The following is a 231,913-nucleotide window of genomic DNA, read 5'->3' on the forward strand; positions in this document are numbered from 1 at the left end:
ACTGAGCAGCCGCCATTAGAAAGGCCTCCAGTGAGAAGCATGCCTACCTTCTTTAGCAAAATGCCTCAGGCAGATTGCATGGCGAATGTACTGACTCGATGACTTCCCCTTCCACCTGTTGGCCTCTAACGGTGAAAGGTTCCTGAGCCACGCGGGTAAGTTTAATGCCGGAACTAAAAGTCACCGGATCAGGCTGTCTCAGCCGAGCGCTTTTCCTGGTTACACAAGTTGTCTAATAGCGAGTGCTACGGCGCGTGCGCATAAGGCGTCGGAGTGATAGGACAGTAATGGCCCATCGGCTGGCGGCGGCAGCTTTGTCGCCATCTTTGGCCGCCCTGTGGAGGGGCCGCTGCCACAGTCGCGGACTCACGAAGCTGGCACCGGTCCGGCAGGTGAGGAAAAGGAGGAGGCCGCTTTGTTTGCGGCACTGTCGTAAATACAAAGGCGCCCTCCGTACGTCCCCCCCTTCCCGTTGATAGCGGGAGTTAGGAGGTGGTGTTGCTGATGACGTCATCGCCGCGCGCCAGAGCCTCCATGATAGGTCTAGGACTTATACAGTGGGCGGGGTCAGAACGAGATTTTTTTAGGCGTGAAGGTCTAGACCCCGCCCTACGTCGCCGGGGCTCTGGATCGGCAGAAAAGGAACGGATCCGCCGGTGCTGGCCAATCAGGACGCGCCTGCATTCAGTGACGGTAGAGTTGCGGGTTAGATAGGGAGTAAGTGGCTCGGATACTCTTCAACGAGCTACCTTGCAAGGCTGTTGTAAAGCTGCTCACTGAATGAAGCGTGACTTTTTTACCCTGAGTGAACAGGATCGCGTTGTTAGCCTTGCAGCTCTCCATGCACAATATGAGAATGTTTAACTGGACTACATGATATTAGAAGAGAGTTTCTGGTCACTGAACTCCCCGCCACCCCTGCAACAGCGGGCTGTGTGGCAAGGGTATCCCATGCTCCTGTCTCTGTCCCAGACGCCTTCCTTGTTTAGTATGGGAATAATCACCTGAAATGAGGATAACAACACCAGACTACCCTATTGTCGTAAGCTGCTGTCAGCTTCGCTCCCTTCACTCTGTAATATGGGCTGCCTATTTCTACCCTCTTAGCACAAAAAGACTTTGCAGGATAAACTTTGAAATGCTTCAAAATACCTAAAGACATTTGTCCCAGTTGAGAAGACCTGGAGTTTAAAAGAGCACTTTCTACTTCATTCATGTCTAAAATACCCTGTTATTTGTCATGCCTGCATATTGCTGGCCCCAGGTTAGCGGCTGGCCTGTCTGAAATTGCTATAGGCCACCTGGAAAGGTGGACCCCAGCATGATGGGAGTCCCACCACTATGACCCAAGGACCTTTGTTTGGCCAGAGGCTCAGAGCTGTTTAAGCTTTCACCATAACTCCTGCTTTGTGCAAATCTCCTCTGTTAATGACCAGTCCCATCCCACCTGTTCCTTTTAATTTTTTTATATATATATTCTGTCTTTTTTCCAAGGAACTCAAAGTTGCATTCACGGATCCTTCCTTTGGCCCCATTTTATCCTAACAACCTTGTGAGGTAGGTTAGCTGAGAGAAAGTAGCAGGCCGAGTGAACTGCGTAGGGATTTGAACCTGGGTCTTCCCAGTCCTAGTCCAGCACTCTAACCACTGCACCACACTAGCACTCCCATAGAATACATTTTCTCAGAATACAAATTCAAGACTCATTGTAGTCTTATTTGAGATCATGGGTTTAAAACTGGCAACTCCTGATGGGTTTTTAAAGCTGCATGGCAGGTCAGTAGGCTGCTTTTGTTGCTTTTATCTGCCTTGGTGCACAAAGTATCTTGCTACAGGTAGATGCACGCACCCTTCCAAATACTTGGTTTTGAGGCCTTCTTGGCCACTGTGTTGCTTACCCTGTACCTCTGAGCTTGCTCAAGAGAAATGGGGAGGGAACCCTGAAGACCCTCAGGAAACCAATGCTGCCCTTTGCTCGTTCTAGTGGTTTCAGAGAGTCCATCCAGGATGCGTCACATCCTTCCATCACGGGTTGTGCTCCAAGCTTCCTGAAGGTACGTGCCTCCAGCAGAGAGGTTTGGTGCTTTTTGCTTGTGGCTGTCTTGGGAAGAAGAAGAAGGAGGATATGGGGCTTCTTGCTTAGTTGTGGAGCACTTGCTTTGCATGTAGAAGGTCCCACGTTCAATCTCTGGTACCTCCATTTAAAACAATCTCAACCAGGAAGGCTTAGGAAATCCCTTGTGGGTGACCTTGGAAGCGTGCTGCCAATCACAATAGACAAGACAAAGCGTGATCACTTAAGCTTTTCTTTTTGCAGATTTATAGTTACTGACTAGCCAGGCTCCTAGCAAGGTTGAAATGTCAAGTGTGGGCAGAGAAGGTTGATGTTGAGGCACTGAGGTTTCTGAGCATTTCAGCTTTTGGGCAGGTAGAGCAATGAGGCTAGACAGCGATGGGCCCCTTATCCCCCGGTATATCTCCTCTCCAGACTGGGTGGAGGATGGAAAGCTGTGAACAGTAAGATCTGTTCTTGCCCCACAGGCTTTGAGAAGAAAGCTGAAAAGAGTCCAACAGACGCAGCTCCCGACAACAAAGGTAACCCTCTTTCCCTTCGATAACTCGGTGGCAGAGCATCTGCCTTGCATGTAGAAGGCCCCAAGTTTGATCCCCAGCATTTCCATGTAGGCCTGAGAGACACTTCCTGTCTGAAACCCTGGAACGCTGCTTGCCATTTGGTGTAAACCATATTGAACTAGCTGGACCAATGGTCTGACTCAATATAAGGTGCCTTCCCTTGTCCCCATGTTGTTCCACCTCCCTGCCTTCTCCAAGGATGCCCAGCACCTGCTGTTCCAGGTATTAGCACAGATCTCATCTCTCTCCCCATCCTGCACCACTTCCTGCGCTGAGCCACATGCCTTTTAAAGACCAACCTGTGGATATTTCTGGGTTTTTTCTTCTTCTCAGAGCCTCTTGGTTCTAAAGATCTCAAGCACCCAAAACATGCTGGGGGCAGCGGTGGTGGAGGGAGCAAGAGAGGAAGGAAAGAGGAGGATTTGGGGTGGCAGAACCGCGTGCAGAAGGTATGCAACCGTCTCCTCTGTTGTTCTTACGTCTTTTGAATGTCCCAACAGTTCCTTGGAGCTGCTGGAATCAGTGGAGGGAGGGAGGAGGGCTAAAGCAGAAAATGAAAAATGACCCAATAATAGCAGCCTCCTTTTTGCTCCCAGGGAGAGTTCCCTTGGGATGACAAGAACTTCCAGTACCTGGCTGTCATGGGAGCTGCAATCATCTCAGGGTTCTTCTACTTCTACTGGCAAGATTCGGGCACAGAGATCAGCTGGAAGCACTTTGTGCATTGCTACCTGGCCAGAGGATTGGTGAGGCGATTTGCAGCAGGCTCTCTTTTGCAAGGGGGGGGCATTGCTCGTAGGTGCAGCTTCCTCACGCTCTGCAGTAGCTGTTATCACAGTAGCAACGCCTGGAGGAGGCACAGAGAGGAGGGAAAATGAATAGGGGGTGATTTCTGCTCTCACCTAGGAATTCTTTGTGGTCACAATGTACCCTTTTGTACTCAAGTGAATCTCCACCAAAAACGACTCACATTCTCGCTCTCTCCCTGGTCACATCCACACCAAACATTTAAAGGACACGCACACCACTTTTAACAATCAGTGTGTGGTGTGGAGGTGATCCCACCTGCTCTTTCTCTCTCCCTCTGTCTTAAGGTGGATCGACTGGAAGTAGTGAACAAAGAGTTTGTGCGGGTCGTCCCAATCCCTGGAGCCACCTCAGAGGTAAGGAATTGCAGGGGACGAGACGGAAGAAGAAAGGGGGTACCCACGGTCAATCCAGCCGGCTATGGCTAGTCCTTTGGAAGGCAAGCTGTGCATAGTTCCAGGCACAGCAGTCCGGTGGCAAGGGCACCGGATCCACAGAGGTCGCTTCCACACCTGTAGCAGGAGACAGATCTGTGTAGACTGGGAGGGGTGAAGAATCAACACTAGGCAAAGGCCATAGCTCAGTAATCAAGACTCTGCTTTGCATGCGGAACGTCTGAGGTTCAGTCCCCGGTGGATCTCCAGGCAGGGCTGGGGGAGACTCTTGCCTGAAACCCTGGAGAGACGTTGCCAGTCAGTGTCGACCAGACTGAGATAGATGGACCAACGGTCTGACTCAGTATAAGGCAATTTCCTATCTTCACATCTGTCATTGATCGCTGCAGAATTTTTTATGTTACTCAGGCTTTATAGCTTTATATTGGTTATTTAAATTGAATGACACTTAGCTGTACTTCTATGGAAGTGGAAATGGACTCCCTTCAAGTCAATCCCGACTTATGGCAACCCTGCGAATGGAGTTTTCATGGCAATTGGTATTCAGAGGGGGTTTACCATTGCCTTCCTCTGAAGCTGAGAGGCAGTGACTGGCCCAAGGTCACCCAGGGAGCTTCATGGCTGTGTGGGGATTTCAACTCTGGTCTCCCAACACCTTAACCACTACACCACACTGGCTCTCATGTACTTCTATACTGACCTGTATAATCCTGTAGTACTATAGATGAGGTGCTTCAATATTACAAATAGTAGCTCTGGGGAGGGTGAGAGGGGAAAGGGTTTTCATTTGGATTAGTTGTATTTTTTGTCGTATGTTCTTGCATAAAGAATAAAAGTTTGTTTGTTTTTAAAAATTGATTGCTGCAGAGGTACGTCTGGTTCAACATTGGCAGCGTGGATAGCTTTGAACAAAACCTGGAGAGAGCTCAGCTGGAGTTGGGGATTGGCAGTGCGCACCAGGTTTCTGTCGTCTACGGCACGGAGAGCAATGGGTGAGTGCCAGGCCAGGTCAGCAGCTGCAGCAGGGCTGAAACTGTCTGGGTGTTGCCGGGTGTTGCTCATGAGCCTTCTGGCCATCTCCTCTTATAGCTCCTTTCTCCTGACAATGGCACCCTCTCTGCTGCTGATGGGCTTCCTGCTGTTCACTCTGAGACGCAGGCCAATGGGAAGCGGGCACAGCAGACGACGGGGAGGGATCTTCAGCATTGCAAAGACAACAGCAAAGGTCCTGGAAGGCAACATCGAAGTGCAGTTCAAAGATGTGGCCGGCTGCGAAGAAGCCAAGCTGGAGATCATGGAGTTTGTGAACTTCTTGAAGAATCCCAAGCAGTACCAAGATCTCGGGGCCAAGATCCCAAAGGTGCCTACTCGCTCAATGGTGATTTGTAGCCAGATCACTGGGTTAAGCAGACAAACCAAGGTGGCCTGATCTGGACTTTTGGAGGAGAGTGGAAGGTGGCCTCTTCTGCTGTGCCTGGTGGTTGGTTATCCAGGCCCACCATGAGGCCCATCAAAAGGAGCATTAGTTTTGGGGTTGTAAGTGAAATTCTCCTGAAATGAGGGACCTCTGAGCTCCAGCAATGTTTCACCAAGATATTTAGAATTCCAGCTGTAAGGAGCACCTGATATGTGCTGGCTGACCAATTAAGGGACCGTATTGCAGCTCAGCCTTCCCCCATGCTGGCATATGTCGTCTCTTTCAGGGAGCAATGCTCACAGGCCCTCCGGGTACAGGCAAAACCCTCTTGGCCAAAGCTACTGCAGGAGAAGCCAACGTCCCTTTCATCACCGTGAACGGCTCTGAGTTCCTAGAAATGTTTATTGGAGTTGGACCTGCTAGGGTGAGATTGGGAGCGGGGGCTCAGGCAAATGTTCTGCAGACTCCTTAAATGGAAAGGGTGTTGATGGGAGTCAAGAGGTCACCATGTAACTATCTAACAGAGAGGAGGCAAAGCAGCCTTGGCTGGTGATATGAGCATCCAGGCTTCAGCTCTGCCTATTTGACGCCCTGGGTTTTGACTGGTTCCTACCTGCTGCTCATCCCACATTGAGCAGGGGAGTCGCAGCCATTTCCTGGGTTCTTGCACCTGCCTGCGTGTCTGCCTCAGATGCACAGAAGAGCCTGCCCTTCCTCCTAGAGGGGCAGGATTCTCCATTCTAAGCCCCACCTGCCAAACCAGACAGTTTTCCTGCCAGCGGGCAGATCAGCTCTTTGGGGAAATATCTTTGTTTCAGGTTCGGGATATGTTTGCCTTAGCACGGAAGAATGCCCCTTGCATCCTCTTCATCGATGAGATTGATGCCATTGGGAGGAAGCGGAGCCACGGGCACTTTGGGGGCCAGAGCGAGCAAGAGAACACCCTCAACCAGCTGCTAGTAGAGATGGATGGTGAGAGACCTTCTCGCAGGCCCTCTGAGCGTCGTGGCTGAGCATCATCTCTTTCTCCTTGAGAAAGAAACCATCTGAAGTCCTCACCACTGTTTCCTTTCCTAGCATTTCCATGGCTTTCCATGTTAACGTTTCTAGACTATTAATATGGTTCCTGTCTGAAATAGCTTGGCCTTTCAAAGCTGAGGCACCTGCTATCAACACCCTTCTGCAACCTGGGGTCGTCCAGATGTTCTTAGACTACAAGTCCCATCATCCCTGACTCCTGTCTTCCCCATCCCATGGTCAGCAATGATGGGAGTTGTCCTCTACAGCATCTGGAGGGCACGAGACTGGGGAAGGCTGCTCTTGCGTGTACCATCAGCATGTCAGATTCAAGCAACAGGCATGCAGAGAGGCATTCTTCATGGTTGCTCTGCATCCCTGGAACTCCTTTCCATTTGAGACTCGTCAGAGCCCAAGCTTGAACATCTAGAATCATAGAATAGAGTTGGAAGGGGCCTGTAAGGCCATCAAGTCCAACCCCCTGGTCAATGCAGGAATCCAAATCATTCTCGACAGATGGCTGTCCAGCTGCCTCTTGAACGCCTCCAGTGTTGGAGAGCCCACTACCTCTCTAGGTAATTGGTTTCATTGTCATATGGCTCTAAAAGTTAGGAATTTTTTCTTGATGTCCAGTCGAAATCTGGCTTCCTGCAACTTGAGCCCATTATTCCGTGTCCTGCACTCTGGGACAATCAAGAAGAGATCTCGGCCCTCCTCTGGGGTCTACAACCTTTCATGTACTTGAATAGTGCTATCATATCTCCCTTCAGTCTTCTCTGAGACTCTCTAGAAGTGACTGGAGAGTTTCCTTTTAGACAGTTCTTTAGTGGTTGGGGACAAGGAAGGGTTTGTTTTAGCGAAACGGACAGTGGTTGTTGCTTTTTAATGGGGTTGACTTCGAAACCATTCCGAAGATGGGTCTGGCTACTCGGGCGAGTTTGAAAATTGTACCAAATGTTAAGTTCTGCATTTTGTTGGGAAATGATGTATTTCAGTACAAATACATTAGCTGCCCTCCATTCCCTCCCTAGGCGGCTTGTGGGATGTTTGGGGATGTATTCCAAACAGAAGATTGCAAGAGACATCCAACCCTTTGAATCTGATCTCCTCCCACTTTCTGCGCAGGGTTCAATAGCAACACAAACGTTGTAGTGCTTGCAGGCACAAACCGGCCCGACGTCTTGGACCCGGCGCTGATGAGACCAGGACGCTTTGATCGGCAGATTTATATCGGTAACAGATGCCACATTCAGTCTTATTAAAAAGAAACCCTGTCCGGTGTTTGTTCTTGTTTTCTCCCAACCAATTTGTTGCCCAAAGTTCTGCTCTGTGTTGCTTCATGGCCGCTAATGAACCTTGCAATGATTTGGGGAAGTCTGGGAGTGCTTGGTCTGAGCAGAGCTGGGTGCTGGCCTCCTTTGCCAGGCTATGCATAAATCCTGCCTTCCCCAGCCTGGTGCCCTCTAGATGTTTTAGACTACAGTTCCCACTGGCCTCAGCCAACATAGACAGGAGCTGTAGTCCAAAACATCTGGAGGGCACCAGGTTGGAGAAAGCAAGTACAGACAAATGCATGGAGGAAGAGGCACCTATCAGTAGGTCTTCACAATGGCAGCTGCATGAGTCCTCCGTGTTCAAAATCAGTATAGCTCTGAATGTCGGGGGCTGGGAGTTACAGACGATGGGACGGGCTGTTGATTTTGTGCCTTGCTTGTGAGCTGGGCAGAGGTGCTTTGTCCATTTGAGATTATAAATACTTGTTTTTTAAAAAAATCTGTAATTAGATGGCCTTTTTCTCATGGCCCTTGAACCCGGCTCCTCGCACTATCCTGAGGAAGAGAAAATGCAGGCTGCTCCTCTCCCTGGGCCCTCCTGCCCTCCTCGGAGTTGGAGAACAAGTGCCTAATCACGCCTCCGTCCCTTCCACAGCATCGAAGTCCGTGCCTGTAGATTCAGGCCAGGCCCCTTCCGTCAGCGTTGCCACCTCCCCCAGGAGGCAGGGCCAAGGGCAGTGCAGCCTGCATGAGGTCTCAGAACATGGGTGGGGAACCTCAAATGTGGCCCTCCAGGACTCTCTGTCTGGCCCTTAAGAACTCCCCTGAGGCCACACCACACACTGGCCCTCTTTCACTCCCTCCTTGCGTGTTTTTGCCTGGCTAAAATGTCCCTTTGAACTCTGATCACTTCTTGCTTACCTTGATGGAGGACAGAGAGAGTGAGAGAGTGTAGAAACTAGCCTTCTCTGAACAAGGGTCAAATTCACATTAGCTGCCCCACCTACTTTTGCTCTGTCCCCACCCACCACGGGAATGCAGCCCTCCGTCTGAAAATGGCTCCCCACCCCTGTCTCAGAAAGTCCCAGCACTTGCCTGAGACAGTTTCCTCCATCATTACATCAGCAGCGCCTGCTGGGAGGCACCCGGGGGTCCTGGCCTGCTGAAGGGAGCCCTTTTCTTGACTTTTCCTGACCTGACTTGATTTCCAGCAGCAGAACAGGATTTTCCTTTGCTGCTGGCATGACACCTTTATTTTGATCTTAGGAGAATATTTATTTTGGAATATGGAGTGGCTAAAAGGGGCTACCCCACAAGAGGACAGGAGGGAGAAGCCGCTTTAGTGCCTCCCTTCTCATTCCTAAGGGTGGCCTCCCTCACTCTCTCTCCCCAACTAGGCCCACCGGACATCAAGGGCAGAGCATCCATCTTCAAAGTCCACCTCCGACCTCTGAAACTGGGCGCAAATATCAGCAGAGATGCTCTGGCTCGAAAGATGGCGGCCCGGACTCCAGGATTCACAGGTGAGATGAGTGGGCAAAATGCCAGCGTGGGGGGCAGGAGTGCTGCCAGACAAGGATGGTGAGCAGCATCTGGGTGGGAACCTGTAGTTCTGGCTGAGGCTGATGGGAGTTGTAGTCCAAGGCATCCGGAGGACACCAGATTGGCCAAGGCTGCTGTAGGGCGTGGCAGGACTTCCTGGCTTGATGAAGAGATTGTAAGGGCAGCAGCCGCAGCTGCAGTTTGCCGCCTGGGGGTATCTGCCGATTTCTCCGAGGAGCCTTCCTGCAGTGCCCTTTGCCTTGGGCCTAGATGGGGTGGCCTGGGGTGAAGGGCCCTGCCCCACAGGGAGGTCTCCGGCTCGTGGTTTCCTGATCCTCTCCGCCCAGCTGTTTTGTGAAATGCCGCAATTGCGGAAGAGCATGTCTGTCGTGGGAAAGAGCTTGCACAGCATGCGGCTGCCAGCCCCTCCAAGCAAGGAAGAAAAGGCCTCAGGGACATGGACATGTACGCACACACACACGTTAAGTCAGGAAAGGGCATTTTGCCCCCCTGCCCCCCTCACCGTACCTGCCCCTGCCTCACTGGCTTAGGGACGCCCTGGCCGATGGAGGAGAGGCTGCTATTCTCGCTGCCTTCCTCGCTGGCTCCAAAAGCGTTGGAGGTGCTTTCAGGCAGCTCCGGGATCCCTTCCCCTCCTTTGGAGTAAAGTCCACAAGTGGCGTAGGGGAGGCCTCCTTCCAGCTATGCCGAACAGACGATTGTTCCAGGCGCCGGGTTCCCTTTTTCTTCGCCCAGCGCACCCACAGCCCTCTCTGTTCCTCTCTCTGCAGGTGCCAACATCTCCAACGTTTGCAACGAGGCTGCCCTCATTGCCGCACGGCACGCCAGTCCCACCGTGAACGAGATGCACTTTGAACAGGCCCTCGAGAGGGTCCTTGGGGGTGAGGGTGCCTGCCTGCTCACCGTGCCGCCTCCTCTGTACACCAGCTGTCGGGGAACATTGCCAGGGGAGAGGGCAGTGGCGCTCATGTCCTGCCTATAGGCTTCCCAGAGGCCCCTGGCTGGCCACGGCGGCAAGCCACATGCTGGACGAGACATGGCTTTGGTCTGATCCAGCAGCCAGGCTCTTATGGGGAGCAAGTGTGGGGAGGTGCGTCAGAAGAGGCCTTGGCGGGGAGCCTGCCCCTGCCCCACCGGAGCATTTATTTTCCAGCCACTCTTGTCAGTTTCAGCGGGATCAGCCGGGATGTGTTTCCACTGGCGCCTTCCTGCTGGTTTAGTGGTGGATCTACCATGGAACGTGCCTCTCCTGCTGTTCTCTTGTGGTTCTCTTCACGCCTTGCTTGTGGGCTTCTGACTGGTTGGTTGCTGTGGCAAACAGGATGCTGGATTAGAGGCCCCTTTGGTCTGGCCCAGCAGCCAAGCTCTTCTTACGTTGTTATGACCGACAGCCATTGCTAAACCTCCATGAATCCGTCTGTTCCCCTTCTGAAGCCATCGCAGCTTGTGGCAGTGAATTCCACACATTCTTCTTGGGTTCTTCTGCCTCTGCAGTGAGAGCCTCGGCTGCTGCCTTCCAGACATGCCTGAGATGTCACCCCCTTGCTGAGCAGAGTGGGGGGGCTCTTGCGTGGGTGGAGGAGAGAGGAAAGGTCTTTGCAGTTCCTTAGTAACTTCATGGCCCAAGAGGAAGTGATCCCCAGAGGGACCTAGCCATGAAGAGTCCCCCGCAGTTGCAGACTGGAACGTGTTGGGGAAAGGAAAGTGAGGGGAGGGAGACAACACAGTTTCCCCGAGGGAGGGAAGACTTGGCAGCCTTCAGAAATCTGCAAATGGTGTATCCCTTTGCCTTTTGTGGGCTTGCTAGCTATCCATATTGCCCTGCAGCTTCTGACTGCAGAACAGTTTCTTATGTCAGAGTTAAAGGACTGAGTCTCAGGTCTGTTCTGTTGAAGCCAAGCCGTAGCATTTGCACAGCTTGCAATTAGCTTTTGTGTTTTTGATAATAAGCAGCACGTTTCATGTAGATTCTCCACTGTGTTGGTATCCGCTGGGAGGGTGGGGTGTGTTGTCTCTGGTTAGGAGAGGCCTTTCTCAATCCTTTCCCCAAACTCTGCTCTCCGTCTCTCTCCCTGATTTTCTCTTTTCCCAGGGCTTGAGAAGAAGACCCAAGTCCTGCAGCCAAACGAGAAGGCCGTAGTGGCTTACCATGAAGCCGGACATGCTGTGGTTGGCTGGTTCTTAAAGCATGCAGACCCTTTGGTGAAGGTGCGCCTCCCCACAGCCAATGGAAACTCTCAGAATAGAAACACAGAATCAGGTCATTGAGTGGGCAGAGCCAGCTGAGCACAGATTTTTCTGGAAGGGCCGGATAGCGCAATGAATGCCCACTTAATCCAGAAGGTTGAACAGGGTTATTCTGTCAAAGTTGGTAGCCAGATGGGGGTTCCAGGCAAGAGCTCAGGTTCCAGCAAAACAAGTGCAATAAGGCAAAGTCCAGCTAGGCAAAGCAAGGCAAAGTCCAGCACCTGGGAAGGCAAAGTTCAAGTTCCAAGCGGCACTCTGGATAGCTCTGTGCAAGATTTGGGCTGGAGATTCATACCAGCAAGCTCAATAGTTGCTCCAGCAGCAGAGAGCACCAGGCAGAGAGCTGCGTTGGGCTTCAGCTCTGTCTGGATGGTTAGCTCTGCCTCTGTTGGGAACAGCCTCTTCAGCAGCTGTTGGCTCCAGTGGAACAGGATTGAGTGTTGCCCCAGTGATCCACAGAAGCACAGGAAATACTATTGGTCAGTGGCACATAGGAACCTGCCTCATACTGTTAGACCATTTGTCTCTATCTAGCTCAGCATTGTCTGCACTGATTGGCAGCAGCCGTCCAAGGTTTCAGGCCCAGTCCTTCCTGGAAATCAAACCTGGGTGCTTCTATATGCCAAACAAGTGCTCTACCACTGAGCTACAGGCTCCACTGGTGTGTCTGGGCAGGAGTCCTTGGACTCGGAGACTGGCAGTGCGGCTTGCTCAGACAGCAGCAAGATGGGCTTCTGATGTGGGGGTGCTTCCAGGAAAGCGGGGTCAATTGACGATGATGCTGAGGGCAATTCTCTCTCCCACTCAGCCACTTCCTGCTAATCCATGGCCTCTTCCCCCGAACTTGGGAGAGTCTGATCCTGGGGTCATGCCCCAGTGTATTTTGCCAGCTCTCCAGCCTCCCTGCCACCTGCTCCTGGTGCTGGTACCTGCAAGTGGAGCTGACCTAGTCTGAATGAAGGAACAGGATCGGAGGCGAGAGCCATGGCGCCCCAGGGTGCTTCCATTAAGCCAGGAATTATGTAATGCAGGATGAGTCCTTCCCAGCACCACTTCTGCACAGCCTGACTTAGCTGTGGCAGGGGCTGAGTCAAGAAGCAAAGAGAGGAAAGGAGATGTAGAAAAGTCCTCTTAACGCGGTGAAGCTGATTCTGAACAGGATAGCGGCAAGAGAGCATCACGGGTGGGTTGGACCCAAAACTCAGACAATCTCCCAGAAATTCCCAGCTGAGTCGGACCCTCTCTTTGCCTTCCCCAGCAGGTAAAAGGTGCTCTCTCCTTCCAGAAATAGATGCTTGTGTGACAGACAGAACTGCTCTATTTGCTAAAGCTGCTGAACATATTGGCCAATGAGGGCAATTGCTGTTCTGTGTTTTGGAGATCACTGTGTATCATTTTGGCCCTTTTGAAAGAATCTTGTTTCTGCATGTAAATCTTCACCCCTTGAGGGAGCCACAGCTACCTTTGGGTGATGCAGCAAATGTCTGATGGATTTTCCTGGTGGGTGGGTGTTGCCCCCCCAACTTCCTGTTGGCTCAGAACTGGACGGGGCCCCTGTGGCCCTCTGCGTTGCTGACCTTGGCGGTGTGTGCCTGGCAGGTCTCCATCATCCCCCGGGGGAAGGGCCTGGGCTACGCACAGTACCTGCCTCAGGATCGCTGCCTCTACACCCGGGAGCAGCTCTTTGACCGCATGTGCATGATGCTGGGGGGCCGTGTTGCAGAGCAGCTCTTCTTTGGCCGGATCACAACTGGTGCCCAGGATGACCTCCGGAAGGTGACGCAGAGCGCCTATGCCCAGGTAAAGCCCAGTGAGGCAAGCCCTGAGTGGGTTGGTGGCCCAGGCATGAGAGCAGAAGAAAAGGCCTTAATTTGGGAGTAGGAGCCCCATTTAGAATCAAAAGACAGATGTAAAACCCATTCAAAACATCTGCTCCTTTCTTCAGAAAAAGAGGTTAGCTCTTTGCTCTAAGCAGTGGACATGCTTCCCCCCCCAACTTCAGCCACACCTTTGTGCAAGAAACACACACACACATCATAGGAACATAAGAAGAGCCCGGCTGCTGGATCAGGCCCAAGGGGGCCCATCTAGTCCAGCATCCTCTTCTCACAGTGGCCAACCAGATGCCCATGCGAAGCCTGCAAGCAGGACGTGACCGCAAGAGCAACTCTCCCCTCCTGCGGTTTCCAGCAACTGGTGTTCAGAAGCACGCTGCCTCCAGCCATGGAGACTAGTAGCCACTAATGGCCTTATCTTCCAGGAATTTGTCTAAAACCGTCAAAGGCTGACTGGGGCAGGCAAGGTTGGGAGGGAAGGAAATGAATGGGCAGAGCTGGAGGTAATTTATTTGTTAAATGTGGGTCCTGCCTTTCCCCCCCAAATGGTAAGATCCAGTGACGCCTTTTGACTCTGTGTTCACAGCTTTGTGTACACCCAAGCTGCCCTGCCTGCGCTCCACATCTTTCTAGTTATGCGAAAACCAAGTTTCAAAACCTCGGAACGCACTTGCAGCATCTGATGACAGTCTTGTGAAGTCGGGACAGCCTGAGCTGGATGCTGCAGGCAAGCGAACTAGACTGGCATCCCGCTGCCCACCTGGTCCTGCTGCCAGCTCAGGGGTGCTGCTGTCTTTTCAGGTTGTGCAGTTTGGCATGAGTGACAAACTGGGCCAGGTCTCCTTCGACCTTCCGCAGCAGGGCAAGCTGCTGGCCGAGAAGCCCTACAGTGAAGCCACCGCGGAGCTGATTGACGAAGAGGTGCGTGCCTTGATCAGCACGGCCTACGAGAAGACCCTGCAGCTGCTGAGTCAGTGCCGTGGCCACGTGGAGAAGGTACGGCACCCGGGCAGAAGTTCTCATTTGGCTCGTCCTGCACCTCAAAGGGGGTCAGCTTGCAACGCACAACCCCAAATACCTCTCCTATTCAACAGAGGCTAAAATGGGGGCAGCACAGCGGGGACAGAAGCAGTGAACGATGCAAAAAGTACTCTTGGGAGGAACAGTTTAATTTAGCCGCTGGAAGGAATGCGCAGTGGGAGGGCTGCCTTCTTTCCTAATTTGTACTTTCTTTCTTAATGGGCTTCCGTAGTGTTGCTTGCTCTCTGTAGCCATTTTATATCTACAGTGGAAGCTGATCCAGGGAAGGCCAGGGCCGGCATTGGCACCTGGCCTTCTTGGGCAGCTGCTGGGCTCCCAATGCCCTTGCAAGGCTCAGCACTGATAGCTGTTGTGCCCTTTGTATGTAAAAAAATTACTACTGGCTTAGCACTCTGGGTAGCTGGGCCTAGCCATCATTTTAATTTCCCACAATGGCACAGAGCAACACTACATCGGGGGCATTGTGGGAACTTAAAATGGTGGCTGTCCCAGCTACCTGGTGCTGCTTGCAGCGCTACCACTGCTGCCCAGTAAGACTGCCAGGGCCCCACTAGAAGGTGTTCCTCCCAGTGCCCCTTTCAGTCCAGGAGCTGAACATCATCCTGAGGACTGGCCCATTGAATTTAAAAATGCCCCACAAGTTTGTGTTTTCTCCATTTTTGTTTTGTGCAAATTGAAAGGAGCCTGCCTCTTCTCAAATACAAGTCTACCAAACTTGCAGGTGGCAACTTCATGGCAGGGAGACAGAATTCCTCATCCAAAGCTGTATCTCCATTGAGACATGGTGGCATTCTTGCCCCATGCAGGTGGCAAAAGGTGCCCCTTCTCCTCCCACCATAGCCTTGACCTGGCGAGATTTTGTCAAGGCTGGGCTTTCAGTCATTCCTCAGCCCATCCAGTGGGCAGGAACTTGGCACCCAGCCTGTAGAGAAGGCAGCAAAAAGCAGCCCAGGGAGGAACTTCTGCAATGCCAGTGATTAGTCTTCCACCATTGGTTTGATATCAGGCCCCTTTCCAAGCTAGCACAGGAGGCCTTCAGGAACAGAGCAGAAGTGAGTCAACAGAGGACGCTCCTTGCTAGCGCACAGCTTGATGGGAAGTGAGGCTGTCCCCTTCTCGAAGCCAGGCATTCAGCTTCAGTGAGATGTCTCGCTCATGTCTGCATTGCAGCCTTAAGGCAGTTTCTCTGCTTTTGCTACTCCTCAAGATCCCTGGGAACAATGGATCTCTAACAGAATTCTTAGCTCTTCCTCAAAACCAGAATTACCAAAGTGCCATGCCAAATAACCTCTCTGTGGCTGTGCCACTATTCAGATGGCTGGTAGCTCTGAAGGATTTCCAGTCGCCCATGTATTTCTTTTAAATTTCAATCATTGCAGGTAGGAAAGCGTCTCCTGGAGAAGGAGGTCCTGGAGAAGGCAGACATGGTAGAGCTTTTGGGACCAAGGCCCTTTGCAGAGAAATCCACCTATGAGGAGTTTGTTGAAGGGACTGGGAGCTTAGATGAAGACACCTCCCTCCCTGAGGGCCTGAAGAACTGGAATCTCAACCAGGAAGAGGAGGAGAGCCAAGGAGAGAGAGTCCAGGAAAAGTCATCGTAGGAGAAAAAGGACTGGCCTGGATTGATTCATGTGGCACATTGTTCATTGGTCAAGTGCTGAGGCCCATTTCTCAGAGGATCAGCTTCCAGGTGGAGCATCGCTCTTGGATGCTGTGATGGGGATGACACTGCGGAGAGATCAGCTGAGCCTTGCTTTGCTTGAAATCATGGAACACTCTCAGGCTTCTGTTCCACTAAAGCACCAGCTGCAGTGATGGAGGGCCTTTGTCTGCAGCAAGCAACTCTCTTCCGTTCTCCCTCTCCAACAAAGGGCATGAACTAGGACAGCTGCTTGAGGAAGAGACAGGCAGGGCCCACCTCCTGAATTGAGCATGAATGGCCTCTGTGCTTCTAGTAAAGCTACTGCCTATCTGACCTCACAAGGTGCACAGACTTGGCAGTCTGGGAAGGTAAGAACAGGCCTGGAATATCCTCCCCAGTGAAGTGCTCTGCCCCAAGGGACCAAGGGTTGCCTTATTGTGCTCCGTGTTTTCACTCCAGCTTTCCCCTGCCTTCTCCCTGCCCCTCCCACCACCAGTTTGTCTGGCAAACAAGCAATAATGAGACTGGAAAGGCCAAACAGAAGAACTGCTGTGAATCCCATGGACTTATTGGTGGTGGGTGCGAAACTGGAAAGGCTTCTTTGCAGGAGAGCAAGGGGCTGAAAGTGGGTAGGGTCTGTGGGGAATAAACCCCATTGGGAAGGGTCTGAATAGGAGCATGGTGCTAGTTAAAATGGTGCTACTTGAATCCTACACCTCTTGCCATGTTGGCATCAGAGGCCCCAGAGGATTATGGGAGCAGGAGCGCCTAGCATAGCCAATAAGCCATGGCTGCCCTGTGCACCGCATCCACTGATTTCCAATTGCCTCTGGAACTACCTCTCTCTCTTGCAGTTATTTTTCACCCCCAAATGCCTTCCCCACAGAGGAGGTTTTGCCTTGATGGAGAGCCAGGAAGTGGGTTGCAACTTCCTCCCAGTCTTTTGGATGATTTATATTTAAGACTAGCCTGAGCAGCTCAGGGCACCTTTTGACCATTACTTTCTGCTGCTTTTGCATAGGAAGTGTCAGCTGTGATGGACAAATGCTTTACGAGCAAGCCAAGCCATCGCCCCCTCCCCATTGGCTTCAGGGCTCCATCTACTGGGTCAGCCCATGGCCCCGCTCACCACCCACCATTTCTGGCGCTCCTTTCATGGCACCTCAGTCTCAGTCACCAAAAAGCTTAGAATTCCACCTCCGGCATGCCTGGCATGTGTCTGGGCCTGAACTGGGCCTGCACACCATTCTTTGCCGCATCCCTCCTTGCATAGGGAGCAAAAGTCACGCTGTGCTTGTTGGTAGCAAGCTGCCTTATACCGATGCAGACTGTTGGGCCACCTAGCCCAGTTCATTCTACTCTGACTAGCAGCTATTCCCTCAGGCCTTCCGCCTAGAGAAGTTTTTCCCAGGACTGATTCCTGGGGCCCCTTAATTTGAGACTCCGGGGATTGAACGCAGGACCTTCTGCATGCACAGCCTGCACTCTGGCCCTTCCTTGTTCCAAGAAGGGGAACATTTTACCAGCCTCGCTGCCCAGGTGATTCCCCCATTCCTTGCCATCAGCAACGTTCCCTGAGAATTGCACCCTTCCTCTACAACCTGTGGGGATTTTGATGTGTGTTGTGTGGACTCTTTTGTAGCCCTCGCTGTAGCGGCTTTGCCCAGCATTCTCCCAGGTACCAGGGCAGTCTGGGTTTTTCCTGTGCAATGCCCACTGGACAGAGGTCGCCCTGAACCGCCTACCCCTTGTTGGAAACCCTCCTGGCTCTGGCATTGACCTGTCCAAAGAGTTAGACCCGCTGGAGTCCGGCTGGCTTCTGACAAATTGACTTGCCAGAAAGAACATTTACTAACTCAGCAGAACTCTGCTGGCTTTAGTGACAGTCCTATTTACTGCATTCAGAGACCAAAATAAGTTTGGGCGGCCCTCCTCCTCCTCCTAGTACAGGCAACATCTGCTGTGTGCTGAAAAGGGCCTTTTTCCTCCTTGAGTACCTTGCAAGGAGTCACACACTCCCTCACGCTCCGTATGGGCTGCAGCTAGCTTGCTTCACCCCCACCCACCCCCCGTCTCGCAAAACAGGATTTGGCCTTCCCACTGAGTTCCCTTGGTGGCACAAAAGTGTTCCAACTCCTTCCATTCTACCCGTTGTCCTGCTGTTGTACCTTCACCTTTCTCTTTTCGTGACTGCCCTTTTCATCTTAGGAAGTGGCCCTCATTGGTATAGGTCGGCCATTTGTCCCTCTTGCCAAGCAATGCTCTCTGCTCCAGCCTTCCCCAACATGGTGCCCTCCAGATCTTTTGGAACTATGTCCTGGCAAGAGCTGGGGAGAATGGTTTTGTCTGTTTTTATAACTGCATGTTCCTTATGGTGAAGGGGCAGGTAAGAAATCTTACAAAGTAGATAAATAAATAGTCCCTAGCAACTGGGAGCTACCAGGTTGGGGAAGGCTGCCCTTCTGTGACTGGCACAGCTCTCCAGGGTCTTGAGCAGAGGCCATCTTGACGGTGTGCACCTCAGAGACGTGTCTCCCGCTTGTGCTGCGCTCTCTGTGCTGCACAGCCTTCCACAGAGGTTTCCCCTTCTCTCCTTGTCAGATTCCACACACATTCCGTAGGTTTAGCTCTGTATAAAAGAAGAGGCAGGGCGCTCGAGTGTGTGCAAATGTAACTGGATTTAAAAATGAAACACACGCAAGCGCTAAAGCCAGCCTCACCAAAAAGACAGATTGGTGGGTTTTTTTGCAGAAGAAGGAAATGTGTGTCTTTTGTAAACAGAGGCATAGGTTACGGAGGCCTTTGCAGGCAGGTCTGGATGGAGGGCTGTGAGGAGTGATGTACGAAGCACCAGAAGGGCCCAGACAGCGATGGTGTGATTTGTCAGTGTGGATACAACCTAACACATACCTCGGGTAAAATGGGAGATACGAGGAGGCTGATAGAGGAGACATGCAGCAAATGTTGATGAAGCTACTTGTAAGTGATAACAAACGAACCTGGTTGGCCAAGTAGCCCCAGTCGGTGTTACCAGCAGGAAGCAAGAACACTGTTTGCAAAAAGCAGGCTTTGAAGACTCTAAAGTTGCCAACGAGGGACCATCACCACCCCAACCCCGCATTGTGCTGCAGATTCCTGCTTTAGCAGCCTTCCATGCAAGGAGCAAGGAAGGAATTCGTTGGATTTGGGAAATAAAGTGTATTTATCTGACAGACAGCCTGTTTTCTCGTTCATGTGGGCTTGCTTCATAAGAACAGAAGCAGTGGAGGCATCATCCTTTTGTTTTAATGGTTCAGCCATACATTTTCAGGACAGGACAACCCTGGGATCTGTTGCTGGGTCCATAAAACATAACTGGCCGCCATCGTGCTGCAAACCCCAATCAAAGAGACCTGGATTAACACATGTCTGTGAGTGAGTGAGTGTCAAGACTGGTGTGGTGGGGCAGCATCAGGTCCAGGCCTGCTCTGCAAGGTCAGTAGGCAGGTTTTTTTTCTGCTTCTTGCACCAGCAACCGAGTTGTATGACTGAGAGGAGAGGCTGCACCCCAGCCCCCCAAACAGCAAAAGGACGTGTAGAGTCATGGTCTGGTGATCTCCAGCACGCTGCTGATGGGCTCCTAGAAAACCAGAGTTCTGCCACGCTTCCTCAGACTCCTGTGTGCCAGTTCCTGCCCTCTGCCCAAAGGGGGAGCCCAAGAGCTGGCACCAAGGGCAAGATTTCCTGTGGCCTCCTCCTTTCCTGAGATCTGCTCATTGTGTGGCTGCAGAAAAGCTCAGGTTGGTCCTCTGTGATCAGGTAAGTACTGTACAGGTGTGCTGAATGTTGCAGAGCTGAGCAACTGGCCTGTCTTCAATAACTACTGGCTTAGTATAGGGGATTCCTGGTCTGTGGGCTACTCAGGAATAGCACATTAGATGACGATGATGAGAGTAATCACTAATATCTCTTAACCTTGCGCGTGGTATATGTCTCATCACCAGTGTGAGCCCCTCTAGCTGGACCCATTGACATGAGGATGGAGGGGGAGGTATTCCTCCTTTTAGCCGCTGCTCTTAAAAAAATTGGTTCTGTGGCTTTAAGAAACCCTGATGCATTAAAGGATAGCTTCATGCAGCTCTGGAGCAGAAATCCCGGGTGAGCTGCCTTGGTTCTTGAGGCCGTCGTCACCCACCTGGGCACAACGCAGGGCCTTGGGAATTGTGCTTTGCCAAGACTGAGCAGCCCAGAGGCGAGTCTCCAAGCAGGAGTGGCCTGGGCTGGAAACTGGAAGTCACCACCTGGAGACCTTCCTCCCCTTTGGCTGGATGCTGTCGCTGTGCCAAGTGAGAAAAGAGCCAAGTGCCAGAGAAGTCTCTGCAGCCCTGGCCCTTCCCTCCTTACGCCTCTGGTGTCTTCTGTCATTGTGCTGAGCTGCTGTCCCTGCTCTGGTTGAAACCTGCTTGGCCCCCTCACATCCTTCAGAAGCTGCTTTCAGTGCTCTTCTGCTGTGAGTGGAATAGATCCACCTTAAACTGGCAAAGGGGCTTGGGAGTTACACAGGAATCTGTGGACTGGAAGGGTGTGGATGAGCTTCAGAGCCTCCCCGCAAACAGCTGAATTTGGCTGTGGAAGCAAAGGATTAATTTGGGAAGCAGGCAGCTGTTGTGGTCGCAGAGCCGCCTCTCCGCACTTAACGCACAAGCATTCCCCGGTGGCTCGTGTGTCATCTGGGCGCAATGATACACCAGCATTTCCATTTCAGCCGGCTACTTGATGGGCTTGTGCTGCAATCAGCAGATGCTTATCTGTTAAGCTGTGAAGCTCTGGACAAGCTATGGAGACACCCAGCTTCTGTGTTCTGTGCTCTACAATTGAAAGTTTTATCTCCTTCAGCGTGGCAGGCAAAGTGGAGAGGGCTGAGGGCTGTGCATTTCTGAATTCCCAAAGCAACGAGGAAGGAGAGGCCGGGACGGGGTGTGTGTGTAGATCTCTGCAGCTGCAACTCCGTTTGCCTCGACGCACACTCATCTTGCTCTGAGCTGCCAGTGTTGTTACGACACTGCAGGGGATAGAGGCTGCTGGTCGCTCGCTACAGCCTGCCATGGAGTGGATGAGAAGCTATTGTCCGATTTCCCTTCTGATCTCTTTGGCATGGAGACCAGGCCTTAGGATAAGACCGAGCCAACCTTGCTCCTGGCTGCTGTAAATAAGTGCAACACCCCTATGCAAGGCTACTGTGGTGTCTCAGGCTGTGCAGCTGTTCCCTCCACTCCTGGCGAAAGACACAGTCACACACAGTGGGGCTGTGCAGTTACTCTATGGGCTTTGGGACTTGTGCGGTACCTCCTCTGAGAGAGGGCAGGAGCATCAGTGTGGTTCACAGATTAGAGGGCTGACTGCACTCTGGCCTCCGGTCCCACGTGGCTGAAGGGGTCTCAGCCGCAACTCCCCACCTCTCAGCCTCCAGCTCCCCGTCACTGAGACAGTAGGGAGCTCCTGAGCGGCTTGTTTCGATGGCAAACACAGTAAGGACTGCAAAGTGTTCTGCAAACTGAACAGGGCAAAACCTTGTGAGTGGTGTTAAGGCCGGGAAGAGGGAGGCAGGCTGCTCTTCCTGACCCACCTTGGCTTTTCCATTCTGAGAAGAACAGGAGATATGCTTTTTTGGGGGGTGCAGCCCTCGGAGTCCATCTGCCTGGGTGCCATCAGCAGGTGCCAAAAGCCTTTCACCTCTGTTGTAACCTTGGGGAGGCTGAACAGCCTTGGTGGAGGGGGCAGGATCAGTTGCACGGCAGATCCCTAATGTTTCTGGGTGCCATGGAAGTTCAAAACCAGAGAGGGGGCTCCTCAAGTGGGTGCAAGGAGTGGGTAAGCCTTGGGAGGAGCCTGTGCTGAAGGGGAGCCTAGAGGGTCAGTTCACTCTCTGCTATTATGGCTTCCTGTGGATGTGCCCTGGGGTACCAGTAGGGACAACACACAAGAGCCAGGCCCTGCACTTGGGTGAGAGTGTGCGTTGAATGCCCAAGCTCTGATCCAGGGGAGCAGGGAGTGACTGCCTCGGGGTGTCTCTCTGGCAGCACCGTCAGATAGGCTGGGCTGCCCACTGTATCGCCCCGCTTGGCTGCGCTCGACGCCACAGCTGCCCCTTCCCGCCTCCCTTCAGCAGCCATTTTGGCAAGCCCTTTGCCTCCAGTGTAGCCATTGCCAGCCGCGGTGGGAGTTCTTTCTCCTGGGAATGGGCATCGTTGCAGAATTATCATGCAGGGATATCCTTGGTGAGCCCAGCCAGTGCCAGAAAGCTAGCCCCATAGATGCTGTGCTAAGAAGACCCAAGGCTCCAGAGAGGCAGCCAAGCATCAGGCTTCCCCGTATATCCCAGAAGTGTGGTAGAAATGGGGTCTGGATTCCCCCTGGGTCCCTTTGGTATAACAGGGGTCCTTGCCCCAGCTGAGAGGCTCCTTGAGATCACTCCAGCGTCACCCCTCAAGGCACGTGGCTGAGCAAGGCCTTTCCTCTGTTGCTCTGTGCTGAAGCAGTTCTTGCTGTTCAGTCCCTGCTCCTCAGCAAGGCCAGCGTCTTATTTCAGTGTCCGTTGCCACTGGTTTTGTTCGAAAGTAGCAGCAGAAGGTTCAAAAGTGCCTAAAGAAAATGGGGTTGCAGGCGTCGTGCCCAAACGTGGCATCTGCCATTTCTTGTAAATGGTAACGTGAAGGAGGTTCTGGACTGGCACGAAGCAAGGGGGTGATGCTTTTTACATAACCAGCAAGAACGGCAAATGCCTTTGACTTTGGGAGGAGGAGGAAGAGGAGGTGGGAATGTCTCATAAGGTCACAAATTGCTTGGAATTTGTGGTTAGTGCAAGAGTGAATGTTGGCACCTTGGTTTGGCTTCTGCCTCTTAGTTTTCTTTTGGCTTCTCCACAGTGACAAGAGTGTCAGCTTTGCTGGCCTGGAGCTCTGAGTCGCTGAGGTGCTTCTTCTCCTGGCCCTGCTCACCTTTTGTCCTACTCCAGGATGGAGAGCGCAGGTAGCCAGCCCGGGGGTTGGGATGGGGGAGCGGGTGTAGACCTGTGCAACGAGAAGAAAAGAAAAGAAAGAGACCGGCTGGGAGGTAGACCTGGCTGCTTCCCTACACACCACAGCCCCTTTGTGCTTTCTGCAATCAGCTGGAAGCAGACTTCAAACGGTGGCACCCCACAGGGCTTAATATAGTGCTTCCCCCATTCCCAAGAGCCTTCTATAAAATTTACTCGGACGTAATCCCAGTTTAGGAATGGCCCTTTTCAATAGTAATAATAACAGTAATAATAATAACTTCCTCTTTGCAGGTGCAGCCCATTTTTTTGCTCCCAGCCGAGCATGGTACGGTCATTGTTCATGAACAGCTTCTGAACTGCCTCCTAAATGTTATTTCTTTGCAATTTAGTTTATGTCCCACCTTTCCACACACTGGGTGCCAAAGGCAGCTAGCAGAAGCAATGTACAATGAAAAAACCTCAGAAGCAAATAAAACAACAGTAGACCAGAGAAACTGATTCAAGCAGCAGGCAACTAAAAATCCACAGTAAGAAACAAACCCAATTCTTCCAATGTCAGTTAAAGGCAGCTGATCATGTGCAACGGCTACATCAAAATGCACAGCCAGCCAGCTCAGTGGGGCCTTGCTGAGCTGCTCCCATGGGCCTCCCTAGCTGAATTGGGGCCTGTGCATCCAGTATGTTTTGCAAAGCCTGCTTGGAATCAAATAGGCTCCCTTCCCTGCTTCAATCTCCCGGTGAGTGAGGGAAGATTTTGATCCCCACACGTGCAGCAAAAGGTAGAATGGAGGTGTGGGATCCACTCAGTATTGCTGGCAGTCCCCTGAGATCCTGCTCCCCTCTTTGCGTGATTTTGTATGGCTTGCCCCCCCCCACACCCCACACAAAGGCCAGTAATAATAAACATCAGGCTAATCTACAACATGGGTTTTCCTCCCCGCTTGTCTGCTGAGAGTGCAAGGAGCGCTCCTTATTAATTCCACTCACGGGTCCCCAACAAGGAAGCTGATTTGCATTTGCATTCCATCTGTGTCACTGGGATGCAGCTGCTGCCCCCGTTGCTACCCCCCCTTCATACCCTTTCCTGCACAGCTGCTCATCATGCCATTGCTCTGGGAGGGGCGGAAGAAGACAGCTGTGCAGGAGGGGCTGGAATCACCAGGGTGCCCCCCTGACTCTCTCTCTCTCACTGCACAAGCCTTCCCTAGAGTAATGGTTTGAGCATTATTCTCAAATAGTTAATGAGGACATCTTCTTCCAGAGGAGAATAGCTTGCCCCAGGGAGAGGCTTGATATTTTCCATAATCAAGCAGAAGATCCTCCGAGGCAAGATGTCTCCCTGTCTCAGGCACTCTGTTTTCCTGAGACTCATGGGCACAGCACAGCTGGGTGGTTTAATGAGACATACACCCCCCACCCAGTCATCCGTGTGCTTGATTAAGCAGATTTCACATGGTCACTTGATGCTTACATTCCTTATCATCACAGAGGGGGTTGATTGGCTCCAGTTATGTTTCCTTCTCAGCAGCAGCAATGCCTAGAGTGATGAGCGAATGCCACAAGGCTGGCACATCATCAGTTGCCAGGCCCTCTCTGCCCATCACTCCAGCTCTTGTGCACTAGATCTAGCATAGGTGATTAAGAGTGTCTTGAAAAATGGAAATGCACTGCCTTCAAGTCGACTCCGACTTATGGCGACCCTACGAATAGGGTCTTCATGGTAAGTGGTATTCAGAGATGATTTACCATTGCCTCCCTCTGAGGCTGAGAGGCAGTGACTGGCCCAAGGTTACCCAGTGAGCTTCATGGCTGTGTGGGGATTCGAACCCTGGTCTCCCAGGTCGTAGTCCAGCACCTTAACCATTCTTAAGTCTCCTCCAAAAAGAACCTAGTCGTAAATTCCACGACAGTAACAAGGGCTGTTTTCTTTCCTTCCTTCTGCCTCTAGGACAAAACACATTTTACCCCCTTAGAACTATCTTATTTATATGGAGATATATGCAGATTGAATTGATTAATTGGTCCATCAATTAAAGCTCATATGATTAATTGACTTAAGATTTAATTGGGCAGCCACACTTACCAGCAGGGGATTCATTGCCTGCCTTCTCATCCTCGGAGTCAGCAAAGACCTCTGCCAGTTCTTGGTCAGACATGTCTGTGAGCTCTGTTAGGTCCAGCAGATCAAAGTGTACCTCGAGGGAGGAGACACTGCTCAGAGGTTCTGAGGAGACAAGATGGCAGTTAGGAACAAAGCCAATCGGAGGGCGAGGGAACAAACGCTAAGACCCACTGATACGATCAGTTGTCCTGGAGCTGGGCATCTCTCCCCATGTCCCCCTACTGCCTGAGGCTTCTTGGGTGGCCACAAGAGACAGGGCCTTTTCAGTTGTGGCACATCACTTTACGCTGACTTAAAAGTTATGCTACAGGAACCAATTCCTATCTTCCCTGCACCAGTGTAACCAGCGGTAGTGCCAGCCCAAGAGATTTATAGCAGTAATTCTCTCCTCATCTAGCTAAGTGTAACTCAAGGGTAGGATTGCACTGTGTGCAAAGTGCTGCAGGTCTTTAGCACAGTCCCCCGTAGCCCCATGGCACAGCAACTGTTCTGCATGCAGAAGGCCCCAGGTTCAATCCCCAGCACCTCCAGTTACAAGAATCTGAGGTAACAGGTGATGGGAAAAGTCCCTCTCTGTGAGATCCCAGAGAGCACCTGGCAGCCTGTCTATTGTAGACAATGCTAAAATTAAGGGCTTATCCACATGGGAGAATAACTTCATACTAAAGTTGCTGTTTTTGATTCCATTTTCTATTTGCACCATCCACAGTAAGGGCTCAATGCCAGCTGCAAACATGGTGTTTTTTATTCACACTGAGGGGAAGGATCAATCACACAGTTTCCAAATGACCACACCCTCTAATTTAACCTTTCCACTCCCTCTGGTTACTTGGCAACCAAGCATGCTCAGTTTGTTCTACCAGTAAGTTTAAAAAAAAAAAAACACCAAACGGGTGATTATTTGTATTTTCACTGGTACAATATAGCTGAAATACAAATCTTTGTTTGAGCAGTGTTATGCTTTTGCACACAAGTTAGGGGGGAAAGAAAAATAAGGCACCGTTTACAGCAACATAAAAAAGGCTAGCAGAATGGGGGAGAGCAGGAGGAAGTTGCTTTTCAGCCTACAGGAAATAAAATGAATGAAAGGAGGAGGAGGGAATGGCCGTGTAGAGGGGAATGATTGACCCACCCACCTAAAAGCATTGGAGCAAAGTGTCTGCAAACACTAGAGATAGGGAATGAAGACATTTTTTTCCTTTTCGTATTATCAGAGGATTGAGTTAGTACGGATTTACAGGGGGGAAACTGTGTAATAGGTTCTGTTTGCTGGTAACATCATGTGAACCATGCAAATTCAAAGGAGATGTAACACCAAACACCCACTAAACCACCACATAGATGAGCCCTGACCTGGTAAGACTTAAGGAGAACATCAGAAGAGCCCGGAAGCTGGATCAGGCCAATGGGGGCCCATCTAGTTCAGCATCCTGTTCTCACAGTGGCCAACCAGATGCCTCTTCTGGGAAGCTGCAAGCAGGACTTGAGTGCAAGAGTCCTCTCCCCTCCTGCAGTTTCCAGCAACTGGTACTCAGAAGCATCATAGAGTTGAAAGGGCCCTATAGGGCCATCGAGCCCAATCCCCTGCTCAGTGCAGGAATCCAAATTAAAGCACACCTGACTCCAAAAGCTTCCTATATTACTAGGTCAAAGTGCTAATGGCCAGAAGTCATTTAAACTGCACAATGCATAAACCGAGAGTGGACATTATATTTCCCTTTTCATGATGGCTGTATACTATCTCAGGAATCTGAGGGCTGTATCCAACTCTCACACTCAGAATAAACCCATTAAAATCATTAGACGGCTAACTTAAATTCTTTGATTTCAGTGGGTCTACTCTGAGTACGGCTTCATTGGATGCTGCCCCAAATGTTGTCACCCTTGGAGCCACTCCAGCTCCTTGGCCATTTTGACTGTCCAATTCTAAATATGTTAGGAACACTGGAAGCTTTCTTATACCAAGTCAGACCAGTAGTCGATCCAGCTCAGTGCTGTCTACACTGACTGGCAGCAACCCTCCAGGGTTTCTGGCAGGGAATCCTTCCTTTCCAGTTCTACTTGGAGATGTCACAGACTGAACCTGGGTCCTTCTGCATGCAACACAGATGCTGCACCACTGAGCTACAGCCCATTGATAGGGCTCTACAGTATCCATTTTGAACTGCAGCAATCAGAACTGTAACACGATATTTCAAATGCAGTTGCAATATTGGTTTGTCAAATGCACCATTCCCCAGCCTGGTGCCCTGCAGATGTTTTGGGCTACAAGCCCCATCAGCCCTAGTTAGTATGGCTTTCAGTCCCTTTGCTTTGTTGTTATGTGCCTTCAAGTCGACTACGACTTATGGCAACCCTCTGAATCAGCGACCTCCAATAGCATCTGTCGTGATCCACCCTGTTCAGATCTTGTAAGTTCAGGTCTGTGGCTTCCTTTATGGAATCAATCCATCTCTTGTTTGGCCTTCCTCTTTTTCTGCTCTCTTCTGTTTTTCCCAGCATAATTGTATTTTCTAGTGAATCAGGTCTTCTCATGATGTGTCCAAAGTAGAATAACCTCAGTTTCATCATTTTATCTTCTAGTGACAGTTCTGGTTTAATTTGTTCTAACACCCAATTATTTGTCTTTTCTGCAGTCCATGGTATCTGCAAAGCTCTCCTCCAACACCACATTTCAAATGAATTTATTTTTCTCCTATCCCTTTGCTAATGATCCCTAATATGGTATTTGGGCTTTTCACAGCTGGCTCGTATTGGGTAAGTATCTTCACTGAGTTATCCACCGCAACCCAAGGTCTGTCTTCCAATAAGTTCACTGCCAGCTCAGACTCCATAAGCATTTGTATGAAATTAGGATTTCCCTGCCCCCAATGTGCATCACTTTACACTCGCATTGAATTGCATTTGCCATTTTAATAACTATTTCCCCAGGTTAGAGAGATCTTAGCTATACCATTGTGGTTTTACCATCCTAAATAATTTAGTATCATAAGTAAGCTTGGGCCCCTCAGTGCACACCCCTAACTCCAGCTCAGTTATGAACAAGTTGGAAAACACAGGTCTCACTACAGATCCCTGCAGGGCCCTACTTTTAAAAAATTACAGGCAATTTCAATACTCATAATTACTATTCATTTTTTTTATCATTAATTTTTATTCAAATTTTCAAAGACAAAAAACAAAACAAAAATAATTAAACAATAAAATAAAATGTTGACTTCCGATTTGTCGCAGATCAGTTATAGGTCTACAATATATAACAATCCTGTCTCTTAAATTATATTATAAAATCACTTTCCTCCAGTAGTTATCTTAATTAATCATCAAATCTCATAAACATTACTTTATTCATTCCACAAAAAGTCAAAGAGAGGTTTCAATTCCTTGAGAGATATATCTTTCAATTTTTCTCCAAATAAACATGTCGATTAATCCATCTCGTTCAAATCTATTAGGTCCAATAATTTCAATAGCCATTCTTCCATTATCAATGTTAATTCCATCTTCCATCTTCAATAATCCTGTTAAGTCCAGTAATTTCAGTAGCCATTCTTCCATTATCAATAATCCTGTTAAGTCCAGTAATTTCAGTAGCCATTCTTCCATTATCAGTATCCCATAATAATCTTGTTGTCATAGCCATAGTCCAAATAAACATATAGATTAATCCATCTCATCAAACCTGTTAGATCCAATAATTTCAATAGCCATTTTTCCATTATCAATATTAATTCCATCTTCCATCTTCAATAGTCCTGTTCAGTCCAGTAATTTCAGTATCCATTCTTCCATTATCAGTATCCCATATTAATCTTGCTGTCATAGTCATAGTCATATAATAAGAGTCTGATGGGAATTTCCTTTATCACAAATATTTCCTTGCCATCAATTCTGAATATGTTGCTGAAATATTGTTGTAAAGTCATATCTCTGTTCTTCTTTTTTACAAAATGCACTGGCTCATCTCTTGAGAATTTTTCCATTGTCACATATCTGTAGTTAATTCCATAGATTTTTTCTATGTCAAGCTCCATCACATCATTCCAGTCCAGAAAATTATCCAAGACATTGATAACTTTATCTCTAATATCTTCATTAATTTCTTCAGAGACAACGTTGAATTCCAAACAGTAAACTTTGTTTCTAATATCCATAGACTCCAGATCTTTTTCCAATTCCACATTTGTTCCAATCTCCAGGGCTTGTATCTTCCCTTTAATTTTTCTTTTCTCATCTCTAATCTCATCAATCTCCTCTCTCACAAGATCCCTTATTTCTTTAAGCTCCTGCGTCAATTTTCATCTCCTGTCTACCCTGTCTCAGGGTTTGTTTCGTTATCTCAATCTCATCCATTATTTTCTGAAACATAATTTCTTCCATGGTCTCAGCCACTTTCCTGATTGCCATTCTTAAAACCACGAAAACAACAATTATTTCAGCCACAATTGGGTTAATATTCCAGGCTTGATGACATCACAGTGTAGACAGTACAGCCTGCCTTATCTCTTATTTGTTCAGGAATACAAAACAAATTTAGTTCCCAGCTTCAAAACAGTTAGTGGCGTCGTGAACAAGCAGATTCGTCAAAATGAAATAGACCAAAAAGAAAATAGTCCCGGACATATGATACTCCAAAGTTCATAAATCAAATTTATTTATTTTTTTCCCCTCCTCGAAATAGAAATCCCTCTTCCGTTTGTATCTTTAGGATGCACTTCCAGGCCAGCTTTTTGCAATAAAAACAAGAATAAGCTTTTTCAATTTCTTTCCTCCTTCATTTCGTGAATAAAAGAGAAGAGTTATAACTCACCCAGAAATTCTTTATAGCTGATTCATTGACAAATCTCTTTTTGCTGCAACAATTTAAACCAAGTGAAAAAAATATAGAAAGAAGGATGCTTGCCTGTTAAAGTCCGTTTTTCTTTGAAGAAAAGATAAACATGTCGCTTAATCAGTTAGAGCTTGTTGGAAGTCCGTCCGGCATTTGCTGGCTGAACCTTCTCTCATAAATTAATGAAATCCAGTCCTCCCAACAAAAACAGGCTTCTGTGGTTAATCTCTACGTTTCTCCCTGCCCGGGAGAAAATCTTTACCAGTCAAAAAGAACGTTCTGACTGATTTTAAAACTGAAAAAGCTTCTTCTGAGATGAGAGCTCGTCTCAAAAAGCAGGCACAAGCGAAGTCACCCTTCCCGGAAGTCATCATAATTACTATTCATGCACACATTCCCAAGAAATGCAACACTGGAATGCTGTGTAATAACAATGATACTTAACATCTGAAAAGCTATTTCAAGCACTTCACAAACCTGTAAGGTAGGTCAGTATTATCTCCCACATACACTCTGCAGATGGAGGGACTGAGGCTGAAAGGAAACAGCTTGTCTAAGACCACCTGGTGAGTCATGTCAGAAGCCAGATTTGAACCAGGGGCTTCCCAGTTCCATATAATAATAATAATAATAATAAATTTAATTTTTGAGTCGCCTATCTGGCCGAAACCACTCTAGGCGACGTACAACATTAAATTCAACAATACATAATAATACAATACATAATAAAATACAGCGCAGTCAACAATAACCATTTTAAAAAGCGGCAGTACAGGGCCATCAATAGACAATTTAAAAACAATGTAAAGAAATTAGCCCACTCCGGGGACCCCAAAGGCCTGTTCAAAGAGCCATGTTTTTAAGGCTCGGCGAAATGTATCTAGGGAAGGGGCATGGCGAAGATCGAACGGGAGGGAGTTCCAGAGAGTGGGGGCCACCACTGAGAATGCCCTCTCTCTAGTCCCCACCAACCTAGCTGTTTTCGTTGGTGGGACTGAGAGAAGGCCTTACGTGGCTGATCTGGTCGGGCGGCTTAATTGGTGGTACTGGAGGTGCTCCTTCAGGAAAACTGGGCCGAGACCGTATAGGGATTTAAAGGTTAAGACCAACACCTTGAATTGGGCCCGGAAAACAACTGGAAGCCAATGTAGATGAAATAACATTGGCGTGATGTGATCACGGCGGCAGCTGTTTGTAAGCAGTCATGCTGCCGCATTCTGCACCAGTTGTAGTTTCCGGACCGTTTTCAAGGGTAACCCCACGTAGAGCGCATTGCAGTAGTCTAAACGAGAGGTAACCAGGGCATGTACCACCAGTGGGAGCTGATGAATAGGAAAGTAGGGTTTCAACCTCCGTATGAGGTGTAGTTGAGGGTTAGGGTTAGGGTTAGGGTTAGGGTGTAGTTGTACCAAGCTGCCCGGCTCACTGCCGAAATCTGAGCCTCCATGGACAGCTTGGAATCAAGAACAACCCCGAGGCTGCGGACCTGATCCTTCAGGGGCAATTTTACCCCATTAAGATTCAGGTCAGCAACACCCAACCTTCCCCTGTCACCCACAAGTAGCACCTCGGTCTTATCAGGATTGAGCTTCAGCCTGTTTCTTCCCATCCATCCACTCACGGATTCCAGGCACTTGGACAAGGTCTCTACAGCCAACTCCGGTGAAGATTTAAAGAAGAGATAGAGCTGCGTGTCATCAGCATATTGGTGACATCGCAGCCCAAAACCCCTGATGATAGCTCCCAGCGGTTTTACATAGATGTTAAATAGCATGGGAGAGAGGATAGAACCCTGTGGTACTCCACAAGTGAGGGGCCAAGGGTCTGAAACCTCATCTCCCAATGCTACCTGTTGATGCCTGTCAGAGAGAAAGGAACGGAACCACTATAAAACAGTGCCTCCTATTCCTAATCCCTCCAGGCGATCTAACAGGATACCGTGGTCGACGGTATCAAAAGCCGCTGAGAGATCCAGGAGGACAAGAAAGGTGGATTCTCCCCTGTCTAGTGCCCTCCTCATATCATCTACCAGAGCGACCAAGGCTGTTTCAGTTCCATGCCCAGTCCTGAAACCCGATTGGTATGGATCTAAATAATCCGTTTCATCCAAGTGTGCTTGTGTCTCAGCCCCTTTTCTGTACCAGCAGTACATATAAATGCTGAGTACAATCACGCTTTGTGGCACGCTCCCTGACGGGTCCTTCTGCAGCTCCTGGGAGACACCACAGTGAGGGAGCCCAGCTGCACTGAGCTCACAGAGTCCCGGGGAGTCGCTGAGCTCAGACAGGACTTGTGGCAGGAGTCAACTCCTCCCCCCCTCCAGGTATTACTCACGCCGGCGCTCTGCAACCTGCAGCAGTCCTGAAGTGGGGATTGGGATCCCTCCTTCTTCCTCAGCAGGGGAGCTGTGGGGCTCTTCCACCAGTCCGTGTGTGGGGACAATAATGGAAGCCAGTCGCTCTGAGGTTTGGGTCCCCTTGATCAGCTCTGAAATGACAAAGGGTTGCAGTTGTTAAGGGTTAGGAATCTTTTCAGTTCACACATGTGCATTCACACTCTGGTGGCCAAGAGGTAAGGGCCTGGTTCTTTTATAAGCCACTCTCCCCCCTCCCCCGGCATGAAGGCAGCCAAGTGGGGGGGCTGCCCTTTGTTTCTGCAGCAAGCACTGGGAACCTGCACCAGACCTCCAGTTCCAGGCTGCTCCTGCTGCTTGTTCACGCCGGGCGAGGAGCTGGGAATAATGTCCACCTTCCTAGTTCTGCCAAACTCCGACATTTGGTTATCCTTCAGCTGAGCTACAACAGACCTTTTTTCTCTGGCTCTCCTTTCTGCATTCCTAAATCCTGTCCTAAATTCAGCTGTACAGATTAATCTCTCCTCTCTCTCTCTTTCTCTCTCTTCCTGCCACATTGCCCATGTCTCAAGCTGCAGCTTGGCTGTCTCTACTGGTTTTCCTCCCTTCCTTGCATCTAGTCTAGACTGGCACAGTTTTGAAAGCGTCTCTCAAGTTTCTTCTTGTTAAACTTAATAATAATCATTTATTTGCCTGCCCTTCACCAGCAGGTCCCAGGGTGGGTTACAGCAGTCTAAAATTCAGTACTAAAAGCAATGTAAACAAATTACATTCCCAAGAACAGGGTGAATCCTCAAAACATACATCTCAAGTGCCAAAGGCCAGGGTAAAATGGTGCATTCACCAAAAACAGTAAGTGAAGGTGCCAAGAGCATCTCTGTGGGAAGGGAATTCCACAACTTAGGGGACACCACAGAGAATGCTCTCTCCCAGGCCATTCCCTACAAACTTCTGAAGGTGATGCAACTACCAAGAAGCCCCTTTCTGCTGATCTTAACACCTGAGGGGGTTTGTAGGGAAGGGGGCAGTCTCTCAGGTATTGGGGTCTGAGTTTAGGGCTTTATACACAAATGTTAGCACCTTAAATTGTGCATGGAAACAACCTGGCAACGAATGCAACTGTTTTAAAACAGGGTTTATATGTGTTCTAAAAGCAACCCCAGTCAGTAATCTGGCTGCTGCATTTTGGACCAGATGAAGTTTCTGAGTTGTCTTCAAGGGCCGCCCCATCTACAGAACATTGCAATAATCCAATCTGGAAGTTACTAAAGGTGCTGTAGCTGGTGAACCAGCTGGAGCTGGAAATAGGCACTCCAAGCCACTGGGCCACCTGAGCCTCCAGTAACGGTTGGATTGAGGAGTACCCCCAAGCTTCAAACTTATTCCTTCCAGGGGAGTGCAACCCCGTCCAAAACAGACCGTCTTCCCATCTCCTGGACCCGAGAATTTGGAACCCTGCGAATTAGTCAGACAGAGATTTTAAGCTTTCAAAGAAGAAATAACTACTTTATTCTGGAAATACATACTTGATAGGAAAGAGTTCTACATCTAGCTAACTAGCTAAGTTGGAGATGCAAACACTAAGCCTAGTGTTTGCCCTCATGCTTAGAGGAGAGGGAGAGACAAAGAGAAGATGTCTGCTCTCCCTCTCAAGAGAAAGAAGAAGGAAGGAAGGAAGGAAGGAGATGTGGTCAACATCTTATGCATATCAATCTAGCAGGAAGGGAGAGACAGCAGGAGAAAAAAGGAGAGGTATTAGCCTAGCCATCAGGTGGTCTCCTCTCTAGCTACCCTTTTTAACCCCATACATCCTCAACCCACCAGTTGGAGCTGAACCACATATTCCAACAGCACCTCACTCCAAAACTCCTGATGACTGCTCCCAGCTGCTTCATACAGATGTTAAACAGCATAGGGGACAAGATGGAACCTTGCAGGACACCAGAAGAAAGCTCCCATGGTGCTGAACAAGCCTCCCATAACTATTTTCTGGAAACGTCCCTGAGGTTAGCAGCAGAACCACTGAAGCATGGTGCCCCCAACCCCTGCCTCCCTGCCTTGCTCCAGAAGGTATCAAAAGCTGCTGAGAGATCCAGAAGAATGAGCAGGGCTGCCCTCCCGCCATTTCTCTCCCAACAAATGTCATCAGCCAGGGCGACCAAGGCAGTTTCAGTGCCATGGCCAGACCTAAAGCCAGTCTGAAATGGATCCAGATATTCAGCATCCTCCAAAGATGCCTGAAGCTGGACCGCCACCATCTTCCCAAGCACCTTGTCCCAAAAGGGGATATTCACCACTGCACGATCGCTGTCTAGCACTTCTGGGTTCAAGGAGGTCTTCTGAAAGAGGGAATGCTCCACCGCCTCCTTCAGGGCAAAGGGTACTTCACCCTCCTCCAGTGAGCTGAAGGTCATTGCCCTTCCTTCAAGTCCCTTCTCCATCCTCATCCCCTTAATTACTTTGTGTTCAGCTTTTAAACCCATGATCCAGCCTTTGTCAATCTGGTGCCCTCCAGATGTTGTGGGGCTACCACAACTCCCATCAGCCAGCACAGCGGGATGGAGATGCCCAGAGCCAGGCCAGCAAGAGCAACAGCGGGCAGTGTCAACCTGGAAGGGGAGGGAGCACACCCACCTTTGTTCTGAGGCCTACAGCCCCTCAGCAACTCTGGCCAGAATCAGGGGGGCCATGTGCCCTACGTGACAGAGGACAGTCCTCTGTTTGAAGGGTGTAAAGAATCTGAAGAAGGGAGACCTGCTGGGGTCACGAAATTGCCCATCAGCAATTAACCCTTGCGCAGAGGCCTGCCCGTGATGGGGAGATCCCACATTGCATTTCTATTTAAATTATGGTAATTATGTCCAGATTGGCATCTGGACACATACATTTGCACATGGAAATCTTATGCAATACTGTGCCTCCCCCCAATGTGAAAGTGGCCACTGTGCCCACAACACTCACGTGGCATCCTTGCCCTCCCATCTTTTAAAATTTGGCTGAGCAACACTCGCACATACACAGCCTTTCTCATAAAAGTGCCCTTCCCATTTCACCCTCTTTATTGTCCTCCTTCTCCAGACTACACCCCCCCGTGCGCTTCTACTGGCTTCTCGTGGTCTTGAAGTGCCACGGTGCATCTTTCTTCTAGGATGGGCAACTCAAATTGAATTTAAAAGGCAGTGGGGGGAGGGGAATGAAAAAACGCCACTGCAGGATCTGAAGCAAAGGGTTCTTTGCAGCTGTGCGTTGTGAACAAAGGGAGCCATGTTTGCAAAGGGGGAGACCAGACCGGAAGTTCAGCAGCTGCCTTTGCCTGAAGAGTGGTAAGGAAGACCCGGCACTTTCTTCCAGGACACCCCATGGGTGATGGGTACCAAGAACCTCAAGCTTCTGCTAAAGAACCAGCTGCTCCTGTGAGCTTGGGACCCTTAGTGTCTGCAAAGACAAAAGACAGGCCTGTTTCACAGCAGGCCAGCAGGTCTGCAGACCAAAAACAAAGGCTGCTCTGTTTGGAGGAAGGAAGATACAACCAGGGTTACTGCCCTGGCCGGGGTGTTGCTGGCATACATGGCTCAGACATCTCCATTTACCATGAAAAACCTAATCATAGGGTCGCCCATATGTCAGAATCAACATGAAGGCAGTCCATTTCATTCCATTTTAACCAATAAAATAAATCAATAAAAAATGAAGACGGATCACTGTATGTGGAGATTTGCTGCAACAAACTGGTGATGGAAAGACACTCTGCACATGTTCAGAGATGCTGTATTCTTCAACCACATTCCTCACTCCACAGCTGAATCCTGGCACTGGAATAATTTTCTGCAGCTATGCTTTGTATTTCCCAGACACTCACTCATCTAACTCGGCCATTGCAATAGCAGCCCAAGCCTGGCCTCCGTGCATTTTGGAAACTCATCATCAGTCTTCCCCAAAACGTGATTTGAAGCATTGCTGCTCAGAGCAGTCCAGCAGAGAAACAGACAAGATCAGGCAGAGTCTCAGACTCAAGAAAGGCAGATAGTTTTGATGCAATCTGCCCTTGACTCCCAAAGAGTCTGCCACTGCTTAGCATGATGTATGCCTTCTCTAACTGATGGAGACTTCCTCACTGAATCCCTGTTACATGGAGTCACACTGGGCTCTGCTTCCTGGTGCATTCAGTTGTGGAACTGAACATGCCAGCAATCACACAGACATGCTTGCGACCTTGGCAACTTGGTGCCCTGTTGAACTACAGTTCCCCTTAGCCCCAGCATCGTATGACCATGCTAGCTGGAGGGTACCAGCTTGAAGAGTGTTGGAGACAAAAGTGGCTCTTAAATCTTTTCCCCAGTGAATGGCCATTGGCAAGCTGAGCTCCAGGCCCTGTCTGTCACCTCCCAGAGTGCAGGACACGGAATAATGGGCTCAAGTTGCAGGAAGCCAGATTTCAACTGGACATCAGGAAACACTTCTTAACTGTCAGAGCCATAGGACGATGGAACCAATGACCGAGGGAGGTGGTGGGCTCTCCGACACTGGAGGCCTTCAAGAGGCAGCTGGACAGCTACCTGTCCGGAATGCTTTGATTTGGATTCCTGCATTGAGCAGGGGGTTGGACTGGATGGCCTTATAGGCCCCTTCCAACTCTACTATTCTATGATTCAATGGGCTGACAGTATAAGGCAGGTTCCTGTGTTCCTATGTAGAGCCTGAAAAAAGAAGGGGCTGAAACTAAGGAAGAAGAAGAAGTGCAGAGAGAGGAGGAAAGAGCCTTTGTGGATTTGCAGCATCTGTTACGTTGTTCTCAGATACAGAGAACAATTAGCAGGTTCTGGGACCAAAGACTCTTCCCTTTCCCATGACAAGAGTGGGCTGGGCCTGCAGGTAGAACAACTGTGGGGGTTGAAGCCTGGTGATAACCCATGCTGTCCCCAGTCATTAGCACCAAGCACCGCACTTCAGGCTAGGTCTGGTCTGGGGCTGCTTGCAGCAAGGGTCACCAACCTTTTTAGGGCTCTGGGCCCATTTGGATTCTTGAGCAAGTGCCATAGGTGCCACCTCTTCTGCTCTATTCTCTCTTCCTCCCCCCTCCAAATAAAATCTGGATAAAATATTCTGAGCCTTGCAAAGCACATAGAGGTAAAAGAGGAAGTCTTCCAGCTTCCTCCTCACTTCTGTGTACTTTTCAAGGGAGAAAAAGGTAACACCCTCCGCCAGCACATGTTCAGGAAGGCAGTGAGCGGAGTGGGAGGGCTAAGAGGCTGCATGGAGACCACAGGAAAACTTCAAGGGTGGCATTGTGCCCACAGGTTCTACTCTGGCAACCCCTGGCTTAGGGTATTAGTTCTATACTATAACCCAGTCATATTTCTGAATCTTAGGAAGAGTCTGCGGGATCAGGCCAGTGGCCCATTTACTCCAACATCCTGTTCTCACACTGGCCACCCAGACTTTATTTTTATTTTCAGTTCCCCTAAGGGGGAAATTCCCCCCCCACCTTTCTTGTTAAGCAGAAGCCACTATTCTGAGCCACTATCCTCCTTCCTTCTTCACAGTGACTCATCCTTAAGACTTGGTCCCTATTTGAAATATCACTGAAGTCCTTTTGATGGGCTCAAAACAAAATCAAAAGTCACAACTCATGAGGTCGCGAGTAGCAGGCAGCCACCTCTGAAAGCCCTGGTTAACTCCTCTAAAGGTTAGGAGGAACCTTTTGAGTGATACCTGCTAAGCGGGGGGGGGCGGGAAGGTACATGCAGTGTGAGAGGGGCTCATTTCTGCTCCCTGTGTGGCCCACTTCCCAATGAAGCAGGCAGTAACTTCCTTCAGAAGAACGCAGACATCATCTCTTCACAGTTCATGCTGCATTCCTGTCTCGAGCAATAAGGATCTATAGTCTCATCTGCCTGCTTTTATGTTCTCCTCTGTTTCCCCTGAAATGAACGCACAACCTTCCACTGCCTGTCCCAGCTTCCATCTCCTTTCCCTCCCTCTGTTCTCCCCCCTATGTGGAAGAGCCCTCTGCAAGGGGTGGGTTCAGGCCTTTGGCAAGGGGGATCTGTCCCTCCCCTGCAGCCAACTGGGCAGAGAAGGGAATGTGGCCCTTGACAAAAAACAAAGGCTCCTTGCTGCTCCTGTCCACAAATGCCTGGACTCCTAGCAGGTAGATTCCTCCTCTGTCTGCATGCAGCTTGGTATGCACCAGTTGTTGTGCATGTCAAGTGACAGTCCTGGGCTGGGTCCCAGAGGAAGAGGGTCTCTTTACTCCTATAGAGCATTCCCTGAGCCTATGAAGAGAGGAGACTGGCCAGATCTCGGAATCTAGATTCAAACGTTTCAAATTTGAAAGGGTTTGTGTGTTTAAATGTTAAATCATGTTGAGGAATTATAAAGCATTAATGTTAATCATTTGCTTGCTAGATTCTGGACTTACATGCTTATTCTAAAGCTCCAAAACCCAGCAGCATCCCTAATTGAGAATGCAGAGAGAGAATCCAGTTAGGGGGATTTGCAAGTGGCTGTGAGTTGGAAAGGAGGGAACTGGCTGGAGAAATCATCCCAGCTGCTCACTGCATGTGCAACCCATCCCCCCTGCAGCACCTTTCTCAACCTGCCCCTCCCACCCTGAGCCCCCCCAGCCGAAACTGAGGAAGCTGCTTCTCCCATCATTGCTGCTCCTCTCTCAGCCTGCCCCTCCCCAAGCCTCCTCCTTGCAGCTGGAGGAAGGGGCTTGGAAGAGGGGGGGAGATTTCCCACTGCTGACTCATATGACATGAAAGAGCCTTCAGTCACCAGGCCTGCACTGGGCTAGTGGAGAGGGAGAGGGCGGGCGGGCGGGCGGGCGGGCGGGCTGGGACCAGTCTTCTCATTTTGAAGGCAGAGTTGCCAGGGGGCAAAAGACCAGCCAGAGACAGAAGCCCTTTCATAGATGGGAGAAGAGGGGAATGAGTTATTGGGGGGAAGGCAGAGGGGCCCCACAGTGAAATCCCCACATGTCTGGCCTTCACTCTCCAGTAGCAGCCAATGCCCCCCTGCTAGTGGGTCAGAGAGATGGCCCCAAAGGGCAAGGCCCCTGTAATTCAAGCTCTTGGGAGAGTGTCCATTGAGCCAATGTGGGGAGGAGAGGAAAGAATTCTGCCCATGCTCAGAGGCCCAGGTCCCTGAGACTTGCCATTGGAAACAAGCGAAGCCTAGGCCAGAGGGCCCTCTTAGCCTCTGAAATCACTCTAGAAGAGAGTCCGAGGCCAACCCCTCTCCAGACCCTCTGCCGGCACCAGCAGGAGGGCTACACAGTCCCAGTAAGAGGGGCTGGTAGCCAGAGTGAAGAGGACTAGTCTGCGGGCACAGGCAGGCAGGCAGCAGTAGGAGGCTTCCCTGCCCTCCAGAGCCCAGGCACATCTGGATGCTCAACTGCCCGTCATCATCTGCTGGGCTCCAGATGTGGAAGGGTGATAATGCCCTGGGACAGCCCAGCCACCTTCTGCCTGGGGATGCCTGGCGATGGGGGGGTCTTCTCCAACCTGGGGCAACGTGGCAAGGGGAAGCCGACTTGCCGCGTGGAAGCCCCACCGGCCGGATGCCCCCCTCTCTCCCTTCCTCCGGCTCCGCGCAAAAGAGCTGGCCAGGGGAGTCACACACCCCCAGCGCAAACCTCGCGCTCCGCAAGGATGTACCCCAGAGCAAGGCAGCCAGTGACGCCCCATCTAGCCCCCAACTTAACCACACATCGTTCTGGAGTGCCACCACCACACCCGGGACCTCTTGCAACAAATCCAGAGTCCAAACATGACCCCCCACACACACGCAGCCAGCAAGGGGCCCCGCCTCCCCATGCATTCACACATGCTCCAGTCAAGAGGTCCAGACTCCCCGCTGCGGGCACCCTCCGCGGACACACCCCACGGCGCCTCGCCTACTCCGAAGCCCCCCTCCCACGAAAGCTGCTGCTGTCTGAATCGGGGTGGGGGATGAGCTCCAGGCACCCTCCGTGACCCCGGCAGGCAGCTGCAAAGGGCGATGCCCCCTCCATGCCAATCTAGCCAGGGCGGGAGAGCCCTGGGGTCCGTGGGGGGGGGTCTGCAGGCCGAGAAACGCCGCTGTCTGCCGGGGGCGTCAGGGCAGCAGCGCGGCTGTGGGCGCCCCGGGGCGGGGGGTTAGGAAGGACCCCCGTTTGGGACACTTCCTGGTGAGGTGGGGAGGTTTGCGCCCCGTCCGATGACCCCCCCACCCCCACCTCGGCCGCCCTCCATCCCTGCTCCCTGGAAACCCGGAGGAGCCTCCGCGGCGCCGCCCACCCGCTCGTCGGGCAACGCAGACGACGAGCCGGAGCGCCTCGCTGCGACATCGGGGCGGCGGCGGCACCGCTTGCTCCGGGCCTCCGCCCGAGGGCAGCAGCAGGCAGGGCGCCCGTCGGATTCGGGCTCCGTCTCCTAGGCTGCCCAGTGGCACACTTACCCGGCGTGGCGGCCCCTCGCGGCCCCTCCATCCGCCCGGGCTGCTGCAGCCGCTTCCTCCCTCCGCCTGCCAGCCAAGCCGCCGCCTCCTCCCTGCGCGCCGCTCTGGCCACTGCGCCAGCAGCCCAAGCGCACATCGCCAGGGCGGAGCAGGAGCCGAGCGGCCCGGCCGGGCGGGGAGAAGAAGGGGGGCAGGCGGGTGCGTCGGAGCAGCGGCAGCAGCAGCAGCCCCCCGGCGCGGAGCAGCCTCGCCGCCGTCGAGGAGCGCGCCTAGGAGAGGGGGGAAGGCGGCCGCGGGCGCAGGAGTGCGCGAGCTACGAAAGGTCCTCCCATCCGTCGGTCCGTCGCCAGGGTGCCTTTGGCGCTTGGCCCCCGAACCTTACCCCCACGGAGCCATGGGACGTCAAAGGGGAGGGCGCCTCTGAGCACGTGCAGAGTTCCCGGGTCAACCCGCACTCCACTGAAGTCAGGGGTAGTCTACAGAGGCCCTATGGCTCGCGTTGGGGCAGGCGGAGCCCTGGCTACACAGCCCCAGAGTGGAAGGGCGAGTCCGGAGAAGGGAGCCGCTCTTTCCTTCCTGCCCTACTTGTAGGGATCCCGGAGACAGCGCTGTGGAAAGCAGCGGGCCTTTGGTCTGACGCAGGCCTTTAGCTCAGTTTGGACATTCTTGTGGGAAAGCCTGTTGCTAAGAATGGAACCTCCAGTTCCAAGGGCAGTCTACCAGTGGGTGTCAGTTGTTGGGAAGGTCAACAGCAGAGAAGGAACGTGGGTTTGAAGGGCAGCATTATAATGCTGATGCTTGAGGGCAGCTGGTTGACTGCTGCATGGAGAAGAAGGCTACCAGCCATGGTGGCTGTGGACTTCCTCCAGGATAAGAGGCGGCAGCAGTCAGGGGGGGGGCATAAGTGGGGCAAAGGCGGCTCTCTCACTCAGGTCCTGCTTGTGGGTCCCTATTAGGGCTCCTGGTTGGCCACTGTGAGAACAAGATGCTTAGGGCTGCTGTCAGGAGCTTATTGCACCCCAAGGCATTTGTGGGTTCCCTGGGACAAACTATGTGGCTTCCAGCACCACTTCTCTGTTCGGCCATCAAGGGCCGTCTGTCTCCCGCCAGGCACAGTGTCCCCAGGGAACCAGCAGCCCAGAGGGAGGAGGGGGGGGTTGGTAGGGGGTGCCTTCTTTTTTCCTGGCAGAATTGTAGAGAGGCTTCTCCCTCAGCTGTGGTTTGGCCCTCCCATGTTCCCAGCAGGGAGTAGGGGGAAGCCGGTGTCTTTGCCAGCTGAGACGTGCTGGGCTTTTATTCTGGTCTCTGGCTGCAAAACTTCCTTTTTTCTCTCTGTCTTTCTCCCCCCCCCCCGCCCCCCAGCAATGGCTTCTAAAAAGACAGCCAGGAGCAAAGCAAAGCGGAAAGCCCCCGTCAAGTGCTGCCAGCATGAGAACCCACCAGGGCCGCCTTGCAGGAGCCACTTAGCAAGGAATGCCACTGCAAGGCCTCTGTGGGCCAAGGCCGTGGCAGAAAGTGGGAGCATCAGCACTGTTCTGCCCCTGCTGGGAAGCCCCCCTGGCTAGCAGCAGGCTCCAGGCGAAGGAGTCACTGGCGGGTCAATGGGCCAGAAGCCCCAGCCAGCTGGAGTAAATATGGTGGGACTCAGGCTTTCTGACAGAGGTTGGGTTCCACGAAGCACTGGGGCCCAGTTCCCCAGCTCAGTATATTAACCATTGACTAAATATATATTAAATAGCTCAATAACATAATAATGGATTGCTTGGCTGGGAGAGGAATGCACTCTGCACGTTGTCAGGTGTCTTCTCGTCACAGCTGTGTGAAACAGCAGACACCCTTTTTCATTGGTGGGGTCACTGTCTCTGTGGCTCCAGCTTCCTTCCTTCCTTCCTTCCAGCAACAGGACTCTGGGCAAATGCTGCTCATACAATCTGGGGCCCTCCAGATGTTCTGGACTACACCTCCCCTCAGCCCCAGACAGCACAGCTGTGCTCCTATCAGTCCCAGCATCATTCAGCCGTGCTGGCTGGAGCAGATGGGAATTACAATCCAGGCTGGAGAAAGTTGGTCAAGGCAGGAGCTGCACCTCCCTGGGGGTGAAGAGGCCCATGCTGTGTACAGTACACAGAGGGCCTCTAGCACCAGAGCAGGAGAGAATAGTGCCAGGACGGGGCACCCCCAGTGGGCCAGGGGTGCACAGCTGGCCAGAGATAATGAAGGGAGCCCCTGGGCCTGGGTAGCCAAGCCACTTCCCTTAAGGATGGGGCTGGGCAATTCACACAAGGCCATCAGGGTCAAGGAAGAACACAAGGCCATTATTTCAGCCTTGGAGATAAAACTTAATGGGCTGCCTGTAATTGGCCCCAGAGGGCAGATGGGGATGACTCTGCCTCTCTCCCTGCCCTCCTGCTATTTCTCCGCAGGCTGTTGCTCCGCTGGGCCCTTTGGCCACGGCCTTCTCTCCATCCCACCACCCCCACCTGTCTCTCCTTCCTGGCTGGATCACTAATTCTCCTGTTTTCCAGCTGGAGCATCTTCTGCTCCTCGTCCGGACGCCCCACGCTGTGTCCTTCTTGGTTTGGTCTGCCTGTGGCTGGTGCTAGATATGTAAACAAATGGCAAGATGGAAGCCCACGAAGTGTCATCTGCCATTGTCTGAAACTCTTGGGTAGCGTAGTCCGCTCTGACTAAGTACTCCACAAGCCTTCCCTTCTCCCCTAAGAACCCGCCTGTATGCCTTTGCTAACCTGGTGCCCTCCAAACATTGTTGGACTATGTTTTAATATGTTTTAAGATATGTTTTATTTTAATATGTTTTAAAATGTTTTGTTTTTAAAATGTTTCAAAATGCTTTTAGTGTTTTTGTTTGCTGCCCTGGACTCCTTCTGGGAGGAAGGGCGGGATAATCATCATCATCATCATCATCATCATCATCTGGAGGACCATGCATTCCCCATCCTTGGCATACAGGCAACAGCTGAGCATGTGATGAGGGCTGTATATTGACCCTCAGGCATGTTAATGGTCTGTGCTCCTACTCTGAATTTGTATTATGATCCTTTGCCCTTGTGTACAGGGTGGTCTCCAAGTGCCATTATTTCCACCTTCTTATCAGACAAAGATTTAAACAACACATGGTCATAGCAAAATAAAAACTGGGCAAACATTGAAAATGGCTGTAAATGGATCAGGTAATTCCTTGATCTAATTTTTTTGCTGTCTGTTGTATTCCACCATCTTCCTGTCATTGTTGGTATTTCATTGTAATGGCCTGTGATTAAATACAATAAAAATGACTTGATTTGTTTGTTTGTTTATTCCTACCTTCCTTCCTTCCTACTGTGCCATCTTACATGGTGCCTTGCAGAGTTGCACAGGCAATCAAGACAGCTCTCTGCTCCCACAGAGCTTACAATCATCTACAATGGCAGAAAAAACCCAGAGGGAGAAGGGCAGCTGTAGATAAACCTTCCTTCCTTCCAGGAATGAGGATTAAGGGCATTTTAAGCCACAGGCTCACAAAGTTCGGTGGTTGTTTATATTTGTTAATGTTATATGTTTTGTCTATTTTTTCTTATGCATCCACAGTGATGTTCTGATGGTTATGTAAAGCCGTTATTTTTTTTGATGAATGGAAGATAAACACTTTAAAATAATAAAAAAATGTTTACCAGAAAAATAAATAAATAGGGCTCACTCCCAAGCGAGAGGATGGAGGATTGCAGCCTGAGAGGAAAGGGGCTGCCCTGCCTGCGAGGACCTAAGCAGGGCACAAGCGGGGGGGGCATGATGATGGGTGGAATTTCTCATCCGTTGCTAGGGCTGGGGCTCGTTGCTAGGGGCGGGCCCGGAGAAGCGGAAACTCTCGCGACGTTTGGGCGGCCGTTGCCGGGAGACACGGAGACTCCGAACCGGGGCAGCAGCCGAGGGGCCTCGCAGTCAGTCGGCGCCATGGTGAGGCCGGAAGCGGCGCGGGGGGTGGGTTGTCCCCCAAGGCAGGGCGGCGATGCTGGGGCTCCAGCCTGCCCGGGCCGAAGTGCTGGGTCTGGGCGTGCTCAGCGAGAGAACGCACTCTGCACATGCTCGGGGGGTGCGCTCTTTCCTCCGTCACCTTTCCACACGTGTCGGGTCTAAGCCCTGGTAAGCCGTAGCCCTGGTAAGTCCTGCGCTCACCACTACCCTAAACAACAACAAACCCACAGGTCAGTGGCAGAGCACCTGCTTGGCTTGCAGAAGGACCCAGGTTCAGTCCCCGGAGGTATCTCCAGATAGCGCTGGGAGAGACTCCCTGCCTGGAACCTGGAGCAGCACTGCTGCCAGTCACCGTGGACTAAGGGTTCCCCAACTTTTCCCCCCAAAGGACCACTTGGAAATTGCTGAGGGGCTTGGTGAACCACGGAATGACTTTTTCCTGCTTGTTGTAGCAGTTGTATCGCACTGTGCTAGGCGCTGTATGATTTTTATCTGTAGTTTTAGTGCTGCTTTAGTTTCTTATATGTTGTATTTTATTGCATTCCATAGAATTCAAATTGTCGTAAAATAAAATGCAATAGATAAGAAATAAAAAGAGAATTCAAATTGTAATACAATAAAATACAGTATAAGAAATAAAAAAGCAATCAAAATACAATCAAAAATCAGTATGAGTATTGAATGCGATGGATGTGCCGCCTCCTTGTCTTCAAGCACAAATCAACAGACACACCACAGACCACCGGGATGAAGCTCATGGACCACTGGTGGCCCGTGGACCAGTTTGGGAACCGCTGGTATAGACAGGACTGAGCTAGATGTGCCTACGTCTGACTCGGCACCTTCCTTTCCAACTTCATGGGCCACCCCCATGGCCACAGAGCAATTGCGTGGGCAAGTGGTTGTTGATAACCAGAACCTGTGTATTTGGAGGGGGTGTGTGTGTGTTGGGATCCCCTTTCTGGAGAAAATGGCACATCGTCATTGCCTGGAGGGGAGGGAGAGAGGAGGGTTTCCTGGAATGTGGATCCATGGCCTCCTTCCATCCCACTGCTTGCACTCACTTCATCACACTAAGGGTCTCTCTCTCTGTCTCTCTCTCTCTCTCTCCCCCCCTCGGCCAGGCTCCCAAAAAGAAAGGCGAAAAGAAAGCTGGCGGTGGCAAGAAGAAAGGTGCAAAAGGCTCACCAGTGGTGGATGCCGTCGCCCCGGAAGGCATGAGCAAAGAGCAGGTGAGCAGCGTGTCACTTTGCAGCGGCAACAGAGAGGGGTGCAGTCTTCAAAGCAGTACCCAGTTCCATTTTACAGTCTGGGTAACAAATATGTGAGAATATTGCACAGGTTTGTAGTTCGTCTAAATTCATCCCTGGAACAGTCTCCTAAACCATCCTTTGCCAACCTGGTGCACTCCGTCAGCCCCAGCCAGCATGGGAGATGTAGTCCAGAGCATTTGGAAAGGACCAGTTTGGCGAAGGCTGCCCTAAACATGCAAGCTGATTTATCCATTTCCATAAAGTACCAGACAGCAGGAGACAGACCGCTCTTGATGAAGAGTTCACGTATTTAGTGCTATTTTCAAAGCACAGTCGTTTCACCCTCTTCGGCAGCAGACATGCCTCCCACAGCCAGTTCACAGGAAAGCCCTGCCTTGAAAGAAGAGCCTTGGGATTCAGCGAGTTGAAGAAACACAGGGTGTCTGCGGTGGGGATGGTGGACTCCCCATCCGCCCCCCTGTCGGCTGACCTTCTTCTTGGCCCTGCAGCTGGAAGACCACATCGGCCGCATTCGGGAGGAGCTGGACCGCGAGCGGGAAGAACGGAACTACTTCCAGCTGGAACGAGACAAGATCCATACTTTCTGGGAGATCACTCGGCGGCAGCTGGACGAGAAGAAGGCTGAACTGCGCAACAAGGACCGCGAGATGGAGGAGGCCGAAGAGCGCCACCAAGTGGAGATCAAGGTGAGGTCCCGTGGGCTTGGCTGAGCCCTCCTTTCTCCCCCTTCCCCCGAGTAGCCCCACGTCACCCTCGTTCAGCTGGCTTCTGCGGGGCCCGTGCAGAGCAGGGTGCCTTTGCCGATGGGGGCTAACATCTACCTCGCTTTCCTTTTGCCTTAGGTTTACAAGCAGAAGGTGAAGCACCTGCTGTATGAGCACCAGAACAATGTCACGGAGCTGAAGGCGGAGGGCACAGTGGCTATGAAGCTGGCCCAGAAGGATCACCGATCCCAGGAGATGGAGCTGCGTAAGGAGATGCGCACCTTGAAGGTGGAGCTGAAGGAGCAGGAGCTTGCCAATGAGATGGTTGCGAAGAACCTCCGGCTGGTAAGCCTGCAATGATGCTGGGCTTGGCTGCCCTGCTGGACCCAGGCCGGCTTCTGCTGAGGGCATTTGTGTGTGTGAGAGAGAGAGTGTCAGGGTCCCCAAGCCCCAGTTGTTCCTCTAGAGCAGCTTTTGCCAACCTTTGGGCCCCCAGATGTTGTTGGACTACAACTTCTGTCAGCCCCAGCCAGCATAGCCAATGGTCAGGAGCTGTTGTGCAGCAACATCTGGGGACCCAAAGGTTGGGAACGGCTGCTCTAGAGCAAGTCAGCCTTGGCTCTGCTTGTGAGCTTGGAGGGGTAGCCCTTTGCATTTGCAAGATCTGTCGCTAACTAGCATCATCATCTTGGCAGAAACAACAAGAAGAGATGACGCGGCTGCGCAATGACTTTGAGAGGCAAGTGAAAGGTCAGTCCTGGGGTTTGCCGCCAAGAGCTGGAGGGTGGGGAAAGCCATCCCAGCACCCAGGCACCTCCCTTCTCCTTGCACACTCAGCGAGGATCAGTTTCACTTCTTCCCGTAGGCACCCTTCCTTGCACACATCCACTGACGTGGGAGCTGCTTCCCTGTGGCACAGTCCCACTCTTCTGGAAAGCTGATGTGTAACTATTGGTGACCATATTGAGCGAGGCCAGTCTCGCGAGTTGGTTCCATGAATGCGTGAGTGACTGAAGGGGGACTAAGAGACTCGGGGGGGGGGGCTGAGTAGCAGCTTGAGAAGGGAGCGTAGGTTTGCATAGGGCCCTTTTCCCATAGCAACTCACGTTCTGCCTGTCTTGCAGTCATTCAGAGGGATGTGCATGAAGCCCAGTTGAAATGTTGTAAGCATTATAAGATGGAACAGGATAGCAATTGTAAGCCACTAATCAAATCAAAACTGCTGTAGAAATAGCTGCAGTAATCTGCTAGGCCTAGAAGTTCAATTTGCTGGGCCTTCTATGAATTCCGTCTGCTGGGAGCTTTGCCAGGCTCCACTAAGCCCATCCTCCACTCGGACAGAGGGTGAATCTGGCATTTTCCTGTCAGCTTCATTTAGCCCTCCCAGTGGTCCCAGAGAGCACACTGCCTCGTCTCCTCTTCCCCACAGCATAGAGCTCACAGCCCACAGGTAGAGGCTTGCATAGCCTTGTCACTGGCTTGCTTAGTGCAACACTCAGTCTGCCCTGGGCGCTGCTCCCCCAGAGATCGAGGCCAAATATGAGAAGAAGATGCGCGTCCTTCGTGATGAGCTGGACCTGCGCAGGAAGACAGAAATCCACGAGATCGAGGAGAGGAAGAACGGGCAGATCAACACGCTGATGAAGAATCACGAGAAGGCCTTCAGCGATATCAAGAACTACTACAATGACGTCACTCTTAATAACCTAGCACTCATCAACACCCTTAAGGTAAAACACACACACACCACATGAGGCCCCTCCGCGCATGAGCCTGCTCCTGCAGTCTAATAGCAGAAGGGATGTGCAGATGGTGGGCATTGGGTTTCTTGGCTTGGATTTTTTGTTTTGACTCATTTCTGTGCTGCCTTTGCTGTACAGCTGCCGCGTGCTGTGTTTGTGAGCTCTGCCAATGGGGATGCCTTGAGTTCTGGAACTCTCCTCTTGCGCCTCCCAGTATGGCCCAACCCCTGTTGTAATTGAAGGCTGGGCGTTCCTTTCTTTATTTGGGGAGATGGACCGTTCTGCTTTTTGAGCGGGCTGAGGGAAAGCCTGGTTTTGTATCTCGTGTGTCAACCCTGACCATGTGGGCTTGGAAATGGGCCCCACTGACTCCACTGGGCCAGTCAGATGAGTCGGGGTGCAGCCTTGGTTATCCTCTGGTGAATTGGGGCGGCTGCTTCCTTTTGCCTTGGTGGAGCTGGAGTGTGTGTGTGTAGGGGGGGTTCTCATGGGAGGTTTGAGGAGCCTGTTGCTGAGAGGTGGCCAGGACTGGTGGGGTGGGGCCTGCCGACTGGTTTCGAGGGCCTGAGGCAGCTGTGCGGTGTGTCTCCCTTGGAGTACAGGAGCAGATGGAGGAGATGAAGAAGAAGGAGGACCACCTGGAGAAGGAGATGGCCGAAGTGCTGCTGCAGAACAAAAGGCTGACGGAGCCACTGCAGCGAGCCCGCGACGAGGTGGCCGAGCTGCAGAGGAAACTGGCCCACTACGAGAAGGACAAGGCCATGCTGGCGGTGAGTGCTCTGCATTTGCCAGGACCACCTTCCCTTTGCCCTCTGCCTCTCCTGGGCACTGAGCTGGCGGTTGCTGAATAGGACCCTCGCCTGGTTGGGTGGGAACAGCTCTCTGGCAAAGCGCCTGTTGTGCATGCAGCAGCCTCCAAGGTCCAAGCCCTGGTAGCTCCAGGTAGGGCTGGGAGAGACTCCTGCCTGAAACCTTGGAGAGCTGCTGCCAGTCAGTGTAGACAGTACTGAGCTAGATGGACCAACGGATCTCACTCAGAATGAGGCAGCTTCCTCTGTTCCTAGCATTGAGCTAATCTAGGTAGGTAGGTAGGTGGTGGTTGCATTTCCCATTGTCTCTATCCTGGTGTGTACTTCCTTCCTGCATTGAGCAGACTGATGTATTTATTCAACACTATTAGCGCCATGTTATCTCGCGCAGCTGCTGTTTGTTTCCTTCTCTGTATAATATTGATGTGTTTTATCATTTTATTGTTTCAGTATTTTATAGTGCTGGTCTTCGACCGTAACTATAAATGATGATGATGATGATGAGCAGGGGGTTGGACTCAGTGGTCTAATGACTCTTTGAACTCTTTGATTCTATCATTTCCAAATCTGGGGCAGAAACATTTGTACTGTGCAAAACAGGGACCACTCTTACCATGATGTGCTTCAGGGCTAGCATTAGTCATTTAAAGAAATATTGTAACTCCTTTCATTCCAGCTGTTGTCCAGCACCTCATTTTTTGTTTTTATCAGTGTCTTAAGATGAAGTTCTGTGATTGAACACACTGCCAGCTATCAAAACTAGAGATCTCTTTTTAGTTCTTGTTCTGCACACCCCAGCAAAGTTTCTGGTGTGTAAAAAGGATGCTTGTCTGAATGCACAACAATTTTGCCACAATTGGAAATAAGTTCAACTACATTCCCAAGCAAAATTTGGGATAGTCTAGTTATCACGAGAAGAGGGAGGCAGGAGGATCATGAAACTTGCTGTAGGGTGGTTGGGGGGGGAGGAAGCAGTGTCTTGGGAAACCAGTGAAGGGTTTTCTCCAGGGTGCAGCAGTGTAGACAGGCCCCTGAGCTGATCTTGACAAGATGGGGGACTCGAGTGATGCTGAGGCCCTTGGGGGGCGGGAGCACAGAGGAACTTGCTCAGAATTGGAAGCAGCTACAGCGGTGTCTCCCGTGGACTGTCTGGTGTGGAAGACAAAACACTCAACATTTATTCTCCACCCCTGGAACTACGCAAGGTGTTTGAACCCCTCCCCTCCCCTCTCCAGAGCACACAAGCCCGTTTGAAAGTCACTGAGAAGGAACTGAAGGATCTCCAGTGGGAACACGAAGTGCTGCAGCAGAGGTTCACCAAGGTGAGGACCAAGAGTTACTGGGTTTGCTGTGGCTGATCTCCGCGGTGGAGAGGGTGGAACAAGAGAGTGGGATTTGGTAGGCTGGGCTGTGGAAGAGGCTGAAAGATCTGGGGCCCATTCTCTGCAGATATCCAGTGGGGCCTACACACTCACCCACCCACCCAGTGGCCATTTTATTTATATATATATAAGGAAGGGCGGGGTATAAATAATATATATATATGTTTTAAAGTGTTTTTAGTGTTTCTGTTTGCCGCCCTGGGCCCCCGCCCTTCCTCCCAGCAGGAGCCCAGGGCGGCAAACAGAAACACTAAAAACACTTTAAAACATCATAAAAAGACCTTAAAATACATTAAAACAAAACAACGTTAAAAACATTTTAAAAAAAACTTTTAAAACATCTTTTAAAAAGGGGGTTAAAATATTAAAAGACATATTAAAAGCAATTCTAACACAGACTGGGATAGGTCTCAACTTAACAGGCTTGTTGGAAGAGGAAAGGCCCTGAAAAGATAGCAGAGATGGCGCCTGCCGAATATTTTAAAGGGAAGGGAATTCGACAGGGTAGGTGCTTCTTGGTGAGGCATGTAGAGCAGACGAAGTCTGAGCCAAGACCCTTGGAGGATGGGCAGGTGGCGGGGGCATTCCCTTTCCAACTTCGCCTGTGTACATCTCTGCAGTTAGGATTGAAAATAAGCCTGGCCTTGCAAATCCCTCTTGGGGTTGTATTCGCCTCAGTCCTACTTAGAGTAGACCCGCTGAAATTAATGAACCTAAGTTAGTCACATTTGTTCACTTCCTTGAGTCTGCTCTGATTGGGGCTAGCCTGGAATGCCACCCTTGGATTGCTTGAGAAGTGGACTTGGTGCTTGCCTGAGCAACAGCGTGGCTTCTACAGAGCTGTTTCACAGCTTCACTCGCCGTGGTGACTTCAGGAAGTGGGGATTGTGGCACTAGCAAGGGGGCAGTGCCCCTCTTCTCCCCTCTGCATGGGGATGGAGGGAAGGGGCTGTGGGCTGAGGCTTTTCAGGCCAGGGGACTTTCAGCGTGGCTCATTAAGACGGGGAGGGGGAAGGGGGAAGCGGGCTTGTGTGCAATTAAGTGATGGTCTGAGACCTCATTAGCTGCTTTTGGAAACTGGCAGTAGTGGGTGTGTCTTAACGAGGGGGTCTCTTACTAACGAGAATTGGGTCAGGCTGACCCTCCCTCGGGCCTCACTGCTGATCCGTGGTAGCTGCTGTTGCTGCATCATGGGAGAAAGGAGCCACTTCGTGTCCCCGAACACATTCTCTGGCTCTCCTGAGACTGGCCCAAACCCTGTGGCCCCTTCTGTCTTGCCTTACTGGGCACTCCCCTTCTGTTCCTGAAATGGGGGAAAGGGGGTTGCTATAGATTCTTTGATCCTCTGGCTCTGGTGGGGGGAGATCCAAGCACCCTGGGTGTGGGGGAGCTGCCCTCCGACTCTTTTGGAGTTTGGACACAGAGTTGTCTCCTCCTGATGGAGTTCAGTGGCTGGGGGCACAGCATGGCAGTGGGTGGCCCCCTCTGCATGGCTGTCACTATTTTTTCTTACAGCACAATTCAGGAGGACAGTTTTAAGCCCTGTCCCCCACCCACCCCTCCCTTACACTCATCACCTTCACTTATAACCCATGGGGCTGCCTCAGAACTCTGCCGCACCCCTGATGACTCACCAAAGCCCAAACCTTTAGAATCATTGCAAAACGTTTTCATCTGGGTTGGTTCATGCCAGAAGGGGTGGGAGGTTGGCAGCTGTTCTGTTGTCAGGTCATGGTTTTTTATTTTTGGAAATGGCTTTTATGTATGAATGTTAGGGACATAGTAAGTTGTCTTCTGTCTAGTCAAACCATTAGTCCAGTAGCCTCTATGCACTGACCGGCAGCAGTGGCTCTCCAAGGTGCCACCTTTTCCAGCCCTAGCTGGAGACTGAACCTGGGAGATTCTGCATGCAAGGCCTGTGCTCTGCCGCTGCTCTGCAGCCCTTCCCCGCAGAGCTGCTGACAATGGACAGGCTAAATAAATATCATGATAATAATCAAACCCAAACCCTCTTAGTAACTGGCGAAACATGGAGCCGTGCTGCCTTTGACTCGGGGAGTTGGGGGTTGTCTCTGGGCAGGTGCAGGACGAGCGAGATGAGCTGTACCAGAAATTCACCAAGGCCATTAATGAAGTGCAGCAGAAAACTGGCTTCAAGAACTTGTTGCTGGAGCGGAAGCTTCTGGGCCTCTCCAGCCTCCTGGAGAAGAAGGAGGTGCAGCTCAACGAGGTCCTTGCTGCCTCCAACCTCGACCCTGGTGCCCTCAACGTGGTCACCCGCAAGCTGGAGGTACTGTGCCCTCAACCACCACAGGAATTGCAGAGATGTGGTAGAGATATTTTTTTATAACGCCCTGCAGTGAACCAAGAAGCAAGCTGAAAACAATTGGGAAGATTCTTGCTTGCTTGCTGGAGGGCTGCGGGAGGGCTGTTTCTTATGGGGCACCTCCCTAGACTTTGTATCATCAAAACATATTAGGCAAGATCTAGACAAAACTCTGCACAACCAGCAAGGAAAACGTCAGCTGGCTGGGAGGGAGCCTGGCCTTTGGCTTGGGCACAAACCACCGAGAAGGAAAAACTGCCCAGCATGACAGGGAGAGTTAATTTCCTCCTGTGCAATGTTTCAGGGGAGCTGCCCGCTTCTGCCCCAACCTGAGCAAGTGCCAACATCTCCACTGCAGGCAGGCTCTGGACACACCCACCCAGCACTGGCCTCTGGTTGCTACTGGGGTAAAGGTGGGCCAAGAGCAGAAGCTGGTGGGATATGTTTGTTGTCAGCAATGGCTGTAGAAGTCAGTCACATGAGCTGTATGTGACCTTGTACTGGGGACTGAGCCTGCTGGGCTGACTTGCTCTGCCAGTGAGTCCTTTCCTCTCTTGGCCGGACAGAGTCCCATCGATGCTTTCTTGGGACATGGAATACAGAAGCAACTGTCACGTCCCTTTTGCCCTTCCATGGCTGTGAGAATGCACTTGGCACTTAGGTGCAGGGCCTGGTAAAATCTGCAGGAGCCAGATGTGAAGGAGGGTGGGGCAAGGGGAGTTCTGGTGGTCAGAGAAGGGGCTTCCTTTTCTCTCTGGCTGGTAGAATCAGAAGAAATTCTACATGCAAATGTGCTGCACTTGTGTGTCATTTATTCCAGTCCAAGCATTCAGCATCCGTTCAGCCCACAGATCACACATGCCTCTTCTCCGCTTGTAGCTTTGAAGCGGCAAAGTGCCCTCCTTGGCAGGACTGTGCTTCCTGCTCAGCTGCCCAATCTCCACAGAATCATAGAGTTGGAAGGGGCCCATAAGACCATCAAGTCCAACCCACTGCTCAATGCAGGAATCCAAATTAAAGCATTCCCAACAGATGGCTGTCCAGCTGCCTCTTGAAGGCCTCTGGTGTTGCAGAGCCCACTACCTCCGTAGGTCATTGGTTCCATTGTCATACCACTCTAACACTTAGGGAGTTTTTCCTGATGTTCAGCCAAAATCTGGCTTCCTGCAACTTGAGCCCATTATTCCATGTCCTGCACTCTGGTATGATCGAGAAGGGATCCTGGCTCTCCTCTGTGTGGCAACCTTTCAAGTACTTGAAGAGTGCTATCCTATCTCCCCTCAGTCTTTTCTCCAGGCTAAGCATGCCCAGTTCTTTCAGTCTCTCTTCATCAGGCTTTGTTTCCAGTCTCCTGATCATCCTCGTTGCCCTCCTCTGAACCTGTTCCAGTTTGTCTGCATCCTTCTTGAAGTGTGGTGTCCAGAACTGGACGCAATACTCAAGATGAGGCCTAACCAGTGCCGAATAAAGGGGAACTAGTACTTCACATTATTTGGAAACTATACTTCTGTTAATGCAGCCTAATGTAGCATTTGCTTTTTTTGCAGCCACATCCAGTGGAGGAGGAAAGGGAGAGAGAGCTCCTGGCTACCTTCTCAATCCCCTGCTGGAGGCCAGCCGGAGCTGTCAGACTCTTACAGCTGCACAGGGGCTCAGGGCCCGCTCGCCACACAGCTTCCTCTTGCCCTGCTGTACTTTCCGGGGTTTCCTCTGTTGTTACTTTCCTAGCTTCCCCTTTTCTTTGCTTAGCTTGGGATCTCCTACCTGCCCTGGTGGAAGTGCCATGCTGTTTGCGCTTCCAAAGCATGCCCTTGGCAGGTCAAGGAGCTGCCACGGAACAGGGCTGCACATCCTGCTTCCAGGACCCCTCATGCTGCCAACACCGGTCTCCTTCCCACCCAGGCCACAGCCCCTCGGTGTGTGCAGCCACGAGAGGTTATCCGCAGTAGGGACCCTTTGGCCTCCTTGCTCTAGGCTTCCTCCCCTGTCCAGCCTCTGGAGTGCCTGATGGGATGGAAATAAATGTCTCCAGTGACTTGGCCTGCCTGGGAAGGGGTGTGTGTGTGGTTGTCACCAACTTCCACATTCCAAGCAGGGCTGGCGCCAGTAACTGGAGATTCTTCCCAGGCAGAAAGAGGCAGCTGTCTCTGCCCCCATGCCTCCCACATTCCTGCTTTCAGCTGCTGCTTGTGAAGGAGGTGACGCCACTGGGCATTGTAGTGCCAGATTCTGTGCCAAATAGGGCAAGAAATGGCCCAATGGCAGAAACTCCAGCTCTCATCTATTGGTACTAGTGGGCAACCCATATGAGCCTTGGCAAGCCTTAATTTGAAGGCAGCCTTGTTCTCCTTCGAAGGCAAGAGGCAGATTAGTCCTTGCTTGTATCACTGCACGAGTATGAAATGGGGTACCGGATTCAAAATTCTACCCCTTGGAGAATCTCGGGCTTACTTAATTTTAAAAAAGCAGATTTCTAGTCCTTACTGTTGCAGAGAGGCTTGAAAATTACTGGGCACTGCCTAGTGAAAACTTGGAAGCCAACAAGAGACAGATCAGGACTTCCAGTCAGTTTATTCAGGGTGCGGCACTTCCAGAAGGGAAAGAGGCAAGCACAAAACTCTGCTGCAGAATGTCAGCTCCCTCTGGCCCACAAAGAGAGGCCAGAGACTCTGGCCAGTTCCGTTGCCTGCTGTGTTAACACCCAGATGCTGTTCCTTCACAGGACGTGCTTGACTCGAAAAACAACGCCATCAAGGACCTGCAGTATGAGCTGGCCAGAGTGTGCAAGGTAAGCACCCTGCTTGAGAAGAACCTCTGTCTGCACTTGAATGTATGTTGGAGCACAAGGTGGGTGGCAGGTCCCTTCGAAACACAACCTGGAAGGAAAGATTTTTCCCTGATAGTTGGCATTTAATTTTCCCTTGTTTGGAAACGATTTTTGCTTAGCAGCTAACACAGTATCCTGTGGCAGTGGGTTCCATAGGTTAATGTCAGGTCATGTGAAGAAGTACTTCCTCTGTCTTTTTAAAGCCCACTGCCTACCCATTTCAGTGGACAACTATAAGAAAGAGGTTTAAATGTTTCAGTATCTGCCTCACCGTCTGACTTGCCAAGTATTCACCTTCGACCTCATTTTTCAAAGCTAACACACCCCAGCTGTCCTAAGCATTTGTTCCTTGAGATGCTCCAGCCCTTTTCCTGCTCTCTTGCATCATTTCTGGGGGAGGGTGGGGGCAGGGGGAGGGAATAGAGATGGATGGCAGGGCCACTGCCCTGGCTGGGTCAGGGAGTCTTCTGGTGCCGAGGTTTCACAGACACAGTGTAGCAGCGCCACGAGATGTGATGCTTGATCGCTCTCCCCAGCCTGCTACCGCAGCCTTGCCTCCTTTCCCTCCGGTTGCAGGCGCACAACGACTTGCTGCGGACGTATGAAGCCAAGTTGTCCGCCTTTGGGATCCCCTTGGACAATTTGGGTTTCAAGCCTCTGGAGACCTCCGTGATGGGCCACTCGCTGGGCCAGGGCCCTGCTGGATTTGTCTCAACCCCCACGTAGCAGAGCCCGGCCTCGTCCTTTGGAATGCCTTCAACCTGAGCCTTTCGTGCAAGCAAGCTGGCGTCCCCCTCGCTCCTGCTGGGGCCATGGAGGAGGAGGGAGCAGCTCCTCGGAAAGAGATGGGGGCTGGCCCAGCCCTCTTTTGTATTAAAGGGGCCCTGTGATTGGCTTTTCATTCCCAGTCTCTGCAGAGGCTCCCTTTTTCTTCCGACCCCCTTGAGGAGAAGGCTTGGAGAGTGTGAGAACCGCCCTCCTCTTGGTTAACCAGCTCCTGGGCCTCTTTATCTCACTTTATCAAGAGCAGCGACTGCACTCCCCTCCTGTGCTGTCCACACAAGCATCATCCAACATAGGAAGAGCCTGCTGGATCGGACCAAAGACAGCCCATCTAGTCCAGCTTCCTCTTGCTGACAGTGGCCAAGCAGGTGCCCTAACAGGAAGCTGGCTAGCAGGGCATGAGTGCAACAGTAGCCCTCTCCCCATTCATGGTGCCCAACAACTGGTGCAGTCTGACCTAAACTGTAGAGCAGGAGAGGGGAACCTTTGGCCCTCCAGATGGTGCCAAACCAGAACTCCCATCATTCCTGGCTGCTGGCCGTGCTTTTTGGAGCTGATGAGATTTGTAGTTCAGCAACATCTGGAGGGCCTGCTGTAGAGTGTGCACATGTGTAAAGGGCCCAGACTCTGTTCATGGCCTCTCCGGTTTAAAACAAGAGGCTTACCAGTGTCAGTCTTTGGGTTAGTCTCATGTTTACTGAGAGAGAGCCTGACCGTTGTGCCAGAGGCCACAGCTCCAGCCCTTGATCCATAGTGTCACGCTGGCCCTCAGAACAGGCCCTCTGGTTGGCTGGAGCAACCCCCCTCCACGCAGCCCTTTCTCTCTTCCTAGTTCCCCCTGTAGGTGGAGTAGCCATAGGGACTGAGCAGCAGAGGGATGTGCACTTTTTGTTCCGCCTTTGTGATGGTGAAGACGACCTGGAAGGGAGAGAGATGAGCGATGCTGAAGGGGAAGGCGGGGAACAGCAGGAGGGCGGGAGAGCTCTTTGGTTTGGGGTGGGGAGATCCTGCCCTCCCCCCCATCGGTTGCACCGGACCTAGGCCACGAGAGAACAGTTGGCAGGGGCCACGAACCCCTGACCCAAAGCCCCTCTAGTGCCACAGCACCAGCGAATGTTCAGCTTTGTGCTCCTTCAGGGGTATCCGTGGGCAACGTCTGCCTTGCCTGGCTTCTCCTGCCGACCCCAGGGCCTCTTCCTGCAAGTTTCTCCACCAGCGTGAGTGGCTCCAGGGCCGTGAAGCACTGAGGGACTACAAAGCTTCATAGTTTCTGAAGTTTACACTAATTTCTCCCATTCCAAAATTCCCCTCTCCTGCCAGTGTAGCTGCAGGAAGGCATCTGCCAAGGGGCGGTGAATGGTGCCCAGTGTCAGCACCAGTCCTCCCTGTGTGCCACTGAGCCCTCCCCTCTTCCAGCTGTGGGTTTCATCTGGGAACGAAACTTACCTCCACATAAGGGTAGAAGCTGGTGTATCCCTGTTTCTGCCAATACTCCCCTGTCTCAAAGTGCACCTTGTAGGTGCCAGGCTTCAGGGTCCTGGGCAACTGGCTGCTCATGTCCAAGCGCCCGTCTGTGTTTGTTGTGCTGGAACAGAAGCAGATGCGGCTGAAGCTGCAGCACCAGCAGCACCAGCCCTGCAGAGGGAAGGGTGTCTCACTTCGTCTCCTCCTACCTCCTCATGAGCTCTGCCCACTGCTTTTGGAGACCCTCCAGCTGAGAGAGGCGCATGGCCAGGCCTGTTGCAGGGAGGCCGGTGAGCAAGTTCAGCGCATGGGCAGTCAGGATAGTGTGGCGGAAGCACTCCTCCTCGGAAGCAGCAACCTGGGATTCAGAATTGGGAGCCGGGTGAAGCAAAGGCCTTCCCCTGCCTGTTCCCGTTCCGTTGCCCTGCACAGGAAGGTCTTCGTGCCAGCCCTGGGACTTGGGCAAGCAGCCTTTGGCCTTGGTTTGCCAGGCTCTTCCTTGCTACCGTTGCAACCACCTGTTTTTTAATTTGTCCAGCCTACATTTTTGCCTTTCTCCCAAGCGGTGTGTTGGGGGGGTCCTCTGAGTCATGGGGGGAGGAGGAATGTGCCTGTTGGTCACACACACCCTGCTGCTGGATGCCCCCCCCCCAGTTGTACATTCAGCCCCTACAAGCTGCGCTGGCTTCAGGGTGGCTGTTTTTTTTGTGGGGGGAGGGGAGCTTATGGATCAGATGCCTTCAGAGGACCCTGCTTGCTGATAAGAACAGAAGAAGAACCTTCTGGATCAGGCCAGTGGCCCACCTAGTTCAGCCTCCTGTTCCCACAGTGCCCAACCAGATGCCCATTATGGGAAGCCTTCCAGCAGGGCCTCTCGCTGCTGTTACCACCGCCCAGTCTCTTCCGCTCTTGGGGCCCAAACAACAGCCCTGCCGTTTGTGCAGGGTGGACAGGTGGTGATGGGAAGGAGGAGGTCCAGGGGCCCCGAGGGTCAGCAGTGGGGGCCCTTTGCTGGGAGGGTGGGCCTTGGCAGGTCCCTTACAAGGCCAGCCCTTGCGCCTGGCCCTGCTCATGCCTGGCCCAATCAGGATCCCGCTTGCCACATGGAGGAGCGCTCCCACATTTGGAGTCAGGCCACTGGTGTTGTCTTGTCTCCACAGACCAGCAGAGCGTTTCTCTAGGGATTCAGACAGAGGTCCTTCCCAGTCATGTCTGAAGATACTGTGGATTGAATCTTGGACCACTGGGCTGTGGCCTCTTTCCACTCTGCAGGTGGGCTACACAGGGACAACATGCCCCCCCTACATAATTTCAGTGCATAAAAGATTTGAGTAAAATACACCCCTCCAAGGGACTTGCTCTACCTTTTTTCATCTTGCCCCTCTCTGTGAAGCCCAGCTGTTTCAAACTCTTTTGAGGAGGGGGGATTTCTGCCTTCGTACTCAAGGTGTGTTTACTCCCTGGCCGCAGAACGTTGCTTAGCTTTCTGACACCCCACCCCAGAAGCCTCAAGAGGGCGCAATGGGGCAGCCCAGCTTCGTACTTTTCTGGAGCAGCCAGGAATTCACATTTCCTAGTGAAACTCCAAAGCAAGAGGGCTATCCCTGCGCTTGGGCTGAGCCCACCCATCCTCCTGGGGTCTCACAGCCTCTCCCTTGGTCCCTCCGAGGCAAGTGGTTTCTCTGATCCATGCCAGGGACCTTCCTTCCTCATCCAGCCCCCTTTGTAAGTGCCACTTTCTCCTCACCCTCCCAGCAGGCTGGCAGCCAGACATGACCCCGCGGAAAGAGTTAACCCTTTGGATACCCCAAGGGAGGGCTCAAGCAGATGCCCACGACAGCATGAGGAAGGGGCCAGCTCATTTCAGGGGCTGTCTCTCCAGCCATAGATAGCATCCTCTGTATGTAAAAAATATTTTTGTAGCTCTTCCAGTTTTGTGCCAGAATAAAATGCAGCAAGCACCCACTGGGAGGGCCAGCGATACTAACTCTCGTGCCCCATCAAAAAGAGAGGAGGAGGGTAGAGGATCAGTCACGCTCTTACCTCCATGGGTGGGGTCCCAGTCCTGATGCTAATAATCGCTGTTGCTGTGGTGCTCAAGCCTGCCCCTAGCATATCTGTAGCCCCCAGAATCAGAGTGTATTTGGAAGGGTTCTGTAAGCAAACAATTCTATTAGTGGGTGTGTTTTTTTGTGGGGAGAGTCAAAGCCCGATGTTACAGAGAAGCAGCAGCTTTCTATAGAAGACGCTGAGGGAGTCTTGCTGACCAAGGGGCTACCGGGACTTCAAAATTCAAGAACTGAAATGAGCACAGCTGTAGTTCTAGACCACCCTCAAAATTATCTGGGAAGTCTGTGGATTGTTTTGTCTTGCTCAAGGCACAAAAGTTTTGTCTCGCAAGACAGGCTAGAGGAGGAAGGTGTTCGGCATTGGTGGAGCTGCACATGCTTGAATCCACTTCAGGATGGGCAGAAGGATGCAGGGATTCATTTTGGCAGATGAAGGCATCTGTACTTGTAGGCTGCAACACGTGTTTATGGGCATATGTGAAAACAGACAGAGGTCACTTTGCATCTTTGGCTAGCTATGCTATAATACTTAGAACTACAGGGTTAGAAGTATCCCTGGAGGTCATCTAGTCCAGCCTCTGGCTCAGAGCAGGATCCGGAATGCAGGATACAACTACAGCCTCCCTAACAGGGGACCATCCAGTCTCTGCTTAAATACTTGCTGCTCAGGAGAACCCCACCACTTCCTGAGGCCACCTGCTCCACTGTCAGACAACTCTTGCTGCTTGGAGGTCTTGCCAAGTGTTCAGATGAAATCTTCCCTGCAATTTCCACCTCTGGGTTCTAGTCCTGCCCCTGGAGCAACAGAGGCCAGGTCTGTTCCATCTTCTGCTCAGCAGCCCTTCAGATAGCAGAAGACGGCGCTCGTGTTTTCCATTCCTCCAGAGGAAGCCTGCCCTGCCCTTTCGATGTGGATTGCAGGCCCCTCGCCGTCCTGCTTAGTCCCCCCACTGCCCTTCTGTTCCCCCATGGTGTGCTCTAGGGCACAGGGTTTCCATTCAGAATGAAGCACAGGAGACTGCAGAGCCAAGGGCCTTGAAGGGGATATTATTTGGCATCATGCCATCTCCTCACTCGCTCCAGCCAGCGCTCAGCCACTCACCTCTTGGAGAAGGCCTGGTGTGCTCACACTGATGACCCCTGTTTCATTGTTGATGCCAAACATGGGGCTGTGTGGCTGTGCGGGGTGCTGGCTGAGGATGGAGTAGGTAATGACCCCATGGAAAGTATCCACAGTATCATCTTTATCAGTGGCTGACACTTGCATCACAGAGGTACCTGAGTGGGTGCACCACAAAGGTGAAAGGTCAGTTTCTGAAATATTTCTCCCCCTCCTTGACACCAACAGTCAGATCATCCCAGCTTAGAGGCTGAGCCGTCTCTGTCCCGGGTGGCTCCAAATTTACTTTTCAGCCTCTGACTGCATGCAAACCATGAAGCAGATGGGCATGATCTGCACTGCTTTGCAGCCACAAATAACTGGGCTCAATAGGAGCTGCCTGGTCCACACAGAGGGAAAGAAGTGCAGCTAGGACCCTGGGTGGTTTTGCACACAGCATTATACCCTTCCCTGTGTGTGTGAATGCCCCATCCATAAAGAATGGGAGGTTTCATACACTCTCTGTCACCAGTTTGTGTCTGTGTGCAACGAGATGGACAGGATACGTACCTGCTGTGGCTCCTTCTGCTATGGATCCACAGAAGAGACTCTGAGTGAACTGGGGCCTGTTGTCATTCTGATCCTTCACACGGATGATGATCTCCATGGGGTCCACCAGGGGCTGCCCATTTGCAGTTTGAGCATGAATTAAGAGCTGGAGAGCAAGCAGAGAAGCAGCTGAGGCACTCCCCAAAGAAGCCTCTCACACTCCCAGGCCATCTTCCTACAAGAGTGGAGAGCTGCCCTTTTCTTCATGCTGAGTGAGAGCATCCAGGAATTTCTAGCAGGGGCTAAAAAAATCTAGAGAGTGTATGTTGAAAATTTTAAAAAAATGAAATTAAGTCTGAATTTGCACCTTTCCGGAAACAGGGTTGCTAATATGATTGTTTCTCAGGGAACCCCAAATAAATGCACAAAGCAGCAGCAAGGATGTGGATTCTCACTCTTTCCTCACCACTGACCCATTATACAGTGTTCTTCCCCCAAATCCAGATGTTTTGGACAACTCCCTTCAGCCCCAGCCCGTACACCCATGTGACACTGGGGCTGATGTGAGTTTATTTATTTACTAAATTTATATTCCTCCCAGAAGGAGTCCAGTTGTAGTCCAAAACATCTGGAAGGCACCAGGTTGGCAGAGGCTGGTATACAGGAACTCACAACATATTTGTTGATGTGCTCTCTGTCCAAGGGGCGGGTCACCTTCAGCCAGCCTGTCTCTCTCTCAATCACGAAGATGCGTGCAGGAGGTCTGTCTGCACCGGCCCCAGTGATGCGGTAGAAAACTGTGGCTTCTTTATCCTTGCTAGAACGTATCTGGGGGCAAATTGAGATGTTAAAACTGAACAGTCTTAAAGTCCTAACCCTCCTGCATCCCTAGATTAGATTTATTAAATGAAGGGAGAAGGATAAAATCATTTATAACATCACATCATCATTGCTGCCCACATGACCAGGAGAACAAAAATGTATTTGTCTGGCAGCACGTTTGGCACCAGGCAGGCCTCCTTGGGGAGAGCATTCCATAAGGAGGGGAGGGGCTACTACAGAGAAGTCCCATTCTCTCATTGCCACCTTGCAGGAGGCACGCAGAGAGAGGCCTCAGATGATGATCTTGGCGTCTGGGCAGGTTCCTTTGGGGAAACGTGGTCCTTTAGGTGTCTAGTGGTCCTGAATCGTTGGAGGGAAAGGGGCATATTTGCATGGCCTGCCCATACCTGCACCAGGGTCTTGGGGAAGGGACCCTTTTCATTCTCAGAGACGGATACTGGAGACATAAGCCACTGGTCCCTCTTCTGCCTCTTCAGGTCGGTGCTGGATTCTGGAAAGGTCAGCATTTGTGCCTGAGCACATGGGAAGACGACCTAAAAGGGAGGGAAGGGGCAGCATTATAAGAAGCCCCCTCCAAGCCATCCGTCAAGAGAGGCTGTGTCCATTCTGAGCCTGATCCCACAACTTCTTTTGGTGAAGATACACAAGGGTTTCCATAACCTCTGTAGGGATGTGATTTATAGACAGAAGGACAGTGCCTCCCCCCCCCCGACTCCATTCTGGAACCGTCCTTAGAGGGTCACTCTTGATCTGAATATTTATTTATTTACCTGGAGTCCTTTCAGTTCATCTGTGGATCTGCCACATAACAAGTCTGTTCAGTAGTATCTCTTGAACTCCTGTCAAGGGTCCTGGAAGCCCATTGAGACTGGAGATGGGCTGAGAGACCTTGTCATGTTGTTGTTGTTGTTAATTAACACCCGCCCTTCACTAGCAGGTCCCAGGATGGGTTTCAACAGTTTAAAATTCAACATCAAAAACAATAGTGTAGTGCAGGGGTGGCCACTCCGTGGCTGTCCAGATGCTGCTGGACTATAGCTCCCATCAGTCTCAGCCAACACAGCTCATGGTCAGGGATGATGGGTGGCAAATTCGGAAGTGCAGGTTCCCTTCATGATAGTCGCACCACGCCCGCCCCCCAGCCACGCCCCAGGATTCACTGTCTCTTCTGCAATTACAGAATTATAGAACTAGAAGGAAACTGCTGTGTGCAGAGGCTCCTCACCACCCCCAATATGCATGTCTCTCTCTGGGGGCTACATGTTGCCCAAACCTTTTGATCTTAAGAATTCTGAAATGAAGCCAAATGTGGGACTAGGATTTGGGAGACCAAGGCACTTTGCCATGAAGCTCACTGCTCGCTTAACCTGGGGGCCAATCATCATGAAAGGGGAGGCGTGAGCCAGCTACTGGCTCACCTTTCACTCTGATTGGCTCCAATTAGCATGAAAGGACAAGGAAGCATGTAGACTCATCTCAGTGGCTAACATGCGTCCCTTTCATGCTGATTGGCTCATGCATAGGGAGCCTGCTTGGACCCTGCTCCCAAAAAAGTAAGGAGTCTACGATCTCTCTCAACCTCAGACAACTACACCCTGATTACAAACAATTAAAACATATTACACCCACTGGTGCCATCTTGTTGGTATCTTCTGTTAGCCTTGTTTGTGTTACCTAATCCCTCTGCAGCTGCTTTGCAAGCCACAGAAGATTGTTTGTGTTGAAAGTTTAAAGGTTGGTGCTTCTTTGTTTTGAAAGGAAACGTGCCTGTAATGAATCAACATCAGTCTGGGAACTGCTCTTACCTTTTCAAAATAGATTTGCTTGGAACAACTATGCTAGCGGAAAAGTTCCATGTAGAAACCTTTCTTGGCCCAACAAAGTTGGCACCCTCGACTTGCCATGTTTTTCTTCTGTGGACCACACATGTCTGCAACTGAATTGAGGTCAGGGATCCACTAGCCCAGCACCCAGGTGCAACAGCCCAGAAAAAGACCCTGTCGTTGAGCAAGCAGCATTATTCGATATAAACAAGTGAATAAAACATTGCTCTGCTCTGATGCTGCCACTGACGCTCACAGTCCATTCCCCAATACACTTCTGTGGAAATGATGGGAGGAGAGCCACAGAGGTGGGCAAGTTTAGGGTTGACAAGAAAGTAAGTATTGTGTATATTGAAGAACTTCCCTCCAATTTTTTATTTCTCCCAACTACTTCACAATTTCTGGAAATTTTGCATTGCTAGTTTAGATTTGGTTGGGTTTTTTTTAATTCTGTTGGCCTGTGGAGGCTTCTTTGCAATGCTGATAGTTTTTAAAACTGACGCTACTGATTTTATTGTTATGTCTGTTTTACATGTTTGTGGGCCACTCTGGAAATCTTGTAGGATATTAAAAAGTGGCAACAGCTGCAGTGCAGCGATGACAATAAATAGGTTTTGGTCACATCGCATGCAGGAACTGAATTCAGTCCTCATTTTTCTCCACTCTTCAGTGTCAGAGCTTGGCAGACATTTAGTATGGCATGAGCATTAAACGCCACTTCTCTAAGGAACAACAGGAAGGCGCTATGGTGCTTGGGCTCTTGCTCCCAAACAGATGAACGAGGGGTCTGTCAGGGTCCAAATGTCCCCTCCCCTTAGCCTGACATATATCCAATGCCCAGAAGACCTGAGAAAGATCTGCAAGCAGGTTTCCATCAGTGCCAGCCGGCCGCTCAGACATGCATGCTGACATTCTTTGTTGTTGTTATGTGCCTTCAAGTTGTGACCCTATGAATCAGCGACCTCCAAGAGCATCTGTCATGAACCGCCCTGTTCAGATCTTGTAAGTCCAGGTCTGTGGCTTCCTTGATGGAATCAATCCATCTCTTGTTTGGCCTTCCTCTTTTTCTGCTCCCTTCTGTTTTTCCCAGCATTATTGTCTTTTCTAGTGAATCAGGTCTTCTCTATGTGGCTGACATTCTTAGGGGCCCTTTATTAGGGAATGTTGCTCACTGATTTTCAGTGAGTCTGTGGGTTCTGGGCTGTCAATCAAGCCTAGTGCTTAGCATCAAAGGGCCCAGTTGGTGCTCTGCCCAAATTGGCTTCTGTTCACCATAGAGCAAATAGGCTGTATATTCACTCTTCATTACAAAGTTACTATACCTGCTAAGCAGATATCATGGGAGAATAGTTCATCTCCCACCCATGCTCACTCAGTAATTCCATCTCTCTGCAGTCTGTTCATGCTTCTCTTTATTCTTACACTCCAGCTCTTTCACAAAGTATGGGGCCATAGCTCAGTGGCAGGCAGACCCCCACGTTCTGCATGCAGAATGTCCTAGGTTCAAATCCAGCTGCTTCCCTGCTTAAAGAATTTCTGGTGGCAGGACTACAACAAGAGAAACCAAAAAAGGGGTCAAAGACCAAGATGCTGGAAAATAGGAACTTTTATTATAGATAAAACCCAACGCGTTTCAGCCTGTTATCTGCAGGCTTTCATCAGGGGCTATGGTAAATCAAACAAAAGGGACAAGTTAACTCTACACACATATAAAATCATACACATATACATAGTACACATAAGTCTTTAGGACAATCTGATACTCACATAATGGCTTATAAGATTATAAGACCAGCAAATTGCTTTCTGTACTGTGTCAAAATCAAATGTCTCAATGAGTGTTGCAATTGGATTGTCTGTATATATACACATGCAGTCCAAAGCAAAGTACAGGTGAATACAATAATGTTCCCTGTAGCATGAGGAGCCGCTAATGAGGAACAGGCCCTGATGAAAGCCTGCAGATAACAGGCTGAAACGCGTTGGGTTTTATCTATAATAAAAGTTCCTATTTTCTAGCATCTTGGTCTTTGACCCCTTTTTTGGTTTCTCTTTTGGATGCTAGCCACCCTCTGCTTTTTAGGACTACAACAAAGCTACACTGCCTGGGGCTTTAGAGCACTGCTGCCAGTCAGAGTAAACAATACTGAGCTAGAGTCTGCCCTGGTATATTAAGGTGGTCTCTGGTTTTGTGTGCTGGCATTCCTTTTTGAGCTCTTCGGCACCCGCAAACTCCCCGTCCCTCCACCGTTGTTTTGTGAATGCCAAGAAGATCCTTCTCTGATGACACCCAAGATCCCACCCCCTTTCCCCTCACTCTTTGAACAGGCCTACCTGACAGGGGAGGAGGAGGAGGAGGGGGACCCCAAAGCAGTGCATCCTCGTGTTTCAGCTCCTGCTTCTTGCCTCAGGCAAATGAAGGGCAGCCCAGACAACTGGGCTAGAGCAAAGTCTGCATGGCAAGCCCCAATTTGGCAGGGCTGTTTTTTCCCCACAGCCCAGTCTGCTCTAGCAGGTGGGACGGGGGGAATGCACTAGCAACCTTTTGGGCACAAGGACATTGCTCCCTTCTGCCAGTCTCACTGAGCGCAGGGGGGGAGACTTCATTTGGGGCAGGACTCATCTGGACCCAACCCCCTGAATGCTCTGTCTAATGTGCTTGGCTTCCTTACTACATTTTTCTGAGGACTCCCAGAGTGCAGGACATGGAATAATGGGCTCAAGTTGCAGGAAGCCAGATTTTGGCTGAACATCAGGAAAAACTTCCTAACTGTTAGAGCCATACGACAATGGAACCGATGACCTAGAGAGGTAGTGGGCTCTCCGACACTGGAAGTATTCAGGAGGCAGCTAGACAGCCATCTGTCGGGAAAGCTTTGATTTGGATTCCTGCATTGAGCGGGGGGTTGGACTTGATGGCCTTATAGGCCCCTTACAACTCTATGATTCTCTGTCTGATCTCAGCTTTATGGCATTTCCCCATTATTTTAAATCAAAGCAGAGATTTTCAATAAAAGTTTAGGGGATTTTTTTAAATAAGAGGAAGACACTTTCCTTCTGCAGACACTGAGGAGGGCATGTCCGTTCCTTCTGTCCCAGCAGCAGGGGGGTTGTCATGTCTAGCCCTGCCCCAGTGCCAGATATGAGTCCTCAGAGGATGAACCTTCAGACACCACACAGGACAAGGACCTTTAGGAGCAAGCAGGGCCCCCTGGATCCAACACTGAGGATCCCCTTGAGGAGCCCTCCCAGTTATACCTGAGGAAGAACCCCTGAAACTGTCAGAGGAGAAGGTGGAACACCCACCCCCCATTCCTTGAGAGCACTGGTGCAAAAAGCTTTGGCTCTAGGCCAAGACCTGATGACACAGTCTGTGTGTGCGCAGAACCCGCACTTCCAGGCTACTTGTGAGGAAGGGGTCTACTTGTGAATCAGCCATCCCTGATGCCCCCTCACTGTCAACAGCTGTGGCCACAGTGTGGTTTAGGAGGCCCCAGAATGTAAGGTCTCCCCCGCTGAGCCATCTAGTTGCTGGGTGCGATGCAGGCCTCTGGATTTTTGTGCCTCTGCTATTGGCCTGGGACTTCGTCCTCAACTTGCTTCTGGATCACGTTTGCCCCTAGACTGATTCCCTGTGTTTGACCTGGGCTTCTTGAGCCCCTGCTGCCTGTCTAGCCCTGCTCTCTTGGGTAAGTGTTCTGGTAAAAGGCTTTAACCTTCCTTGGACTGAATTTTGAAAGAAGCCATGCTCTAATATGCCCATGTGTGTGGAGTGTGTAGTTTGCCCTTCAGTTATGATAAAACCCTGATTATTCGGCCAATAGGATCTTGCAGATGGGATGGTAATTACTTTAGTAAGCCTTTTCCAAGGCCTTAACACAAGCAGACCATGGGAACAAACAAGATGAAATCGTTTCAGTTTAGCAGAAGATTAGGCAAGTGGTTGGACCAATATAGGCTTGGTTCACATGTCATACTAAGCCAAACCATGGCTTACCATGAACGCACAAGCGTGTGGGCTCTCACGGGAAGAGAATGCAGCGACTTCACTTCTCCCTGGTCATTTTGTTGCTGCTGCACTGTCCTAAGTCATGGCCTGGTTTAGCATTCAGAACCAAGCTCAAACTTTAGCTCTCTCCAAACTAACCATGAGCCGTAAACCAATAACAAGTCTTGGTTACGGCCTGTGGTTACTCAGGAGAGAGCTAAACTATGAGCCCAGCTTTGGACAACATGCTAAGTCAAACCATGACTTAGCATGGCACTGCATCCTCAACCAGAAGTCGAGCTTTAATGTCACCCGTCCCATGCTATGGAAAGCTCTTCCAGTAGAGATTCTGCAGGCATCCTCGCTTCTGACTTTCAGGCATCTCTTGAAGACTGTTTTGTGACCACAGGCCTACCAAAACAGTTGTTTAAAATGTTTATTTTTAGTAGCCAATCATTTTAATGCATCCTGTCAATAAATTGCTATTAAAAGACACCAATCAGGTTGTCAACCAAACTGCATTATAGAGGGGGCATGGTTCTGGTCCAAATAACAGAAAGATTCAAAGAACCTATGCCATATACTTTTTTTTTAACAATAATTTTTATTCAAATTTTCATAAAACATACAAAACAAAATCATAAAACATTCAAAGACAAAAAACAAAACAAAACAAAAATGATTAAACAAAAAAATAAAATGTTGACTTCCCATTTGTCGCAGATCAAATCAGTTGTAGGTCTACAATATATAACAATCCTGTCTCTTAAATTATATTATAAAATCACTTTCCTCCAGTAGTTATCTTAATTAATCATCAAATCTCATAAACATTACTTTATTCTTTCCACAAAAAGTCAAAGAGAGGTTTCAATTCTTTAAGAAATATATCTATCAATTTTTCTCCAAATAAACATGTCGATTAATCCATCTCGTTAATAATAATAATAATCTTATTGTCATAACCATAGTCCAAATAAACATATCGATTAATCCATCTCATCAAAATCTGTTAGGTCCAATAATTTCAATAGCCATTATTCCATTATCCATATTAATTCCATCTTCCATCTTCCATCTTCAATAGTCCTGTTAAGTCCAGTAATTTCAGTGTCCAATCTTCCATTATCAGTATTCCATAATAATCTTGCTGTCATAGCCATAGTCATATAATAAGAGTCTGATGGGAATTTCCTCTATCCCAAATATTTTCTTGCCATCAATTCTGAATAAGTTGCTGAAATATTGTTGTAAAGTCATATCTGTGTTCTTCTTTTTTACAAAATGCACTGGCTCATCTCTTGAGAGTTTTTCCATTGTCACATGGCTGCAGTTAATTCCATAGATTTTCTCTATATCAAGCTCCATCACGTCATTCCAGTCCAGAAGATTATCCAAGCCATTGATAACTTTATCTCTAATATCTTCATTAATTTCTTCAGAGATAACGTTAAATTCCAAACAGTAGATTTTATTTCTAATATCCATAAACTCCAGATCTTTTTCCAATTCCACATTTGTTCCAATCTCCAGGGCTTGTATCTTCCCTTTATTTTTTCTTTTCTCATCTCTGATCTCATTCTCCTCTCTCACAGGATCCCCTATTTCTTTAAGCTCCTGCGTCATTTTGCTCAGTTCAATTTTCAGCTCCTTACTGCCCTGTCGCAGGGTTTGTTTCGTTATCTCAATCTCATCCATTATTTTCTGAAACATAATTACTTCCAGATTCTCAGCCACTTTCTTGATTGCCATTTTTAAAACCACAAAAACAAAACAAAACAAAAATAAAGAAGAACCACTTCTTATTTCAGCAACAATTGGGTTAATATTCCAGGCTTGATGACATCACAGTATAAACAGAGCAGCCTGCCTTATCTCTCTATGTTCAAGAACACAAAACAAATTTAGTTCCCAGCATCAAAACAGTTAGTGGCGTCGTGAAGAAGCAGATTCGTCAAAATAAAATAGACCAAAAAGAGAATAGTCCCAGACAATATAATGTTCCTCAGAATAGAAATCCCTCTTCTGTTTATATCTTTAGAATGCACTTCCAGGACAGCTTTTTGCAATAGAAACAGAGATAAGCTGTTAATTTCGTGAATAACAGAGAAGAGTTATAGCTCACCCAGAAGTTCTTTAAAGCTGATTCATTTGACAAATCTCTTTTTGCTGCAACAATTTAAACCAAGTAAAAAAAATAATAGAAAGAAGGGTGCTTGCCTGTTAGTCCGTTTTCTCTTTGAAGAAAAGATAAATGTATCGCATTAATCAGATAGAGCTTGTTCGGAAGTCCGTCCGGCATTGCTGGCTGGACCTTTTCTCATAAATTAATGAAATCCAGTCCTCCCAACAAAAACAGGCTTTTGAGGTTGATCTCTACGTTTCTCCCTGCGCGGGAGAAATTTCATCAGTCAAAAAAAAAATGTTCTGACTGATTTATACCTGAATAAGCTTCTTTTGAGGCGGGAGCCCGTCTCAAAAGCAGGCACAAGCGAAGTCACCCTTCCCGGAAGTCCAGAACCTATGCCATATACTATAAAATTTGTCCAGGTCTTCCTTGCCCTTAAGTACTCCTAAATGGTGGGTAAGCCTTTCAGCCACAGCTGTAGTCCAAATGTTGCGGTACCATAAATCCAAATCTAGACAGTCTAATGTCTTCCATTTTTGAGCAACAGACAGCATTTAGCCGCTGTCAGGAACATGAATAGGTACTTTGATTTAACAGCTAAATTTTTATCTTCAAAAACATTTAATAACAATGTGAACGTGAAATCAAATTGTTCATTTCAATAATTTTAACATTTCCTGAGTGATCACTAACCAGAATTGAGCTTCTTGTGGGCATTCCCACCGAAGGTGCACATACATTCCCTTGTGCCCACAACAGTTCTGAGACAGTTTTGTATTGGTCTCAAATATTTTATGTCGCTGTGCACCGCCCTGATGTTCTGTGAGAGGGCAGTATACAAACACTTCTATAATAAGAGATTGTTGGCTTAGCATGACACACAAACCAGACCAATATTTCAGGGGCCGCAACACGCCTAGGCCTAAAAGCAGAAGCACACTGCATTTCTCCCCAGCCCCAGCCCCCAGTCTACGACTGCTTCCACACTAGGTTTTTAGTCCAGAATCGCCATACTTTGTTCACGCACTTGTTGGTGATCATCAAACCAACCAATATTCGCCCTTTCCTTTGGGAGCTCATTTAATCCAACTTTTAAAAAAGCAACCCACAAGAAGAGCACAAAGCCAGGTGGTGTAGAATGGAATATCAGATCTTAGAGCTACAGTCCTATCACTTCCTTCATTACATTTACAGTCCTGGTCTCCCCCACTTCCTTGTTGCACAAGTCATCAACACAAGTCATCAATTCTCTTTATTGCCTTAGGCTTCGAGGGGAGGAGGACAGGACTTCATGTTACAATGAGCTGGAGTGGTTTATGAAACAGGGAGATCTCATTATTTGGCAAAGCTTTCCAAGGCTCGCTGCATGTGAGGAACATTCCCTGTCCATTTTGTGACTTGTGTGGTGGAGCTTTGAATTCTCCCTCCCAGCATGGAAAACATCAGGCTCCCATCGTCCTTTGGTCCTCCCTGCCTATTGCACATGAAAGGAAAAGCAAGTCAATGGAAGCTCAACAAGCAAATTAGCAGCAGCCTCCGAGTGAACAGGCAAAAGCAGGTTCTCTTTCAAAGCATGTGTCCTGCAGCCCTGACTTCTTTTGTGATCCAGCTGTGGCTCCCTCATTGCATCTATTGCTGCTAGTGAGAAGCACCCCAGGCCATCCCACACCAGTTTAATAAGTTGCAGCCTCTGCACAGAGAAGCACAGAAAGAAAGCACAACCTAGCCCAAAGCAGTTATAGATAAAACATTTGCAGCTTACCTGCCATGCCCATCTGCCCATTCACATATCGGGAGGCTCCCTCTGAAACAGACAGACAAACCTGCCTCAGACCACACGCCTTACACCTCCGTCAAATACGGTATGCAAAAGAAGCTTCTTCACGCCGCTGTGCTCAGGCCAAATAGCAATTGCATTAACTGACCCCCCCCTTGGCAAAAGTAGGTCCCTACCGCATCAGGGAAGCCCCCCATGGCTCTCTCGTGTTGCCTCCTCATCTCTTCCAGCTGCCTCCTCTGCTGTTCGTGTCGCCTCCTCATCTCTTGCGCATGGTGCCTGTTTTCCTCCTCTTGCCTGGAAGGTAGCCACACTAAGCGCCTAAGCGCAAGACCTGCTCTCTATGGAGGACCGCTCCAACAGGTGTCCATAGCTTGCATGCCATGATTGACAAGGCAGGGAGTGTGGCACAGAGCTCCAGACCACCAGTGAGTGCTCTCAGCCTCGTCCCTGCACAGACCCTGCTGATCACCAGCCCAGAGCGCTTGTGTTTAGAGCCAGGAGCGGCTCCATTCATTCCCTGCTCACCTGAGTTTCCGCTCATTGCACCACCTGGTTGAGCTGCTCCTCCATTCTCCTCAGTTCTTCCTGGGGCCTCATTAAAAGTCTGGAAAAACATCCGCAAAGGTTAGAGTGCCTGCGCTACCTGCTCTGTGCAAGCTGCCAATGATCATCACCACCCTGGTTCTCACCTTGCCTAAGGAGCATGAGCGGGCGCTCATAACGAGCTTCCTTCATTTCCCTTTCCAGCTTCTGTGCAGCCTCTTTGAAGTTCCAGTCTAATTGTCTTCTCAATCCGGGCCTTCCAACGCATTCCATGCTCGTACTCCAAGGAACCTGGCCGTAAAAAAGGGGGAGGTTGCTCATGCTCCCTGTAGTAGCAATGCAGAAAAATCCAGTCAGTCAGGGGAAGGCAACCAGAGTTAGTGAGAGTCAGCAGAGTGACGTTAAGGCAGCAAGCATTGAGTTCTGAGGAAAGCAGTTGCACCGTGACTGTTTTTCAGAAGGGAAAACTTCCGTTTATCTGCCCAGTAAGTTACTCCATTCGCTTTATGCACCCACTGTGGCCACATCCACACTCGACATTTATTCCCCTTTAAAAAGAGGCATGGCTTCCCCCAAAGAATCCTAGGAAGTATAGTTTGTGAAGGTTCCTGAAAGTTGTTATCTGTCCAGTAGGTTACTCAATTATAACTCCAGTAAATAACAATAATATAGGGATACTTCCTACAAAAGTGTTACCGTATGCAGAAGCAAGAGTTGAGTGGCTTTTCAAGAACCTTTTTTCCTACTGAAAGGGCACCACTTCGAGATACTGCTGGTCTTTCACGATCCGTTCTTCTGGCATTCCCCCCTCCTCATACTGATCCATGAACTCCAGGGTCACAGGCTGAGGGAACCTGGGAATGAAAATTAAGCACAAGCTTCGTTCCAGTTCAAGCAAGTGGCAGCAACCAGCTCACTGCCCAGTTGAAGCAGGCACCGTGAAGCAAAGCACCATGTGGCAGTCCTGAAACAGCTCTCGCCTACAAGGTGCTGGGCGTAGTTCCTGCTTCACACAAGCAATGACTTACCACTGGTGACGAGCAAGATTGCAACGCTCCTCTATTGAACTCTGTGGATGCAGGTAGACAACATTACTGGAGATTCACCACCACTGAATAAATGCATTCGTTTATTGCCCTCTGCCTACAAACCTCCCCTCACCCCAAGGCAAAGACCCCTTTTGTTGTATGGTATCAACCACAACAATAACAAGTAACTTACGAAGTCAGCACAAAGACTCCCTCGTTGCATCTCTCCAGTGCTCTCGTAGCAGCTGCCTTTTCAAATAATTCCACAATGCCTTTTCCAGAAGGCCTGCCTCCCTTTTCAAGAATAACCTTAGCCCTTTCTACCTCACCAAACACTGAAAAGGCCTCCTCCAGAGGCTCATTGGATACACACTGCGGCATGTTCCCGATACTCAGTGAGGCTTCGTGGTATGCAAAGCGCACTCGCAGCCTGTTCCCACGCAGCAGCATGTTGTCCAGTTGCACCTTTGCAATCTCAGCTAGAACACGAGTTTCATGGAGACAAAACCACTCATTAAAGCCCACCTAGCCAGCATTTTTCTAGTGAGATGAGCGATTCACCAGCCCAGTAGGCCCAACACCTTACTAAAGAGACAAAGGGCTTAACGAAGCACCAATGACGGGAAGAATAATTTTATTCCTAAGGGAGTGGATAAAGGCAACTCAGCAAAGAGATGGCAACTGGCACAAAAGGTTGCCAGGCCAAAATGAAGAGAAGCAAAGCAGGACACTCAGGAACATTTGAATCTCACGGGAGAGCAGGCCCAGACCAGTCTTGAGGAAAGAAGGCAGGCCAAGATTTTCTAGCAGGGCATTTTTGTGTATGACAGGAGTGGAGGGGTTTGGTAAGAAATCAAGTTTTAGCCATCACACACTTGGAAGTCACTCTTAAAAATACAGCATCCCTACTGCCTTGATACTGGTAATTACCCACAATGGAAATGGAAATGGACTGCCTTCAAGTCGATCCTGATGTATGGCGACCCTATGAATAGGGTTTTCATGGTAAGCGGTATTCAGAGGGGGTTTACCATTGCCTGCCTCTGAGGCTGAGAGGCAGTGACTGGCCCAAGATCATCCAGTGAGCTTCATGGCTGTGTGGGGATTCCAACCCTGGTCTCCCAGGTCATAGTCCAACACCTTAACCACTACACCACACTGGCTCTCAATTACCAACAGCAGAAGAATGGAAAAGAAATGTGGAATAGGGTCTGAAATGCAAAACTACATTATACAGACTTAGAGAGATTTAAAACCAAAAAGGACACTTCACATGCTACTGGAATACTATTCCGAGAATTTTAAGTGGGAGGGAGAAAATGTAATTTAAGTACTAAAAGGAAGTTATGAAGACAACGGCTTGTTTCATTTGGAATATAATATCCCAAGTTGGTTTATAATTCAGGATCATTGAGCAGATTTTTAAAACCACATACTTTTTTATTTAGGTTGCAATCCTACACACATTTACCTAAGTGAGCCCCACTGATTCCAAGCAGACATGCATGAGATCGCTCTGTTAAACTATAATCTTATATTTAATTCTGAAAAGGTATGTTTTGCGTAGATGCCCTCATCTGAGCCTGGCACGCAGCAGAAGCTCTGGGCCAGACAGGATGCACTGGAGTCTGGTAGAGGACACCCTCTCCTTTCCTGGGCTGTATGATTTGTCCTAGCCCAGAGCAGATTTTGGGGTGGGCACCCCCAGTTTCTTATTTTTTCCTGCATGTTTTTGTCTGCTTTGGTTTTGTGTAGATGCCCTCCTCTGTGCCCGACGTGCAATCATGGCTAGGATAGGTAAAACTGACCATGCGGAAGGGGGAGAGGGGAGCAGAAGGAGGGGGAGGGGAGGGGTGAAAGAAGGGGGAGGGAAGGAGCAAAGCAGAGGTGATGGGAGAGGGGAGGAGGAGAGGAGGGCAGGTTTGATCACACACTCCCAAAACTTTCCCAGGCCTGTGACCTTGATGTACCAGTCTCTGCTGATAAAGCCTTGTTAATTAGCTTCAGCTGTGAAATGAACCCGCAAAGTGACTGCTCTCACAGAGGCCCATTTTAGACAAGGTGAAACCTCACAGTTCTTTTAAATCCATTTAGAGCCACTTCAAATTCAGCCTTTCTTGATGGACCACTTGAAAATGAGTTTTTTCTGCCTGTTGCAGCCACTGTGATCGTACTCTGAAGGGGGGGGAGACAGCCCCACTGCACTGGGCAATACCCCACGGCACACAGGAGCGAGTGGGGGGGAGCAACCCCTTCTGAGCTCTGCGCATATTCCCTGCAACACCCCCGGCCAGAGCTAAGCCCTTCCCGTGCACGAGGTGCGGGGCCGCCCCATTGCACCCCCAAACATACTTGTTGGGGGCTCCTTCGGGATAAGTACATAAATGACTTTTCCCGACCGCCACCAAGCGAGCCTCTTAGCAATCTCCCCCGTCCATAACCGTCCCCCCAAACGGACAGAAACCCCTCCCCCACCCCCTCCAGAAAAGGGTGGTGGGCATCCCTCACCTGCGCCATCTCTGTCACCATGGGAAAAAAGCGCAGCGCCCGTCACCAAAGGCTCATCCAGACGACTGCAAAATGTGTGACACGCCCGCTGTGTGTGTTCATTATTTTTCGGTCATCCAAATGACGTCTTGCGCTGTTACGCATTTTCGCGGGTTAAGTCGCTCCTCCCCCTCCCCTCCCCTTTTTATTTTTAATCGTGGATGATGAGTTATGAACGCCCAACGTCCTGCAAAGGTCCTTAGCCGTGCAGCGATGCAAGAAAAGGGTCGCTTCCGAGGGCAGCGCAGGCTGCAATCCAATGCATGTCTACTCAGAAGTAAGCTCCATTGGGCTCAATGGGGCTTACTCCCAGGTAAGTATTCATTGGCTTGCAGCCTTATTCGGCTTCGCGCGAGGCTCATCTCCAAGAGGCTGGGGCTTTCCCCCCTCTTCTTTTTACTAAGGAGAGTTCATTGCCAGGGCCAGCCCTCCTGTTAGCCAAGGTAAGGAGGATCCCGGCCCCAAGGGTAAAATGTGTGGCCCTCCAAGCCTCTCTACCTGGCCCTTGGGACTCTCTCTCGGCCACCTCCCTCCCCGAACGTGCTTCACACCTCAGGTATTCAAAGCTACAGTGGCTAGCCGGGGCGTAGCAGAGCGCCAAGGGCCCTGCCCACTCTCAATCTTCTAAACAAAGTTTGCTGCTCTGAAAGCTGATGGAGACAGAAGCGCTGCATTTCACCACCACAAGAGGGCACTGTGAGACCATGCAACAGTTTCAGTCGTCATTCAGGCACCCAACAACAACTTGGCATTTTAGGGAAAGACCCCAGGTTGAGTGATCTGGTTGCTGCCCTTCTCCAGGCTGGTGCAAAACAGGTAAGGTATCCTGATCATCATCACTTTAAATAGTGGAAGAAAGAACAATAATGGGAAGAAAGGCAGGATGTAAGTGTAATAAATATATATAAAATAAAAAGATACAATTTTCTAAATCAAATCTTTAATTTGCGGTCAAAGACCCATATCAACTGTAAATACAAACAATTTAAAAGAAAATAAAAGAGATATACAGTATACTAGAGAGTACCATACATTCTCATTTAAATGTTAGCACGTATTAATTGAGCGGCATATAGGAATTTAGCAACTTGTATAGTAATTCCTTTATCTAAACCAGAGAGAGCAAAAACAATCATATCATCAGGAGATTGGTAAGAGGAAATTGGAAATATAGAGTTAAGAAATTTATATCTGATCTGAGTATAGAGGGCACATTCAAATAAGCAGTGATAGATAGTTTCAATACTATCAGTTCCGCAAGGGCAAATGCGGAAATTATATGGAACTCCATTAAATCTTCCCTCGAGAATTGCAGAGTTTAAACAGTTAAATCTTGTTTTTGAGAAAGCTGAACGGAGTTTAGGAATAGTGAGGAAATGCAGGTATGGAGCAATCTTACCATATTCAAACGATAATTTTAAATGTAAAGGGGAACATGTTTTCGCAGCCCTAGTGATTGAACTCTGATAGTCCATATCTTTAGGCGAGAGCAAATTGAGACTAAGGCATCACTTGGCGAGTATTGAATTAAATGTGCTTTAGATAAGCCCATTTTCAGCTTTTTTAGTTCAATTTTAGTATTCCAGAGGGAAGAGCTGGAGTCTTTCCAGTATGCAGAAAGAAGGCTCGCAGAATATTAGAGGAGATTTTTACCCAATAATTGGCCGTCATTAGCCAGGCCTGGCAATCCAATGAGGAAAGACCACATTCAAGCCTAAGTGCCGCTGATGGAGCGCATCTCGGAACGCCTAACAACCGGCGTAATAGACTAGAGAGAATTGCCTCGACTGTATTATCCATAGAGTGGATCCAGAGTGGAACTCCATACAAAAGTTGGGGTATGATCTTACAACTGAATAATTTAAGGATTGCTGGAACAAAACAACCTCCTTTGTAATAGAAAAACCGAAGTAAGTTTTTAACAGAATATCTTGCTTTCGATACTGCCTCTTTTATGTGCGTAGTCCAGCCCATAGAAGAATGAAAAATTATCCCTAAATACTTATAATGGGCAACTTGATCAATTTGACAGCCGTCAATTTTCCAAACAGGGAGATTTCTTCGTTTGGAAAAGACAAGAATTTTCTAAGCATTACGCAAAGATTTTTTTAAAAAAGTCCGTGCCCTCAGGTTTGAAATCTAAGATACGTGACATTAAAGGAAAAAGGGGTAGGAGGGAAGTAGAAAAACAAGTAAATCCAGAATCCTGTGCTTGAGTTATGCTGGCCCAGTGGCCATATAATGTCTCAGAAGCCCTCCAATGCTAGTGGAACTTGAGATATGCTGCTGGCATGAAAGACGCAAGCTGTGGAGCACCCAAAACACACCAGCAGCACACACTGCCAAGAAAGATGTGCCACTGGTAAAAATAAGCTGCTAGTTACACTCCCTGTGGCTCCACAGTTATAAAACAACTTGCAGCCTTGTATTTAGCATTGCTTGGGAGTTCTAAGAAACCAAAAAGTCAGTGGCTAAATTCAGTGCAGTTTTGAAAGGTTCAGTCCACTACTGTGAATCCGAATGCTGTCCACTTGTATCTCAACATAGGTTAAATCCTGCTCCTTGTTCTCAGGAATTATTAAGCAAAACTTGGGTACGATACCTTAAGTGGTGTCCAAATGCATAGCAAATAAACTTCCCAAAATGGATGTTGTTTTATGTGCCTTCACGTCAACTACGACTTATGGCGACCCTATGAATCAGCGACCTCCAAGAGCATCTGTCATGAACCACCCTGTTCAGATCTTATAAGTTCAGGTCTGTGGTTTCCTTTATGGAATCAATCCATCTCTTGTTTGCCCTTCCTCTTTTTCTACTCCCTTCTGTTTTTCCCAGCATTATTGTCTTTTCTAGTGAATCAGGTCTTCTCATGATGCGTCCAAAGTATGATAACCTCAGTTTCATCATTTTAGCTTCCAGTGATAGTTCTGGTTTAATTTGTTCTAACACCCAATTATTTGTCTTTTTCACAATCCATGGTATCCATATAACAGTCAACTTTGCAGATATTAATGCTGAGATAGAACAACTGCACACAGCAAGCAAGATGTCCCTTAAAAACAAATATAAGACCCAGAAAACAGGATGGCCTTAAGCCTGGCGGCTTAAAAGACATTAACGAGGGCACCAGGTGAGCTTCCCTAAGGAAAAATCCTTCTCTCCAGGAGATGGCTCTTTGGCAGTCAGTTCTTTGTTCCTGGCCAAAAAGGTAATCACAGAGCATGACATTCATGGTGGGAGGAAGAGAGAGGCAGAGAGGAATGGAAGGTGGGAGAACTTTTTTTTCCCTTCTGTTTTACTTCCTTGTGACTCCTGCGTTTTATTGAGTCACAGTTTACACAGGTTGTGTGGAAGACGATTTCACACCTTTCCTCAGAACGCTAAAGATAAACGACTGAGGATCCAGGTGTTTCCACGCAGCCTGTCCTTCCGCAGCTGGGAGTTCTGCCTGCCTTTCTAGTGTGTATGTGTTGGTTGAAGGGTGAATTTTCAACGGCAAAGCGCTTCACAGATGTAATAGGATGTGCCCTTCTAACAATGTATTTAATTAATCAGATTTCCTACCGGCCCTTCACGACAAGGTCCTAAGGTGCGTTACAGCAATAAAATATACAATTACAAAACAAATAATATGTTTATACCACAAAACAAGTGTAAAAATGATTAAAAACAGTTCCATACATAAAACAATTCCATATATTAAAACAGTACGAACATTTAGAAACTATTAAAAAATAGTTCCGGCAGAGATGCTGACTAGGATAAAGAGCGCCACTTAACAGGCTTGCATCCTCTGAAGTTGGTGCTGCTAAGACAGAGTGACTTGCCTGGGGCCACAAAGGAAGCAGGACTTGAAGGCAGGCCTCCCAGAAATGAATCACGTTTGCTGCCCATGCAGCACAACTGCTGTCCAGGGTGGGAAGGGCTGGAAGTCAAGGCCACGGCTGCCCAAGAGCTTGCCATGATATCTCTCCGTCAGAACACCCAGCAGAGGACATAGTCACAAGGGCTTACAAATGCAGTTGCAAAAAAAAGGAAGATGCAGTGGAGGGTGTGTGGCCCCACTCTCTACTAACAATATATGATGGCAGGAGGGATGGGGGGGTTGGCTTTGCAGAAATGAAATTGCTCTTCCAGCTTGCCTGATCCATTTACCTGCTAATGCCATTATGTCTAAGGAGTCAGTTGCCTTATTTAGCCCCCAGTGACTTAGGCCCAAAATATCTGAAGCGTGGCCTCCGTCGCTACAGATCCTCTTGGTATTTCCATTGCACCCTCAGTTATCTGGGAGCGGATGTTCTCTGTGGCCACCCCAAAGCGATGGGATTCACAGAGGTGCGTCTCGCGCCTTCATTATGTACTTTGCATCATCGTACTCTGAAGATGCACCTCTTTATCCTGGCCTTTTGCACACACACACGGTTGTAACTCCCCCTGGGACCTCGTGGTGAAGGACAAGTAAGAAATCTTGGTGGTGATGATGGATGCAAACTGCCTCAATAGGGATGAGGAGAAAAGTGAGGGGGGGGGAGTTCCAGGCTGTCCTCTCTGAGCTCTTGGGCATAACTAAAGCGCCTTTACATTAGCCAGCCAGCCTCTGTTGAGGGGCAAGGCCCCCATTTCTGTTTCCAACTTGGCTCCGCATACCTGGGGGAGGGAGTGTCTCCTTCCCTAAGTGGCAAAAAGCCAGATTTGAGATGGGCCCTCTGGGTTACCTCTGCGAGGAGTCCTGAAAGGTTGTCCTTTGGCTGTGTAACTCTCTGCAGAGTGTATCTTGCCTTTAAGTTGCAACCTCCCCCTACATGGCCATTGGGCTAGAGTGACATGTAGAACAGCCTGCAAAGTATCTCAGGGTGAGGTTAAAAAGCGCAGAGACACTTCAAAAACAACCCAGGATGGTAGCTGGGAAAGTGATGTATTCAGAGGAAAGCAAATCCACCCGAAGGAGCGGTGGGCCTTTCTGTGAAAAGGCATCTGGTTGCATTAAGGCAGCCTCCCCATACCGGTGTTTTGGACTACGGTCCCCATCAGATCCAGCCAGCACAGTTCCGTGATGATGCCAAGAAGCTCACAGTGGTTGGTGGTGATGCCAACAGCTGCAAACTCTGTGGAAGGCTCCTGCACAGGTACCAGGACTAACAGAGCCATCTTTCCAGCTGGCAGGTGGTGGGAAGGGTTCTTTTATCCGTGAGGGTGTGGTGAAGTTGTCCACTGAAGATGTTGCCTCTGCAGCGTGTTGGGCGAACTGAGGAATTGCACTTTATCTCGGGCCACACAATCACTGATGCTGCCCTACCAGGTTTGTGTCCCTCAGCCTTCCCCAACTGGGTGCCTTCCAGATGTTTTCGACTACAACTCCCGTCAGCCTCCCCCCGCCCCACCAGCATGACTGTACTGCCATCAGCCCCGCCACCATACGGCCACGCTGGCTGAGTCTGACGGGTGTTCTGGCCCAAAATATTTGCAGGGCACGAGGCTGATGGAGGCAGCACTAAGGCCTTGCAGTGCCCCAGCGGGCTGCTCCCACTTGCAATGGGGGGAGAGAGCTGGGAGCAGATTATCCTGCCGGTCGTGCATGGATGAGCCGAATGACCAGGCGGCTGGTGGGCTGTGAGCAACTGAGGATCACGGTTGTGTTTGCAAATGCCAGTGGGGTGGAATTGCTCATGGAAATAACTGCTGAATGAAAGAATTGCGGACAGGGAGGGAGGGATTGTGTACAAAACAACTGAAGCTGCTCCCATTGAGGGGCTGATGGAGGTGAGAAGCCCTTTCTGTTTACACAGCCCAGCCTGCATTTTGGGTCTGCCTGTCCTGCTTTTGTGGACAGGGAAGTGCCCATTGAGGGGGGAGGGGAAGAAGAGTGTCCATTTCTTGTGAAATGTGCAGGGCAAGTCCCAACCTGCTGAAAGCTGAGCTCAGGCGGGATCCTGTGACACGGACAGTGCCCCCTCTGTGCCCAAAGAAGGGAAAGCCCAGCCAGCCACGAGGGGTTGGTCCTGAGGCAGGAGCACCAGTCGTCTTTGGCCTTCTTTCAGGTGAAAGCAGGAGTGGGGAACCTTTTCCAGCTCAAGGAGGGCCACATTGTTGTCTGGGCAACCTTCCAGGGGCCACATGACAGTGGTGGGCGGAGCCAGAAGCAGAAGTGGGCAGGGCAACACATGTAAATGTTGTCTTTGTACAGCAGGTTGGCACGCAGCCATGCGCACCCCCCCCCCACTCTGTCCTCTATCCAGACAAGCGAGAGGCATCATCAGAGTGGAAAGAAAAATTCTCACCAGGCAAAAAAAACTTGAGGAGGGTTCAAAGCAAGGTCAGTGTGGGGTGTGGCATGGGGAGAGCTCCAAGGGCCATGTAGAGCGGCCTGGAGGGCCGCATGAGGCTCCCCACCCCCAGGCCAAAGTGCCCAGTCTTGTATCTCCTTCCACCTATCTCATCCCATTGCAAGCAGAACGGAGCCTTAGAGGGGCTTTTACAGGGAAGGCTGAGATAATTCTCATTCAAGCATCCCAAGATAGATACACACATACACGTGTGTGTGTGCACGTCTGTACCATATAGAGTCACAGAATCAGAAGTGATCTTAAAGGTCATGCAGCTGAGCCCCATGTGGAATCAGGACATGTACTGAAGAAGTTCCAATACGGACCAAGCAGAGTGGCCCCAGGATCCCTGGCAATAACAGCTCCCTGTGTGTCTTGGAGGAAACTTTTGGCTGTTGCTGCAGCGGAAGCTGCGCCCATAAGCACACCTTTGATCCTGGTGTGTAATTCTGTTGCAACAACCTAGCTGTGACGACTCTCTTTCATTCTGTCTTTCTGCCTCATAAACCAGGTGGCTGAATAATCCTCACCCTGCTAATGAATGAATGAATGAATTTATTCTTACGGTCAGAGACCAGTACGAAAACCCTGCTACTGAGAATGACCCAGTCTTGATTAAACCAAAACATCAAAGAGGAGAAAATGTCTTCTTGTGCACCCCATCAGGCTCTGGATAGTCTCTCTCTTGCAGCAGCAGCAAGTGGGGCGTTGTGGTTGCTTTTTAGTGGCCAAGTGTGAGCCCAAGAAAAGAGGCTATCACTGCGTTCTCATTCATCTTGATGAAGTGTTGTGTGTAGCTTAAACGCTTGCACAGTCCTATTGTAACAGCAACATATTTAATGACATTCAGAGTCACTTGGGAACTTATGGGAAACATTATTTTTATTTTGGAAAGTGAGAAGTATACAGAATTGGTGGGCAATTTGCCGACTCCTTCTACAATTATTCTTGCACAAATTTGGAAAAGAAGGGCTTGGGAAAGTTTGGGGTGTTAATGAATAATGTAAACTTGCAGCCATTGTATATGTGAGAAATGCTCTTTTCAAGAAAACTGTTAGTCATCACTTGTACGAATCAAAGCAACTCAAGAGATGGACTGTGTTCTTGCTGTCAGGGCTTTAATAAATAAAAGGTGTCAAGGGAAATGTGTCAACTGATTTGCTTAAGGTGCCATACAGGCATGTTTTAATTAACTGGTAGTATTTTTTTTTTAAATTGCATTAATAAAAAAGCAACCCTAAACTCTAATTAATGGGGGGGGAGAGCAAAGGGGCTCTTTGGTCCATGCTATTGGTCCATACAGAGATCCTCCTGATGACTGACATGTTTCTGAGTGAGGGATGACCCCTCCCCAACTTTCCTAGTGTAGGGTGGTGCTCTGGATTCGAACCTGGGACTCATGTTAAGACATGCTCCTGATGTCTACGATCAACTCTTTGGTCCTCCCTCTGCCCTGGCTTCAGTGCCCCATAATGGGACTGCTGTCTGGTGCCATGATTCAGTGGTTACAGAGCTTGCAGCGGTTCCCAGGAACTCCTTCCCGTTTGCCTCCTCTGACAATATGACCCTGTTGCTGACCAGATATGCAAAATGTGACAGTGGGCGAGAATGACGGTCCCCAGCATGGGGCTCCAGATGGCATCTCCTGCTTCCGGAGTGTTAGATGCAGCGTTACTGGAGGTAGTAGCTATGGCGCCGCCGCCATCAAGTGTATGTGTCCGTTGCCAGCCCTGAATGCCACGCTCGTCCCCTGCGGGGCAAAAGAGCCTTTTCCTCCTGCCATGGGTCTGGGGCCCTTGTCCCAGGGAGGGCTGTGTGCCCACTCCTACCGAGGGAGCTGCTGTGTTCTGTGGCCTCGCTTGCCTTCCACACAGCGTGCTTGTGGGCAGGGGAAGGGCCCTTGGCTCAGTGCAGCTGCTTTGCATGCCGAGGGTCCTGGGTTCAACCTCCAGGTAGGGCTGCGAGAAACGCCTCTCTGAAATCCTGAAGAGCCGCTGCCGCTCTGGGAGAGCTTCCTGGGTAACATGAGCAGGGTTCAGTCTCCGCCTGCAGGGACTCCTCCAGTTGCATTGCTGCTGCCCCACAGGAGCTCAGGACATTGCTGGAGTGGGGGGGGACCAGCAGGCTGCCTGGGGACGGGTGCCCCTGTTGGTGTCGGTGCAGAGGAGCCGGCTATGTCTGTGCGATGGCACGGGGTGTGTGTCATGGCTGCAGCGGTCAGTATTTGCTTGGTGTTGGGAATGTGGCTGCTATTCATGCTCCACGTGAGTGTGTTTTGGAGTGGTGCTTTGCCTTGCTCCTCGGTAAGTACAGGATATTATTATTATTATTATTATTATTATTATTATTATTATTATTATTATTATTATTATTATTATTATTATTAGTATTATTATATACTATTCCATAGCCGAAGCTCTCTGGGTGGTTTACAACAATTAAAAAAAGAAAAACATTAAAAACAAATATACAAATTTAAAAAACACATTTTTAAAAAGCAATTTCAAAACACATGCTAAAATGCCTGGGAGAAGAGGAAAGTCTTGACCTGGCGCCGAAAAGATAACCGATATTGTGAACGTGACCCTCAAACAGAAAAATACTGAAATAGTTGTGAAATGTAATAAAAGTGTTAAAAACTATGAAGCGGTTCCCTTGGCACAGCAGCTCTCTCTCTCTCTCTCTGGCATGGTTTGTTTACACGGTTGCTCAGCTAGTCTAGTCCAGCCTGATTCCCACAATGGCCAGCCAATGTTTCTGGGAAGCCCAGAAGCAAGGCAGGAAGAGCCACCCCCCTGCCATTGCTTGCCCCCTAGCAACCATTATTTGAAGGTAGACTGCCTTTGAACATGGAGGTTTCATTTGGCCACCAACAGGCTCCTCCTCCTCCATGAACTTGCCTAATCCAGGGTTGGGGAGCCTGTGGCCCTCCAGATGTTGTACCACTCCCATCAGCCCTGACTATCTATTGGCCATGTTAGCTGCTGAGGCTGATGGGAGCTGGGGGGGCCGGCAGCACCTGGGGGGCCACAGACTCCCCAGTCCTGGTCTAATTCTTGCAAAGGCTTGGACCCAGTAAGGATGCCTTCTCTGGGCCAAAACTGGAAACAAAGTTCTACAGCCCTTTACCTGCTCTGTTGATTTGGTTCCCATGCCCCCATATGATGGCCATGGTTTTGTTTCCTTTTAGTACCTGTTTTTAGCCTATTTACTGAAAAATTGATTCAAGAGTATTAATATTGAAGAAGAAATGCAAGTGTCCTTTCAAAAATATTTTTGGCATTATATATGGCTGTGGATGTGCTAGTATCTTTAGGGTTTTATGTCATGATGCCCAAGTTGTTTGGCCGCTTCTGAAGACACCACAGTAAGCAAATAGCCTTGACATGGCCCCGCTCTATGGCCCCGCTTCCCGGAGGCTCAGATGATGAGCCAAGCCTTGGTGCCGCCTCCTCTCCTGCAACTGTACATCGCTTTGATGGATCAGTTGGCTGAGCTACAAGGAGAGGCCCTGACGTGCCAGCGGTCTGCAAGGTGGACAGGCCAGTCCCTGTAAGCCAGCACTTGCCTCTCACTCGCACAGGGCTCCACCTTGGATCCCACAGAGGTACAGCAGCCCCTGCCAACCTGCCTGCTGGCTGAGGCCGACGGGAGTTGTAGTCCAAAGCATTTGGAGGACACAGGCCTGGCCTGAACGATGCCTCTTGGCCAGGGGCAAAGGAAGGCTTTGCTGGGGTTGGCCTCCCTAGGCCTGTTTTCACCCCAGGTGTGGGTGCTCACCTGGCACCCTACAAACCGGCCCTTGCAGATGTCCGTTCCCACAACCTTGGGGGCCTGGAGAGGTGAGGGCCAGGGCTTCCAGTGGAACATAAGGAGAACCTTTCTGGATCAGGCCGGATACAGGAGCAAGCCATGGCTTAGGGCCTCGCATGATGAAGGACCTCCAAACATGTTGGTGGTAACAAAGAAGTTTTATTATAATTGAAATGGCTTAAACAACCTTCCACACAAAATCCACCACCAAAATTTGCAACCCTGACTTCCCCGTCCCAATCCACACTCAGTCCCATCAACTTCCCTTCCAGGAAATCCGGGCTACTTCCATCATCCACAGGTTGCCCAATCTCATGGGAGACAATGGGAGCTAGCCTAGAGTCCCGTTCCACAACAGGTGTCATTTCCGCTAATCCTCTCCTTGCCACTCCCCCCCATCTTTGTTTATGGTGGGGGCCCCCGAATCTTGGCTTGGCTAAGGGCCTCAGCATGTCTTCATCTGGCGCTGCCAGTGGCCCACCTAGACCAGCATTCTGATCTCACAGTGGCCAGGCAAATGCCCCAGACGCGAAGCCCCCAAGCAAGACTTGAGTGCAACAGCCCTCTCTTGGGCTGTGCTTCCCAGCCACTGGCATTCAGAAGCATGCTGCCTCCGCTGTGGAAGGCCAACACAGCCATCATGGCTGCCCTCATTCTCCTCCGTGAACTTGTCTAATGCTCTCTTTCAAAGCCCTCCAAGTGGGTGGCCATCACTGCCTCTTGTGGGGCAAATTCCATAGGTTAACTATGTGCTGTGTGAAGAAGTGAGTGTTCTTGGAGGGAAGCCACTCGGCTTCAAGAGAGGGATTGAGTTGGTCTTTGAGGTTAGCCAGTGTTGGGGTGGCCAGCAGTGAGGCCCTGCGGAGAGTTGCAACAAGGAAGGGTGAAAAAGGCCCCCACCCACCTGGGGACTCAAAGGGCCGGGCAGACCAACAGCTGGACAGTGCAAGGGGAGCAGATTCGTGCAATCCCTCTTTAGGGGAGGCCTTCCCTGTGAAAGTGTTCTTTCCTTACTTGGGTTTTCAAAATGCAGCTTCCAGTTGGACCTTCTTTTTTTAAAAAAATTACAAAGTTAAAATCGAGAGATGGGGGGGTTCTGCGATGTAAAAAGGTGAAAGAAGCGTTTAAGGAGGTGCTAAAATGGAGGGGGGAGGGGAAAGGGGAAGTCTCCCTCCCTGCCCCAACCCGGGCCCTCGGCGCCCTCTACGTTGCCGTGTTCAGAAGGCGCAAAACTGCAGCACGGCCATAGACGGCGAGAGTGGGGCGGGTCTCTTGCCAGGGCCAGGAGCGCCGGAACTGCCCCAGGCCTCTTCCACAGCGCTTCGGACGCTCCCGGTGTTGCCTCTCCCGCTCCTTTTTGCAAAACCTGTGCAATGCCCCCGCCCCCCGGGGCCGAGGCGGTGGTCAAGGGGAGCCCCGCCCATGGAGCCTCACCTGGCGCAGCCGCGGCTTTAAAGACGGCTGGCGGGGCGGGCGGAGCCCGGCACGCAAAGCGAAGCAGGCAGGCGAGCGGTACGGGGGTCCTCCTTCGGCTGGAGTGGTGCCAACGCGAGGTGGGACGCGCCCGGAGTTACCGCTAGGCTTCTCGCTTCTGACGGCGGCGGCGCTTTTATTTCTGTTCCTGTCGCGGCGGCGGCTGCGATGGCTTCGCGGCGGAGTTGCCTTTACCCCCCCTTCCTCCTCGTCTTCCTCAAGGTGAGTGTCCGGCGAAGCGCGTTCCGCGACGGGCAGAGTCCGGGCTGGCATGCAGGCCCTTCGACTAGCAGCCGTCGAGAAAGAGAGCCGCGGGACACACGCCCCGAAAAAAGCCCAGTGTTCTATATTTGGAGAGGGGCTGCTCTGTCTCCGGGGGGCAGCAGTTAGGGTGCCCTTTTTCGATTCACAGGGGCAGGCAGGAGGGGTGTGGTGGGAGTTCAAGTGCCTGACCCTCCCTCCGTTTCCCCCCTCTCAGGTGGGGACTCTGCTAGGGGATCGGACGCCCCCTTGCCCCGCTGGCTTCACTTCGAAACGCTTCACTTTCGTGGTGCCCGACGGAGACCTGCCTCGGGGCCACGTTTTGGGCCAAGGTAAGAGGGAGAGGGGGAGGGAGAGGGAGGAGTGTTGCCTAATGGCTTGCCTAGCCCGCGAAGAGGGTTCGGCGCTTTCTGTTCGTGGGGGAGGGAGACGCGATCGGACGTGCTCGAGCGTCTGCCTGAAGCGAGCCCATCTCCGTGATGTCTGGGCGCTGTTGCTGCCATTCCGCTCTTTCTCCGGTTTCGCTTCCTTCCCTCCCCCTTGGTTCCCCCAGTTCCGATCCTGGTTTCCCTTTCGCTTCCCCGTGTAGTGCCGTTTCTTCGGGGCAGAGGATCGACCCGCTCGGGTGCCGGCCGAGCGCCGCGACGGCTCCGGTGATCGGCCGCCCCGGGCGCTGCTTTCCTTCTCCCTGGGATTAAAGCGACTCTCTTTCGCCTCTGACGCTGCAGAGGCTCCCGGGCCCGCCCCTTGGCAACCAGGCTATGTGCCCAGTAGTCCCCCATTCCGCTTTCTGAGAGCCTTCAGCGGGCTTGGCGAGCGCCCATCAGCATGGCTTCGGGCTCTGGGGTGGCCGCGCGCCCCTGACGCTCCTCTGCTGGCCTGGGCGCGGCTTCTTTGGCATCCCCAGGCGGGAGGGGGGGTCTTCGGCGGTGACCTGCAGGCGGTGTGTGCGTGCCTATTTGTTGCCCCCCCTGCGGCTGATGGGCCTTGATGGGTCACCCGGTTGGACCTGGCGGGGGGGGGCGGAGAGAGGCTTTGGCCAGGCCGAGCCACGTGCTCTCCCATCCCCCCCCCCGTGTTTGTGAAGCGGGGTGGGAGGCGGGGGCTGGACGGCTCCTCGCCAAGCTGCGCTGGAGGGGGTGGCTCTTAAACGGACAAAGGCGCTGGGATGGAATTCCAGGCAGGGAGCTGAGGCTGTGAGGCTGAGTCACCTCACGCTGTGGCCCTCATCGGCCAGCCCCTCTTCTAGCCCACGGCATAAGTTTGTGGCCTATTCCCCACCCCCCTCTTCCCAGTTCAGCTTTTTCTCAGTTCTGGGCAGCGCAGGCGCCACCCTCACCTCGACATGGCTGGGGGTGTTTGTGTGAAGCTTCAAATAAGGGCAGGCTGAAGGCATTCTGACATCTGAGGAAGAAAATCCAAAAGCTGTGTATCCTTGGTGGCAGCTAGTAGTAGTAGTAGTAGTAGTAATAATAATAATAATAATAATAATAATAAATGGGTTTCACTGTTTTCTGCGCTCCATTGGGAGCTCCAGCTCCATTGCCTGAAGCACTTGCAGCTCAGTTTGCTTCTTGGTAAGCGTTTTCAGTTGTGGGACAGAATGGATTGTGCTCTTTCTGTGGGGATTGTGGGTTAAAATTACTCCGATTATCTATTCCTATAATTCCTGTTTTTTCTCAGAGGAAGTTGGGGCAGCCACATCCGTCTTGCCCCCAGTTTACGCTTCTGAGAACCCTGTGAGGTAGGCTAGCCTGAGAGGGCGAGTGGCAGGCCCAGGGTCACCCAGGGAGCTTTGCAGCCGAAGGGGAATTTGCACCAGGCGTGCCTCGCTGGCACCCTTGAGTCTTGGCGCACAGGGCAGCTTTCCTCCCTTGTGCCAGCCCTGAAGGCCGGTCTCCCTGAGCCCTGCTTTAACTCCTACAGTGTGGAGGAGGCCCAGGTGAGCCCTTGCAGCCTGTGGGCCCACAGAACTGGGCTTGGCTGATGTCCCAAGTCTTCCAGCCTTCCCCATGTACCCCCCTGTTGGTGAGTGAGAGAACATGGGGGTGCCATGTTATTTTGGTGGGTGTTACCTCATTGCGTGATGAATCTCTGGCACCTGCTGTGTAAGCTCCCTTTCCGGGATACTGGTCCGGATGCCATGATTGCTGCTATGTCCCCTCATTCCTCCTCCTCCGTGTTCGCTGGGGTCTGCTCTCAAGACGATGCTGGGGGTGGGGGCTGGCCTGCTGGGTATCCTGATTGCCAGCAAATGTTGCTTTGTGAAACAGGGACATTGTGCTTGGAACAGAGGCCGGTCTGTCTGTCTCCTTCCTTGGTTGCCCCTGCCAGGAGGCAGGAATCCGCTTCACTGGACCAAACCTCTCCACCCACCCACCCCCGGTTGCAAGCCACCAGCTCTCCTCCCCATCCAGCATTTGTTCCACCTGACTTGGAACTGGGAATAAAGGGGGTGGGACGAGCGGTTAGAGAGAGTGGGGGCACGAGGCCTGCCCACCCGCCCTTGCTCAGCCAGACCTTTCAGTGTTTGAAAGTGACCTGTTCACCCAGCCTGCACAGAGAGAGTGTTGGCTTCCACCCAAAGCTCATTACAATCCTTACAATGCAGATGTTTGTGGGGGGTTGCCATTAGAAACTGGACTTCCTGCATTGTTGGGGGGGGAGTGGACGGCTGTACAACTCCAGTTTCCCATTCATGTAATCTCCACCTGATCTTACCTCTGAGTTCTTGACATGTAGGATTCTGAGCCAGCTCAGTGCCACAGCACGATGGGGAAATCCTGGCTCGCTAAATCTCTCTGGATTGGTCTGTGTTTCTCTGCTGCAGCAGGGAGATGATCCAAGTTGCACAGTATTGCGATTTCATTGCTTGTTGCTATTGGTAGTCCCTGGAATGTCGAGGAGCAGCAAGAAATTCTCAGCACCTAGAAGTGTCCTTTGCCCTCCAGAGTGCCGTGGATGAGGGCTGCGAAATAGGGCAGGAGTTCCAAGGTGTGACTTCAAGCCAGGGCTTTGCTATGGTGATGCAAAGCAACTATAGCTTTGGTTCATGTGCAGAGTGCATAGCTTTGGTTCATGTGCAGAGTGCATTTTAATTTCTGCTAAATAATTGCAGCATGTGTATTTGAGATTAAGGAGCAGGGCTGCCTGGCCTGGCCAGTGGGGCTATGATGGAGTCTGTGCATCTGTGATATGAAGAGATGCCTCTGTGTGTATTTGCACTGTGTAAAAAATCCTCTCAAACTGTTCTGGCAGTTGCAAATGGGTTGTCTGAAACTCCTGCAGCGTTTTCTCCCACACAGCAAAGCTTTTCTACTGATCCGGCCTAGGCTACTTGCATACCTTCCCCCTTGTGACCAGGAAGGGAGGTTCCCTATCCAATCTCAGCCCGGCTCTTCCTTGAATTTGCCTGGTGTGCACTGAGCTGCTCAGAGAGGGTTGAATTTGCTGCAGGTCCAGCCTGCAGCTCTGCATGCATCTTCTCACCTCCTGCACAGCTTGACCTTTGTAATGGAGGGGCCTTGAGATAAGAGCAGGGGGGAGGGGGGCTGCCTCAAATTCCTTGCGTGCTGGAGAAAGGGGAGGGGAGCGAGGTGGGGGCAGGGCTGCACTGGAAGCGCATTCCCCAATTACCTGCTGGGAAGGTGGGGCAAAAGCTGTTTGCCCTTCTAGGTGCAGAGAGAGCAGGGGCAGCTCTTGCACCATCTTCTCCTAGGCTCTTTGTGCCTCTTTCACTCCACAGGGGAACTACAGTGAGGCAGAACAGCCCCTGCCCCCCCCCCGTCACTTGGAGGGCTGGAATTGGAGCACCATTCCAGGGCGCAGTGAAATGTAAGAGGAGTTAATGGCCAACTTATTCACTCTTGTTGAGGGGTGACTAGTCTGGGATTAATTGCTCTAGTGGCTGTCCATGCATGCTTTCCCCAAGGCTGAATTGTGTGTTCAGGGACAGGTTGCAGTATATGAAGGGCCTCTTTCGGACTCTCTCTGGCCCTTGCTGTGTGCTCTTAAGAGGCACCCGTGGGGACTTCTGGTAGGCACGTGACTGTCCGTAAGGAGCCGCCTGGTGGGTGGGGGGATGCATGGCAACTGCTTTCTCCACCTCTGCTGTTGGCAACACCGCGGAAGGAAGGAAGGAACGGAGCGATTTCCAGTAATGGCACCACAGAGGGTTCTGCTAATGGCCGTGGGGCACTTCAGACTCCACTAAGCGATGAGAACTCAGCGATGGGCTGAGATGGCTTTGACCTCCAAACCTTTCCATGCCTGATGTGCGCAGAGTCAGAAGAAGCTGTTCTTTCCCAGTCTGAGTGCTGGTCCTTGTTCGAAAGGGGTCTTGTGCATTCATTTGCTGCACATCTGGCACGGCAGATCCCTGGGGTGGGAGGAGGATAGTGCAGGGGGAGTTTCCACAAACTTGCTGTGGGGACATAGGTCACATCCATACCATACATTTGAAGCTTCCCCCAAAGAATCCTGGGAACTGTGGCTTACCCCTCACAGAGTTACCGTTCCAAGCACCCTTAACAAACTACACTTCCCAGGATTCTTTGGGGGAAGCCATGTGCTTTCAATGCGGCCCTGGGCTCCTGCTGGAAGGGCGGGATAGAAATCAAATAAATGAGGTGGATGTGACTCAGACCACATTGCACCATAAAGCATTATTATACCCCTATAAACAGTCATGGTTTCCCCCCAAAGAATTCTGGGAACAGAGTTGTTAGATCTCTATACTCCTAATCAGAGCTTGGAAAAGTTACTTTTTTGAACTACAACTCCCATCAGCCCAATCCAGTGGCCATGCTGGTTGGGGCTGATGGGAGTTGTAGTTCAAAAAAGTAACTTTTCCAAGCTCTGCTCCTAATAGAGTTACAATTCCCAAAGTTCCCTGGGAAGAGAGATTAAACCACTCTGGGAATTGTTCCTCTGTGAGGAGAATAGAGGTATACCAACTCTCAGCACCGTTAACAAACTACAGTTCCCAGCATCCTTTGAGAGAAGCCATGACTGGTATAATAGTGCTTTATATGTATGGTGCAGAAGTGGCCCCCGTCCTCAGTGGGCAATGAGGCTTGGTTCTCCTGCATTTCAGAACCAGAATGGAGGCCTTCTGATACTTCCAAAGCAACAAAAGAGTCTTGTGGCGTTTTAAAAATGCCAGCAAATTTGTTACGGCGTACGTTTGCATGGAGCAGAGTCCTCTTGACCAGATGCATGGAGGTGCTACCCTGTACCTCCTGCATCTGATGAAGTGGACTCAAGTCCACAGATGCTTATGCCCTAAGGAATTGCCTGGCCTTTTAATGTGCTGCTGCAGCCTAGTCCACTGCTCCTCCTCCAGAATCTGGTACCTCTGTCCACGGGCCCCACATGCAACTGGAGATGGCATTGCGGTACAGAGCTGCTGCAGCTTCCCTGTGCTGGTGCAATGTTGTCACCAGGGCTGGCCCAAGACATTTTACTGCCTGAGGCAAAGGACAATCTTACTTCAACGAAGGCAGTGGGTCAGCATCTTCCACTGCACTTGAGGGCAGGAGGCTAGCTGCAAGGGGCAGATCACCTCAGCATCTGGTGCCTGAGGTGGCTGTTTCACTCTGCCTAAGGGTAGGGCTGGCCCCGGCTGCTGCCACTAGTGGTTTGGAAGTTCGCTTCCAGGATGTTATCTCTAAGTCCAGTAAATAAAGGTATTGTCTCACTCAGGGTCTCATTTCAGCCCTGGCTTTAGACACGCTCCCCAGTGAGTCATGACTCGTGAGCCCTTCTGCTCTTAGGAATCCTCTGCAGTGCCTCACAGTTGTTAAGCGTGGCTGCTAATTACGGCAGGCTTTTCACTCTCTCCCAACGGGTTATCAGCAACAGTGAGATGAGTATAATTCCAAAAAGCTGCTTACATGATGCTCTGGCTAATTGCTGTAAGGGATTCTCTTGATCAGAGTCATCCTAGCGCAGCCTTCGTTCGTCTGGGGTCTTCCAGAAGTTTTGGGGCTGCAATTCCCCTCAGCCCTAGCCAGCATGGCCAGCACTCAGGGTGGACTAGAGGTGGTGTCCAACAACCTTCAGCTTCCCGTCTCTGGATTATACAAACATTTGGCTTCAGTTGGTGGATCTCGGGAATCTAGTTAAAAAAAATGTTGATCCCACATGCCTGAAGCCTGTCCATCCCCACCATAAGAATCTGGTAACAAGGGAAGGATCTAATGCAGTTTTTTGCCCTCCAGATGTTTTGAACTCCCATCAGCCCCAGCCAGCACATCCGATGGGAGTTGTAGTCCCAAACATCTGGAGGGCACCAGGCTAGTAAAGGCTGCTCTAATGTGTGCGGCAGAGACAGGATCCAGTCCTTGAAAGGGCACGGAGCAACTTCTCTGCAACAGGCTACAAGACTCATCCTCCCTTTCTGTAACTGATTCATAAGCCACATTACTGGCAGCAGAGGCAACAAGGTGGCAGTGAAACGACTGAGGGCATTTCTGGGAAATCCCAGGTAGTGCATCACTTTTAAAATGTTGCCCACAGTTCCCTGGCGGGTGGGCAGGGCGTTCTTTCGCAGGATCCTGAGCCAAGGCCCCAAAGGCTCTCGCAGGAGTCTGTTCGAGATGCATTCTGGATGGCCTGTGCTCTTGCCAACAACTTCAGTGGGTCTGGAGGATTAGCTAGAGGGCTTCATAAAAGAATATGCCACCCTGGGCTCCTACTGGGAGGAAGGGTGGGGTATAAATCTAAGAAATAAAGAGATAATATGGAGGGGGGAGATGAATATTATTCTGGGGGGGCTTCCCACCCACATAATCCAGGGACAGTGAGGGGGGTGGCCTGGGGACAGTTTCAAGGGCCAGACAGGTCTGGAGAGCCACACTCGGCTTCTATGCCTGAGTTTCCTTTCCCCTGTGCTGTTTGGGGTAATGATAGGCCAAGTTCATTCCACATTTGTGCACGTGGACTTGCGCCCCAGAGCCTCCCTCACTCCTGTCTCATTGCAGTTTCTTAGACCCGGTACAGAGTGCATTCTCTTCTCCGATGGGCTGAACAGTCAGGCTTCAAAATGTGTCCGTATTGCTGAAAATGCTGCTACAATTCCCTGCCTGGTGGTGGTGGTTTTTCACCCCAGGTTTTTTTCCCCATCTCATGAGTTGCAGCTGGAATGTAAAATAAAGTCAGGGCAGGGAGCAAGATGGGCATTTTATTTTTATCTTTTTGTATTGGAAAAATCCAGGTAATTAGATGATGACAAGAGGCCTGCTATGTTGCAAGGTGGGGATTCGGCTCCGGAGACCAGTCAGCGTGATGGCCAGGCCCTAAGCAGCAGGGAAGTCCCTGGTGTATTTTATTTGCAAAGCGTTGGTGGGCTTCTGCTTCCAAGGCCAGACGGTGGGATCTATTTTGGCATGTACAGAGGGCTTGGCTCGTTGCTACATTAGTAAAGCTGAGCTCCCTAATCACTCTGGGCTTAGCCTGGATTTCTAATGCGGCTCTGGCCATGCTGTTAAAAGTTCCCCCTTGCCTTACTCCTGCTGTGTAAGCAATTCAAGTGCTCTTAGTGCCGGTGCATTAAAGGGTCTTCTCCCCCCCCCCCCAAGATGTTGTGTTGAATGCAACAGAGATATTTCAGCACTTCCTGGCTGATGTCTTATCAGGAGCACATTCCAGTCTCTCTCCTCCAAACTCTCAGTTGGGAAACCTGTTCACACATGTGCCGAGACAGGGCAAAGGTTGGTTGGCCAGCCCAGGTTAGGCTTAAATGTACTGCCTTCAAGTCGATCCCGACTTATGGCGACCCTATGAATAGGGTTTTCATGAGGCTGAGAGGCAGTGACTGGTCCAAGGTCACCCAGTGAGCTTCATGGCTATGTGGGGATTCGAACCCTGGTCTCCCAGGTCATAGTCCCATCAACATGGTTGTGCTGGCAGGGGCTGATGGCTACTGTCGACCTCCTTAACCACTACACCACACTGGCTCTCAGGTTAGGCTTAGGGGCGTCTAAATAGCTTGGACTGTGAGCTTGCAGCAGGAGACGGAATTAAATCTCCTCTAGGGGTAAGATTCTGTTCTCAATGTTTCTAAACAGAGCATTTGCATACAAGGCTAGGATCCAGGCCTTTGCTAACACTTCCTCCCCTCCCTCTCTCTCCCTCTCCAGTCCAGTTTGCAGACTGTCAGGGATGGAGGCAGGCTTCGTACACTACAGAGGATGCCAACTTCTGGGTACTGCCCAATGGCACGGTCCTGATGCAGCACCGCATGCAGCTCCATGGGCAGGAGGCGACCTTTGCTGTGCATGCTTGGGATTCCACGGGCACCAGATCCTCTTCAGCCTCGGTTACTGTGGTGGTGCAGAACAAAGGCCCTCCTTCTTCCCAGGTACAACTGCTGCACATACCAGTTGGCTGTGCCTCCGGGGAGCGCAGGTGGCAGGCGCCATAGCAACCTTTGTGCCTCAAGCGGCTGTTGCGGTGGAAACTATGCTAATGGGGCAGGCTGTTCCTCTGCAGGTGGGACTCACCTCTCTGAGGAGGGGTTCCTTTGCCACCAGGAGGGAGGCCTGCTTCCTGCTACAGAAATATCTCTGGGTTTCCCCGCAGCCTTTCTGCCCTGGCTTGTAACACAGTTGCTGCTGCGGGGAACTTCTTTCCAGTAAGGATCTGTAAATGGGGATGGGTGGGCGGGTGAGGGTCTTTACTTCTGGCTTGGCCACACTTCCGGTCCAGCCTTGGGGAAATTGCTTAACTTTCAGGAGGAGATATGCTTCAGTCTCCCAGGGACTGAGAGAACCTTGCTGTAAATGGCCTTTCCATCACCACTTTCGGTTCCACATAAAGCTAACATCTAGCCTGGGAAAATGCACAAATTGGCACTGAACAGTTGATTCTCTGTCTCTTCGGGGATCAAGAGAGCCTTGCTGCATGGATAGGAATTGGCACTGAAATGTAGATCGATCTTACTGTCTTATTGAGGTCTCTGTGGCATCAAATAAAAACTCCTAACAATTCTAGTCTTTAGGATGTTACCTTTTCAAATAAAGCCACTCCAGAATCTGGTCCTGGTTTGTAGTTGGGTTAAACTGTGGCTTCCTGGTTTGGAAGTAACAGGAAACTGTGGCTTGACAAACCCCAGACATTTTCCATTTTGGTACATGGTAGAAGGGGAAGAGGGGAGTGCTCAGGCACAATGCTAGTTCTTGGATCAATGAATCATGGTCAAATCCATTCTTCCCTGACTGGGTACCTCCTCATGTTTGGACCACAAATTCCCATTGGCCCACTAGGCCAGCTGGGGTTAGCGGGAGTTCCGGTCCAAACATCTGTGGGAGGGGGCAGGTTGGGAAAAGTTGGTTTAATCTCTTGACCTGAACTTTGGAGATCCAGCAGTTCTGCCAAAGCTGCCAGATGCTGCTTCCCGTCTGTTCTGTCAATGAAGGTGGGAAATTGAGGCCACCCTCATGTTGCCATAGCTTTAGCTGGACTGAGCGTCCTTTCATGCCTGGGGCACAATTTTCAGAATTTGGCTCCCTTGTGTGTGTTTTGCAGAGAACATTGTCCACGGTGGGTACTGACTCTCCAGTGGGGCATGTGGCTCAGATTAGAGTGGCACAGGGAATTCCCTCTTCAGCAGCCAAGGAGAGGATTGGCTGCACCAACAGCCGGGGGCAGATGCCACCACTGGACTAGTCTCGAAGCCTCTTGTGGTGACCAATGCTCATTGCTGGCCTTACAGCCTGTGGCCCTGAGAGACCCATGATCTGCCTTCTTTCCTTCTTGAAAGCTGGTGAATAGGATGAGGGTGCCTGTCAGTCGAGGCATCGTAACTGTCGCTCTTGTTCTGGCCCATTGATTTTGTCCAGCGCTGTGGTCCCTGCAGATGTTGCTGGACTCCACAACTCCCATCACCATCCCTGACAGTTGGCCATTCTGGCTGCTGGAGCTGATGGGAGTGAGAGTCCAACATGGGTCTAGAGAGTGGCTACTGGTTGGGGCAGGCTTCTGTTGTCCTTGTGGAGAACCCTAAAATCCTGAATCCTCCTTGCAGGAGGAGCCTGAGCTTGCCTCGCAAGCAGAGGTGCTGCGGTTTCCGCCGGCAAAGCCTGGTCTGAAGAGGCAGAAGAGGGAGTGGGTTATCCCTCCCATAAGAGTTCCTGAAAACGAGAGGGGCCCATTCCCCAAGCAGCTTGTTCAGGTATGGCAGAGCCCTGTGAGAATGCGTGTCAGTGAACCCTGCCCTGGAGGGCAGAAGAAGCTGCTGATTCCCAGGGTCTCTGCGCTTCACACTTCTCTGTAATATGTTGCTGGAGGCTGCCAGGAGCGCAACAGCCGGCGCCTGCTTTCTCCACCCAGCAACGATGGAGTCATGGGGAGATGGCTGAGCTTTTCTGGTGAAGAGAAACCTCTTCTCGGCATTCCTGAACCAGCGTCCCTTTTGGAAAGATGACATCTGCCTTGCTTGCAACAGCCTCTGCCTTTGTTTCCTTGCCTCAGATCAAATCCAGCCGGGAAAAAGAAACCAGGATCTTCTATAGCATCACTGGGCAGGGGGCCGATACTCCTCCTGAGGGAGTCTTCACCATTGAGAAAGAGACGGGCTGGATCAAAGTGACGGAGCCGCTGGACAGAGAGAAGATAGACAAGTACCACGTAAGGGAGCCCTTCCCCAGAGTGGGGGTCCCCTGCTGGGTTTAGCCTCTAGGCTGGGAGGATGCTCCTCCCATCAAATGACAGTGGGAGAAGCACAGGCGCCCTTTAAATGTGGACCTTCCTCTCCATATAGCTTTTATCCCATGCTGTGTCTGACAATGGCAAACCGGTGGAGGCGCCGATGGATATAATAGTCACCGTCACAGACCAAAATGACAACAAGCCCCAGTTTACCCAGGAAGTCTTCAGAGGGTCTGTCCTGGAAGGAGTGACACCGGGTAAGAAGGGAAGGGGAGGGGAGGTTGGAAGAGGGAGCAAACAGCATCATTCAGCCTGGGGGTGACACTATGCAAACTCTAGTAGGGGTTCACTTGAGGCTGCTCATACATAAGACCACCTGGTATAGCTTAACTATCATGTCATATTTGCAACCAGGCTGCAAAATTGATGGAGCTTCCCACTCTTTTTTAAATTAAAAAAAAAAAAAAATCTGATAGCAACACACTTATGCACTCAAAAACAACTGTTCTTGTAAGTGGAAACTACAATGCTGTTTATTCCAATAAATGAGAAAAAGTCCCCATCTTGATAAATAAAATCCAATTTCCGCTTTGCAAATGTGTGAATTCCATTAGCTTACTCATTTTGGCAAATGATGATATTTTCCTACATTAAGCCATGATATATAGTACATTTGGTTTGGACCATTTTCAGTGGATACAGAAGGGCAACGTGGAGATTCAGATGTGCTTTGGTTGATGATAGAATTGGGGGGGAGGGGTTGATTTGATAAGAGGCACCGTTGTTCCCTTTTGCTTTGAAGCAGACTTCTCAAACTTAGTTCTGTCCAGATCTGGTTGTACTAGAGCCGCCATCATCCTTGACCATTGGCCATGCTGGCTGGGGCAGATGGGACTTGGGGTCCAACAACATCTGGAGGCCGCCAAGATAGAGAAGGGTGCCCTAATGTCTTCGAAGTGCCGCTGTCCTTTTGTTTCCTGAAAAATAAACCCTGCTATGTATATGAATGCCATAGAGAGTAGCAGAGTTGTTGAAGGCTCATTGGTCACTCCCATCTCAGCCATTGACACTTCCCACATCAACAACCCTTGAAACAAATGTTCTGTAAAGGAGAAAGAGGCACGAAGACTGGCCCTGTCTTAAAGACAGCCTTCGCCACCTTGCTGCCCTCAAGATGTTGTGGACTACAACTCCCATCGGGAGGGCCTGATGGGAGCTGTAGTCCAAACCCCTGAAGGTTGGTGGAGGCTGGTCTAAGCTATGGGAGGACCGTTGTTGAGGAGCAGAGCACCTGTGCTGCAGGTGTGACGAGCCTCAAGAGGAAGCAGGCCTATGCTAGATGAACCTTTTTCGCTTGGCTTTGTATGAGGCAGCTTTGTATACTGGGCGTTATGTTCAACCTCTCCTCCCACCCTTTCTTTTCCACTCCTCCCCCTTTCCCCACTGAAATTAGGGACCTCTGTGATGCAGGTCACTGCTACTGATGCTGACGATGCCATTGAAACCTACAACGGGGTCATCGCTTACTCCATTGTAAGCCAAGTACCTGAGGTGCCCCATCAGCAGATGTTTGCCATCAACAGGACATCTGGAGTCATCAGTGTGCTTGCCAGTGGCCTGGACCGAGAGGTGAAAAGGCCAGGGCTGGGGAAAGGGAAGTCACTTTACGTGTAGAGAACTGATAATCGAACAAAACTGCCTGGAGGAAAAGTAGCCCCGTAATAAACAAAACACACAGCACGTGGGTAATAAGCTGTGGAATGTGCTCCCACAAGAGGTAGCGATGGCCTCCAGCTTAGGAGGATAAGGCTCCCAGTGGTCGTGTTCTGCCTCCACCGCCGGAAGCAGTGTGCCTTGGACCCAGTTGCTGAGAGTCGAGGTGGGGAGAGAGAGCTGCTGTTGCACTCGGGGCCTCGTCTTGCACTTCCCCAAAGGCATCTGGCTGGCCACTGTGAGAAGAGGCTGCTGGATTTGATGGGCCTCCTTTGGCTTGATCCAGCAGCTGGGCTCTTCTTTTCTGAAGTAAACAGAACTGGAGCTAAGATAATTTAGCTCCTAAATAATTTGAGCACTAACTCTCTTCTCAAGCCTGAGGAGTTGCTCCTCTCTGGGGACTTCTAGAGCTGCAGCATGGATTCATCGTCAAGTACCCTAGAGGCCTAGCAGGGGCCCAAAGAAGTCCACTTTGCTACTCCCGGAATTGACAGAAATCCAGGCGGGAGATGTGATTTCGTTTTCAGATCTCTCTGCTTATGTGTCAAAGATGTATCACTGAACACTAAAGTCAGGATCATTCAGACCATGATATTCCCAATCTCTGTGTATGGATGTGAAAGTTGGACAGTGAAAAAGAGGATAGGAGAAAAATAAACTCATTTGAAATGTGGTGTTGGAGGAGAGCTTTGTGCATACCATGGACTGCGAAAAAGACAAATAATTGGGTGTTAGAACAAATTAAACCAGAACTAACTCTAGAAGGTAAAATGATGAAACTGAGGTTATCATACTTTGGAAACATCATGAGAACACATGATTCACTAGAAAAGACAATAATGCTGGGAAAAACAGAAGGGAGTAGAAAAAGAGGAAGACCAAAGAAGAGGTGGGTTGATTCCCTAAAGGGAGCCACAGACCTGAACTTACAAGATCTGAACAGGGTGGTTCATGACAGATGCTCTTGGAGGTCGCTGATTCATAGGGTCGCCATAAGTCATGATCGACTTGAAGGCACAGAGCAACAGCAACAACCAGTGCTTATGTGTGGGTGAAAACGTCTGCAGTGAGTGGGTGGCCACAGAGTTAAAGGGGGAAGAGAGGTCCACCTGTACTTACTGGGGCCTTTGTCAGCCCATCTCGAATTCTAACTGGAATGCTTGCCTCTTCCAGAGAGTGAGTGAATACACGCTGACCCTACAAGCAGCTGACTTGGACGGGGAGGGATTAACCGGCATGGCATTAGCAGTGATAGAAATCGGGGATGCAAATGACAACGCACCCGAGTTCAAAGAGCAAATGGTAACGATCTTTCATTCTTTGGCACAACTTCTGGGGTGAGAGGGAGGCGCAGCTGCCTGTGCAAATGTCCAGTGGGGTATCTAGAGAGGGGTCAGCCAACACTGTAGCTCTTGTGAACACTTCAAATGCTGTACTTGTGGTATAGACAGCAGTTGGTGGTAGGAGCCCTCCTCCTGGTTGCAAGCTGCCCTTTGGCTTGTGTGGGACCAATATCTGGTAGGGCAGGTATTTTCCCCAAAGCCTGGCAGGATAGGAATGCCCGCTGACTGCCCCAGTAACCCCAGAGAGGGGCTGATGGCTGCTGCAGATGAGGCCATTGGGAGGCAGAAGGGACTGGGGAGGGATGGGTGGCTTTCTGTAGTGCCTGCACAACAGGGCTGTGCTCTGCCAGGGGAAAGGAGCGTTTCCTATCCATGCATCTAATTGGGTGGCTCTGCCTCTCTCAGTACTCGGCGGAGGTACCAGAGAATGCGGTGGGGCTGGAGGTGGTGAGGCTGGCTGTGACAGACAAGGACCAGGTGGGCTCTCCAGCATGGGTCGCCAAATACACCATCGTGCAAGGCAACGAAGGGAATTTCTTCACCATATCAACTGATCCAGAGACCAACGAAGGCATCCTGAAAACGGCCAAAGTATGTGTTGGGCTGTGTTTGCTTCAGATGTGCTGCTTCAGAAACATTTGTTAGGATGTACTCCTAAAATAAGAAAGCAGCCAGCAGAATGCAGGGCTGGCATTAACAAACAAACAAAAAAATCATCAAACTTTCCAATTACTTATTTTTATTTTATTTAGAAAATTTATAAACTCTTTGCTCTCAGAACAAACTAAATCTCCAGGCAGGATAGACATACAATTAAGCATGGCTAAAATACACAAACCAATTAAAAACAAGTTTGTATAAAACCATAAAAAAGATCAAATCAATAGAACAAATGTAAGAAACACGTGTGTCTAGATATGCGTGCTGAAACAAACTTTCAGGAGGCATCTCAAAGTGTATAGTGAAGGTGCCTGCCTAATGTCAATAGGCAGGGAGTTCCAAAGTGCAGGTGCTGCATTGCTAAAGGAATGACTCCTTGAAAATGTGGAACAAATATTGTGTGACTCTTGTAGAAGTGCAGATTCCACAGATTAATGTAGTTGAATAGGCACATAGGGCGCAAGACAGTCCCCAAGTAAATTGGTCCCAAACTGTCAAGCGATTACTATACCAACAGCAACCAGCATATCAATATACCATTCAGAAAACAGCAGTTTTAGGATGGAGAACTGGTATAAATATACTGAGCTTCCTTAATTTATACTGATTAACTTTGGACAGTGGCTTTTGGGAAAGAATGATTGGGTTATGTGAATAGTTAAGGGTGTTACTACACTCAGTTTCAAATCCTTCAGTAGTGTGGTCTGTGCATTTAATCTGACATGAGGACTAGGAAGCCAGGCTACTTAGAGAGCAGTTGCAGGAATGCTGTAGCCTACCCTTTGCCAACCTGGTGCTCTCCAGATATTTTGGCTATTAACTCCCATCATCTCCAGCCAGGGCACTTGGAGGGTACCAGGTTTGCAAAACCTGCTGCAGCTTATAACTCACGTCATTGCAATAAGGTAGTTTGCTAAGCCCCTTCCCAACCAGGGACCCACAGGGAGTGGGGAGCAAATGCCCGTCCCTCTGGCTCACCACAATGGCTGCTGCAGGCCTTTGGTGTTGCTCTCCTCTGCTGCTTCCATCGCAGCCACGCCAATTCCGTCTGCCTGGTGTCTTCCCTTCTGCAGGGCTTGGACTTTGAAGCGAAGGAACAGGTCCTGTTGCAGGTGGCTGTCACCAACCAGGTCCCCTTTGTGGTGAAGCTGCCAACCTCCACGGCAACCGTGTCTGTCAACGTGAAGGATGTGAACGAGGCGCCAGTCTTTGTGCCTCCAGTCCGGAAGGCAGAAGTCTCCGAGGACATCCCAATAGGGCAGAAAGTCACTGCGTACACAGCGCAAGACCCAGATAAGATGCAATCCCAGAAACTCAAGTAAGCCATTGTGTGTGTTAGGTGGCTGGGAGTCAGACCTCGGGGTGGGTGACGTGAAAGACTTGCAGCGTTGGCTTAATGGCTCGATGAGAGGTGGATGGAGATTGATGGGGCTGATAGCTTCTAGTGAGTGCAGTGCCATTCACTGGGCTTTGTTGATGCAAAACATCTCCACCTTCTGGGAACAGGTTGCCCTTCGACATTCAGTGGCTACGTCTTAATAAACGGATGCCAGGATGCTTTAAAGTAAGGGCTGGGAATGCAGCGAAGGTAAAATGATACCTCTTAATGGAGCAGCTCAGGTTGGTGTCAAGAATATGCAAGCGTCGCAGAATATAAGGGGAACTGAAGAGTTCTGCAGTCTTGAGTTTCACAGCAAGCAGGCAGCCCCTCAAGATCAATAGAAGCTGGTAGAATAAGATTGTGTTTTATCTCCTTTGAGTTCAGTGCAGCATGCTGATGGCCTGGCCTGGCCTGGCCTGGCCTGGCCTGGCCTGGCCTGGCCTAGAGAGGAGATTAAAGGCAGAATAAATTGCATCTTGAAAGACCAAGGCAGTGGCAGTTCCTCTCTACCTGGCACACTCATGCACTGTGTCAAAATGCTAGGAAAACAGGTGCATGCAAAACAAGAAATGTAAATGTTTTAGATGGGTAAAATCCTTGTGCCAATTGGAAAGCTGAGATATCGGGAAGGGGAGAAGCCTCTGACATGCTAACCCTTCCCAAGCAGTTCTTGAGAAAGAAGAGCAAGGAACCAGTTTCTCCACCTGGGTCCTGAGACGGCACAGTCCTACCAGAGCTGTAGCGAGCTCTGTGTGCGCGCGTATCAGACCCACAGCAGAAATGTTAAAAGGTCTTGTAACACTTCCCTCCTTTTCTGGCTCCTTGCAAATCAATGCCATCTGTCCTGCTAGGTACTCCATTGGGAATGACCCGGCTGGCTGGCTGGCCATCCACCCTGAAAACGGCATCATCACAACCAAGGGCCACCTCGACCGGGAGTCCCGCTTTGTCCAGAACAGCACCTATATGGCCATCGTGCTGGTGGTGGATGATGGTAGGAGCTGAGTGGCAGGGAAGTGGGGGCAGCCGAAGAGATGAGTCTGGGTCGCCGTCCCTTTGGGGTGGGGGTGGGGGAATCAAAAGGCTCTTTGTTGGCTTGGAAAACAGCCGCCTGATGGCAGCCCGTGTGAGGGCAGCACATGGCTGTAGTGCTGCACCTCCCCATGGGCTGCCACGAGAAACCACATCCCAGACTTGACTGTTTATTGGGCTGGAGGGGGGGTGCATGTCCAGCCTTCTGAAGACGCGGATCAGGGTGCCCTGACAGCTTTCTGCCGGCTGCGTCTATGATGGGAGCAAGATGTCAGTCTCTTCCGCAGCCAGAGTGATGGCAAAAGGACAAGTGGGGGGGGGAGAGAGGAGAATGTTAGTATACAAATTACCTGGGACACTTCTGCCTTGCCTTCCTTCCTCACCCACTTTATATCCCTCTCTTGGGAAGGACAGTGTGCAAAGACGCACTTGGATATCGTATGCACAGTGTCACAGCCCTAACTCTTGCTATGCAAAAGTCTCATGTTCGGTGCTTAAAAAAAAAAAAGTAGGCTAATACGCCAATGCTGGTGTGTTGGCTTCTCATCCTGCATGTATTTTGAACAGTGTTTAATGCTCTTCAAAAACCAAAGCAAATGGATCATCTAAGCCATGGCACTTTGTGCATCAATCTTTAAGGAAGCATATACTTGACTTGACATACTTAAGTATGTTTTACTTCAAGAAATTACACACGGCATAGATCTTCAGAATAAATCACATTTATTTATTTATTATTTGATTTCTATCCCGCCCTTCCTCCCGGCAGGAGCACATTAATGCAAATGGTGGGCACAAACCTGAATTCCACTGCATATGTCCTCATTTCTTGCCTTCTGAACTTGCTATTTGTATTTGGGAAGATTTTGGACTCTCTGATTTGCAAAGAGCAGCCTTGCAGTGGGGGGCAAAGTGGAGGAGGCCATGAGTGAGGGATATGTAACTATACAGGACCCAGAAGCTCCACCCTTTGGCCAGTAGACCTTTAGGGAGACATTGCCTGCCTTTATCCAGACTGATCCCTGTAACCTTATCGACTGGAAAAAGTTCTGAACTTTGTGAATATAAATGAAGGCTGGGCTCCAGAATTGTGCCTGGGAAGACACGGCAAATGAATCCCAGCCTTGCCTCTTGGTCATCTCTGTGCTCTGTTTCTGAAGCCTCCTTCCTCCTCCAAAACAGGGACCCCTCCAGCTACTGGGACGGGCACCCTCATGCTTACCTTGCTGGATGTGAACGACAACGGCCCTGAACCTGACCGGTGGGAGATCACTGTCTGCAACAGCAAGCCCATCCCCCAAATGTTGCGCATCCTGGACAAGGACCTTCCCCCCAACACCTCCCCATTCCGTGCAGAGCTCCTCCATGACCCTGATGAAAACTGGGCCGTAGAGATGGACAGCAAAGGTGGGGTGGAGGCATGTAGGGATGGGGGTGCCCCCTGGAATAGCTCTCTGACCTATGCCAGAGCAGGAATCTTTGCCCCTGTGCCAGCAGTGCAGTCCTTTCCTCCTTCCCACTTTTCCGGCAGGGGCTTATCCCCTCTGGGGCATAGAGACATCCCAGGGAAGCCAATTGCCTTGGGGCAGGCTCCCCTCTCTCCCAGTCCCCCTTGCAATACTTTTTCCCAAGGCAGTCAAGTTGGGTAAGTGCCTGTGCTGCGTACACAAGGACAAACAGCCACTGTTCCTTTATAGCAGGGGCAGTTGGGGGAAACTCATTAGCTTGGTATTAGAGTGCTTTCAGTAGCCATAATCCATTTGATGGCAGGGGGGAGAGGAAGAGATCACCTCTAAGTCCCTCCTGGCCCTGGCTGAGTTCCTGCTTTCATTGTGCTGATGCCCTGGTCGTTCTTTTGCAGGGGAAACGGCAATCTTGAACCTGATGCAGCCCTTGAAGCAAGAGACCTACAAAGTTTACCTCCAGCTCTTTGACAACAAGAACATGGACCGGCTGACGGTCCTCACTGCAACCGTCTGTGAATGTGAGGGGCAGGTGGACCAGTGCCCAGAGAAGCGGCTGCCCTTCATTGGGGCTCCCATCATCTTGGCCATCTTGGGGGCCATTTTGGCTGTGCTGAGTGAGTGTGCAAGTTGCTGGCCTTCCACTTCTAGAAGGGGGGGAGGGGAGCTAAAATATGGGGTGCATGAACAGCCAGGTCAACTCGTTTTCTGAGCGACATTTCCTGACAACAGGGCACTGTGTTGCAAACAAGACGGAGATGCAGAAGCAAGCATGGTGAGAGAGAAGCCAGGTGGGGAGGGGCATAGAGGTCTCTCCAAGACTTAATCCCTGGAAGTGGCTTTTAACTGATTTGTTGTCATAAACTGACATGCTTTCCCCCACTCCCCTCCCAAACTTACAACAGTAAGGACTAGAAGCATGACCTTTTTTTCTCCTATGAAAATTAAAACTCTGATCTTTTGGATTCTCCACTACATACCACATTCAGTGCTGTAGAGACTCCTAGACGTGCCCCTATGGTTAGTGACAGTGGGCTGAGGCAAGGGAAATTTCGCGACTTGTAGGTGTCTTGATTGCATGCCTATCCCACTCTTTTCCCAGAAGGAGCCCAGGGCAGTATTGCGCTGAATGCCGTCTGCCACGTAGAATCAGGCCAAGGGGGAAGCGTTTGCCCGTAGGTAGGACAGGTCAGGCAGCTAGAAGCACAGGAAGCAGAGTCAGGCCACTGGTCCATCTAGCTTAGCATTGCCTGCACTGACTGGCAGCAGCCCTTCAGGATTTCAGGCAGGGGTCTCTGCCAGCCCTACTTGGAGGTGCTGCTGGGCGTTGAAGCTGGGACCTTCGGCATGGTGGGAAGCAGGCGATCCGCCCCTGAGCTGCGTCCTCCAGCAGAGGTCCTTGCTGCGATGCACACTGAGTCTTGCCCCCTTTCTGCTGCCTCCCAGTGCTGCTGCTGCTGCTGCTGCTCTTCGTGAGGAAGAGGAAGGTGGTGAAGGAGCCCTTGCTGCTCCCAGAAGAAGACACCCGGGACAGCATTTTCTACTATGGCGAAGAGGGAGGTGGCGAGGAGGACCAGGTGGGTGCCTGCTGGGCCTCCTGCACAGGATGCGCTGCCACTTAGCCCAGGGTGGGTCAGGGGTCATGGCCTGGAGGGGGGACTTGTCTCCACCATTGCCAGGTTTCTTCTCCATCTTGTTCAGCTACCTCAGACTTGCCCACAGCCAGAAACAAAATGGGCCAAGGAGAAGCGCCCCGTTACCTTCCCCTCGCCTGGATTCATGTAGCAAAAGCAATTTACTTGAGAGCCTTAATCACTGTGACATAACCAGTGTGGAGCAGTGGTTAGAGTGCTGGATTGGGACCTGGGAGACCAGGGTTCGAATCCCCACTCAGCCATGGAGGCCGCTCACTGGGTGACCTTAGGCCAGTCAGTCTCTCAGCCTAGCCTACCTCACTGGATTGTTGTGAGGATAAAATTGGGAGTGAAGAGACCCTTGTACGCCACCTTGAGCTCCTTGGAGGAGAGGTGGGATACAAATGTTAATTATAAGTAAAATAAATTAAAATACCAGTGGTGCTGGTTGACCTTTGAAGTCAGATGGGAGAGTTCTTGCCTTGCCTTGCAGTGTTTGATGCTGGCTGGTCGGCTTGCAGAACAAAGTATATTAAGATTGGTTATAAAGCAAACTCCTTTGCTCTGCTCAGTAGCCTGGACTGTTTCCTTGTAAACCTGGGAGTAGCTTTGGTTTCCTCTGAGCTTAATTTGGTCCATGGCCCTAATGTTTTGTCTTTAGGGGTGTGACAGGGCCCAGGCCCCTCTTTCAACCTTCTGCCTCTCTGGCTTAACTGCTGCAGTGGGATTGGGATGGAAGGAGAGGAGAGCTGGAACTCAGGTTTGGGACGGATGGAGGGATCCATAGCTGTATGCCAAACGCTTTGGCTGGAGGAGAGCAAAAGAGAGAGGGCCCACCCGCACCATACATTAAAAGGGCTATTAAACAGTAATGGCTTCCCCCAAAGCATCCTGGGAACTGTAGTTTGTTAAGGGTGCTGATAGGAGACTCCTATTCCCCTCATAGAGCTACAGTTCCCAGAGTTCCCTGGGAAGAGCGGTGGACTGTTAAGTGGTGCCTGTAAATTTTGTTTCATACCATGTTCTACGAATGCTAGAAACTTACTCTTTTAAAAAAAGAAAGCTGGGCATCTGGGGATTATCCAGAGAGGGGCAGCTGCCCCAGCCCCCATAAGATGCCCATGACTTCAGCTGAGAAATAGCCCTGGCCCCCTTCCGGATTGACTTGCCTGTTGTTTGCACCGTGCTGTGGCCTAAACTAAGGAGGCTGGTGGACAAACAGCCCTGCCTTGCAACAGAGTCCAGCATCGCTTTGGATAGCCACAGCTCTTTCACCGTGTTGTATTCTGCGAGGTTCATACCTTGAGCATCAGCCTCAACTGTCTTCTCTCTTCCGCAACCCCCCTCCCTCAATCCGAAAGGACTATGACCTCAGCCAGCTGCACAGAGGCCTGGATGCTCGTCCAGAAGTCATCCTCAGGAATGATGTCGTGCCCACCCTTCTGCCAGCTCCACAGTACCGCCCGCGCCCGGCAAACCCGGATGAAATTGGCAACTTCATCCACGAGGTGAGGTTGGGGGAGGAGGAGGAGATGTGTGCTGGAAGGGAAGACGGGGGGTTCTAGAACACTGGTAGGGAATCTGGTGCCTTCCAGATGTTGTTGGATTCAACTCCCAACAGCTCTGGCCAGCATGGCCAATGGTCAGGGATGATGGGCTCTGAATTTGGGACCCCTGCCATGCTCATAGAAGGAAGAGATCTGCCTCTGATTTTACACCCCCACCTCTCTCGCAGCACGTAGCTCGTCAGGAAATAACTAAAGGTTGTCTGTTGTTCCAGACGGCAGTGTTTATTTCTTAGAGAGCTACAGTTTGGAGACAAGTTGTGTTGGATGGCTGACATTTTCCTCAGCAGTAAAATGTGAAATGCCTCTCAATGCTCACTGACAGGGTCGGCTATTCTGTACAGCTGAGACTCTTGAATATAAAAGACTAGGTTATCTCAAAGATGGTACAAACATGGAACATCACAGGCTAGTTGGGCAACCTTTTAACAGCAGCCCAAATTTTAATTGCCTCAAAGTGGGGCATTCATCTAGTGCAACTTCTGGATTTTTTTTTAAACTATAGTTAAATTTGGTTTGACATTTGGCTAGAATGACCAAAGTTACCAAAATTATATGTTGTAAACCGCCCAGAGAGCTTCGGCTATGGGGCGGTATACAAATGTAATAAATAAATAAATATGTTTGAGAGAGGGAAGATTGCAAAACAATGGTCACCACTAACTTTACTGAGAGTCCTATAAAAGTATACGGTGGATATCAATAGGTTTGGAGTACTTTTGCTGCCTATGTAGTTATTATTTATATTATATTGAAGGTCAGGAGTTTCTTTCCATTAAGAAAATACAGAAGGGAAATAAAACATGATTTTGCGTGAGATTATTGGAGTTACAGGGAATATTGTCTTGTCTGTTTTATATATTATATGCATTTATGTAGCATTTTTGTTTATATTAAAAATGTTGAATCTTTGTGGCAAGTTGGTACGGACAAGTGTCTGTGCCAGAAGGCCACAGGTTCCCCAGTTTTGAGGCAGATGTGGGGAGCCTCTGGCTTTGCTCCAGAAGTTGCTGGACTACAACTTTCATCATCCCAGGCCATGCTTGCTGCTGCTGATTTATTTATTATTTGATTTATTATTTGATTTATTATTTGATTTATTATTTGATTTATATCCCACCCTTCCTCCTAGCAGGAGCCCAGGGTGGCAATGGGAGTTGGCTGATGGGAATTGTAGTTTAGCAACTTCTGGAGGAAGGCCACAGTTTCTCATGCCTTAAGGCAATGGTTGCAAAACTGGTCTTTGCTCCAGAGTGCATAGATCACCTGGGTATTTGCAAGCATCTCCTGGGCTATGATGCCCTCTTCTTGTTTGAGGGCTGATGGCCAACTCTACCTCCCTTGCTCCTGCAGAACTTGAAAGCGGCCGATATGGACCCCACAGCGCCTCCCTATGACTCCCTGCTGGTTTTTGATTATGAGGGCAGTGGCTCGGAGGCGCCCTCCCTCAGCTCCCTGAACTCATCCAGCTCTGATCAGGACCAAGATTATGATTACTTGAACGACTGGGGCAGTCGCTTTAAGAAGCTGGCGGACATGTATGGTGGGGGTGCAGACGACTAAGGGTGATGGATGGATCTTTGCAGCCCACAGGCCAAGTGGTCCTGGCTGGCTTTCACCCCTGCAATTTGGGGATCTCTGTAAGAACCACACACCCCTCTTTTCTCGGCAAGGCCTCCCTTGCATCGCAATGGCTCCTGTCCATACGCCAAATATTCTCCATCTCCTTCTCAGGTCCCTGGTGTCAGAAGGGGCTGTGGAAACCTCCGAGGCCCTGAGAAGGCGATCCTTCTTGAAGGCCGTTTTGGAGGAAGGCCTTGATCCGGCAGGCTGCTGCCAGAGCATTGCACTCCCTCTGATTTCACAGGCTGCCTCCATGAATGTGCCTATGAAGGCTTTCTAGCCAGACAAGCATTGCTGTTATGTTGCCTGCCTGCGTGCCTCTTTCACGAAGGCACCGTCCTTCACCAAGGGACCTGTGGGCATTCAGGGAGAACCACATTCTGTGCTGATTCCAGAGGTCAGAAGATGCCTTGTTCTTCCTGTTGGGGCTGGTTTGTGTCCCGCCTATCCTCATTTGGCGCTTCTGTATGAGATGCAAGGATGGACTCTGATGGGGCAGCTGGGATGCCTGGCAGAGGATGTAGTCAGTATGTGTGAGCTGCAGAGTAACAGTTCTGCCCAGGCTTCTCCAGTCAGCTGGGTGCCTGCCCTCCACTTGGTCAGCCCCAAAAGTGCCAGCAGCCCCCTGGAAACACTTTTTTTTAATGCTGCCTTTTAAAATATTAATAGGTGTATCCTAAGTGTTCCATAGGTCAGTTCTTTTCTACTGTTATGTATAAAATAGACTTGATGATGAGCTAAAGCACTGGACAATCAGGGTGTAAAGTTTTAATAAAGGAATTTCTTTTTTAAACCTGGGTGTTTTTCACTGAGCCTGTCTTTAAGGTAGGGCATGGCGGAGCAGCAGAATTGCTTGCGGATGGCGAGGGCCACCAGAGCCCATCCTGAACGGGAAAAAGAAAGGCATCTAGAAGAACTAAAGTCACCCAGAACTCCTCTTGATCCAGCCCTCAAAGCCATCCTGCTTGCTAGGGCACCTCTCTGTTCCTTTGTAACCAGCTCCTGCAGCCCACCCTCGCGTTGGCCTAAGGCTGGCATTTATTATGTTTTATTTAACAAAATCTATATACCACTTGATTATAAGAAATCTCCAAGCAGTTTAGAAGAGACGTTAAAATGATCAGTAATAACAGTTAAAATAATTAGAAACATTAATTAAAACAGCATATTTTTATTTTACTTGGCCCACTTGTATAAAAAGTTTTTGTCACATTGCACCGTAAGTATTTATTTATTTAAAATATTTCTATCCCGCCCTTCTACCCTGTAACGGGGCAGTCAGGGCGGCTTACAAAAATAAAATCAAACATGTACATAATAAAATTGTAATCAGTAAAATCAAAAACATTAAAATACGTAAAATACAATAAATAAAACAAAACTGGCCAATATCTGGCTTCCCCGCTGTGTTCTGTCCTACAAGGGCAGAGAAAACAGCTTAGCTGTTCCATACTGCCCTCCAGCCTGCTGTGATTCAACGCCTGTTACTTTCTTTAAAATCCCGACTGGCTCTGCAGGCAACCAGCAGGGAGCAGGATTGGGCTTAGTTGTCAGGGAAGAGATGTGCCAGTCTTGTGCATGTGGCTGCATAAATTGTTCTTAGAGGACCTGCCCTGCTGCCCAGAGTCTGGATAAGGCAGAAGAGGAGAGCCTGGCTGCAGCTGGGTTAGGTCAAAGGAAGCCCATCTACTCCAGCATCCTGTTCTGACGGGGGCCAGCCAGATGCCCGTTTTGGGAAGCCCGCAAGCAGGACCTGAGCACAAGAGCACTCTTGACTCCCAGCAGCTGGCTTTCAGAAGCATACTTGCAGAAGGATCCAGCAACAGCCCAGGCGTGTTGCACCCTGCAGAGCAGCAGGAAGCTTCAGGAAGGGTCGTGGCAGAGCCCCTGCTTTGCACACAGGAGGTCCCTGGTTCAAGTCCCAACATCTCCAGGTAAGGGCTAGCAGAGACACGTGTGAATTCCTGGAGAGCTGCTGCCAGTCAGTGTTGACAATACTGAGATGGATGGACCGTTAGCCTGACTCTATATAAGGCAGCTTTCTAGATTTTTTGCCTTCCACCCCTCCCCATGTCAGCTAGAGTAGTGTGGTGCCACCTGTTCTTCCTCACATCCCCACCTCCCTGTCAGTCTTTCCCCATCCCATCTGAGCTCACAGATCGTATAACAGGCCTCCCCAAAACAAACAGCAGCCAAGATCACTCTTCTCCAGAACAAATGAGAGACGAGGCAAGCCTGAGGCAGAGATCAAGGGAGGCAAATGCTGGCTCCCCTTGGTCCTCTTTTCCCCAGTCCTGTGCGAAACTACAGAATTATTTCCCATGCTCACACACACATCAATCTTGTCTTGACCAGCAGCAAAGGCTGCATCATCCTTAATGAGCATTGACATTTGTGGCCGGCCTCTGATTAAACACGCTACAAGCTTTGTGTAAGTTTCACAAGCTGCCTGTTACATGGTTATGAATAAATTTAATTTCTATAAGAAGGCCAATTGTGGTTGAAGGGAGGGGGAGAGGAAGGCCTTTATCATTGGAATTGGGAGTTTTATTTATTAGATTTCGTAGCTGCCCTTCACCATAAAGCTCCTTGGGCAGGTTGCTACAATTAAATAAATGCAGTAATTTACATATACCTATACCTGAAGGCCCTAGGGTTAAGAGATGTTTCTTTAGCGTATTGCACAATCTATACAGCGGAGGTGCCTGGCGCACCCCTGTGTGGAGGGAATTCCACAGCTTAAGGGCTGCCACTCAGAATGCCCCGTGAGGGCAGTGGTACTGCCAAGAGAGGGCCACCTTGGCTGATCAGCACCTGAGAGAGGCCTGTGGGGGGGAGGCATTCTTTCACATTGCCTCTCCAAAGCCCCTGTGGGGGGGGGGGCAGGGGGAAGAGTTCAATTCATGTGCTAAAAGCTCCATTTCATTGCCATGTCTCTCTTCCCTCTGCCTTTATAGCACTGCTTAAACCAGCCTTTGCCATCCTGCTGATTTTTGGACTCCATGTCTTAGAGGGCCTCAGGTTGGCAAACAGTTTTTCCTATCCCTTATCCTAAATTTCTCCCCCATCCAACTGCTGAATTATAAAGCCTTGGTCTGATCTCTTTCTAGACCATCACTGATCAGATCTTAACTAACGTAGAGCTTTGTTTAGATAAGGTTTGCAGAAGGCCCCGCTACAAGGGGTGCCTTACATATACATATGTGTGTGTGTGTTGCAATTATTTGTTGGTCCTTGTTAATTCTCATACGGGAGCTGCAGAGTTGCAAAGCTGCTCCAGGGAAGGTGGCACTGCCACGGGGGGGGGGGAAGTGCCACAAGTGGCTTCCTCGGCTCTCTTGCACCTTTCCTAGCCGCTGCCCCGCGGAAGGCCTGGCTCAGTGCTCTTTCTGATCCCTCGGGGCAACCACCTGCCTCCAGCACATTCCAGGAGGAAGGGAGAATGTACTGAAGCTGGAGTCTCTTTTGGGAGGGGGGGCAGGGCACGGGGGTGGGATTAGCCAGGCTGACAAGTCCTCTGCCCATCCTCTGTTGCCACCCCCTCTCCAGCATGACTTGCTGCAGGGCCCTTGCCTTGCTCCCAGCCCATTCTCACCTGACTGGTTTTTCCTGCTGCAACTCTCCCCGCCCCCTTGCTCTGTTAAGCTCCTTATGGATGCCGGCCAGCCTGAGGGCAGCGCCAAATGCCAGGGGATGCTGCTGTTGTAGAGAAGGGAGTGTAGGCATAGTCGGGGCAAGGGAGGGCACAGTTGGCGGTGAGTGGCCCTGGGCAAATGCAGCCTCCAAGGATGTGACTCTTTCTAGCAGAGAGCATTGGATGGGTTGTAGCCAAAGGGGGGGGGCACTCAGAAACAAGGCGAAGGGGATCTGCATGCATTGGGGGGAGGGGAGCCCCAAGGTTTGCAGAAACACAAAGGCCTTTTTCTAAACTGCCCAACAAGCGCTGAGCAAGCCTGCTTAGTAGCCACATTGGGAAAGGAAACCAGAACATAGGAGTGGGGTGTCCTGCTTGGATGGAATGGTGGGCTCAAACCCTGAACCAGAACACTCCTTAAGGGAGGGAGGGAGGATGCGCTGCAAGAACACATTTACACCATACATTTATTCCACTTGAAACAGGCCTGGCTTCCCCCAAAGAATCCTGGGAACTGTAGTTTGTGAAGGGTGCTGGGAGTTGTTAGGAAGCCCGTTCTCCTCCCAGAGCTACTGTTGTCAGAGTGGTTTAACAATCAATCCCTCTTCCCAGGGAACTCTGGGAATTGTGGGTCTGTGAGGGGAATAGGGGGTCTCATAATAACTCTCAACACCCTTCACAAACTACACTCCCCAGGACTCTTTGGGTAGGGTTGCCATATTCCAGTCCCACAAATTGGGGCTCCCAACCCTGCTGCAGATTGTAAGTGGGAGCTCCCAGGTGCACCCCCACCCATACACTGGGTCAGGCTCGTGATGCCCTCCTGCATGTTCCACCTTCCTCTCCCTTGACATAAATGCTGGTCGCGCTGCGGGCCCAACCCTGCCATCAATCAAGATATCAGCCAAAATTTTCCTAAGGGGCTCATGCCCCTGCCGCCATCTTGGTTGATGGCAGGGATGTGGGCATGTAGTACGCACACATGCCATCAACCAAGATAGTGGCAGAGGCATCAGTGCCTTAGGGAAGCCTTGGCCACCATCTTGGTTGATGATAGGGTTGCACCCACAGCACAGCCAGCATTTATGTCAAAGGTGGGTAGAATGTGTGTGCGTGCTGGCGCCAGTCCTGAGCACCACCTCCTTCTTCTGGCCAGTCTCTGCAGCTCGGCGCCCACCCAGAAAATCTGGGCCACCTTATGGGCTAAGTGGGCGCTGGGTAGCAGGGCTATAATCCAGGTAATCTGGCTAACCGGGCAATATGGCAACCCTATCTTTGGGAAAAACTGACTGCTTAAAGTGGGATAAATGTGCCGTGGCCCAGCACTTGATTGCAGGCCCCACGTCTCTCTCTGCCTCACAGCAAAGGCTTCTTCTCTCCTTCAGGCCCCAGTTACAACCTTGCAGGCCAGAATGGGGTGAGATCAAAGGCCCCTACTCTCCATGCGTCTCCCCCATTAACCCTCCAGAATGCTTCTCCCCCTTGCCATGCCTACAGACGTGGGCCACCATGGCTGCAACTCTGCCCAGGAATCAGTCTCTGGAAACCCTCCTTGGCTTCCACAATCAATCACCTCGGTCTGGAGTTCCCACAGAGACAGGGAAGTCCCTCCTCTTGGAAGGCAGCCTTGAGAGCTGCACCCACACCGGGCAGTATTTTGAGGCCTTTCTGGATGCCTCTCCCCAGCAGAGGGCAGTAGAGAGCAAGTGCACTTGATTTGGCCCACCCCGATCCCTAGGCTGAGATCAGCTAATAGAAACACGTAACCCAAAAGCAATTTTAAGAATGTTAAAATCTGTCCTGCTGAAAGACCAGCTCCATCAGGCTCCTCCCTCAGCTGTCATCTACAAGAGCCATTCCATCAGGAGAGGGAGCGAGATGGGATGAGGCTGCAGGGCCTCTTGGCCTTGCATTTCTTCCATTCCAGTTGGCTGTTGCAAAAAGAAAGGGTGTCCATGTTTTCTTATTTTCCTCCTCTCCCCCCCCTTTTGTGTAATGTATTTTTGATTATAAAGCTGAGGAGAGAGACTGTCTTATTGATCTTTTAGAGTGTTTTTAGTATTTGTTTGCCACCCTGGGCTCCTTCCAGGAGGAAGGGCGGGATATTTGTAATCTGCTCTGGGAGCCTTTCCCCCCCTTTTGGCCAGAGTGGGATAACAATGTTTGAAATAAATAATGAAGCTAGATGCTGAAAGGCCCCTCTTCTTATCACCTCTAGGTACAAGCTGTTTCCCAGATAAAGAGGTGCTGTGCTGCTTCCCAAGGACCCTCATCCAGCCCCTGCCTTCCTCTGGGGGGAAAGAGAGCATTTGAGGCTACAGGCATCGCACAGCAGGCACTAGCAGAGGCTACTCTTAAGATAACAGCCAGTCAGTCAAGCAAGCTTTATGGTACGGCCAAAGTCTTTGCAATATTATGTAGACAGGCAAAAACAAACACTTTCCTCAAGGACATATTTGTGGGGACAATCCTGTAAACAGACCGACCTCTACCAGTCATAGTAATGCAATGGGGAAAGGGCTGTAGCGTAGTGGTAGAGTGGCTGTTTTGCATGCGGACATTTCCAGGTTTAGTCTTTGGCACCTCCAGGTACGGCTGGGAAAGTCCTCTGTTTGAAATCTTAAGAAAGACACTGCCAGTCAGTGTAGACAATACTGGCCTAGGTGGACCAGTGGCTTGAGTCAGTATAAGGTAGCACTTGAACAGATTAAGATATACAGAACTTTTCCTATCATTCAATTTGATTTTTTTAAAATCAACATGTGACTGTGCCCTACCAAAAGAAAGAAAGGTAATGAATTAAGAGCTCCTTTCTAGTTTCTTTATGCAAGCAATAAAGTAGGTCTTCAGCCACTTCTGCCCCATATGTGCAAGTCCTTACAGAATAAAGAGAGTTGTTATTAAGCATCTCCACTTCTCCATACACCAAGTAAGAGTGAAATAAGTGTTTACTTTAAGGGAAGGGAATTCACTTCTATCAGATGATTTGCTTGCAGTGGAGGCTGCTGACTATAAAGATGAAGAAAGGGCAAGAAAACTGCTTCTGATTATGTAGAACCACCCCCAGCTCTTACTGGGCTTATATAGATTAAAACCAGAGCAGGCTTGGCAGGTTTTGGTTCATCAGACACAAAGAGCAAGGAGGGCACCACAATCTTTAATTGTGGCTGCTTGTCATGCTTGGGGACGTGTGAAAAGTTACCATAATCATCCAGCATTCTCGGTACACAATGCACTTTACAGCAATCAGTCACAACCAGAGCTTGGAAGATTACTTTTAAAAAATAATAAACTACAATTACTGTTGAATGGCCCCAAAAAGAAATAAATTACCATTACAATTACAATTGTTCTGAAAGGAATTTATTACTTTATCGTTACTCAAAAGTAATCAGTGCGATGACAGTTCAGTTACTTTAAAGAACAACAGAGTGCCTACGAGGTGCTGGCCTTGGCTGCTGCATACCTAAGTAGCCTAAAACAACATGAAAAATAAACACACACAGAGAGTAGTAGAATAATTTTTTTAACCTGTAAGATAGCTGTGGTGGTCTCTCCGCTGGTGAGAGAGGCGGGGAGGGAGGCAGAGGCTGCTGTTCAGAGCTTTGCGTGCCAAACCAGTGCAAACCCCCCCACACACACTCTCAGGAGCAAGCATCGCCTCTCTCACTCAACCACCTCCCAGACCCTGCCCTGCCACCAACTAATGCACACATGCCCAATCAAACATTTTCACCTGGAGTGCAAAGAAGTTAAAACACTGCAAATGCAGCAAAGTAGCTAAGGAGGGCAGTGGGGGCAATTTTGCACACCAGGTGCAAACACAGTTTTCACACACACACGTTGTCATCTTTCACCTCCACAGTTCTTGATCTCCATTCCACTGCTGCCTCCTCCTTATTCCACATCTTTGCCCTCCGGCGCCTTTGTCCCTCCACTCTTCACCCCCGTCCATTTTTTAAAACAATTTTTTTCTCCACTCCACCCTCGTCTCACTCTCCACGTCCTCCCTCATTGTCTCCTACCCACCCACACAGCATGAGGGAAGAGCGATGCTGCGCAGAAGCCCAGTTCGAGGCATATGATTTTCATCCACAAATCAGAGGAGCAGAAGACTTCCCCTGCTCCCTTCCCAGGTAATGCCCAAAAGTAATACTGGAAATATTAGTTACTCCTCAAAAGCAATAAAATTACTTCTATTACAATCAAAATGTAAAGAAATTACCCACTCATTCCTCAAAAAAGTAATACATTACCCAGTAATTTGTTTTTCTTAACTAATTACTTCCAAGCTCTGATCGCAACAGCCCTGAAGAGAGGAAGGAGGGTTCACTTATAGACCGAGTTTACAGACAGGACTGTAAATTCCCCCTAAGCAGCCGGTCCCCCTCTTTGGATTTCTCAGTTAAACCAGGATTTGAACTGCAGTTTCCCCAGTCTGCACTTGTTTCTCCACCACTATCATTAATACTCCATTGGCAAAACCTCAGTGTGGTATAGTGGTCAGAGTGCTGGACTACAAAATGGGAGACCAAGGTTCAATTCCTCACTCAGCCATGGAGCTCATTGGGTGACCTCAAGTCACTGCCTCTCATCCTAACTAACCTCACAGGGTTGTTGTGAAGACAAAATAGAGAGAGGAGAACCATGTACACCAACTCCTTGGAAGAAAAGGTGGGATATAAACATAATATATTTAAATAATTTTTTTAAAATGATTTCAATAAAGGATTTGTGGCCCTATTCAGTACATCTACACCATGGATGGGGAACGTTTGTGGCCCTCCAGATGTTGTTTGACTCCAATGCCCCACAGCCAGCCTGGCCGGAGGTAGTTCAGCAGCAGCTGGAGGCACCAGGTGCCCCATCCCTGATTTGCACCATCCGTCCACACACACAGAGTTTACCTACGCTATTCAGGTGACCAGATGCATGGAGCAGGGGGAATGAGCAAGGAGGGTCCTGGGCAGAACAGCCCACAGGCCATTTGGAAATCAAATTCCAGGCAAGCGGCTGCACTACCTGCAAGAACAGGAAGTGTACAGTCATCTCTGGTTAGAGGATTCAGCCTCCTCCACACATCAATTGGGTCATAAGTATCCACAGTGGGTAACCATGATTTCTGCAAGTGTCGCTTGGTTTAAATTGACCTACTTCTGTCTAGATGATCTTCACAGCATGCCTTAAAATCACCCGCTGCTATTACGGGACCACTTGCAAACTCAGATAATCGTTTTAAAGTAGAGTCAAGAAACTCAATCTGCCCAGTTGTCAGGGTATATATTGATGCTAATGTCAACTTTTCTCCATATATTGATCCCTTTGCAAAGACATAACATCCAAAGGGGTCCAACATGGTATCTTCTAAAATATATGGGCAATATTTCGCTAAAAGGATAGCTACGCCTCGAGATTTTGATGTGCCCTGGGCGCACAGTTGTTCTCCAATCCAACTACCCTTCAGAATACAATGACATGATGTTTTATTTGTTGTGAACCGCCCAGAGAGCTTTGGCTATGGGGCGGTATAGAAATTTAATTAATAATAATAATAATACACTGGTGAGTTTCCTGCAGCATAATAATATTTGGATGATTTTTTTTATCAGTTGTTCCACTCTTGTTCGTTTGAGTGCTGATCCTAGACCTTTCATATTAAATGAAAATACTTTTACGGAACTCAGTTGCTGAACATGGAATGATTGGAGAGGATCTGCTGAGACTATTCTATGTTTACTCATCACAGGCATTCTTATTAAGATGTACTCCAAACCGATAAATAAAAATTGATCACAACTTGAAAACACAACCATAAACCAAACTTTTCCTACTCGGAAACACCCATCTTTGCAACAGGTGCCCTGGGGCAGTACCAAGAAGGGCTCCATGCCACGAGGAATAGTGGGGGATGGCAGGAGCCCAATTATTTCCCTGGGACTCTCCCACCATGGGATTATAGCTTTGCAAATTATCATCTAAATGAGCCTCAATGGGTTCAACTTCCAATTAGAGAATTGGCAGAGACTATTTGGGTGCTTAAAGACAAATTCAGTCAATTTGGCCCCCAAATTATAGAATGATCTGTGATGAGGTGTGCCTGGTGCCAATGCTGTTATCTTTTCGGCACCAGGTCAAGACTTTCCTCTTCTCCCAGGCATTTTAGCATGTGTTTTTAAATTGCTTTTTAAAAATGTGTTTTTAAATTTGTATATTTGTTTTTGATGTTTCTAATTGTTGTAAACCGCCCAGAGAGCTTTGGCTATGGGGCGGTATGCAAAAGCAATAAATAAATAAATAAATATATATATATTGGTCAGGGAGGGGTACATTTTTCCGTTTCATGTCTTTCTTCCCTCTCTGACGTTGCCATTCTCCTTCTCCCTCTGTGCCCGATGGATCACATTCCGGAACGTGAATATGCAGATCTTTTAGAATTTTTCACATTTGAGCCTCTTCTGAGGCTACCATTAGTTTGCCTTTATGCTCTTACATGCAGGTTGAAGGGAAATCCCCATTTGTATGATAAACCCGCATCTCTTAGCACTGTGGTGAATGGACAAAATGCCCACCTTTGCTTAAGCTTTGTTTCTGGACAAATATTGTGATATATTTCTATTATAGAATCTCCATACTTAAGTTCCCTTAGATTTCGCAGTGCTCTATATATCTGGTCCTTCACGCGATATCTCTCAAACCTCACCACTGTGTCACGGGGAATGCCTTTTTTGCGCTGCCTAGGACCCACTCCCCTGTGTGCTCTTTCAATGTCATCCTCCATGATGGCAAACCCTAACTGCAGTAAATTAAACCAGGCCACAAAGAAGGAGGGCATGTCTCCCCCCTCCTATGTTCCAGGGACCCCCCTCAAACAAATATTTTCTCCCCTTCCTCCTGCGGAGCTTCAAGTCTAGCACGCCTTTTTTATACATCTTATCTCCCCACCATTTTTAAAACTCAGATTCATGGCTGCATTTGTTGTTCTCGCTAAATCAGTTAACTGAGAGGAGACCGTGTCTATTTTTTTTCCAGCGGTTGAAGGGTGGACCCCCATCTGCTGCTAAAGCTTCTCTCATTTTTATTTTTATTTATTTAATTTATTTAAAGTATTTCTATCCTGCCCTTCTACCCTGTAATAGGGCACTCAGGGTGGCTTACAATACAATCGAGCAGGTACATAATAAAATTGTACACAATAAAAATCACAAAAACATGAAAATAAATTCAAATACATAAAATAATACACACTTTGCTGGTCTATGACCGAAATAAATATTAATTCATTCATAACACACACACACAGACACATGCATATATACGGAGTGGTACTGCAGATTAAGATATAATCGTCCGCATCGTGGCCCGCTGCTGCTGGGCCTCTCAGTTTCCCGCTCTTAGGAGTTTTCGGGCCTCCTCTCGCCATTTTGACAGCTTCGTTGTCACTCTCCCTTCGCTCATGTAGAGTTAGGCTATTTTCCAGCGGATCGCTTAGGTTGGGGATTTTTGCACGTTCCCAAAAGGAGCCCCGGTGCATCACCTGCTGCTTTCTGCCAATTTATGTACCTCTTGTAGAGAAAGAATATGAATCCGTTACGCTTTTAGTCCCATGGAATCAGGAGACTCGGTATTATACCGCCATTCTGCTTGCAGGCAAGCCGCGCGCACCTTAAAGATGCCATTCTAAAGCCACTTCCTAGAGAGTTCACCCCCATTTAACTCAGCGCTTCTGAATAAACATCTTAGGATCTCGTTGTGGTTTAAGTTGCATTCCCGCATTGAGCAGGGGGTTGGACTCGATGGCCTCATGGGTCCCTTCCGACTCTACTTGAAGCAGCAAGGATGGCAGGGTTTGTCTGAAAACTCCAGCACCGTCTGATCAGAAGGCCTCCTAACCACAGGTGTGTGGGGAGGGAACTCTGTGTGAGCTCAGGCGCCTTCGCTATGTTCCCGCTTGGTTTGGTCCAGGGTTCACCGCGGCCATTGGAGGTGCCCGCGCTGAGCCCAGGCACAAATTTAGCGCTGCTGGCTGATCTCCACAGAGCCTTCCCAAGAGGAAATCCTTGCTGTTGCCCCCCCCTCCTACTCAACCTCCCCCCCAGCTCAGCTGGAAGGGGGGGGAAACCAACTAGTTCTGAAGCCTCTGAGTGTCGGACGGGAAATAGAGCAACGGAACCGGCGCAGCCCACCCTAAAAGGCGCAGGACTCCTGCCCAGATCACTTAAGAGCGGGCGCTTAATTCGGATTAGCGCTGCTGCCCCGGGAGATTCACCCTGGAGCGGTTTCATGAGGAGTAACGACGAAGACGAGTTTCTACCCCGCGTTTCAGGGCGTGCAGCTGCTGAAGAGAGACGCCAGCGAGTCGTTCCGGAACAGATCCATCCGACATCTTGGGCGTTTGTGGGCCAGCACCCCGCCTTACAAGGGGGTCCCCTCAAACACACGCACCAGGCCCCCCCTCGGGTTGGGTTGGATCTACACGCGAAGCGAGATCAGGTGGCACAGCCCAGCCAGGTGAAAGAGAAACAAAACTGCCCGCAAGCAGAAAGCTAGCCTTGCGGGGGTAGGAGAAGACAGGCCGCTCAGCCCGCCCTCTCGCTACTGCTTTTCTACTTGCGAGGAGGGGGCAAAACTTTCCGACACGCCCTCTGCCCCGCCCCGGGCCCAGCGGGGGCGCTGGTTTGGCTGGGGCAGGCAAGCGAATGACGAAGACGGGAAGCCCCGCCTCCCTCCGCACCTGTGGGCGGGGCCTTGCACCTGCCTGAGCCGACGGGCGCCCAGAGGGGCAAAGACTGTCCAGCGCTCGCCGCCTGCGCTTATCTGCCTCGCCTCTCGCGCCGATGGGGAGGTCGCTGCTTCCAGGACGCCCGTCGGGGCTCCACCTCTATCTGCTGCTGCTGCTGCTGCTGCTGCTGCTGCAGGTAAGAGGGGCCGGGAGGGGCCCCCGCCAGTCAGCCTCTTCCCCCCCCCCCGCTGAGTGAGCCCCCCGCTCTTTTTTGGAACAGACGTTTTTGCCATAACTTTTGTAATACAAAGATTACACATACAAAGATGTGTAGATGGTAAAACATAAGGGAAAGAAGATAATTAAGAAGAAAACGGGGGAAAGTGTTGCTGGGAGCAAAAACGCTCGTGTTAAAAAGTAAAAATGTTCCTTCGCGAGCGTTGCATCGCACAGTTTGAAATAAAGGTTGCAGTTACAAAGACAGTCTCTCTATTGAGTTGCAGAACAATAAAAGTATTATGTGTTATCCCCAAAGGTCTTTCCACAATGAAGCCCGAGTCCATGGCGGGCTCTAGTTTGGTTCCTTTTGAGCCAGATAAGTTGTAAAACAAATCTGCTTCTCTTTAAAAGTGTCTTTTTTGTAGTAGTAGTTAGTTTCTTCACTTTGCTTGTTTAGCTAGCTTCTCCCTGAAGGCAGTCAGTCAGTCACCCACCCATATTTGTCTATATCACTCTTCTGTCAGGATACAATTTACAGCAACAAAAAAATGAAATTAGTAAGTCTTTGCAACACGCTGTAGTTCCTTCCTCAGTAAAAATAGATAAAAGAGCCGTGAATAGGACTGGTGCTAAAGTTTGTCCTATAATTAAATTTCATAAAACACTTTCCCCTAGAATTTCTTTATTATTGGACATCCCCACCACATGTGATACCTGACTCCTCACATCCAAGTCTGCATGATTATTACTCTGGGTTACCCTACTGAAGGGGCAAGGAGTCGCACAGACGTGCCCGCTTAAATTTATTTTGTATTAGTTTGGCTGAGAAGGGCCATTTATATCGCTCATTTTGCCCTATTTAACTGGGTCTGTCATTGTTCTTTTGTCAAACTCCCAGCACTGTAAGCGATTCAATGTCCTAGTTGTTTCGGATGGTAGAGTTTTATACAGTATTGATAAGAGACCCTTATTTGTAACAGAATTTTGATTAATAAAGTTTTCAAATGATGTTAATGGCCTTGTGGCTCAGAGATGCCGCTTCAGAGATCCTAAGACAATAGCATCATCCTTGCTGCCTGCATAGGGGACCCTCCTCCGCTCCAGCATCCATGGGGGCTGGGTACCTCTTTCTGCAGGGGCTTTTGGGTTATTTCCCCTCCCCTCTTCCCTGTTTCCTTCTTTCAGAGGGTTCCCTCGCTTGCCTCTCTTTCTCTGTCCCACCACTTTCTCCTTCCTTCCCTTGTCACAATTTTGCTCCCTTCCCTGGGACTCTGGCAAGCACTCTCCCTCTCACACATATGTGCACACACAGAGGTTTGTTATGGGCACAGCCTGTTTCCTGATAGTAGCCTGGAGCATGCCTGATGTCTCCCCTGAGACTTCTGGGCACCCCAATTGCATCCTGGTCTTCTGTGTTTAATAACCAGCGAGGAGCAACTCCCTCCTGGCGATTGCAGAGAACCCAACCATCGTGGCCCATCAGTGCACATTGGGGGGGCGTCCTTAGAGAAGCAGAGTTACCCAGGCACTACACTGCAAGGCAGCCAGCGGGGGAGGGTCTCTTTGAGTTTCATTCCCCCCCCCCAAGAACATTTTTCCTGCCCCAACCATGATACTGAAGAGTTGTGTGAGCAGCCTTGGGTAGAAGGTATAAATGGGGCCCTGTTCTACCCTAATCATTTGCAAAATACTAATCTTCCTTGGGAGGAAGAGTTTTGGGACTCTGTCCCCAGCCACCCCAAAAATGTCCACCACCAGGCACTTTAAAGGGGATTATTTCCTCAAAACTCAAGGGAGGTGATTTTAGCAGCCTCTTGATTCCTGCTTGTTTTTCCTGCATGCCAGGCTGGAAGGTGGCTTTGTGAGGAGACGGCGGCCCAGTGCCAATCAGGCTTCAGACCACGGAATTATATTTTCAACGTGCCCAGATCTGACTTGGAAAGACATCGAGTGTTGGGCAAAGGTATGAGGTCCTTCATGACCCCCCCCATCTTCAGATGTCCTACATTGTGTGGGATATTCTGTAATCAGTTGTCTTGTTGCATTTGCTGTGAAGCCCGGCCTCCTTCCTTAAGACATAATAACTTATATCTGGGATGTATTAATCATTCTGCTAAGTATGCGAAAGAGCAGAGCCCAAGCCCCCTGCAGTGATGTCACTGTCTGGGAGTTTCCCAGGGAGCAAAGTGTGCCCTGATGCCTAAACATGATTGCAGCTCCTTCTGCTAGTGAACTGTGACTCGCAAAAATAAATGTGAGACCAGGCAGGGTATATTACCCATAAGGTAAAAGAAATGCAAGTAATAAAATAAATCACACACACAGGGCTTAGGATTGCTTGTCAGTTTACTGAATAATCACTTCCTCCTCCTTTAAGGATAAAGTGTCTGCTAGCTGGGCGATCTGTTAACACTTCTGTAAAATGGGTATAACAACCTCCCTTTCAGGATGATAGTCAGGATTTTTGTTTAAAAAAGACTCTTCTGCAAAGCATTAAATGAGCAAGCTGATGAATAAATAATGGCAGAAATTATTGAGGTTTGTGAATTCAGTGTCTTCCAGTTGCATTCCTCCCCCAATCCATTCAGACACAAATGGTAGTTGAGGAAGGACACTGGGGTGCAATTCTGCTCTATTTGCATCCTAAGCCATTGATAGATATTTGATTTTCCCAGGCTGATGGATGCTGTTTCACGTGGGTTTTGACGCTGAATATACTTTTGGTTCGGAGCGCAGATTGCCACCTAAGAAGCCATGAGGCTCTTGTATTCAGGGCAAATTAGAGAGGACAGGGTTTTGCACCTTAATCTGAAGCATTGTTGTTGGCTTGGAGACGGGAGACACGGTTGGCGGAGGCTAGTGATAACTTCCCTAGTCATCTGGAGGCAAGAGAAGTAGCTCATAGTTTGGAGACAGAAGCAGGAATGTTGAGAAGTGTTTCTCTTGCAAGAGCCACAAAAATGTTAACAAGAAGTTCAGGTGGCTTCCAGTCTGCCCTCCCCCCCCGCCCCCAGCGATACAAGGTGGAGGCTGGATGGGAGAGAGACGCTGACTTGTTCCAACCCGCAGCCGGGTGTGTAGCTTGTGTTTGTTCATTTGAACTTTGACAATCACTCTTGACTGGTTGCTTGGCAGCCAGGTGAGAGCTTCCTGCTTTTCTGCTTATCGCAGTTTCGTTAGCATGACGAGGTGGCCCCAAATCATGTCAATAAGCCTTTGTGAATCATTTACCTTGTTTCACATGGAATCAGCTTGGAATCTTATTTTCGGTTCTGCTATGAAAAAAAAATTGGCTCTTGACGGTTGACCTTGCCTGGGGATCATGAGATAGTCCTGAATTCAGGTTTGCTTTGTAATGTTGCTGTCCTGTGTCTTGGTCTCTTCTGTATATGAACTTATCAGGTGGGATGCAAAAAGAGGCCCCTAAAATTCTCTTATTCACCACCACCACACTTATCCAGCTTGCATTAACCAGCATTTCATAAAGGAAAGTTTTAAGATCGCCAGACTGTTCACTATTAGAGCTTATCAGTAATACCAACAATATAAAAAACTGGACAACCTTTTAAAGATCTTGTCTTTCCCAAGTTTTCAATGACCAGTTACTAGACTACAGGAAGGCACCCACACAGGGGCTCAGGCCATAGTATTTATTGTTGGTTGTGTCAGGACAGTGGAGCGAAGTGTCAGCAAATGTTGCTGCAGGATTTGCAGGTTTTTGACTGTGTTCTGGTGGCAGGGGCTGACTGGAGTTGTAGTCTGTAACATCTGGAGGGTTCCATGTTGGCGAAGGCTACTCTTGTTAAAGTTGTTTTGTTTTAATGTATTCCAGTGCCTGTTTTTATGATGTTTTAAAGTGTTTTTAGTGCTTTTGTTTGCCGCCCTGGGCGCCTGCTGGGAGGAAGGGCGGGATATAAATCAAATAATAAATAAATACTCCAGAAGCTTGTGCAAACTGCAGAGCTGATAAGGGAACTAAAAGTTTATAAAGGAAGAAGAAATAAGGAACTGGAATTAAATATGATGTACTCTTATGGATTATGTTACAAAACTAAATACAAATCAGAAACAACTTTATATGCTGTGTTCTGTAATGCTATGAATTATTATTATTACTAGTAGCAGTAGTATGCTTTGTATTGTAATTAAGTGTGTAAGTTATTTTTGAAAGGAGACCCTTAGCCTGAGAGTCATAACTTATATCTATCATAAAATTCAGAAGTGATCTTTCACATGTCGACAAAATGAAAATGCTGCCTATCTTTGGATCCAAATGCTGCAAGTATGTGAAATCGGTCACTAAACACAGCATTGTTCTGAAAACCAGCAAGTGTGTTGCTCTGCAGATTCCTGCAAATATGAAGACTTTGTCCCTGGCCTGGTGGAGAGAGAGAGAGAGAGACCTCCAGTTCAGCCTCCTAAAACATGTTGTCCTTCAGATACTTTGGGCTGCAGCTTCCATCAGCCCCAGCATCAGTGTTTGCTGGAGTTGATGGGAGGTGTAGTCCAAAACATCTAGAGGGCACCAGGTGGGGAAGGCTGCTCATTGGCTATCTGAAAGAGAAAGGGCTGTTTTCTTCAGCGGTGATTAACTAATTTTAAAGAGATGCATTTAATCCTAGGGCAGGCAAGCTAAACTTGACTCAGGTATCTGGCAAGTACTTGATACACACCTGATGTGGTTGATCTTAACTGCAAAGTGGAATTGCCACACCTGTCTCTTGATGCAGACAAGTTGGGAAGGACAGGTATACCTATCTTCATTCTTGGTACTAAGCAGGACGTGATAGTTAGAGGGGAAATGACAGAAATTTGTGTATATGCACATATTGTGCTTCATCAAATGAAGCTAAGGAAAGCTAATGTCAAGGAGTTTATAAAATATTTTCTCGGCGGCCAACAGGGCAGACTCTGTCATTCTGAAATATTTTTCCAGTGTCTGCAATTTTTCCACAGATAATTGTGAAAATAAGACCTAAAATCTCCTGGTTCATCCCTCCAAACAAAAGTATGGGGATGTATTGCTTAGAGTAGACCAGCCTTTCCCAACCATTGGGTCCCCAGATGTTGCTGGACTACAATTCCCATCATTCCTGACTATTCGTCATGCTGGCAGAGGCTGATGGGAGTTGTAGTGCAACAACATCTGGGGACCCAAAGGTTGGGAAAGGCTGGAGTAGACACATTGACATCAGTGGGCCTCAAGTTGGGGATTAGTAGAACAGTTTGACCATGTGTGACCTTAAGATATAGTCCACAGCATCTAGAGGACACAAGGCTGAAGAAGCTGGCTTCTGCCATAACAGATTTCTTAGTCTTTAAGATGTTACAAGCCTCTGTATATTATGTAGTTTCAGAAGAAACCTTCCTAAAGGCACTGAGATAAGTTGCTAGAGGAAGATTATGGAATGGAAACTTTCAGCAGGCTACATAAATATTTTTCTGGGATGGTTTAGATATCCAGTCAAAGGTCTCTTTTCCAGGCCCCCTCTAATGGGTATCTTTTAGTCAGTACCTTCCATATTTTCCCCCTCTACTGTGTGCAAAAAGATTAAAGTAGGACTGCAGCAATAAAAGTTGTGCAGGGTCACATTGGCCAGCTTGCATTTCAAAAGTGTGTACCCCTAACAGTGCAATGCTATGCAGAATTACTCGGAAGCAAGTCTAATTGAGTTCAGTGGGGCTTACTCCCAGGCAAGTGTGCACAGAACTGCAGCCTATGTTTCTTTGTTCTGTGTAGCAGCAAGTCAGAAATAATTAGAATAATCTGTTCTCATACATAGAATCAGGTTGCCAATTTCACTTCCTGAATTTCCTCCGATTTGGTTTATTTGTGTACCACTTTTCAGCCAAAAGGCCTCTTCGTGTAGCTCCCTGACCTGCTCCCTTCATTTCTGGCTGATTTCCACCTGGCCTGGAAGGGCGGGGCCCTGTCTCTCTCCAGCTGCAAAAGCAGCAACTGCTGAAGGGGCCGGAGACCGTGTGTGTGTGTGTGTGTGTGTGTGAACCTGCTGCTCAGGATGTCTATAGACTACTGGGGTTTTGTTTTGTATTATATGTTATATTTTACTCTATGTTATATTTTAGTCTATGTACGCCGCCTAGAGTGGCCGTTAATTCGGCCAGATAGGCGGCCTAGAAATAAAATTTTTATTATTATTATTATTATTATTATTATTATTAGCTCTTAAAAGGCATGAGACTCCTGAAAGAAAACAAAAGCTGGCACAGCTGATGGTAGAATGTCGGGCATTTAGCAGACTGGCATGTAAATGGCAACTGCCCACTTCCTGCTAGCATGGTGTAACTTTGCCTCGGCTGCCAACTGTTTTGTTCGTTAATAGGATCTTCAGCCCATCTTGGTGCAGAGTGCAATTGTTGCTGTATTCATTCCAGAACAAAAGCAGCCCCTCCCAGCTCAGTGGGAAAGTGTATGGGTGGACATAGAAGGCCCTGGATTCAATCCCTGGCATTGCCAACTTGCAGAGCTTGGAAAAACCAGGAACTCCTTAATATTCTTGGTGTGTGTGTGTTGTGCCAAGCTAAGGTCTGCTTGGAGAAGGATTGTACAAGCTTTTGAACTGCACAGAACTCTTCATCAGGTCATCAAAGGATATCGCTGTACTTATTTGGATATGCCTGACTGCCTTTTCCCTTTCCCCCACCACACCCAGTTAAAGAGGGCAGCAGGCATCCTACCTGTGATGACACAACACCTCTGCATCTGAATATGCATGCAATACTTCCTGCTTGTTTTTGTATTGCAAAATTAGAGGAAAGCTGAGTCAGGTTTTGTGTATGTGTGTAAAGCACTTCCGTCTCCCACATTTGGGCTGCTTATCTCAGGCTGTGTCTGCAACCCTGTTTTGAGGTAGTGGCTGATGAGTCAGTGCTGGTGATTTCCTGCTACAGTGACATATCCGAGAGTTGGCTTAGCATCCTCGCTAAGAGACTGAGGAGCGAATCAAGAAGACCCCATTTCAATCTCAGCTGTGCCACTAATTAACTTGGTGACCTTGGGTAGGCCACTGCCACTTGGCCTCTGTCACCCTTTCTGCAATGGGGAGAAGATGATAATATTGACCTACCTTACAAGGCTGTTGTAAGAACGATAGCTAGATAATGCATGTAAAGCACTTTGAGCACTTGAATAAAAAATGAAATGGACTGCCTTCAAGTCGATTCTGACTTATGGGCGACCCTATGAACAGGGTTTTCATGGTAAGCGGTATTCAGAGGGGGTTTCCCATTGCCTTCCTCTGAGGCTGAGAGGCAGTGACTGCCTCAAGGTCACACAGTGAGCTTCATGGCTGTGTGGGGATTCGAACCCTGGTCTCCCAGGTTGTAGTCCAACACCTTAACCACTACACCACACTGGCTCTCTTGAAAGCACTATGCAAGGTAGGTATATAAAAGCCTGGACTGCCAGTCTCAGACATACGATATGAGATGCTGCAATGCTGACTAGAGGCAAATTGTACCTCTTTAGAGAGGTTTATACCTGCCACTATTATAGAATTGTAGAGTTGGAAGGGGCCTGTGAGGCCATCGAGTCCAACCCCCTGCTCAGTGCAGGAATCCATCTTAAATCATCCCCGATAGGTGGCTGTCCAGCTGCCTCCTGAATGCCTCCGGTGTTGGAGAGCCCTCCAATGTTGAATGGATGCTCGACAATGAGAAAGTTAAATTTAGGAAAGTACCCCAAACTTTTGCTGGAACCAGGGGAGCGCTACGGGAGTAAAGTGCGTGTTTTCCCCGGGTGGCACCTGAGTTCTCTTGCTTGATTCTCTTTGTGGATGGGGCTGGAGGAGAGCCTTATTTCTCCCCTCCTCTGCCTTCGCCCACTCTTGGCTCTCCCCATGACTGGGCTGCTGCCCAAGGTATCTATGCACATTGCTGCGCTCTCCCAGGCTGGCCATGCGCATGACTCTATGGAGGACCCTCCTCTATTTGAAAGGCTGTCCAGTCCAAGTTAGAAACAGAGGGGGGTGTCCAGTGCAAGACCTACTCAAAGTTGACCCATTGAAGTGAATAGGCATGACTAACCTAGGTTCATTCATTTCAGTGTGTCTGCTCTGAGTAGGATTCAGTTGGTTGCAACCCGTGGGAAGCTGGCTTATGCCGATTCGGGCCATTTGTCCACCTAGCATTATCTGCACTAACCGGCAAGGTTTTAGGCAGGGAACATTCCCAGCTCCCTCTGGACATGGCCTGGATTGAACCTTCTGCATGCAAAGCAAGTGGTCAACCTCTGAGCTAGAGCCCTTTATCAATAATGAACACCAGGATGGCAGATTGAGTAGGCCTGCAGATCACTCACGTACAGTCTTCCCAATCATGTTTTGGTATCTCAGTTATAGTTATTATTTTTTAAATGTGCATCTACGCATATATCTTCATGTATGCAAATATTATTTAAATCCATGTCCTCTTCGGTTTGGCAATGTGTAAGTGGCCACTCTACACACCCTTTCCAAAAGCCAGAGAAGTTGCTGCCTAGAACAGCCTTTGGCAACATGGTGCCTTCCAGATCTTTTGGACTACAGCTCCCACCAGCCCCGTCCAGGACTGGCTGGGGCTGCTGGGAGCCACAGCTTGAAACATCTGGAAAGTACCAGGTTGACAAAGGCTGGCCTAGATATGTGCATCTGGAAACTGGTCCCTCTACTATATTGACTGATGAGCAGCGGTTCTGAATTTGTCCACAGAAAAGAGTTGTAATGCAACCGGAGCTAAAGCTGTGCTTCCCTTGGAGGAGAGCCTTTTGGGTAAGAATAGGCTGGATTTTTCTCCTCCAGAAACCTTTGTAGTTGCTAGTTCATGGAAATAAATATGGAGGGTGTCCCTGTGGTCTTGGCTGTTTTTCAAAACACTCAGTGCTGCCTCTGCTACAGCTGTTCCGTGCACAGGCTTGCATTGCTTTTACCAGGGTGGAGACACAAAAGAGATAAACCAATGTTTGAGCAGGAGAGTGCGATCTTTGAAATGTGCAGGACTCTAAATCGGGCATCAGCAATTGCCTGATGAGGTCTGTGTAACTTGAGAGCTTGCATACTTCTACATCAACCAGAGGTGGACCCAAAGATCTATGATCTTTTCTGGGGGGGGGCAGGGGAAGGGTCCAATGTGGCATCCACAGTCTCCTCTCTTCTGTCACTGAGCAGGTAGAAGCAAGCAAACTAATTACTCAGGATCTGGTGCCGTCCTTGGGCTTGGCACAGGTTGTGATTAGGCAGCACTTAAGGCCCAGAAGGGATGCATCTGGATATGCCTCCAGCCTTCCACGTTGGATGTTGCAACCAAGGGATTGATGAAAGGGTGAGATGCCCGGCCCTGCTGATCCTCAGGGGAGCTGCACTTCAAAGGCACTCAGTAGGAGCAAAGGGCTTTCTGTAGGCCGAACAAACTGGCCTGTAATTAGGCAATGGTCTTTGTCTCTTTGTGTGCAGTGTTGCAGCGTGTAACCTTCTCTGTAGAGGTGAGAGCCTGTTTCTGTCACCTGTCAGAGCAAAATCCAACTTCAGGACTCTGACTGGCTGTTCTAAACAGGGCTGTGGAGTCGGTATGTCAAACCTTTGACTCCCACTCCTCTGTTTTTCTACTGTCTGATTCCGAGTCCTTCATAAATGGCAAATGTATTTTAATTTTTCTACTGACTCCTTCATAAATGGCAAATGTATATTAATGTATTAATATTAATAAATTATTATTAATGTTAATATTAAAATATTAATTTTATTTTGAAGTCGGAGTCAGTACATTTCTACTGACTCCAACTCCACCCAAAATTGCTTCTGACTCTGACTCTGACTCCACGACTCCAACTCCACAGCCCTGGTTTTAAAGTGCCCTGTTTGCTAAAAGGGCAAAGATCCTCACTCTGTATATACTATGTGACCTTCAAAGAGCCAGAAAAAGTGATCAATGCCACATAATGAAATTTCCCAGGAAGTGGTAGAAGGTGGGAACCTTGTATGGGATTGTGAGGCTAGAAGGTTCACCAGGCCCATCGGATTTCCTGCCTTGGTGCAAAATCCAGCTTGGTCAGATGACCTCTAGAGCAGGTTCTGGTTAAAACTATGTCCCAGATTCAGAGGAGAGTTAAATGCTTTCCTGGTCCTTTTTAATGGAAATGAAATAGTCCTGGGTGTGAAAGTGAAACCTGCCCAGTGGGATTCCACCAGTTCCTTGATGGCTTCTGGCCTCTCCTTCACTTTCTTTCCTTGTTGATATTTTTGTCTGGAATGACATCTGCTCAGAGTGGATTCATGTGAGTTTGGAGAGAGCTGCTGATCTCACAGCCCAGAGAACCTCAGATCCCATGCCCCCGATGGCTCACTTCCACCCACTGAATTGCTCTCTGTGTGCAAACATATTACAGCCATCTGAATCAACTTTCAGGTGAAACTCTTGCTCTGCAAGTTTTAAAGTCATGGCGAAACTTCAGGGTGATGTCACTGCTCAGCCACGGGACCTGTGTCCAGATGCAGGGGGAGGGCGGGGGGGGCTGTCTGGACACAAAGCTTGCCAGATGTGTCCTGGTCAGTGGTCCTCTTTCCTTCATCAGCTTTATTGTTCAAAAGGAACAACTGATGTTACAAGTTGGCGCCCAAAACAGATGCTAGGTGAGATCTCATCGGATCCGCTTCGGTTGTATTAAGTGCTTCAGCTCTGGAGTTGGACAGAACTCCAACTTACTTAAGAACATAGGGATCTGCTTTACCTTGAGTCAAACAGTTGGTCCATCTACCTCAGTATTGTCTACTCTGACTGGCAGCTGCTCTCCAAGATTTCAGACATGAAACATTCCCAACCTTTTCTGGGGACACTGAGGAATGAACCACGGGCCTTGTGCATGCAAGGCAGATGCTCTTCCACTGAGCGACAGTCCTTTCTGTAAGAACACAAGAAGACCCCTGCAAAGGGGCCGTCATAGTCCAGCATTCTCCTCTCACAGTAGCCATCCACATGTAGCCAAGCCCACAAGCGAGAACTGAGTGCAACAGCAGCGCTCTCCCCACTTGTGATTCTTTCCCAGCAATTCATAAGTTTATTGTCTCCAACAGCGGAGGTGGAATGGGACAAAGAGAAAGGCAAGGAACTGTCAGCAGGTCCTCTGGTCCCTTGACTGGTTCTAGCAAGGGTCTGGGTTCCTAGGTTTGATCTCATAAGAGCTTAGGAAGACCCTGGCGGCGGCTGCTGCTGGGTCAGACTGAGAGGGAGGCATCTAGACCAGCATCATGTACTGTAGCCCACAGTGGCCTATTGGAAGCCTCCAGGTAGCCACTAAGCAGGGTGAAAGCCCCCTCCCCTACTGAACTGGTATTTAGCAACATACTGCCTTTGAACACGGAGAAGCCCAAAGTCCTAATGACAAACAGCCATTGACCCATCTGCCTTAATTTGTCTAACTTCTGTCAAAGCCTGCGGCCATCCTCACATCCTGCAGCGGGGAGTTCTGTCAATTAATGGTGCAGGATGCGAGGCCCTTCCTCTCGTCCATCCTGAGCCTTCTGCTCCCCATTCTAATTGGCTGACCCTGTAGTTAGAGTGAGAGTTTTCTCTGTCTGCTTTCTCCACATATTAAGTAAGATGGTATTTTATTGCCTGTGGCAACCTCCCTGGCTCCGGTAGTGACCTCTCTCCCAAGTGCATTCTCGGGGCCTCTGTGAGTCTCTGCATGACGGTGCTGTGCCTTGGCCTGAGGCGTGGGAGGATGACTGTCTCTGTGTGTCGAGGAAAGGCCCATGCCACCAGGAACTGGCGTCCTCCAGGATGGAGCTGCCCATATTTGGTGCTGTGTGAAAGGTGACAGTGTCTCTCTGGTTTCCATGCAGTCAGCCATTTGCAGCCAGGAGCCACAGTCAGTGCCTTTTTGGGGGTGGGGAGGGTGCTCTTTGCAGCTGACACGAAGCACCAGCCAGGAGCACTGCCTGTTTTCTCCCCAGCCATTATTAGCTGGGGCTTTCTCTTTCCATACTGCAGAAATTGAGCTTAATGAGTGCTTCTTTCCCCCTTCCCAAGCAGATCAGTCGAAGGGAAGCCAGTTTATTTATTCAAAGAAGAATGAGTCATTTTCACCCTCAGTGACCCAAGATAAGGTTTTGATTCCATGCGTGGGGCTGGGATGTGGGAGGTTTTGTCCTGATAATGTATGCCATGGCTGCCCCGACTTTCCTCCCCTGGCATCCCCATGGAGTCTCAGCGTTTTGTTTTGAGAAAAGGCCAGGGGGTGAGATTGAAGGCCAGCCTAGCTGTGCTTGCAAACCCATCAGCCCCTTGGAACAGCAACATTTTAGGTTCAGCAGAGGAGTTCATGGCCTGTGGGAGGATGCTTGGGGGAAGGGAGAGCTGTGGGTGCACCTCCCAATATTGACAAGGGTGTCCTCATGGGACATGCCTTTCGGGTGATGTGGGGCAGCTGCCGGGGGCACAGACACTGGGGGCCCAGGCCTGACTAGATCGGTATGCTCTGCTGCTGTTGTGCACCCTTCAGTGTTTACAGGGAAATAGGGGCTCACATTTTACCTTAAGCAGTGAAGGAGTTTGGTCTTTTAGGTAAGGGAGCTGGCATCATTTATTTATTTAAGATATTTCTATCCCGCCCTTCTACCCTATAATAGGGCACTCAGGGCGGCTTACAAAAATAAAATCAAACATGTACATAAAAAAATTGTAAACAGTAAAATCACAACAACATTAAAATAAATTAAAATAACATTAAAATAAATTAAAATACAAAAAATACAATTAAAATACATAAAATACAATATACATATATATAGGAATTGGTACTAAAGGGACTACAAAGGTAAAATTAACGTAGAAGGCATACAAACAGGGTGGTGCCTACGGAGGAGTGCTAAACTTTCCTGCCACAGAAAATTGAGTTCTGTGACTTATGGGCATTATGAAGGAACCCAAAAAGAGCCTGGTGGCTCAGGCCAGAGGCCCGCCTGGCCCAGCCTCCTGTTAATCAGAGTTGCCCACCTGGGAAGCCTTCAAGCAGAGCCTGCCCTTGGATCTCTGTATATTGGGCAAAATAATAGTGATTTTTATCTTCAGTCATATTGCTTCCCAATATGCTGTAGAAATTTTGCTCCTGTTGTGGGATCCCCAAGTGCCTCCCTTTGAGATGTATGTGTGGCATGACTTGAGTTTTGGGTGGGCCCTCCTATAGGGCTGGGTGAAGGCCCGTGCTTGAGGGCAACGTGCCAGCTGGAGTGCTTCTGGATCTTGGGGCGCAATCCAGAGACAGCTTTGAAATTGGCTTTCTTTTGCAGAGGGTTTCATGTGTGTTTCTAACAGACTGTGTGCTAACTTGTGTCCTTTTCACTTGAGCTGCCGAGAACGAAGCATGAGTCCTTTTGCATGCAAAGCTGGTCCTTCCAATAATGAACTATGGTCCTTCTCCCCCTCCCTCCCTTTTTATTGGAAGCTGCCTTACACTGATTCAGACCCTTGCTCCATCTATCCCAGTATTGCCTGCTCTGACTGGCAGCAGCTCTGAGGGTTTTTAGGCAGAGAAAGGTCTTCCCCATTGCCTGCGGCTGCCTGCCTGTGCCTTCAAACTGGTAGTGCTGGAGACTGAACTTGGGTCTTTCTGCACGCAAAGCAGGTGCTCTCGCGCTGCACTATGGCAGCTCTCCTCCTTGGCTTTTCTCTACCTGGAAACTCAAGGAAAATGGGGAAGGGGTGAGATGCTGTGCTGGGGGAAGAAGTTTCTTTTTGCCTCCTCTAGCAGATCAAAGCGTGTCATGTGTTTTGTGACACAGATGCGCCTTGGAGGCACTGGGCAGGGAAAGAGAGTGACAGCTGCTGACTCAGGGCCTGCCGGGTCCTGCCGGCAGCTGAGTAGGAATGCGCTCCCCTTCCGAAGTAGGCCAGCTGGAGGAACCGGCTTGCTCCTGCTCCCGTCCTCTGAGCCAGGTGGAGTCCATCCAGAGCTCCTGTGTGACACTGAACACGCTTTCATTACTGCCCATCACCAAGGCGCTCCCCCTTCCCAAGCAGAGCAAAGGGAGGGTGCTTGGTCCTGGGGTGCCTCCAGGGGCAGCAGTCTCCTTCAAACTTAATTGCTGTAAACCGCCCAGAGAGCTTCAGCTATGGGGCGGTATATAAATGTAATAAATAAATAAATAAACTGGGGGGCTGCGGAGGTGCCAGCCCAGGAAAAGGAGGGTTCCAGGCACCACTCAAAACAGCCCTGCCTTTGTAATGGAAAGGCATTGTGCAGAGAACTTGCCCAGGGGCAGAAGTGGAGAGAGAGACACACACACACCCAAGTCAGATGCCTGAGGTTCACTTTGGAAAAATCCACAGCGGGCACCATCCACTTTGTCCTTGCGCCAACTCCCATCCATTTCGTCACAACTTGTGCAGATCAACTCCCTGGATTGTGCCATCAGGCGCCTTATAGAAAAGGAAGCAAAGGGTTAACACGGTGAAGGGGTGAAGCTCTTTTGGGGGGCCCCTGCAAGGAGAAAGGGAGAAGCACACATAGGCATGCACACCACCACAAGAGGCCCAGCGATGTGCCCTTGTAGGGGGCCCTTGCACAGGGCTGGTCTCCAGAGAAGGGCTGTTGCTCAGTGGCAGAGCTCCTGCGCTGTGGACCGACGGGCAGTCCCAAGTCTGATCAGCAGCATTTCCACGTAGAAGGATCTCAGGCAGCCGGTGGTGGAGCAGGGGGTGGCCCACCTGGAACACGAGAGAATAGCTATGTTTGGCTGGGGCTGATGGGCACTGTGGTCCAAAAGATCTGGAGGGCACCAAGGTTGGCGAAGGCCGTGCTTGGGTGTCTTGGCACCCGAGGCAAAAATGAAAAGCCCAGATAGCAACCTTCGCTCCTCCCCCCAAAAAAACCCCCTGGGATCCCATCCCAATATGTTGCGTGCAGTCAAGATTTGGTGGTGGTGATGGCGGTAGGGATGACAGCTCATTTAGTCCTCCTGCATTTTGGTTCAGCTAATTCATAGGGTTGCTGGAGGCCGCCTTATGCCAGGTTGGACTCCTTGCCCTTTCAGCTCAGTGTTGTCACTGGGAGCAGTTCTCCTGGGCAGAGGGAGGTCCCTTTCCCATCACTTGCAGTGTGGGGTAAATTTAGCTAGAGATGCCGCCAGGCAGGATTGAACCAGGAATCTTGCCAATGGGCAAGGCAGCCGCTTTGCCACTGAGCCACGGAAAGAAAGAGAATGCTTTCACTGGTACCTTCTGACTCGAACTCTGCCACCCGGAGGAGAGGCCCACCTCTGACTTGTGGTCCCTTCGGCAGGAGCAGATGCAGGACAGGGATCCCAGAGGGGGCGTTTCCAACAGCACCTCTCTTCCCTCACCCCCGGCAGTGAAACTTCCTCCCAAGGGAAATCTGGCAGCCCCCCTCTTAACCGCCATTCAGGAAGCATGAGAAAACTCTTCTATGCATTTATCCAGGCTTTTGGCAAAGAGAGTTATGGTGTTTTTTTACATTGCTGGTTTTAACTATGGTCTAACTGCAATACGGTATAGTGGTGCTTTCCATTGTTTATATGTTATTGTGAGCCACCTCTGCTTTCCTGAGGGGACAAGGGGTGAGATACACACTTTAAATAATAATCCAGGCCTGCCCCCAAGTACCCCAGTATCCATTTAGCCTTGTTCTGAACAGCAGTTCGTCAAGGTCTCAGGCCTCTCTTGTCTGGAGATTTGCTGCAAACCTGAACTGGCTTAACTCACTTGTTCCAACAACCCTTGCTTGTTAGAAATGGATGCTGTTTTCTGGGCCCCGGTAAATTACTGCCCCCCTTTTTTCTTTTTGCCTTTGAGGGTATCTGTTTGAAAGTGTGTTAGTTGCTAGCATTTTTAATCGTTCAGGGTTCAGCTCCTTCCAGAGAGTCTGTTCCCTACAATTTAAATCTGTGGGTGGGGAGCAAATGCATCTCCCCCCCCCCTAATGCACATGTGTGTAAGCAACTGCACATGAAATTGAAGGCACCAGGGAGAGCACAGCCTGACATCTCACAGCTTACACGGCAGAGGTGCATTTTGAATTGTTAATAACATATCATAGACTATGGTTCCCAAGTATATTTTTAACTAAAATGCAGGCAAAAAACAAAACAGAAAACACACACCCTGTTGGCTTTTAATCTGTGGGAGCGAAGCTATTGCAGGGTGCATGAGTACAGAGTCCTCGCCAATCTGTAGAAGGCAGAGTTTATGAATCTTGGGGTGTCCTGTGCATGTCCTTATTTTGATCTGGGAAATGGTTGAGGAGGTAGCTTAGCCTTCTTTCCCAGGGACTGCTGACAACCCTCTGTGAAGTCAAGTGGCGGCTGCCTGGATGAGGCCTTGGTGCTGGCTTGTCATGATGACTCTGGCTACTGCTGGAGAGTGATGGTGGTGGTTCAATGAATGAATTTAACTTGAGTGTAGGCATGGAGCAGCCTTGGCCAACCTGTTTTTCTGCATGGCTCAGGTACTAGATTCTCAGTTTTGCTGTAAGACTTGATCACACCAGGCTAGGAGCACCCAAGGGGCATGTATCACTTTGATGTGAGAGATCACGCTTCCTGCTCTCTTCTTGGTAAACCAACCTCTCCATCATAGATTGCCGTTGACCTCTAAAGCCTCTGAGCCACATAAAGCTTCTGTTGGGTCATTGGGGTGGGACAGAAGTTGATTATTTAGTGCATTCTGAAAACAGACTTCTTGGCTGTAGCAGAGAGAAGGGAGCTGGACTGGCCAGAGAAGCCTGGTGCTCTTGCCTGCAAGCCGCTGTGGGGTGCTCAGCTTGCATCTGTGGGGCCTTCTGCAACCCCTTTGCTTAACCAGCTTTCAGACACCATACACGCTTCCTGCTTGCCAGTTGCTGCCATGAGTGGACCTTGTCCACCAGCCAGTTCCTTGTAGTGCCGAACTCTGACCACCTGCTTCCATGGCTGTCTGCTGGTGCAGCAGCGTCCGGATCTGTGGAATCTGAGCTTGCTTTGGAAGATGGAAGAGGGCAAGAGCAGGTATCCTAACTGCTGAGCCCACCAAGCAAGCCTGTAAAGACTGGCTGGAAGAGAGGAAGAGTGCCTGTGTGCTGAATTGGTGCCAACTCCTTATAATGGCTGTTGCAGCTTTGCAAGGTCATTGCTGCTTTCTAGCAGACGGCTGGAGGTTCACTCTTCATCCTTTGTGGTCGGTTTCATTGCACATGTTTAATGCTGGGGAAAACTTAAGTATTTTTCGAACGGGAAATTCTGTTTTAAGTCGAGCAACGCTGTGACTTTCTCAGCTTTCTTCCTGTATTTAGTTTCGTTTCCTTAAAGCAGCTTTGGCCAACCTGGAGCCCTCCGCATCTTTTGGACTGCAGTCCCCATCAACCCCAACCAGTACAGCCATACGATGATGGGACTGGTGGGAGCTGTAGTCCAAACTGTGGCTATGCTGACTGCGGCTGGTGGGAGTTATAGTCCAAAGCATTTATAAGGCCCCATGGTGGCCAAGCCTGCCTTATAGAGTCACAAGTGTTGAGGACATATTGACTCTGTAGCTGGAAAAAAACACACCACCCCTACTCCTGCTTGGAGTGTGTGGAGGGTGTGGCTGTTTCAGATTATTGCACAACATCCCACAATACTCTCCTGTTCTGGTGGACGGTTCTGTTTTTCCTCTCCCCAAAGTGGGACTCCCTTCCCCCTGCTGAAATTGCAGTGGTCTTGTGGCTTCTCGCTTGTGCCCTTGTGTAAATCAGAGCAGCCAGGGGTGTGACCCTGCTGTTGTCTTATGCTGGTTTCTGGAGGAGTGTGCCTCCCTGTTAGGTGTACGGTAGCACTGCTTGTACTGCTGCCTACACCAACACTGGGAAACCTAAGGGCTGCTCTCCTTTATGAAAACCCTTTGGGGGCCACATGTGGTGGGTGGAGCCAGAGGCAAAAGTGGGTGGAGCTACAAATGTCCAGTTGGCCACTTCCATCACCCATCCCTCTCTGTTGTCCTTCCAGGCAAGCACAAGGCATTATGGGAGTTGAAGGCAGGGCTGTGGAGTCAGAGTCGTGGAGTCGGGAGCAATTTTGGGTGGAGTCAGAGTTGGTAGAAATGTACCGACTCCGATTCCGACTCCGACTCCTTCATAAATGGCAAATGTATATTAACTAGTAATAACAAATTTACTGTAGTAAAATGGTAGCACAAGGCATTTCATCACCACCATGTGAATCCAGAGCTTGGAAAAGTTACTTTTTTGAACTACAACTCCCATCAGCCCCAGGGATTGGGCTCGTGGAAGTTGTAGTTCAAAAAAGTAACCTTTCCAAGCTCTGGATTCATGTGGTGGTGATGAAATGCCTTGTGCTACCATTTTACTACAGTAAATTTGTTATTACTAGTTAATATGCATTTGCCATTTATGAAGGAGTCAGAGTGGGAGTCGAAGGTCTGGCGTACTGACTCCACAGCCTTGGTTGAAGGCCACATCCTAGCCTGGCAAAGATGCTGAAGGGAGTGTGAAGCAAGGCTGTTGATGGGTGTGGCTTGGGGAGAGTACCAAGGTCCAGATAGAGAGTCACAGAGGGCCATGTTTGCCCCCCTGGCCTGAGGCTCCCAACCCCTGATCTTGGAGAGCTTACTCGCCGGGATGGGAACACTTCTGCTGCCTTCAGGCTAGAGATGGCTTGGGGGTGCATTCTGTCTGTCTCCCCCAGAGAACTCCAGGCCCCATCTGTGTTTCTCTCGCCTTCCTCCCCTGCCCGTCTTACCCTCACAACGGCCCCCTGAGGGGGATGAGGCTGAAGGGACTGTGAATGGTTCAAGGCCCCTATTAAGCTCCATGGCCGCTGTGTGTTGGGGTCTGGCCTCCCCATTGACACTCTTCAGCTGCTGTGCCATGCTGGCTCTCAGTTGTGAGCCTCAGCTGCTGGAGGGGTCTGGAAATGAAGGATTTGACCCCCCAAAATCTCCCAGTAGCGAGCTCAACCCATCTTTCCCTGCCATTTTGCAGGACAGCCCAGTCTCTGGCTTGGCTGAAGGCCTAGCGGGTCTGCAACACCTCCTGGGGCCTGGCCAGACCCATTTCTGATTTCTCAGTGGGCAGCATCCTCCTCCCTGCCTCTTGCCACCTTTTCCAGCTGGCTGTAGTGCAACTGTGCAAGGGTGGGGAAGTGTTGGCCTTCTGGCTGTTGCTCAACTACAATTCCCATCAGCCGATCGGACTAGTGAGTCGATCTAAATAATTGATTCATCTTATTAAGTCTTATTAAGACCTTTATGAGTGATATAACGAGCCCACTAAATTAAGAAATTAAGAAGAAGGTGAACCTGAAAGGTGATTGCCAATACTCCCTGACCTAAATCTAAACGCCAAATAAACGCGAGATAAAGAGACTGAGTTATATCATTAAGAGTTGAGAGTAACGTCAAGGACAAAGGCCTAATTATAACACTAACGACTCACGAAAGTTAAGGAGAAAAAACACTGAAGATATTTAACAACTTTTTTTAGAAGACTGGCAGTAAACTGAAATGGTTCTTACCAGAAGTGCTTGTAATAAGCTGGGCGTTTCTGTTACTCCAGAGTCGACGCCGCTTGCTTCTAGACAACTACACCTCAAACATAAACAAACTGAAATCACACAATTTTACAAGGGGAATGTCAAAGCCAGCAGCAAAGAAAATAAAAGAGAGAAAGCAAGTTCGACAGCTTTACAACCCTCATGTAACTCGAAACAAGATAAGAATGTCCTTGATGTTTCTTTAACTAACATAGATATACTGACTCAAAAGAGAATGAGCTTTTCTGGTATGAACTTGGCTGAGGAGCTAATGCAAATAGGACAAAAAGATACTATCTAGAATTATGATGATATACATATAGAGGACTGTGCAAATAATTTATCAACATCTAGCTCCATGCCTACCTTAGAGTCATCCCATAAAGAGACGATACAAGAACTAACATCAACAAGAAATGAAGAAATCCTAACAACTTGTTTCTCAAGAAAGAATGTAGCAGATCAATCAGATCTAAGTGTATGTGACTTTATAGATTACATCAACTTAATATATAAAGAAGGGGAGAAAGATGCTACAAAAAAGCTATGTAAATGAAGCGGAGCATATGGTTGAAGTTAAAGTGACAGAACCCCCATTAAGAGAAGAATGGTTTACATCGGTAAAGAACTACTTCTCCCAAATAGGGACATATATAGCAGAGTCAAATTCTCTTATAACAACGCTTATCCAACTTGTTACAAAAATAGACGCGCAAACTAACTTCAGGAGTTGCAACATAATACAAAAATCACAAGAGACTCAGACTCAGACGCAAGAATATAAAGAGGCTATCACAAATAAGATTGGTAAAAAACGACAAATTAGACAACAAAGAAAGAAAAGTAAAAATATAAAAAATTATAAAAAACCAAGAAGACATATATGAATTATGGGAAGATACTTCAACTGTTAGATACCCCTAGACAAGATTCAAGAAAGAAAAATAAAAAGGAAAAGAAAAGAAGAAAAAGAGCAAAGAAAACTAAAGAAAATGTGAAATTACAAGAGCCTAAAACGTTACAAATACCTGAAATATCTGAATTAAATCAATATGCACAACAAGAAATACCCTTACAAAAAGCAGAGGGATCTATCCATACCATTATGGCACAAACACAAGAAGGAAAAGTTTGTAATAAAGACATAAGGAAAAGTAATAAAGAAGAAAAACCATATTGGAAATTGACACTGAATAAGAAGAAATTAGCATTTCTAAATTTTCCAAAGCCAAAGGTATGGCTCAATTATTACCAAAAAAGACAACATATGTGGGAGATATTGGAGAGTTTCATACCTGGGTTAATTGATATAGCTGCAATTAACAACATACAATATCTGTTCTATACTAAAACTGCAACCAGAGCTATTGTAACTTTCAATGACTCCGAAACAATAAACAAGATATATACAAACAGAGAAAAATTATCCCTTTATTTTATTTGGGTTATTAGTTGTTTTGATAACTCCAATTCACCCTCTCCTGAAAATGGCAACATCAATAAATGACTCTTACCTGCAAGAAAAACAACTCATGAAAGAAAGAGAAACAATAGTAGAGACCGACACACACTCTACTTCAGAAGATCAACATTTAAATTTAACATCTGCTCTAAACAGAACGAAGATACAGACCTTTTCCCCAGAAGAGTTGCTATTACTTGATCTATATCCCAAGTTTAATGCTGATGAGAAAAAGGAGACAATAGACTTAAAAAATTGATTCGACTTATGGAAAACCCAGAGAAAGAAGCCAGTCCAGTGGATACACAAAATCTCATTTCCACAACTAATTCTATGGATAATGCAGATGCTTTGCGAGCTCGAAATAAAGAAAAACCATCTTGGGCTTACCCTCTAAATCAACCTACCCCAGATTGACTACAAAATCATTCAACAACCGTTGACAAGAGCAAAGTAGAGATGGAACAACAACCTTCAATTAAAGGAAACACATGCAATTGGCTTAAAGTTGACATGAAGGGGAAAGAGTTGCATATGATATCATGGAATATTTCTGGCTGGGCCAACAAGTCCACAAATCAAGACACCATTGACTTTTTAACCCATTACGATATAATCTCACTTCAAGAAACATGGTCCATGAACAAACCCAGCTTAGATGGATATATTTCCTTTCACTTATTAGCGACACCAAGTGAAAGAGAAGGTAGACCCGAAGGAGGGATTTGTGTATTTATTTCGACCTCTTTGAAAGCTAAAATAACACTATTAGGTAATTTACAAGATTTGGCTATTGCTCTTATCCTAGAGTTTAGTCAAAATGCAATAATACTTATTAATACCTACCTACCACCGGCACGAAACAATAAAATTGCTGAAGAAAGGATTTTGCTGCTTGAGAATTTTATAACGAAACTGATGGTAGAAAACCCTCAAAAAAGATTAATTCTGCATGGAGATTTCAGTGCAAGAATTGGCATCTCAGATCTGGCCTTATATAAAAAATATCATCAACTGACTCTGCTACCATTAGAGATTAATAACATCCCTCCACGCATCCTAAAGATAAGGGTATGAACCACACAGGATTAATTTTAATGAAGATGTGTATGATGGCTAATCTAACCTTACTGAATGGTCGTACCTCTGGAGATCCCTCGGGAGATCTTACTTATTATTCAACGGTGGGTTCATCACTCATAGACCTAATGTTTGTGTCAACAGAACTTTTTTTCTTAATAAATAAATTAAATATAGTTAATCGACCAGAGAGCGATCATTTACCAGTTTCAGTAGAAATCGACATGAACTCAGAAGAGGTTCACTTACCACGCAAGACATTTTCTAATAAAGAAATAGAAATGAAATCTACCAAAGTTAAATGGTTACCTAAAACTAGCTCTGAGATCACTAATATTCTGAACTCCTCGACAATGGACACAATTAAAGAAATACTAGCACCTACTACTGAAATTAACCCAATTTTAACTTTACAAAAACTTATAACAACATTACAAACAATTATTCTAAATTGTGCATGCCCTCATAAATTCCCTCATAGACCTAAATCTAAGACGTGGTTCGATAAGGAACGTGCTGAGGTTAGAAAACAAATGATAGTTACTTACCAAAAATTGAATATCTCAGGATCACGTGACGATTTACAGGTTTATTATGAAATAAAGAAAAAATACAAAGATTTAATAAAATTTAAAAAACAACAAGAAAGAAAGAAAGAAAGTATGGCAGAAACTAGTCGAAGCTGCCAAATTAAAAAATCCTAATTCTTTCTGGCGGCTTGTAACGGCACATTGGCCGAAGTCCCAGCACCATAATTCTGCAAATGTTCCACCTCATATTTGGGAAGCCCATTTTCGAAAATTATATCGGGAGGAGGTTGATATTGGATTAACACCTTATATGTTTGATGAGAGAATCCAGGAGTGGGCACCAGTAAATAAAAATGAGGTCATTTACTTAATCAATAAACTAAAATCTAATAAAGCCCCTGGACCAGATAACATTCCCCCAGAAGTGTTTAAGGAAAATATACATTGGTGGGCCCCGGTGTTAGCCTCATTATTTACTTATATTGATCTAACACTTGAAATACCAAAAGATTGGGGTATGGCTACAATAGTCCCAATCTATAAAAAAGGACCTGCTAACGATCCGAACAACTACAGGCCAATCAGCTTGATAAACACAATCAGTAAATTATATGCGGCCCATCTATACTTAAAATTAACAGAGTGGATTGACCAAAATAATATCATAGTGATCGAACAGGCAGGATTCCGCCCGAATAGATCAATTTTTGACCACATATTAGTTCTACATCACTTAGTAGACAAATATGCGAATAGGAAAGGAGGGTCCTTTTATACGGCCTTCATAGACCTAAAGGCGGCTTTTGATTCGATCGCCCGCTCTCGTCTTTGGTCAAAACTTAACTATTTAGGTATGGATAAACGTCTCATAGCTCTGATCAGGATTATATAAAAACACCTTGCTTCAAATACGCTGTAGTACTAAAGGCCATTTAACAAATCCAGTATTAACATCAAGAGGGGTGAAACAAGGATGTGTACTATCGCCAATTTTATTTAACATCTATATCAACGACATAGTACACAAATTAGCACCAGTTTCATCCCATCCACCTATTCTGGCAAAAAAACCACGTAATATCCTTTTATATGCGGACGATGTAGCCTTATGTTCAAGGATTCCAATTGACCTTAAGCGGCTTTTAACTAAATTAGCAGGTTACTGCTCTATCGAATTATTAACTATAAATTATCAAAAAACAAAAATAATAGCATTTACTAAGAAAAAATCTCAATCTGACTGGCAAATTCATGGACACAAACTAGAACAGGTGAACTTAAAGTATCTAGGCTATATATTTCAATCCTCAGGCAGCTATCTGATCCATAATCAGTGTATGATTATGAATGCACGGAGAACTTTAAAAGCATTATTAGCATTTTTTTATACAAGAGGAGGTCAAACTTTTCTTCCAGTTATGAAGATTTTCAATGCCAAAATATTAGCCCAACTGACTTTTGGATCACAAACAAATGTAAATCAGAATTTTAGCTCATTTGAGTCAATACAAACCATTTTTCTAAGATCCATTATGTCAACCCCGACATGTGTATCCAATAACATTCTAAGACTCGAAGCAGGGGCTCAAATGATTGAAACTAAAATTTGGTTAATGAGAATTAATTTATGGTTAAAACTTAACTTTAACCCAATAGGTATTGCTCCAGATATTCTGATTGATAATCATCAATCCCCTTGGGTGAAATTAATTACAGACAAACTATCACAGATAGGCTTTTCAATACATCTTATTAAATTTATGGGTTACGAAGCTGCATTGGCTGGAATAAGACAACGTCTGTCTGATATAGACCACCAACAGCAATTACTTCTAATAAAAAATCAAAGACACAATCAAAATTTTTTTAAACCAATGCCTTATCTTTTGACTTTAGAAGTACCTAAGCATCGCAAAGCCTTTACTAAGATCCGATTAGATGTGATGCCTTCAGCTGTTATGGATGGCAGACTACTTAAAATTCCATATAAAGACCGAGTTTGTCTTTGTGGAGAAGATGAAGTGGAAAATAATAAACACATACTTCTTCACTGCCCCCTATACAAGACATTAAGGCAACAAATAATCACCCCACTGTTAATAAATTTACTTCATAAATCTGAATTAGATCAATTAGAATATCTACTTGGAGATACCTCCCCTAAAATTACACTTCAAATAGCAAAATTTAGTGTAGCCGTGCAGAATATACGATCTAATATTATAAAAGCCATCTCTCTTTGTAAATGAAAGTTATAATCTGTCATACTGGTTTAGATATTTACTGACAAATGTGTTGTCTAAATAATATATCATAGAGTGCCAAGTAATTGATTATAGCTGATTTAAGATGATATGTTAGTTGTATTAATATGTAAATTAAATTCTAACCTTGGCCTCATGGAAATTTAATTAATAAATCTAAGTTTTAAATGTTCTTAAGCTATTTTAATAATTAATGTTTTATATGTAAAACTATGTATTAACTAAAATGTCATATAGCATATTGCTACATGTATGTTTTTGTCTTACTATGTTTTAAGCTGACCTATGGTCGAATAAAGATTGGATTGGATTGGATTCCCATCAGCCCCACCAAGCCAGGCCAGTGGCTGGGGATGATGGGAGTTGCAGTTCAGCTGCATCTAGAGGGCCAAAGGTGCTCTACCCCTTTGCATTTTGGCTTCTGTTACTACCTCCTTCACCCCTTCAGTTTGGAGAGGCTGCCTGGCTCCAGAGATTCTTTGGGAGTCTACTGAACGGGGTTCAACACCTATCTCCATGACCTCAGTGCATCTCAGTTTCAGAGGTCCTTATGCCATGGCACACCTAATAGCTGAGCCTCCACATCCAGCAACAATATACCTCTCTGAAAGCCAGATATTGGGAACGAAAAGCCGTCAGCTTTGTTCACTGTTTGATCTTGCAGCAGCGTCTGGTTGGATTATGTGAGATCTGAGCTGAGCTGCAGCAGAGGAACTCTTACATGCTTGGCCTGTTCTGAGCAGGGAATGGAGAGCAACAGGCCTTGGGGCAGGGCGCTGTTTCCTGAGCTTGTGCACATATGATGACTGAAGCCAATTCTGGAGAAGCATGGAAGGTGCTACAATGCCCCCCCCCCCCGTTTACAGGAAAATCTCTGAGAAACCCTTGGGTAGAAATCACACACAAACACATTCTAAAGAGGCTGCTTTTTAGTCCATTAGTGACCTTGGACCGATGAGGAGAGCCTGGCTTTTGCGCTGAATAATTGGCTTGACTGTCCAGGGTCTCTTGCTCTACTCCCCTGGTCTGGCGTGCTTTGCCCACCTCTCAGGAGCCTGTTTAATTAACTCTTTGTCTTCTCTCCTGATGCCTCTCCCTCTTCCAATATACGGTAGCTAGCATAGTTAACCCTTAACGAAGAGGCCGGAGGAATGCTGGTCAACCTTATTTCAGGGCTAGTTTGCACGCCTCCGAGTCAGAATTCTGCAGCTCTTAAGGATAAACTCTGCGAAGATAGTTAGACCCACGACAGCAGACAAGAAGGTCTTCAAAGCAGACGTTGTTCTGTCTGATGTGGAAAAACAGGAGAGCTTGAATTGTAGAGGTGGAAGGAAAAAACCTGATCTGTTCTGTATATACAAGGTGGGGATTTTGGGGATGGGAGCCTGCTGTGTAACGCTGAAGAGCAAAGGATGACATGCCAGTCAAAGGAAAAAATATATTTTAAGATAGTTATGTTGTGACCACCCACAAAGCCGTTTATATAGAAATAGTAAAACAATAGGCATAAATTAAAGCTGTATAATAAAATGGCCAGCAAGCTACAAGGGCACTGCTCTCCTGCAGACTGGAGGGGTCTTTTTCACAAGGATTGTTGTAAGATAAATTTATAGTCACTAACAGAATGGAAAAGAAAGCAAAGCCTGAAGGCCTGATGACCCTCCTCTGCAGAGCTTGGAAAAGTTACTTTTTTGAACTACAATTCCCATCAGCCCCAGCCTGCATGGCCACTGGATTGGGCTGATGGGAGTTGTAGTTCAAAAAAGTAACTTTTCCAAGCTCTGCTCCTCTGTGGGCAAAGCGCTGCAATTCTGCAGAACAATGAAGGCTGCTTTTCATGGTATAAAATGTTAAAAACTGGGAGGGCCATACTGGTACAGCCCCAAACAAGGTCTGTCCTGCACTCACCCGACCTGCCCTACAGGTGCTACTCTGTCTGCCATCCCTTTTGCAAAGTTTCCAACCAGAGTGGCTCAAGCGCATACCAGCTGCATGCACGGCTGATGAGTCTGCGCACTGGGAGTGGCGACAGATTGTGGAAACTCACCTTGTTTGTGTTCAAAAAGGTGCTTCCTCTGCCCAGCAGGATGGAGCACTAGCGCCCTCTGGCAGCAGCATCTTTGGCAAAGCCTGTTCTCGGAAGGCCTACCTGACAGTCCTTCCCCTTGCTTCCTAATCTCTGACACTTGTTCCCTCTTTTTCTCCTCTTCCCCTTTGTGCAGTGAACTTTGAGGGATGCTCAGGGAGGACCCACCCAGCCATTGCTTCGGGCGACACTCACTTCAGGGTGCGCCCGGATGGTGCTGTTGTGGTGAAACGGCCCCTGCAACTCTATATCCACGAATGGAACTTCTTCATCCATGCCTGGGATGCGGCTGGCAAGAAACACTCTGCCAAGGTGACGCTGCGGAGTCGTGGCCATGGATCCCACCACCAGCACCGTCCTCATGCGGTACGGAACCTCCCTTCCACAGCGTCTTTACTCCCGTGCAGTTCCCTGAGGCACCGTGCCTTCTCTAATTAGACGCCCAGGTTTGCTCCTGCCTGGCTGAGTTGGAGGTGTGTATCTTTTCTTTGCAGGAGCCCTATCACCTTGGCCATGGAGAGGTGCTAACCTTCCCAGAATCCAGCCCAGGCCTGAGGAGGCAGAAGAGGGATTGGGTCATCCCACCAATCACTTGCTCCGAGAATGAGAAGGGCCCTTTCCCCAAGAACCTGGTGCAGGTAATTTCTCCATGAGGCGGCGGTTCTTCTGGGGTTCCCTGCAAAGGGGTGTCTCAGTTGAAGTCACCTTGTCCTGATACCCAAGTTGGTAATATCCTGTGATCACAGTGTCTTGAAATTCACAGTTTGTGGCAGTGTTGGGTCCTAGATGCCCTTTTGACGTCTTGCCAGGGTTTCACGCCAATTAAACTTTCAGGCCCTGACTCAGAGGGATATATGTATCTGAGGGTGGGGCTGTTGACTGACAGGTGTGGGGAGCCTTGGGTTCCTCAGCTCCAACTCCCATAAGCCCTGGCCATTGATTCCTCACACCTTGCTTAAAAGGCTGAGCTAAGCAGCAGGGCTGCCGTGTTAATCTCCTGCAGAATGGCTCAGCTGTTATTAGGATTGCCTTCCACCTCACTCTGCTCATGCTCTCAGGCCACCTGGACTCTCCTTCAGGAACTCACTCCAGTTCTTTGTGGTTGCCACAGCGTGAAGGTGCTAAGCCTTGTTTTAAGAACGTAAGAGCCCTAATGCTGGATCAGCCCAGTGGTCCATCTAGTCCAGCGTCCTTTCCTTACCGTGGCCAATCAGATGCCCCAGTGGAAAGCTCACAAGAAGGATCTGAGTGCAATAGCACTCGACCGGCTTGTGATTCCCATGTATTCAGAGCATACTGCCTCCGACAGTGGAGGTAGAACATAGCTATCAGGGCTGCCAGCCCTTGATAGCCTTATCTTCCATGACTTGTGTAATCCTTTAAAGCCATCCAAGCTCCTCCCCAGGTACGGTCTGAAGGCACGTGAGGCCACCACCTTGCTGAAGCTAAGCAGGTCTGGGCCTGGTCAGTGCCTGGATGGAGGCCTCTTGGCAACCACATGCATGCTGCTTGGGTTCCCTGATGTGAAAGGAAAGTGGGATAGAAACGTCAGAAATGCATAAATAACCCTTGCGGGACGTACATTGTTCGGCTTAGTGCTGGCCTCATGAGCCTAGCAAATCTCCTCCATGGATGTGGAAAGCTGAAGGGTGGACAGAAATATGGCATGTGTGTTGGGGGGGAGGGAGGGGTGTGGTGTGTCCCAGCCAGCCTTGACCACGTCTCTCGTGCTGGAGCTCCACACTCGTCACCACCTTGACTGAACATTTTGTCCGCCAGATCAAATCTAACAAGGAGAAAGAGACGACTGTCTTCTACAGCATCACTGGGCAGGGAGCCGACAGCCCGCCCACTGGCATCTTCATCATTGAGAGGGAAACTGGCTGGCTGAAGGTGACACGCCCGCTGGACAGAGAGGCCATCGACAGATACATTGTGAGTCCTTGGGCCCTGCTGGGTTTGTGATCAATCCGCAGATTCTTCGTTAGGCAGTGTCAGGTGCCCGGAAATGGCTCTGCCCATCTGGAGGGAGGGCCGGGGGGACAGGGTCTCACAGCACTGCTCTCTAGAGCAATGTGGGCAGTTGCCAGGCTGTCTGTCATTGCGTTAGGGCGGCCTTCCCCACCCTGGCACCCTCCAGGTGCTTTGCACTACAACTCCTGGCAGCCCCAATGATGGGAGTTGTAGTCTAAGCTCCGGCTTGGTGAAGGCTGCATTGGAGCAGAGATGCATCGGAATCTGATTCATACCAGGTTAGACCATCTGGCTCAATCCTACCTGCACTGACTGGCAGCAGATCTTGGAGAGCAAACCTGGGACCTTGCAACTGAGCTATGTCTCATGCACCCGCTGCCAGCCTGCCTGCTGCTGCTTCCTTCGCCTAACAGGGAAGACAGCTGTTGTCCTCTTTCAGGAAACCTCAGTCTGAGGACTTGTTGTCCCCTTGGCCAATGGGAGAACATCTCCTGGCTCCCGTGAGGCTGCATCCTGGGTGTCTTTGTAGTGAAATCCCCTCCCGAGATATTTAGTGGGTGCCTCTAAATCCTCACGTGGCCTACAGAAGGGTGCTTTGCCACTCCTCAGTACACTTATATGGCCTTCCCAGCGCCCCATGCCATATCTCTGGGACAGCCACTTCAGGGCGCAACAGTTAAGCAGAGCTTCATAAGGTCTGATACGCGCAAAGCAATATAACAAAGTGCCTGTGAGCCTCTGCAGAGTGCCTGTTGCTTGTTACTACTGAGTATTTAGTTGCATCCCATACATTACGGTAGTCTTTGCCAATGGCTGTGCTGATGGGAGTTGTAGTCCGAAACACCTGGAGGGCGCCAGGATAATGAAGGCTGCATTACTGAAGGCGCCACCGAAAAGACCAAGGAGCCGCCACTGCCCTCGGTTGGAACAGGCTTCAGGGAATTGAGACGTTGAGATGCAAAACATTGCAGGAAAAAGGATGGTTGTCTTTTTAAGCCAAGGTCTTCAGTTCTGAGTTTCTTTCCTGGACATTTTTTTCTGTCAACAATGTTATTTATTATTTAGTTTATTTTTTGTAAATTGTGTTGCTTTCATTGATGTATTTTTATACTTGTGTTTATTTTTCTTTGTAAGCCGCCTTGAGGGCCTTTGGCTGAAAGGCGGGGTATACATAAATTTAATAATAATAATAACTGGTTAAAATCTGGACATGTTGTGCAGAGGAGGGAGATGGAAGAGGCTGCAATGTGGGGACCCTCATGTGATATTAATTCTCTCTAGAACAGTAATAACCTTGCTAGGTCTATGGTCCCTTCTCCCCCCCCTTTTTGTTGTTGTTAAACCACCATTCTGTGTCCAAGCTGGTCCTTGGTGATTCCCAGATGAATTGATAGCCTTGCTGTTGTTGCGTTTGTTCTGCAGCTGTTCTCCCATGCAGTATCTGCAAATGGGCAGCCCGTGGAGGACCCCATGGAGATCATCATCAAGGTCAGCGACCAGAATGACAACCGGCCCGTGTTCACCCAGAGCGTCTTCGAAGGGTTCGTAGCAGAAGGAGCCAAGCCAGGTATGTATATTTGTGTGTGCATGTGTGCAATTGCATATGTGTGAATAAAGACAAGACTGGCTTGAGGCTGGTGTGGATTTTGATCAGGTGCTGCGTAGTTTAGGACCCTAGGAAGCGGCCTTAAACTAAGTTAGATCATTGCTACATCGAGGTCAGGATTGCCTGCAGTGTAGACAATACTCTGAAACCCCAGAGAGCTGCTACCAGCCAGATGGGAGACATTTCCAGCCCTGCCTGGATTGAACCTGGGACCTTCTGCATGCAAAGCAAATGTTCTACCACTGAAGTATGGGATGAGCTTGTGTTCCAGTAGACGCGAGCAAATCTTTTGCAGCTGTCCGGACTGCTTTTATGCTAGTTAGGAGGTCAGGTTTTCTCTGTTGCTCCTTCTGAAATTTTTTCACATGTGCCCAGGTACCCAGGTGATGCAAGTGTCTGCCACTGATGACGATGATAGTGTGGATACCTACAATGGGGTCATCACCTACTCCATTATCAGCCAGACCCCCCAAGAGCCCTACAAACAAATATTCACCATCAACAGTGAAACGGGCTGGATCAGTGTGATCACAACAGGCCTTGACAGAGAGGTGAATGTCCTGGGTGTTTGCGGGGTGGATTGGGTGGGAGTGTCTGCCACCATTGAGTGTACCTGTAGCATTCGCTAAGTCTACGAGGAAGGGCAGGATATAGTTTCAGTAAATCTGGACTCCTGCATTGAGTTACATGCACTTAAACCTTATTGGAATTACTGAGAATTAAGCACACAGGCCAATGCACAGTTGAAGCCGCCACTTCATGTATTACGATGTTGCTTGTGTTTTAAATGTTGTATCCCCTTTTGAACTGCAGTGGGATAAGATGGCTGATAAAGACTTGCATGTCTTTTCCCAAGCAGGGCTTTGAGCCCCTGCAAAGAGCTCTCCCCTTGTGAACACATAATGGAATTGCTGTTTGTTTGCTTCCAGAAATTCCACAACTACACGCTGATCCTCCAAGCTGCAGACATGTTAGGACAAGGCTTAACCACTACAGGGACAGCAGTGATTATCGTCACTGACATGAATGACAACCCGCCAATATTTGACCCGCTCACGGTAATGTTGAAGCTTCTCCTTTGTCTTTCTTTCCCACAATGGCACGACGTCATGCCCTGCTGAACTCCTCCCTCTGTGCACCCCAAATCCCTGCCACCTCCCCTTTGATGCTGCCTACTCCAGAAAAGCAGGGAAGGCCATGGAAGGTCACCATCATAGCATCCCATAATGCTGAGATGAGCCTCTGCACCCCAGCAAGGCACAGCCATTCAGTCTATCCCTTGATCGCTGAGATCTTCTGATGGGGCACTTCTTGTGGTTCCCCACATGGCCCCTGAGGTTAGGCCTTTACTAGGAGACGGATGACAATGTATTTATTTTAATGTTTCATTATGAGTTTTTTATCCTGCCATGCGTATATATTATTATCAGTGCTGCACATTTTTTAGTCTGCTGCTGCTTTCTGTACACTGCATTTTTGCTGCTTTCTATTTTATATTTGCTGGTCTTCGACCAAAATAAAATTACTAGCAGTGGCCTTTACTAGGGACCGAGCCTTTAGTGTGGCAGTCCCTGCCCTATGGAACCCCCTGCCAGTAGAGGTTCAGCAAGAATAATCCCTGCCTTCTTTTAGACGTCGCCTAAAAACTGTTATTCAGATGGGCCTTTGCAATGTGAATTTCTTTTTACCAACTGATATGTATGGATGCTTTTATTGATGTTGAAATTTTGAATGGTGTACACTGCCTTGTATTTTTACGAAACTGCAGTTATAAATATTTTAAATAAACAAGCAGGTTCTTCCTTTTGTCTTGTAGTACATTTCAGCTGTGCCAGAGAATGACATAGGGTACCAGGTTGCCAGGCTGATGGTGAAAGATGCCGATCAGGAAAGCACTCCAGCGTGGAACGCCAAGTACGCCATCGTGAAAGGGAACGAAGAAGGGAACTTTGCCATCTCCACTGATCCCCAAAGCAATGATGGCCTTCTGACGACAGCTAAGGTAAGCAAAAGTCCTCTTCTTTTTCTGCTTAGTCTCCAGCCTTGTCAGCTGCTGCGACTTCATATTTTTGGGCTGGTTTGCTCCATCTCTCTCCCGCTCCCCTCTCTTCAAGGCTCTGGACTTTGAGAAGCAGCAACAGTTTGTCCTTCAAGTTACTGTGGTGAATGAAGTTCCCTACTCAGTGAATCTCCCGACTTCCACGGCCACGGTCACTGTCAACGTGAAGGATGAAAATGAAGCCCCCGTCTTTGTTCCACCCGAAAAGTCTGTGTCGAAGCCTGAAGACCTCGCCGTTGGCCAGCCAGTGGCCACTTACACCGCTCAGGACCCCGATAAGCTTCAGCAACAAACAGTCAGGTACAGGAAGGATTTAAATCTTTTGGAAGGTTATTTGGCAAGTAGATTGGCTCGGGAGAGTCTAGGATAAGGCAGAGCCGAGAGGTCAGGAGCAAAGTCCCTTCCTGTGTCACACCTTTAGGTAGCTGAGGGGGCGAGTAGAGCATAGTAGGTAGCAAGGAAGAGTTACTGGAGGGAGGAGGAAACCTGCATTTGGTTCAGAATACAACTGCAAGGTTGTGAACTAAGGCCCTGCTCTGTCTGTGGCCTGCCTGGCACTTTCATTGTGATCTTTCTGGCACCAGATGGAGACCGTCTGAATTTCCCAGGCTGAATGTGCACTGAGTTTGTATTATAATATTGGCTGCCTTGTGGTTTTTATTGCAGAGGGGTTTTTTTGGTTTGTTATTTTTATTATAACTTTTAATTTGAATGTTGCACAAGCCACACAGAATTTTTTTTAGTTGAGGGTGGGATATAAATTTATTAATAAAAAACAATAAGCCATAAATGAGATTCCAGACCATCCAGGAATCTACGTAAGGGGTCCCACTGGTGACACCTACTTCAGTGAGATAGCAACCTCTTATCAGATGAATTGTTCAGCTGTGTGTGGGGATTTTGGGGTGAGCCCTTCCCCTCCACACTGGACCATACATTGGTGGGATGGGAACTTTCTAGATGTGTTGTAATGCGTATAGGATTTAGAGCAACCAGAAGGCTTTTTGGGGGATTGCAGATGGGCAGAGCCAAAAGGTGGGGCCAGCCCTCTCTCTCCCCCCTTCTCCCTGCCTAGAAATCTAATCTAACCCCTGCAGAGGTTTTTTTCTGACTCCACCTTTCGCCGTGCAATCATTTCCCATCTCTTGCCATTTCCCTCTTCACCCACTCCTCTTCTGGGTTCCCCTCACCTGCATGAAATTAGGCCACAGGTGACTTTTGGGAAACAGGTCCCCCTGCCCCCCTCCCAGGATTCAGAGGGATGAATGCTCAGTTGTTTTGACTGGCAGAATTTAGGAGCTGCTGTAAATTGCTCCCATTTATCTTGCAGGTATTTCATTGGGAGTGACCCGGCTGGGTGGCTGAAGATTAATCCTGAAACCGGCATCATAGAGACTAGAGCCCCTCTGGACAGGGAGTCAGAATTTGTGAGAGACAGCACCTACATGGCTATCATCTTTGCGAGTGACAATGGTAAATGGGACATGGTTTTAGCCATTTTCCTTGGATTTTGCTCCTTTTCCTGCTCCCAGGCACAACCAAACCCTTGTTGTGGCATTGCTAAGTACTCCCCTGTAAACTGGAGCCCAAGGAGAGTGGTATTGCCTTTGGTTTCACTTCCTCCTGAAATTTCTGCCTCTCATAATTTTGTATTTATTTTTGAAAACTGTGTACTTTGCCTTATCTAAAAACTCAAACTGAGAGGGAACAACAACTGGAACTCCCCAGGTATAGAGCAGGGTTAACAATCCCCACAAATCTGTCAATTTCAGTTCCTGTTCTTTTTTTCAATCTTAAGTTTAATTTGCCCTATTTCAGTAACAGTTTTTGATTATTATTTTTAAATCTATGTGAAAAAATCTTCTAATACATTACATGTAGTTTTTCTTGCAATTTCCCCTTAAATGAATTTTTGTAAGCAATTTTTCCTAATATATGTATTTTTGCAAGCATACCCCTTAATATGGTGCATTTTTGTATACTGTTTTCACTAACACCAATATTTTTTTAGCGTAGTTTCCCCTAATGTCTCTGTGTTTTTTGTATGTAGCTTTTGGTTGAAATAAAGTGTGAATCTTGAAGGATGGCTGCATTTTGGTTTGTGTATTAGTTTGGGAAGAGCAAATTTCTCCCCCTTTTCTAACAGTCTGTGTTATTTAAGGGTCAGGCCCACAATAAGTCCTCATTCTCCATGAGTGACTGTTTCCCGGGACTGTATATAAATGTTGCAGACTTGGACTTCAGAGGGATGTGGGAAGGCAGCTGCCGACGGCTCTGTCCCTCCAAATAGTGGGGACCTCTGAACAGAGTCTCTCCGCCAGAGTTTAATGAGCCGCGGGAGAGGGGCTGGTGGTTGAACAGTAGCGTGGTACTTGCATGCCTCACTAAGCCTTGATGGCATCTCTTCAGGGACCCCATCAGCAACCACGGGCACAGGAACTCTGCTCGTGCACCTGGAGGATGTGAATGACAATGGGCCAGAGCCAGAGCCGCGATCCTTTGACATCTGCAACCGGAGCCCTGAGCCCAAGATGCTGAACATTGTGGACAAGGACCTTCCTCCAAACACCTACCCCTTCTCTGCAGAGTTGCTCCTGGGCTCCAGCGCCAACTGGACAGTCCGGATGAACAAAGGTGAGCTGGTGTAGCGTCTGCACTCTGTGGACAATTTGCGGGGTGGGAAATGGGTTGGCTCCCTAGCCTAGAGCTGTCCATGGATGTCTTGTTCTGCTCTGTCTTAAATGCCTCATTCTTGCACAGCGGCTGAAGTGGCAAAGCTGTGCCCTAGACTGTGCTACTTCAGGCTGCAGATGAGGGCTTGTGTGACTTTCCTACACATAGAAAACTAGTAAGCCAGGTGGAAGGCTTGCCTAGAATCCTCCTTCCTTGATACCTAATTTTCTACATTGCAGAGAATACCAAAACAATCCCTGCAGGTAGAAAACTAGGTAGCAAGGAAGGAGGATTCTAGGCAAGCCTTCTACCTGAGTTACTAGTTTTCTATGCATAGGAAAATCCTGCCCCTGCTTTGTACATGGAGAGCATTCCACGAGGTGAGCTCCTACCTGCTGTTGAAAGTAGTACCATTCAGGTCACAAGTCCTGTTTTCTTTTCCTACTGTGGGGCAAGGGACGGGCATCTCTGTGGATGGTCTCCTAGCCCTAACCTTGAGCCTGCTTGCTTTCCTCTCTTGTCTCCCGCTCACAGAAGACAGCCTGATCCTCGAACTGACCAAGCAGCTGGATCCGGGTGAATATAGCATTTCCCTCCAGCTGACCGACGGCCAGAGGCGGTCCCAGATGACAACAGTCAAAGCGCAAGTGTGCGACTGCGAGGGAGTGGTCAAGAACTGCGAGAGAAGGGCCTTCATAGCTGGCGGGATGGGAATCCCAGCCATCCTGGGGATCCTTGGTGGCATCCTTGCTGTCCTGAGTGAGTATTGCGGGCAGGGAAGAGATGGGGTTTAGAGTTTGCTGCTTCAGCCCGGCGGAGATTCCCAGCTGCAAAGTCTTACCTCTGCTCACGGCTGCTTCTCCAACCTTCTTGCCTTCCAGTCCTGTTGCTCCTGCTGCTGCTGTTTGTGAGGAGGAGGAAGACGGAGAAGGAGCCGCTGCTTCCGCCAGAGGATGACACGCGAGACAATGTCTATTACTACGATGAAGAGGGTGGCGGAGAGGAGGATCAGGTGCGCTGCTGAGTCTTAACCCAAGAAGGACAGAGCTACTCCGCTGTGTCCCCCACGAAGCCTTTGCTCCCCTAATTTTCCAAGTCACCACATCTCCTCTCTCCTCCCCAGCCCATTTTCTTCTGGCCACCGGACTTGGCGAGTAAGGTTGGAAGGCTCATCCCAAGGTCACATGGCAAGTTGGCCTTGAGCTGGGGAGCTTTTGTCAGCCTGAGGGCCGCATTCCCTGGTGGAACATTTTCTGGGGGCTGCACACCAATGGGATGGGCCAGAGACAGAAGTGAGCAGAGCAGTAGATGTGACTCTTACCTTTATACAGGAGGATATGTTCCAGCCATGAAAAAGCTGGAGGGTTTTGCACACGCTCCCCTCACTCCCCATCCAGGCATGTGAGAGACATGGTCATTATTTCAGCACATATTCCAGCCAGGCGAAAGCACTCTAGAAGGGTGCAGAGCAGAGTTGATGAGGGTGTGGCCTGGAGAGAGTTTTGAGGCCATAGAGAGAGCTTGGAGGGCCGACTTCAGCCCCCATGCCTGCAATTCCCCACCCTTGACTTAGATCAAGCAGGTCCAGCCATTTGCTCTTACTTTATTTTGAATATTCCGCTAGCAGAATCCCTGCCCAACAGTGTATTTTAAAAATCTAATAATAGATAAAAAAAGTTGTTTCTTCAAGGGATGAAAGAGCATGTATTTATATAAAGACGTTGATTCTTGTACTGGAGGATATCTTGTCCTTGATGTTTGCCCACTGTGTTCTCTAAAGGCCTTGCGGGAGGAGTAAAAACGGATGACATCTTGTAGGGTGATCTGGGGTACATCTGTTTTCTGACTGTTTCCTCTTCCTAGGACTATGATCTGAGCCAGTTGCACCGCGGCCTGGATTCTCGCCCCGAAATTACCCGCAATGATGTTGCTCCAACTCTCATGCCAGCTCCACAGTACCGCCCGCGCCCTGCCAATCCTGACGAGATAGGCAACTTCATTGATGAGGTGAGTGGGACTTGAGGGTGCAGCTGGAGCCCATGAATCTGGCAGCCAAGCAAACACTGTCTTTCTGGAGGCTTCCTGAGGGCTCTTGCAGCTGGTGGTGCCCTTAGCCAAATGATGGACCGCTAACCGCTATCAGCAAGGAAAGGATGGGAAATGAGGAAATGTCACATCTGCTTAGAACAGTCTCGGAACTCTGGAAAGGTTTACTTGTTTGTTGATATTTATATCTTTCCTTGCTCTGTCAAAAGGCACACTCGAGATGGCATACAGATCTTTTTTTAAAATGCTAAAAACCTATAGGTTGTATCCTTTGCATTAGTGTAGTGGCAAATTCAGAAGTGCAGGGTCCCTTCATGATAGTCACAGCCATGTTCCTCACTTTTTTGCCACAGGGTTGAGAATGAGATCATTGTTAATGCCTTCTCTCACAACAGATGTCCCTAGGAGCCAATCAGTATGAAAGGGGACAGTGTTAACGACTAAGAGTCTTCTCAGTGGCTCACTTACCTCCTTGGACTCTGATTGACCACAATCAGCAGGAAAGGACGAGGAAGCATGTCTGAAGACTCATCTCAGTGGCCAACACACTCCCCTTTCATGCTGATTGGTCCATAGGATGCTGGAGACATAGAGACCCTGCTGGGACCCTGCTCCCAAAAAAGTAAGGAGTCGAAGACCCCCTGAGATGTTGGACGTCTAGACTCCTGATCCTTTGTTAGTCTTACTCAAAGGAGACCCACTGAAATTATTGGATATGACTAACTTAAAAAGGTAAAGGTGTCCCCGCACCTTGTAGTGCGAGTCGTTTCCGACTCTTAGGGTGACGTCTTGTGATGCTTACTAGGCAGACCATATATATGGGGTGGGATTGCCTGTTCCTTCCCCGGCCTTTCTTTACCCCCCAGCATATGCCGGGTACTCATTTTACTGACCACGGATGGATGGAAGGCTGAGTGGACCTCGACCCCTTTTACCGGAGATTTGACTTCCTCCTTCCGTTGGAATCGAACTCCGGCCATGAGCAGAGCTTCGGTTGCATTACTGCCGCTTACCACTCTGCGCCACGGAGGATCTATGACTAACTTAGGGCCATTAATTTAAATGGGTCTTCCCTGAGTAGAACTTACATTGGATACAATCCTGTAAGTGCATTTTATTGACTTATTTGATTTCATACTCACTAAAATGCAATTCTAAAAGCAGCAAGAAAGCCACAGCCAGCAATAATACAGAATAACAATAAGAACATGTTAGGAGCAGTAGCTAGCACATCTGCTAGGGCCTCTAATCGACAGAATGCCTGTCAAAATCCACTTTTATTATTACTTAGTTACTTTTAAAATGTGCAGACCTTCCATCAATGCATCAAAGTGATCCTAGGGCAGCTTCCAACAATACAGAAAATATAACAGATACATCAAATACATTAAAACAATAAGTTAAATTATCAATAAGAACAACATACTGAGAATGTGTCCCGTCCAGAGTCGATACCAAGAGACTGAGACACTGGTGCAAGTAAATCTCGTTTTATTAGAGTAATGGATACATCGAAAGCAGTGCGCTTCATAGAAAACCCTACATTAACTCACTAGGAATCCCTAACTACACTCTGGACATGCTCTGCGACGTAAGAAGAAAGTTGACTCAGCACCCCCCTCCATACTCAGCAGACTTATATAGGGAAAGTTTTTGAGCGCAATCTCTCACTCCTTCGCACACCCGTCCTCTGCCCGGTACGCTTTTCCTGACGCCGAGTGCGAGGTGAGGGGGGGCGAGCCTCCATGGGCTCATCAGACAAAACAGGGTCCTTATCAACAGTCCAGGAAGTAGAGGGCTGAGAAGCGTCAGGCGTCTCTAAGTTACTGCGGGACGAAGGGGGGGTTACTGCTAATTCACGGCTTGGTGAAGGAGGAGTTACTGCTCTTTCGGAATCCTCCCCTAACTGATCCGTTGGGATGGTTGAAGACTGAGCGCTGTCCCCAAGGGGGGCTGGGTCACCCGTGGGAATTGGCGGAGCATCTAACACACTCCTTTCCCTAATGTCTGGAATAGACACAACAACAGCTGGACCTTCCGCGCCTTTTGGCAGTTGAGGCGTCTGCAACTCATGCCTTCCCCCTCCCTGCCCTTCCAGAGAGAGAGGGGCTCGACAGAATGCTAAAGTCAATGGGTGGTCCTAACAATTTACTCAAACTGTCTCAACTGTCTTATCCTCACTTGAAACTTTTCAGTGGGGTCTTTGTGACATCCCACACAGAATCCTGTAACTTTGGTTGCCGTTGGCAACATGTTTAGAAATTGCTTATAAATTTTTTTTAAAACCACTTACACTTGTGTAGTGGTACTTGAAGTTATAGAGTTTGGTTTTGAAGGGCCAATTAACCAAACAAGTTTTGGTGTCTGATGGACAAACACAACTGAACTTGGCTATTGATGAAAGAAATGATCATTCTCTAATACAGCTCTTTTCAACTCAATACAAATCTTTTTGGAAGGACTTCATTGCTGTATGCTTTTTGCATAATTGATAATTCAATGAAGATCCTTCAGAGTTGATGACAAATGTTCAGTTAGTTTATAATAATGCGTATTACATTTTCTGATCATCTTTGGGTTAGGGTTTTCATTGTTACGTTTCTCCTTAAAAAATACAGTAAAAATGTCGGGGTAGGGAACAAGAGCATGCTTAAACGCAGTTGGAAGAAACATCCCAAAGTTTCCCAGTGACTGGTCCCATCATGTCCCCCAAAATCACCTGGCTTTCAATGTGGCCTGGGGACAGATGTGGAACAGCCAATGATGAAATTGTCATGATTTTCTCGAGAGCTGGTATCTCCTTGTCCAACAGCAGGTGGTTGCTACAGCCATAATCAGCTTGCTCTAACATTGGACAACCCATGTTCCTTTCCTTTCCTTTCCTACAGAACCTGAAGGCCGCAGACACAGACCCTACGGCCCCCCCATATGACTCTCTGCTCGTCTTTGACTATGAGGGCAGTGGCTCTGAAGCAGCCTCCCTCAGCTCTCTGAATTCCTCCAACGGTGACAGAGACCAAGACTACGACTACCTGAATGACTGGGGCAACCGCTTCAAGAAGCTGGCCGACATGTATGGAGGTGGTGAGGAAGAAGACTAGATGTGACTGGAATTAAGTAGGGCTTTGCTCTCTGTGTGTGGAGGGGGAGAGAGAGAGATGAGACCCACCTGTCCTCAACTTTTCCCAGCAGCTGACTATTGGTCATATTTGCTGCTCTTGCTATAAGTTGCCAAAGTACTGCATAAAACTTGCCTTCCTTCCAGTGTTGGTTCCTCTTAGGGTACATTCAAATTACCACATTTTCCACATAATAATCAAATTATAGTTTTGTCCTTTTGAAGCTTCTGACAAAGGGTGAGTCACACTTATTTACCAAAGAGGATTTCCAAATAGTCAAGAGCTGCTATTCAATAGTGTACGGACCGCTTCTTGGATCACTATTAAGAGCCTGTGAGGCAATTTGCCAAACGGCCCTGACTGATGATCATAAAAATAATAGAATGCTGTTTTCTAATGCATGGGCTAAAATTTAAGCAATATTTTAGGCATGGTTTCAAGTCTTGCAGTTCTGTGAAATGCAGACCAGTTCCATGATCCGAAATGAACTCTTTGGGCTCCCCTAGTAACAATGCACTTTAGGTATTTCTATCACTGTGACTCCAAAGCACTAACCAAATATTTTATTCTCAGGCTGCTGTGTGTATTTGGCATTTCAAAGGCTCAATGGCTGCAAAGATGCTTGATGTTAGATGAAAAACTTGGAAGCTGAGGCTGGTTTTCTAGTGGTTGGGGAATAGGCCTGGCTTTACCCTTCCCTAAAAACAGCAGGAGCAGAATATGCTGTACAGGGATTATCTGTAGACACACCTGATGCATGCTGCATAACTCATTTTTCCTTGATGGAGAATTCTAGCGGGCTCCTTGAGTTTATAGAAGTGTTGTTTTAGTGCAAAATAAAAACTGCTGTGGTCATTCCAAATTGTTAAGGTGCAATCCTATACATGTCTACTTGGACATAATCCATTTTAGTTCATTGCAGCTTACTCTCATGCAAGTGTGTATAGGATTGCAGCCCTAGATGGTAGCAAGATTTAAGTGGGAACAGTAAGAAATGCCTGAAGTGGCAGAAGCCCAGCTGAACTCTTACGGGAGGGATGAATTTTTATGAGGGTTCCTGATTCAGCTGGTCCCAACAAGTGCCTTTGCCCCACAACCTTCAAACTGAATGCCTGTCCATTCTCTTAGGGACCTTTTGCCCATTGGGCATTGGTACAAATGGACCAAGTGTACGCTCCCCACAATATTACAGGTGCATGTTATCACCATCACACGATCATGCATTTTCTAACCATGTTTAGAGCCCACTTTCAGCCCATGTTGCTGCGTATTCAGGAGTAGGCAGCACAAGTGGAAACTACATTGCCCCTCCTGGCTTCCCAACACTGGGGAGGTTGCTGCTGCTTACTGGGAAGCAGAGTGGTGAGGCACAGGGTGCTCAGCGCAGTGCAGCAGAGCCAATGCGAGGCTCCTGCCACTGCGCCTCCCCCCTTGGTCAGTAGCAGTGACCTGCGTTGCTAGGAAGCTGGAAGAGGAACGCAGCCCCACCCGTGTTGCCCTGCTGGCCACTACTGCGTGTATTGTATTTTTTTGTACACTGTTGTGCATACATTTTCCTGTCTGTTTGTATAAAATGCAGTTGAATCACTTTCTTCTGGTGCACTTGTCAAGTAATCAGTCAAGTCATGATACCGTAGGTGGACTTTGTGGTTAAGGTGCCAGCTGTTTCCTGCTAAGTTTTTTTCCAGAGTTTAGTGCTTTATATGATTACTGTACAATTAATAAGTGTTTTTTTTAAAGTGGCTTTCTCTGGTTTTAGGTCTGTATATTTAGCTTTCCTTTTTGAATAGGTAATGTTCTGAATGTATGTGTGGGACATGACTTAAAAGCCATTATTTACCACTTTATTTTACATGATACTTTTTAATAAAATTTTAATAAAGTTTTTTCTGTAAAAAAAACACCCTGCTGTCTTCTCATTTGTTGGATTTTTATACTTCGTTTTCTCCATCTCAAGATGTGTTAAGCATTCAATCTTTTCTTGGCTCATAATGAATGATGTTTATTCAAATCCCATCAGCCATATTTCTTATTTAAAGGATTTATGCATTGTCCCTCAGTAGAGCTTCCAGGGTGACTTATAAAAATAAGATAAAATAAACAAGAAGTGGCATGGTGCTAGGTGAATTGCATATAGGGATGTGTAGTTAAAGGCATAAGAAGGATCTGGGAGGAGTGGGAGGGCGAGGAGTGGGTTGGAATGTTTGGAGAAGGGTGAAGTTAGTTTTAGTTTTCAGTTCTGAGTGAGGTGCTGGAATAAAGAATCTTCTGGCACTTGTCTCCAATATTTTGGATTTCTTACTATACAATACTAGTCCAACATCCTATTCTCACAGTGGCCAACCAGATGTTCTAATGGGAAGCCCACAAGCAGGTCCTGAGCGCAATAGCAGTGTTCTCCCCACTTGGGATTCCCAACAGTGCAGCATTGTGGCTAGTAGCCATTCAGAGCCTTCTCCTCTTCCATGAAATGGCTTAATCATTCTTTTATAGCACGGGAAAGGACCTTCCAAATGAAAATGAGGTTCACCCAGTTAAAATCTCAACTTTTGCCATGAACTCAACTGGGCCAGCTCAAGACATTTTGCCACCCAAGGTGGAACAGCAAATGCTCCTGTCCCCGTGAAAGTGTCTCATACTGAAAGTTGGCCAAATTGTTTTTGGTGCCAGAGGCAGAAAAATCACATATGCAACTCTCTCTGCTATTAAGGGTCATGATTTTGTATCTGGGCTCCTACTGGGAAGAATGAGGGGATACACATTTAATAAAAATAAGAATCTGAAAAATCACTCCACTGAATGATATGGCCAGTCCTGAAACTTACTTCAGGGGGTTTTAGGTAAGCTGCTCCCTCCCAGCCTTAGTCTCATGGATTGTATTGGGTAGTGGATGGGGAGAGGCCAATAATATTGGCCTACCTTACAGAGTTGGTGTAAGGACTATAACTAGATAATGCAGGTGAGGTGCTTTGAAAACTATACAAATGTTATGTGTGTACATAATGGCAGAGCTTGGAAAAGTTACATTTTTTGAACTACAACTCCCATCAGCCCCAGCCAGCATGGCTACTGGATTGGGCTGATGGGAGTTGTAGTTTATTTATTTATTAAATTTAGTTCAAAAAAGTAACTTTTCTAAGCTGTGTGTGATGGTCTTTGGGCCTTGGCTGAAGGCACAAGGCAGGTGCTGGGCAAGTACATCCACACCATAGGTTTAAAGCACATGGTTTTCTCTCCCCCCCCCGACTTCTGGGAACTGTAGTTTACCCCTCTATAATTCCCAGCACCCGTCACAAACTAGTTCCCAGGATTCTTGGGGACGTGGGAAGCCAAGTGCTTTCAGTGTATGCTGTGGATGTGCCTTGAACCTGGACAATGCCTGCCAGGGGACCTGCAGGTCTGTTGTCTTGAAATCAAAAGCGCTGGTCCTGAGCCCGATCCCAGAGGCAACGAAAAGAGCCTTTGAGGTCCTGAGAAGGAGCATCGCCGACCTGACCTGACCTGACCTTCCCATAATGGCGGCTCTCGCTGTCGCACGACGCTGACCTTCCCAAGAGGGCTGCTCCCCATGCTCCCTCGCGTGCGGCCGCTCCCCTCTCGACCTTCCCAAGATGGCAAAACGTCATCTCTCCGTCCGACTCTCCCAAGATGACGGAGCTGCTTTACCCGACGACCTTCCCAAGATGGCGGCCTGAGGCCGAGCGCGAAGCAGTCATGGCCGGGAGCGAGGCGATGCTGAGGCGAGCGATTGAGGCGCTGGAGCTGCTGCTGGGGACAGCCGGGGCCGCCGGTGAGGAGAAGGGGGAATGGCCACCAAGGAAGCAGCTGCAAGAGAGAACTGGGCGCCTGCACCTTTGGCGTGCAATGAAATCCCCTCTTCCGCGCCGCTGTGGCCTCTCCAGCATCTGACTCCCCTCCTTGGAGACGGTGTGCTGGGGCGGGCGTGGCGGTGCCTCCGAGGCAGCCCATCCCTCCAGGGGATCCTCCGTGGGCCACTCCCGGGGTGCTAATGGTGGTGTTGCCTTTTATTATTGACTCATGTTTTATACGTTTGTATTCCTCTTTTCCTCCGTCTCTGCTATCTTTTCGGCGCCTTTTGAAGATCTTCCTCTTTCAACAAGCCTTTCAAGTTGAGACCTATCCCAGCCTGTGTTAGAATTGCTTAATACGTTTTTAACCCTTTTTTGAAGTTTTTTTTTAAATGTTTTTATCGCTGTTTTGTTTTGTGTTTTAAAGTGTTTTTAGCGCTTTGTTTGCCGCCCTGGGCTCCTGCTGGGAGGAAGGGCGGGATACAAATTAAGTAATAAATAAACTCAAAGCGGTGTACAAAGCCCTCACTGCCCTTGCCTGGAACTGTGGTGAGCCGCTGCCAGTCCGTGTAGACAGTACTGGGCTAGATGGACCAAGGGTATAAGGCAGCTTCCTACGTTCCTATTTACCATTCAGGATCATGAGGACTGGGATCTTTATTTTCAGGGAAGTGCTGTAGTTGCTCAGGGGCAGAGCATGGCCCCAGTTGAGCCCCTGACAGCATCTCCAGGTAGGGCAGTGAAAGACCCCCAGAGAGCTGCTCTGCCAGCCAGAAGAGCAAAGAACCTTATTGATTGACTGATTGATTGATATCCCACCCTTCCTCCCAGCAGAAGCCCAGGGGGGCAAACAGAAGCACTCAAAACACTTTAAAACATCATAAAAACACTTTAAAATACATTAAAACAAAACAACTTTAAAAACATTCTTTAAAAAAGCTTTGAAGATATGTTAAAAGGGGGGGCACCTTAAAGGCTAATAGGTTGTCAGAGTAGAGACGACACTGGGCTAGACTGACATATAAGGCGCCTTCCTGTGGGAACTTAAAACTCCCATGAAGTGTAAAAAGAAAAAGAAAAAAAACGGGGGGGAGTGGACTCTGAATGGTCCAAGCCTGCGTCAGAAGCCAGAGCAGGACAAGATTCTGGGAAAATAAGACCACCGCCCTAACCCCACTTGCCCTTCTGCTCTCCAGCTGCTGTTGGGAAAGTTGCAGTGGGCCCCCTAATTTCATAAATGAAACCTTGGAGGCTATGCAGCAGTTTCCTATTAGCATTAAAAAGCCTTCTATCCTTCTTCCAAGAAGTGAAGGGCAGGATGCTTCATCCCTTTCCTCCTTCCTGTTTTTGTCCACACAACAACCCTGACAAGCAGGTTAAGCTATTATTAGGCTGTTTTAAGAAAGGAACACATGTTTTAGTAGGCTGTTTAATCTTGCAAAGGGTCCACGTTTACTTACGGAACAAGTTGCAGCTCCAAACATGTTCACCAATGCTTATTATGATATGTGGGAATGGACAGAAGATGCATGTGCATTTACACAAATGCAGGCTTGAGTCAAAATGCATCTTCTGTCCCCCCACCTCCTGCTCAGTTTCAGAAAGTCAAATCGGAAACCGTGATTTACCAGGGAGGGGTTCAAACAAACAGGGGCCGTCTTCTGGATATGGGGTCAGGTGGAGCATTTGCATTCCTCTTTGTGATGAACTCTTTTCATCTTTGTGCAAACCCACAAAGTGCTGGGATCAGAATAGGGATGAATTTTTCAAGCTGGAAGAATCGTCATGCCTACTCGACAAACTGACTTTGGTTTCAGATATTGGTGCACGCTGATGGGGGAATTTGTGGACCTCCAGATGGCTTTTGTTTATTTAAGACTACAGTTCCCATTGCCTCTGACCATTGGCCATGCTGACAGAATCTGATGGGAGTTTGAGTCCCACAACATCTGGAGGGACACAGGTTCCCCACTCCCTGTTGTTACAGTTTCTCTAAGAATCTGTGACTTATAATTTTGAGAGCATGCTGAAAAAGTTTGGTATGTTTTTCAGAATAATTTTTACTGTTTCAACCAATGTGTTCTAACAGTGCATGGGATAAGACAGTATTGTCTGACTTTAAAAAAAGAAAAGACCAAAAAATGCAACAAAGCCAGAAATAAAATTGAACCTTATTTCTGGCATAAAGAGCAGCACGTTGCTTTAAATATGCACACCAAAATAGCAAAATATCCCATTGCTGTAGGCTTTTTATAGTTCCCTAATCCCTATACAGAACCATAATTCCTAATATTCCTTGCGAGGAGTCATACTGAAAACCGGTTTTAGTGTGTGGTGTCAATACATTTGCTGCATCTGATCCACTGTCTCTCTCTCTTTCTAGGGACAGGTTCGGGTCCTCTCCAGGCAGCAAAACATGCTGATCTGCTGGAATCCTTGCACTTCAACATGGCTGTTTTGGAGGAGAAGTTCGCCCAGGACCCCCAATGGGAAGAACTGCGGAGGTTGAGAGCAGAGGTCTCTAGGCAGGCACAGTGGCTGGCATCCAGCCCAGATGTGCCTTGGAGTTTTACTTGCCATGCCTTGCTCCTGCTACTATGTCTGAAGCAGTGCATGGGTCTCTTAGCTGCGGCTTTCTGCCCTCCTCAGCCAAACCCCAAGATGGCTGAAGCTGCACCTCCTCTGAGTCCTGACACACTTAGCATTGCCCAGGAGAAGATCATACAGGCAGCCTTGCAGTTTGTTGTCACCTTGGGTCTTTGCCCCTATCTCTTGCCTGGCGTTGGGCTTCCCTTGGGAAACAGGACAGAGTTCAGTGACCTGGTCCAAGAAGTGGTCTCGCCCGGCTGCCTTTCCAGTGCCACACGCAAGCTTTACGCCACCTGCAGTGTCCTGATGGAGGTTGCTCGGCACCCATCCCTGGGCAGCCTCATTCTCACACGTCACCTTGGGGATCTTATGGCAGGGTTGTGTCAGCTTGGTTTTTGTCCAGCAAGGAGGAAGGGCAAGGATGTCAAGCTGCAGGAGGAACTAATGGTGAGTTCTCAGCCTGGATTCAGGGTGGGGAATCTGTGGTGGCCCTCCAGATGTTGATGGACTCCAACTCCCATCAGCTGCAGGCATGAGGGGAAATTCTTCGGGATGGTGGGAGTTCTAGTTCAGCTTTATCCCAACCTGCGCCCCTCCAGATGTTGTTGGACTCCTCAGTCTCAGCCAGCATGACCAATGGTCAGGGCTGATGTCCCAATCCAGAAGCATTAAGGGTGTGCTTTGTACATGGTTCTCCTCCCTCTCCATTTTATCCTCACAATGACCCTGTGAGGTAGATTAGGCTGACTGACTGGCCCAAGGTCACCCAGCAAGCTTGAGTGGGGATTTGAACCCTGGTCTCCCAGGTCCCAGTCCAACACTCTAACCATGACACCATGCTCGCTCTAGAAATGTGTCACTCAAACGATTGCTCCTGGTGAAGCTCAAACTCACAACTTCTCCATTGCTGTCCAGTGAAGTACTGCTATATAAGTACTACATGCTAACTGATTGCGCCACTGGAGCTGTGCTTAAATATGTGTGTCCCCGATGAGAGATGTTCATGGTAATTTTCCAAATTGTAGTTCTTCATCAGTTTTTGGCAAAGAGCTGTGCACATTAATAGTTCTAAATAAACAAATAGTGCTTCTGGAGCTTAGCTGAAAGAAGCACATTTTCATCAAGTATCTTCAGAAGTTTTCAAGAGACAATAAAGTTTGTTTGAGAAGCTTACATTTTGGCTGAGTGACAAATGGATCCTGCTCTGTTTTGACTCAGAAGATTTAATGGAGTGTGTCTCGCATCCTGTTCCCATTGTTGCCTGATCTGCAAGGCAAACTGGACTGGTTGAAGCGGTGGAGGTTTGGGACTGAGAGATGTAATCTTTGAATCAGCAGTGGGGCACCAAACACTCAGCCTTTGTACCAATGTGGCACACACACACCCAAACCCCACAAGCTGTGGGAGATTGTTCACACATATTCTAAGCAGTGTCGTATTAGGAATGCAAAACTCTGTGGAACATTGGATGAAGTTGCAGACGGCCCACTAGAGGGAGTCAAAGCCTTATAAGAGTACCGTTTGTTTTGCTGCTGCTGTTTTGTGCAAACGTTTTGGGATTTTTCAGGGCCTTACGGAAGAAGAGCGAAGCAGCTGCAGAGGAGCATTGCGAGGCCTTTTGGACAGAGTTTACCAGCCGCTGGTGGTTCGAGAGCTCTTGCTGCTGCAGGGTGGATCTAAACAGGTAGTGTGGGTGGACTCTGCATCCTGCTGAATCTAAGGCTGCAGCATTCTCAGTTCGTTATTTCCTTTGGCAGTTCCTTGAGTCAGATTGCTGGTTCCTCTTGCTCAGTCTTGTCCACTCTGACAGGAAGCAGCAGGGCTCATTTGTTCAAAGCATTGATACCCCACCCATCAGCTAGAAAATCTCCCAGACTGGCTTACAGATCAATAATAACAGCACAGTCCCTGGCCCTCAGGTTTATAATCTTCAGGGTCCCTTTTAAGGGGAGCAAGAGGCTTCTCCACAAGCCTTGAGCCTCATTAACTTTGTGCCATTGACCAGCCTTGGTTCTCCTCTGCTTGGAGTCTTGTGTAGATGATGATGATTAAATTGAGCAGGTCCCAGGGCAGGTTACAACAATTTAAAATTCAGTATTAAAAACAGTTAAAATAACTTACAATCACGGGAATAGGGTGGGTCCGGAAACATACATCTCAGGTGTCAGATACCAGAGTTAAGAGGTACATCTTCAGCAGTTGCCAAAAACTGTTTAGTGAAAATGCTTGATGCACCTGTGTGTGTGTGGGGGGGGGAATTCCACAATTTAGGGGCAGCACCCCCTCAGATCAGAGCAGAGCGTGAGGTCTGTGGCAGATTCTGGCTTTGCCAACTGTTCCTGACCTCTTCTTCCTTCTGGATTCTTCTAGGCCTCCCGCTCTGGCGTACGTGATCCTGAGCATGGTCTGGCTCCGGCCCCAGCGTGGCTCCGGCGTCTCTGTGGGCAGCTGCTCTCCGAAAGGCTGATCAGGCTTGGTGGAGTTCAGGCTGTGGTCCGTGGCATCCTGGAAGGGGCAGGAGGTGAGTGAGTTGAGAACAGAAGAAGAGCCAAAGAGCTGTGGGTAAGTTTGGCAGGTGGGGCTAGGGGCAGGCGTGACAGAGGAGATGCAGGAACTGATGCCTGGGGTGGGGAAAATGGACAGGGGGAAGTTTTTCCCCATCTCCCATAATGCCAGAACCCAGTGAAGTGGAATGTTGGGAAGATTAAGGAAGGCCAAAAGAGAGGGCTTCTTAACGCAGTCCATAACTATGGAACTCCCCCCCCCCCCGGGCAGGCAGTGATGGCCACCATCTTGGATGGCTTTAAAAAGAGGATTAGACAAATTCATGGAGGATAAAGCTATCAGCGGCCACTAGCAATGATGACTGTGGTCTGTCTCCACTGCTGGAGACAGTATTATTTATTTATTTATTTCAAATTTATATCCCACCTTTCAAGGATATAAACCCTACCAAGGTGGATTACACATATATTTTAAAAAATACAACAAAAATGTTATCAAACTTGCATCAAAATCCTGCCCACATGATGGTTGACGGTGGATCACCTAGTAGTGGTGGCTGTCGAGGAGATGGTCCAGAATGCCTCTGAACAGCAGTTGCTGGGAGTGACAAGGGGGGAGAGTGCTGTTCCAGTCATTGATGTCCTGCTTGTGAACTTCCCATGGGGGCATCTGGTTGCTCACTGTGAGAACAGGATGCTGAACTAGATGGGCCCCCTTTGGCCTGATCCAGCAGCCGGGCTCTTCTGGTGTTCTCATCAGCAATTTTAATGCATTCCAAGGTACCGTTTTATGTACATTGACCCTGGAGGCTAGAGCAGGACATTGGAATGCATTACAATTCAGAGTGAGCATCGTCTGGGCTGTTTATAGTCTGCTAGAGCCTAAGAGAGAGTCTCCGCTGCTTTTGTGCCTTCCAGCTGGGGCTGCTGGGGGCAGCAGTGCTGAAGCAGCAGCGGCCGACTGGCGGAAGTGTGATGTGGTGGCCAGGATCCTCTCCTCTTGTCCTCAGCAGTCTCTGTCCCTGGAGGATTATTGCCGACAGGTGTGCCCGCAGGTATGCCCTTTGCACCTTTCTCCATGATTTTATTTATTTGTTTAAAACTTTTTATCTCGTCCATCATTAAAAATTTCTCCGGGAGGCCATTGAGCCTAAATGTTGGTATTCAGGACAAAAATATCCCTCCCTTCAACTCCCCAGTGACCCCACAGAAACTCCCCCAAATGGATGTTTCAATTTTGGCTTACCGTTTCGGATTCTTAATGTCATTTATATGTTGAAAAATATGTCTTGCTGCCTCAGTGATGCACTGCAGGGCAAAAAGTCCTTCTCCTAAGCTCCCATCTTGCACAGATACAAATGACCCATCACCTGCCTCGTATCTCACTTTTATGTGCGCTCTTTGCCTGGTTCCCCTGCAGACACTGGACACTTCTTGATTGCCCTCCAATTCTTATAGTTCCTGTGCCATCCCTTTCCCCTTGGCCAGATTTCACCATTCTCTGATGCCTTCCACTTTTTGTACTAGAAAGACATGCCAGCTGGGCCTGATAGGAGTTATAATCCCAAACATTTGGAATTCATCAGGTTGGCAAAGGCTAGCCTGGGCACACACCCTCTCCTAGGGGAGGGGGAGCAGTGCAGGGCTTTCCTTTTAGGGTTTCCAGTGGGGGTGTCATCCCTTCAGGGGCAAATGCTGAGCCCTGGTTGTTTATAGGCCTATTGTCCAAAAGACACACTTGCGTTTGCTTTTTATAGGTCTGTTAACCATCAGTGACAAATGCATGGTTCTTGGAGCGCTGCTTTTTACAGCTTCAAGGCTGAGTGGCTGAGGGCTAAATGGCTCCCGAGAGCAATCCACGTACAGCCTCGGGCAGCAGATAAGGACCCACCTGTGTGCCATTTCTCTCCCAGGTGCTGCAGCTGTTCCTCATTCAGGATAAGCTGACAGCCTGTCAGTTCCAGCGAGTCGCCACCACGACTGTCCTCACCATGGCAAGGCAGCACCCCCAGCAAGCAGAGAAGCACCTGCTGCGTCCCATGCTGGACCCGCTCCTGCGCTGCTCGGAGGATGATGTGGCAGGTAATGGCTTCTTGGCCACCTGGACCAGATGTTCTCTGTGGGAAGGGCAGGGGAGAGAGCAGGCCGCCTTCTTTGTAGCCCCTTCACGGACCCCTTTGAGAATCTGATGAAAGCCATGGACACAATCAGTCAGTCAGTCAGTAGAAGAAAGAAAGAAAGAAAGAAAGAAAGATTATTTTATTGCATTGGAAATTGATTTTATTTTTTTGCACCTGGCTCATGGACCTCCTGAAACCCATCCATGGATTTCCTAACTTGTGGGGTGCCACAGGGTTCTATCCTCTCTCCCATGCTATTTAGCATCTATATAAAACCGCTGGGAGCCATCATCAGGAGTTATGGGCTGCGGTGTCACCAATATGCTGATGACACGCAGCTCTATCTCTCTTTTAAATCTTCACCGGAGTTGGCTGTGGAGACCTTGTCCAAGTGCCTGGAATCTGTGAGTGGATGGATGGGAAGGAACAGGCTGAAGCTTAATCCTGATAAAACCGAGGTGCTGCTTGTGGGTGACAGGGGAAGATTGGGTATTGTTGACCTGAAGCTTAATGGGGTGAGACTACCCCTGAAGGATCAGGTCCGCAGCCTTGGGGTTGTTCTTGATTCCAAGCTGTCCATGGAGGCTCAGATTTCGGCAGTGAGCCGGGCAGCTTGGTATCAACTATGCCTCATACGGAGGCTGCAACCCTATCTCCCTATTCATCAGCTCCCACTGGTAGTACATGCCCTGGTCACCTCTCGTTTAGACTACTGCAGTGAGCTCTACGTGGGGCTACCCTTGAAAACGGTCTGGAAACTACAACTGGTGCAGAATGCGGCGGCTCGTTTACTTACAAACAGCCGCCGCCGTGATCACATCACGCCAGTGCTATTTCATCTACATTGGCTGCCAGTTGTTTTCCGGGCCCAATTCAAGGTGTTGGTATTAACCTTTAAAGCCCTATACGGTCTTGGCCCAGTTTACCTGAAGGAGCACCTCCAGCACCACCAATTAAGCCGCCCGACTAGATCAGCCACGCAGGGCCTTCTCTCAGTCCCACCAACAAAAACAGCTAGGTTGGTGGGGACTAGAGAGAGGGCTTTTTCAGTGGCAGCCCCCACTCTCTGGAACTCCCTCCCGTTCGATCTCCGCCATGCCCCTTCCCTAGATACATTTCGCTGAGCCTTAAAAACTTGGCTCTTTGGACAGGCCTTCGGGACCTCCGGGGTGGGCTAATTTTTTATGAGTGTTAATTGTTTATTGATTGCCCTACATTGTCTTATACTGCCGCTATTTTAAAATGATCATTCTTGACTGCATTGTATTTTAGTTTGTATTGTATTGTATTTTATTGAATTTTAATGTGTACGTCGCCTAGAGTAGCTTTGGCCAGATAGGCGACACAAAAATTAAATTTTACTTACTTACTTACTTACTAAGGGAGCCCTTGCCCCACATCATCCTCTCAGGCTGTGAAAATGGTTCCTTATTTTGTTTGCAACTTCATTACTTGGAATCATTTCCTCTGTGGTTCTTGGACATCTCATTTCCCGGTGAGCTTCGTCCTGACAGAACCCTGGCAGGATCTCTCTTAGCAGCCCATTACAAACCAGGCAGAGCGCCAAGCAACTCGTTATGGATTTTATGGACCATTCTGTTTAATTCAAAGGCTATCATTGCAATGAATTAAATGGAGCAGTCCATAAAACTGTGATTCATTAAGCATGCTACTATGGTTACAGAGCAGGGGTAGCTAACCCCTTTTGGGGCTCAGGCTGCATTGATCCCCCCCATTCAGTCCTCCGGGGGCCAAAGTGTGAAAGAGATTTACAGTTCTCAAGGCTGCTTCCCGTCACCTGTTCTGTACCAGGTTAAATCATTTTTCATCATGCATTATTAACGAACCTTTTGGCATAACAACATTACAGTGAGGAAGCCACGGGAGCAGTCAGTTGTTTTTTTAAAAAAACCTTTGTAAAAAATTAAATGGTAAGTTTTAAGGAGGTCTTGGGGGCTCCACAGAAAACCTTTGGAGAGGACAGATATGGCCCATGGGGTCAGCCACCCCGTTACAGCGTTCTGATGGTCTTGTTCTCTGTTGTTCAGAACTGTTGCTTGAAGACCCACCGGCAGGGACAGTTTTGGTGAAAGAAGAAGAGCTCAGTGGGTGTGTGGAAAGTGTGTTTAAGGTACAGAGTTTAACCTCGCTTGTGTGTGTTGCTGAAACGGAATATTGCAGTCAGGGACAGCGGGCCTTTCCAGAAGTTGACTTTCCTTTCAGAACACTGGAACTAATCCTTCCCCGCTACCACCAAAGTTCTCTCTGCCATGGCAAAATGTAAAACACTCCTAATGTAAAACATCTCTATCCTGATGGATGCACAAAGTGAGAGCGACCACTTGGGTCCTGTGACCTTCCTCCAAAAGCAGTGCATGGGCTCCTTGCACAGAGGTGGTCCAGCTGACTGTTACCTCCATCAAAACCCAGAGCCTTCCTTGGGTGCTGCTGCTGCTGCAGGCTCAGCGCTTGCAGAAGAAGGTGGGCTGAGTGGAAGACTTGTCGCCTCCTCATGCCCTTCCTTGCCTTTTGGGGTCATACCTAAAGGTATTTCAGACCCTTTGCAGCAGCCTTTGCCAGGCTGGTGCCTTCCAGATGGTTTGGACTACAACTCCCATCAGCCCCGGCCAGCAATAGGTGCTTGCACCCAGTTGGTGAAGTCCTTAAGATACAGGGATGAAAGCATCAGCAGCCCCAGGAGACTCTGAAGCAGTGGATTTTGCTGGTTCTTGAGCTGTCTCTGTGAATATTTCCAAAGCACAGTTGGCAGGGGCCGGCTTATGTGACCTGTCCTGTAGCAATCTTGCTGATACTTCCCCAGGCTCTCTTGGCTTACTCCATGCTGTGCCCAATGCAGACTGGCCTGTCAGATACAGACCTCTTGTTCCACCTGCACTTCTTATCTGGTCAGTTCATATAATAAGTGCATTTACTTTGGAGCTGGTGGCAATTCACTTGGGCCATGCTTCTGCAATACAGTATCCATGCTTAGGATCCCCCCCCCCATTCAGCTTTGCCCTTCATGCTCTGCACCACTAGGAGTAATTCACCATCTCGTATGGCGCTGCTAGCCCAGCACTTTAGAAGCATAATCTCTTGCCCATTTTTCAAAACCTTTGCCAAGCAATACAATTAGCAAGGCTGCATCAAAAGGTATACTTGCTGTAGGGGATAATCAGCAGTCTGAAGTAGATGGATAGGGAACTGAATGAGCGGCTTGCCAAGCAAGCAGAAATCACTGAAATGGAGAGCGGCTGTCCTGCCTCGTGGCTCTGTCTCCTCTGGCCCGGGCAAAAGAAGTGGGAGAAATCAGCAGAAATGTTCAGGGTGAAGGTAACTGGCACACCTTTGCTTTGTCGGTGTCTGATGGGATCAGTGACTGCCTGTGTGTCTCTCCACACCCAAGTGGTAGGAGATGGTGCAGAGTGAGCATCTCTCCACCAAGTGCCTCTTGATTGATTGCTCTTGAAGAGAGGGTAGGAACGCACCCACTCTGGATGGAACCAATAAAACACAGTTTGTGTGGTCCTGCCTTTAAGCATGAAGGGCAAGAGTGTGACCTTTTAGCTGGGGCCAGGATAGCCAGTTGTGGGTTCAACGGGCAAAGCCCTCCCTCTCTCTGAAGAGGGTCAGTTTGCTTTGCCTTGGTAAGAGTCCAAGGTTTGGGGCAGCACAATCCCGTGAGTAAGGGAGCCAAGCCGCAAGCAACCAGCACTGAGGTCTTTGGCAGACACCTTGGCTGTCTGAGCTCTTAAATACTGTGATTGCTAGACAGCATCTTGGGCAGTAATGATCTGTTGCAATGAGCTGGCAGGCAGAAACGGGTCCCAGAGGCCACTCGGTGGCCGCTGTTCCTTCTGCGAATGCCTGGGAGCGCAGGGTGGCTTCCTTGCTAATGGCAGAGCGCTAGAACCCCGACGACAGGAGAGATTAAGACGGCAGACTGGAGCTCGTACCTCTTGCTGGGGCTTTGCCTCCCGAGTGTCATCTGATGCCAGAGTGGGAAACTCATCTTGGGCCTTTGCCGGGGGGGGGTGTTGTGTGCAAATGATGCTCGTGAAGGATGAATGGCTCCGGGGGGATTAGCTCAGGCGGAAACAGTGGGCCAAACATTAATGTGGAAATCTCCTTCTCACAGAATCTGTGGTTTGGCACTGGGCACCGGCCCGCTTGGCAAAGGGTTCTGTGTCACCCAGGATTGTGTAAACAAACAAACGCACTATAGATCCTATGCAGCACGAGGGCAGTGCTGAAAACTGTGGCTTACAATTTTTATAAGAGAGTCTCTTCATGGGCGAGTGGTGCCATGAAGACAAAGGTGGCTAACTGGCAGTCCTCTGGATGTTGTTGGACTCCAACTCCCATCAGCCCCAGCCAGCTTGGCCAATGGTCAGGGGTGATGGGAGGTGGAGTCCAACCACCTCCAGAGGGTGGCCCCAGGTTCTTAGCCTTTCCTTTTGACTTGGTGGTTCAGCTATTAGGCCGCTAGGTGACGGTGATTCCAAGAAGAGCCTTAGAACAGTCTGAGAGCAGACACGTTCACCCTGGGCCATGGCAAATAAATAAATACATCAGCACTCTGAGCAGAGGAAAGCCAACTGACCTTTCAGTTATGCAAATCTAAGATACAGGCTTGCCCAGGATTATCCCACCTCTGCTAGTCTAGCATAGCGGCTAAAAAGGCTATGGGGAGTATCGGAGCCGTGCCCCCAGTCATCTTTTGCCACCCCCCCCCAACTGGCTTCTGGGATTTCAGCTGCCTTTGCCTACGCACGTCTGAGCACATGTATGTATCTGGAAGGCTCGAAATTCATTTACTTTCCAATTGTTATTGAGGAGGTCTGTGATTCTCAGATCTTTGTGCCTAGCCCTGTTCTGTATTTCCGTGAGTCACAGCGCACAGGGAAGGTGGCCGTGTGTTTCCCTTTTCCCTCTCCCCTTCCACTCAAGCCCTTGTGCTTCCTCTCTTGCCACAGGTGTATGTTGTGGGCAATGAACCCTTGGCTGTGCTCCTGGACTCATTGCAGCCTGTTCTGGGAACCATCTTCTCCCTCTGGTGTTTTACCAAGCAGAATGTGTCTTTTCTACGGTAAGGAGTGTGACTCAGAGGAGGGACTCTGCAGGTGAAGGCATTCTGGTCTTGAAAGCTTTTCTCCCCTACACCTTGGGAAAAACCTGCCTGGTTGGTGACCAGTTTCAAGGACATGGAAGGCAGGCAGGCGGCTTTCCCCTGCTACTGTGTGTGTGTGAGAGAGAGAGAGAGTGAGTGTGAGAGAGAGAGAGAGAGAGTGAGTGTGAGAGTGAGAGAGAGAGAGTGAGTGTGAGAGTGAGTGAGTGAGTGTGAGGGGTGTCGTTTGGAGCATGCTTTCTACTTCTTGATATTGAAGGCAGTGCTTGGTGCTGCACAGCCATATCTGAAGACCAGGCGTCCTACTCCAAGGTACAGATGCTAACAGTAGGCTTGGGAGGCAATTGGCAGGGCACACCTGGAGGAAATGGACCCTCCTGCTCACGGGAGAGATGGATCTGCAGGACTTGTCCCACCAATGTTGCCAGCCGCAGCTCAGCTTGTGTGTGATGAGTCAAGCACTCGTGTGGTGAGTGAGTGGTGCAAGGGAAAGTGCTTAGGGGACCCGTGCAAAGGGTACAGCAGGGGCCGGGGGTATCTTTTTCAGCCCAAGAAGGGCCACATTCTCTTCTGGGCAGCCTTCCTGGGGCCACATCCCAATGGTGGGTAGGGCCAGAGGCAGAAGTGGGCAGGGCAGTAAATGCAAATATTCCCTTTGCACTGTGGGTCAGTTTCTGCACACGCTCACTCAGACCTCTCCAGAGGCATGGTCAGAGTTCGATGGCCAGGTGACAACACTCCTGGATGGTGTGAAAGGGCCAGTGGGTATAGCCTGGGGAGAGTCCTGAAGGCCAGGCAGAGAGGCCTGGAGGGCTGCATTCAGCCCCCAGGCCTGAGGTTCCCCACCCCTGGGTTACAGGCCCCTGAGTTAAAGCAACAGCATTGGACTAAATTGGCTGCTCATTCCCTTTCAACTCAGGGAGTCCTTGGTCCTGCCTGGCTGCAGCAGTTCACGGTGGGGAGGGAAGACTCCCTTAGCCTACCTCTGTCCTAGCAACTGAGACATCCGCTGCCTATCTGGAGCCTCCAGGGCACTTCCGGGCTCACCTGCCCTTGCCCTTTTGCCCCAACACGTTCAGCTTGCCGCCTTCTTCTTCTCCTCCTCCTCCTCCTCTGGGCTGCCTGGCACTTGCCTCACAGCAGCATTTTCTCCCTTGCAGCTCCCCGTGCCAGGAGATCCTGTTGTGGTTCTTGGAGAAGCGCGAGAGGCAGACGGCGCTCTCCATCCTGGAAGGACTCGCAAGGCTGGGAGGAGCCACCCACTCGCTCCATCCGCTGTGCCAGTTTCAAGCAGGCAGTGAAGGGGGCGCCGTCGTCACTGTCAGAGCGGCTGTGGGGTGAGGAACGGCATGTGGCTTCCCAGCCCTGTGTGGGTGCAGGTGGAGCACATGGCTGAGCTGTTCTAGGGACAGGCCTCCCAAAGCAGAGACAGCCTTGTGGCTGGTGCTTGAGAAACTCGGGGCTTGTTGGCGTAGGCGGCATTTCTCCTGGAAACATGCCTTTGTGTTGCTGGTGCTTGCAGAGGTTCACATTGCCTTCTGGTCAGGGCAGGCTGGGGAGAAGGAGCTCCAGCTTCCCTTGAGGTTGGGGGGACTTGGTTGCTCGCATCCGTGGAGAAACACGTTCAGGGTGTCAAGTGGACTGGGTGGCCCTGTCCAGCTCTTTGAGGAAGCCACAGGATGCATGGAAGAGTTACTTCATGCTGTGTCCTTAAAAGCATTTGTGTGTGTGTGTGTGTGTGCGCGCCCATTTGCAAAAGGGCCACAAAGGGCTATCAGTTGTTACTAACCACAATGGCCATGTTCTGCCTCCTCAGTTGGAAGCTGTCTGTCTCTGGATACCAGGTGCTGGGACTCACAAGCCGGAACAGTGCTGTTGCACGCAGGCTCTGCTTGCAGGTTCCCATAATGGGCATCTGGTTGGCCACTGTGAGGACAGGACGCTGGACTGCTGGGGCTCCTTTGGCCTGATCCAGCAGAGCTGCTCTGAATGTTCTTAAAGGGCATTTCTGTGCTGATGCAACATTGAAGTGAAGAAACAATGTGCCCCCCCCCCCCGCTGCTGGGAGTGATGGGCTGGAAGGAAAGAGCAGATCCATCCAGGTGGGCAGATAAGCGAGCCTGGAGCCCTTGTGGGCCTAATCTCAGACTTCCAAAGTGCTCCCTGCCAGAGGCTCAGGTAGCTGAAACGGAAGACCCCAACACAGTCTGCCACAGGAGGGGAGTCTCCTGGCTCTGAGGAGTCAGCAAATGAACAAGACAGAAGATGCAAATTCCCAGCCCAAGAACCCCCAAGGACAGTTGCATGTCGTTGATGGTAAACGCTTCCAGCGTGCTAACGGCTAACTATGGGGGTGAGAGAGAAGGGGAACTCTGGAGTCCCATCAGCCCAGTTAGGGCTGCAATCTGGTGCCCCTGGTGCATTCTTGGAGGAGGGGAGGGGGGAAGGAAATTTGCCGATGGATCATCATGGCTGCTTTGCGCTACGAGCAAAAAGTCAAAGTTGCTCCTCCACCTGACCCGCTTCAGCTTCCCAGCACCTTCAACCAAACCCTTGTGGAATCAGGGAGGGGAGGTGCATTCTGGCCTCCAAAGTCTCCAGTGCAGACCTTTCTCTGCAGAAGCCCATATATGGATTGTGTGTTTTGTAACCTGGGGATTTTGTTTTCCTGAGTTACCTGGTGGTTTCTTGTCTTGCTAAGGTGTTAATTAACCTTGCAATGTTAGGATGGTGGTGTTTTCACCAATTACTGCTATAATGAATGGTAACTTATCTCAAGATTTATGTAGAATTGTTACAGACTGGACTTCTTCCATTTCATGGCCACTTGCTTACATTTCTCCCGTCATTCTACCTGTGTGTCAGTCTCTCTCTCTCTCTCTCTCTCTCTCTCTCTCTCTCTCTCTCTCTCTCTCTCTCACTCACTCACTCACTCACTCACTCAGCCACACTAAAGATAACAATTCATTGCATTTCCAGTCCAGGAACACTTGTATCTTATTTGTTCACTTTTAAGGTGCCACAAGGCTCTGCTGATTTAGCATGTTACCAAAGATATGCCTCCACCTTCTCTGGAACGTTGGGCTTGACTTGTGAATCTGCTTGCTGAGTTCAGCCTCCACTCTGGGTTCCCTAGTATTTGCCATCCACGTGTGTTGTGTTTTTAGGGCCTAAAGTATTTCATGCACATCACTCAGTTGCAATCTTCATGACAACCTGGATAAAGCAGGCTGGTATGATTATCTCCATGTTGCTGATGTGAGGCTGAGTCTCGGTGAGGCTGGGGGAGCCCCTAGAACAGATTTAGGGGATGCACAGAGGGGAGGAGATAAGGGGAAGGTCCCGTTGTGCAAGTGGAAGTTGTTCCACTTGTAAAAGGAGCTAAAAAGGCCCGTGACCTTTTCTGAAAGGATGAGGGAGAGTTGGCATGTTTGGGGGTTGCTACCCTCAAAGCAGCTTCCCAGGCAGGCTCTGCTGAGCTCTCAGCTTTGGAGAGTGCAACAGCACCCCAGGGCCTTTGCCAACCTAGCGCCCTCCAGGTGTTGTTGGATGGCAACTCCCATCAGGACCATGCTGGCTGGGGCTGATGGGACTTATAGTCCAACCACACCGGGAGGGCTGCTCTCTAGCTGTTCAAGTCCTTTGTAAGGTCATTGATTAGCAACACCACTGTCTGCTCTCAGGGACTCAGAAGATTCCCCCATCTGTTTGAGAACTGGCTTGGGGAAGGAAGGATGGAAGAGAAATGTAAGACATTCAAAGCTATACGATGTCCCTTTGTGAAATGTTTGCCTCTCCTTTCACAGTGATGAAGATGAGGCTCTCTTCCAGAAGGTGTCCTCTGAGCAGTGGCAGCTGGAGCAGCTGGTGGAGTTGCTCTCTCACTGCCAGAGCAGCGGCTTAGCTGGAGACTTCTTCCTCTGCTGCTTAAAGGTAGGGCCACGCCTCAGGACTCCTCCTCCTTGGAGGTTGCTTCCGGCTCTTCCATAGCGTGTCTGCAGGGGGTGCAGAAGTCCTTCTTCCAAGTGCCATTTCCCTTGCTAGGTGCCACGTACAGAGGGCCTGACCCAAGCGAAGGAAGCCCCATCCTCCAGACTTGGGCTTAGATCCGATGGTGCAAATGCACCTGGAAGACTCAGGTCACCTGAATCTCAATAGGCTGAGCCTTCTGATACTACAAAGGATGCGTTCTGTTTGTTTGTTTATTTATTTTATTATTTGATTTATATCCCGCCCTTCCTCCCATCGGATAAGAGAAAAAAATAAAAAAATCAACTCATTTGAAATGAGGTGGTGGAGGAGAGCTTTGTGCTTACCATGGACTGCGAAAAAGACAAATAATTGGGTGTTAGAACAAATTAAACCAGAACTGTCACTAGAAGCTAAAATGATAAAACTGAGGTTATCATACTTTGGACACATCATGAAAAGACATGATTCACTAGAAAAGACAATAATGCTGGGAAAAACAGAAGAGAGTAGAAAAAGAGGAAGACCAAACAAGAGATCAATCGACTCCATAAAGGAAGCCACAGGCGTAAACTTACAAGATCTGAACAGGGTGGATCACGACAGATGCTATTGGAGGTCGCTGATTCATAGGGTCGCCATAAGTAGTAATCGACTTGAAGGCACATAACAACAACTTCCTCCCAGCAGGAGCCCAGCTGAGCTGTGCCCTTCCCAGTGAAATTTATTTATTCTGCCAAGTTGGACAATCGGTCCATCTGGCTCAGTATTGCCTACTCTGACTGGCAGTGGCTCTCTGGGGTTTCAGGCAGAGAAGGATCTTCTCCATCACCTCCTACCCAATATTTATTGAACTGGCAATGCCAGGAATGGAACCCAGGACCTTCCGCATGCAGGGAAGGTGCTCTGCCACTGAGCTACAGCGCTCTGTTAGCCCGCTTGCTGTTTTCAGGGAACCCCACCCCAGCCCCGGGTAGGCGGGCAACCGTTGGAGAAGAAGGTTGCGGAAGGAAGGAAAGAAAGAAAACAGCCCTTGTTACTGTCGTGGAATTTACAAGTAGGTTCTTTTTGGAGGAGACTTAAGAATGGTTAAGATGCTGGACTACGACCTGGGAGACCAGGGTCCGAATCCCCACACAGCCATGAAACTCCCTGGGTGACCTTGGGCCAGTCACTGCCTCTCAGCCTCAGAGGGAAGCAATGGTCAACCCCCTCTGAATACCCCTTACCATGAAAACCCTATTTGTAGGGTCCCCATAAGTCGGGATCGACTTGAAAGCAGTACTGCACATTTTTTAAGAATGAAGCCAGAACCTGGTTTAAGGTTGTTTATTCAGGCAAGCAAAGTACAGAACTGAACCAAAATGGTGGTCAGTTACAGACAGATATATACCCCCACATTCGTCATGACTATGGCAACAGTTTCATCCAATTGTTCTATGCAGTAATGCTACAGTGATGCTCTATCCTCCTCTGTGCATTCCTGTGATATCAGTATCCTTGGCACATATTCAGTCTATTACAGCAGTATTATTCTTTATTGTCTATGTGACTCCCCTGCCTACAGGGAATGGCCGTCAGAGTCAATCAAGATCCTCCTCATTATGTAGGATGGGGCCCTCCCAACTCCTCCTGAAGTCCCTATTTGAAGAGTACCAAGAGAGAGTCTCCCCCCACCCCACTCCGCCGAAGCCAGACCTCATTTTGTCCATCAAAGATGCTTTCAGGGATGCCAGCGGTGATCAGATGCAATTTGGGCATTGGCTCTGTGAGAGACAGCCTTTGGTGGGTGATGAGTCAGGGAGTGAGATGCTAAGCATGAAGTGTCCCTGCTTGTTGGAAGATCTGAACGTTCCCTTATTGTGCAGCTCTGTTGACCACAGGAAGGTCTTGTGCTGCAAAGCATTTTGTGTGGGGTGTAGGTAGTTGGGATGAAATATATCTGCAGCAATTGGCTAGAGCCCCTTTTGGGTGAAGCCAGTTGGTTAAAATACAGACGGGACATTTTGCTGGTACAGATATGCAGACAGCAGCCGCTATGACTCTGCCTTGTTACGTAGGGATACTGCATTTTCCTAGTTCTCAAATGGCAATAGGATGTGTTTGCCTTCTGCACTGAGGACCATGTCTGAAAAAGTCTCGCCCGGAGTAGAGTGCCCAGGTGGGAAAGGGTTAACCTCTGCAGAAAAGTGTTTGAAGTGTAATAGTGGGTTTCACAGCTGTGAATAATCCCTCACCAGAGGGGGGGGGCTTCCTGTTTGTAGGTGGGTGGCCATCCAGCATGACTTTCATTAGCCTCTGATCTGCAGGTGTTTGGGGGGTTATTGTTTAACGATACTGTGATTCGTAGTATACCCCATCATAGTTAAGGCTGGTGCAAGTGGAGGATAAAAAAAAAGAAGAAAATGAATATGAAACATTCCGAAAAGCCTGCTAAAACCGTGCCCAAGGCTGCTGCCTAAGCTCCTGACTGCGTCTGCGGCGTGCCCTGCCTCTGCCATGGCTCAGTGGCAGACTCTCTGCTTGGCATGCAGAAGGTCCCAGGTTCAGTCCCCAGCATCTCCAGGTAGGGCTGGGAGAGGCCCTTGCCTGAAACCCTGGAGAGCCGCTGCCAGTCCGTGTAGACAATACTGAGCTAGATGGACCAACGGTCTGACTCAGTGTAAGACGACTTCCAAAGGTGCCTTCTCCAGCAGCCTCTTTCAGTCAGCTGTGGGGCATCTGTGGGGTGAAGCAGCGGTTCAGTGAAGGTGGCCAGCCTTTTGCCATATGTGAGGGACCCTAACCATCTGCGCTGCTGCCATTAAAAAGAAAATCACATGTGCCCTAAAAATCTCTTTGGCCACCCTACTCAGACCTCCTTGCCTGCTCAGGGCAAAGGGGAAGGCTGTCTTATATTTATTTATATATTTATAAATATATTTGCATACCGCTATTTCATTTAAAAACATCAAAGTGATTTACAGCAAGCAAAAAAATGACAACTGTACAGTAGGAACCATTAAAAATACAGTAAATGCAAAGGTCAACTGTTGCAAAAAAGGCATCTTCCGAATTGCCTGCATAAGCCTGGTGGAACAGAGAGGTTTTCAGCAGGTGTTTAAAGGTTAAAACAGAAGGCGCCTGCTGAACCTCTGTTGGCAGAGCATTCTAGAGAACTGAGCTGATGACACTGAAGGCTCCATTTTGTGTCGATGTTAAACGAGCCTTGGTGAGTCAGGGGACGACCAGCGCCACTCCTGCAGATGAGCTCAGTGATTGAGCTGGGATAGAAGGGTTCAGACGGTCCCTAAGATGCCCTGGAGCTAAGCTGTTCAGGGCTTTGTGAATTAATACAAGGACTGGCTCGGTACGGATGGGCAGCCAATGCAGATGTTTTAAGAGTGGTGCCTCCTGTTGTCAGCCATGTGCCCCCATCAGCAGTCTGCACCAGCTGAAGCTTCCGCATAGAGCCCAGTAATCCAGCCTCGAGGCATCCTGTAGAGGCATGGTTAGTTCGCCGGGTACCAAAGCAATATATATGTGCCACTTCCTGCATCCATTCCTGCCATTAAATGAATGCTTGATACATATATTGTGCTGCCCCTGCACACAATGGACTGCTCTGTGTTCAGATCATGCCAGAGAAATGATGCAGCCATAGGGAATATGGAATGTCTTGTGCATGTTGTTCTTTGTCTCTCTTCCTTCTATTCTGCCCCTTCCCCCGGCAGGAGCTGACACATGTTGCTGGGCAAGGTGGTTCCAGAGTGGAGTCTGTCCCACTCTCCTCCAGCAAGAGTCCTCTGGACCTGGAGCAAGGCTGCAGCCCCCACATCGAGCGGCAAGAGAGGCGGCTGCAGGTGCTGCAGTTGATGGCCATGCTGTGCCAGAGTGTCTCGGACACACTGTTCACAGACATCACACAGGTTTGTTGACTCCTCGGTCCCCCAGACTGCAAAGCGGCAGTCGGACAAGAAGCCTGCGACTGGAAAAGCCAGTTTGCCACACACTAGCGGTTGTGCTCCGGCAGGGATTCCTGCAGAGGGCCCAGACTGCATTGTTGGTAGGAGCACCCTGGGTGGGCACAGCAGCCCCTCCTCCCCCCTTAAGTACTGCACCAGCTTCACAAGGCCAGGTGGACAGCAAGAGAGGAGGAGGGATTTTCAAGCCTTGTTAGAAACCTGGGAGGCTGGGGAGGGAGATGAAAATGCCTGGTTGCCAGATTGAGGGGGCGGGGGAAGCCTGTCAAGCAAGAGAGACTGTTTGGGGCGCAAGGTTTTCTTCTGAGAGCTGCAAAGAACGAGTGTATCTGATGTTGTTGAGTGCACAAAACCTAATCTTTGTTCCCTGCCCCCTGCTTTGTCTTTCCCTCAGATAATTAGGGAGCTTGTTGAACAGATGAAGCATGTCAAGGAAAGTAATCACTGTCCGGGTTGGAAACCCAACAGGGTTTATTTTTCCAGGAGGCGCTGGTTATGGATTTAGTTACTGAACACTCTGCTGCCACCTCCCCCTTTCCCCTCTAGATATACCCTGTGCCAGCCAGACATGGCAGGAAGAATTTGTTGCTTAGACTCAGGCTTTAAATGCCTGTGCCGTGATAGGAAGGGGAGACGAGTGCGAGGCAAAAAAAAGGGGCTGTATTAAGTAGCCAAATAAGAGATAGAGGGGAGATCTGGCTCTCGGAGGGCTGCGCATCTTGCTTTTGAGGGATGTGGCTGGCTGGTGTTCCAGTTGGGATGCTGAAGTAGATGGACACACCCCACCAGTCTCATCCAGCAGGGCTCTTGGGAACTGAAACCAGGGAAGGGGAACCTGTGGTGGCCCTCCAGAGGTTAGTGGACTCCAACTCCCATCAGCCTCAGCCAGCATGGCCAGTTGTCAGGCATGATGATGATTTATTGAATTTGTATTCCCCCTTTCCTCCTGAAGGCAATAAACACATCAAGAAACAATTTAACAACAAAAAAGCATTCAAAAAACAATTAAAAACATTCTAAAAACAGTTATAAATAAAAAACATTCTTTCATCCACTGATCTCCAGGTTGCCAGGAACAGTCTCCTTCAGCCATCAAATGCATGCACCTCACTGAGGAGGGCATTCTACAAATGGGGAGCCACCACTGAAAAAGCCCTGTCATGGATTAATGCCAACAGGGCAATGGGAGTTGTAGTCCAACGACATTTGGAGGGTCACATGTTCCCTATGTCTGACAGTAAGTCCTTCTGAGCTGTGTTCTGCTGCATGGTTGCTCGAATGCTCAGAGATTGTTCTGTTGCTGCGGCATAAACCCACTGTCTGGAGGTCCAAGTTTGCCGCCATAAGTGTCACTGCATGTGGTTCCAATATCCATGATTGAGCAGTACTTGGGCAGGACCAACCAAACCAGCATGCTTGTGGTTGTGAATTGGGGCCAATTATATGAACGTGGGACCTCGACTGCTGGTCTTGTTTCCACTTTGAAGAGGTAAATCCAGGCAGAAGGAGAATTGTTGGTCCCTGGCAAAGAGGAGAGCTCTTGTTCTGGTGGGTGGATTTTGCAGTCCCTTGGAGAAACCCCGGGGCCTATGAAGTGGCCCAAGATTGTCAGCGACAGAGTGTGGCTGAAACACCCTGAAATCGTAGTGACCTCAGGATAACAGTCTTGAATTCTGATTGTATAAACCAGTCCTCAGTTACACTCTAGACAGTTGGCTGAGAATAAACGTACAGTGTTTCTCCAACGTCTTGGCATTCTTTCAGCAGAATGACATACTAATCTTCCTTTGCATCTCTCTTTCTCTCTCTGCAGGTTGTAGAATTTGTCGCCGCAACTCTGCAGCGGGCCTGTGCAAGTCTTGCCTGCAGCTCAGGGGGCACGGTGGAAGCCCAGACGCTGAGCATGGCTATGGGACTAGTGGCTGCCGTGCTAGGAGGGGCCGTACAGGTGAGCTTGGGCACCACTGGAGATTGTGGGGCACGCTCAGGAATCGGGGCCTGAAAGAATGTGTCCCCCTGCTCTTGTCTTCAGAGAGAAAGACAGTTGCATGTGACGCTAGTAAGGAGCCTGTGGCCATCCTGCAGTTTTCTTCATTGGGGAGAGGTGACAGGGCTCACTGGAGCCTAGCGTGGGCGTAGACGTCAGCGTATAGCAGGAGCCCGCCTGGTAGCCACCCTTTCAAGGCAGTCTGAGAAGCCGCCTTGCCCCATCTGGAAACAGTGAGCCTAATGCAACTCTTCTCCTGTGACAGGTGCTCTGTGCCTGTGGGGCAAGTTCTCTTTCCATGGGGAGGGTCTGGATGTAGGGCAAACCAGCTAGAATTGCCACTGGCATCAGAGGAGGGTAACTCCATCAAGACCCTCCTGTGAGGATTCACATTGCCCTGAAGTCAGCTGTTTGATGAAAGACCTGCGTGGCAGGAGCTGCCCTGACCTCATGGCCTGGATGTTGCCACCAGTTCTGTTCCTAGATCTGCTCTGGGGGGAAGAGTGCTTCTGGGGAGGGACTGCACTTGAGCAGGGGCAAGGCGGCCGGAACTGCCACTGACATCAGCTGTAGCTTAAAGAAAGGTGAGAACATGAGCTTGAGCTTGCTTTTCCCTCCTCCCTCCTTTGTCCTCATGTGACATGTCTCTCTAGATTGTGAACCAGGGGGCAGATTTTTGAAACTGCTCTTGAACGCCTTTTTGGCTAATGGGTGGGTATGAATGATGTGAGAAAATAAGTGTCAGCTGGCTTCCACTGGTCTGCAGAGGCTGTAGGTAGCAGGCCAAACCAAAAAGACAGGCTGCTTTGGGCTGAAGTTGTTCAGCTCCATTTGGATACATCAGGATTCTTTGAGCTGTGGGGAGGACATGTGGGTACTGATTGGTTTCTGACCACATTTGAACCACAAACAGTTGGGGGAGGACCTCAGTTTTAATTATTTATGTTGTAGCATTTTTACCCCATTCTTCCGCTGAAAGAAAATTCTTCCAGAACAGCTTACAAATGTCAATGATAAGGCAGTCCCTGCCCTAAGGCTAACAATCTAAAATACACAAGAGAAAAGGAAAAGGAATTGGGAGGGAGGAGGGGGGGAAAGCACTCAGGCCATAGGGCTTAGTAACAGAATGGAAAGAGTTCAAGGAGGGGGAGAACCAAAAAGGTGCTGGTCTCTCACCTGAGCTAGCGGAGAGGCCCTGCGTCCCTCTGTCATAGCCTGTTGGAATGGCTGTTGCTAGATGTCAGCTGAGATTTTGCAAGTCAGGCCCCTGCGTGCTGGTTCTGGCCTGAGAGCGAAATGTCTTCTTTCCTCTCCCATATCCTGAGTTTTCACGCTGGCCCTAGCAAGACCTGCAGCGCCTCTTCCTGAAGTCTCTTGTGGTTTCAAGAAAAGCTAGGGAGAGCTCTTAAACGACGATGACGATTTTATTGATAGAGTTTCCCTCCACTCCAATGGCATGTTCCGGAAATCTACTAGTATTATGTGGCCACATTGACAAGCCACTTAAAAATAAGTGATTGGGGAGGGGGAGAGGTGCTTGGGGTGGTAACAGTGCTGGACATTTCTTTACAAGGCACTTGTAAAACTGAGGAAGGAGAGGACAAAAGGGGAACCTCTGGGTGAGGGGCATCCGCAGCAAAGCACCAGTTGCCCACCTACATGAGGTGCAGCGGTGGGATGTCCAAATGGCAGGTGGTGCCAGAGCGTGAACAGCTGCCAGCGTAAGTTTCATGGGCTCTACCATCCCCAGCCAGCTCTTAAGCTGCTTTGTGATCTTCCTTACCGCCTGAGTTGTACCCCAAGGCCCTAAGTGCAAGTCTCAGAGAGCAGCTCCTTTCTCACCCCATCCTCTGTTTGCACCTGTCGGCTTGGGGCATGATATTATCTCCTCTGCCGGATCCTTTGCGTACGCCCATAACGGTAACCGCAGCAAAGGCTTCCTCACTGCAGCTCCTTCTGACACTTCCTCCCTGCAGCCCGGGGGAAAGTTCTCAGGAGAAGCTGTGGTTCCCTCAGTCTTTCTTGGCTGGGCTAAGGTTCTTGTTGTTCTCTCTGTAGCTCAAACCGGCTGACTTTGCCGCCCTGAAGGGGCTAGTACCTCTACTGGAGGACGTCTCCCACATTCACCCAGAGCCTGTCGTCCAGGAGCTCGCTGCTGACTTGCGCATCACCATCTGCACCCATGGAGCCTTTTCCACAGAAACAGTCTGCTCTGCTGCCCACAGCACCCTGGGCAAGAGTGATGCAAAGGGGGCCGTCAGAGCAAGGCCTGGCATGAGCCAAGACTCCACAGAGAGATCCCCTGGTGAGGCCCCTGGGACCAAGGCGGCTCTGCCACAGAACCACACAGAGAGCAGCTCGGCTGCTGACCGTGTTTCCACTGTGCCAAGAGGGCGTCTGTCTGCAGAGAATTCTGCTGCAGAGCCAGGCTCTGGATCCGGGGACCTGCAAGAGCTCCTGTTATCTGTTTATGACCCAGACATCCCAGCACGAGCTGCTGCCTTGCGCAGGCTTTCCCGCTTGATAGAACAGAGAGACCAAGAAGCCCTGAAGATTCAGGAGAAACTTCTGAAGGTAGATACCTGGAGTGGCCTTAGTTTGCTTCTAACTGGTGCTGGCTGGCTGCAAACACCCACCAGGCAACAAGTTCAGAATGGCCTTCATGGCTTCCATGCTCCCTTTAACAGTGGCCTAGCTTAAAGGCTTTCCTGCATGGAAGGATTCACTCTGAAATCCTGGCATAGGCAAGACTAATGTAGCAGATGTTTAATGGACAAGGTAAACCTGACCTGACTGCAGCTCTGTAGAGCTTACTAGATGCCTTCACCAACCTGGTGCCGTCCAGATGTTTTGGACTAGCTTTAGTCCAAATCTGGAGGGCACTAGATTGGTGAAGGCTATTCCAACCACTTTTTAGATATTTCTGCACTAGAAGCTAAAATGATGAAACTGAGGTTATACTTTGGACACATAATAAGACATGATTCACTAGAAAAGACAATAATGCTGGGAAAAACAGAAGGGAGTAGAAAAAGAGGAAGGCCAAACAAGAGATGGATTGATTCCATAAAGGAAGCCACAGACCTGAACTTACAAGATCTGAACAGGATGCTTCACGACAGATGCTATTGGAGGTCGCTGATTCACAGGGTCGCCATAAGTCATAATAGATTTGAAGGCACATAACAACAACAATAATGAGGGAGGGAGAACCTTCTGTTTTTTGGCAGGGTAGGGCCCTGTTTTTTTTTTTGTCTTTTCAGTACATGAAGCCAGGGAGGCCTCTAGTTTGAGGTAACACAGGCTGGCGTGGTAGGGCACCATTTCCATGCCAGCTGCGATGCCCACTGCCTCTCTCCCATTGGTTGAGGGAGCCACTTTTAACCATGGACACAGGGCCTTTCAAAGTCCTTGTTATTCCCTCTGTCAGAAGACTCAGATACTTGATGGTTTCCAAAAATCTCAAGGGTTCTCTCTTTACTCAAGGACTCAGTTTCCCAGTTAAGCCCACATAGGAAGCTGCCTTTTACCAAGTCAGACCATTGGTCCATGTAGCTGAGTATTGCCCATAATGACAGGGAACCCCTCTCCTGGGTCACAGACAGAGGCCTTTCCCAGTCCTAGCTGGAGATGCAGGGGTGGGGGTTGAGCCTGTGACCGTCTGCGTGCAAAGCAGGTGCTCTGCTACTGAGCTCCAGCCCTTTGCCACTTGGGTGCTTCCTCTTAAAACCTGTGTGTGTGACATGGGGGAGATGTAAGATGCTGTGTGCTGTTCAGAAAGCATCAGGACAGAGGCTGTGGCACCTCTGCTGACTGCAGGTGAAGTGATTCTTGGTCTTTATTCTTCCAGGTATTTTTGGAAAATTTGGAACATGAAGATCCCTTTGTTTATCTTTCTGCTATCCAAGGTAAGCAGGCTGTTTGTGTTGAGTTTTGCTGAGAATGAAAATAGAACTGTCTGTCTAGCCGGCCTAATTATGTAGCTGCGAGCACCAGACTCATTGTGTGAGGAAAGTTGTGCGGCTTGGACATAAATAAATAAGTACCGATTGCCAGCCTGGGTCAGGCCAAAAGTCCATCTAGGTAAGGGGAAGGAAGATCCCCTCCTTCCCGAAATGGGAGGTGCTTCGGAGGCTGCTTCTGCTCACCTTCCACTGCTGATTTTTGTGTTAAAGAGTACACAAATTATTGGAGAAACTGTGGAGCAAGGGCAGGACGGTCTTTAACAAAATCGACAAGCCTCACACCTCGACTCCCTCCAGTTTTAGCTAAATCATGTCCCACCCACCAGGTTATCTTCTAAAAACCGGCTAAAGTGGCTGCAACTACTATTATTATTATTGTTATTGTTATTATTTCCTGCCCTTCTTCCTGAAGGAGCTCAGGGCACCAAAGAACCAGGGGCTTCTCCCCTCCCTGGGCCTCCCAGTCATCCCAGTGCTGTTTCGTAGCTCAGTGGCTCTGCAGAGCAAATGCTGTCCTCTGCTGCTTTGTTTTCTCCCAGGTGCAGGAGGCACTTTTTCTCCAGCAGTGGCTGGGAGAGGGTTAAGGGTTGCCCTGGGAAAGGTACTAGGTGTGAAGATACGGGCATGTGAGCCCAGGATCAGAGCATCAGCGTGCACTAGGGACACAGGAAGCTGCCTCATGCTGAGTCAGGCCTTTGGTTCACCTAGCTCAGTATTGCCCACACGGACTGGCAGCAGCTCTTCAGGATCTCAGACAGGAAGGCTCTCCCCAGCCCTGCCTGGAGATGCCATTGGGGATTGGACCTGGGCCTTTTTGCATGCAAAGCAGGTGCCCTCCCACTGAACTGTGGCCCTTCCCTGGATTCTTTTTGGTCATCTAAAGACAAGGATTAGCCTGGTCTCACTGCCTGTTGTGCTGGCTCGTGCCTTCTGCTTGAACATCGTTCCGCTTTCTCGTCCCTTGGCAGCATCTCGGCACTTCTCCTTTCGGGAGAAACCACTACTAATCCCTCAAACAAAGCAATCTCTTACTGGCTGCCTTTTGAAGAACAGCAAAGTGATCTCATATAAGTCAGGCAGATACGCTATGCAAATATTTTGCTGGCAGCCATGCCTCTGGCTGTCTTTTGAGGAAACAAGCGCCGTAGCATCTGATGTTCAGCAAAATCGCGTTCCCTGTTGTACGATTTGTACCGGCCTCAGGTGGCCTGGTGGAGCCATTCAAAGGTGGCCGTGATAGTTGTGCATTGCCAGTCGTAGGAGGGCACAGGATAGATGTCAAATGCAGAAGGAAAGAGGCTATGCCTAAGATCGCAGAAGAGGGAGGTCTGGCATGGTGTGGCTTCTTGAAGCAAAAGGGGCAATCTTTGTGCCTTCGTACAGTCATCTTCAGAGGCTCTCCAACAGGTGCCCCAGCATCTGTGGTAAGGCAGGTGGTGACCAGAGAGGGCTTAACTATGCATTGTGTGAAGAAGTCCTTTCTTTTGTCTGTCCTGAATCTTCCACCATTCAACTTTGTTGTATGTCCACGAGTTCTGGTGTTATGAGAGAGGGAGAAAAACATTTCTCTATCCACTTTCTCCGGGCCATGCATAATTTTATCCACTTCTATCATGTGGCCTGTGACTCACCTTTTCTCTACACTAAAAAGCCTCAAATGCTGCAACCTTTCCTCATCGGGGAATCGCTCCATCCCCTTCATCATTCTGGTTGCCCTTTTTTGAACCTTTTCCAACTCTCCAACATCCTTTTTGAGGTGTGGTAACCAGAACTGTACCCAGTATTCGTAATGCGATTGCCCCATAAATTTGTGTAACGGCATTATGATATCAGCAGTTTTATTTTAAATTCCTTTTCCTAATGATCCCTATCATGGAATTTGCCTTTTTCACAGCTGCTGCACACTGGGCCGACATCTTCATCAAGTTGTCCACTATGACCCCAAGGTCTTGTTCCTGGTCAGTCACTGTCAGTTCAGACCCCATGAGTGTATATGTAAAATTAAGATGTTTTGCTCCAACATGTGTCACTTTTATACTTGCTCACATTAAATTGTGTTTGCCAATTTACTGCCCATTCACTCAGTTTGGAGAGGTCCTTTTGGAGCTCTTCACAGTCTTTTTGTTTTAATGACCCTGAACAATTTAGTATCATGAGCAAACTTGGCCACCTCACTGCTGACCCCAGCTCTAGATTGTTTATGAACAAGTCAAAAACCACAGGTCCCAATACCGATCCTTGGGGGACTCCACTTTCTACATCCCTCCATTGGGAGAACTGTCCATTTATTCCTGCTCTCTGCTTCCTGCTACTTAACCAGTTCCTGATCCACAAGAGGACCTCTCCTCTTATTCCATGACTTATAAGCTTACTCAGGAGTCTTTGGTGAGTTACCTTGTCGAAAGCTTTTTGAAAGTCCAAGTGCACTATGTCAACTGGATCACCACTATTTATATGCTTCCTGACACTCTCAAAGAACTCCAATAGGTTAGCAAGACAAGACTTACCTTCACAGAAGCCATGTTGGCTCTGCTTCAGTAAAGCTTGTTCTTCTATATGCTTGGTTATTTTATCAATGATACTTTCTACCAGTTTCCCTGGGACAGACATTAAGCTAACTGACCTGTAATTTCCAAGATCCCCTGAATCCCTTTTTAAAATTGGCATTACATTGGCCACTTTCCAGTTTTCCAGTATGGAGGCATATTTTTGTTAGAAGATAGATCAGCCTCTCACATTTGAGTTCTTTGAGAACTCTCAGGTGGATGCCATCTGGACCTGGCAATTTGTCAGTTTTTATTTTGTCTAATAGGCTTAGAGCTTAATCTCTCGCCACCTTTAAGTGCCTCTGTTCCTCAGTGCCTCAGTCTCCCTTTCTGCAAAAGTTAGTTCAGGCCCAGGGATCTGCCCTATATCTACCACTGTGAAGACAGATGCAAATAGTCTGCTTAAGAGCTGCTTTTTTAGATTTTTTAAAAGATGTCTCTAAAGATGTTTTAATATGTTTTCAAATATGTTTTAGTTTTAATATATTTTAAAGTATGTTTTTAAAGATGTTTTAGAATGCTTTCAGTGTTTTTGTTTGCCGCCCTGGGCTGCTTCTGGGAGGAAGGGTAGGATGTTAAATTTAATAAATAAACCATTTAGCTTCTCTGCAGTCTCCTTATCCTTATCCTTATCCAAGCACAGCTTGGACTCCCTCGCCATCCAAGGGTCCAGCTAGATGGTCTCCTGCTTTGCTTGTATTTAAGAATTTTGTTGGTGTTGGGTTTTTTTGTTTTTAGCAATGTGCTCCTCAAATTCTTTTTTTAGCATCCCTTATTGTCTTCTTGCATTTCTTTTGCCAGAGTTTGTGTTCCTTTTTGTTTTCCTCCTTCAGACAAGACTTCCATTTTTTGAAGGAAGCCTTCTTGCCTCTAATAATAATAATAATAATAAACTTTATTTCTACCCCACCCTTTTTCCAATAGGACTCAGAGCAGCTTACAACTAAAAAACAACACCATTAAAACATACAAAAATATACAATTAAAATAGAATTAAACTATGAGAAAAATTAAAACCATAAAACATACGTTAAAAACAATGGACAATTTAAAATAATAAGATCATAAAATGTAGTCACCAATCCTATGACACTTAATCCTGGTCGTTCTCTATCCCAAATGCCCGTTGAAATAAAACAGTCTTTACTTGTCGCCGGAAAGACGGCAAGGAGGGAGCTGATCGCACCTCACTCGGAAGGGAGTTCCACAGCCTAGGGGCGGCCACCGAAAAGGCCCTATCTCGTGTCCACGTCATATGTGCTTGCAAAGGTGTGGGGAACACAAGAAGGGCCTCACCTGAAGATCTCAAATCCCAGACAGGTTCATGTAGGGAGATACGATCTGTCAAATAGTCTGGACCTGAGCCGTATAGGGTTTTGTAGGTCAAAACCAGCACTTTGACCGGAAACAAATTGGCAGCCAGTGGAGCTGTTGCAACAGGGGAGTAGCTTCCTTGCCTCTGCTGATTAACCAACCTGGCGTCCTCTTGGCCCTGGTGGTGCCTTTCCTGATCTGCGGTATATATTCCTGTTGAGCTTCTAATATCCTTCTCGCATGTCGTATTGCTGAGCCAAGTATCCCCCATCTTATAACTGTGCACTTGGTTTCTTTTTCATAGGTGTAGAGCTTTGTATCTATCCCTGTTGAATTTCATTCTGTTGTTTTCAGCCCAATGCTGATTCTTTCCCTGTTCCTTCTCTAAGGATTCCTTGGCACCCTTGAAGTGTATGGAGGCATTTGGGTGCGAGCCAGCTCCCCTCCCTTGCGGTGCAGTGAAATTAATAATAATCCAGATTCTTATGCCAGTACTATCCCAAGGGCTGAGGATGGGTAACAACACTTCTTTAAAGCAGTGCGGGTGCAGGGGAAGAGGGAGCGTTCTGGCGAGGAGGCTGATTAATGGGTGAAAAATAATCTCCCAGTAGTGTCAGGAGGAGGAGGCAGTGATGCTGCACCTTTTCTGTGCACTTCTGCAAAGGGCAGCTGGGAAGCCCCTGGCTCAGGAGGGAGGGAGCTGCCCTTCTGGCTGCAGCAGTTAAGGAGCTGGAAGGGGAGCCTTCTCTGCCTGCTTTTTCCTCCTTGTACTTGTGTTGGCTTGAGCGTGTGAAGGGCTCTTCTATGCCCTGCAGTGGCTCTCCCATCGGTGACACGTCAAGTGCTGCTCCTCGCACATTGAGCAATGCTGCGAGGGCGCAGATGAATGCTGGCGGCTTTGCCGGGCAAGAGGGTGGGGGGCTGAGTCAGAAGCAAAGCGCTAAGCTCCACTTCGAGAGCGAAGTCAGCCCTGCCTCACAAGGCCTGGGAGAATGCGGGGCAGAGGCTAAGTTGTGGGGCAGCCGTGTCACATCTATGCCTCTGCCCTTTCTTCCCAGATACTCATCTGGCTGCCATCACACAAATGCCCCCCACTCATTCTAGAACCCCCAGCCTCTGCTGTTTGCGGCTTAAGTGAGGGGCTGAGAAGAAGCAGGCTTCAGTCTTGGCCAGGTAGCCTCTGCCACTGACTCACTGCTTGGCATCTGCAAAGATGTACCGCCCCCATCCCCGTCTCTTCCCCCCCCCCCCCCGGTGGAAGTCTTGCTGTCTCATTGCAGCTTTACATGCCCATCGCTTTGCAAGCCGGAAATGAGTAACATGGTTGTTCTCACAAGAAATAGGGGGAAAGCTCAGAACCAGGACATTGGCAGGTTTGAGCCAGTCTGGGCCACAGTAACTAATTGTAATTATAATTAGGATGTGTTTGCTGAATCTGCCATTGTTCGCACATATTCCATGTTGGATTTTTTGTGATGGGCCCACAGTAAAAAAGAAAACATGGAAATGGAATTCTGCTTTACACTGTAAGGAGCTTGAAAGTGCCCAAAGCGGTGATTTCTGCAGGAAATGTGGAGGGGTGGCTACCCCAGAGTCTCTCATGCATGCACATACAGGCACATAGTCCCTCCTCCTCATGTGTAGCAAGCAGTTCAAGTAGTGGACCTGGAGCTGGGAGACTTGTGTTCAAAGCCCTGCGCAGCCATGAGAATCTGGTTGGGTGACCTTGGACCGGTTACAGTCTCTCAGCCTAACCTATCTCACAGGGTTGCTGTGACGATAATATGGGAAGGGAAAGAACAATGTATGCTGCCTTGAGCTCCTTGGATGTAAATGTAAATAAATTTAAAAGAAATTAAACAAAAACATTCTTTTTGCAGATCAACAGAAGGGGGCTTATTGCCCCCTCTCTGCTTGTGGAATGATCGAAGTGGTAGCCAGGGAGACGGTGTTTTGCATTTCTGCCACGGTGCTGCAGGCCTTTGCCCGCCGCTCGGGGGGCAGACCAGGCCTTTGAACTGGGCTTGAGCCTCCTGTGCCCCAGGGCCTGGGGGTACTCCTGCTTGCCAGTTTAAGAGATGGCCTCCACTGTGACTTTCCTTTTGCGCTGCCAGGGCCTGGGACCCAAGCTTTGAGGGCAACTCGCTCACCAGCTGGCTCTTCGTTTGGCTTGGCCCAAAGGAAGCAGTCTGGATAAGGAGAAAGCAGAGTCTTTCTGAGACCAGAGTTAATCGAGGTAAACTTTGGGAAGAACAATTATTCCAGCATGTAGGATTCTTCAGGTAGTGGACTTGTATATAAACGTGTATATAAATTATATTTCCAATTAGTGCAGACAGATGTGATTAAAGAAGGTCACACAGTCCCTGAAGTGGCACAGGTTGTGGCCTCGATTCAAAGTGGCATCATAAAGGATTCACCGTTAACTTATTGTTATGAATGAAAATGCCCCTGAGGCATCTTCTGGCAGCAGAAATGGGTCTTGGGCAAAGAGGGGGGATGTGAACATCTTAATGTCAGCCCAGTTAGCTTTTCCCCTGATCCAATTCTTTAGCAAATGGCTTGCCTTGTTGTTGGGCTGGGAGCTGCCTCCTGCCTCCCCTCAGAGAAGGTGGAAGTGGCCCTTTACCCCTTGCTGACCCTGATGCTGACTCACCGGTGGGAGTGATTGGATCAGCACAGCCTGAAGGAACAGAGGTGCCATTAGTGTTTTGGGAGTGATGCTGCAAGATAACAGCAGGCCCTGGGGAGAGGAAGCCAGTGCTTGAGTTCCCAAATGGAGCCCCTTCAACACCTCATCGCATCCCCCCCCCACGTCAGCTGACATTGCCCACTGCAGATTTAACAGTCTGCTAATTCCTATTTTCCCAACAACCTGCTGCTTCTAATCACCAAGGCATCTTTCCTCCCCCCTCCAGTTTCTCTTCCTGTGCCTAGAGGCATGTCTGATGGTGTCCTGGAGGTGGAGATCAAAGGGCTGTGAAAGACAGCGACATCCACAGCATCAGCTGAAAGAGTTGAGGTCATAACCTGTGCCTGCTGGCCATCCGGGAGCAGCTCTGGAGCTGAAGGGGCTGGGCATGCCCCAGTGGGATCTGGGCTGTTTTTACCGCTCTGATGGCTCTGAGGTGGCAGGAAGGAGCTTCCACCTGAGCAAAGCCCGTTTTCCCTTCTGTTTACTCTGGGCTGGCAGACTGTGAGAGGGGATGCACTTAGGACGGAAGCAATGAGGTTGTAATTGGCCTGGCAGGTAAAGTGATAGCCGTGGGGATGGGGGTGCTGAGGGTCGGTCGAACGTTGCCATGGCTCCTTGAGACAAGGCTGCAGGACGCACAGCGCTTCCTAGGAGGACACTCTGAAGAGCGACGCCAGTTCTAATTACCTTCTGCAGGCTGAAGTTTGGCTTGATTCCCCGTGGCTAAACTTGCCTCTTCCAAGGCAGAGACTCGCTTGACCTTTCTCGGTAGTGCCCCTTCTGCCTTTGTGATTTGCAGAGGGCAGCTGATGAAGGCCATCGTTGCCAACTCATCTCCAACGACCCCCAGAACTTTACCGCCTTGTTGCTGCTGCACCCAAATGCAGCTGCCCCTTTGGCAATGTGGACTTTCAGGCAAAGCTGCCCCCAGGAGAGGGAGTTGAAGTGTTAAATATCTCCTACTGCAGTCTTCTCCAACCTGGTGCCCTCCACATGTTTTGGACTACAACTCCCATCAGCCCCAGCCAGCATGTCTGGGACTGATGGGAGTTGCAGTCCAAAGCATATGGAGAAGACCAGGTTGGCGAAGGCTGCCCCCTTGTCTAGTCTTGTTGGTGGCAGTGCCAAGCAAGAGCATTGCAGCTTCTCTGCCTTGCGGGCAGCTCTGCCAGACGTGTTGGAATTCCCTTTTCAGAGCTTGTTCTGGCACTTTTAGCTTGCAAGAGAACTGTGTTAACTTGATAAAGTTCACCCTGTGCCAACTGTAGAAGGCAGGACTAAGAAATGTGAGGCTCTTTCGGTTGTTACTGGACTCTAGTTTCCACCACCCTGACCATTGACCATGCTGGCTAGGGCTGATGGGAGCTGGAATTTAATAACATGGGGGGGTGAGTGTGTGTGTGTGTGTGTGTGTGTGAGAGAGAGAGAGAAGATCCACGCCTCTGGTATAAGGTAATGCAATTATAAGACTGTTATAAAAAAAATCCCTTTGGACAAGGGCAGAATGTCTGAATAACTATCCAGGTGGGCCATGAAAGGCCACCTTAACCTGTTCTCCCTTTCTTGGGGATGTTCCTTTACCCTTCCAAGTCCTCTCTGTGAATTTGATTGTCAATCCCTCCTCCTTCCTTTTGTGGCAATGTGTCCTCTGCCTTCCCCTCTGGGTTTATAATTGGAGAGCTGGGGAAGGGCTCAAAATGCCATTCATGCCAAGGCACTAGTGAAAATACATTGCCCTGCACAGTTGCCAAAAATAAATGTCAATGTACTGCCTTCAAGTCGATTCCGACTTATGGCGACCCTATGAATAGGGTTTTCATGAGGCTGAGAGACAGTGACTGGCCCAGGGTCACCCAGGAAGCTTCATGGCTGTGTGGGGATTCGAACCCTGGTCTCCCGGGTCGTAGTCCAACACCTCAACCACTACACCACACTGGTTGCCAAAGCCTGTCTTATATGTCACTCCCTGGTGCTCCTCTTCCTCCTGACCTCCAGGTGTTGCCCTGCTGTCGGATGCGTTCCCGGAGCAAGTCCTGCCCCACCTGCTAGCCCAGTATGGGGGCGCTCAGCCAGGCATACAGGAAACACAGATGGCTGAGACCAGGATGAAAGTGGGGGAGGCCCTGATGCGCATCACACGAACACTGGGTGAGTTTGCAACTCCCACGGAGAATTCTGTGCCAGAGCTCCTCTAGCTGTGTGTATGCACATCTTTATTTCAGTGAGATTTGTTGTGAAACAGGGATGTTCTCTCGCGATGCATCGTCAGTGTTCTTGCATCTCCAGGGAGCTTCTTACCCAGAGTGTGTGGCTCTCTGAAGAAGCCTGTGCTGGCTTTTCAGTCACTCTTGCCCAGGAAGAGTTGACTGATGCTCAATGCGGTTGCAACTGGCCGCATCAGGCGCAGAGTGCCAAAGAGCTGTGGTGGCGCGGTGGTCCTTGGTAGCTTGGCATCCAACAGTCTGTGTGTGCTGACAGCTTTGTCTCTTTGGGCCAGTGTGTGGGCAGGCAGCATACTGCACCTGGGCAGAGCCATGCTAAAAAAGGTCCCTGTTTTATCTCCCACAGCAGCATCTTTGCTTTCCACCCTTCTGGGGCCTGAGTGCTAAATGAAGAGCAGAAGAAGCTGCCGTTTGGACCCACCCAGAAGTCAGCCTCCCCTGGCTCTGGAGTCAGGTCCTCTGGCACAGGCTTAAATAACGCAGGATGCCCTGCCCTTGCAAAGGGAAATTAGGCATGTCGGGGGGAATGAGTCACCTCCTTTAACTGGGCCTGGAGTTGCAGTTGAATCTGTGCATGGCATTTAACTGCACTATTAATTTTCTCTTTGCTTCATTTCCTCATAAATGGAAGTTCAGAAATTGCCCACCTGCTTATTGCAAGGCACCATTATGAAACCTGGCTGCTGTGTTGCCTCGCGCTCCTGTAAGGATGGCGCTTTGTGGCTTGTCTGGGCATGTGAGCGACTGACTTTTCCCGCACTTTTTCTTTCCTTTAAGGATTTTTGTTTGTTAAAGTGGTTGCTCCTTGGTGACATCCGTGCCCCTCTGCACAATTTGAGGTGAGGGCAGGTGCCAGCTTTAGCCAGTCTTGATGGTGCCCCCACAGCTGTATTAAGTCTTTTGCCCACTGCTGTTGCTAGAGGTGCAAATCCTGCTGGGCTAGTTTAGCCTTACTGTGTTTTATCTGTGTTGAGCCTAACTGTTCATTAAATTTCCATCTGGTCCAGATGTTTCTCCGTCTGTGCATCCCACCTGTTTGTCTCATGCAGAAAGTGGCTAACAGACCAGGTTTTAAGTCTCCAAGCTGAGGAAGAGGGAGACCACACAGTCTCTTCCTCGGTTTGGCTTCCGTGGCAGCTAAATTATGTATTTATTTGATTAATTTATATCCTGCCCTTCCTCCCAGAAGGAGCCCAGGGCAGCAAACAGGTTTGCTTCTGAAGATACAAGGCTCCAGCCTGTGAAATTTGGCATTTAACCCCCTGGTTACAAGACTGGTTCCAACAGCTAGCATACAACACAGTGGGATGTAACCAAGAATCGTACTCGGAGTAGATCCATTGAAATTAATGGACACCCTTTCAAGCTGAAGTGCGCACATATGTAAAAGCTATGCCAAGGTTTTGTTTCCTTTGGCAGATCCGTGATTTTATGAGCAGGGTCCTGAATGTGGTCTTGCTCCATGGTTATCTTGGGAAGACAGGTTGCACACAAGCAACCCCGTCCACAGGCATACCTGCTGTTGGATTCTTCAGACAGAGCGCAGATGACACCAGCTCAGATTCCTCCTTGTCTCAGGTTCTGCGCCCCTTTAGGGGTGGGGGAAGCCCCTCCACAGCAGCCCACCCTTCGCCAGGGCGCTTCTGGTTTGCTCCCCGTCACGGTGTGTGGCCCTTTTAGCAGCAGCTGGAGCAGACTCTGCTTTTCCCCTCCCGCTCCTCCTCAGTACCTGGTTTGTGCTGTGCTTTTTCTTGAAGGTGGAAGTGCACTCAGTCATCCTACCTGCTGGAAAATTCTCTTGGCTCGCTGATCACCGCTGGCAAAGGGCCCTTTCTTTAAAGATAATAGCATAATTGCTCCCCTGTGTCTCAGGCCTTTATTCTTTTTTTTTGTCTCTGTTTTCCTTTTCTTTTCAAGGTGCGTTTCCTGCTTTCCCCCCACCCAAGCCAGAGTGCTCTTCAGGCCCCTGTCCTGCCTTGTCTTGCCAAACATTAGGAAGAGTCTTTTGCCTGGCTGCCGGGCTTCCATTGCTTATTCTTACTAATCTCCTAGGAGTCGTTTTTGTTTTTTTAAACCCTTGAATGGAAGTGCTTTTGCCACCTAGACGTGCAGTGACTGGCTTCCTGGTTTTTCTGGGAAGGGGGAGAGCATCACTAGGTCCTTGGAGGACTTCGGGGCACTGGCCTGTGATACAAATTTGCATATGCTAATGTATATGTAAATTTGCAAACTTAGGCTGACTTCCAGAGGGAAAACTTCCTTGAAAGCATTTTTTACTTTTAAAAAAAAGATGAGGCAGGAGATCCCTGCCCCAGTGAAAAAGACCTGCGGCTCATCTCCCCCCCCTGCCGACCCACAGCAACCCCTGGACTCTCTCCTTCCTCCCCACCCCCAAACCACACTCATCTTCTCTTCTCTTGTGTGTGTCTCTGCCACTGGTTGGCCGTACTGTTCTGTGTGTGTGGAGGGGGGCTGCTAAATCTGAGTGAGGGTCTGTTGGGGCTGCCAAGGTGGTCTCCTTTCTTCCTGGGCTGTGGCTGCTCCAGCCCAGCCGGGTTCTTGCACCCCTGCCAGCAGCGCAGTCCCTTATTTGGCATGCACCGACTAGCCTGTCTATTTATAGACTAAATTAAACCAAAGTGCTTTGTATGTCTTTACATTTTCCAGCACTACGGCACTATTTAAGAGTGTATCCCTTATTCTTAAAACTCCCAGGGTTTTTCAGCCCCCTCCTTCCATCGTCTCTGAGATTTGCTTTGTGGCTGACTCTCCTCTGAATGGTTGCAGGGCTGTGGCAAAAACCCGGCAGCAGTTCTGGACGTTGGCATCTCTCTGGCGAGGAAAACCTTTTCCAAGCAATGGGGTGGTTGAGTGCCACCTTCTACAGGACGCATCTTCTGTCTTCATAGCAGCAGAGGAGCAAGAGTTGCACCGGCTTCCATGCTACAACTTGGCGCTGGAAGGGCTAATGGCCTCATTGTGGCCTCCTTGCTCTGTCCTGGCGCCAGGAAGTTCAGATGCCAGAGTGCAGAGCTCTTCCCTTCTACATCTGCTGTCCGTGGAGAGAGCCCTGCAGTGAACCACAGGAGAGACCTATTTATTGGACAAAGAAACCAAATAATTTGGCTTGACTTCCCCCCACCCCGTGCAATATCTGGCCTTTCCAGGTGATCGTTTGCTTCCTAGGACCTGCCTGGACTCTTAGAAAATTGAAACAAGAACTTGGGTTCTTCTTATCCTCCCAGTTCTCCCACTCCTGGCCCTCCGGCAGTTCCTCATCACCTCCACCCTCCGGCAAGGAAACCTGTAGAGGCTCTTCTGGGGCGAGGGGAGCCAATGGAAGCTGCCAACATAGCAGGTACATTGGAGGCATGCCAGAGTTCGCCTGCAGCCATTGCCCTGGAGTGCCAAGCTGCCTTGTGTGACCACGACAGCTGCCTCCTGTATATTAGCAGTCCTCCTGCTCTGCATCCCGGGTGGGAACAGCTGATTTGCAACAGTTTCTGCCGCTTTCATGTCAGCCCTCATTACAAAGCAGCTTTTCTTCTTCAGGCAGCAGAGGGCTGAAGACAAGTTGAGATTTGTCAGCTGGGAGGGAATCTACGCAACCTGACCCCCTTTGTGTGTAACTTCAGGAGTGGAGTGGAGGCAACTAGAACTGTAGCCTGTATGTGTCCCTCTGAAGCCTCATATCTACTCACGGGGCGGAGGAAAGAATTACTTCCCTCCACTCTTCCCCCCCCCCCAGCATTGCTGAAGGATTTGCTTTATCAAATGAGTTTCAGTGCATGGAACTTGCCCCCAGGATGTCAGCCAAGATACTTCCTCTTCTTATTCAGGGATCATCCACTGCACAGTGCAGGGGGCCTGCTTTGTTCATTCAGCCCCTGATCCTCACAGCCAAGTCCTGCTTTAGTAGGTGAGAGTCATAATCATTAGACCTCCATAGCTGCCTGTGAGTGCCTGGGAGGAAGATGCTCCTGGCACTCTGACTGAGTTGATGCATTGCACACCGTGATTCCCAGCAAGGAGTGTTAACAGTTATGCCTGATGCAAGCTGATTTTCTTCAGCGTAGTAGGTGTCTCCCCACCCACCACCCCCATTAGTTTACTACCACTCTAGTCTTGGCTGCTTGAAAACGTGTGTGTGAAAGCAGCTGGTATCCAAAGAGGCCAGAGTGGCTTGTGCTGGTCACATCCTACCTGTTCAGCCGCCTTCTGTGCTGCTTCTGTTCCTTGGCAGCAAAGTGAATTATTTGTTGTTGTGTTGTTATGTGCCTTCAAGTCCTGGCGACCCTATGAATCAGCGACCTCCAAGAGCATCTGTTATAAACCACCCTGTTCAGGTCTTGTAAGTTCAGGTCTGTGGCTTCCTTTATGGAATCAATCCATCTCTTGTTTGGCCTTCCTCTTTTTCTACTCCCTGCTGTTTTCCCCAGCATTATTGTATTTTCTAGTGAATCATGTCTTTTCATGATGTGTCCAAAGTATGATAACCTCAGTTTTATCATTTTAGCTTCTAGTGACAGTTCTGGTTTAATTTGTTCTAACACCCAATTATTTGTCTTTTTCATAGTCCATGGTATCCGCAAAGCTCTCCTCCAAGACCACATTTCAAATGAGTTTATTTTTCTCTTATCCACCTTTTTCACTGTCCAACTTTCACATCCATACATAGAGATCGGAAATACCATGGTCTGAATGATCCCGACTTTAGTATTCAGTGATACATCTTTGCATTTGAGGATTTTTGTAGAGGAAGCAAATCTGTGAAATTGTGCTGACCGTGCATATGTTGTTCAGGACACAGTATTTGAGGGGTTTGTTTTTCTTAGCTCAAGAGCACACCTGGAAGAATGGAGCAAAGGTTGTGCCTGAACAGTAGAGGCCAGGAAGATCCCCTTCCTGGATACCTCTTCTCCTTCTCCACCTTCCACATGGCTGAAGCCCCTTCAGGGCAGATGCAAATGTGTGTGTCTTTTGTCCCATTGACATGCAGGTGAGACAAAGGCCAAGGGGGATTGTGTGCTGTGGAATTCAGGGGGAGCCTGGAGAGGCAATGGAAGTTAGGGGATTACTCTTTCATCCTGAGTCCGCCCGGATGGTGCAGCAAGAAGCACCAGGGTGTATCCGCTGCAGAAGTGTTTATGGTCTGTCATGTAACTGTTGTTATAGTGTGAATGGTTGAATAAGCCTTCATTCAATCCTGCCCTGCCACCCCCACCCCCAGACATATTCCTAGAGCAGCAAGTTTGCACACCCTGCTGGCCCCACTTAGTAGCGGGAGGGGTGGCTGCCAAAGAGCAAAGCCCCTCAAGCTCTTCTGCTTGAACTGCTGCCCTTTGCTGCTGCGTGTCATAAATAAAGGAACGGGGCCTGGAGTGATCACTCTAGATTTCCCTTTTTTTGCTGCTTTTAATACACGTGGTATGTTGCGGCCTCTGAGTGGACAAACAGGAATCCTGTCTGTGTATCCTCTTCTTCTCTGTTCTGATTAATAATTCTGTGAAACTTGAAAGAAAGCTTTTATACTCTTATGCTGGCACTGTATTGGTGTTGCCTGCTGGCCCTTGGGACCCGCCTGACAGCCACAGTCCCCTCTGTTGCATGCACACTGCAAGGCAGCATTTCTCCACGCATGGTTCTTCATAGTCCTGGGTTTGCGCATCCTCACAGCAATCATTTTGAGGCACAGGAATATGGCCGATTCCTCCCCTCCTCCCTGCAGAATGCCAAGGACGTTTGTTGCTTTTATGGCTTGCCCAGCCGGTCACATGTCAGTATTCTGGATCTGGACTGAGTGCAACGAACAGGAGGGCTGGACCGGAGCGTTCCATCCGTGTCCTTCCTTTCATTTTACGGATGGAGAAGTGAAGGCAAGCAGTACCGTGGCCGGAATTTGAAACCACTCTCTCCAGTCCGAGCTGGCAGCTCCTTCCCTGGAAGAAGAAGGAGCATCTTGCGCTACCAGCTCTCCATGTGTCCAGTAAGATGCTACTTGTTGCATCTGAGTGAGCAGTGCTGCCCCTCTGCGTGAAGTGCGAGATGCACTGTCCGTAGCATCTGTCTCTTTCTGTGTCTCTCTCTCTGTGGGAGAAAAACCTGCTCCAGAATCTACAAGCATCTGCTTGGGAGCCTCATCAGACAACCCTCGGAGAATCCTTTGCCATAGGGAACACAGGAAACTGCCTTACACTGTGTCAGACCATTGGCCTATCTAGCTCAGCATTGTCCACAAGTGTGACTTGCCGTGCATCTCCAGGGTCCCAGTCCAACGTGGGGATGCTGGGGGTTGAACCTGGAACCTTCTGCAGATCCTCTGCTTCTGAGCGACGGCAGTCACTTCTCTGGAGTATTAGGGGAGGAAGCAGCTGCTGCTTTGAGTTCATTGATTTAGAGCCAGCTGTGTGCTAATGGAGGCACGCAGCGAGGCAGAAGCGACGACGCCTTGCCGTGAGCCCCGGAACCAGCAGGGGCTTCACTGTTGCCTTGGATAGCATGCAGGTGCCACTGAAAGCGAGATCGACAGGGCAAGGCAGGACTTGGTCAAAAGTAGTAAGGATGGGGAGTGGGGGCGTAATTGGTGGCAGGCAGCCCAGGAGATTAAATTGGGGTGAAAGTGGGGTAGGGAGTTAAGTAAGTGAGTGGGCAGAGAAAGGGAATGTAGGGAGATAAGAAGCTCTGCCCCTCTTGGTGCCTGCCTGCTTAGCCATCCTGGTAACTTGTTCAAAAGGTGGGATAAGAATCACTAAGGTAAATAAATGCATCGGAGACCTCTCTCCCTTAGTTAGGGCTGGCTGGGGGCCCTTCTGCAGAGAGGCCACAGTCAGCCACACTTCTGGGGTCACTGCTGCGTGTGTGTCACCAGAAGCCGAGGAATGATTTGGCCTCATGGGGGAGTTGCCCAGAGATTAGGGGCCAGAAGTGAGCCCAGGAAAATGGGTGTTGCGTTGTAGATAGCCACGGCCACATGCCCACGACAGCTGCAGCTCCGAGCCACAGGCTGGTGGGTGGTTGCATGAGGAGGGTGTCTTTTTCTGTGCACTCAGATGGGCGGGTGTACCGTCAGCTGTGAGCACTCGCAAAAGCATGTCATCCTGATCGGTTGATAGCAGAGCACTGCTGGCTAAGGTGACTTCTAGATTGGCCCTACAGCTCATTGCCATGTGATAGATAAGTTTTCAGTTTAAACTAGCACAGCTTTATTGTTTGGACTGTGTGACATTGCTGCTTCCGTAAGAACCATTCTCTACCATCCAGAGGCAGTGGCTGCACTGTCTGATGGCTTACATGTGAGCTGGAAAATCAGCCCTGATGGAGGGGAGGTGGCAGCCTGTCGAAAGCCTGGGATTGCCATGTGCCCTTGTCCCTTCTCGCTGCGCCCTCCCTGGAGAGGCCCCCTTTTTTCCAAGAGAGATCAACAGTGCTGCCCCCCTACCCACCCACCCCTCAAACTCTTGTTTAACCAGAGTTTGTATACATTTTACATGGGAGTACATGTTTACTACATTCTGTATCCCTTTGTATATTCTTTCTGTCTAGCACAGAGCTCTGTTCTGCAAAAGGTGAGTGACTTAAGCAGCCTGGGCCCTTTTCTTTCCCTTACCCTTGCAGGAGACATGGTCTTCCTACATCGAGACAACCTGATCCACGCTTTCTTGCGAGGAGTAAGAGATCCCGACAGCACCCTTAGGGCGAGCAGCCTGTCCAACCTGGGAGAGCTGTGCCAGATGCTTCATTTTCAGCTGGGCTCTGTGCTCCACGAGGTATTGGACCTGTTTACACCCTCTTGTTACTCCTGGAGCATGGCAGCCTACTGAGGCGGCAAATGTGTCCGGCTCCAAATGGAAACCTGGGGTTTGCACAGTGCTGGCCATGCCCCCAACGCTGTGTTTTCAGGTGGTACTGCAACCTTTTGCCTCTTTGGCCTGTGAGAGACCCTTGGACACACAGCAGCCTTTGCCCAGGTAGATGTTTTGAACTCCCGCCAACACAGCGACATGATCCTTGGACTGATGGATGCTGTCGTTCCAAACATCTGGAGGGCACCAGCTTGGGGGAGGTGGTCATACAGCAGCCTCACAGGCTGTTTTCCTTCAGAAAACGTAAAAGCTGTCACGTGAGACCTCAAGGTGCCTCTTCACCCTGCCTTCTCCCGTTAAGGGTGTCTTCGTTTGCTTGTGCTTGCTACTAGTAGGGTGCCTTCCATTAAGCCCCTGCAGTCTGGCTGGTAGAGTCCTTCAAGGCTCAGGCCCTCAGCCACAACCCCTGGCGGGCAGGGCAGGGGCAGCACATCCACAGCTGTGCATCTCTCTTTCAACCTCAGGGACACCTGCTGCCTTGTACTGAGTCAGGCCACTGGGCCATCCAGCTCAGTACTGCCTTCACTGACTGGCAGCGGCTCTCCAGGCTTTCAGGGTTAATGTGACATTCCCTTGCCAAGCAAATGCTCTACCAGTGAGTGGTGGTCCTTCCACAGTTTCCCCGCCTCTCCTGCTTCTTCATATCAGTATATCTCCTCCTCCTCCTCTCCCGGAGCTCCGGAGTAGAAGGGCTGCACCTCAGTGGCAGAGCACCTGCTCTGCTTGCAGAAGGCCCCACGTTCCATTCCCTGTATCTCCAGGCAAGCTGGGCATATCCCCGTTGGAAACCCCAGAGAGCTGCTGCCAGCCTGTGTAGACAAGGCAGAACGCGATGGGCCAAAGGTGTAACTCTGTCCGAGGTGGCTCCCTATGCTGAGATGAGAGCTGTAGAGACTAAGCGTGGCGCTGAGCATGCGTCAAGGAAGGCTTCACATGGGCTGGAGAGGAAGTCCACAATTTGATCACCCTTTTGTTCTCTGTGTCTGTGAGTAAACTAATCTGGTTTTTAAAAAACACATTTTGGGGTAACTAGTTAAAGTGACCATCAGGCTTGAAGGAAGCCTGCTGGGGACAGCAGAAGCTGACTTTTGCCAGGTCAGACTTCTTGTCCATCTAGCTCAGTGTTGTTTACTCTGACTGGCAGCAGCTCTCCAGAGAGGCCCAGCATCTGCTATGTGAGATTGTTTTAGTTTGAGATGTCACCTGGCAAGATTGAACAAGGAACCTTCTGCATGCAAAGCAGGTGCTCTGCCACTGAGTAGCTTCCCCCCCCCCCCGGCCGTGTTGAAGCTGGAGTAGCAAGATGTGTGGGTGCTCTCCCGGTGTCAGGAGCTGTGCATGATGGTTCTGCTGCAGCAGCCCGGCTTTTGCTGTAGCTCTTGTGGATCTCCAGCACCATGTGTGTGTGGGGGGGCAGGGTCAGTGCAGATTTGTGCAGCCGCTCTTTCCTGTGTGTGAGGCAGGGAGAGGGATGGCTCCAGCTCTGCAGCAGGCTCAGTCCCAGCTGATTCAGCAGGATCTGCTGTGGAGGGGGAGCAGGGAGTGTTGCCCTTCAGGTGCACGAAGGAGGCTGCCCAGGGACACTCCGCTGTGCAGGGCAGAGGCTGCTCCACTGATTGCCGAGCCTGCAGTGTGGGCCTCCTTAGGGGCCAGGAAACAAGAGTCCCCCTTTCCAGGCTCTATATATGAATAAGTCTCCAAGGAAGCGGCTGCTGCCTTTGCACAGGAGTTTGTATCGCTGACCCTTTCCTTTCCAGCAAGAGGAGGGAAGAAAGCTCTTCCCATGTTGCTGAACCTTCTGGTTCTTTACTGCAGCATTCAGCAAGTGGTCTGAGGGGAAGGGCCATAGTTCAGTGCCAGAGCCCCTGGTTGGCCTGCAGAAGGTCCAGGTTCAATCCCCAGCAGCAGCTCCAGGTGAGGCTGGGAATGTCCCTTGTCTGAAACCCTGGAGAGCTGCTGCCGGTCAGTGCAGACAATGATGAGCTGGATGGACCAGTGCCCTGACTCAGTATAAGGGAGCTCCCTGTATTCCTATGTAATTTCAGTGCATGCCCTTGCAGTGTTTTCTCTGCCTCCTGTGCTCTGGTGTTGTACAAGTAGTTTTGGTCTCATGTTTGGCTTTGCCGCACAGCCTGCTTTTGAGCTGCCAGCCCAGAGACCACCACGGATGGGCAAAGCATTCTTCCTGTCCTAATGGAGCCCATGCATCTCTCTGTCTGGCAGGTGACCTGGTGTTTGACAACAGTGGTGAAAACCGACCACCAGGCTGAAGTGCGGAGAGCGGCTGTCCACGTGGTGGTGCTTTTGCTGCGTGGCCTCAGCACAAGAGCCGTGGAGGTGAGCTTCCCATCTTAAATCCGTGCCTTGTGGCCTGGGCTCTTTTGCTGTTGTGGCTGAGCCTGGAGACAGATGCACCCCATCTCTTTCTGGAGCCAGTGCCCCAGTGCCTCAGCCTAGAGGCAGCCTCTGACCTTTAAGTGCCCTATGTGAGCAGGACAGGAATGCAGATAGCACCAAAGAAAACGGAATAAAAGCAAAAGAAGAGGCTGGTGCTAAGAAGCCGCCATTTATGTTATGAGAATTGCCCAGCATGTTTCCACGGTAGGCCTTCCCTTCTCTATAGCCCAGCACCCGAAAACTGTCTTTTGCTCAGAGTAAGATCCAGGAACAGTCAAAACATGCTGGGAATCCTTCACAAAACAAATTACAGCTTACTAGCAGCAGACTGAAGTCTGCTTCTTTCCTCACCCTGTGTGGGCAGCCTCCTTGCGGCAGGGCTCAGACCGCCATGGCCTGTTCCATCCGAGAATCCGGCTCTGAGCAGCAGGGACTCCATTTGCAATTGTTGTTGACTCACCAGAAAAAGATTACGAGAATTGCTTTCCTCTTATTGCTGCTGCAGGCAATCAACGCAAGGTGTGGCCTTCCAGAACCTGACTGGTGCCCTTCCAAGGTGAAGTCCCTCCCAGGTTGGAAGCACCATAGCGGTCTGGGAGGTTCCTTTCCTGCTGGGGTCTCTGCCCAGCCACATAGAATCATAGAACAGTAGAGTTGGAAGGGGCCTATAAGGCCATCGAGTCCAACCCCCTGCAGCACCTTGCTGCTGCTGCTGTTGCTGTTGCTGCTGCTGCTGCTGGGCTGTTGTCCTTGAGAACTGGGGTGGGGTGGAACAAACCTTTTGTAAGTGACTCAAAAGGAGATGGGAAAACTTCCAGAAATTTTGAAAGTGTGGGAAGCATCATTCCCCTTGCAATTTTTAAGGGGAAATAAGACATTTAGGAAGAACTCGTGTGTGTACCCACACACATAGAGTACTTACTAGATTGCCAATACCAAGCCCATCTTATATCACTTATGTACATGTGCAGAGTTTTCCTAACATTATCAAGCAGGTATAAAGCAAGTGTTTGCAAAGTATCAGCTGGGAAATGAAAATGTTCAGATGTTCACCAGGCAGGAGTATTTTGGGGAAGAGTTTTTTTTAGATTTAATTGTTTTCCCCAGTTACTCCTTAACAGGTAAACATATTTGGTGGAATTCAGTGCCAGTCCTACTCAGAGTAGACCCATGAAAATCAAAGAACCTAAGTTAGTCATGCGCATTAACTGCACTGGGTCTCCTCTGAGCAGGACTGGCACTGAATGCCACACATTGGTCTTTATTTCTGAAAGTCCCTCCCTGCCTCTCACCTCCATAACTGTGGCATTGGCTAACCTTTCCCTTCCTTCTAAGAGTGAGAGATGCACGTTACTCAGAAGGAGCCTCTGCTTGGATGGTTGAAAATAAATGTGAAAAAACATTAAAACAATCAACAAACCCCCCAAAACCTAATGCAGGTGTGAAGGAGATTAGCAAGTTGCTGAACCGCTGGGAGCGTTTGAATTTTCCGCCTCGTACTGAAGCTGCCCATGGAGAGCGAGGCCTGCTGTCCAATGTGGTTTCTCCAGGCTGCCAGCCTGAGCTCTGGAGTGCAGCTGCAGCAGCAGGGGGAGCTGCCTTGGCGTTGTCGGCCAGGCGCAGGCCAGGAGCCCTGGACAGGGTTCCAGGAGATCTCCCTTGGCAGGACACTGGAGAGCGCCCCATCCACAGAGGAGTATAACAAAAATGGCATGTGAAGAAACCTGCCTGGGCAATGTGTCGGCACAGAGCCTCTTCGCAGGGCTGTTGCAGCTCCAAGGCCATGAACCCTGAATGGCTGCTCTTAAGTCTGATGAAGGAACGGCCTTCTCCTGTCAGAACCCAGCTCCACTCCAAAATATCCTTCCCCTTGGGGTTTGCAGTAAAGTGGGGGAAACCACTGTGTGCGAGGCGTGGTGTCTTGAGATGTGAGGCAGCATCTCCGAATCGGTGGTTCATTTCATGGGGGGAGTCTTTGGAGAGCCTTCCTCTCCTTTTCCGTACCTTGCTGTAACCTTCTGGGACGGGGCAGGCTGATGTAGAGCTTCTGAGAGGCACTCAGGGACCTCTTGCAGCCTCACAGCTAGGCTTGAGCCCAGATCTCCCACATCCTGTTCTAGCACCGTGTACCGCCCTGAGCTAGCTAAGGAGGGTTACCAAGGAACCTTCACCAAGAGCACACTCATCTGGGGGACTGGGACCACCAATTTGGCTTGCTTGCTAATGGCAGTTGTTGACAGGTTGCACTTCTAGAAGAAGGCCCAGACGCTTGTGGTCTCTGTTCTCCTTCCCCTCTTCCTCTTCCTGCCTTTGCTCGTAGCCAAGCCCAGTGGAGATGGGCTGGCTGTGCTGGGTGCTGAGAGACCTGCTAAAGTCCTCCTGTCTTGGTGACGTTGCTCATGTTGCCACCTATGGACAGGCGGAAGGCTGAGTGCCAGGTCCCTGAAATGAAAAGGGCATTTATGCACAGATCCCTCCCCAACTGCCTTCCAGGGAAAAATGCAGCCCTCTGCAAGCACACCCCTTGCTGGCCAGGCTCACCGTTTGGCTCCTGCTGTCTCTCTCATCAAACTTCCCTGCAGAAGCTCGTGCTGAATTAAATTGGGAAGTTTTCAGGTGCAGTTTGTCTTGTGACCTGTGTTGTGTCCTCCTGCCAGCAGGCTCTTTTCCTGTTGAGCTGTGGGGAGCTCTGCACCTCAGGAGGTCGTGAGGGCAGGAGCCCCCTTGGCAAGTTTGACCTGTCCAAGCGCATACGTTGCTATTCTGCCTTGAGTACTGTCGTGGCTGCACTTTTGTCAACTTTGCCCCTGCCTAGTCTCCCGGCTGCAGAACCGGGACAGGCGACTGGCTTTTAATGGCTTTCTGTTTTCTCTTTCTTTCTTTGCTTTTCCTGCATTCAAAGGGCTAGGAACTTTCCACTATTTTATCTCACCGATTTTCACAGCAAAAAAGTCCCTCTGTTTAGATCTTTCCAAGTTGGGAATCCCCAAGACCAAGCTGTGATGTCAGTGGTACTTTGCTCTGTCCGTTACCTGCCACCAGGTAGCTCTGTGAAGAGATGCAGGTGTTCTGCATCCGGTGTTGTACTGATAGGAGGGATTAGTCCCGAGGGTCACTTCCCTGAAACTGTGTCTCTTCCACCTTTTGCTAAGATTGTCTTGTGATGTGAATTCAGCCAGAAAAAAGAGCTGAGAAATTAATCTCCTGTATTTTTTTTTTCTTGGATACCAACCTGTTCTCTCTGGGAGTAAGAGTGGCATACACTGTATACTGTGGGTGGCCAACTTTCTGCATTCTCCAAGGTCACTTGTTTCTTCATATAGTAGTCCAGGGGTCAGCCGTGGGTGTTTTCATTGCACAGCCTAATCTCAGGTGTGGGCATTTAGAGCCCCTCCATGCAGGCAGAGCTGGGTCCTTAGATACAAAATCCAACGGAGGTTCGTAGATTGGTGTGTGCTGTTCCTCTCTCTTTCCTGTTAAGAATATTTTACCACGCCTTGACAAATTTGACAGACCCACGAGGGGCCAGCTAAAATTGCCCTGGGGACCAGGATCTTCTGAAACAGACCTAACTGAAAGGACTGACTGACAGATTCCTTACAAAGGAAGCCCTTTAACCTCAGGTGTTTGGTTGGGCAGCTGAATGGCTCCTGGGCATGGAAGGGTTTTTTGGGGACCTCGTACAGAACTCTGCCCCTCTGACAGGTGTTTCTTTTCCTGCCCTCACTGGAGAGAGCATACAATTCCGGTCCTTGGTCTGGAACAAGCCTCCTTGTACAGTTCACTATCATGATTTCAGCTGTTCCCAGAAATAAGAGGAGGATCTCCAAAACTGGCACAAGGCTCTCTTGCGGGCCACGTTTTCCTAGGGAGCCACAGGCAAGGAAGTGGTATCATACCTTTGATAGGGGCAAAGGCTAGCTGTGCAGTAGCCAGTCCTTGATCTGCCATGTGTGTGGATGAGGGGCCACCTGCAGGCACAGGGACGTGTCTTGTCTTTGAGGTGAGCATTTGTCAGGCAGCCTCCCGTGAGCTCCTTAGACAAGATGTTCTGTTTCCAGATTCTAGGAGCGTATTGCCCAATGCAAGGGAGGCTGCTGTTGTGTTGGGGAAGTTACCGGCGAACGGGGTTGCTGCAAGAGCTCTGGGCCAGATTGCTCTTAGCGCAGTGGGAGGCGGGACTGACAGCAGGTGCATTGAGCCGTGATGGGAGGCTTGTCTGGGTGGGATTACCTGGCTGTCCCACAGACTGGCTGTGACTGGAGAGATTTGGAAAGATACCCATTCCCCTGCAACCCCACCCTGGCAGTCTTCTGGCTGTGGGATCCTTTGGAGAAAGAATGGGAAACTACAGAGGAAATGTTGTAAGACAAGGCAGAGACCTGGCTGGCCATTGTTTAGTGTTCAGAAAGAAAATCCCTCCCATTCCGTGCCCTGGCAGCTGCCTGTTCAGCGTATGGACAGAGGATCCAAATAGTCCACAGGCACCCCACACGCTAAGTCCCGATGCGTCAGCCTCTCTCCTCTTCTCTTCCCTGCCCCCAGGTTCTCCGGGATGCCCTGCTGGATCTCTACCGCCTGCTGAAGTCTGTGGTGCGCTGCGAACTAGATGAGGTCACTGTGCTTCACGCACAGCTGGCCTTGGAGGAGCTCGACAGCATCATGAGAGAGCTCCTCTTTCCCCGTCAAACTCTTGAGAAGAAGATTGAGGTCCTTCCGTAGGGAGGCGCAAGGGCCACTGGATCAGAGGACCCCCACCGCTGTGCACCACGACCTCAGAATTGTGCCACTGCTTCCTGGGGAATGGGGAACTTGGGAGCAGAGCAGCTGGAGCCCTTGGAGCCCCCTGGCCTCAGAAGTGCCAGGGAGCAGAAAGGCCTTGGGGCTACGGTATTGTCTGCCCAGAACTTTGCTCCCGTGGGTAGCCTTTGCAGAGATTCCACTCTTGCCAAAGTGGGACATTTATTCAAGGATGTCTCACAGCAGAATAAGAGCTGTCTTGGAGCTGCTTCTGAGATCAGTCAGTGCAATAAATTTAATGAGGAAAAAACAGTCGTATGTGGAAAATGTGCCTTCACACATAGGCAAGGGTGCGGTTACCCCGCCTGGCGGGGTCCAATGGAGGAGGAGTCCGACTTGGAGCTAGTGGAGCATAGTGGCTAGGAGCACAATCTGTGAGTCCCAAAGTCCCTGGCTGGCTGCTGGAATCTCTGGTTGGCTATGAACTCAGGCAAGCCCTTGCTTTGCACCCTCTTCCTTGCTTTTCATGGGAAGTTTCTTGTTGGTGTGAAGTGAAACTGAAGTGGGGCCTCTTCTGTCCTTCACGGGCCCTTCATGGGAGCATTCCTGTCTGCTGTTTGCTCTTGTTTTGGACTGTGAATGCAGCAGAGGAAAGTTTGTGTAGATTTCTTAAAACCTTTCCCATGGCTCTCACTTCCAGGAAATCAGACCAACACGTTTATACCTCAGAAAGGTGTGGTGGAACTTGAGGAGGCCTCATACTATCCCATCTCTTTTGTGGTGGCTGGAAAAGGGACACTCAAGGCCACCACTCAGTTGGCCTCCTCCTTCATTGGTCCAAGGCATGCACCCAGTCAGCCCCTCACCCCTTCCCTGCATTGCCTAGAAACAGTCAAGGCAAAATCCAAGGTGTCCATGTTTTCCGTACATGATAGAATGAAATCCGAGGGCAGGCACAAAACCATAGCTGCTGCTGGGCCAGTTCTTCTATCACTCCACCGGTTGATGTTTCTATTGAGGCCTGTCGTGAAGAAAGGGCCACAGAGTCTAGGAGGGAAACTCTTTTCCCATTCTTAGCGTGCAGTCGTCTTCTGTAACAACTCCTGATTGCTGGAAATTTGGGAAGTGAATGAGGTCTTGACAGTCCAGAAACCCTTGCACCTACTTCATGCAAATCATTTTCCTTGAAACTGTGGGGCACTTTGCATGCTGCAAACTTGGCTGCAGCACTGCAGGGCTCCCTGCCTCTTGACAGATCCTAAACTGGAGTAGCAGCAGTATTAATAGTGTCTCACCGGCGTGTGTGGATCTCCCACCAGTCTGTGGTCCTCCAGATGTTCTGGGAGTTACCAGTCCCATCCACCCTAGCCAGCATGGCCAATGAAGATGGATGTTGCAGTCCAACACCTGGATGGCCAAAGGCACCTCACCCTCGCCTTGCACCAGGTGTGGGGAACCTGTAGCCCTCCAGATGTTCCTGAACTCCCATCCTCCCTGGCCATTGGCCTTGCTCGCTGGGGCTGATGGGAACTGTGGTTCAGCAACAGCTGGAGGGCCAATGGTTTCTCTGATCGGATGGTGGATATATACCCTGTCCTGGATGGGGTTACACTCCCCCTAAAGGAACAGGTGCGTAGTCTGGGAGTCATCTTAGACGCTTCCCTTACACTTGAGGCTCATGTAGCCTCGGTGGCCCGGAATGCGTTCTACCAACTTCGGTTGGTAGCCCAGCTACGTCCCTATCTGAGTAAGGAGGACCTCTCATCAGTGGTACATGCTATGGTAACCTCGCGTCTGGACTACTGCAATGCGCTTTACGTAGGGCTACCTTTGAAGACAATTCGGAAGCTACAGCTAGTGCAAAATGCGGCGGCCAGACTGCTAACAAGAACTAAGCGGTCTGAGCATATAACACCTGTGCTAGCCCGTTTGCACTGGCTTCCAATATGCTTCCGGGCCAGATTCAAAGTGTTGGTACTTACCTATAAAGCCTTATACGGCGCGGGACCACGATATCTGTCGGAACGCCTCTCCCGATATGAACCGGCCCGTACTCTACGGTCTACTACGAAGGCCCTCCTCCGGGTCCCGACTCATAGGGAAGCCCGGAGAGTGGTGACAAGATCTAGGGCCTTCTCAGTGGTGGCCCCCGAACTATGGAATGGTCTCCCCGAGGAGGTGCGCCTGGCGCCGACACTGTCATCTTTTCGGCGCCAGGTTAAAACCTTTCTCTTCTCTGAGGCATTTTAATTCCTGTGAATTCTAAATTATTATATTTTGATTTTAGACTGTACAGTTTTGTGTTATTTTTATTGTATTTTTAATGTTCACCGCCCAGAGAGCTGTTGCTAGTCGGGCGGTATATAAGCTTAATAAAATAAATAAAAATAAATAAAAAGGTTCCCCACACCTCCACACAGTCACATAAGTGAAGAGCTTGCAATCTCAGGCATGCAGTGGAGAAAACAGGGAAAATGTAGGCAAACGGAGGTAAAAGTACTTCAGCTGGGAATGGCGATGAAAGGGCCAAGCCAAAGGGGCATTGGGGGTGGATGTGTGGTTTGGTTCACTTGGGAGCACGGCCTGGGGAATGGGGAGAAAATAACCAGCACTCTGAGGTCAGTATGCCCCCCCCAGTTGGGTTTGTCAGCTGATACTGATTGCACAGCTGTTCTGTTGCATTTTTCCTGCCCTTGAAGACTGGGACAGTTTAGGGCAGGGATGAGGCTCATCTGTGGCCCTCTGCATGCTGTTGGACTACGTCCCCCATCATCCCTGGCCATTGGCCATGCTGGCTGGGGCTCTTGGGGGTTGTAGTCTAGCAATATCGGGTGGGGGGGGCACAGGTCTCCCACTCCCGTAGGTTTAGGAAGGAGAAGCTAGGCGGAGGGTTGCTCCCTTTAGCCACAGTATGGATGTTGGGACCAAGGGCTGCTACAATCCTGTCCAGCTTTCATCTCCCCCTACACACCCCGGCTTCCTAAGAATGAGCATCAGTTTCCCCACAGTGAAAGGCCCAATCCAGGAGCACCTGCTGTTACCACCTTCCTTTTTGTCCTCTGCAAAGTCCTGCTGGAGAGTGCCTGCTTGTCCCCAGACGTCTCCTCGGGCAGCCTCTGAACAGAGTGTGCTAACATCCAGCAGGTGTCCCTCTGGAAGAAGGGGTGTTGAAAAGACAACCACCACCGCTGGGTTTGGGGTGTGTGTGTAAGCAAACAAAGGGGCTCTTTCTGCCTTGTTGCTGAGAGGCCACCATGGGACCAGGTACCACACCTGCCTTCTATGGGGCAACACAGCGGTGCTGGGAATCAGGTGGTAGCACCACCGGCACTTCTGCTGGCAGTTGCTATGTGACTGGCCGGCAGCCCGTGCGAAGTCGCCACACTGCGGAATAATGAGTTCCAGCGACAAGGACCGGCAGCTGATGGCAAAGAAAGGAAGTGGGGGGAGGAAAGAGCGAGCTGAAGACAATTGTTCTCCCCAAGTTCCTGGATCACACAAGGAAAGCCTTCCCTGAGAATAGCAACCCTGGCAGTGCTATTTCTGCAGCCAGGGGGTGTTTAGAGAAATGATTTTTATAGACTCCAGGAATAGCTGTGCAGTCTGTGCAGTGGAGGGAAGGGGGGGGAAGCAGCAGCTCAGAAACTGTCATTGTCCTTGCAGGGGGAGTGCCGGGTAGCCGCAGGTTCCACTCCCAGGGGTAGGCGGCTTCTGTGCCCTTCCCGGCCCCAGGGCAGGGCCCTGGAGGAGTCCTTGGGAGTCCCTTAACAGAGTTCAGCCTTGCCTGGGTAGGAGGTTCCCGTTTGGCTTTTTCATTTTTGGTACCTTCCTGCCCTGGGATGATTTTGCCTGGGCTCTGCCACCTCCTCTCCTCCCTTCTCCATCCCCTCCCCTCCACATTTGCTCCAGCCAAAGGTTATTGAATGAAAAGTCTATTTTCTTGTTGGCTGCAATTCTGCCTCTGCAAACAAAGTGATTCCTGTGCAGGAGAGAGTGGGAAGCTAGTTCTCCACCTTGGAAAAGCAGTTTTTCTTTTTCCCGGAGAGGCGCAGAACCCTGAGCGAGAAGCCGTGTCGGAGCTGCCTTTGCATCGAAAGGTAAGAAATGTTGCAATGCTGGAGGTTTCACAATGGAAGGCAGCACCTGCTGAAATGGTCCTGGGCGGAGGGCGTGGAGCTGGGCTGTGGTCTCCAGTGGGTGCTCTTCTCCAGCCTCAGCCTGGCGCCTGTGGTTGCCCTAGAGATCCCTGCTTCAGCTGCCTTTGCTGTTCCGCCAAGGAGGAGGAGACCTTCAGTTCACAGTCCTTTCTCTGTTGACTCTCTGGCTGTTGAAATTCCCTCATTGTGCTTTAGATACTGGACCCCAGCAACTAATGGGAGGGGGCAGAGGGGGGTGTCTTCCAGCTGCAGCATTCCAAAAAGGACCCTCTTCTAAGTCTCTTTCCTGTTGAGGATGTCCGCCAAAGGGCTCCCTTTACAGTAGTGTTGCTCCTGGCCTTGGTGTGTTTGGGCCTTTGGGTGCCCTCCTAGTGGCTCTGCTGGTGCCAGGGTGGCACACAGAGAGACTCAACCCCAGGCACGGCCTGGAAAAAGTGGGAATAAGTTTGTATTAATTAGCTGCATATGGCACGATCCTGCAAACAAAGGGCACTCTTGCAGCCTTAACCACCATCTCTTCCAGGCTTGGCTGTCCCTAAATGATGAGTGGCATGCAATGAGGGCAGCAGGCAAGAACCCAGATGTCTTGGCTCTGTGATGGACTCATTGGTGGCCTTGGGGGCAAACTGGCATCTTGTGGGACTTGCTTCTTCATCTGTAAAATGGGAACTACAGTGACCTCATGGGGTGGCTGTAAGAGGAAGCGACATCAATTACAAAATGCACTGTTTTTTAAAAAACTAGGAATTATTTACTAACTTATTCTGGCTAGTGGGCTGCCAGCTGACTCTGGAGCAGTTGTGTCTATTTTGTGTGTGTGTGTGGCATAAGAAAGGCTTGCAGGCTTTGTAACTTTTGTGATTTGCAGGCAATTTTCAGGTTTTTGTCGTTTTCATTCCAGGTGGCTCCCAGGCTCGCTGCGACTGGGTGGAAAGGGCTGGATTATCATTTGGGAGAGGGGACAAGCAAGGCCCAGCAGGAAACATTGCTTCTCGCACTGCCAGCCTGGGCTGCCAAAGGACCCCTGTTTTTTGTGACTGTGGAGGGTGGTGAAAGGGATGCTTGTGAGGCTTCGGAGGGAGAGGTAGCGAAGGGCAGGCCTACACACCCCAGGCACCATAATTGCCGCCACTTCTGTGCAGCGGAGGGCCCAAGAGAGCTTTGTGCTGTGAAGACATTGGAGGCCCCCGTGCAAAACTAGAACCACCCCCAGGATTATTTGGGGGGAAGCCATGGAAGCTACCCTGTGCTTGGTTTCGATTTGGGGCACAGCTGTGATAAGTGAAGAGGCAGAGCCAGCTGCGGCCTCTCTCCTTTGAAAGGCCTCCTCCAGGCTGCCCCACCTGGTGCTCTACAGCCCCTGGCCTAACTGGCAGCCTGGTCATTGTGGGGCATCCTCCTTTGCCCCATGGCCGACCCAGAGAAGGGATTCTGGGACATGGCCAGGCCTGGAAACTGCCGGCTGTCTGACATTTTGCAACCAACGAGAGCTTTAGAGGCCTGCCCAGGAAGGACCCGGGTTGGTCATTTCTTAACAGTGAGTTTTAAAAATCTTTTTCTTTTTTTAATTGTGAGCCTGGGCTTGGGGTGGCGGGTTGATGTTAGCAAGGGATTAAGGAACCATGAACCCCCAGAGGTTTATGGGAGCGAAAGCCAGACTAGGTCAAAGCAGAGCTGAATAAAATTGTCCCAGGTTTCCTATGCTTTCTGTTCTGGTGCCTCACTTGGGCCTATTGTGGACTCAGCCAGTGAATTGCAGGCAGGATTTCCCCCCCCCCCTTGTATATGATATTGGGGCCCCTCAGAGAACCACATTTCTGGGACATCCGGAAGAGCACATTGGGTAGTGTGGAGATGTGACCTATTCCTTTATTTTATTGTATTTTTATCACACAATAGGTAGGATTTCTCTCCTGTGTGTGGCCTTGATCTCCACACTTGGGGCCGGAGCGTGTTATCCCTAGGTCAGATTGCTGGATGATTTGCAGCCAGGTGCTGGGGTGGCAGTGCCTGCGTCTGTACTTTCCCATGGAGTGTGCCGTGACGTGAGCCACCCGGAAACTGCCAGCACCTGCCTGCCTTGTGCAGTGATGCAGAGTCCAAATTCTGCTTTGTATGGATATGAAGGGATGTATGAGAGGATCCAGCCCTGCGGTTTTAGGAAGAGATTGGAAATGCAAATGGACTGCCTTCAAGTCGATCCTGACTTATGGCAACCCCATGAATAGGGTCTTCATGAGGCTGAGAGGCAGTGACTGGCCCAAGGTCACCCAGTGAGCTTCATGGCTGTGTGGGGATTTGAACCCTGGTCTCCCAGGTCATAGTCCAACACCTTAACCACTACACCACACTGGAGATTAGGAGACTGTTAAAGCATGATCTGTGGCTTTCAACTTGCACCAGGCAAGGCTAGTTAATTGTTTTACAGTAGTTTTGGTAAGAATAACAAGGTCATGAACGTTGAGCTAATCTTTGGTGGGGGGGGTAGTGTGGGCATCCTAAGCAGGCAAGGGAACCTTTAATTTCTACAGCTGATAGGATCTGTTATCATTATTATTGTTTTATTTATATCCCGACCTTCCTCCCAGAAGGAGCCCAGGGAGGCAAACAAAAACACTAAAAAACCCTCTAAAGCATTTTAAAAACAGACTTTAAAATATATTAAAACAACATATCTTTAAAATCATCTTAAAACATCTTTTAAATCCTCGTTAAAAAAAAGAGCTTTAAAAACATGTTAAAAAGCAATTCCATCACAGACGCAGGCTGGAATAAGGTCTCTATTTAAAAGGCTTGTTGAAAGAGGAAGGTCTTCAGTAGGTGCTGAAAAGATAGCAGAGATGGCTCCTGTCTAATATTTAATGGGAGGGAATTCCAAAGGGTCGGTGCCACTACACTAAAGGTCTGCTTCCTATACTGTGCAGAATCGACCTCCTGATGAGATGGTATCTGCAGGAGGCCGTTCACCTGCGGAGTGCAGTGATCTCCTGGGTACATAAGGGTTACGATGATCTATAGCAAGCCTATGATCTTAAACACCAGCTTATCTGGACAACTGGCTGAATTCAGAGAAAACACAAAGGTACTGTAACCTGGACCATTTGCTGACTGCAGTATTTCTCTGGCAAATTCCTTCCAGGAATATATACACACACACACACACACAGTTTCCTCACACTGCACATCTCTCTCTGTTTTTTACATGTTTTTGAAATGGCTTCAACAGACCAGTGCATCCCTTTGGCTTTTTCCTTTCCATTCAGGACCCAAACTGGCAGTGCATGTGTGCTCCCGTGTGCTGTCAGAGCATAATGGATGCAGAACTCAGGTGCACCTTCTAAGGTTCAAGTGGGAGAAGATGGGAGGGAGCTTAATGAAATCTATAATCTCCATCCCCTGCCAAATCTTCACTGTAGCTAGGGAAGCCATCACTCAAGGTAAAGGAGCCATGACTCCTACAGACCACCACTGCCCTAATTTGAGCACCATGCCCATCTAGGATGGATTGGATCCCATGATGAAGGCCTGATGCTCTTGCATGTCCACCATGGTTGTCAATCTGTTTTTAGTGGCAGGTGTTCATGTAGCCAGGTGTGTTTAGGACAACTGCTAAAGCAGCCTTTGCCAACCAGGGGCCCTTCTGATGTTTTGGACTACAACTCCCATTAGTCCCAACATCATTCACCTGTGCTGGGTGGGGCTGAAACATTGGAAGGGCACCTGGCTGCCCAAAGCCTGTTCCATTCCATAATGATGTTCCATATAGACCAACTTCCCATATGTACCTATTGTAGCTACTTGCAGCCTGAAAGAGGGGGAGAGTATCTAGCTTGCAAATATTTCCTTGCCTGGAGGAGGTAAATTCACTTGCCATAGGTGGCCAGAGGAGTGGTTGCTTGCAAGCCTGAGTTAAGTTACAAAGATCAGCAACAGAGGAATGATCCAAACAGCAACATTTTGGTATGAACATGTGTACAGTGAACAACCTCTCAAGGGGAACAAGATTATAATATCGCATAGTGTACCTGTGAAGGGAGCACTTAACTCCCTGACTTGAACACACCTTGAGGAAGGATAGGGTCCATCCTGTATTGGTTAAAGCAGTAGCTAATCTAGTTAAAAGTGGCTAATCTTTGGCCTGCCAGAGGCTATTGGACTATAAATCCCATCCTTCCTGATCATTAGCTACATTAGCGGGGCTGTTTGGAACTGGAATCCCAGTACTGGGGGAGGGGACAAAAATTAGTCATCCCTGGGGTGAAGGTTTATTTGTATTTTATGCAAAAAGCAAAGGAAGCCATGTTGGTCCATCAGAAAAATTCCAAAATGCTAATAAAGGTCTTTATTGCCTGACTGAATTTTGGAATTTGACTTTTACACAGTATCTTTCCCCTGTGATTTTACTGATGCTCTAATTATTGTAATTTCCTGGGAAACCACCCAACCCTTTTTGCTAAGTTTAACTTAGCAGAATAGAAGGGTGTTATATGTAACACGCATCCAAAGGCAAGGGTGTGTGTGTGTGTGTGTGTGTGTGTGTGTGTGTGTGTGTGTGTAGGTGTGTGTGTGTAGGTGCTAGGCAAGTGACAACAAAGTTCTGTGAAGAAACAGGCTTGTTTGCAACTCCTCACTTCCACTCTCTATTCTTGCCTGTCTTGTCTATAACTGCAAAACAGTCTGTCTTGTAAGAGAAGTGCTACTTTTACAAAATCATTTTATTTTATTCCAAATGTTCCCAGACTGAAGATGGGAGACAGCACATCCATAGTATTAAATATTCACATTGGTTTTTAATTGTATTTTTATTTCTTCTACTTCTTCTCTTGTATTTTCTTGTATTACAGTTCGAATTGTTTGGAACACAATAAAATACAATATATAAGGAATAAAAGGAGAAATAAAAATACAATTAAAAATCATGCAACATCTAGGACAGTGCATTACAATTGTTACAGCAGGCAGAGAAATCATTAATGGTCCGCCAAGACTGTCAGCAATTTCCAAGTGATCCTTGGGGGTGAAAGTTTGGGAACCCCTCCTTTAGATCAAGTGGGAGCCCATCTTTTTGTGAAGTCTTTTCTGACCATGGCTCCAGCTGTTTCTGCCCCCAAAGAAGTCTCCTTTCAGGAGCATGTGCACAACCAAGTAGCACGTTTGTCATTCCAAATCCAGCATGGGCACATGCAGTTCAGAGTGACTTCACTGCATGTCCACCACATAAGAACAAAATTATCCTAAGTATTTATTTTATTATTTATTTATTAAATTTATATCCCGCCCTTCCTCCCAGTAGGATCCCAGGGCAGCAAACAAAATCACTAAAAACACTTTAAACCATCATAAAAACAGACTTTAAAATATATTTAAAGCATCCTTAAAAACATTTTTTAAAAGCTTTAAAAACATCTTAAAAAGCAATTCCATCACAGACGCAGACTGGGATAAGGTCTCTACTTAAAAGGCTTGTTGAAAGAGGAAGGTCTTCCGTAGGCTAAAATAACAGATGGCTCCTGTCTAATATTTAGGGGGAGGGAATTCCAAAGGGTAGGTGCTAAATATCCACTTTCTATGTTGTGCAGAGCAGACGGTATCTGCAGGAGGCCATCACCTGCAGAGCACAGTGTTTGACTTGGTATATAAGGGATAAGATGGCCTTTCAGGTATCCTGGTCCCAAGCTGTATAGGGCTTTGTACACCAAAACTAGAACCTTGAACTTGGCCCGGTAGCTAATAGAGAGCCAGTGCAATTCTTTCAGCAGTGGGGTGATATGTTGGCAATACCTTGCCCCAGTGGGCAGCCTCGCCGCCTTATTTTACACCAGCTGCAGCTTCCTGATCAACCTCAAGGGCAGCCCCATATAGAGCATGTTACAGTAATCCAGCCTGGAGGTTACCAGTGCATGGACAACAGTGGTCAGGCTATCCCGGTCCAGAAATGGCTGCACCTGTCTTACCAGCCAAAGAAGTTCTTTGCTGCCTCTATTGCGTCAGCAGAGTGCTGTCTCAGGAGGTTGTTCCAAGTGGTCCGAAGCCCGGTCGATGCAGTTGCCCAGGAACCCTTGGAACAGTCTAAGGCCTCCTGTGACAAGTTAGCAAAGCACTTTGCTGACAAAATCGAACATTTGCGGAGCTCGATTCCGTACGCTGTGGATGCAGTGAATGAAACAGAGTTGGCCAGTTGCAAGCCAGTCAAATGGGATCGGTTTCAGCCTCTCCTTTCTGAGGATGTGGACAAGGTGCTCTCGACTGTGAAGCCTACCACCTGTCTAAATGATCCTTGCCCATCATGGCTCCTTGTGAGCTGCAAAGAGAAACTGGGCGAGGGGATCAAGGCGGTGGTCAATGCATCCTTGAAGGAGGGTGTAATGCCATTAGCCCTCAAGGAGGCAATTGTAAAGCCCGTCTTAAAGAAGTCCTCCTTGGATCCCCAGGTTTTGAATAACTTTCGCCCAATTTCGAATTTACCATTTTTGGGCAAGGTCATTGAGCGAGTGGTGGCTAATCAGTTGTCGACACACTTGGATGAAACGGATTATTTGGATCCATACCAATCGGGTTTCAGGCCTGGACATGGAACTGAAACAGCCTTGGTCGCTCTGGTTGATGATATGAGGAGGGCATTAGATAGGGGAGAATTCACCTTTCTTGTCCTCCTCGATCTCTCAGCGGCTTTTGATACTGTTGACCACAGTATCCTTCTACAGCGCCTGGAGGGATTGGGAATAGGAGGCACTGTATTACGGTGGTTCCATTCCTTCCTCTCCGATAGGCATCAACAAGTAGCATTGGGGGAAGAGGTTTCAGACCCTTGGCCTCTCAATTGTGGTGTGCCACAGGGTTCTATCCTCTCTCCCATGCTATTTAATATCTATATGAAGCCGCTGGGGACAATCATTAGGAGATTTGGGCTGCAGTGTCACCAATATGCAGATGACACTCAGCTCTATCTCTCGTTTAAATCTTCGCCAGAGTTGGCTGTGGAGACCATGTCCAAGTGCCTGGAATCCGTGAGTGGATGGATGGGAAGGAACAGGTTGAAGCTGAATCCCGATAAGACTGAGGTGCTACTTGTGGGAGACAAGGGAAGGTTGGGTGATGTTGACCTGAAGTTCAATGGGGTGAAATTACCCCTAAAGGACCAGGTCCGCAGCCTTGGGGTTGTTCTTGATTCCAAGCTGTCCATGGAGGCTCAGATCTCGGCAGTGAGCCGGGCAGCTTGGTATCAATTACACCTCATTCGTAGGCTGCAACCCTACCTGCCTGTTCATCAGCTCCCTCTAGTAGTACATGCCCTGGTCACCTCTCGTTTGGACTACTGTAATGCGCTGTACGTGGGGTTACCCTTGAAAACAGTCCGGAAATTGCAACTTATACAAAATGCTGCGGCTCGACTACTTACAAATTGTCACCGCCGGGAACACATCACCCCAGTGTTGTTCGATCTGCACTGGCTTCCAGTTATTTTCCGGGCTCAATTCAAGGTGTTGGTATTAACCTTTAAATCCCTATACGGTTTCGGCCCAGTTTACCTGATGGAGCGCCTCCAGCGCCACCAATTATGCCACCCGACAAGATCAGCCACTCAGGACCTTCTCTCAGTCCCGCCAACTAAAACAGCTAGGTTGGTGGGGACTAGAGAGAGGGCATTTTCAGTGGCGGCCCCCACTCTCTGGAACTCCCTCCCATACGATCTTCGGCATGCCCCTTCCCTGAACGTATTCCGCAAAGCCTTGAAGGCCTGGCTCTTCAGACAGGCCTTTGGGACTTCCGGGGAGGGTTAATTTTTAGCACAAATTGCCTATTACTCGGAACTGTTACTATTTTACTGTCATGTTGTATTTTATTTGTATTTTATTGTGATGCTTTTTGCAATTGAATTATACGTCGCCTAGAGTGGCCATAGGCCAGATAGGCGACACACAAATTAAATTATTATTAGTATTATTATTAAAGGCACTCCTAGCCACTGAGGTCCCCTGGGCCTCTAGTGACAAAAGATGGATCCAGGAGTACCCCCAGACTACGGACCTGCTCTTTCAGAGGCAGTATGACCCCATCCAAAGCAGGCAACTGACCAGTTATCTGAACTTGGGAACCACAAACCCACAGAGCCTCCATCTTCCTAGGATTCAGACTCAGTTTACTGACCCTCATCCGGCCCACTGCTAAGTCCAGGCACCATCCAGGGCTTGCACGGGCTCTCCCGATTCAGATGTTACAGTGAAATAGAGCTAGGTATCATCAGTGTACTGCTGACACCGTGCCCCAAATCTCCTGATGACCGCTCCCAAGGGCTTCATATAGATGTTAAACAGCATGGGGGACAAGATGGTACCTTGTGGCACCCCCCAGCACAAGTGCCAGGGGGCCAAGAGACAATCACCCAATGCTATTCTTTGAAAACAACCTTGGAGCTAGGATTGGAACCACTGTAAAACAGTGCCTCCGATACCCATCTCACCAAGTTGCCCCCAAAATGCCATGGTCAAAAGCTGCTTAGAGATCAAGTAAGAATAATGGTCGCACTCCCCCTGTCCTTCTCCCGATAAAGATCATCCATCAGGGCAACCAAGGCCGATTCCTGAATCCCTATTGGAACGGGTCAAGATAATCTGTTTCATCCAAGAGCACTTGCGATTGCTGCGCCACAACCCCCTCAATCGCCTTCCCTAAAAAGGGGTATTTGTGACCAGGCGGTAGCTGTCACACACCATGGGTCCAGGGTGGGCTTTTTCAGGAGCAGCCGGACCACCACCTCTTTCAGGGCGGCTGGAACTACTCCCTCCCGCAATTATGCATTTACCATACCCTGGATCCACTCGGTCAAATTCCCTCAGCTAGCCCAAACTAAAAATGCTTACGAACACCAGAAGAATCTGGCAGTTGGATCAAGCCAAAAGCCCATCTAGCTGAGCATCATGTTTTCCACAGTGGCGAGAGCCACGTTTTCAGCCACTGGTATTCAGAGGGAGGGAGCATATTGCCATCATGACTAGCAGCCCGACAGCTTTACCCATTTAGCTGCTTCCAATACCCTTATCTTCCCCTTTTAAGTCCATCTAAGTTAAGGTCACATCCACCCCATACATATAAAGCATGTTGCTTCTCTCCCCCACCCCCTCAAATCCTGAGAACTGTAATTAGTTAAGGGTGCTGGGAATTGTAGCTCTATGAGGGGTAAACTACGGTTCCCAGGATTTTGGGGGGAGAAATAGTGTGCGTTAAGTTTCACGAGTTCTTTGTTCACTGTATCCTTTGCCCAGAGGCTGTAGAACAATATTTTTGTGGCAAGAGGTTGGGGAGTCTCCTTAAGTCCAGTTTTTATATTCTTAGCTACTTTTTGTGGTGGCTCTAATCAGCCACCACCACCACGAAAGAGCAGCTAAAAAGGTTATTCCAGTTTATATATTGTGTAGGGCTGTTTGTTGGTTAATTGCATGGATTTAGGTGGTTAAACTTGTGCAAGTAACAACAATAGTTTTGAAGCAAGCGGCACACTTTGCTTTTAGACAAGGGAGATGCTCCATATGAAATTCTGTTTGCCATTTGGACTTGTTATAAGTCCTTGTGCTGAGAATGATATACAGTATTTGAAAACAAATCTGCTTCCTCATGTATTGAGGGCACCTTCATAGTGTATGAAAAGCTTTTTTAAACGATTTATCAGTGAAACATGTTGCAGCCTTAATACCAGCTGGCAGAAACAAGAC

At 49.3% G+C, this 231,913-nt stretch overlaps 7 protein-coding genes across 14 annotated transcripts; 5 read left to right on the top strand and 2 right to left on the bottom strand.

The window, feature by feature from the left end:
• Window positions 1-270: 270 nt before the first annotated feature.
• LOC133368947 (AFG3-like protein 1) lies at window positions 271-19,084 on the top strand. 3 transcript variants are annotated; one of them, XM_061593641.1, is made up of 17 exons: window positions 271-392; window positions 1,985-2,054; window positions 2,542-2,595; window positions 2,968-3,083; window positions 3,231-3,380; window positions 3,729-3,797; window positions 4,704-4,828; window positions 4,926-5,196; window positions 5,540-5,677; window positions 6,072-6,225; window positions 7,396-7,503; window positions 8,942-9,067; window positions 9,878-9,988; window positions 11,200-11,315; window positions 12,954-13,154; window positions 13,991-14,185; window positions 15,610-19,084. In XM_061593641.1, the coding sequence occupies exons 1-17, from the start codon at window positions 288-290 to the stop codon at window positions 15,829-15,831; spliced, it is 2,331 nt and encodes a 776-aa protein (XP_061449625.1). In that variant the 5' UTR covers window positions 271-287; the 3' UTR covers window positions 15,832-19,084. The 3 variants fall into 3 exon arrangements, with proteins under 3 accessions (XP_061449625.1, XP_061449626.1, XP_061449627.1); XM_061593642.1 differs by lacking the exon at window positions 5,540-5,677; XM_061593643.1 differs by lacking the exons at window positions 13,991-14,185; window positions 15,610-19,084 and adding an exon at window positions 13,776-13,967.
• On the bottom strand, window positions 16,704-41,232 carry DBNDD1 (dysbindin domain containing 1). Of its 2 annotated transcripts, none has more exons than XM_061593645.1 (4): window positions 41,021-41,232; window positions 32,178-32,330; window positions 24,974-25,114; window positions 16,704-22,921 (listed from the first exon to the last, which is right to left on the bottom strand). In XM_061593645.1, exons 3-4 carry the CDS (start codon window positions 25,044-25,046, stop codon window positions 22,752-22,754), a joined length of 243 nt encoding a protein of 80 aa, XP_061449629.1. In that variant the 5' UTR covers window positions 25,047-25,114; window positions 32,178-32,330; window positions 41,021-41,232; the 3' UTR covers window positions 16,704-22,751. The 2 variants fall into 2 exon arrangements, with proteins under 2 accessions (XP_061449629.1, XP_061449628.1); XM_061593644.1 differs by lacking the exon at window positions 41,021-41,232 and adding an exon at window positions 40,639-41,014.
• Window positions 41,233-44,448: 3,216 nt separating this feature from the next.
• Window positions 44,449-61,804, top strand: GAS8 (growth arrest specific 8). Of its 2 annotated transcripts, none has more exons than XM_061593746.1 (11): window positions 44,449-44,592; window positions 45,735-45,842; window positions 46,373-46,570; window positions 46,727-46,933; window positions 47,284-47,338; window positions 48,113-48,318; window positions 48,933-49,100; window positions 50,375-50,461; window positions 52,602-52,811; window positions 55,570-55,635; window positions 56,251-61,804. In XM_061593746.1, the coding sequence occupies exons 1-11, from the start codon at window positions 44,590-44,592 to the stop codon at window positions 56,398-56,400; spliced, it is 1,458 nt and encodes a 485-aa protein (XP_061449730.1). In that variant the 5' UTR covers window positions 44,449-44,589; the 3' UTR covers window positions 56,401-61,804. The 2 variants fall into 2 exon arrangements, with proteins under 2 accessions (XP_061449730.1, XP_061449731.1); XM_061593747.1 differs by lacking the exon at window positions 44,449-44,592 and adding an exon at window positions 44,599-44,794.
• On the bottom strand, window positions 57,134-66,858 carry LOC133368988 (cadherin-1-like). The gene is made up of 9 exons (XM_061593748.1): window positions 66,639-66,858; window positions 62,868-63,014; window positions 62,311-62,466; window positions 61,660-61,804; window positions 61,093-61,268; window positions 59,965-60,075; window positions 58,131-58,279; window positions 57,904-58,042; window positions 57,134-57,375 (listed from the first exon to the last, which is right to left on the bottom strand). Exons 1-9 carry the CDS (start codon window positions 66,681-66,683, stop codon window positions 57,286-57,288), a joined length of 1,158 nt encoding a protein of 385 aa, XP_061449732.1. The 5' UTR covers window positions 66,684-66,858; the 3' UTR covers window positions 57,134-57,285.
• A 21,001-nt stretch (window positions 66,859-87,859) lies between these two features.
• On the top strand, window positions 87,860-112,045 carry LOC133369053 (B-cadherin-like). Its single transcript, XM_061593905.1, has 16 exons — window positions 87,860-88,149; window positions 88,406-88,520; window positions 96,330-96,550; window positions 98,216-98,362; window positions 98,662-98,817; window positions 98,951-99,095; window positions 100,292-100,467; window positions 101,725-101,853; window positions 102,300-102,485; window positions 103,628-103,872; window positions 104,787-104,929; window positions 106,150-106,374; window positions 106,829-107,047; window positions 107,877-108,007; window positions 109,426-109,572; window positions 110,983-112,045. Exons 1-16 carry the CDS (start codon window positions 88,096-88,098, stop codon window positions 111,190-111,192), a joined length of 2,649 nt encoding a protein of 882 aa, XP_061449889.1. The 5' UTR covers window positions 87,860-88,095; the 3' UTR covers window positions 111,193-112,045.
• Window positions 112,046-123,483: 11,438 nt separating this feature from the next.
• Window positions 123,484-166,138, top strand: LOC133368983 (B-cadherin-like). Of its 3 annotated transcripts, none has more exons than XM_061593738.1 (16): window positions 123,484-123,795; window positions 125,667-125,787; window positions 150,897-151,126; window positions 151,255-151,398; window positions 152,540-152,695; window positions 154,157-154,301; window positions 154,716-154,891; window positions 155,270-155,398; window positions 156,157-156,342; window positions 156,455-156,699; window positions 157,730-157,872; window positions 158,809-159,033; window positions 159,607-159,831; window positions 159,954-160,084; window positions 160,936-161,079; window positions 164,007-166,138. In XM_061593738.1, exons 1-16 carry the CDS (start codon window positions 123,721-123,723, stop codon window positions 164,217-164,219), a joined length of 2,688 nt encoding a protein of 895 aa, XP_061449722.1. In that variant the 5' UTR covers window positions 123,484-123,720; the 3' UTR covers window positions 164,220-166,138. The 3 variants fall into 3 exon arrangements, with proteins under 3 accessions (XP_061449722.1, XP_061449721.1, XP_061449723.1); XM_061593737.1 differs by having other exon boundaries at window positions 123,485-123,801; window positions 125,670-125,787; XM_061593739.1 differs by having other exon boundaries at window positions 123,485-123,789.
• Window positions 166,139-167,840: 1,702 nt separating this feature from the next.
• On the top strand, window positions 167,841-220,339 carry TANGO6 (transport and golgi organization 6 homolog). 2 transcript variants are annotated; one of them, XM_061594209.1, is made up of 18 exons: window positions 167,843-168,027; window positions 170,430-171,082; window positions 172,203-172,319; window positions 173,006-173,156; window positions 174,058-174,194; window positions 175,053-175,221; window positions 177,308-177,390; window positions 180,236-180,348; window positions 181,548-181,724; window positions 184,194-184,320; window positions 188,070-188,264; window positions 190,132-190,266; window positions 192,364-192,879; window positions 194,156-194,213; window positions 202,821-202,973; window positions 210,662-210,813; window positions 213,133-213,246; window positions 217,852-220,339. In XM_061594209.1, exons 1-18 carry the CDS (start codon window positions 167,886-167,888, stop codon window positions 218,026-218,028), a joined length of 3,369 nt encoding a protein of 1,122 aa, XP_061450193.1. In that variant the 5' UTR covers window positions 167,843-167,885; the 3' UTR covers window positions 218,029-220,339. The 2 variants fall into 2 exon arrangements, with proteins under 2 accessions (XP_061450194.1, XP_061450193.1); XM_061594210.1 differs by lacking the exon at window positions 202,821-202,973 and having other exon boundaries at window positions 167,841-168,027.
• Window positions 220,340-231,913: the final 11,574 nt, after the last annotated feature.

This window comes from Rhineura floridana, chromosome 13 (assembly GCF_030035675.1).
Source record: "Rhineura floridana isolate rRhiFlo1 chromosome 13, rRhiFlo1.hap2, whole genome shotgun sequence".
Classification (NCBI taxonomy): domain Eukaryota; kingdom Metazoa; phylum Chordata; class Lepidosauria; order Squamata; family Rhineuridae; genus Rhineura; species Rhineura floridana.

What these genes read in the sequence shown, in the direction of transcription:
- LOC133368947 (XM_061593641.1), top strand. Translation starts at nt 288, where the DNA reads ATGGCCCATCGGCTGGCGGCGGCAGCTTTGTCGCCATCTTTGGCCGCC. An exon ending in ATGCAGACCCTTTGGTGAAG is followed by an intron (nt 11,316 to 12,953) that starts GTGCGCCTCCCC and finishes TGTGCCTGGCAG; the next exon opens with GTCTCCATCATCCCCCGGGG. An exon ending in GCCGTGGCCACGTGGAGAAG is followed by an intron (nt 14,186 to 15,609) that starts GTACGGCACCCG and finishes CAATCATTGCAG; the next exon opens with GTAGGAAAGCGTCTCCTGGA.
- DBNDD1 (XM_061593644.1), bottom strand. Translation starts at nt 40,774, where the DNA reads ATGTGCGCTTGGGCTGCTGGCGCAGTGGCCAGAGCGGCGCGCAGGGAG. An exon ending in GCGAGGGGCCGCCACGCCGG is followed by an intron (nt 32,331 to 40,638) that starts GTAAGTGTGCCA and finishes TTGTCATTTCAG; the next exon opens with AGCTGATCAAGGGGACCCAA. An exon ending in AGGCAATGAATCCCCTGCTG is followed by an intron (nt 22,922 to 24,973) that starts GTAAGTGTGGCT and finishes CTCGTTGCACAG; the next exon opens with GTCTACACCCGCTCCCCCAT.
- GAS8 (XM_061593746.1), top strand. An exon ending in CACTCATCAACACCCTTAAG is followed by an intron (nt 48,319 to 48,932) that starts GTAAAACACACA and finishes CTTGGAGTACAG; the next exon opens with GAGCAGATGGAGGAGATGAA. An exon ending in AGGACAAGGCCATGCTGGCG is followed by an intron (nt 49,101 to 50,374) that starts GTGAGTGCTCTG and finishes TCCCCTCTCCAG; the next exon opens with AGCACACAAGCCCGTTTGAA.
- LOC133368988 (XM_061593748.1), bottom strand. Translation starts at nt 66,683, where the DNA reads ATGCACTGCTTTGGGGTCCCCCTCCTCCTCCTCCTCCCCTGTCAG. An exon ending in CTGGGACCCCACCCATGGAG is followed by an intron (nt 58,280 to 59,964) that starts GTAAGAGCGTGA and finishes TCTGAATCCCAG; the next exon opens with GTTGCTGCTTCCGAGGAGGA. An exon ending in GCTTCTACCCTTATGTGGAG is followed by an intron (nt 57,376 to 57,903) that starts GTAAGTTTCGTT and finishes TCTCCCTTCCAG; the next exon opens with GTCGTCTTCACCATCACAAA.
- LOC133369053 (XM_061593905.1), top strand. Translation starts at nt 88,096, where the DNA reads ATGGCTTCGCGGCGGAGTTGCCTTTACCCCCCCTTCCTCCTCGTCTTC. An exon ending in CCGAGTTCAAAGAGCAAATG is followed by an intron (nt 101,854 to 102,299) that starts GTAACGATCTTT and finishes TGCCTCTCTCAG; the next exon opens with TACTCGGCGGAGGTACCAGA. An exon ending in CGTAGAGATGGACAGCAAAG is followed by an intron (nt 106,375 to 106,828) that starts GTGGGGTGGAGG and finishes GTTCTTTTGCAG; the next exon opens with GGGAAACGGCAATCTTGAAC.
- LOC133368983 (XM_061593737.1), top strand. Translation starts at nt 123,721, where the DNA reads ATGGGGAGGTCGCTGCTTCCAGGACGCCCGTCGGGGCTCCACCTCTAT. An exon ending in CAACAGGCCTTGACAGAGAG is followed by an intron (nt 154,892 to 155,269) that starts GTGAATGTCCTG and finishes GTTTGCTTCCAG; the next exon opens with AAATTCCACAACTACACGCT. An exon ending in GCCTTCTGACGACAGCTAAG is followed by an intron (nt 156,343 to 156,454) that starts GTAAGCAAAAGT and finishes CCTCTCTTCAAG; the next exon opens with GCTCTGGACTTTGAGAAGCA.
- TANGO6 (XM_061594209.1), top strand. Translation starts at nt 167,886, where the DNA reads ATGACGGAGCTGCTTTACCCGACGACCTTCCCAAGATGGCGGCCTGAG. An exon ending in GCCGACAGGTGTGCCCGCAG is followed by an intron (nt 174,195 to 175,052) that starts GTATGCCCTTTG and finishes TTTCTCTCCCAG; the next exon opens with GTGCTGCAGCTGTTCCTCAT. An exon ending in CTCGGAGGATGATGTGGCAG is followed by an intron (nt 175,222 to 177,307) that starts GTAATGGCTTCT and finishes TCTGTTGTTCAG; the next exon opens with AACTGTTGCTTGAAGACCCA.